Source organism: Saccopteryx leptura, chromosome 5 (genome assembly GCF_036850995.1).
Source record: "Saccopteryx leptura isolate mSacLep1 chromosome 5, mSacLep1_pri_phased_curated, whole genome shotgun sequence".
Taxonomy (NCBI): Eukaryota; Metazoa; Chordata; class Mammalia; order Chiroptera; family Emballonuridae; genus Saccopteryx; species Saccopteryx leptura.
Genome location: NC_089507.1, coordinates 40442984 through 40731341, shown reverse-complemented (window position 1 = coordinate 40731341; position 288358 = coordinate 40442984). Strand labels below are relative to the sequence as shown.

Here is a 288358-nt window from a genome sequence, read left to right as displayed (position 1 = left end):
CTTCCTTCTGAGCACCCGAGGCCCCTCTCTCCTCGGCTGAAGCTGCTAGATCACTCTAATGAGAACAGATGGCACACGTTGGGAGATGGGCATGGCATTACACGCCTCCCATGTCCTCCTTCTGAAACCAGATTTGAGCAGATTTTTTTTAAGCTGAGAGTTGGAGCTGGTTGTTTAAGTGGTAGGCTAGATGTGTGCCAGGAAAGTAGGAGGCTAGTTGCACTACTACCTTCATGGGTGACTTCTGGGGAGCTCAAAGCACTTACAACAGAGAGGGTGGAGTTTTCAGAAGGTCCTGGTTCAAGAATGGAAGAAAAAGTTGTCATGAACTGCCCACAGGGGGTCACTCACCCAGTCACTGGCAAAGAAAAAAATCACACCCTTCCGGCCTCTCACTCCGTGATTCCAGCTACCTAATCCCACCATGTGGCTGGAGTGTGGGAAAGGCCCAGCACAGGTGTTGGACAAATAAGTTTGTAAAATTTGTGTTGTTTGACTTTGTTCACTTTTATTGTTAAAAATGGCGCTGCCCACATGAATGATGCTGCCCAGGTGAAACAGCTAATTACCTTCCTGCTTGGGAAGGGGCTTTGTTGTGCTAAAGTGTGCTGGAGGAGGGTTTTTGCACCAAAAAGTTTTAAGAAGAAGAAGAAGGAAGAAGAGGAGGCCATGCTTTTGCAGAGTGAGAGAGAAGCAGCCAAAATGGCGGGGTGCTGAAGGAGAAGCCAGTTTGTGCAGAGTTTGTGCAGAGAGAAGGAAATGGGGACCCAGAGGGGACTGAGGCTGGTGGGGCCTTTGATTCTAGGAAAAACTGAGAAAGATTCTCCCGGTTGTGGAACCAGAGAATGTGTGAATGGGTTTTGGTGCCCCATGTGTTTTTTTTTACTTGCTGGCTGGTTGCAAGGCTAGAATAAAGGTATGGACCACCAGTTTTTGGCTCAACTGTTTCTTTACCATCTGTCCAAATCTAATGTGAACCTGCACCTGAATGGCCGTGACAGCTGCAGCTAGTGGCCTTACAGCAGGGCACAGGGAGTGGGAGGGCAAAGATTCCACTGGCGGTTGGGAAGGTCATTACTGGGAGAAGAGGCTAGGCTGAACCTTATCTGGTAACTTTGCCTGACCCTCCCCCACACCCCCACTTCTCCAAGGTGGTAGAAGTCACCTGCAGGCCTGTGGTAGCCGTTTCTCATCCTGTAGTCCTGGGTTGGGAGGGTTGTAAAAGAGACACCCCTAAAGGGGTATCTATAAAATAAAGGCAAAGAAAGAGTTAGGTTTCAAAAGAAAACTCCAGAATTTTAAACTCTGCTTCTCTGCAAATGTTGTTTCATTGTCGTTATAATTACCAAACTTAAATTACCTGTGTTTTCGGGTATCAGGAAGTCATAAAGAGAGAAAGAAGAAATTTTAACCAAGAGAAGTGAGAAATGATTAGGGGGAGAGGGTTGCCTGTGGAGCACACTTAAAGAGGAAAAATGTCTCTGGAGTCTGTGGCAGCCGAGGTGTCTGAAAAGGAGAAAGAAACAGCACTAGTTGAAGGGAAATTGGAGAGGCAGGGCATTTGGACGATGAGCTTTAAATTAGACCACAAAGTTCTAAGAAGGACTTTTTCAATGGTGGTCACTTAAAATTAATACTAAATTGAAGGCAGAAATTGAAACCATATTGCTTTCTGTGCCTGTGAGCACTCTTCCCAAAGGATGGAGATTAAACAGATTTTAGATTTCTTCTGTGTCATTAAAAAATAATAATAAAGCAAAAACACAGGAGATATGACAATGATAATCAAAAATGGACCCTTGCTACCTCCCCAGGGTAAATCTGTCAACAAAGGCTAAAACCTCTGGCCCCTTAATTGTTCTTATATCAGCAAAAAGTGTGTGTCTGTGTGTTTGTACATTTCTCAATAATTTTTATTTTTATTATTATTTTTTTTTCTGAAGCTGGAAACGGGGAGAGACAGTCAGACAGACTCCCGCATGCGCCCGACCGGGATCCACCCGGCACGCCCACCAGGGGCTACGCTCTGCCCACCAGGGGGCGATGCTCTGCCCCTCCGGGGCGTCGCTCTGCCGCGTCCAGAGCCACTCTAGTGCCTGGGGCAGAGGCCAAGGAGCCATCCCCAGCGCCTGGGCCAACCTTGCCCCAATGGAGCCTCTGCTGCGGGAGGGGAAGAGAGAGACAGAGAGGAAGGGGGGGAGGGGGTGGAGAAGCAAATGGGTGCGTCTCCCATGTGCCCTGGCCGGGAATCGAACCCAGGTCCCCCGCACGCCAGGCCGACGCTCTATCGCTGAGCCAACCGGCCAGGGCTCTCAATAATTTTTATAGGCTTTATTTGTGCAGGGGTAGACTCCACTTTCATTTCAAAATATATGGTCTTTCTAAATAATATCCAAAAATACAAGTAGTGATTACCTCTTGGTAATTATGGACTTCTTAGAAATTATGGAACTATTTCTATAAGTAATATCTATTTTTGATCAAGTACATATTATATACACACACATTACATAATGTAATTTTCACAACACCCCACTGAGCATGCACTATTCTCCCAGTTTACAAATGAAGAAACTAAGGCTCTGGGATATTAAATAAATCACCAAGTTACTGCTATGGGTTGAATGTCTGTTTATGTCTCCTCAAAATTTTGAAGTCCTAACCCCCAATGTGATAGTATAAAGAAATGGAACCTTTCAGAGGGTATTAGGTCATGAGGATGGAGCCCTCATGATTGGGATTAGTACTCTTATTTTTAAAAAAGGCACAGAGCTATGACTCCTCTTGCCTGTATAAGGACATAGCAAGAAGATGGCCATCTGGAAACCAAGAAGAGAGCCCTCACCAGGAACCAACTCAACCAGCACCTTGATCTTGTCCTCCCAGCCTTCGGGAACTGTGAAAAAGACATGTCTGCCATTTAAGCCATCCAATCTATGGTATTTTTTTTCTAGGAGCTCAAGCTAAGATAGTTATACATCCAGGAAGTAATGGAGCAAAGACTGGATGCAAAGTCAGTACCCTTTCTACTGCACCTGACTGCATCTCAGCAGCAATCTACTTTGACCAACCAGTCTGGGCATAACAGCCTATAACATCCTTATGTTAGTGTGGCTCATAGAGTTGACAAAGCACTTCCACATCCATTGCTTACTTTACAGTGTGTCATAAAAAGCTGGGTCCAGAATCTTTAGACCTCAAATACTAGATCCTAATATCCACTATACAGACCTATCATTGCATATTATTTCTAACAGAAACAAACTGGTGAAACAAACTTTAAACTCATAACATGCAGTGTGTCTGAGGATGCAGGGACATTGCCATACTCTACGTCCTCACTGAACATGCCACATGGCGTAAACCTTCTGGAAAAGAATTTAGTAACAAATGTTTTAAAATTCCACAACCTTTGACCCAGTAACTCAGCTTTTAATACTATTGATATATATATATAAATATATTTTAAGAAAGGGGTGAGAAATGTACAGAAAGATTAGTATAAGGGGTATTCTTTATAAGATATTAAGTAAGAGTAAAACCTTGAAAATAACCTAAAGATCCATAAAATGATTGACTAAATAGATCACATATACACATATAAATGTATATATCACAAAATCCATTACATATGTCATCACCGAATATGGAAGGATATATGGAATGTGCCTAAAATAGTTTAAGTGGAAAAGAAAATCACAAAATAGTATATAAAGTATGATTCCAAATTTTGTTTTAACAATGTACCTTACATATAAATGTGATCAAACATAAACACACTTACTATTAACAATAGTTGCCCCTGGCTGAGTTATAGATGATATTTAATTTTCTTTTTTCTTTTTTTCAGGTAAGTGAGAGGAGGGAAGACAGAGAGACAGACTCCCACGTGAGCCAGACCAGGATCCTCCTGGCAACCCCCATCTGGAGCCAATGTTCTGCCCATCTGGAGCCATGCTCACATCAAGCTATTTTTAGTACTTCAGGCAGAAGCTGGTGGAAGCCACCCTCAGCACCTAGGCTCAAGGCACTCAAATCAATTGAGCCATAGCTGTTGGAGGGGAAGGAGAGAGAGAGAGAGAGAGAGAGAGAGAGAGAGAGAAGGAGGAGGGGAGGAGAAGCAGATGGTCGCTCCTCCTTAGTGCCCTGATCAGGAGGAATCAAACCAGAAACTTCCACATGCCAGGTCGACAGTCTACCCCTGAGCCAAAAGCCAGAGCCTACATTTTTCTATAGTCTATATGACTGTCTTTTCTAATCAGAGGAAAAGAAAATAGAATGTAGTTTTTATTTATTTTTTTCTTTTTTCTGTATTTTTTCCGAAGCTGGAAACGGGGAGAGACAGCCAGACAGACTCCCGCATGCGCCCGACCGGGATCCACCCGGCACGCCCACCAGGGGCTACGCTCTGCCCACCAGGGGGCGATGCTACGCCCACCCCCCCCAACCCCCCGGGGCGTCGCTCTGCCGCAACCAGAGCCACTCTAGCGCCTGGGGCAGGGGCCAAGGAGCCATCCCCAGCGCCCGGGCCATCTTTGCTCCGATGGAGCCTTGGCTGCAGGAGGGGAAGAGAGAAACAGAGAGGGGGGGGGGGTGGAGAAGCAAATGGGCGCCTCTCCCATGTGCCCTGGCCGGGAAACGAACCCGGGTCCCCCGCACGCCAGGCCGACGCTCTACCGCTGAGCCAACCGGCCAGGGCTAGAATGTAATTTTTAATTTATAGTATTTTATATTTGTACAGGAAAGCCTCCCCACTAATCATTTATTGGCAAAGGAGCCCAAAATACCCATTCATACCCCATCCCACCCCACGCCCAGCCTCAGATCCAGATCGGAACTCATGCCCATCCACCTTATTATTATCATCATTGTTCTTGAAATTTTAAATCTTCTCAAAGGTTCATAAAACTTCTGTGGTATCTTCAAAAGTAAGAATTCTGTCTTTGTCATTTCCGTGCCCCCAGCGCCAAGTATAGCGCTTAACACAAAGTAACTGCTGAATAAGAGTTCATCAATTAAACAAGTAAATCACCAACCTTCTAGTCCCCCAGTCAGATTATCACTTTTATTCCTCAGCCCTTCTCCTGTTAATTAGATCAAGAGAAATCTTATAGCAGCGTGGGAGAGAGCATGGCTTTGTTTCACTTCCTCTTCTTCCAGGAGTGACTTGGTCCCTTGTATATCACCACATCCACACCTACTCCATCCATTCCTCCATGTCACTCATCAAGGACATAATGGCCAAGAAAAAAAAGCCCATGTCATCGAGCTCTTAGGGAACCTGGACAAACTCAGGAATGAAGCACATGACCTCATATTCTCTTGACCGCCTGGGCCATTTCACTCTCAGTGTAACAACGGGCATGTGGGATCTGATCAACGTTCTTGGCCAGGGTCATCTGTCCCCTGTGCACCAAATCCCACATAAAGTAGCAATTCAGAATCCCCCTCAGGATTGCCAGGAAGCCACCCAGTCTAACAGGAGGTCACAAAGGGCCAGGCCCTGCAGAAACAAAGGGGAATGCTGCTGTGCGTGGCTCTGCCAACCACTGGCTGTGTGGAGGACAGGGTGGTGGCAGAGCGCCATCCTGGTGAGCTGATGGGAAACAACCAAGAAAAGCATGTGAGGAAAGCCCACCCACTTATAACACTTTTTAAAATTGATTTTTTTAGAGAGAGAAGGGAAGAAAGAGAGAGAAAGAAACTTCAATTTGTTTTTCCATTTATTTATGTACTCATTGGTTGATTCTTCTACGTGCCCTGACTGAGGGTTGAACCCACAACATTGGCATTTCGGGACAATGCTCTGATCAACTGAGTAACCTGGCATGGCCCTGCCCAAACATTTTGACTCACTAATGCTACTCAAAGAAATTTATTCTACAGAACCACTTCCACATGTATGCAAAAGTACATGAAAAAAATCTATTGATCACAACAGTGTTTGTTTTAGCAAATGAATCACAAACAACTTAAATGTCAAGTAATAGGAAACTGGACATAATATGAAATGCTAACCAAGTATAAAAATACCAGCTAACCCTCGTAGCACTCATATGACATATGTACCAGGATCTGTTGAAACTACAACATGTGTTAAATCATTTAGTCTTCCAATGAGGTTACTGTCATTAACACCACTTTACATGAAGAAACTAACACACAGAGCAGTTAAGTCACAGTCACTCAGCTAATATGTGTTGGATCCAGGATCTTAAGAAACAGGGTATGAGTCTAAAGGCCACACTATTCACAATACATCATATAACACCAACATGTGAGCAGGACCCAAAGGCAGCCGTGTGGCCAGTACAACGCATGACCACCAGCAAGAATGAGGTCAGCTTTAATGTCCTGTGATAGAAAGATACATGCAATGTAAATATGTCTTCTTAAGTGAGGGGGGGAAAAGGACATTGCAGAATAAGCTATACATTCCCATTTTTACTTTTTAAAAATCTAGATGAAAATAAATGCATAAACAAAAACATCTAAACATGTCCACCACGGCATGTTTCCAAGGGCTGCGGCTGGTTGTAGCCATGGGCTCCCCAGCTGCCTGGAGAGCAACCTGGAGACACTTGGACAGCTCAGGTCGGCTTAACTCCTGCAGCTGCCGTTCGCCTTTCCTATAATAATGTATATAAAAGCATAGAGTAAAAAAGAAATAAGCATGCTCACCAGGTTGCTAACAGGGGTGACCTCTGGGAGAGGGACTGGAAGAGGTGGTGGGGAGGCTGGGAAAACTGTCACAACCTATCTTAGTCCCTTCCATATTATGCAAATTTCATGAGCATGTACTCCTTTGGTAATTCGGAAAAGAGAAGAAAAGAAAAAGAAAAGAAAAGAGAATGGCCCAGGGAAGGCCCATCAAATATCAAACTGCTAGGTGAGGAGACCAGTTTAGGGACCTACTCTTTAGGATAGGGGCTTCATTTACAAAAAGGCAGAGTCACAGACGCTAAACTTAAACACACGGGTCCCAAGCAGGAATGTGACTGGTTGTGCATGCAACCGGTCCTGTGTTCAACTTCCAATCTGCTCTCCATTAAGCCCATTGTCCTATTTGCCCAAGTCTGTGTTTGGATCAGAAGAGGCAAAGTAGACAAGGTCACCCAGACCATGTCCACATGGGGCAATGTTCAAAATGCCCTGGTACTTGTGCTCTTCGGACCTCTAACTCGTGGTTACCTTGAAGACTTTTCTTGAAAGAAATCACAGCAGGAACTGCTGATCCCAGGCTGAGGAATAAGCTTTAGAAGGCTTTGTGATGAGCAGGGTGGCACCTCCCGTGGCAGGCACTTCATGACCAAGCTTTATACGGTTGTCCTCCTGTGCCATGTGGCTTTGCTGCGTAATACTGACCACGCCCCTTACTCTTTCTGCCTCAATTTCCTCATCTACAAAAAGGGGACAAATAATCTGTCTTCTTTCTTTTTTTTTTTTTTTCTTTTTGCATTTATCCGAAGCTGGAAACTGGGAGGCAGTCAGACAGACTCCTGCATGCGCCCAACCGGGATCCACCCGGCATGCTCACCAGGGGCGATGCTCTGCCCATCTGGGGTGTCACTCTGTTGCAACCAGAGCCATCCTAGCACCTGAGGCAGAGGCCACAGAGCCATCCTCAGTGCCCGGGCCATCTTTGCTCCAATGGAGCCTCGGCTGCGGGAGGGGAAGAGAGAGACAGAGAGGAAGGAGAGGGGGAGAGGTGGAGAAGCAGATGGGCACTTCTCCTGTGTGCCCTGGCCGGGAATCGAACCCGGGACTCCTGCACGCCAGGCCGACGCTCTACCACTGAGCCAACCGGCCAGGGCCAATCTGTCTTCTTTCTAACCAGGTTTTTAAGAGGATCAAGTGACATGAGGGAGATAACATCTATGGAAGAGACTGTCAATTATTCACCACTATCCATTCTCCCCCCCACCCCTTCCCTCGGTAATAACACTCCAAACTCCAGCTAAACACACACTGCCCAGCCAGAGACTACAGTGCCCAGCCTTCACTGCAGCCACATGTGGCCGGCCAAGCATCCATTGCTTGCCAATGCAACACAAAGAGAAATTATATCTGCGAGCTCAGGCCATGCCTTTAAAAAGGAGCTTTTTGCCCTGCTTTCCCCTTTCCTTCTTCCTGCAGATTGGACTTGGACTTGTTGGTGATGAGTCAGTCATATTTGACCTTAGAGAATGACGGATGAACAAAATAAAAGATGTCTGGGTTCTGCACAACCTCATGAACCTACCACCCCTGGGCCACCTACCAGCTCATTTTTCTAAGGGAGAGAAATAATCCCTCTATGTTATTAAATCCAGTGTTATTTTGTTCTCTCGTGGAGCAGCTAAACCAATATCTTAACTATTGCAACATCCTTTGCATGTATGAACTGTCATGCTAAGACATGACATTGTTCTTATTGTTAATGACATCTGCTATCTTCATTTGACCCTTGTTGTCACATAGCAGTCACCATCTTATTCACAGGACCACAGTTTCCGCTTCTGCAGGTCCGGAAGGCTGCACAACCTCACGTCAGTTGTCTTCCATTCACATGTAAAAGTGGCTCCTGGCGCCCCCAGCACAGTTCCTTCTGTCTCTGCACAAAGACGCCCTTATAACTTTCTTTCAGTTGAGTGTTTGGAAGCTTGGCAGATACCGGGTCAGAGCCCCTGTGATAACTAGCCTCATGTGTGATGTTTTTCTCAACGTGACTTGCAGCAAGCAAAGAGACCATCATTTTACTTCTAAATACACTTCAACCAAGCAAACTAAACATTTCAATTGAAAAGCTTACTTGAGATGGGGGGGGGGGGGTGTTGTTTTGTATTTTTTATTAAATTTATTAGGGTGGCATTGGTTAATAAGATTATATAAGTCTCAAGCGTACATGTCTGTGATACATGATCTGTATGCTGAATTGTGTCTACCACCTAAAATTAAATTCTCTTCCATCACCATACTTTGACCCCCTTTCCCCATTCCTGCCCCCTCAGCCTCTTCCCTCTGGTAACCACCATGCTGTTGTCTGTGTCTATGAGTTTCAGCTTTATATCTCACATATGAGTGAAATCATATGGTTCTTAGTTTTTTCTAACTGGCTTATTTCACCTAGCATAATATTCTCCAGATCCATCATGTTGTCTCAAATGGCAGTATTTCATCTTTTCTTATGGCTGAGTAGTATTTCACTGTACATATGTACCACATCTTCTTAATACAATCCTCTATCAAGGGACACTTTGGCTATTTCCATGTCTTGGCCACCATGAATAATGCTGCAGTGAACATAACGGTGCATATATCTTTGCAAATAAATGTTTCCAATTCTTTTGTAGGTAAATACCCAGTTAGAGGGATTACTGGGTTATATGGTAACTCCAGTCTTAATTTTTTGAGGAACTGCCATACTGTTTTCCACAATGTCTGTACTCATTTGCATTCCCACAAACAGTAGATGAGGGTTCCTTTTTCTCCACAGCCTCTCCAACACTTGTTATTACCCATCTTGTTGATAATAGCTAATCAATCTAACAGGTGTGAGGTGGTTTCTCACTATACTTTTGATTTGCATTTCCCTAATAGCTAGTGAAGTTGAACATCTTTTCATGTATCTGTTAGCTCTTTGTATGTCTGCATAGGAGAAGTGTCTGTTCAGGTCCTTTTCCCATTTTTTTAATTGGATTGTGTGTTTGTTTGGTGCTGAGTTTTATGAGGTCTTCATTTACTTTGGATATTAACCCCTTTGTCAGAGCTTTTGTTTGCAAATATCTTCTCCCACTCGGTTGGTCGCCTTTTAGTTTTGTTGGCAGTTTCTTTTGCTGCGCAGAAGCTTTTATGTTTGAGGTAGTCCCATTCATTTATTTTTGACATTATTTCCCTTGCCTTTGGGGTCAAATTTATAATATCTTCTCTAAGATCAATGTTCATAAGTTTAGTACCTATGTTTTCTTCTATGTAATTTATTGTTTCAGATCTTATATTTAGGTCTTTGATCCATTCTGAATTAATTTTTCTACATGGGGACAAACTATAGTCTAATTTCATTCTTTTGCATGTGGCTTTCCAATTTTCCCAGCACGTTATTGAAGAGGGTTTCTTTTCTCCATTTGTTTTTGTTTCTTAATGCACATACACAGAGATGAACCTGCTATTTCTGCTTTGGGGGAGGAGTGGAGGGAAAAATAACTAAAAGGCAATCTCATCAAGGATGTTGACTTCTCCTCAGACCATCTTGCCCTCCAGGACCAGCCATCCTGAAATACATGCAGTTTCCAAACTGATGTGCTCTCCCATACCTGAGGACTTGTACACTTCACCATCCCTTGCATTGATCTGTTAACTCCTATACCCTCTCTGCATCTCAGTTTGTACACTCACCCTCCAACAAGCCTTTTCTGACCCTCCAACACCGGGTTAAGTAGCCTGCATCACTCTGACTGCTCTGTATTAGAATCATTTCTTTACTTGCCAGTGTCCCCACTGGGACTGTAAGCATCTATAAGGTAGGGAGTGTGTCTTATCCACCTCTTTATGTCTGGCTTCTAGTGTGGGGTCTGCTACAAAGTAGACACTCAGTAAATACTGGCTGAATGAATAAAGGCATTATCCCCACACACACACACAAAGGTCCTAGCAGTTCTTGTTCTGCACTGAGAAAGAGATGGCAAGCCCTGATAAATAAGGCAGCCCAATGATAGGATGGTTACCTCCTATAGTGCCCACACACAATGCATTTTAGAAACCTATGGAGGTCTGGTTCCAGACGTGGAAGCTTGGACAACAAAACTTGGCCCAACTGGATGTGAGACTCAGGATTATTAAACCTTGCCCACCTGGGTTTAGTGATCCAGCATCTGTCTGTCTGTTAGTATACTTCTAAAGAAAGGAATTTCTCCCTTTTTTTTTTTTTTTTTTTGTATTTTTCTGAAGCTGGAAACGGGGAGAGACAGTCAGACAGACTCCCGCATGCGCCTGACCGGGATCCACCCGGCACGCCCACCAGGGGGCGATGCTCTGCCCACCAGGGGGCGATGCTCTGCCCCTCCGGGGCGTCGCTCTGCCGCAACCAGAGCCACTCTAGCGCCTGGGGCAGAGGCCAAGGAGCCATCCCCAGAGCCCGGGCCATCTTTGCTCCAATGGAGCCTTGGCTGCGGGAGGGGAAGAGAGAGACAGAGAGGAAGGAGAGGGGGAGGGGTGGAGAAGCAGATGGGCGCTTCTCCTGTGTGCCCTGGCCGGGGATCGAACCCAGGACTCCCGCACGCCAGGCCGACGCTCTACCACTGAGCCAACCGGCCAGGGCGGAATTTCTCCCTTTAAAACAGAGTGTAGCCCCCCTCCACTCCAGCAGCAGGGAAGCAGTAGGGAAGTGGCCGTCAGAGATTTGCTCAGACCTGCTGAAGCGTCACGCGGTACCTCTTGCCGACTACATTGCAACTGGGTGCTGATGGTGAGGTTTCAACAAGAGCTGTTTCAGTGGGATTGCAAATGTGCTACTTGAATGACTATTCGTATTAGCTCCGTTTTAAAGGTCCCGGGTCATGTCTCCACCTAGTCTGGTGTTTATTTAGTGCTCACTATTAGAATGAGTAATAGGCCCCTTAGATTCATGACAGATTGTTCTTTAAACATGAGACCCATCAGCATGCTGCCCTAGAGCTCCAGGTAAGCAGAGAAAAATTCAAGGGTGTAACCCCTCGGCCCCGCAGGAGTTTGTAAAATTGGAGGTCGGTGGCAGGGTAAACGAGTCTGAAAGTAGCTCTGGTGAAAAATCTGCTCTGCGTGTAGAACCCATTTCTGCTGTAGCTGCTTGAGATCTTGCACGAGGCCCAGACCCCTCCCACTGAGACGGCGGGAGGTAGGAAGAGTGGATTTAGCACTTACAGCTGACTTGGGAACACCAAATTTGGATGAAAGTAATTCTTTTTTTTTTTGGGGGGGGGGCGTTAATCCAAAGATGCCTTCTTCTACACTGCTGAGAGCACAGAAACAGATATGCACTCTCACCTTTGTCTTATTGATGGAGAAAACAAAGCATAGAGAGACTGACAGCCTGAGCGACACAGGAGATACTACCTGGTGAGTCCGTCACAGCAGTTAGGGTTCTGGAGCCTAGACCAGTCCTGACCACTAGCTCACGTGAATGACACAGTGCCTGGGACATAAGCCATAGGGATACAGTACATGTCTACTGAACGAATAAATGAAATCAACTAATTGTGTCTCTTAACCCCAGAGATTACTTATAAAACTGCAGTTTATATAATACAATCTTAAGACAATTCCTTCTCATTCTTTGAAAATTCGTCTCAGTAGTAAATTATCATTGCAAAATGTAATTTCAAGCCTTATAACAGATAAAAATGTTATTATTGAAAGGAAAGTATAGCCTGACCAGGCAGTGGCACAGTGGATAGAGTGTCAAACTGGAATACAGAGGACCCAGGTTCGAAACCCCAATGTTGCTGGCTTAAGCATGGGGTTGCTGGTTTGAGCGTGAGATTGCAGACATGACCCCATGGTCACTACCTTGAGCCCAAGGTCACTGGCTTGAGCAAGGGGTCACTTGCTCTGCTGTAGCCCCCCATTCAAGGTACATATGAGAAAGCAATCAATGAACAACTAAGGTGCCACAATGAAGAATTGATGATCGTTTCTCATCTCCCTTCCTGTCTGTCTGTCCCTATCTGTCCCTCTCTCTGACTCTCTCTCTTTGTCTCTGTCACAAAAAAAAAAAGTATAACTTTTTAAAAGTTCTCACAGAATGCATAGACCTCAGATAATACCAGCAAACCCCAGTTGAAGAAAGACTGGGAAAGACACTGAGCCCTCAACGGCTGACCAGCCTGAATGTTGTCCCTGTGATGTCTGCAGCACCCTGACCTGGTTGCCTTTCTCCCAGGCTCTGAGGGTGGTGATGGCAATGTGATCGTGGCCAGCCTCCCACTCTAAACTGAAAGGACAACTGGCAATGCCAGGCAGTGAGCACACAGGAGGGCTGCGGAGAACGGTGGGTGAAGGCACCGCCGCTAAGCCGAGCTCCCGGCCAGCTGCACATTCTGACGAGGCCCCGCTGGGGAGGTGGAGCGTGAACTGGGCCTGGGAACACGAAGAGGACTTGGTGACACAGAGAAGGAGGAGGAGGGCTCTGACCACGAAGAAAGGGAGTCTTTTCCTTTCCTGTTGAACCACTGCCTCCCCTTAAATTGGATTTGCCAGCAAAGACGGACCCTGAGGACACGCACTAGAAGTCTGCCCCAACCTCAACAGGCTGAATGGGTTCTGAGTGATGCCCAACCAGGAAAAACACACTAGAAATATAATTTAAATCTAAAGAAACATTTATTCCTCAATAAAAACAGCATCCTAGCAAGGTGGAAGAAAATTATTCTTTTCCAACACTTCCGGTCACCTTTATCCCTGCTTCTGAGAATAAAATCTAGTTTCAGCACCAGGTCCCACTCTCCTCAAGGTGTGGGGTTTGTCTTCCGAGTCTGAAACTGCCCTGCCTGTTTTCTCATGTGTGCTAACCACCCGCTCAGTCTCCCTGCACAGTAGTGCCTTGAGGTCAACTGTAGTGTCTTTGTCATGTTTACTCCCATGTCTAACTGCCCAATCAGATCCAGGCATTCGACACGTTTGCCAAAAGATTATCGTGTAACCAATGAATGCCCAGAGTTCTCCTAGCCTCTCTCTTCTGCCACGTCAAAATTTACTCCTAAGAAAAAAGCTGATACATTCAGCCCCCTGAAGATATAACTAACATCACTTAGTATGTTGCCCTGCTCCCAGAAGCATTTTAAATCCCAGGTAAATAGGGTTTTTTGTATATTCACAGATTTTTTTTTGTAAACTCACAAACAGATTTGACAGACAATTCAAGGCTAAAGAGGAGATGTTCCTAAGCAAAGAGGTATATTTTAGTAAGGCTTGCTCTAAAGCTAGCTCTCATCAAAAAGATGAAGTGAGATTTGGGCATACTTATAGAAGAACAGGAAGGTCCTGTGATAATGGATATGAGCTGCAAAGAGCAACCTTCAAAAAAAAAAATTTGCAGTCTACAGCCTAGCAACACTTATTAAGATGAGATTTAACCAAAGACTATAAAATCTTAAATGGCAGATAATAAGGTCAAGCCAACTTACTATTTTCAGCTCAGAACAGATGACAAGACAGGAGGACGTAAATGGGAATTAAAGGGATTCGGAACAGATCAGAAGGTTACCAAAAATAATCAATGGCTGAAATGACTTTCTGGACTCGTTCACTTGTGCTGAAAATATTGGGTCATTGAAAAAGTAATGAGATGATATTCTTGGGAAATGGAATAGTTAAAATGAATGAGTCCAGACGGACCCAAAGATTTTAATCATTCTGAAGAGAAACACTTGCTGGGACACTCGCTCCTAAAGCAAGTTGAAATGTCATTCTAGGGGGATAACAAGGTATAGGAGAGGAGGACTCCACCTTTTTCGTTCCCTGGGTGTTTGCAGCTCCTACTGAGTTAGAGTGCTGTTCAATGCCAAGGGGCTTCATGAGCGGGGCCTCCTACAGGTGTCTCGACAGAAAGAATGGGCAAGACAGCCACTAAGGATATGGAGCCTTGGAGTTCATTCTCAGCCAGGCTCCCAACCAAAGGTAACATCTTCCCCATGTTCCCACAAGCGACACCCCTTCGAGTGCATGGGCACAGGACAGTTCGGGGCAGCCCAGTCTGCTGTTGCGCAGCTCCAACTGTTAGACAGCCAAATTGTTTCCTGCGGGGTAGGGCCTCCCTCGGGTTTCCCCAGTCTGGTTATGTTCTTTGCAGCTATACTGCATGTGCCTACTTCTCCATGGTAACGCAGCAAATATTTAAAGGCAGCAAAAGTAAAACTTTCTCTTTTCCAAGCTACATATCCCCATTTCCTTCCCAGACCCTTTGCTCTTCCTAACCAGCATCCTTGAAGACTCTAAATCAGGCGTCCCCAAACTACGGGCCCGCGGGCCGCAATGCGGCCCCCTGAGGCCATTTATCCGGCCCCCACTGCACTTCCGGAAGGGGCACCTCTTTCATTGGTGGTCAGTGAGAGGACCACTGTATTTGGCAGCCCTCCAATGGTCTGAGGGACAGTGAACTGGCCCCCTGTGTAAAAAGTTTGGAGACCCCTGCTCTAAATGTTCAACCATGTACACACAAATGTACATTTACATACCCCAAAGTGAGTGTCCCCAATTGAACACGTATCCTGACACAAAGCTGAACAATGTTATCAACTACCTTCCTCAATCTAGAAATACCTACTCTGTTAATGCAGCCAAACGATACTAGGAGTAGCTACTGTTTATTGTAGCACACGACATGCCAGGTACTGGGCTAGCCAATTACATACATTATTTCTAATCATGACCATGGCCAATTTTAATATCCCCACTTTACAGATGAAAAAATTTAAACTCAGAGGGCAAATAACTTGCTCAAGTCTGCACAACTAGAAAATAGATAAGCAGGGACTCATCGACAGCTCTTAGCTGTCACTCTTCACAACAGTCCATACTGCCTAATATTTTCCTAATGACTACATCCCTGTCCTTTCATTAAAACTTGTGGTTAACTCAATAAAAAAATGGGAAGAAGACATGAATAGACACTTCTCCCAGGAAGAGATACAAATGGCCAACAGATATATGAAAAGATGCTCAGCTTCGTTAGTTATTAGGGAAATGCAAATCAAAACTACAATGAGATACCACCTCACCCCTGTTAGATTAGCTATTATCAACAAGACGGGTAATAGCAAATGTTGGAGAGGCTGTGGAGAAAAAGGAACCCTCATTCACTGTTGGTGGGACTGTAAAGTAGTACAACCATTATGGAGGAAAGTATGGTGGTTCCTCAAAAAACTGCAAATAGAACTACCTTATGACCCAGCAATCCCTCTACTGGGTATATACCCCAAAACCTCAGAAACATTGATACGTGAAGACACATGTAGCCCCATGTTCATTGCAGCACTGTTCACAGTGGCCAAGACATGGAAACAACCAAAAAGCCCTTCAATAGAAGACTGGATAAAGAAGATGTGGCACATATACACTATGGAATACTACTCAGCCATAAGAAATGATGACATCAGATCATTTACAGCAAAATGGTGGGATCTTGATAACATTATAAGGAGTGAAATAAGTAAATCAGAAAAAAAACAAGAACTACATGATTCCATACATTGGTGGAACATAAAAATGAGACTAAGAGACATGGACAAGTGTGTGGTGGTTACCAGGGGTGGGGGGAGGAGGACAGGCGGAGAGTTAGGGGGAGGGGGAGGGGCACAGAGAACTAGATAGAGGGTGGCGAAGGACAATCTGACTTTGGGCGAGGGGTATGCAACATAATTTAATGACAAGGTAACCTAGACATGTTTTCTTTGAATATATGTACCCTGATTTATTAATGTCATCCCATTACCATTAATAAAAATTTATTTAAAAAAAAAAAAAAAAAAAACTTGTGGTTAACTCAATCTAAATGAACAGACAAAACAGAAACAGACTCACAGATCCAGGGAGAACTGGGGGGTGTCAGAGGGTTGGAGGACTAGGCGGAAGAGGTGGAGGGAGAAAGAGGCACAGATGGGTCGTTACAGAATAGTCACAGGAATATGAAGTTCAGCGGAGGGGATACAGTCAGTTCTATTGTAATAACTGTGAGTGGTGCCAGGTGGGTGCTAGACAGTAGGGGGATCACTTCATGAATTATATAAATGTCTAACCACGATGCTGAACACCTGAACTAATATAAAACAATATTGAAAGTCAACTGTAATTAGAAAAACAAGGTATTTGTGGTTAACCACAATCCCCAGACCTTTTGCACCCTCACATATTTAAGGATTTGCACCCAGCAGGAGCATGCAGTTTGCAAGGTAAAGCACTCATGGCAAGGCATGCTGGGAGAAAGGGGCTGGACTAGGCTGCGAGAGGCTCAGGGCTATGTGGGCAGAGCTGTGGCCCTAAGACAGGCCATCAATTGTCCAAATCCTATTTCAGGTAGACACAGAGCCAGTGCAGCTCATTTCCAGGGGCCTCAGAAAACCCTGTGGGGGGACGGGGTCAGGGACAGAGCTTCAGAAGTAGAAAATACTGACTATGCAAATATCAAGCTAACCTTGGGTCCTACACAAAATCCTGCCTCCCACGGGGCCTGAGAGAACAGTGTATAAGCCATGAGAAGAATAAGGCAGGGTTTTGCCAACCTGGCTCTGGACCCATAATCTAGAAACAGGTGAAAAATAGAAAAATTCTAAGTACCCATGAGATCCAGACAGAAGGGACTGAAGCCTGAGCTGGTTAAACCCAATCTCCTGTCCGTTCAGGTTAACTTGGTGGGCTTGGGGTGGTCAAACTCTGTGCATTTTAAAGGAAGGACCAGTTAGTAGAGGATGACCTGTAAACCCTTGGAATATCCTGCCTGAGAAGAGTATCTTGGTCTACCTGGACCCTTGGTCCATGACAGTTAGTTTATGCTAAAAGTGTGATATATGGTAAGTGCCTATTTCTGCTTGCCTGGGGCCTTGGGCCAGACTCCATCAGTCTGACGTCTGGGGATCCTCCGTGACCCTCCGTCACAGGGCCACTCCATGCCTACAGGACAGACCCTCACACACAGCCTGGACATCGGGGCTCCAGTCGGCTCCCCTGCACGTGCGCTGTCAGGCTGGGGATGAAGTACTCTCCGTGCAGCTCCACCGGGCCAGGGCAGGCTCGTGCCTGGTTCCCCTGGACTTCGCTTTATGCTCCTTTTTCTTGTGTTGATTTCAATCTGTAACCTTTCATTGTAATAAACCATGACTGTGAGTATAACATCTCTGAGTTCTGTGAGTCCTGCTAGGAAATTGTCAAACCTGAGGGTAACCCTGGGAAACCCCACCCCACCCCCGCCAAAGGCCTCCCAATGGCAGAATTTGTGAAGGGGTGGCCGCTGCAAAGCTTAGAACTCAGACACAGAACCCAAAACAAAGACTAATTTCAGACCTCCAGATGGGGGTCATATGGGACTCTTACATAACAGAGCCGATGGCCTGTCACGATGGCCTGTCACGGGTCTGAGGGGCGAGCCAGCTCTGCCTGCAGAAATCGGGGTTGTCATTCCGAATAACTGGGCTGGATCTGGGGCCGGGCAAACATTCACACAGATATCACCATCTGGTATTCATTCATATGAGTGGCTTTTTAAAAAAAATAAATTTATTGGCAGGATCTATGGTTCTCATTGTGAATGTAAATACATACTCATTGTTGAAAGTCTGGAAAATGTAACCAGATACATAAAAAAGAAGAGTCCACTGGAGTCCCACCGCCCAGGTAAGCATGGCTAATACTGTGTTAGAGTTATTTCCACTCACTTTCTTTGTCATAAATATGCAGCAGTGTCTCTGATGAGACCGAATTTTAAAATTTTTTTGTTAGCAAAAAATCTGCGAGTTAAAAGTTGACGTTGACAGCCACTCTCAGGGCCATGTCTAACAAGTCATCTTGGGACTCCCTTTGTTCTGAAAACAATCACATGGGCAGTGTCTTTGAGTTCTGCAGATGTAGGCAGAGGGACCCATCATCCCAGGGCAGGAATGTCAGTCACAGGACAATGCTCTTCTTGACAAAGGCTGTCCATCTCACCCTGGCACCAATGCCAAATGTCACTGGGAAGTAAGCGAGCCAACTTGAGAGAGAGCCTCGGAGCTTCCTAGCAGGAAAGCGATCAAGACGCCAGCACTTCTTCCGTTCCCTCCTGCTCAGCGTGTCCCACGAGTTCAGCTGGCTGTCTGCAGGGGCCTGGATTCTGGAATGGCTGGAGCTGGGGGGTGGGGGCGGTCTGGGCAGCACAGACCGACACGGGGACCTTCTGCAGCAGCGGCCATGGCACTGGGGCACCGAGGCGCAGCGCGAGCAAGGCAGGTATGAGGGCACACTGAGAGGCTGGAACACCGGAGCCCAGACCAGTGCTGGAGCAGAACAAGGAGAAGAAACCTCCTCTTTCTGGCACCGTGAAAACCACCCCTGACCAGCTGTGACGGCATGACCAGGACGGGCCCGGCGGTGGTGGCCACGGCTTTCTGTGGGCACAGGCGCTGGGAGCATCACTGACCCTTCAGTCTGTAACCGCTGGCACTGAGGACCCTGACCTCTCACGAGGAGGGACCCGCCGGGAAACAGCAGGGCATCCCATGTGCTCTCCTGAGTTCACCGGCGACATGGGACCATGTTTTCCATCCCAAGCTGACTTAACAGAAGATCGAAACTACACAAAAACACAAACCAGTGTAACGTGTAACAAAAGGGAATTATATTGCATAATGTATATTTTTTCTCAACAGTATCTACTGAGCATTTTCTAAAGACATTCAACATATTTGGAAACAGTATAAGTAGGTAAGAACATTGGCTAACACATATGTAGTGCTTGTGTAGCACTTCCTGTGCGAGGTGGTATTAATAACCTTATATTCCAGGTAAGGAAACTGAGGCGCAAAGAGTTCCTGGAACTTGTCCAATGACACGGCTTTAGTAGTATACGAAGAAGCTAGCTAGCATTTGGACCCCGTTTTGTATACACAATATATTTAATCATTTTCCTAGAGCTCGATATTCCTTTTTTCCATTTTTTCACTATTATAAATGTGCAATGATAAACATAAATCTTTGAAAGTCAATTAAAAGTTTCAGCCTAAGTATAGAACCTCACATTTGTTGAACTCCATCACTTTTAATTACACCTGTGAGATTTTCTTGGAGCTCAACTCTGCAATTCAAATTTTCCATTTTTCTTCCAGCTTCACAGCACTCAGAGTTAACTGACCTGTTCTCCTCGAGCGCTGTATATGGAGCTTGACCTGGACCAGGCAAGGCCTGAGGCTGGGCTCCCGTGTTTCTCACCAGCTCCGCCCCACTTCAGGCTTCTGGACCCTCAATTATATCACGCTCTCTTGGGCCACAGGGCCTTGACACATCCCGCTCCTCACATGAAACCCCCTCCCTTCACCTTTGCATCTCAGCTCAAGCTGCAGTCAGAGTGCAATCTTTGTCAGAAACTCACAGAACCACATTCTTCTCCTTCCAAGTGGAAAATTCATGAACGCAGCCACAAAAGTATCTGATTAATAGCTGCTCCCCCCACACACACTCAACAGTAGATTTTATGACAGGAGGTGGCCTCACCTGCTTTCTCATGATGGTATACCCAGCATCCATCTGTACTTGGCCCTAACTGACATTCAATGACTGTATTTACTAACTGAATGGAATGGATACAGCACCCCACGGCACAGCAACAGAACACTGACCCTCGGTGGCATGCATGACTTCCTCAGCCTTCCTTGAGGACAGGCTCCAATCAGTTACAATTTATGACCTGCCCACAGTTCTTATCTTAGCCTCGGGCTATTTCTGGAGTTTGTCAGCTACAGCTGAGATCAAGCCTGCTGTGACTGACCTCCTCTCCTCTCCGCTCTCTCCAGGCATCGTCTACTCAGCCTCCCATCATCCTTCCAAAGGCAGCTCTGAGTACACAGACTCCTTGATTAAAAAGCTCTGGACTCCATAGTGTCCTTGGGCTGTCAAGTCCAAGCTCCTTGACATTCGAGATCCTTCACATCCTACCCCTAGTCTGCCTCTGCCCTGCTGTCTTCTGCTGCCACTGATATCCACCACCTGTACTTCCCCACACCCCCTGCAGAACTACAAGTCTGTGTGCACCGTGGGCTTATATATCTTTCAGCCTTTGCTCTCTCCCTAGAATACAAACCTCTCTCCTCTGTCCGGCAAACTCCTATTCATCCTTCAGGGTCCAGGTCAAAAGTCACCTCCCCTTTGAAAATCTCCCTGTCTGCTTCCCAATCCCATCAAAGGCAGATCTAATGATTCCTTCTCTTATATTCCTGTAGCGTTTTGGACATAATTCTGTTTTACTACTTTGACCGTGTTGTAGAAGGCTTGTGGGCTCCCTGAATACAGGACCCATATGGATTGACCTCTGTTTTCCCAGGAACCACTCCAGTTCCTGACATGAGATAGGCAGCCAATGAATGTTTCCTGTTGCTATGTCTCTGGGTAGTATCCCAACCCACGGATCTCGTGACACTTTCAAAACACATCAGACTTTCAGAGCCAGGGCTCACCAACCCGCTAAGACCCAGCAGTAACTGGGATGTGGGACTTTTCGGGAATAGATGCGATGAATTTCACATGGGAGCCGTGTCTCTCTGCTCCCTCCACCGCCACCGGCCACCGGCCACTCCACTCTGCCCGTCGGGTGGCGAGCTCTGCCGCTCCGTCCTGCCTGTCCCCTCTGCCGCCTGTCTCCTTTCCTTGCTTCTAGTGCCCTGTAATCCTTCCCAAATTAGCGACGATTCCGAGCTGGCTCAAGGTAGAAAGGCCACGGAGAGAATACAGAAAATCTTCAGAAACCAAGTGCCCTTGGGTGTCTTGAGAAACTGGAAATGGGGCATTTCAGGGGCTCTCTAACCTTCACCTTTCTCCTTCTTCCTACTCATCTAGCTGCCTCAGTTTACTCATCCTGTACATGCCCGTCCACGATGTGACTTTTCAGTTCTGCTATCCATATTTTTTACAAATCTTTTATTTTTATTTTTATTTTATTTATTTTTTTAGAGAGGAGAGAGAGAGAGAGAGAGAGAGAGAGAGAGAGAAGAGAGAGACGGGGGGAGGAGCTGGAAGCATCAACTCCCATATGTGCCTTGACCAGGCAAGCCCAGGGTTTCGAACCAGCGACCTCAGCATTTCCAGGTCGACGCTTTATCCACTGCGCCACCACAGGCCAGGCTCTGCTATCCATATTTAATGTAGACTACTCCTTTCGGTCCCCAAATCCCAAAAGCTTCTGATCGTCCCCCCCCCCCAGTCCTCTCCCAGTCCCATCAGCCAGGGCCCGCGCCCAGGTGTGTCCCCCTCAACAGCGGGCAGGGGAGGGGAGGACAGTGAGGTTCCGTGAGGGCACCTCTAGGTAAGCCCTAGGTAAGGACACGTTTCTACGCGGAAGGAGCCTTAAAACAGAAGCACCGGCGCCGTCTGGAGGTGAAGCGCTGTTGCTCAAGGCTTTGCGGCAACAACGCAAGCACTGCCCGCAGCCCTCAGGGTGTTCGCCTGGGAACCGCTTCCTGTGCGTTATTTCCAAGCAGCCCCTATCATCCTGGCAAAATGAAGCACTGGGTCTGTAGCTCAAAAGAGAAATCTGAACTGGATTAAAAGCGTGGCAGTGGTCCAAAGCAATCCATAAACGCTGGTGGTAGTGGGGAAGACAGCGGTGGGCTTCGGCTATATGGACATAAACAGACCCTGAGGGAGGGTGAGGAGAGTGAGGGTGGACCAGGAACAGAATTCTGGGACCCCTGACATTCAAAGGGTTGGCAAAGGAAAAAAATCCCCATGGAATAGAAAGTTAACAGCCAGGGTGGTGATGGTCGCAGAGCCAGAATCCAGCAAAGGAGGGTTAGGGATTAGAGCAGGGGTCTCAAACTCAACTCAGCATGTGGGCCGCAGAGCAAGATCACAGCCGTTCGGCGGGCCGCACTAGGTCTACAAAAGGCAACTGTTACGCAACACTTTTCTCACTGCAGTTGAAAACAAAAAAAAAATCAATACAACAAGCACAATCGTACATGCAGTTTACTCAGTGTCACAAAACGACCAGAAACTGTAGTTCGCATCACAACTGCTGTTAACTAAGCTAATATCTAGCTAGGATGCTAGAGAAATGAAAAATACAAGTAGGCCCCTAGGCTTACTTAATTTTATCCAAAATATTTTGAACTTCGTGGATTAGTCTGCGGGCCGCACAAAATTGTTCGGCGGGCCGCGAGTTTGAGACCCCTGCTCTAGAGGAAGGAACAGGGTGTCGACTGCATTGAGATAAGGACGAGCTGAGAAGTAGAGGGATGGGCGTGGAAGAGTTGTGAAAAGGACTGAGGAAGCCTGCCAAGCAAATGCTTGGTGGAGGGCCAGGGAATGCCCTGAGAAATAGGGGTGACCAGCAGAGGGGAACTTACTGTCTCTGAGAATCTTTTTCCCAAGATGAGGTTTATTTGAAGGTGTTTAAAAGCTGATGGGGGAAAGCCAACCTATTCAGAGAGGTTGAGAAGCCGCTGAGCGTGTAAACTGGCTGGAACGAGATTACTGAGGAACCAAACGAAGCACCCACGAGAAAGATCACACATAGCCAGGAACAGGGAATGCCTCGGCCACAGGCAGTCGCGGGTCCCAAGGTCCTGCCGGCCTGGGCCGGGACCCGGACCCTGCGCAGCGCGTGGCGATGGTGCCCTCTTGTGGCAATAGTAAGCACTGCTGAGCACGCAAAGCCCCTGTTGACAGAAGACCCCACGTAAGAGGCAGCGACCCGGAACCGGGAGATGGGCGGACAACGGGACCTCTAAAGAATAAAGCTCGCAGCACAAAGAAGTGAGGGAGGAAACAATTTGGATGGAGGACGTTTACCAGCTTTTCCTGCACTTCTACTTCGTGAAGGGGTAAAAAAGTGAAAAAAGAAAAACTCAAGTGTGCTGGGCCAATTAGCCAAAACAACGGTTACGCCCGGAGCCACAAAAAACACCTGAATCTGAGTCAGCCCGGTACTGTGGAGTTAGACCCGTTTTGACCCGCCAGGCACAGACCGTTTGGAGATGGTGCAGCACAGCAGGCATCCGGGAGTCGGAAGGCGCTGCTACCTGCGCCTTGCAGCCAAGCCTGGGGACCAGGCGGCACCGGTTGCACAATGCTGCCATCTAGCGGACATGCCCAGGAATGCTCGGCCTGCCCGGAGCTCGCCCGGTGACCAGGGCATTTCCCTGTAGTGTGAGCGTATCCAGCTCAACAGCAGCACCAGGATTTTATTTGCGGACGGTTTTCAGACTTAGTAACACAGGAAATCATGGGTTCCCATAGCAACTGAGGAAAATATGCAGGTGTTTTTGTGTTTGGAGATTTTGGATTTTCCATCTTATAACAACAAAGAGGCTTCTGGAAACAGAAACACTCCCATGGCCAAACCAGATTAAAAATCTCCAATAAACGTATATAAAAAAAAGCATGTCTGTCTCTAGGGTCGGGAATGATGTATGTGGCGGTTTTAGGGTCCAAGGTCATTCTTAGCCTTACAGATCTGTGAAGCACGTGGAAAAAAGGGTGTAGGTCTTAAGTCTCTTCGCCTCTCTGGGCACGGCAGTAAAGTTGGCCTCACAGGAAAGCTTTGAGGTCCAGGTCTACTGATCCTTGGAAAGAGCACGGGAAGTATAAAACTAATCCTCATTACTGGATGTGATCAAGTGCACATTCTTGTGCCAAATCAGAGCAAACTGAGCAAGACGCCTTCTAACAGTGATGGGTGCTGAGGGGAGAATGCGAGTGTCCCCATTCTGTTCTCCCTGATACTGTCTGTGATAAAACTGCGCTTTCCTCAGCGGGTCTCATACCATCACTAGCGATTGTGTAAGGAAGAATTAAAGCGCTTTAATAAAAAGCACACCTCTATCCCCGGAGAGCAGGAACCAGAGGATGGGAGGCTGTATTGTTTTTAGAAATTGTATTTGTTCACTCAAAATGTATGTTGGTCTTATTTTTAAGAGCCAACAAACTAAGTGCTAGACATCGTTGCAGTGAGCATGATTGCCTCTGTATTACATAAGAGGAAACTGAGGTTCATAGAGGCTAATTGCCCAAGGTCGCAAGCTAATAGTGATGAGTAGTATAAAACTGACAATTGGGGAAGAGAGAATCAAGAAACTCTGAACAAAGCTAGCCTTGGACTTAGGCGGTAGCAGGGGCCATCTATAATACAATTTTAGATGCAATGTGAGGACTATTCTGCCTGTTTATGAAGAAATGTTACCATGAGATAATAATCCCTCAATTTTAAGACAGTTTGTTCCCCTTTTTGAAAAGCAAATTCTCCTGAGAATGGCAATAACTTTAAGCTTTTTAGTCAATTATATCGGAGTAAGAAAAAGTTTATTATGTTCTTCCCCAGAGAGCGGGTTTTGATAAAGAGATGGATAGAAAACACATGAAGGTCTGAATGCCCACAGGGAATAAAAAGAAAAGAGACAGAGCCAGGGAGGCAGGCTGCCTAAAATCGCCTAGTTCACTGTTTCACCTAGAGTTTGGCTTGGACAACGAGAGGTGTTTGGGATGCTAAAATATCATATAATGAAAAAGAACACATAGGGAGGACTCACATTTCCTGATTTCAAACTTACTGCAAAGCTGCGGAGATTATGGCATAAGTGCGGTAATGGCACAAGGATGACATACAAAATGGAATAAAATTGAGAGTCAGGAATAAACCTTCACATTCATGGCCAACTGGTTTTTGACCAAGATGCTAAGAAAATTCAATTGGGAAAAATAGCCTTCCAACAAATGGTGCTGAAAAAAACTGGATATCCACATATAAAAGAATAGAGTTGGATCCTTTACTCACACTATATCCAAAAATTAACCCAGTATGGCTTATTGACCATAAACATCAGAGAAAAAAATCTATAAAAGTCTTAGAAGAAAATATAGGAGTAAATCTTCATAAACTCAGGTTAGGCAAAGCCTTCTTGGATATGACATCAAAAGCACAAATAACAAAATTAAAAATAAATAAACTGGACTTAACATTTAAACTTTGGAGTTTGAAGGACATTCTGAAAGACACTCTTTAAAAAAGTGAAAAGAGACACCCCCCCCCAAACAGACAGAATGGGAGAAAATATTTGCAAACCAAGTATCTGATAAGAAAATCACCTAAGAGGTATTAAAATTCATATAAGTTAATAATAAAAAGACAACCCAATTTAAAAATGGACAAAGAACTTGAATAGACATTTCTTCAAAGAAGATAAAGAAATGGCCAATAAGCACATGAAAAGATCCTCTGCATTGTAAGCCAGGGAAATGCCAACTAAAACCATGGTGAAGTATCACTTCACGCCCAGCCAGGTGTGTATGAAGAACCCTCTATGATTCCAACCCCAAGTAATATACGTCTTCCCATGAGGTCCCAGACACAGTGGAGCAGAGAAGTCATTCCTGCACGTGCTGTCCAAATCCCAGACCCATAGGACCCATGCACATAACAAAATGGCAGCTGTTTTGTTTTGGGTCATGTGGAATGTTGTCATAGATAACCAGAACGTGGTTCTAACATACATGCGCATATTCTGCCCCTCTGTCAGCCTGACCAACACAGAACCAAAAAACAGGAGAAGAGCAAAGGGATCTCTGTATGAAAATCACTCCCCACCACCACCAATAGAAACCAGTAATTGGGCATATATTAAATGCTAGAATGGGGCCAGGTGCCTTCTATACATTATCACTTATTTTCCTGGCAGCCCATTTAGTGTGTGGCATGAGCCCCATCGTAAAGATAAGAAAGCTAGGGTCAAGTAACCTTGAAAGGCTTACCCATGGTCACATCGACAACAGACACCAAGACTGACCACACTCCTCCCACATCCAAATTTCATGTGTTCCCCCCTTAGTGCTGCACCCACCCCAACCCCATCCCCAGGCTCTCCACCAGGAGTGCAAGACTATTCCTAAACTATACGCATGGTACTGAGGAATACAAAGAATAATGACATTTTTCATTTCATCATCAAAACCCCCTAAAACATTCAGAACACCAAGTTGCAGAGGTATCAGGATGTTTGTTTTCATTAATTCATCTTACTGAAATTTAGATAATAAGAAGCCTTTGCACTCGAGATTAGGCTTGAGGTACAGACCCAGCTAGCTCACTTTGTGTCCTGTGGACAAAAGGAGGTGGCCAAACTGTGAGAGATGATCCAGTTGTCACAAGACTCTTTGGGGAAAAGCCAGAGCCTAGGGCCGTGATGGTGAACCTGTTTATAAAAACCGCCCACTTTTGCAGTGCTGGTCAACCTGGTCCCTCCCGCCCACTAGTTGGCATTCCAGCTTTCATGGTGGGCGGTAGCGGAGCAACCAAATGGTGCCACGATTGGCCCACCTTGAAAGCTGGAATGCCCATTATTGGGCAGGAGTGACCGGGTTTACCAGCACTGCAAAAGTGGGCAGTTTTTATAAAAAGGTTTGCCATCACGGGCCTAGGATAACTCTGAGGATGTTAGGCTAGATTTAGATCCTTCCAACCACCTCACCTCATGCCACAGCTACAAGCAATCATAGAATTATTCAGCGTGTAAATTTTGTTAATGTTCAAATTAGCTAGGGTATTCCAAAAAAAAAAAAAAAACAAATATGGATAGAGAGAGAGAGAGATTGACTTGTTATAAGGAATCAGCTCACATGACTATGGAAGCTGAGAAGTACCAAGATCTGGAGTCAGCAAGCTGGAAACTCCAGAGAGCAGATGGTGCAATTCCAGTACAAGTCTGAAAGAAAGAAAAGACTGATGTCCAACTCAAGCAGTCATGGACCAAAGTTTACTTTTACTCAACATTTTAGTTCTTCAGACCTTCAACTGATTAGATGAGGCCCACCCACATAATAGAGGGCAATCTGCTTTACTTAGTCTATGAATTCAAACAGTCATCTCATAAAAAGAAACCCTCATTCACTGCTGATGGAAATGTAAACTGGTATAGCCATTATGGAAGAAAGCATGCTGGTTCCTAAAAAAATTAAGACTAGAAGTACCATATGATCCAGCAATCCCTCTACTGGGTATCTACCCAAAAAACTCGAAAACACTGGTATGTAAAGACACATGCACCCCCATGTTCATTGCTGCATTATTCACAGAGGCCAAGAAAATGGAAACAACGAAAGTGCCCTTCGATAGAGTATTGGATAAAGAAAATGTGGTGCATATATACAACAGAATACTACTCAGCCATAAAAAAGTGTTGACATAATGCCATTTACAACAACATGGATAGACCTTGAGAACATTATACTGAGTAAAATAAGAAAATTTTAAAAAGCTAAGAATTATATGATTTTAAACATAGGTGGAATTAAAGCTGAGACTCGTGGACACAGATAAAAGTGAAGTGGTTACCAAAGGGAGGTGGATGTGGGAGAGGGGAGTAAGGAGGGACAGGTATGCTATGACGAACAGTGATTTGACTTTGGGTGATGGGTACACAACACAATCAACAGTTCAAATGCTATAGAGATGTTTACCTGAAACCTAAATACTCTTATTGATCAATGTCACTCCGTTAAATTTAATTTTCTAAAAAAAAAAAATCATCTCAGCCAAAAACAGCCTCACAGAATACCCAGAATAATGTTAGACCAAATATCTGGGTACTCCATGGCTCAGTCAAGTTGACAAATAAAATTAGCCATCACAATGTCCGCTGCTCTTCAGACTATAAGCTCCCCAAGGCTGGTGACACTATCTTGTTCCAAGATGTAATCCCAGAGGCTGGCATGGTAGTCTGTCATCAAGAGGATGCTACATAAATATCTGTTGAGTGAATGGGCCATGACCCCCAGGGGGCTTCTTCTCTGACACTAAACTGCTGAGTCTCCTCTAAGCACCTGATATGACCATGCTTACCTCAGTGTGAAATAACACACATGCGGTGAACTACCTTTTAAATTTCAAGGTCCAATGCGGATAACCTACCAGGTTCCCACCAGTAACAATGATGTCAAATGAAGAAGCAGAGGCTAAAAGTAGAGTAAAGGCATTTAGAGCTGCAGGTGACTCTAAAGTAATCCAATAGAATGGGAACGGGAACCATGTAGGTATTTTCAATTTTCTAGTTGCCACAATTTTCAAAAGTAAGAGAGAGCATTAAGGGAAGAGCAGAGATGGGAGAAAAACTGTAGTCACCTTTCAATGAGATTTCTGGTTTCTTAGAAGGTCTCCCGCACCCAGAATACTCTTCCCACCTGGCCTTTCCTTCCAAAATTGGAAAGACAAAATAACGTCTACATCCTGAGGAAACAGGGGCGCTGGCTTGAGTGTGGGATCATCACATGACCTCATTGTCGCTGCTTGAAGCCCAAGGTCGCTGACTTGAGCAAGGGGTCACTCGCTCTGCTGTAGCCCCCTGGTCAAGGCACATATGAGAAAGCAATCAATGAACAACTAAGGTGCTGCAGCAAAGAATTGATGCTTCTCATCTCTCTCCCTTCCTGTCTGTCTATCCCTATCTGCTCCTCTCTCTGTCTCTGTCTCTGTCCAAAAAAAAAAAAAAAAAAAAAAAAAAAGCAGAGTCCTGAGGAGAGCATCCTCAAGGTCAAGTGAGCAAACCCCAGCGCCCTTCCCGTGTTCCTCACCATCATCCTCTGCTCTGCCTCCCCGTTCCTGTGCCGCCCTAGGTCCCTCCTCTCATGAGAGAAGCGACCTGATAAACAACCTCCTTCAAAGTGACATACAAAAAACAAAGGGTGTACATTTTGCAAAATGACTCGGGAAGTGCCTAAGGTTTAACCCAAGCAATAGGGTTCCAGCTTGGGAAGATATTTTAAGGCAGGAGCATCATGACATTTGCTATCACTTTATAGATTTGTATTTGCAAATGCAACACTCCCAGCGCTGTTTGTTTCTTCCTAGTTACCTTGCCCATAATTGAGATAAGGTGGATAATAGTCCTTTAGTAATTGTCTAGTGGTAAAAATAGCTATTCTTTACACGGCATGGGTAACATAGATATTTTCTAACAGCCCTAATAGAATTCTTCATTAAGCAACATAATTAAATAGTAGTCTCTAAAATACAGCACATAATTAAGGGAAGGTTTTTTAATAAAAATAAAATCAATGGAAATCTAATTGTACTAGTCCTTTCAGTAAGTGCTTAATCTAAGCGTAGCTCCCCTCCACTGGACGGCTGTCTCCCGGATTCTTACCTTGTAATACAACACTGTGCCGCTGCCCCAGCACACGTCTGAGTTTGTCAGCCCTGACATTGGCAAGTCTCTGAATCCTCTATCCATTGAAGGAGTCCAGAATATGCAAACCAAAACATGCTACTTTGGCATAAAGATTATTTTGAGCTTGCCTGACCAGGCAGTGGTGCAGTGGATAGAGCATCGGCCTGGGATGCAGAGGACCCAGGTTCAAAACCCCGAGGTCACTGGCTTGAGCAAGGGCTCAGCAGCTTGAGCGCAGGGTCGCTGGCTTGAGCCCATAGGTCATTGGCATGAAGCCCAAGGCTGCTGACTTGAGCAAGGAGTGACTGTCTCCGTTGGAACCCCTGAGCAAGGCACATATGAGAAAGGAATCAATGAACAACTAAAGTGCTGCAACTATGAGCTGACGCTTCTCATCTCTTTCCCTTCCTATCTGTCCCTGTCTGACCCTCTCTTTCTCACACACACACACACACACACTAAAAAAAATTTTTTTTAAAGATTATTTTGAGTTCAAGGCAATGGAGAGTCAACAGATACGGACAGAGTTCTCTGCATTCCTCAACCCTACGTGAAAGTGTTCTCCTCCTCATCCCACACCAGGCAGAAAAGAGCGCTCTTAGCATACTGGGAAGAGTTTACATAAACATTCTTTATTAAACAGCCTTTATCTTCCCCCATGTACTAGTCACTTCACCATGATTTACTATCCCCTGAAGCCCAAACCCACTTTTCTTTGTTAAATGTTCTATTAGTCCCAGAGTCTAAACACTCCTTTGAGTTTCACTTCTGTTCTGTGAACTTTGGTGCAAATAAAATACTGATGAAATTGTATGCTTTTTTCTCTTGTCGATCTGTGTCTTGCTCGTGTAATTCATAGACCCCAGTTACTGAACATAAGAGGGTGGAGGACAGTATTTCCTCCCCGACACCAGCTATACATATCTTTTTTTTTCCCCAAGACGGAGAGCCTTTTGATTACTATTGAGTCTCCCTCTGTCATGGGGCTCAGGATTCATTCTACCCAAGAACCAGAATCTCTTTGTCCTCTACTTTGAAGGAAAGCACATTCTGAGCAATCCAGCTACTGGAAGGAGAACGCGTCATTCCCTGGTGCGTTACTTCTCTAGGAGTGGAATCCCAGAGACACACGGAGAGGGGCGAGCTGGAGGTCCGGGTTCTTGCCTAACTGTGCTCTACGACTTTGGCAATAACCAGTCTGGAGCTCCGTTTCCTGACAAAGGGTAGGATAAAGGAGGAAAGGGGGAGGGGAGGGGAGTTGATTTTAACCCCAGCTCCTCTGCTCACTCTCAGAGTCACCTTCATCAGCCCCTCACCTCTCAAGTTTTAATTCCCTAGATCAGCGCTTCCCAGAGGCGTTCCCGCCACCCCCGCCACCCCCGCAGCAGCAGCACCCTCATCACTGGGGATTCATTGGAAATGCTAATATATGGGCCTTACCCAGACTTACTAAATCAGAAACTCTGGGATACAAGCCGGAAACCTGAGTATTCACAAATTTGGGAACCACTGGCCCAAATCATCTCACAGTTCTCTTCCAGATTAAAAAATTCAAACTCTTTTTGCCCCAACCTTCTTTCTTTCTCTAAGAAACAAAAAACAAAAAGGAAAACTGCTCCAAACTACTTCTTTTCTCCCCACAGTTTACTAACTTCAAGAAACTTAAAATAAAATTTGCATTCAGTCATTTCCATAGTAACCTTAACAAAACTATTAAGATGCTTTTGTTCTTAGTACACCTCCTCCTTCTTTTAAAGGGACTGGGTGGCTTTTTTCGTTTGTTTCTTTTTCAGTTATAGAGCCAGTCTGATCTAACAATACCTCTTAAAGACATTTCAGGAGTACATAATTACAGTTCCAACCAGCAGTGCAAAGTATGTTGTTGGAATCATACCACATAAATTGATCTTCTACTTCAACTCTTCTGAAGGTCAACTCTCAAATTAAACAAAATCTAAGCTCCTAAATCCACATGAAAGAATCTGCCTCCATAGTCATACTCCATATACCTTTCTTGATTTCACACTCTATCCACTGACCCTACTTCTAGATAAAGCTGCCAACTCTAATTGGTGAGCCACCCTGCCCCACTAAGACCACAAAGTTCTTGTGCAGTTGACTCCACATCCAGCTCCAGGTTTGGCCAATAAAAGCCTTCAAGGACTGCCTGATCAGGCGGTGGCACAGTGGATAGAGCGTCAGACTAGGGTGCAGAGGACTCAGGTTCGAAACTCTCAGGTCCCAAGGTCGTTGGCTTGAGCAAGGGGTCACTCGCTCTGCTGTAGCCCCCAGGTCAAGGCACATATGAGAAAGCAATCAATGAACAACTAAGGAGCCACAACAAAGAATTGATGCTTCTCATCTCTCTCCCTTCCTGTCTGTCTGTCCCTATCTGTCCCTCTCTCTGTCTCTCTCTCTATCACACACACACACACACACACACACACACAAAAGCATTCAAAGCCCTGAGCACTCTAACTGGCTCTAAGATTGGCACATGACCCATCAAAGCCAATGAGACGCTGACAAACTTCTGGGTTAGAAACGTGTGATGTTTCTGGAACCTGAAATGATGAAGCCTAAAACTCCACAGCTGTTTCAACTCAATAAAGGGATACTTTTCTGAGATGGAGATTCCAAACAGAAAGTAGAAGAGGCCAGGAAAGAGAAAATAGACCTGATGATATCATATCTGAGCCTGTATCCAGCCATGCCTGAGACCTGTCCCCTGTGGACCTTTAAGTACAAGGTTTATTAAATTTTCTCTCTCCACTTTAGGTTGACTTTTCTATCAACTGACACCAAAAACATTTTAATGGGTTCAGAGTATAAATCAATACAGCTTTTGGTAGGCAATGTGCCAGTATGTATTAAAATTTTTTTTATGTGCATAACTCTTGTCCTAACAAGTCTAATTCTAGAAATATACTCTTCAGAAATGTTCTCACAAGTATAAAAATATATACATGTACAGTCATGAAGTTCATTGAAGCATTGTTGGTCACAGCAAAGAGTTGGAAACAACCTCGTGTCATTCAACAGAAACCTGCCTCATTTGATGCATTTATGACATTAATGAAGAATAAAACACAACCCCGATTTTAAAGTCAGCGACAGACCTACAAGGCACCCGAGTTCAGGCATTCCACATCTACCTTCTGATAGGTGCAACATTTGAAGCCCACAAAGGTAAAGTGACTTGGCGAATGTCACTCAGCTCATTCTTCAGAGCCAAGACAGGATCCTTCATCTTCTGGAAAGCTTTCCTTCCTCTATATCATGCTGCGTCTGAAATTCCGATTGTGCCGGTCATTATTAAACAATGGCTGGAGCCTGGCACTTCACTGTAAAATCAATAACCCCAATGCAAAAGTTAAATCAACATTACACTCAGTGTCAATGATAACAAATTACAGAGCTTCAAACTGTCGATGTAAGAAACATTCAAACCTGTAGAAAATTCTCACGAGTTTAGTTGAGCCAAACCGACGACGGTTGCCAGGAAGCAAAATCTCAACAGATTGAGAAGAGGCTCTGGAGAGCGGCCGTGTTGCCGCTTATTTCATACATTAGGATCGAAGGGGGAGACATGGCCTGACCTGTGGTGGCGCAGTGGATAAAGCGTCGACCTGGAAATGCTGAGGTCGCCGGTTCGAAACCCTGGGCTTGCCTGGTCAAGGCACATATGGGAGTTGATGCTTCCAGCTCCTCCCCCCTTCTCTCTCTCTGTCTCTCCTCTCTCTCTCTCTCTGTCTCTCTCTCTCTCTCTGTCTCTGTCTTTCCCTCTCCTCTCTAAAATGAATAAAAAAAAAGTGGGGGAGACGTTAGGGGAATTACATGAAATTCATTGCCCACAGATTAGGGAGGCAGGAAAAAGCAAAGTGCAGAAATCTCCGGGATTGGATAAAGATTGAAACAGAGAGATACACACTTCTTTGACGTAGGTGGGCACAGGACAGAGAACAATTAACAAGACAGCACATGGAGACAGGATGCGGGGAACAACACAACGGGGGTCCTGTGGTCTTGGGCTCTGGTGCGAAGCTGTGCCCCGAGCAGTCAGGAGAAGGAGATCACTCCGGCATTCCAAAGGAAGCCACAGGCCTAGATGTGACTCTGTGCATGACCCACTTTCAGTCAGGAATTGTTAGATACAGACCATCCTCTGTGGTTCTGTTCTGTCTTTGAGTTTGTGAGGCCTACTGTGCAGACCTCCCCTGAGCTTGTCAGGTGTAGTATGTGGCCCCTTTTCCATCCACAGGACAAAAGTAACTTTTTCCCTGCAGGCAACTTTTTGTTCCCTCTCCCCTCCAACCATTCCCCCCTAAAACTCACCCTTGCTCTCGATGCGCCAGCGCAAGTGGCAGTTTCAGAAAGCTTCAGCAGCTAAAGGCCAGTCAGAGTTAAAGCTCTGCTCTCAGCCACAGTAATGAAGCAGCTGAAAACGCTGTGCATTCAAGTCACAAGAGCAATGGTTTCTGCCTGAGATTCTCTGATAACAGAAACGAATTATGGTCCTTTGCTTGAAAATACATATTGATTGTTGGCTGGGAATTTCATCACGGATAATGCGGAAGTCATCATCCTTCAACTGTGTGTGAATTGAAGTTGCTCTTGCCTGTTTCTTGCAGGATGATTTGTAGCAAAAGACAAGGCGGGAAAGGAGACATGCCCACCTCCAGTCAGGCAGGATGCTGTCCAGCCAGTTGCCCAGCCAGAATTACTTGATCTTCTCTTCTAAATCCCAGTGGACTGCATGCAAAAGGCAGCTTGAGTGCCTACATTTGACTGAAACGAAGGCACTTTTGTATTGTGTAATCTTTTTCATAACTGAATTCCTCAAAAGTTACCCCATAGCCCCAGGCCCAGTCACCATTTAACAACTGATATCTCCGATGGCCTGACCTTCCCGAGGCTGTACACCCTTATGCTTGCCTGTGGCTGGGATCAAATGGAAACCACCACCTACACGGGTGCCATCGACTCTCCCCAAGCCTGATCAGACATCATCCTTGCTGCTCAAATGCAGCAATAGTTGTATGTTTTTATCACTTTCTTTCCTTTTCTTTCTTCTTCTTCTTTTTTTTTTTTTTTTTTTAGTGAAAGAGAGACAAACAGACAGATAGGGACAGACTGACAGGAAGGAAGAGATGAGAGTTTTTTATCACTTTTCTGATGTGTAAAAACATTCAGCATTACTGGCTAATTTGGCTACCAGGATACTTTTTAAATCCTGAAGAGGTAGTTGTCTGGTCATTGCTGGTCAACAGAGGAAAAGAACAGTCTGTCAGAGCGTCAGCTTTGTGCTACTCACAACCTCGGGCATTGTGCTGCTTGTAACCCCAGCATCAGAGTCTGGTGAACTCAGAGGTTCTAAGTGCAAATTTCATGACAGTATAAGAATCACAGAATTCAAGGGTTCCCAAAAGTTTCCCCGAACGCAAAAATCTTCCCTTGGCAACCTATCATGCCTAAAATGTCACCATTACAAATGTATTGTGTTACAGTTCAACCAAATTAGGATCTCTAAGTGGCTCTTATGAAAATGGCAATACCACTGAGGGCTAAAGATTATCTCCACCTTCATAGATGTCTTACAGGCACTGACTTGATGAGAGTATAAAACATCCTGATTGGAAAGAGACATGAGAAAGAGGAAGACAATCACAAAAAGAAAATGCAGAAAGACACCACAGACACCTACTTTTCAATTTAGCCCAGGATCAGTATGAGCAAAACACCAATCCAGTTGAATCAGTCCCAAGGATATATGTCCTATGGATAGAAGAACGAAACTGCACAGGACATTCCTGGAACCTCAGAAAATCCCGGACGAGGTTTTCCAGGCCTTCCAGCTCTATAACTGAGGGCACTGGTCGCTCTCAGATGCCTAATGAGGACCAGTGGGGAGACAGACTGACAGCAGGGACTTGAAGAGGAGACACACACCATTCAATATAATTAAGTGTCACTAAATGGGTTTTTAATGCTTTCTATAATCAGCAAGACAAATTAGTTAACTTCACCTTTTTTTAAGGATAAAATATTGCAGTTAGAGCAGCACACAGAAAAACTCTCCTTAGGTACCCCAGGGCTTTATCACTGCTGCCAGCTCCTACTTCCCAATGACGAAATCATCGTCTCCCTCTGACTTTCCCCTTCAGCAGGAAGAGCAGACTCAGTTTCTCCCCACAGTCTCACATCTGTTTTGTTTTTTGTTGTTGTTGACTTTACCTTTTTATTTTAAAACTGTACTTTTTTTAATTTTTATTGAATTTATGAGGGTGCCCACACTCGATTGATACTTGGACTGCGCACGTAACCATGGCCTCTTTTTCATCTCTTTATAGCAAGATTTCTACCGACTGAAATTCTTGCTCTAAATGAACCCTATACTTGCTCAGGGCTCCCATGTTCGCTTTGTTTTCTGGCTTGTTTTATGTGATTGTTTCAGGCACAGGTGGTGCTGACCATGTCGACGCTCCCATCCCACCTACTTCATGTAGATTAGTTTCACTCCAGTGTTTCAGGACAGACGGACCTATGATTAGCCAATGTAACCTTCACCACAGGACCTCCCGGCTTCTGGGAAAACCTGCCTGGGGACAAATTCTCCAAATTCTCTCCTCTCAATCTTTAAATGTATTCACCTCATCATCCATCATTCCTCCCTCAAACGCAACTCGAGATAAATGCCATACCACCTCCCTTCAGAGAAAAACACCTCAACTTTTTCTTAGTCTTGTCCATTTTTCCTCCTGTCAACATATCTTGAAATGATCGTTTTCTGCCCCCAGGTGATTTTCCATCACCTCATCATAAATGTTTCCTTTCCTCCACCCTCCTAATCTCAGTGTCTAATATGCACCCAACTCTTTTTATTTATTTATTTTTGTTTTGTTTTGTGTTTTTTGTTTGTTTTTTTTACATTTCTATTTTTTTTATTTATTCATTTTAGAGAGGAGAGGGAGAAACAGAGAGAGAGAGAGACAGAGAGAGAAGAGAGACAGAGAGAGAAGGGGGGAGGAGCTGGAAGCATCAACTCCCATATGTGCCTTGACCAGGCAAGCCCAGGGTTTCGAACCAGCGACCTCAGCATTTCCAGGTTGACACTTTATCCACTGCACCACCACAGGTCAGGCCTTTTTTCTTTTTTTTACAGAGACAGAGAGAGAGTCAGTGAGAGGGATAGACAGGGACAGACAGACAGGAATGGAGAGATGAGAAGCATCAATCATTAGGTTTTTTTGCGACACTTTAGTTGTTCACTGATTGCTTTCTCATATGTGCCTTGACCACGGACCTTCAGCAGACTGAGTAACCCCTTCCTCAAGCCAGCGACTTGGATCCAAGCTGGTGAGCTTTTGCTCTAACCAGATAAGCCCGCGCTCAAACTGGCAATCTCGGGGTCTCAAACCCGGGTCCTCCGCACCCCAGTCTGACACTCTATGCACTGCGCCATTGCCTGGTCAGGCCCGACTCCTTTTATTAAAAGAATATCACAATCCTCTTTCCACATAAAAAATGCAAAGACTATTTCAAGAACTAAACTTTATGTCCTGAGGCCATATATCTAAAGTGCCAGTCACACTGTGCTCCAAATACTGCAGTTCTCTTTCCCCAAATTATGAGGGGTGTGCTCCTCAGCTCTCCTGAACCTGGGTGGTACAGCGCAGTGGAAAGAACACAGACAGGTCTTTCGGGTCAGGAAGATCAGGGGGCCCTTCCCAGCACCCCCACTAACCATCAAACCTATATAATGGTGGGGGTTGTTAACAATTTGGTGGAACTGTGCATAGAGAATCAATGTGAGGATTTTCTCTCTCCCACCGTCAAGGGCGGGAACCATGATCTCAATGAACTTTGCATCTCTCTCCACTCCCAAGAGACACACCTGGCAAATGGAAGCCATTCGTTACCTGCCTGTTGAACTAATATGTAACAAAGATAATTGAGGATGATATTAAAGGTAATATCAGAGCTATGGGAAGAAAAAAACAGGTTTTAGAAATGCCAAGAAATCCCTGGAAGTCAAGAGCAACTCATCAGAAATAGACAACAGGAGAAAGGATAAGGCAGGAGGTGCCTTGATCACCACAGAAAAAATAGTCTAGAAACTAATGATTGCCAGAACGAAGGATTCTGACATTTGGTTCTCCTTTCCAAAAAAGATAATAATAAACTTCTATTAAAATGTTTTAAATGACTCTACAATATATATCTCTATGGGCATTTTCAATCTTAAAATATTTTTATGTCAATCCTCTCTTTTCACCTAACCAGGCAGTGGCACAGTAAATAGAACATTGGACTGAGATATAAAGGACCACGGTTTGAAACCCCGAGGTCACCGACTTGAGCAAGGGCTCACCAGCTTGAGCGTGGGATCATACACATGACCACATGGTTGCTGTCTTGAGTCCAAAGTTTGGTAGCTTGAAGCCCAAGGTCACTGGCTTAAGCAAGGGGTCATTGGCTCAGCTGTAGCCCCCTGGTCAGGCACATATGAGAAAGCAATCAATGAACAGCTAAGGAGCCACAACGAAGAATGATGCTTCTCGTCTCTCTCCCTTGCTATCTGTGTGTTCCTATCTGTCCCTCTCTCTGTCTCTGTCACAGAAAAAAAAATGTTCTTTCTTTTGTCAAAAAAAAAAAAAAACAGCAAGAATTTTAAACTTACTTGAGTTGGTACAGGGAGAAGGGTATGAAGAAACTGGAAGGAGGATTAGTCTGCTAAGAGAACATCAAGGAAACATTTGGACATTCCAGAAACTAGAAGGCATCTCAACCTAGGTCCAAGCAGAAGAAAGATCTAAGCTCCTCTAGGTAACACTCCTCCTTCCAATGCTTTCGAGAAGGCATCCTTGAATGAGGTTTTCCTCCTCTTTAGGCTTCGGTGTTTTGAAATCATGTAGCATTTTATACTCCAAAATTTTCACTATTTATTATAATAGTTTTGGTGAAAGTATATAGAGTGTTGCAGAAGGAATCCATATTTTATTTCAAACTAGAAGCTCCATCTAATCATTTAAGCTAAAAATGATTGACCAACAATTCTCCGTGTGGAAGAAAATTCTCCATCACAGGAAGAAAGAAAGATCATAATGTCTCACATGCTCAGAGAGATTGCACCAAAAGCATTGGTCACAACTTCCACCAGCTGGAAGGCCTTTATCAGAAAGAAACATCAGAGTAGAGATAGCTAATGATGGCACTGGGGCCCATTAGAGAATATGACATATTTTCTAACATGCTTGCTGTCCTTGGAAGAATAAAAGATAATATACCATGAAACACTATCTTTTCCATGTTTTCAAAACCTAATAGATTCTAAAGATGGGGTTATGAATTTTCAATATTTTCATTTTTGTTCTTTCTCTTGGTAACCCAAATAAAACTGGGTATTTCATGATCATTCTCAACACAGTTTTGCATGCAAAAGAACCCAAAAAAAGACATTGAAAAGCAATGGGAAAGAGGTTTTAGATCGCATGAAACTTGGGTAAACTTTTTTAGCCTGACCTGTGGTGGCCCAGTGGATAAAGCGTCGACCTAGAAATGCTGAGGTCGCTGGTTCGAAACCCTGGGCTTGCCTGGTCAAGGCACATATGGGAGTTGATGCTTCCTGCTCCTCCCCCTTCTCTCTCTCTCTGTTTCTCTCTCCCTCTCCCTCTCTCTCTCCTTTCTAAAATGAATAAATAAAATAATAAAAAAAAACAAAAAACTTTTTTAAATTTTTTTTTTATATATTTCTCCTTAGTAACTCCATACAAAACTCCATCCTTCTTCTTCTCCTTCCCTCCCCAACCACTTGTTCTGAAATCTGTTCTTCCAATAAATCTGCATTCTTTCCTCTAAACATCAGTCTAGTCTCTCTTTCTTCCAGTTCTGCAGCCTCACAGTTCCTCAGTGAGCACAGAAAACACTAGACCCCAGCCCCCTCCCTTTTGAAAGGAGATGTGAGGCTGCAGAACCACAAGAGACTAGACCGCTGTGGGAAAGCTGCGATTACTTATACATAATACTCTTTACTGTCTTATCCTATCTGTATTCTGTCCTATCTATATTTTCTAGTATTTCAATGAACATGTGTAACTTTTTGTGTGTAAATTTTTATTTTTTATTTTTAAATTTTATTTTGTGGTGGTTTCAGGTGTACAGCTTAGTAGTTAGTCAATCATATACTTTACGAAGTGTCCCCCTGATATCTCCAGTACCCACCATGCACCATACATAGTTACTGCGACATTATTGACTTGTTCCCTATGCTGTACTTTACATCATGTGACTGTTTTGTAACTTACAATTTGTAATTCTTAATCCCTTCACCTCTTTTCCCCAAGTCTCCTGAACCCCCTCCCATCTGGCAACCACTAATCCACTCTCTGTGTCTACGAGTCTGTTTTAATTTTGTTAATTTGTTCTTTAGATCCCACACATAAATGAAATCATATGGTGTTTTTCTTTGTCTGACTTATTTCCCCGAGGTTTATCCATACTATCACAAATAGAAAGATTTCCTTCTTTTGATGGCTGAGTAATACTCCACTGTGTAAATGTGCCATGGCTTCTTTTATTGGGGTGGCATTAATTAATAAAATTATATAGGTTTCAGGGCACAATTCTATTATATTTCATCTGTATATTGTATTTTGTATTCACCACCCCAGACATTGTTCATTTTGAGTTGAAGAAATTTTGCTATCTTGTCAACTCTAGCCTATTATATTATATTTCCCCATGTATAAGATGCACATATTTTCGAAAAATTTGGGGTCTAAAAACTGTGTGCATCTTATACAGTGGTTGTAGATTTTTTACTTGTATTTCCCACTTTTTCAAGCTTGTTTTTGCACTCATTGTTGAAAACAGTGATTCGTCATCAGACACAGATGAGGACAAGCTAATGGATGGGACTTTTGACAGTGATGAGGAGTTGTATGAATTTTATGATGCATAAAACTTGAGTTCAATAACTATGTAATACTTTTTTTTTTCAAATTTTGGGCCCCAAAATTAAGGTGTATCTTATACATGGGAGTGTCTTATACATGGAGAAATATGCTACTTAACTTCTCAAAATAGTCTACTGGCTTGTTATCTTGATTTCAATTCCACAGAGATCTCTGGGAGTGGGATCCCTTTAAAAATCCCTGGAATATAATTGCAATAAAAGAACAAAGCATATCTCAGTGCCTGTGACTAAAGAGGAAGAGCAAGTAGGAGTGGGTGGGAAAGGGGCTTTTATTTCAGCGTGTGGGTTTTGAATCTATTCTAAAGACAGAACACATTTTGCAAACCTGCACTAGCTCTTGTCTTACCGCAATGAGACAGAAAATAAAAACCACCACTAGCACAGTCACTGGCATCGCCATGACGCGCTCGTTGTTACAGGCCTGTCCCAGCACCTGTATGGTGTGCTCCCTTGACCCCTGTTCTTCCTGTTCACACCGGGCTGCTGCCCTCACTGATATTTTGTCATTGATTTGAATCCCCCCTCTCCCTTGGGAACCTTTACTGCTTGCTGCTCACTTGAGGAGGCTCGTGAAGGCTGACAAACTGTCGCCCTTTCTGTCGGAAGATGCCCTCTCTGGCTCCACAGTCAGCTCAGTGCTGGTGTTCTTCTTCCAGCCTTGTAATATTTTCATGAGTAATCCTTCTGTACTTCCTATAAATAGTTCTTCCTCGTTTCTCAGCCCAATGGTATAACTTCCGTCCATCTTTATCAGTGTAAGAGATAGAGCGTCCTTGGAAATGTAAGGTGGCGGAGGTGCCGTTGTGGGTGTGGGCTCCGGCACTGCACTCGGCCGGGCCCCTGCTGTGGGCGGGGACCGTACACGACAGCGTCTCGTTACTGCAGATGCAGAGCCCGCTCGTGCTGGAATTCTGTTCAGTCGTTGGAGGAACTGTCTCAGATGACTCTGGTTGCTGAGTTATGGTAATTCCTAGGTCCAAAGACTGAATTGTGACTTCAGCCAAAGTTGACTGCTGAGCCTGAACCGGTTCAGAATGTGGAGGCGTCACCTCAGGGTGCTTTGGAGGACTGTGGTCGGCAGCAGGGCTGCAGGAAGTTCAGCCTCCATTGTAGGTCCAAAGGTTGAACTGTGACATTTGGCAAGAATACATGCTGATCTGGCTCTCGTCACCTCCCTAGGAGCTGCTACTCTTCTCAGGGGCCTCTGTAGGCTGAGCTGGGGCCTCTTGTTGGGGCAGAGAAGATTCACCTTCCTCAGGAAACTTGAAGGCTGAGCTGAAGCTTCCTTCTGGGTTGAAAACGGTTCTCCCTCCTCAGGGGCTTCTGCTTGCTGAGCTGGAGCCTCCTGGGGTGTGTAGGTTTATTTAACTTCTCCGGGATGCTCTGGATGGGGATCTGGGTCTCCCGCTGGATTTCAGGCGATTCTGCCTCATTAAGGGGCTCTGGAGGCGGAGCTGAGACTTCCCCCTGGGTTGGAGAAGGTTCAGCTTCTCCAAAGGGCTAAGCTGGGGCCACCTGAGGAGGTGGGGAAGGTTCCACTTTGTCAGGGCCACTGTAGGCAGAGCTAACGCCTCCTCTCAGAGTGGCAGGTTCATCCTCTTCAGAGGTATTGAAGGCTCGGGTGGGCAGTTTGCTGATCTGAAGGCCAGGGTCCGGGGCACAGAGGTCAGCAGGACAGGGCCCAGGGACAGCTGAGGAGGCTGACATGCCTGGGCCAGCAGCCACAACAGTTGTCGTGTGAAGAGGAGTCGTGGGGCCCAGAGGTGCACCCCAGGGACATAACAGGAAGAGGTCCAGGGCACAGTGAGTGACCCAGGCCAGTGGGGTGCCAGTACCCTGTGCTGAGCGGAGGCTGAGCAACTGGCAGCCCCTTAGCAACCAGGAACCCCTCCCCCAGCTCAGGTCCCAACCTTTACACAGCCTTTATTAGTCTTGGGCTGAGAGTGACTGCAGAAGAGCAAGCCCTTTCCCCAGAATCACCAGAAACCAAACAATCCCCCCCACACACACGCACACACACAAGAGGTGACTACGAACTCCTGCTGGGCTCCCCCTCCCCCCTCACAGTGAGGCAGGATTTGGGCTACACACCTGGGTGGCTCTGGACTCCAGCAGCCCAGGGATGGTGAAATGGGGGATTGTGAAAGGAGGTTTGGGGCTTTGGGGGTCTGCTGCAGAGCTTCCCAAGGAAGCCACAGGGGCTGGCATCCCAGGGCGCTCAGAAGTGCTAGTCCAGTCTGCAGGTCTGAACTCCTCCTCGAGCTGAATCTCCCCTTGGCCGTAGAACCTCCCAGTAAAGCAGCTGACCCTGGCGGCGTAGCTCAGCTGATTAGTGCATCATCCTGATACAACAAACTAATGTTTCTCTCTCCCTCTTCCTTTCTCTAAAATCAATAAATAAAATTTTTTTAAAAGGACATACCCGAAGCCTATGTAGTCTTATTGATCAATGTCACCAATTAAATTTAATTTTCTAAATAAAATTTAAAAAAAAGAAAAGGCAAACAAATAAATAAAAGAAAAAAGAAAAGGCATAAATATTGACACAATTCATTCTCTCATTCTCCAGCCAGCCCCACCCCTACCCCCCCCAAACACACACATAAGATAGGCAGATGTTCTTACCATAAGGCAAAAGAAGTTGCCATTTTCATTAGCTGTTCATACAATCTAAATGGGGTTATACTTGGCTTAATACTCATGCTCCTCCAATAAGTATTTAAGCATTTATTTTAAAAAATATTTAAATTTGTTTAACCACTTCTACTACCCTAGTCTCTTTAAAAATACAGTGTGTCCGTAAAGTCATAGTGCACTTTTGACCGGTCACAGGAAAGCAACAAAAGACGATAGAAATGTGAAATCTGCACCAAATAAAAGGAAAATCCTCCCAGTTTCTGTAGGATGATGTGGCAGCATATGCACATGCACAGATGATGACGTAACACCATGTATACAACGGAGCAGCCCACGGCCATGCCAGTCGAGATGTGGACGGTACAGAGGAAAGTTCAGTGTGTTCTGTGGCTCAATAAATTCGAATCCTTGACCAAAGTGCAACGTGAATATCAGCACGCTTATAACGAAGCGCTACAACATTAATCACTTAAAACAGAAACTTACAGACGATATTCACTCTATTACACCAGACGTCCTTACCCGTGTGTAGCAAAAACTTCACTATCGTTGGATGTGTGTAGGGCCACAAATGGAGCCCACATCGAACTGCACTGAATAGGTATGAAACTGGGAGAGTTTTCCTTTTATTTGGTGCAGATTTTACATTTCTATCGTCTTTTGTTGCTTTCCTGTGACCAGTCAAAAGTGCAGCATGACTTTACGAACACACTGTATATATACTGCTCACAAAAATTAGGGGATATTTTATCACTTCATATTCATTTTGAAATATCCCCTAATTTTTGTGAGCAGTCTAAATAAGTGACACACCTTACTTTTTTAAGATCCTAGATCCTCATAAACTTTATAAGTGCTCCTACAACTGGATTCTAACTTAGTTAACCCAGATTAAGAAACATCCCCACCTTCTCTGCCCACTTCTGCCTAACCCGCACCCCACTTCCCCTCTGTCCACCACCACACTTGACTGCGTCTGTGTGTTACCTATATATGTTTTTAGTTAATCCCTTCACCTTCTTTCATTCAGCCCCCAACCCCCATCCCCTGTGACCGCTGTTAGTCTGTTCTCCGTATCTACAAGTCTGTTTCTATTTTGTTTGTTAGTTCACTTGTTCATTAGATTCCACATATGAGTGAAATCATATGGTACTTGTCTTTCTCTGACTGGCTTATTTCACTTAGCATAATGTTCTCCAGGTCCATTCATGCTGTTACAAAGGTAAGGTTTCCTTCTTTTTTACAGCTGAGTAGTAGTATTTCATTGTTTAAATGTACCACAGATTTCTTATCCACTCCTACTGATAGGCACTTGGGCAGCTTCCAAACATTGGCTATTGTAAATAACACTGCAGTGAACATAGGGCTGCATATATTCTTTCAAATTAGTGTTTTGAAAACAGTGCACGAGGGTTCTCTACATCCTCACCAACACTTCTCATTTGATGTCAGCCATTCTGACAGGTGTGAGGTAGTATCTCATTGTGGTTTTTATTTGCATTTCTCTGATGATTATTGGCATTGATAATCTTTTCATGTCTATTGGCCATCTGTATGTTTTCTTTGGAGAAGTGTTTATTCAAGTCCTCTGCCCATATTTTAATTGGATTGCTTGCTTTTCCTGGTGTTGAGTAGTATGAGTTCTTTATAAGTTTTGGATATTGACCCTTTATCAAAAAGTGAACACATATAACTTTGTAATCAGAGAACAAAAAGCCATGCTTCCTTTTTTCAATAAAACATAGAGCATCTCTAAAATGTACCTTAACTCCCTGGCCAGTTGGCTCAGTGGTAGAGCATTGGCCTGCCGTGTGGATGTCCCAGGTTCAATTCCTGGTCAGGGCACACAGAAGCACCCATTTACTTCTCTACCCCTCCCCCTCTTGCTACTTTCCCTGTGTGTGTGTGTGTCTTTTCCTCCTGCAGCCATGGCTTGATTGGAGCAAAGTTGGCCCCAGGCACTGAGGATGGCTTCATGGCCTCCACCTCAGGCGCTAAGAAGAGCTCCAAATGGAGCAACACCCCAGATGGGCAGAGCATTGCCCCTTCGTGGGCTTGCCGGGTGGACCCTGGCCTGGGCACATGCATGAGTCTGTCTCTGCCTACCTCCTCTCACTAAAAACAAACAAACAAATAAATAAATAAATAAATAAAGCCATTTGTAAAAAATAAATAAATTGCTTTAAAAAAATGTACCTTATACCTCACACCTGTTCGATTAGCTATTATTAGCAAGACAGGTAATAGCAAATGTTGGAGAGGCTGTGGAGAAAAAGGAACCCTCATACACTGTTGGTGGGAATGTAAAGTAGTACAACCATTATGGAAGAAACTATGGTGGTTCCTCAAAAAACTGAAAATAGAACTACCTTATGACCCAGCAATCCCTCTACTGGGTATATACCCCAAAAACTCAGAAACATTGATACGTAAAGACACATGCAGCCCCATGTTTATTGCAGCATTGTTCACAGTGGCCAGGACATGGAAACAACCAAAAAGCCCGTCAATAGATGACTGGATAAAGAAGATGTGGCACATATACACTATGGAATACTACTCAGCCATAAGAAATGATGACATCGGAACATTTACAGCAAAATGGTGGGATCTTGATAACATGATACAAAGCGAAATAAGTAAATCAGAAAAAACCAGGAACTGCATTATTCCATACGTAGGTGGGACATAAAAGTGAAACTAAGAGACATTGATAAGAGTGTGGTGGTTACGGGGGGGGGGGAGGGGGGAATGGGAGAGGGAAAGGGGAGGGGGAGGGGCACAAAGAAAACAAGATAGAAGGTGACAGAGGACAATCTGACTTTGGGTGATGGGTATGCAACATAATTGAACGTCAAGATAACCTGGACTTGTTATCTTTGAATATATGTATCCTGATTTATTGATGTCACCCCATTAAAAAAAATAAAATTTAAAAAAAAATGTACCTTAAAACAGTAGTGTCCAGATTTTAGAACTTTATAAACATATACAATTTTAATAAAAATCCTGAGGACTAACACAAGGCTAATAATAATAACTTTATATTTTTCCCAAAAACAGAATTACTTTTTAAATCTACCATCCTCATCATTTCATTTTTAAAAAGGAGAATTTTAATGACCATATATGTAGGGTAGACATTATCTCATAATGAAAGAAAATCTTTTAAATTGAGCAATTTGGCTTTGCAAAAACTCACTAGACTATGCTTACATTTTCTTTTACCGCTCAATGTGTAGAATATGAACTTTGGCAGAGGTCAAAGGTGTTCTGAGCACTGACATTTGAGAACTACCAGCATAGAGGTAATGGAAAAGACAAAAATATAGTCAGGGTAGACTAGTGAATGTGGAGAAAAAATGAAGATTAGGAGCCATCAGACAATGATCCAGTAGAGCAGCCGCAGGGAAGGAGGAGAAAATCAAAGCCTGTGGGTCTGCAGGCTCCCACAGCAAGCAGAGAGTCCTTGCTCTCGTTCAACACACTGTACTAGGTGGGAGTCCACCTACTCAGACTAACCTGGGCTGCAAGGGTTCTCTAGGTTGGCTAAAGGTTTGGACCAATTCTTTAAATATCAGATGATAGCAAATAGTGACAGAAGAAGGAAATTGACTTCTGTTGATAAAAATTATTTACCCTTTTATGGTCAGAACAAGGGACAATTACATACACTTCTCATTAACATCTATTTGCCTTAAATTTCACTGATTTGCCATTATTCCTAGCTACAACACACTATTCACTCACAACCAGACCCTCAAACTCAGGGAGATGGAAGAAGCTTATGTGGCTTTTTCAATGTGCTTTTATCCTGTTTTGTTTCGTCTTTCTTGTGCTTTTATCCTATTTTGTTTTGTCTTTCTCTTTTCTGAAATGTGTGTTTCTACATAAGCTCTAAATCTGGATGTCTCCAAACCAGATATATTTTAGGGACAATAAAGGGCTTAAAATTTATATGATAAAACAAATCATTTGTTCTCAGAAAGGAGGACTAAGTGCTGTATTGTTGGCTTTTGATTTCAGCTGATTGCGGCGGCCAACTGCTGGCTCCCTCGGCTGGCTGGCTCGGGTTGGCTGGGGCTGACAACATCCCGCATCCTGGAGTCCTAAAAACATTCCATAACAACATGCTGACAAAATTGGCCACTGCCATCAAAAAGTGTTTTGTGTTTGTTTTTTGTTTGCTTCCACATGAGGGCCTCTACTTCATTAGTATTAGGAACAACATACATTTTGATGCTTTAGAAAATAATCACAGGTGGAAACATGAGTTTAAAAGTATCAACGTTTTGTGAAAGTTCCCTTCCTAGGAAGTAGCTCAGCTGACCTGCTTCTTAACCCAGCTCTACACAATTCCCTTGAAAGGGTTTGACTTTTTAAGTAAGGTTTTGTTTTTTTATTTAGACAATTATATTTAACAGGGTGACACTGGTCAACCAGAGTACATAGAAAATAGGCATGCACATTAGGACACACCAGAGAGTTACCCTAAAATGTATTGTGTCTAAAATGTATCTGGTTTGTAGTTGAAATGAACAAAATAGAAAACAGACTCATAGAAACAGAGAACAGACAGACAGCTGTCAGAAGGGAGTGGGGAGGGGGGTTGGGTGAAAAAGGTGAAGGATTAAGCAAAAATAATATTAAAAACCTCATAGACAACAGTACGGTGATGCGGTGATCAGCAGAGGGAAAGGTGGGTGGGGGCAGATAGGAGGGGCAAAGGGGGAGGGAGGTAAGTGGTGATGGAAGGAGACATGACTTGGGATATAAAGACACAATACAATATACAGATGACATATTATAGAATTGTGCCCCTGAAACCTATATAATTTTATCTGCCTGACCGGGCAGTGGTGCAGTGAATAAAGCATCCGACTGGGATGCAGAGGACCCAGGTTCGAGACCCCGAGGTCGCCAGTTTGAGCATGGGCTCACCCGGTTTGAGCAAAGCTCACCAGCTTGGACCCAAGGTCACTGGCTCCAGCAAGGAGTTACTCAGTCTGCTAAAGACCCATGGTCAGGGCACATATGAGAAAGAAATCAATGAACAACTAAGGTGTCGCAACAAAAAACTGATGATTGATGCTTCTCATCTCTCTTTGTTCCTGCCTGTCTGTCCCTATCTGTCCCTTTCTCCGACTCTCTCTCTCTGTCTCTGTAAAAAAAAAAAGAAAATTATTAAGCACTGTAACCCCAATAAATTCAATTAAAAATAGTTAATCAAAAAATATATATATGTAGCTGAAAATCATATTTTTAAAGTTTTATGTAGTTATTGACTACCAACCTCTGTTTTCCTCATCTAGCCCAAACTGATAACTGCTTTAGCTCTGAAGGTCAGTGTTGATTGCTGCCAGATGTGGGAAGAACAGGGGAAATAAAGGGAAGAAGACACCAGTTGATGGCTGACAGTGTATCCCTAAAAGTGAAGAGAGATGACTCTGCTGCCTAACTCCACCTTTCCCCCTGTAACTGACCCAAAGCCTCCCCTATGGAAAATATGTGCAACAACAGCAGTCGCTTCCTCCCTCCGCTCCCCACCCCCACGCCCTGCCCCTGCAAATTTCAACCTATTTTTTGTGCTGATGCAGACAGTTCATTTGATATGCAGAGAGGACCCCAGACAGGGGGAGAGAAGCCCAAATTCCTCTCCGACAAACTGGGGAGCGGCCTGGCTCTACTGCCCCACTGGTACGCATCCATGTGGACGGGAGATCCGGGCAGCTAGGACTTGGCATGTGCTGAAGCTGTCCTCTGAAGTGCATCCAATAATCCACCCCACTGGATGCAGGAGGTGCGGAGATAACGGCTCTTCCCTGACTATCATGCTGTTTAAATAGCCCTGCTGCGGTGTTGGGAGGAATTCAGGATGTTTCTGCATCCCAGGTGCTGTTCTGTTGGAGCTGCCTAACTAAGCTGAACACAGCGCACAGGCGTTGAGAGCAGGTGGTGGCTGGCCAGGCTGCTGGTAGTCAAGGTGGTGGTGGTTGTTTGTCTTGTTCCAGCAGTTGGCAGGTGAATGCATGCCTCCGTGCTATCAGTAGCTTTCCATCCCCAAAAAAGAACTGTTTTTCCTGACAGCAGAACATGAAGACACACTCTATACTGCTCAGAAGCCCTTCCAGAGACAGAACAAAGTCCAAAATTGCAGCCTGCCATTCATGATAGACCTGAATTTATCCCTGTTTTTAGTTGAAGCACTTTGGCTTGCAAAACAATAGACTCACGAGAAAGAGAGAGAGAGAGAGAGAGTTACTGAAGAAATGCAAGGGAGGAAACAGCTCTGGGGCTTACTCCAGGCTCCTTTCCAAGAGAAAGGTTAAGAATCAGGTAATAAACTGCCACACAAAAATTACTCGCAGTCTTATTCACAGTAAGATAGAGCTAAAGGGTGACATCCAAGCCAGACACAAGAGGCTGCTATGAGTGTGTTCGCTTAGAAGCCATTAGTTTCTGAAGGAGGCCGTTGGAGGGTGACGTGGCAGCATAAAATGACATGGAAACAAGCAGCAAGTGTCATAAGGACAAATTTTGCCTATTTAACAACTACAATAAGCCCAGTCTTTACCCAAATACAGGCCGTCTCTAGATTTTACCCTTGAGATCAATGGTTATTGACTTGGGCAGTATGTTAATGTCACCTAGGGTGCTTTTGAAAAATATCCACATCCAGACCCCAGTCAGAGATTGTGACTTAATTGCTCTGAGGTGGAATGTGGCCATTGACAACCACTGGCCTCAAGCTATATCAAAACACATATCCTAGAAGAAAGACAAGGGCTTTGGTTCTAAAGTGGGCTGAGCACGAGTCCTAACCCCACCCTCTGCTAGCTTCACCATCTTCTACAAGTCACTTAAACTATCTCAGCCTTCCTCTCCATACAAGTAAAATGGCACCAATAACTACTACCTCTAGCATTTAAATCTGTAAGGGCAATGTTGTCTATGGGACACAACAATCGTGCTTTAAAGAAGGATTGCTTTGTTTCTGCACTGGGCTGCCTGAGCCCGGTCTTATAAGAAAGTTGTTTGGCAGGCTCCATGTACACCTCTCTGAATTAGCATCGCCTTCACTCTGACTTTTCACTGAGGCAATATAGCTTTAATAAGTTAACATTTGTGTCAGCAACTGCAGACCAGGAGGCAGCTCTTCTGCCACAAAGCAGCTGACAGAAAACTCAGCACCTCTTGCTGAATGAAATGCTGTGCCTACAGAAAACAGTGGGAGAAAAGCCCCGCGAGAACCGCGCGTGAATCCATGCCAGGCATCTAGCACCCATTTCAGGAGCGTTTGTATCTGCGGGGAAAACCATCTCCATGCACAAAAGGCAAGGAGAAACAGCTTTTCTGTTGTGTATTAGGAACATCATAGTATCTTTTCCTCAAATTACGTTAAAGAAACACTTCCTGGCTTTTCACTGTACTTGACCCTCTTCCCATACAATACTGACATGAAATCCAAAATACAATGGTACACGCTGAGAGCCGGCAAAGCCTGGCCTGACGTAAGCAGAGTTTGTATGTAAGATACACATGTAGTTATAGTCTGAGCCACAAGAGAAGAGGAAATAGCACTTTTTTTTTTTCAGGATAGTTATTTGTTGATTTCATTAATGCATGTGAAAAAATTGATGAGCCTAGGTTCTTACTTGAAAATACAAGATGTGTGAAGAAATTCCAACATGGGAATCAACTGATTAAACTTAGATAAACTCTTGCAAGACAAAAAAAATCTATAACAAAAATATCCTAATCAGGACCCTAATTCATGAATTGACCTACTGATTGTTTTCTCACCTGTCAACATTAGCCAGTGTTTTGGTGACTATCCTTGATAGCAGGGATCATCAAACCCCTGGGTCAAACCCAGCTCACTACCTGTTTTTATAAATAAAGTTTTATTGGAACACAGCCACATTCATTTGTTTACATGTCATTTATGGCTTTTTTCATGCTATCACAGCAGAATTATATAGTTTCAAGATCATATATCTCAGAAAGTTGGAAATATTTCCTATGTGGCCCTTTACAAAAAAGTCTGCCAAACTCTGCTCCATAGAAATATGGCATAATATCATTTCCCCATCCAAAATACGTAGACTACACATGACAGTTTAAGTAAAACTATATTAAAATATGTGCTTGAAGATTTATGCTTTAGATGGAGTACATGAAATAGCAATAACATGTTTATTATTTGTTACATAACACTTGGGGAAAATTACTAAGTAAAATTACTTCATACTACTAAAGATCTATTTTTACATAGATACGTTATGCTAATAGTAAAGATGTCATTTCAGTCTTTATTAGAAATTACTAGGTGGTTAGTTATTTTCACCTATCATTGTAACTTGGAAAAGAATATAGTTTGTATTATTTCTGTCTTTTACACAGATTAAATGCAAAAGGAAATAGAACTGGTGTGTTTAATTCAACTCAGCACTTTCTAACAAGGATGAAATAGTGTCCATTATATGCACTGCAGTTGTTTCAAAGCAAACTGAAACATAAAATATACTCAATTTAATTAAAGCATAAAATAAAATGAGGTATCAATAGTAAAAGAGTGGGAACAGCAGTATTGGTATGGTAATCTTATTTATGCATCTAGATGTACTGTATCCAAAATTGTGTGGGTTTTAAACTGTCATTAATGGAAATCCAGTTAAAACAGAAAAACAAGGGAGGGGAAAAACTATTTAAATAAGTGATATTTTTCTTTTTGCATGTAGCCATCTTCTAAAGAAGAAGGCTATTAAATTTTTAAATCAGATTTTAATCAGTGTTTAGTGGTATATTTCACTGAAAACAACAACAGATGTACTTTATCAAAACATCTTTTATAATAATGAAATCAAGGTCTGAGAAGTTATTTAATGAGATAATTGTTGGTCTGTAAATATAGCACCAATTTCTTATTTACTTGTAACATTAAAAACACATAGGTTTGGAGGTTGGCCAGGGTTCTATCGGCTGCTATCTTCTTCTCATTTCTTTCCTTGTGTAGCCCAAGCAAAGATGGGTGCTTGGAACACCAAACCTCAAAGTCCAAAACCAACAGATAAAACCAGGCATCAGTGCCCTGGAAGACAATACCCTCTGAACCACAGGAAAAATTCCATTGATTAAGACATAGAATCTAAGCAACAAACTGTGCCGGACCAGGCAGTGGCGCAGTGGATAGAGCGTCGGACTGGGATGCAGAGGATCCAGATTCGAGACTCCAAGGTCACCAGCTTGAGTGTGGGCTCATCTGGTTTGAGCAAAAGCTCACCAGCTTGGACCCAAGGTCACTGGCTTGAGCAAGGGGTTACTCAGTCTGCTGAAGGCCCGCGGTCAAGGCACATATGAGAAAGCAATCAATGAACAACTAAGATGTTGCAACTTGCAACGAAAAACTTATGATTGATGCTTCTCATCTCTCCGTTCCTGTCTGTCTGTCCCTGTCTATCCCTCTCTCTGACTCTCTCTCTCTGTCTCTAAAAAAAAAAAAAAAAAAAGAACCTAAGCAACAAACTGTGAGGTGCTCATGCACACAGAGGCAAGAAGGAACACACAGAACTTGGCTTCAGTGAAGAATTAATTTCAGAAGACAATATTTGACAATTGTAATGAACAAAATTCTAAACTGACCACCCAAGATTTCCTACCCTAGTTTCTCAGACTGTAAATATGACAAGATATCATGTCTGTGATTATGCTACATTAGGTGGCAAAAAAAAAAAAAGATATTATTTCAGATATAATTAAATTCTTACTGATCAACTGACCTTAATCAATTGAAAGGGAGGTTATCCAGGTGAGCCTAATCGTGTGAACCCTTTATTTATTTATTTTTTCTCTCCCCTCTTCCTATCAGCCTACATGTGGCTTCTTCTGTGAATCTTTGGTTATAAGACTCCTCTCCAACTAATCTTCAGTTGGATATTCAGAACTGATCTTTAATTTAGTTATAAAGCCAGTTTGGTCCTGAGAGGAGGTGAGGGTAGGTTTCCCCTACTCTGCCATCATCTTGATCCTGTCTTCATGAACCTTTTAAAGGCAGAAAGTATTCTCTGGTTGACAGCAGAAGAGGAAGTCACAGAGATTTGAAATGCTTAAAGGGTTCGACAATGCTCTTGCTAGCTCTGTATATGTGCTGCCGAAGCGAGCACTGCTCTTGCTAGCTTTGAAGATGGAGAGGGCAAGAAACAAATACCAGAGAACTGTCCAGCTAGCAGCCAGCAAGGAAGTGGGACTTCAGTCCTACAACCACAAGGAATAAATTCTTCCAACAACATGAGCTTGGAAGTGTATTCTTTCCCCAGACCCTCCAGATAAGAACCCAAACCAGCGCACACACTTCGATTTCAGCCTAAGCAGAGAACCCAGTCAATCCCGCATGCTGCTAAACTTGTGTTAACTTGTTAAGCAGTCCACTACTAAGACCAGATTGACAGGACATTGCTAAAGCATCCTTTGGCTTTTCTTATCAAGGCTCTGCTTGATCAAATTCTTAAGACTTTCCCCCACCATGAAATTAATAATACCTGTTCTCTTGGAGAGAAAAAAAGATGGAATTGAGAACCTATAAATATTAAGCAAGTTACATTGATATCTGTAAGCACCTTTTCAAAAAAAATAAACAACAAATACCTCAACTGGTGGAACATGTCCTGCTTGTTAAGATTCCTGGTAGACACCTCTCTCTACAAAAGTGAGCCAGTTTGCTGCTCAACGTTGCTACTATAGAGCAGAGGCAGGCTGGGCCATGAACCTGCTTCAAATGGAATGATTAAATTCAGACTGGATGTCACTTCTGCAACATGCATGATAATAAAATGGTAAAACAGTCCTATCCCCCTGGAGGTAAGGGGGAGCAAAGGGGTTAAGTGGGGGTGAAAAGAAACTTTGCAAGGGCGTGGGGAGCATGATGCAGTGTGTGGAGGGTGTTATAGTGGGATTCAAATAATTTAACAACCGGTTCTCTGTCCTAACAACTGTTTTAAGTATAAAAAAACGATATACTGAAAGGTAATTTATTATTTCATGCATTTAATACTTAAATAAGAACAATAAAAGAGGTACACAAAACTAAATTATAAGAAAGAGTTTTAAAATATTAATGAAAAATATTAAATAATACCTGACAAAAAACAATAAAACTGTTATTTAAGATATTTCCAATAGGGGCTGGTAAATCAACAGTATTTATCTAGGTATAAAACCTCAGTTGACCAGAGTTGCCTCAAGAAGCCCAGATTAAGAATTCTCTATGTTCTCGTTTGTTTGATGCAGTTCTACATGGGAATAATTTTTATTCTATGATCCCCAATGACAGCTTGTCACCCCCTGGTTGTTTGGCTCTTTTTCTCTTTACATTATATGCTTGTTTACTGAAGTAACAAACACAAGGGAATTAAAATGTAGTATTTCATCATAGGTATAATGAGTTTTATGAAATGAATACATAAATACTGCAAGCATAGTTGCATCAAATTTTTTTCACCTATAGACAGAATGAACATTACTACAGGCACTTAGAATACACTCTTGCGCAGATGAATGTTAAAAAAGAGTAAAGAATGTCAATTTGTGATTTCTGGATTGAGCAGGTGCTCAGGGTTCTTGGAGAGAACGCTGATGACAAGTGCCATTTTAACAACCGGTTTGCCGAACTTAACAAAAAATTAGGTATCGGTTCTGCTGAACTGGAGCAAACTGGCTGAATCCCACCTCTGCACACAGAGTTGTTTTGGGGGAGTGTTTGTTTGTTCATTTGTTCATTTGTTTTTGCCTTGTAAAACTACTGAATGATTTTCAAAAGCAGGGTAAACATCACGTATCTTTAATATTCTCAGTGTGGCCTGTAAAGCCATTTAACCTTAAGGGCCACAAGAAGCAGAGCTACCCACCTACTCTCCTCAGTATACTGAGTCCCTCCAAAAGACATGGGAGGAATCAAATGGGAGAGCAAAGAAAAAGGAAAATAAAGCTGTGTTTACATAATTCCCCCTAACTTAGGAAGAGGTGAAGGTCCAACGAGTGAACTATTTTACTCTATCAATCAATGTTGTCAAACATTATTGGTTTAGTAATCCTATGAAAACACCAAGGAACACACAGACAATAATTCAAAAAATAACATTTATTGAGAGTTAATCATGACCCAAGCACTGTTCCAAGTACTCTATGTGCATTAGCTCATTTACTGACCCTACAACCTTGGGAGGGTGGTACTACTCTGATCCTCATATTACAGATGAGAAATTTGAAGCACAGAGAGCTCAAATTATTACTCAAGGTCATACTGTTAGAAAGTGCTGGAAACTGGAATAAGGGAAGAAAGAAATTCCTCTCTCACAAATACACTCAAAAATCTGAAGATTATTCAGCAACTAAGATGTCTTAGTCAACAGAGAGCTAACCAGTGGGAGATGAATAGAGAAATAATTCATTCACTCACTCACCCATTCGTTCATGCATGCATACATGCACCCATTGGGCTGAGTGCTTAGAGCTATAGCAATAGTAAATCCCTTTTTAAAGCTATTCATTATCCTGAGATTGCAAAGTCTGGTACAGGGGTCCCCAAACTTTTTACACAGGGGGCCAGTTCACTGTCCCTCAGACCATTGGAGGGCCAGACTATAAAAAAAACTATGAACAAATCCCTATGCACACTGCACAGATCTTATTTTAAAGTAAAAAAAACAAAATGGGAACAAATACAATATTTAAAATAAAAAACAAGTAAATTTAAATCAACCAACTGACCAGTATTTCAATGGGAACTATGCTCTTCTCACTGACCACCAATGAAAGAGGTGCCCCTTCCGGAAGTGCGGTGGGGGCCGGATAAATGGCCTCAGGGGGCCGCATGTGGTCCGCGGGGCCGTAGTTTGGGGACCCCTGGTCTAGTAGTTAGTTAGATACAAAACAATAAATCTAGGATGGAAAATGCACTCAGGAAATTCTCCTCTGCTGGAGGGTTAGAGAAGGCTCTTCCCACAGAGAGTATTGTCTGATCTGAAGGATAAGCAAGAATGCTCAAAGGATCAGAGGTGAGCTAACAAGGAGGGGTTCTATGATCTTGTGATCTGGTGTGGTGGTTGTGTCCTGAGCAGTCTGGAAAAAATTACTCTGATCTTTCAGAATATGTTATCTTAGATGCAAAAGGACACTAGACAGACTCTTGAGGTAAGCATTGACTTTTGCAAGAAAGCTACAGGCCTAGAATGTGACTACTCGCCATGATCGCTTTGACTTAGGAATTTTTATGATCAGACCATCCCATGTGGCTCCTTTCAGTCTCTGCATTTGCAGGGCCTGTCGTGCAGGACTCCCCTGAGCTTGTCAGGTTGAGGACTTGAACCCTTTTTCACTCATACCTGGCACAACAAACTGGGAGTCCAGACTTGGCCAGGGTTCAGAAGAAAAACAACTCTCAGGAGGGAAACAAGCAAAGAAGGCAGAAGTCCACCCCAGAGAGAGTAAACAGGGTCTTAGGAAAGAGGTAAATGTCAAGTTGCCCCAGAGAATTCCAGAAAGAATAGATAACACGTAAGAAGTCTAGAGAGAGAGCCAGGGAGCTAGAAGTATTTTGGTTTGGCAGTTCAGGGAGGTGAAAGGGAAAACATCGAGGATGCAGCTGGAGTTCAGGTTTTAAAGTGCTTTATAAAGAAAATTGAACAAAGTCTGTCTGTTCTTCTTATCAAATAGGGGCTGGTAAATCAACAGTATTTAGGTATAAACCTTTAATTGACCAGAATTGCCTCAAGAAGCCCAGATTAAGAATTCTCTATGTTCTAATTTGGTTGATGCAGTTCTATGTGAAAACAACTTTTATTCAATCCCCAATAAGCCTCCTGCAAATGCAGTTGGTATGGACTTACATTAAAAATGTGGTAAGAAGTCCTGGCTGGATCACTCAGTGGAAAGACATGGTCCTGGCACACCAAGGTCACAGATTCAATCCTCAGTCAGGGCACCTACGAGAAACAACCAATGAATGCACAAGTGGAACAGTGAGTTAATGCTTCTATCTCTCTCTCAAGTCAATGGAAAATTAAAAAAAAAGACTATGAAGACTATGGTTAAGAAAAGATTTTTAGCAAGATGGTTTCTGAGAGACACATGGAGTTGGAAAGCATTAGTTTCCACCATTAAGACAATTTCCTGGGTTTATGGATGTCTCTCACCTCATTGCTGTGGCTAAGGAAGTGGAAAGTTCCCCACTGGGGTCACTGCCACCACAAAGCCCCTCCTCACACTCCCGCTGCACACCTAACAGCTCATCTCAGTTGGGTCTACTTCTCACCCTGAAAGCTGTTCAAGCTTTCCTAGACTCCCCAGCCATGTGCTAGCCTGTCCCCTGAATTCCTGAGACCTGAGACCACACACAGAACTACGAAAGAGTTGTATCCTCTCTCCCCTCTCTTGACTGTCTCACCCCCAAGTTAGTTTTCTGCAGGAACAGTTTCTCTGAGGAACTTCCCTTGCCCCTAAACATCCTGACTTTTTCAAGCTCGCCATCAATGAATTTCATGGGCTTCCAGGGTGCAAGGTTAAGTGACATGAGAGCAGAAATTTCACCTTTGAACCTTAGAGAAAAATCTAAAAATGTTACTGCTCAATAAGGTATAAGAATATACAGAGTGGTCTCTCGTCTATCGCGGGGGTTAGGTTTCAGAACCCCCATGATAGGCAAAAATCCACAAAGTGGCGACCTTATATTTATTTTATTATTTATATATATTTTAAGGCTTATAAACCCTCCCCACACCTTATAATCCTTTCCCAAACTGTTATTAACCTTTCCCACACTCTTATAAACACTTTCTATGCTCTTAAACACTTTCTACACTCTTAAACCTATGTAAACACAGTGCTCTGATTGGTCGCCTCCATTCATCCGTCAATAGTGTGCAGTGTATAATCTCACGTGGGCAAACTAGCTCAAGCAGAAGTGGTTGTAGTTGTGTTTTCCATATGTGTGAGTCTTTGTCTACTCATCTGCTGTACACTATGTATTTTATTTCGACTTAATGTTCTTTTAATATGTTTTAATTAATATTTTTTATTTTTTATATTTTTAATTTTTTAGGTTGGAAAATGCATATTTTACTGCAAAAATAATTAAAATAATAAATATATAAAAATAGCTATATACCACAAAATCCTGCAATATAACAAAAAAATCTGCAATACAAAATTAGATATATACAATTTTAAAATCCACGATACAGGCCCTGGCCTGTGGGCTCAGTGGTAGAGCATCAGTCTGGAATGTGGAAGTCCCAGGTTCGATTCCTGGCCAGGGCACACAGAAGAAGAACCCATCTGTTTCTCCACTCTTCCCCCTCTTCTTCCTCTCTGTCTCTCTCTTTCCCTCCTGCAGCCAAGGCTCCACTAGAGCAAAGTTGGCCCAGGCACTGAGGATGGCTCCATGGCCTCCACCTCAGGTGCTAGAATGGCTCCAGTTGCAACAGAGCAACGCCCCAGATAGCCAGAGCATGGCCCCCTAGTGGGCACACTGGGTGGATCCCAACCAGCTGGGGAGGAGTCTGTCTCTCTGCCTCCCTGCTTCTCACTTCAGAAAAATACAAAAAGAAAAAATCTGCGATACAGTGAGACCATGAAAAGTGAACTGCAATATTGCAAGGAGTGACTGTACTCAAGCCCTGGCCAATTGGCTCAGTGGTAGACTGTCAGCCTGGTGTGTGGATGTCCCGGGTTTGATTCCCAGTCAAGGCACACAGGAGAAGCACCCATCTGCTTCTCCACCCCCGACTTACTTCTCTCTCTCTCTCTCTCTCTCTCTCACTCACTCACTCTTCCCCTCCTGCAGCCACAGCTCGATTTTGACCCTGGGAACTGAGGATGGCTTCCATGGTCTTTATTCACTCTGGTGCTAAGAAGAGCTTGGTTGCTGAGCAATGAAGCAATACCCTAGCTGGGCAGAGCATCGCCCCCTAGTGGGCTTGCCAGGTGCATTCCTGTCAGGGTGCATGTGAGAATCTGTCTCTCTGCCTCCCCTCCTCTCACTGAATAATAAAAAAAAAAAGAATATACTCAAATGACCAGAGAGAATTGCACTCAACAAGAATCAAAACAGAAGAGGGACTTAAATTTTCCCATCACCCCTTCTGTTCTGGTACATCATCATTTCTCTTAAAAAGCAAGCATTTTTATTAAACATTAATGCTATGAGAAGGCACTAATGAGGGACGTGGGTTGGCATTAAGGAATTTAGATTTGAGGCTTAATAGCTATAGATTGTGACAATACTGGAATTAGCTTATTATTCACCTAAGAGGCTAACACACCAGCCAGGAGTAAATAAAGCCATTGCAGAAATAAATAAAGCAACAATCATATCATTTAGTTATCAGCTTTAAAAAAGTAAATCTTTAGCATCAGTGAAAGGAATAATTGTTATTCTAATCCCTTAACAAGCTTTAACAACAGCAACAACAAAACAAAGCATTCATTTGTTACTCAGCACCTTAACATCCTGGCTGATGATCTGTTCAGAAGGGAAAGAATCAATGCTCTCAGGATAAACATAAAAACTGTCAGAATCCCATGTGACTCCTTCATTAGCACAAAGTTTTACACTCAATTAAGTTTATAATAACAACTTATTCCCTGAAAATATCTTATTCATCCTAGGTTGATGTTCTCCCAGGCCTCTTATAACGATGAGGAGAAATGTTTTATTTTTTATTTTTCTCCTTTACCAAGGTGAATAATGCAATCAGGCAACTGGAAGATTAATAGGAGGGCACTGCATCATTTACCACCAAATGATCATATCATTTCTCCCATAACAAAAAAGGATGGAGCCTAATTATCTAATAGCCCAAAGAGATTTCTTTCTTCTTGTTGTCACAGAAAGCGAGGCTCTCTAGTTTATTTTATAGGGGAAATGTAAATGTAAAAGTCTAAGTTAATTCAAAGTTGAAGTACAAAATAATGATTTTAAGCCAGAAAATGAATATCCTAGAGGTTCAACAGCCTCTCATGATATATATATGGCATAGTGAGGAGTAGAGTTTAAATCTAAATTTTAACTGCAATTGTGTATATTTGAAAATTGGCTTATTATTCAGTTACCTGAAATCTTGAAAGTCTGTCAAATACTAGAGCAGAATACAAGAGAGACCATCTTCCTTGATGATCTCTAAGAGTTCTTCAGGTATCTCTTTGCTTTAATGACTAATGATCAGGGCTAACAGCATGCTCCAGCGTCATCTAGCTTTAAATGACCCCTTGACAGTCCTTCAACTTCTGTGTCTCTAAATATTGAATTTTATGGGCTATTAACGCCTTTTCAATTATATCATTAGCAATTTCCCTTCATAGCCATAACTCTTTTAAAAGATCAGATACAGGGTCCTGGCCGGTTGGCTCAGTGGTAGAGCGTTGGCCTAGCACAGGGGTCTCAAACTCAACTCAGCATGTGGGCCGCAGAGCAAGATCACAGCCGTTCGGCGGGCCGCACTAGGTCTACAAAAGGCAACTGTTATGCAACACTTTTCTCACTGCAGTTGAAAACAAAAAAAAATCAGTACAACAAGCACAATCATACATGCAGTTTACTCAGTGTCACAGAACGACCAGAAACTGTAGTTCGCATCACAACTGCTATTAACTAAGCTAATATCTAGCTAGGATGCTAGAGAAATGAAAAATACAAGTAGGCCCCTAGGCTTACTTAATTTTATCCAAAATACTTTGAACTTCGTGGATTAGTCTGCGGGCCGCATAAAATTGTTTGGCGGGCCGCATGCGGCCCGCGGGCCACGAGTTTGAGACCCCTGGCCTAGCATGTGGAAGTCCTGGGTTTGATTCCTGGCCAGGGCACACAGGAGAAACGCCCATCTGCTTCTCTTTCTTTCCCCCTCTCCTTCCTCTCTATAACTCTCTTCCCCTCCTGCAGCCAAGGATCCATTGGAGCAAAGTTGGCCCCAGACACTGAGGATGGCTCCATGGACTCTGCCTCAGGCTCTAGAATGGCTCCAGTTGCAACAGAGCAATGCCCCATATGAGCAGAGCATCACCCCCTAGTGGGCATGCCAGGTGGATCCTGGTCAGGTGCATGTGGGAGTCTGTCTCTGTCTCCCTGCGTCTCACTTCAGAAAAATTAAAAATAAAAATAAAAATAAAAATAAAAAGATCAGATACAGAATGCTGATAAGAAATCAGTTTCTGTCTTTTATTATCTTTTATTAAATTTATTGGAGTAGCATGGGTTAATAGGATCATATAAGTTTCAAGTATACATTTCTATGATACATCACCTGTATATTGCATTGTGCGCTTACCACCCAAACTCAGATCATCTTCCATCATCATATATCTGGCCCCTTTTACCCTCTCTTATGCCCCCTACTCCCCTTCTCTCAACAGTATGGCAACCACCATACTGTTTGTTGTCCATGTCTATGAGTTTCACTTTTATATCCCCACATGAGTGAAATCATACGGTTCTTAGTTTTTTTTGACTGACTTATTTCACTTAGCATAATATTCTCAAAGTCCATCCATGTTGTTGCAAATAGCAGTATTTCATCTTTTCTTATGACTGAGTAATATTACAATGTATATATGCACCACATCTTCTTCACCTAGTCCTCTGGCTGTTTCCATGTCTTGGCCACCATGAATAATGCTGCAATGAACATAGAGATGCAAATATCTTTGCAAATAAATGTTTTTAAATTTTTCAAGTAGATACTCAGAAGAGGGATGACTAGATCATATGGTAACTGTATTCTTAATTTTTTGAGGAACTGCCATATTGCTTTCCATAGTGTCTGTACCAGTTTATATTCCTACCAGTAGTGAATGAGGGTTACTTCTTCTCCACAGCCTCTCCAACACTTATTACCTGTCTTGTTGGTAACAGCCATTTCAACAAGTGTTAGGTAGCATCTTATTGTAGTTTTGATTTGAATTTCCCTAATAGCTAGTAAAATTGAATGTCTTTTCATATATCTGTTGGCTGTTTGTATGTCTTCTTGGGAGAAGTGTCTGTTCAGGTCCTCTGCTCATTTTTTAATTGGACTGTTTGTTTATTTGTGTTTTTCTTTGGTATTGAGTTACATGAGCTCTCTCTATATTTTGGACATCATCCCTTGTCAGAGCTGTTGTTTGCATATATCATCTCTAATTTAGTTGGTTGCCTTTTTGTTTTTTTATCAGTTTCTTTTGCTGTGCAGAAGTTTTTTAGTTTGATATAGTCCTATTTACTTATTTATTTTTGCCTTTACTTCATTTGCCTTTGAAGTCAAACTTATAAAAGGTTTTCTAGAGCAAAGGTCCATAAATTTAGTACCTATGTCTTCTTCTATACAATCTATTGTTTCAGATCTTATATTTAGGTCTTTGATCCATTTTGAATTCATTTTTGTACATTGGACAAACTGTAATTTGGTTTCATTCTGCATGTGGCTTTCCAGTTTTCCCATTACCATTTATTAAAGAGGCTTTCTTTTGTCCATTGTGTGTTTTTGGTTCTTTTGTCAAAAATTATTAGCCCATCTACAGGTGGTTTTATTTCTTGGGTATAGAAATAAGATGATAGAAATTATGTTGAGATACTTTCCTTCTATACCCATTTTATATACAAAAGACGATAGAAATGTGAAATCTGCGTCAAATAAAAGGAAAACTCTCCCAGTTTCTGTAGGATGATGTGGCACCACGTGCGCATGTGCAGATGATGACATAACACCGTGTATACAGCGGAGTAGCCCATGGCTATGCCAGTCGAGATGTGGACAGTACAGAGGAAAGTTCAGTTGTTCTGTGGCTTGCTAAATTTGAATCCGTGACCAAAGTGCAATGTGAATATTGGCGTGTTTATAACAAAGCGCCACAACATAGGAATAACATTACTCGGTGGGATAAGCAGTTGAAGGAAATGGGCAGTTTGGTGGAGAAACCCCGTTCTGGTAGGCCATAATCAGTGATGAGTCTGTAGAGGCTATACGGGATAGCTACCTAAGGAGCCCTAAAAAATCTGTGCATGAGCCCACATCAAACTGCACTGAATAGGTCTGAAACTGGGAGAGTTTTCCTTTTAGTTGGTGCAGATTTCACATTTCTATTGTCTTTTGTTGCTTTCCTGTGACGGGTCAAAAGTGCACCATGACTTTACAGACACACTACTTTGTAGTTTTCAGTATATAGATGCTTCACATCCTTTGTTAAGTTAATTCCTAGATATTTTATTCTTTTGTTTGCAATTGCAAAAGGAATATTTTATTTCTATTTCTGAGGTTTCATTGTTAGTATATAGGAATGTAGTGAATTTTTGTACATTGATTTTGTATCGTGCAACTTCACTGTATTTCTTTATTGTCTCTAATAGTTTTTTGGTGGAGTCTTCAGGGTTTTCCATAATATATTCAGAGTCATGTCATCTGTAAAAAATGACACTTTTACTTCTTCATTCCCAATTTAGATACACTTTATTTTCGTTCACTTGCCTGACTGCTCTGGCTAGGACATCCAGAATTACACTGAATATGAGGGTAAAAGTGGGCATCCTTGTTTTGTTTTTGATTTTAGAGGAAAAGCTTTAAGTTTTTCACCATTGAGCATAATATTGGCTGAAGGCTTCTCATATATGCTTTTTATTATGTTGAGATACTTTCCTTCTATACCCATTTTATTGTTTTAATCATAAATGAATGTTGTATCTTATCAGATGCTTTTTCTGCATCTATTGATAAGATCTTATGATTTTTGTCCTTTGGTTAATATGATGTATTACATTGATTAATTTGTATATGTTGAACCATCCTTGTGTACCTGGAATTAACTCAACTTGATCATGGTATATTATTTTTTTAAACGCATTGTTGTATTTTATTTGTTAGTATTTTGTTTAGGATATTTGCATCTGTAATCATTAAAATTATTGGTCTGTAGTCTTCTTTTTTTGTACATTGTCCTTACCAGGTTCTAGTATCAGGGTAATGCTAGTCTCATAAAATGTGTTAGGAAGTGTTACTTCTTCTTCAACATTTTGGAAGAGTTTGAGAAAGGTAGGTATCAAGTCTTCTTTAAATGTTTGAACAAATTCACTAGTGAGCCATATGGATCTAGACTTTTATTTTGAGGGAAGTTTTTGATAGTTGTTTCAATTTCCTCACTGTTTATAAGCCTATTTAGATTTTACAGTTCTTCATGATTCAGTCTAGGAAGGTTATATATGTCTAGACACTTACCCATTTTTTCTAGGTTATTAAATTTGGTGGCATATACTCTTTCATAGTATGTTAGTATAATCTATTGTATATCTGTGATGTCTATGGTAACTTCTCTTTCGTTTCTGATTTTGTTTATATGAGTCTTTTCTTTTTTTTCCTTAGTGAAATAAATTACATAGAAAAAAACATAGACAGGGGTTTGTCGATTTTTTAAATCTTTTCAGACAACCAGCTCTTTGTTGTATTAATTATTTGTATAGTTTCTTGTTCTCTGTTTCATGCCATTCTGCTCTAATTTTTTTCTCTTCTGTTGACTTTGGGTTGCTTTTTTTCTTATTTTTCTAGTTCTTTAAGATGTAATGTTAGGTTTTTACTTGGGATTTTCCTTGTTTCTTCAGAAAAGCCTGTATGATATGATCTTCCCTCTTATTACTGCTTTCACTGCATCTCAGAAGTTTTGATATGTCTATTGTCATTGTTGTTTGTCTCTATATATCTACCTTTTGATATCACCTTTTGTTTCTCACTTGACCCAGTCATTTTTTAATAGTATATTGTTTAACTTCAACACATTTGTGGGTTTCTTTACTTCCTTTTTGCAGTTAGTTTCTAATTTCAAAGTCTGGTGGTCAGAAAGTATGCTTGGTAAGATTTCAATCTTCTTGAATTTGTCGGGACTAGTTTTGTGAACTAATATATATTCTAACCTTAAGAATGTTCCATGTGCACTGGAGAAGAATATATAATTGGATGTTCTGGGGTAAAAGATTCTGTAAATGTCAATTGTGTCCATTTGGTCTCATATTTCATTAAAACCAATATTTCTTTATTGATTTTCTGTTTGGATGATCTGTCTAGAGCTGTCAGAGAGTATTTAGATTCAAAACTATATTTATAACTGTGTTTTTGTCAGTTTCTCCCTTGAGTTTTGTTAAGTAGTTGCTTTATATATTTTGGTGCTCTCTAATTGGGTGCATACAAAAATTAATTCAAAATGGGTCTAAGACCTAAATACAAAATCTGAAACAATAAATTACATAGAAAAAAACATAGGTACTAAACTCATATACCTTGGTCATAGAAAACAATTTATAAATTTGATGCCAAAAGCAAGAGAAGTAAAGGCAAAAATAAATGATGGGACTGTATCAAACAAAAAGCTTCTGCACAGCAAAAGAAACTGACAACAAAACAAAAAGGCAGCCAATCAAATGGTGATGATATTTACAAACAACAGCTCTGATAAGAGGTTAATATTCCAAAATATATAAATAATTCACAAGCCCAGCAACAAACAACCCAATTTAAAAATGAGGAGAGTAGGGGAGGGGGAGGGGCACAAAAAAAACTAGATAGAAGGTGACAGAGGACAATATGACTTTGGGTGATGGGTATGCAACATAATTGAATGACAAGATAACCTGGACATGTTATCTTTGAATATATGTATCCTGATTTATTGATGTCGCACCATTAAAAAAATAAAATTATTAAAAAAATTTAAAATAAAAAATAAAAATGAGAAGAGGACCTGAACAAACACTTCTCCCAAGAACATAGACAATTGGCCAACAGATATATGAAAAAATGCTCATTTTCACTAGCTATTAGAGAAATGCAAATCGAAACTACAATGAGATTCCACCTCACACCTGTTATGTTGGCTATTATCAACAAGACAGGTAATACCAACTATTGGAGAGGATGTGGAGAAAAAGCAACCCTCATTCACTGCTGGTGGGAATGTAAACTAATACAACCATTGTGGAAGAAAGCATCATGATTCCTCAAAAAATTAAGGATAGAGCTACCATATGACCCAGCAATCCCTCTACTGGGTATCTACCAAAAAAAACTTGAAAACATTGGTATGTAAAGACACATGCACCACCATGTTCATTGCAGCATTATTCACAGTGGCCAAGACATGGAAATAACTAAATTGTCCTTTGATAGAGGACTGGATAAAGAAGATGTGATACATATATACAATGGAATACTACTCAACCATAAGAAATGATGACATATTGCCATTTACAACAACATGGATGGACCTTGAGAACATTTTACTGAGTGAAACAAGTAAATCAGAAAAAGCTAAGAACTATATGATTTGACACATAGGAGGGATATAAAACTGAGACTCATGGACATACAAAAGTGAAGTGGTTACCAGAGGAAGGGGGATATGGGGAGGGGGTGAAGAAAAGGGTGTAAAGAGGGACAAATATACAGTGATGGGAAATGATTTGACTTTGGGTGATGGATACACAACACAATCAACAGTTCAAATGCTATGGAAATATTTACCTGAAACCTATGTATTCTTATTAATCAATGTCACCCCTTTAAATGTAATTTTCTAAATAAAATTTAAAAATAATAATAATAATAATAATTGGGTGCATATATATTAAGGAGTGTTATATGCCTTCTTGATGTAGTGTCCCCTTTATCATTAAAAAATGTCTTTCTTTGTCTCTTGTTAAATTTATTATCTTGAAATCTGTTTTGTTAGGTATGAGAATGACTACACCTGATTCTGTGTGGATTTTATTTGCTTGGAGAATCACTTTTCTACCCTTTGCTTTAAGCCTAACTTTATCTTTGCAGCTTAAATGGGTCTCCTGAAGGCAGGAAATGATTGGGTTTTGGTTTTTTATTTAATCTGCCACTCTGTGCTTCTTCCTTAGTGAGTTCAGTCCATGTACATTCAGAGTAATAGTTATTGATGTATGAGGATCTTCTATAACCATTTTGTCTGTTGTTATCTGGTAGCTCTGTGCCTCCATCAGTCTTTTCCTTTGTGTTTCTGTCTGTTGTTTCTGTTTGGTGGTATTCCATATTTCTTTCCTCTGCTTCCTCTGTTTTTAAGCTATGTCTCTCAGTTTTGGGGGGGGGGGGGGGTTGTGTGTGGTTAACATTAGGTTTATGAAAGTTTCATATATATATACGTATATATATACACATATATATATGTATATATATACATATATGTATATATATATGTATATATATATATATATATAGTCTACCAGAAAGTTCTGTCCGTTTTTGGAATAAAACAAAATACAAATTTTTCTTACCATCAATAAACTTTATTAAATAATATATTTCCACACCAATTCTATCTTTCGAATATGGTCCAAAATGGTTTGCTGAGCTGAATTAAGCCTTTCTGCGATCTCCAATGTTGTCAGAAAAGGATCTTGCTCCAACATGGTCTTAACAACATCGTCATCGATCAAAGATGGTCGCCCAGAACGTGGCTTATCAGAAAGGTCGAAATTACCTGTTTTGAATTTTTTGAACCATCTTCTGCATGTCCTATCAGAAACTGTACCTTCACCAAACACTTTCAATAAATTTCTACATGCTTCTGTAGCATTTCTTCCTTGTTGAAATTCATATACAATACAGTGGCGTAAATGAACTTTATCAGTAACCATGGGTACACTATCACTTCACACATAAGACTAACGTGAATCAACTTTGTTTTAGTTAATTTGCTACGTCAGTATGTATACATTAAGTGATAAAAATAGAGAGGCACACATGCGCCAAATAAACGTGCTTACATGTCGAAACTTGTGATAGAAACGGACAGAACTTTCCAGTAGACCATATATATATATATTAGTTCATCTTCTTTTGAATGCATCTGATCCCATTCTCTTTGCAAATTTAGACCTTTACCCCTCCCTTTTTATGTTTCTGTTGTCACAAATTATCCCTGTTTATGCTGTTAGTCTGTTGGTGATCTTATTCATAGTTTGTTTCACATAGAATAACCCCCTTGAGTATTTCCTGCAATGGAGATTTTCTGGTGATAAATACCCTCAGTTTCTGAATATCTGGAATATTATTTATTTCTCCTTTGTACTTAAAAGATAACGTTGATGAATGTATTATTTTTGGCTGTTAATTTCTCTCTTTCAGTAGTTTGACTGTTTGGTTCCACTGTACTCAGGCTTGTAGAGTTTCTGCTGAGAAATTCAATGATAATTTAATGGGCTTTCCCTTATAGGTTTATTTCTTCTTTTCCCTGGCTGCCTTGAAAATTCTTTATTTGTCATTAATTTTGGACAGTTTAACTACAATCTGCCTTGGAAAAGGCCTCTTTGGATTGAGGTAACTAGGTGCTCTGTTTGCTTCTTGTTTTCAGGGATCTAGCTCTTTCCATAGGTTTGGGAAGTTCTCATCAACTATTTGTTTGAATAAGTTCTGTTCCCTTCTCCCTCTCTTCTTCTTCTGATATACCCATTATTCTTATATTGCTTTTTCTGATGGAGTCAGATATTTCTCATAGATTTCTTTCATTTTTTTTATGTTCAAGTCTCTCTCTTCTTCCCTCTGTGTCATTTCTAGATTTCTATCTTTGATATCACTGATCCTTTCCTTTATTTGGTCCACTCTATTTCCTATGCTTGTTAGTTCATTCTTGATCTCTTTTATTGAGTTCATCTCCAAAATTTGATATGGTTCTTTTTTAAAGTTTTAATCTCTTTGGTAAAGCACCTATTTTGTTCATTAATTTCTTTTCTGAGTGCATTAAATTGCCTGTCTGTATTTTCTCACATCTTGTTGAGTATTTCCAGAACTGCAATCTTGAATTCTCTGCCATTTATATCTCATATTTCCTTGTTTTTAAGTTTGTTTTCTGGAGATTTTTCATTTTGTTTCAGAGCTACCTTGCTACTTTAGTTATTCATGTTATTTGATGGATTTGTTCTCTGTCTAGGCATCTATGTATGAGTGGCACTTCTCTAATATAAATTAGTCTTTCTCTTATATTCCAGTAGGTGGCGCTGATTCACATGTTTTTTTAGCTCTGAAATCCCATCACTGTTGCCCACAGCCAGACACTGCCATCACTGGAGACATCATGCATAGGGGTGTGTTGGGCTGGGGAAAATGGCTAGTTTCTGTGTTTTGCCCTTCCAGTAATGGTGACGTCAGGTCTCCCAGGTCACCCCTGTGCCCCAACCCTGGACCAGTCACAGATTGCACCCTTTGCTCAGGGAGAAAATCAATTCTTTAGTACCAGTTCCTGGGTTTGTGGATAATGTGCCCTGCAACCTAACATCAAGGACAAAAGGAGGCGACAGAGAGGCTACAGGGCGACAGGGCTCCCTAGCTTTGTTTCTCTGCCCAGAATGATGGCCACCAGATGACCATGCTGCACCCCTACGCTGTGGCCTTCCCAGGTCTCTGGGCTCAGCTTCAGTTTTTACTACTCACTCTTGCAGGAATACCCAACTCTCCTTACTCCTCTCAACTGAAAGAAGCACCAGAAACAACAGCTCCCCTCTCTGTGCAGAGCTCTCCTGTGAGTTCCCAGCTCAGGGCTGCCTTAGTGGCTTACCTCAGCCCTTCTCCCTTCTCGCCTCTCCTTTGCTCCCACATGCCCACCTTTAGGTGTTTCAATGCACAGATCTCTCAGGCACGTTTGTGTGTTGAGCAGGAAATCCTTTGTTGAGTTATAGCTGTTCAAATTGTTGAAATTTCAAGTGGAAAATCCAAGTGGATCTCTCATGCCACCATTCCTCTGGCATCAATCTATGTCCTTTATTAAACAAGGATATTTTATCATTGAAGGACTCCACATATACGGAGAGAACTAACATCAAGGGCTTACTCTGAGTTGAATTACCAACATATCTCTACAACAATGTGCTATGATCACTAAGGAGCCCCCTTCCCTTTCTAATAGTGTCCAAAAGGGAAATACCTGGTTTTGTAAAGAAACTGGCACTCCAAAGTCCAGCTTGTCACCTTCCCCCAACACAAACCTACTTTTGTGTGTGTGTGTGTGTGTGTGTGTGTGTGTGTGTGTGTGTGACAGAGACAGAGAAAGAGACATATAAGAGACAGACAGGAAGGGAGAGAGATGAGAAGCATCAAGTCTTCATTGCGGCACCTTAGTAGTTCATTGATTGTGTTCTCATATGCGCCTTGACCAAGAGGCTACAGTAGAGCAAGTGTCCCCTTGCTCAAACCAGTCACTGTAGGTTTCAAGTTAGGGACCATGGAATCATATCTATGATCCCACGCTCAAGCCAGCGACCTCAGGGTTTTGAACCTGGTTCCTCTGCATCCCAGTCCAACACTCTATCCACTGCGCCACCGTGTGGCCAGGCACACAAACCCGCTTTAACAACATCTTTCACCCAGTCTCCCATGCAAAAAATGTTGAGATTTTTCTTGACTTTCTCTCAGATACTTTCTAAGTCCTGTATATTTTATTTCTTACAGCTCTCTCATCCATCCTACCCCTTCAACTTAGGGTGATCATACATCCCTGTTGTCCAGAACAATCTTGATTTATACTGGTTGTCACAGCATAATTATGAACTGAAGTGTCCAGGATGCACAACAAATCATGTAGTCTATTTCCTTTATTCATGTTACAACTTACTTCAAGCCCTCATTGATTCCCACCTGCCTGGTAGCAATATTTAACAATAGAAGGTGCCAGTAGCTACCCAACTGATCTTCCCTTCTATCCATTTACTTTTTCAAAAATTTAATTGAGTGATAGTTCTATACCAGACATAATGTTGGCACCAGGCTGGGCTTCCCTGTAAGGCTATGCAGTTTTCACATTGCACCAGGGCACCCATCTCAGGTAGCCAGTGAAGCTGAAATTCAGCTCACCCTTTCCCTGCTAGGCTGTGCTAGGGCTCAGTCCTCCTCCCAGAAAAAAAAAAAAAGGGCATCTTTTTTTTGGCATAACAGCATAATCTGCTTGCTGATTCTTGCACTCTCTGCTGCTTCTACCCAGTGGGGGATGCTTTTTTCTAACTCAAGTAAAGACACTGCATAGACTAAAAGTAGCCCCTGCATTGTTGAAATTACATTCCTTCTTCAAGTCCATCCTATTAGAATCCATTCCCCTCTTCTGTATTGACCTTCCTACTTTGAAAACCTGATCTTGCCTCTCTCCTGCATCCTTCAATAGCTCACTGTCACCTATAAGCTCCAGTCCAAAGTCCTGGGCATGGTGTGCAAAGTCCTTGGTCATCTGGCGTCTTCCCTCTCTCTAGATTTATTTCTGCCCATGTACACCTCACTTCACCTGTACCAGACTCTCTGTTTGCTGGAATGTGCAAAAATTATTTCCAGTGGCTTCATTCCTTTCCATGTGCTGTTTCTCTGGTCTTGGGTGATCATCCATACCCCACCCCAATACCTGACAATATACTTACTGATAATAATGAAGGAGGAGGAAAAGGAGGAAATGAAATGATGATAAAGATGATAAATAACTACCATCAAACTTTTGAGTATAACAATTTTCCTCTTGCCTGGAAGTGGCATTAGGATACAGAACCCAAAACTACAGGTGCCATTTGTTCCCCACATTCTAAAAAAGAGCCACCAAGAGGCCTGACCTGTGGTGGCACAGTGGATAAAGCGTCGACCTATAAATGCTGAGGTTACCGTTTCGAAACCCTGGGCTTGCCTGGTCAAGGCACATATGGGAGTTGATGCTTCCAGTTCCTCCCCCCCTTCTCTCTCTCTCTCTCTCTCTCTCCTCTCTCTCCCTCTCTGTCTCTCTCCTCTCTAAAAAAAAAAAAATGAATAAATAAAATAATAAAATAAAAAAGAGAAAAAAATTTAAAAAAAAAAAAAGAGCCACCAACAACTGAAGCAGAGTGTTCCTCAGTGTTAAATGGCCCCACCACAACCAATCCCACCTGGCAAATTAAGCCTCACTCTATACAAGCAGGTTGGGGGTGAGTGGCAACCTAGTGGAGGATGCATAGGGTTTCTTCTCCCCTTCCACCGAATGTCCTCCCATCCCCACCCAAAATGCTAAGTGAGCAAGGAGAAACCAACATACTTACAACGTTTGCAATACAAACATTGATAAAGGGAGATAAACATTTCCATGCTCTAGTTAGACACCCGCTGGGGAGGTGGGGCACAGAGGGACACAGCAGGGCAGGTTCCATGAAACCATGGGTTTTCCACAGGTGCCATTGAAGTCTGCTGGCCTGAGAAGTCTTGGAGATGTCCCACCCAGAAGGTTGCTTGCCATGTGCAAGGACCATCAGCAAAGGATTTTGGAGTCTACTGCGGGTTGGAGCGGGGGGATGCTGAGCTGAAGTAGGGTAGAAGAGAAGGAGCTGGAAGGCAGAGCTCTCATGTATCATTGCCCACATCCAAAGACCACCAGGAACATAACTGTAGTCAAATAATTTGGATTTATTACTCATTATAGCAAGAGGAAATGGACTCCTCATGCATCCATGGGGAGTCTCAGTAAGAGGGTGTTAGAAAGAAACAGGGGTTTGGTCTTTGAGTAATTTGGGGAGGTCTAAGGAAGCAGGAGCTCACTACGGATAAGGACAATCCTATGACTGAGTACCTCACTAAATCCTATCTGTAGTAAAGGCAGACTTGGGCAATATAAAGCTATGATAGGTGTAGTAGCAGTCTTGTTTAGTGAGAGAGGGGGGTGCTTGGTGTTTTGTGGTGACACTTTGTTTGAATGAGGGAGAGGATCTGGCCTTTACGGCCCTCAGAGGAAACCAACCCTGCTGGCACCTTGATCCTGGACTTCTAGACTTCAGTATTGTGAGAAAATAAATATATGTTATATAAGTCCATTGTACTTTCTTATGGCATTCCTAGAAATCTAATACAGACCTATATGAGTAAAAAGACTGAAGTAGTACCAAACTAATTCCCATTAAGTAAAGCCCAGGCCCAGGTGGCTTTACTGATGAAGTCTACTAAACATTTTTTTTTTAAGTGAGAGAAAGGGAGATAGTGAGACAGACTCCCACATGCACCTCAACCGGGATCCACCTGACAACCACTATCTAGGGCCAATGCTCAAATCAACTGAGCTATCCTCAGTGCCTGAGGCTGATGCTCAGATCAACCAAGCAATGCCAGGGGCCAACACCTGAAACAATTGAGCCACCAGTTGCGAAAGGTAAAAGAGAGAGAAGAGGGAGAGGGAGGGGAAGAGAAGCAGATGATCACTTGTGTGCCTTGATCAGGGTTCAAACTGGGACGTCCATACGCCAGCTGATGTTCTATCCACTGAGCCAACCAGCCAGGTCTACTAAACATTTAAAGGAAAATTAATACCAATCATTAACAAACTCTCCCACCTCCAAAAAAAAACAGAATATGAAGGAACACTTCCTAACTCATTGAAACTGCTATTACCCTGATACCAAAATCAAAGACATCTCATGAAAACTATAGTCCAATATCCTCCTTGAATATAGGTGCAAAAGTCTTTTACAAAATATTAGCAAATCAAATTCAGAAATATATGAAAAAGGATTATATATCCAAGTGTGATTATCAGGATTACAAGTTTGGTTTAACATTCGATGTAATTAATGTAATACACCACATCAATAGAATAAAATACATCATCTCAATAGATGTAAAAAAAAAAAAGGCATTTGGAAAAATTCAACATCTCTTCATGATAACAGTACTTAACTAACTGAGGATAGCCTGACTGGGCGGTAGTGCAATGGATAGAGCATTGGCCTGGGACGCTGAGGACCCAGGTTTGGAACCCTGAGGTCACCAGCTTGAGTGTGGAATCATAGACATAACCCCAAGGTCACTGATTTAAGCTCAACGTCGCTAGCTTGAGGAAGGGTCACTCAGTCTTCTGTAGCCCCCCAATCAAGGCACATATGAGAAAGCAATCAATGAACAACTAAAATGCTGCAACCAAGAGTTGATGCTTCTCATCTTTCTCCCTTCCTGTCTGTCTCTCTTCTCTCTCTCTCTCTCCCTCTCTCTAAAACAAACAAACAAACAAACAAAATTAACTGGGGATAGAAAGGCACTTCCTCAACTTCATAAGACCATCTATAAAGAACCACAGGTAATATCATACTTAACAATGCAAGACTGAAAGCTTTCCCTCTAAGGCAGTGGTTCTCAACCTGTGGGTCCCCTGTGTTTTGGTCGTTCGACCCCCGCTGAGGTCGCAACCCACAGGTTGAGAACCGCTGCTCTAAGGTCAAGGATGCCAACTCGTGCCACTTCCATTTCACATTATACTGGAGGTTCTAACCAGTTCAATTAGGCAAGAAAAAGAAATAAAGGCCATCCAGATTACACGGGAAGAAATCAAATTATATTTGCAGATGACCTAATCCTGGCTCCATAACCAGGCTCTTCATCTCGCTAGAACTGAAGCTCAGTGGGTTACAATGTCTTCTTTCTTGGAATGAAGGAGTTCTTTTCCTATTTCAAGTCCTCCAGATTGGCACTATCACACAGCCCAGGCTCCTCCTTCAGTGATGAGAACCCTGCTTACTCTTCTGCTTGCTGAGAGGAGAGGGCCACCGAAAGGGACTCTATGGTCACACCTTCTTGTGTTCTTATTGCTGACTCCCATGCAATGTATAAAAACACTGTGGGGCCTGGCTGGGCGGTGGCACAGTGTATAGAGCATTGGACTGGGACGTGGAGGACCAGTTTGAAACCCTGAGGTTGCCGGCTTAAGCACAGGCTCATTCGGCTTGAGCACAGACTCACCAACTTGAACGTGGGCTCGCTGGCTTGAGCGTGGGATCATAGATATGACTTCATGGTTGCTGGCTTGAGCCTAAAGGTCACTGGCTTTAGCAAGGGGTCACTTGCTCTGCTGGAGTACTCCCCCCCCCCCACATCAAGGCACATATGAGAAAGCAATCAATGAACAACTAAGGTGCCGCAACAAAGAATTGATGCTTCTCATCTCTCTCCCTTCCTGTCTGTCCCTATCTGTCCCTCTCTCTGACTCTCTCTGTCAAAAAGCAAAACAAAACAACAACAAAAAATTGTAGGAAGCAGCTACATATTACTGGTGCAGCTGCTGTCAGTGCCCCTACACACACATACAAACACACATACACACAATTTGTAGAGCTGAGGTCCTGTCAGCAGAGGCCACCCTGACTTGATAAGCATCTTTACTTGCCATCTTCTCTCCAGCTCACTCTCTATTCCCCTGCCCCTCAACTGGTGTGTCCTGACCTGGCCCCTCTGGTGAACTACCTGCATTGGGATCTTTGTCTAAAAGTTGGCTTCTAGGAAACCTAAAATTATGACAGATAGTCATAGTAGGTCATGAAATACACTTAGTGGATTTTGACCAGCAAATTATCAAAGTTGAACTAGAATAGAATAGGAAATACCATTTGTTTCAACTTGGCACTGCAAACTATATCTCTTCCTGTGGAACAAAGGCAAAAATATTTAGAAAAAGTTTGCTCTATAGACTCTTCATTGTTTTTTTAAAATTGTCATGTCAACATATGGTCTTTTAAAAAATTAAAAAGTATCTCTTTTCTAGAACATGTTGAGAGGTGAAAAAGTGGTACCAGGTTTTCTGAATAGAAAAGAGCTTGGTTTATTTCCTCAATATTGAGATTATTTAACGTTCAAAAAAGTTTACAATACTAATCCTAGGAAGGCTCTGGTGGCAGTAATATCTATATATTGCTGATGACATTGTGAGTTAGCTTAAAATCCTATAAATCCTTGGATTTATGTTAAGAAAAAAGACCTAAAAATGTGACATATAGAATCACACACACACTGCTGTGTTTTATGTTCAATAAACAAGTTTGAAAGCAACTTAAATGTCTGGTTAGGAGGCATTTGAAGGACCAATATTCATGGGAAAAGACTTTTAAGTTGAGTTTGCGGAGTTCTTTACAGAAAGATAAAGGTTTGTCAGTTGTTTACATCCAAACCTCACGGGATGCTGGTGAAACTGGGGTCCTTTAGGTCCTCAAGTCAGTGGCAGCCCCAGCCCAGTTCTCCGGAGAGGCTGGTGGAAGTCTAACACAATTTTGTGCGACTTTAAAACAATGGTACAGTTTTCACAGGGATGGATTCCAGTTCTCACACTTAAAACTTGAGTTGGCATAAGAAAGCAGAGAGGGAGGAGGCAGTTATATGGTTCCAAAGAGAGTCGTGGTTGCCAACGGCTTGTCCCTTCTAGCCTGGCACCAAAGACCACATGGGGCCTGTGGACCACGGGGATTCAAAATTCCCATGTCGGGTTGTTAAACTGCTCTTAAAAGAATTTCCCAAACCGCAGGGTAATCAGTACTCAGGGCTCCCGGGCCCACTGAAAAGTTAATACAGTACATTAAACACTGGGTCGGTTTCAAGTCGTTATTAACAAGTACTAGTATCTGCATCTGGAAAGACGAGGATCAAGGGGGCGAGGGCCGGAGGCTGTGCAGAGCCGGCGGGGTGCGCTCTGGGGCGGCGGGCCGAGCCTGAGCGCCCGGGCCCCGCGCGGACGCCCCGCCCCGCCCCACCAGCTGGAGCGCGCTGGAGCCCCGCGGTCCCGGGCGGGGCGGCTGCACTCTCGCCGCCCCGGGGTGTGGTTCCCGCGGCCCGGCCGGGTGGGGCGCCGCGTTTAAGGCGCTGGCCAGCAGGTCCCGGCTCACTCGCGTTCCCGCCGCCACCGCCATCGCGCACCACCATGGAGCGGCCACCGCTCTGTGCCCTGCTGTTCGGCGCCACTGGGCTGCTGCTCCTGCTCCTGCCCCTCTCCTCTTCCTCCTCTTCGGACGCCTGCGGTCCCTGCGAGCCGGCCTCCTGCCCGCCCCTGCCCCCGCGGGGCTGTCGGCTGGGCGAGACCCGCGACGCGTGCGGGTGCTGCCCCATGTGCGCCCGCGGCGAGGGCGAGCCGTGCGGGGGCGGCGGCGCCGGCAGGGGGTACTGCGCGCCGGGCATGGAGTGCGTGAAGAGCCGCAAGAGGCGGAAGGGTAAAGCCGGGGCAGCAGCCGGGGGCCCCGGGGTGAGCGGCGTGTGCATGTGCAAGAACCGCTACCCGGTGTGCGCCAGCGACGGCAACACCTACCCCAACGGGTGCCAGCTGCGCGCTGCCAGCCTGAGGGCCGAGAATCGCGGGGAGAAGGCCATCACCCAGGTCAGCAAGGGCACCTGCGATCAAGGTGGGCACGAACGCTTTCCTCTCTGACCCCGCCCCCTGGCCTGCGCGGCTGGAGAGCCGGGCGCCCCCTGGCGGGCGAGACCCGACAGGCGACCGCGGCCGGTGAGCCCCGCGCTGGTTCCCACCACGCCTCCCGAGGGCATCCCAGGGAACAGATGGGAGGGGAAGAGCTGGCAGTCCCTATGATGCAGGCACAGATGAGCGACGCCTCCCTTCTCTTTTTTTAGTGGTTTTATTTTGAGAGTTCGCTGCGTGCTCCAAAAAAAAAGTGAAGACTTCCAAGGCAGCTGTGTATATATAGAAAAGATTTTGCGGTATCTGACTCCCGCATCGCAAAAGCTCACCCAGCTGATGCTAATAGCTGGCAAGTCAGAGTCACAAAAGCGACCCCCATTCTTTTGGGAAACCAGAGATGTTATGTTGTTATTTTTTCTTGGCTAGGGTATACAGATAGAGGTGAAGTCAAGAAATAGGGGAAAGGAGTGTGACGATGAAATTCGAAATAAGGACTTTCAGACAGAAATTGTTTGTCTCACCTTTAATTGACTAGATTGTCAAAATTATAAAACTCGGTTTCATGGTTTCTTAATACTGAGAAAAAAGAATTCACTTACTGGAAATCAGAGATTCTTAAACAGTAATCTAGCTAATTGTGGGCAAAAAAAAATACAGACTCTTTGAAGAATGTCTGTATGGTGTAGTTTATGTTGTGAACCTTATGACCATTTTGTTTTTTCTTTCTTGTTCCTTTTTTGTGTGATTTCTCTTCAGGATGCACCGTTCAACAGGAATGGCTTTGAGGTTATGTTTAAGGGTTTATTTTATTCCAAATAAGTCGAGTCTCGCAATAAATGAAAGTGGAAAATAAGTATAGAATCCAGACTTTGGAGGGAAAAGTAGATTTTAACTCTAGTGCCTGAAATAACATTTTCCTTAGGCAGTAGTTTCAAGGGAAAGTTAGAGATCCAGCCTTGGCCATCCTTCTGCTGGTCTGAGCCAAAGTAGAAAAAGGGAGTGAGGCAGTTCTCCTGAAATGACAGAGGCAATTTCTTCTTTAACAGCTCAGACGTTCACCAGACTGTCCAAATAATTCATTTTTAGAGCTTTTCCCAAAATTCCATATACTAACAGGTCTGAGTTCACTACCGAAAGCCTTAAATCATGTAACTTACTGGTAACTATATTATTATCACCTGAAACTTAAAAAGTCACAACCCAAAGCAATCCACAAACTTTTCCAACAGTCATTAAAAAAAAGAAAAGAAAAGAAACAGTCATTTGTTCCTTTGGATGTAATTTATCATTCACATCATGGAAGAGAAGTATGCATAGCTTAAGAAGTCATTCCAAATATTGAAATTTTTCTCAAACATTCCAAGGGGAATTTCCCCCCATAGTCTTTCCAAATCACGCTACTTGGCGTATCAAAACAGAAGGTTAGTCTGGTGACTGTTTAAGCAATATCCATTCTAGTCCGCAGCTGAGACTGACAGTCATCTAGAACTACAGGCAGAGCTCAGAGATAACACAGTTCAGTTCCAGACCCCTGAAACATAGTAAGGTGTAATCTTTTCTTAGGTGGGGGGCCTTGCCTTCAATTTAAAAAAAAAAAACACCTATGAAATGCAATAAGGAGAAGTGCAATAAAATAAGGCATATCTGTAATCTAATAAGCTCATTACCATGTACACACAGATCCTCGGTGTCTCTCCAGACAGCAAACTCCATGAGGGTACAGACCTGGTTTTTCTTTACGTTTGGGAAAGTGTTAAGAGAAATGGTATCTACAATTGGAAACCTAGACATATGCTAGCCTTTTCTTCCCAACCTAAATTAAGAGATGGAGTCTAGTGCCTGAGACCGTTTATAGGAGAATGCCAGAGAGTGCAGAAAAGGAGATAAATTACAGATAAAACCAGATTTTCTACTATATTGCCCTGACTGCTGAGTGTGTTTTGACAATGATAGAAGCAAACCCAATATAGTGCCATTTACTTCTGTGACATTTAGTATTGGGGCTCTGCAAAGAATAAGAAATGCATTTTCTAGGTTCCTCTGGCTATTTCTACCCTCAGAAAAAACATGAGTTATTCCTCCTTGTGTATTAAGAGAGAGGGGACATTGTAAGACTCAGTCACAATGGTGTGTGGTTCAACCTATGTTGTTTTGTATTAGCCTCATATAACGTACACTTAGCATCTCAAGTGTGTCAGCACTGTGCTGGGTGCGGTAGAATAAGGCATGCACAAAACAGAACTGGTCTTGCTGATTAAGAAAGTATTCATACAGGGTGCAAATTCACCTCCCTGAGTGCTTTCACTGGAGCCCTGGAGACACTCATAAATCTTCCCCTTGTTTTTATGATATCTCCACTAACCCATCTTCTGGAGAGGGATTTTGGTCTGCTTGTTTCCTGTACCTCTGTGATAAGAGGCAAAGCCATCTTCTTGAAAATCTGTTTGAAAGGTAATGAGCGAATAGTCTCACATCTTAGACCTGTCATCATGAATTTACTGCCATTAGATCTTACTGAGGTCCCTGAAGTTATGAGAAACTGGAAGAGGATTTGACAATTCAGTTTAATAAAAAGTTAATGTAAAGAAGCTAAGATGTATAATAAATCTCACAGTTGGAAGAGAGCATGGCGCGCTCACTTTTATTCCAGTTCTTGGTTACACTTCTTGTCCATGGCCCTTTAAACCTGAGCTCCTTGGTAATCCCATTTCAAACACGTGGTCCCTTTGGGTCCCATCTTCTGTTTTAACCCCTCATTATTTTTTACCTGTGGAATCAGAATTCATTCCTAAGGGTTTTCATTGTTAATACCTGAAGAACCAAGTTCAAACTACCTACCAGGGCATATGAGGCTCTTCACAATAACTATTCTGTTAATTTGGCCTCCTCTCCACCTTCTTTGTAGTCCACCCACAATTATTTGCTAATGTCTGCTATTTGCATTCACACCTGCACTCTCACCCTCACTTAACTATTTCCACACTTTGAACTCTTAGCTTTCAAGGATCAACAGGTATCACTTTCTCTGTGAAGCTCCTTGACTTTCCTACCCCCACATTTCCTAATGATGTCTTTGGCCTTCGGCTGTTCCAGCCATTTTTTCAACAATGTTTATTTCACACATACTGTGTATTTGTAAGCAAGAGGTATCCTAGTACAATAGTTAAAACACTGAGCTGTAGAACCAAACTCCCTAGGTGAGAATCTTAACTCTGCCACTTACTTAGCCTTGAGCAAGTTACTTGACCTCTCTGGGCCTGGGTTTTCTCATTTATAATGTAAGGACTATGGTCATACCTATCTTGTAGAGTTGTTGTGAAGAGTCAATGTTGTGAAGATTATTCTTAGAAAGCACTCAATATTCATTGCTGTCGTCATTCAACCTTCAAGCAAACTTCATGAGGGAAGGGAATTTTTGCTCCCTGGTCCATGCCCAAGGGCCTAGATCAGTGCCTAGTACTAGTAGATGCTTTAAATATATGATAAATTAATGAATGGATATATGAATTTTCCAGGTACTGTTCTAGTCTCAATCTTGAATAAGACAGACAGAATCCCGTGTTTCCCTATGTATAAGACTCACCCCTTTTTAAAAAAATTTGGGGTCTAAAAACTGGGTGCATCTTATACATGGGTTGTAGTTTTTTTACTTGCATTTCCTGCTTTTTAGTACTTGTTTTTATGCTCATTGTTAAAAACAGTGATTTGTCATCAGACACAGATGAGGACAAACTAATGGATGGGAGTTTTGACAGTGATGAGGAATTGTATGAATTTTATGATGAGTAAAACTTGAGTTCAATAACTTTTTTTTTTTTATATAAATTTTTATTAATGTTGATGGGATGACATTAATAAATTCAGGGTACATATATTCAAAGAAAACATGTCTAGGTTATCTTGTCATTAAATTATGTTGCATACCCCTCACCCAGAGTCAGATTGCCCTCCGTCACCCTCTGTCTAGTTTTCTCTGTGCCCCTCCCCCTCCCCCTAACTCTCTCCCTCCCTCCCTCCTGCATCCTCCCTCCCCCCATCCCTGGTAACCACCACTCTCTTGTCCATGTCTCTTAGTCTCGTTTTTATGTTCCACCAATGTATGGAATTATGTAGTTCTTGTTTTTTTCTGATTTACTTATTTCACTCCGTAAAATGTTATCAAGATCCCACCATTTTGCTGTAAATGATCTGATGTCATCATTTCTTATGGCTGAGTAGTATTCCATAGTGTATATGTGCCACATTTTCTTTATCCAGTCTTCTATTGAAGGGTTTTTTGGTTGTTTCCATGTCTTGGCCACTGTGAACAGTGCTGCAATGAACATGGGGCTACATGTGTCTTTACGTATCAATGATTCTGAGGTTTTGGGGTATATACCCAGTAGAGGGATTGCTGGGTCATAAGGTAGTTCTATTTTCAGTTTTTTGAGGAACCACCATACTTTCCTCCATAATGGTTGTACTACTTTACATTCCCACCAACAGTGTATGAGGGTTCCTTTTTCTCCACAGCCTCTCCAACATTTGCTATTACCCATCTTGTTGATAATAGCTAATCTAACACGGGTGAGGTGGTATCTCATTGTAGTTTTGATTTGCATTTCTCTAATAACTAATGAAGCTGAGCATCTTTTCATATATCTGTTGGCCATTTGTATTTCTTCCTGGGAGAAGTGTCTGTTCATGTCCTCTTCCCATTTTTTTATTGGATTGTTTGTTTGTTTGTTGTTGAGTTTTATGAGTTCTTTGTAAATTTTGGATATTAGGCCCTTATCTGAGCTGTTGTTTGAAAATATCATTTCCCATTTAGTTGGCTGTCTGTTTATTTTGATATCAGTTTCTCTTGCTGAGCAAAAACTTTTTATTCTGATGTAGTCCCATTCATTTATCTTTGCCTTCACTTCTCTTGCCATTGGGGTCAAGTTCATAAAATGTTCTTTAAAACCCAGGTCCATGAGTTTAGTGCCTATGTCTTCTTCTATGTACTTTATTGTTTCAGATCTTATATTTAGGTCTTTGATCCATTTTGAATTAATTTTAGTACACGGGGACAGGCTGTAGTCGAGTTTCATTCTTTTGCATGTGGCTTTCCAGTTTTCCCAACACCATTTGTTGAAGAGGCTTTCTTTTCTCCATTTTGTGTTGTTGGCCCCTTTATCAAAGATTATTTGACCATATATATGTGGTTTTATTTCTGGGCTTTCTATTCTGTTCCATTGGTCTGAGTGTCTATTTTTCTGCCAATACCATACAGTTTTGATTATTGTGGCCCTATAATATAGTTTAAAGTCAGGTATTGTAATGCCCCCAGCTTCATTCTTTTTCCTTAGGATTGCTTTGGCTATTCGGGGTTTTTTATAGTTCCATATAAATCTTACGATTTTTTGTTCCATTTCTTTAAAAAATGTCATAGGAATTTTGATGGGAATTGCATTAAATTTATATATTACTTTGGGTAATATGGCCATTTTAATTATATTTATTCTTCCTATCCAAGAACACGGAATATTTTTCCATCTCATTGTGTCTTTTTCTATTTCTCTTAGCAATGCCTTGTAGTTTTCGTTATATAGGTCCTTTACATTCTTTGTTATGTTTATTCCTAGGTATTTTATTTTTTTTGTTGCAATCGTGAAGGGGATTATTTTTTTGAGTTCGTTTTCTAATATTTCATTGTTGGCATATAGAAAGGCTATGGACTTTTGTATATTAATTTTGTATCCTGCGACCTTACTGTATTGGTTTATTGTTTCTAGTAATCTTTTTGTGGAGTCCTTTGGGTTTTCGATGTATAGGATCATATCATCAGCAAAAAGTGATACCTTTACTTCTTCTTTTCCAATATGGATGCCTCTTATTTCTTTGTCTTGTCTGATTGCTCTGGCCAGAACTTCTAGCACCACGTTAAATAAGAGTGGAGAGAGTGGACAACCCTGTCGTATTCCTGATTTAAGGTGGAAAGTCCTCAGTTTTACGCCATTTAATATGATGTTGGCTGATGGTTTATCATATATGGCCTTTATCATGTTGAGATATTTTCCTTCTATACCCATTTTGTTGAGAGTCTTAAACATAAAATTGTGTTGTATTTTATCGAAAGCCTTTTCTGCGTCTATTGATAAGATCATATCGTTTTTGTTCTTTGTTTTGTTGATATGGTGTATTACGTTAACCGTTTTACGTATGTTGAACCATCCTTGAGATTCTGGGATGAATCCCACTTGATCATGATGTATTATTTTTTTAATATGTTGTTGTATTCGATTTGCCAGTATTTTGTTTAGTATTTTAGCATCTGTATTCATTAGAGATATTGGTCTGTAGTTTTCTTTCTTTGTGCCATCCTTGCCTGGTTTTGGTATGAGGGTTATGTTGGCCTCATAAAATGTGTTTGGAAGTATTGCTTCTTCTTCAATTTTTTGGAAGACTTTGAGTAGAATAGGAACCAAGTCTTCTTTGAATGTTTGATAGAATTCACTAGTATAACCGTCTGGGCCTGGACTTTTATTTTTGGGGAGGTTTTTAATAGTTTTTTCTATTTCTTCCCTGCTGATTGGTCTGTTTAGTCTTTCTGCTTCTTCATGACTCAGTTTAGGAAGGTTGTATTGTTCTAGGAATTTATCCATTTCTTCTAGATTGTTGTATTTGGTGGCATATAGTTTTTCATAGTATTCTATAATAATTCTTTGTATATCTATGATGTCTGTGGTGATTTCTCCTCTTTCATTTTGGATTTTATTTATTTGAGTCCTGTGTCTTTTTTCCTTGGTGAGTCTTGCCAAGGGTTTGTCGATTTTGTTGATCTTTTCAAAGAACCAGCTCCTTGTTTTATTGATTTTTTCTATAGTTTTTCTGTTCTCTATTTCGTTTATTTCTGCTCTGATTTTTATTATCTCCTTTCTTCGGCTGGTTTTGGGTTGTCTTTGTTCTTCTTTTTCTAGCTCCTCAAGGTGTGAAGTTAAGTGGTTTACTTCGGCTCTCTCTTGTTTGTTCATATAGGCCTGAAGTGATATGAACTTTCCTCTTATTACTGCTTTTGCTGCATCCCAGAGATTCTGATATGTCGTATTTTCATTTTCATTAGTCTGTATATATCTTTTGATCTCTGCGCTTATTTCTTCTTTGACCCATTCATTTTTTAGAAGTATGTTGTTTAGTTTCCACAATTTTGTGGGTTTTTCCCCCTCTTTTTTACAGTGGAATTCTAGTTTCAAGGCTTTATGCTCAGAGAATATACTTGGTATAATTTCAATTTTTCTAAATTTGCTGATATTGTCTTTGTGGCCCAACATATGGTCAATTCTTGAGAATGTTCCATGTACACTAGAGAAAAATGTATACTCTGTCGCTTTGGGATGAAGTGTCCTGTAGATGTCTATCATATCCTGGTGTTCCAGTATTTCGTTTAAGGCCACTATATCTTTATTGATTCTCTGTTTGGATGACCGATCTAGAGCCGTCAGCAGTGTATTGAGGTCTCCAAGTATGATTGTATTTTTGTCAGTTTTAGTTTTAAGGTCAATAAGTAGCTGTCTTATATATTTTGGTGCTCCTTGGTTTGGTGCATATATATTAAGGATTGTTATGTCTTCTTGATTCAGTGTCCCCTTAGCCATTATGAAATGGCCATTTTTGTCTCTGAGTACTTTTTCTGTCTTGTAGTCAGCATTATCAGATATGAGTATTGCTACACCTGCTTTTTTGGGGGTGTTGTTTGCTTGGAGTATTGTTTTCCAGCCTTTCACTTTGAATTTGTTTTTATCCCTGTTGCTTAGATGTGTTTCTTGTAGGCAGCATACAGTTGGATTTTCTTTTTTAATCCATTCGGCTACTCTGTGTCTTTTTATTGGTAAGTTTAATCCATTTACATTTAGTGTAATTATTGACACTTGTGGGTTCCCTATTGCCATTTTATAAATTGCTTTCTGTTAGTTTTGTATCTTGTTTGATTCTTCTCTTTTGTTTTTCTATTGTTTGTTTTTGTTTGTTTGTATTCCATACTTCTTTCTTCTGTTGCTACCTTTTTTAAGTCAAGTGTTTTTGTGGTGGTTTTTTCAAGGGTGGTTACCATTAAGTAATGAAAAGGGTATCTACCATATTCATTGTAGTACCCTTTCTTATGAGTATTTCTACGCTTCATCGTCCTTTGCTACTGTTAATCTTCATCTTTTCTCCCCTTTTTTTTTTTTCTTTTGTTGTCACAGTTTAAGTTTGGTTTTATTGTTTTCTTGGTGGAGCTGTTACTTGTGGTTTTGGTTTTTTTTGTTCTTTGAATCTGGTTGGAAAACCCCCTTTAGTATTTCCTGGAGTGGGGGCTTTCTGATGATAAATTCTCTCATCTTTTCTGTATTTGTGAATATTTTTATATCTCCTTCGTACTTGAAGGATAGCTTTGATGGGTATAGTATTCTTGGCTGAAAGTTTCTCTCTTTCAGGGCTTTGAATATTGGGGTCCACTCTCTTCTAGCTTGTAGAGTTTCTGCTGAGAAATCTGATGATAATCTAATAGGTCTTCCTTTATATGTTGTATTCTTCTTTTCCCTGGCTGCCTTGAGAATTTTTTCTTTGTCATTGGTTTGTGTCATCTTCATTATGATGTGCCTTGGAGTGGGTTTGTTGGGGTTAAGAAAACTCGGTGTTCTGTTTGCTTCTTGAATTTGAGGCTTTAGTTCTTTCCACAGGCTTGGGAAATTCTCATCTATTATTTGTTTGAGTATATTCTCCATTCCATTTTCTTTCTCTTCTCCCTCTGATATACCTATTATTCTTATGTTATTCTTTCTGATGGAGTCAGACAATTCCTGTAGGACTTTCTCATTCTTTATTATTTTTGAGTCTCTTTCTTCTTCTCTCTGTTGTGCCTCAAGTTGCTTGTCTTCTATTTCACTAATCCTATCTTCTATCTGGGCTGTTCTATTAGCTAAGCTTGTTATTTCGTTTTTCAGTTCGTGAATTGAGTTTTTCATCTCTGTTTGATTTGTTTTTATAGTTTCAATTTCCTTGGTAATATATTCTTTGTGATCATTGAGTTGTTTTCTGATCTCCTTAAATTGCCTTTCTGTGTTTTCTTGTATATCTCTGTGTATTTTTAAGATTTCTATTTTAAATTCTCTGTCATTTGGCTCCAAGGCTTCCAATATGTTAAATCTTTTCTCCATAGATTTTTCCACATCTATTTGTGTTACCTCTCTATCTTTTGTATCCATAATATTCGATTTCCTTTTTCTTATTGGCATCTGAAGGTGGTCTCGTTGATAGTGTTAATTAGAATTAAAAAAGAATAAAAAGGGAAAAAAAAGAATAAAAAAAAGGGAAAACACTCCACACACAAAAAAAGTAATAATTTATTATTTCCCCCTTCTTTCTTTCTTCTCCTCCCCTCCTCTCACCTCTTTAGGGAAATATCGTGATGACCTGTGAATTATATTATGCTAAATGGAACAAAAACTGCCTATAACGGAGGGCCTGATTTGGGGTGAAGAGTTCAAGGAGCAAAAAAGGGAGTAGGGACCTATTAAATGCAAAAAAAAAAACAAAAACAAAAACAAACAAAAAAAGGGAGAATATCTTAGACAAGCATAAAATGATTTGCTTGTAAGTGATGGTTGACTAAGAGATATAATGAGAGGGATAAGAGGGAAACAGAAAAAAGGAGAGAAAAAATAATAATATTTAAAGAAGAAAAAATAAAAATAATAAGTAAAAATCTGTTGTATTAAGTGGAGCGAAGACTAAATACAATGGAGACTTTGGGTTGGGAGGAATGCTAGTGAGTTAAAAAGCAATGTAAAAAGTACCCAAAATGCCACAAAAACAAACAAATAAAGGAAAACCAAGAACAAAAGCAGAAAAGAAAAAAAAAAAAAAAACAAACAACAACAACAACAACAAAAAAAAAACTTGAGTCCCAAATTAAATAATTTGTTCGTGATTGAGGATTAACTGGGAGGAAAAGTAAAAGGAGAAAAGAAGAAACGAATAGAAAGGAAAAAATAAGAAAAAGAGAGAAACAAAGGAAGAAAAAAAGGAAAGGGAAAAAAAACAAAAAAAACAAACAAAAAGAAAACAAAAGGGGAGAGAGTGCGAGTTAAGGGTTTTGGAGTGTAACCCTAAAGGATAGTAATGATGAAGAAAAGAAATAAAATGCAACACTCATGGGTAGTGTAGTTCAAGAAAAGGGTAGCATAAGATGGGCAGAGAATAAAAGGACCAAGGTGGAGGAAATACAAATATTAAAGGCAATATTTAAGAAGAAAGAAACAACAACAACAAAGAATTAGTGGAACAAGTTATAAAGTCTGTGGATTTTTCTTGATTTTGAAAGGTTAACTTCTTCCTTTTTCTTTTCTCTCCCTCTTCCTGGTCGGTGACTCTGTACCCCAGGTTCTGCCCCTGTGTCACACTTAGGTAGGGATTTGCAGTTGATGGGATTCTATGGCAATATCATATTTAGTCTCGCTGGTAGTCAAGGCTTGTTGGCGTTTGCAGAGTCCAACAATGAGAGAGTTTGCTTTCCTGGAGTCTCTCCCCTAGTCTCCCCTTCCTGAATTAGCAGCCTGGTGATCTAGCTATGAGGCTGCCACTGCTTCTGTCTGGGGAGTAAGAGGCTCAAAGAGCTGGGAAATCCCCACTCTATCCTCACTCAGCACAAGGCTCTGGGTAAGGCTCTGGCAGTCAGAGCCTCCAGCGTAATCAGGTGGGGCTGGGAGTCAATTGTTGTCAAGGTGACTGTTCAGCGCCTTCCATTCAGTTGGACCACTCAACCCAGGCTTTCTACACTTTGTAGCCTGTTTTGGCTGGGAAGAAGATGCACTATTCGCTGCTTGCTGTATAGATCTTAATATCTGCCAAGTCCCTCTTGTTAGGTATATCCCTGAATATGGAGGCTCTGTCAATCAGAAGTTGCCCCCGCCCCTTTAGCGAACGGCACTGAAAAATATTATGCCTCTTGTCTTGGATCGCTGAACTGGGAGAGATCTTATCAATTAGAACCCCGTGAGTGTGCAGATTTCGTGGGTTAAGCTAATTTCAGTGATTGGATCCGCAGCTGTGCTCCAGAGAGTATTTCAGGCTGCCTGCGCCGCCCCTACCCCAACGCTTGATTGTTAGCTTGAATAGCTGGGTGAGGTGCCCCGCCCACGGAGAGAATCTCCTGACTAGGAAAGACAGGTTTGGCGCCCCTCCCGGACTGCTACACAGGGGCACGCGCGCGGCTTCTCAGCGCACGCCGGTAGCCGGGACTCCCAGACCGTGGCACGGGCAGCTGCACGTGTGGGTTGACTCACCACAGGCGTATTCCCTTCTCGGCAACAGTCCTTTCACTTTCTGTGTGTGTGTGTAGAACTCCGGGATGCTCCGAGGATATATTTTTCTGTTTCTAGTTGATAAATTTGTTGAGATTTTGGGGAGATCTGTCGGACGCGCTGCTCACGGCGCCATTTCCGTGACGTCTCAATAACTTTATATAATACTTTTTTTTCAGATTTTGGGTCCCAAAATTGGGGTGCATCTTATACATGGGGAAATATAGTCGCTCTCTCTTTGATGGCATTTACTGTAAGCTTTCCACAGAAATTAGTAAACAGATATTTTCACATGGTCATATGTACTATGAAGAATGTGCAACAAGGAAATAGGATAGAGACTAGAGATGGATGAGCAGTGTTAAGTGGGGTGGGCTGAGCCTTGTAGAGGACCCATGTGAGAATTTCAGCAAAGGGAGCAGAGCTCCTGAGGGGAAAACAAGCTCTGCCAGTTAGTATGGCACCTCCCACAACCTCCAAAGCACTCTTTCCGGGTCTGTCTTCGCCACTGGACTGGGAGCATCCTAAAAGAGGGACTCCATCTTATACTTTTTTTAAGTACAGTGGTTGGCTCATAGTTGGACACTTTGTTGAATTTCTTAAGAAAGTGCCTTCCCATTTGGAAATGCAGGCCATGAACTCTTCTGCCGATCTGTTCTCTCTCCTCTTTGTTCATTCTGCCTTCTTGAAGTCCAGGCTGTGGAATACATTTGATGTTAACTCATCTCCCCATCCTCTGCTGTCCTGAACTCTAGCATTAGGTGGTCAATCCCGTTCCACCACCACTCCCCAATCTCAACATTTCCATGCCCCCTTGCTGGTTAAAATTAGGTTCATAGCTTCTTTCATCCAGTCCCTCAATTCCTTCATTTTTATTTTGATAATATATTATTTAACTGCCCGCGTTCTATTATTATTTTCCAATGAATTATGAACTTTTGATATTGTGACTTACAGTAATAAATATATACATTTGATCTTCATCCCATATAGCACGTCAAACCTTTGGAATTTTCCAAGTGTCAAGAGCAACAAGGTATCTTTTGTTAAATTAAAAAGGTGACTTTTGGAAAGCCCCTAAGTCACCTAAGGGTAGGGACTGATTACCAGCAAAGCCAATCATGGGATTAGTGGGTTAGAACTTTCAGTCCCACCCCTCCAACCTCCTGGAGGAAGAGGGGCTGGAGACCGAATTCAGTCACCAATAATGGAATGATTCAGTGGTTTTATTAATCATGCCTATGTATTGAAGCCTCGTAAAAACCCAAAAGGAGATGGTTTGGAGAGTTTCTGGATGGGTGAACAGTGGAGGTGCTAGAAGAGTGGCTCACACTGTGAACATGGAACTCCATGTCCTTTCTTCATACCTTGCCTTACTCATGTCTTCCCTCTGGCTGTTCCTGAGTTTCTTTTATAATAAACTGGTAATCTCGTAAGTATGCAGAACGTTTCTAAGTCCTGTGAGCCACTCTAGCAAATCAATCTGAACCCAGGGAGGGGATTGTTGGAACTTGCAATCTACAGCCAATTAGTCAGAAGTACAGGTGACAACCTGGACTTGTTAAAATTGGGGGGTGAGGCAGTCTTGTTGGACTGAGTCTTTATCTTGTGTGATCTGATGTTATCCCGAGATATGTAGTGTCAGAATTGAGCTGAATTACAGGACACCCAGTGGTGTTGAAGAATTGCTTGGTGGTGTGAAAGAAAACACATGCAACTGGTGTCAGAATGGTAGAACATTATTGAAAGTTGAAACAGCGTTCGAAAAATTAAATGAAATTGTTAACGGTCTGGCCTTATCTTGTGGCACACACAGGGTTGGGGTGGAGCAATGCAAGTCAGTGCAATACTTTGTTCAGCAACCACTGTTATACCAAAGATGGACAAGGAGCCTGCTGGAGGGGGATCCTTAACCCAGAGTTATCAAGAGCCAGGAATGACTTGCCAGAAGAGTGATGTTCTGACTGAGACAGGGATCGAGAAGGAATTGGCTGGAGAAGAGCTAGCATGAAGTTTGAGTGAGTTAGAAGGAAGTGAGAGGAGCATTACAAGCAGAAGGAATAGCACGTGGTTATGGTGTTGCCGCACAGGGAGGGAGAGCCAACATGGCAGCTGGACACTTAACAGAGCTTAGCAGTCGAGAGCCTCGTGGCCTTTTAAGGAGTTTAGAACATCACAAGAGCAGTGGGCCATTGAGTTATGTAATTGGATTTGTGCTTTTTTAAAAATCTCTCTTGGCCGCCTTTAGGAGGATGGATTGGAAGGGGCAAGATTGTGGTCAGGGACTCCCATTAGGAAGCTATTACAGTAATCCCGGCAAGAGATGCCTAACTCCTCTTCGCAGGACCTTTAGTTACTCTCTCAGATCTTAGAAGCATTGTTGAATCTGGGGTCCTAGCCTGCCGTGGCAAGCTTTTTGTTACTTGAAAGTGATAAATCTGTACTGTGCTTTTTTTCTTATTAAGTGACTCCTCACAAAGTGCCGCGACATCGCTTTCTAATTAGCCAAGCCTGCTCCCAAATTACAGCCATTTGCTTATTTCATTTCAGGAGGATTCCCTCCCATAATACCCGTTACTCTCTCCGATTTCAGATCAGAAACAGAAAACACCACGTCCCAAAACAGAAAGTGCCTCAGTTGCATTTCTTGAGCACAGAAACTTCTAGAGAGCCGAGTGAGTCACTGATCCTTTCTTATCATTTTACTCGGTTTTAATCGCTGCATCTTAGGAAAGATTTAAAAACCTGAAGAAGCTTTAGGAAAAAAAAAATAGGCAGCCTTAAAGAAGGGTCTTAAAGGACTTAAGATTTTTTTCAAGAAAAGTAATCCAAAGAACAAGTTAATGTTTCTTCATGGTTTGGGAATTAGTTATTAAATGGAAGGTGTCTGACCTACTTTTCTACTATTCTTCAGGGGACAAATTAAAAGTCCTGGAATTAAATAGCCCTCTCAACCAATGGTCATTGGCACCAATTCAAGACCAATAGGAATCCCCATTGGGGTGTGGTGAAAAAGAAAACTTTATTCAGTGCGAAACAGCTCAGTTATGTTACAGCTAAGCTGTGGAATGGCTCAATAGTGTTACAGCTTAATTATGAAGCAGCACGGCTGTGAAATAGCACAGCAGTATAGAGGCCCTGGAGCGAGGAGGCCGGGAGTGAGGAGGCCTCTTCAGCTAGGCAGCTCTGGTCTGCTCCACCTGCTCCAGTCCGCTCCACTTTGTGCCAGTCTGCCTCACTCCGCTCTTTTGATCCAGGGAGCCATCAGGTCCAGGAGGAGAAATGCAGTATTCAATCTTGGGTAGAAAGAGAAAGTGTGTGTCCCTGCAGCTGGCCTATATAGACAGAAGTTTCCACCCCTAGTCCCTGATTGGTCCATCCTCATGCAAATAAGAACTGCAAATCCTACAGTTTGGTTAGTCCAAAAGGCACTATCCTGATTGGTCAGAATGGAGCTTCTCTGAATGGTTGGTGAAGATGCTGATGGGGATATAGCTGCACAACTCCAGTTGGATGGAGAAAGTCTCAGTCCTATTGGTTAAATTAGGATTCCAAGAACTCCTTCATAAGGGCTGGCTGAGGTGGCAGGCATACAGTGCAAGCAGGCAGTTCAGTGCAGAGGCAGGCAGCCTAGTGCAGGCATCTCCCTGAAGTGCAGTTTGCATGAGAGATCTCTGTGTAGAAATGGCTGCTAGGTGGTTTTTAAAACTTGAGCCCAGTTAAGTCACTGAGAGCCCTACTTAGTAAGTTTCTTCTTTCTCAGGGTCCACACCACAAAGCACAGTTAGATTATACACGAAGAAGACCTTGCAGGTAAAGACTGTTGAATACTGTTACATGCTCATATGAGAGTCTGGAGAATTCTGTTCCAAAGATTCTCTGTTGGAGAGCAGAGAGGTAACGTAGTGAGAGGGGAAGCTGGGAGAGGATGTGATCACTTTTGAGATCTTTTACACACTAGATATGAGATGGAATGATGAAGCTGAGCAGGTGTTTATTATCATCCTTAAATATAATTTTTATCCTGTCCCTAGAGCCTGCCCTCAGGGTTTACCATAGACTTGCTTTCTAGAAGAAACTGCCTTATAAGTCTATTTTGGATAGTTCAGTGACAGATTCCTTTGGGTAGAGTCCAAGGCCAGTCGGCCTTCCCTTGTTCTAAATTCCTTCATCAGTGGATAAGATTATGGTGCTTCCTTTAACCTCAAATTACTCGGCAAATTATCTGACCTCATCTGTATTTTTAATTGTAAAACAAATAACATCTTATTCTTAGCAGCTGTTAAAAAGGAAACCATGAATGAGTGTCAGAAGTACTTTTAGGCCAGAGAATGTATGAATGTAACCTTTTTTGTAATTTAGATCCAGGAGTGTCACCTTTAGACAGCTTTGAGATGGAAGAAGACTTAGAAGTCTATAAATTAATGAGTCTGCTTATTTTAGGCAACTTTAAAGATTGCCTAGTGAATCATTTTTGTGAGGGGGTAGGAAAGTGGGAAGAACTAAAAATGTCAAAGAAGAGCTTTCCCAAGCCTATTCTAAGTGGACCGAGACCAGCACCTTACCACCCCTAAAACATAGCCTCAGAAAGTGAGGTGGTCAGGAGGAGAAGCCTTGGTTGTTAATTGGGGGGTGTTTATTTTTAACTTAAAATTGATGTGTTAAATAGTTGAATTAATGGAAAACAAGTTGGTGGGGTTAATTAGAAAAAGCTGGTGCTAGCAATGATCCCACCCCTTCAATGCCCCTACTAAGTGTGGGTTACCGGGAAGGGCACCATCCATGAAGTCAGCTGGGCCCAAAAGGAGGCCAGGGTTTTCAGAGAAGTTTGTATCTGAAAAGTAAGAAAGGTTCAGACCAGGTAAAACAGACCTAGTAATACCATGTTGACAAAGCCCCATTCATTTGGTATGAAGCTTCTTATTTACAGTAAGAGTGTTGACAAGACTAAGGACAAGCCAACACATTCAAAGAAGTTTATCACTACGTAAAAGCAATACCCTCAAAACTTAAGGATAATATATATTATAAATGAAGGTGGTCTAGATGATTTTGGCAAAAGTCGTGTTACAGAACGGATATGCAATCATGGTGTAAGCGGTACAGCACCAAATAAATATAAAGACTCATTATTGACAGGACTGTAAATTCCTTTGGGGCAAGCATTCCCTATAGTGCCTTGTAGGTAGTGGTAATGATAACTGAGGTTTGTAGTACTTTGCAGTTTAGTGGGGGCTTCTGTGGATGTTTCCTCATTTGTTACAGTAATTTTGGAATGTAAGGGGAATTACTGTCCCAGTTTCCAAATAAGGAAACTGAAGGTCAGCCATCACACAGCCCAGTAAATAGTATTTCTGGTGCATAAATCTAGGTATTCTACTACAGCCATGCTGTTCAAAGAATGGCACATAGACCGGCAGCATTGTCTTTCTCTTCTGTAAACCTAAAACTTTCAAAATAAACAGTTTAAAACAAAAGTGATTTATCAGAGTCAAACTCTTGCATGTGGAAAATTTTAGGAAGTCCTTAATGAATTTACCTTGTATTTTCTTTCTGATGAATTAACAAGGAGGGTATATGATACATTCCTGTCTAAATAGCTTTAAAAGAGCTCTTTTGATTTGCATAAAATAAAAATTCTGTATGGTAAAAAAAAAAAAGTTTACATCATAGTTTTTTGGGGTTTTTTTTTTTTTACTTTTATTAATTTTTTTTTAGAGAGGAGAGAGAATGAGAGAGAGAGAGAGAGAGAAGGGGGAGGGAGAAGCAGGAAGCATCAACTCCCATATGTGCCTTGACCAGGCAAGCCCAGGGTTTTTTGAACCGGCAACCTCAGCATTCCAGGTCGACGCTTTATCCACTGTGCCACTACAGGTCAGGCCTACATCATAGTTTAATTGGCTTTTTTTTTTTTTTAATTTTTATTTATTTATTTTTTCTTTACAGAGACAGAGAGTGAGTCAGAGAGAGGGATAGACAGGGACAGAGAGTGAGTCAGAGAGAGGGATAGACAGGGACAGACAGACAGGAACGGAGAGAGATGAGAAGCATCAATCGTTAGTTTTTCATTGCACGTTGCAACACCTTAGTTGTTCATTGATTGCTTTCTCATATGTGCCTTGACCGCGGGCCTTCAGCAGACCAAGTAACCCCTTGTTGGAGCCAGCGACCTTGGGTTCAAGCTGGTAGGCTTTTCCTCAAACCAGATGAGCCCGCACTCAAGCTGGTGACCTCGGGGTCTTGAACCCGGGTCCTCTGCATTCCAGTCCGACGCTCTATCCACTGCGCCACCTCCTGGTCAGGCAGTTTAATTGGCTTTTGTGGTAATGTGGTACACCTTACAATAAATGGCATATTACATTCTGGGAAAGCTGGTATTTCTTAAATGAATGAATGTCTCTGAGAGGGCCTCTGTACAGATCCCTGAGCCCTGTCTAGCTAGCATCAGCCTTTCCAGGGCCAGGTTGGAAATCCTCATTGGCCATCAAGAGGCTCTTGAAGTGCCAAATGAGTTGGGGACAAAAGGCATGAATATTTTCCCAAGCAGGATTTCTTGGGGCGTAACATTTGTGTGCAGTGTTTGATCATTTGCCAGGCCTTTCTGGCAACTCCAGGTAGGGTTAAAAGAGGAAAAGTCACTAAGATAACCACCAGCATGCTCAAGTGTTCGTTTTCGCCTGAGGTTTTAGCCCTGCGTGCTAAGCCTTGTCCTAAGCATCACTCTACCGTCAATTTTCCCAGCAGGGATAATATTTACTCCACATCTAAACTGTGGCTCACTGTAGGGCTACTCTCTTGAGGGAATTTACATTTTTTAGGGACTGAAGCAAGAAGGGTAAAATACTTGTAGGGGTTTGAGAACTCAAGCATAATCCATCTTGATTTTCTGAGAGAGGGAAAAAGAAGAATACTTCAGTATTCTCCCAGACAGAAATGCAGCTGACTCCAATCACCCTGTTCTTTCATGTTGTTTTTCTTGAAGAACGGACGTCTCCAGCTTCTTTTGGAGGCCTGTCTTTTTCCCCCGAGTGAGAGAGGCTCAAAGGCTTTCCGTGTAGATCACGGCAGATTGGTGGGCCAACGGTCAAGCGGTTAAATTGGAAAAGCTTTAGATCTAACATCTGCTCTGCTCTCTTCTGGCCCGACCCCAGCGAAGGAGAAAATTTTATCAAGAAGTACATCTCCCAGAACATTCAGAAGGTTTGAAAGAGACCACACAGAAATGAGGGTTTAGGAATTTTTCAGGGGTAGCCCAAGCCTACAGGATGCAAAGCCTGCTCCTTCTCCGTGGGAGCTTTCAGAACTTCCTGCTGGAGGAACAGATATCCAAAAGTGAATTTCAATAGCAGCTGCAGCAATTACACTGCAACTCCCCACCCCCGCCCCCGTCACCACCTACCACCCCCGCAACCTCAGAAAGCCATAGAGCTTGTGATAGAAAATGAAATGCTTAGGCAGCAGTGCTGCTCTGAGTTAGAGAAGGCTGGTTCAGGGGATCCATGCGGTGAGGCTGCTTATTAGAGATGCTCAGCCCAGCTGGGGAGGGCAGGCTGGAGCAGAGATCAAGATGCTGCCTGAGTTTTGACAGCCCAAAGCTATGGAGCCAGAGGCAGCTCTCTGCTCAGGTGTGTCCCAGACCTGCAGGGCAGGAGGGAGAAGCTGAGCCAGCAAGGCCCTTTCTGCACCACAGAGCGCAGCCTTCGGTTCACTGGAAGATAACTGTCAGGGCAGGAGCCGGCTGTTCAGGACCCAGCCGCGATGTGGAAAGTTAGTGGCCATGCCCTCTCTCATTTCTGCCTCATCTGAGGCCTCTTGCTTTTCTCCCGCTCTGCCTGGCTAATCATTATCATTGCATGCTGCCCCTTTTTCCTGTCGAACTGAGCACAAATGTGGTTTTCTTTTTCCAGCCCCCAGCGCTTTCTCAGTTACAGGGCTTGGCCAGCAGCTTTATAAATGGGTGATCTCTGCACAGTCCGCTCACCCAACTCCATTCCTCGACTCATGGGCCACCTCTTGCATCCCCCCTAAACTTGGCAAGCCACCCCTGAAAGGTAACCAACAGAATCCACATCATCCAGGTGATGGTGTTTCCTTCTTTTCTTGATGCTACTTTGGGATGAAGTTTTTGCAAATGTCTTAGGATCCTAATCCACTCTGTGCATCAGCCCAAAACCCTGTGGCCCCTCACAGGTCCAGTTCAAGGGATAAGGAGACAAACCACAACCCCATGTCATGAAATGGACAACAGTGTGGTGATTACCCGGGGATAAAGGGTGGGGAAGTGGGTGAGGGAATGGGGGGAACAGTGGTGGTGGACAAAGAATTGACCTTGGATAAATTATGGTAAACAGATGTGTTATAGAATTGGGCACGTGAAACCTGTATAATTATGTTAACCAATGTCACCCCAATAAAAGCAATTTAAGAAAAGCAGTGTTATCTAGCATGTAATAAAGTCTCAATGAATGTATTTTATTTCAACTTTTACTATTATTGCATTATAAATCCTGGTATGAGTTTATTTATAAGAGCCTTGAATGTGATATGTTGATGTCTTCTTACTCTGACCAATCCAATCATAATACTGCCTCAGTGGTGAGCATGTAAACAGATTTTATTCTTGTATTATTATTTATTTATTATTATTTTCCATGCAAACAACTGTAAACCTGCTTTTGCCCCACCCTGCGTATCTCCAGGTTAGAGCTGAAACCTGTATTTAAATCTATGCAGATAAAATGTCAGGATAATGTTCTTATAACAAATCCCTGGAATTTTCCATCTAGCTCTTGTTCATGTTCTTCAAGGACTCCAGGATTGTCCATCTCTGAGAGATCCCAGGGTCCAAATGCCGACAGTCACGTGGGAATCACCCTGGATGCTGACCAGAAGGTTCTCTTTTTTTAACACCATGAAATATTTCCATCTTTAAATTCAGAGTCCTACACACCATTTTCTGATGGCGCCTTTTAGATATATAGGTCATTTTGGACTCAAGGGACATTCAAATTCAGTAATTATTTGTTTCTTCTCTGCATACAGAAGAAATATTTGGGGGTTTTGTTGGTTCAATATTTTTTAAGTTAAAGATACTGGCTTCAAAGAGGAACATGAACCAAAATCGCTGAGTTTGGCAGAGAAAGAGTATGATTAATGTCCACTAGGTACATATTAGATATTATCCTTGACTTTTAGAGACTTATTGGTACATAAATCAAAGCCCTTTGCTTGTAATTTATGTCTCTTCTTTGGCTTTCACATGTACCCTTAGCTTAGCAGGAATGCATTTAAAAAAATCAAAATGTCTAACTATGAATGGGTGTATTCAGACTTAGGAAGGTACCCACTGAGGTGGGTTCTCAGCATCTCTCAGAAAAGTGAAACATCCACTCCCCACATAGGTTGAAGAGCAGAAGGAATGAGAGTGTGCAGAGGGGACTTAAGAATCTGGATAACTTTTCAGGTCCACCAGCATCAAAAATTTTGAGTGAAATTGACAGAATATTGGGACTGCCAACTCTCCATGTGCTGTGTGCTCTAGTACCTTCTAAAACAGAGGTTGTTGACCGTGGCTGGATATCAGTATCACCTGGGGAGTTTTCAGAGTTTCCATGCCTGAGCTCCACTCCAAGGTTCTGATTCTGTTGGTTTGCTTGTGACCTGGGCAACAAGACTTTTAAAAAGCTTTCCAGATGATTTGATGTCCTGGCTAGGTTCAGATCAGTTGTTCTAAAAAGACTTTTAGTGACTCGGAGTAGATGATTTCCTTGGGATAATTATTATAATGATAGGCCAATTTTTGCTCAGTTTATCCAGCATCTAGTGTTTTACAGCAAGATGACTTTTCAGAATATGTACCTGGTATATATATACACCACGGGGTGGGGGGGAACCCTAGAAAACATGATCACTTGGTACAGTGCAAGCAGCATAGTGGTCTGGTTGCCTCTATCCTCTTGGCTATCTCAATGCTATTATCTGAACCAGACATCATATTTCTACATCTATTAGTCTGTTGGTGTTAATAAAAGTTTGAGTACCACAGTACTTTAAGAAAAGCATTGACCTAAAGCCACAACAGTCTAATCTTTCAGTTATGTTACTGGAATATAAATTCAGTGAGCCCAGTGCTTTTTAATCTGTTTTGTTTACTGTTGAATTCCCAGTGTCTAAACAGTCCTTGGGTTGTAGTAGGTACTCAGTACATACTAGTTAAGTAAGTGAATGAATTATTAAGAGCAGGTTACAGTGCGTTCTGTGCAAAAGGGGAACCAGGTGGAAGCCCTCCTCTCCCTGGCACCCACTCTGGGATCTCTAATAAGGAAAGGTGGCTCTGTCCAGCTTATTGGTCACCCACCCTAGAAGAGAATCTCTTGTCACTTGGCATTTTCTCAAATTGCCCCCTATATTTACTTTCTACTATCGCAAAAACTCTGAGACTGAGAACAAATGCTCAATTCAAATTTATTACCCCCCCCCAATCATTTCCCAGGCGATGAGAATGGTAGTCTCCCACTGGCTATGTGACCTTGAGAAATTTACTTAACTTATCTGAGCATCAGTTTTCTCATCTGTAAAATGAAATACTACCTAACTCACAAATTGGTTGTGAGAATCACATGAGTTCATTTCTTTTAAATGCTAGGCACAGTGTTGGGCCCACAATTGGCTTTTAATAGATGTTACTGTTAGCCTACTTTCCACTTAACTTAAACAGCAGTAGAGGAAGGCACAAATACAGTCCATTTTCATTATTTACCGTAATTATGTTCTGTACTTGCAAACCCAGAATTAGAGACTACAGAGAAATTAGTGCATACAGAGGAGAATCAAAGCCCATAGCCTCTAACTCATGCCTGAGCAAAGATTATCTAACCACATATATTTTCTCTAAAGACACATCATAGCTTTTTTCCCCCCTTAGAAACACTAGACAGCATGTTCACACTACACTTGGGGATCATTTTTAACAGCAAGATCACCAACAGAAAGCATATAAATGCAAAAAAAAAGTGTCAAGTAGACTGTGAGAGGGACACTTGTTTACAGTAGCAAAGCTGAAACAAGAAGGCATAACACTGTCTTGTCCCTCAGCTGGGACCTCAAATCTTTTGCTGTTCTGTGCATGTCCAAGAATGGTTTTATTTGGAGTTACAAGTTACTTTTAGCAAGTAGGTAGACTCAAGAGTATGGAATTCATGAATAATGATGAGCAGTTGTGTTGGAAATGATCAGCTCAGTGACAAGCTTTGGGGAACTACCAGGATTTCTGAGGACGGAGAGCATGTATGAGTTATACTTCCTTTGAATGCCTCAAAGTATTTAGCAAAGTTCTGGGCACAGAGTGGGTGCTTAGTAGATGATTTTTGGACTCTTGATCCAATTTAATAAACGTATATCCTATCCTTGTGTTGACTGTATGAGGGGCCTCTGTTTTTGCCCTCTCCCCACCTGCTAGCCCATTTCACAGGCATTAACGAGAAATGTCGATTTTTTTCTAAGTTTTCATAAGGGAAGCAGGAAGGGCCCCACGTACGGTCATTCCTCACACAGAACCTGTCTTTCACTTTTCCTGCAAACAAACCTCTCATCGCTTTCCAGGTTTACACTCAGCAATGAGGCTCTGTCCAGGATCCTCCAATTTCACCCACCACTTAGCTCAGGAAACAAAGGTTACCTGGATTCTATCGTTAGTGGAAAATTATGATTCCCTGTCATGTCAAGTGTCACTTTTTGTAAATGCTGTGGCAAGTGCCATAAGGACATTTGCACTGAAGAGAGAGATAGTGCCCCTTCTTTAAGGAGCCTACATACCTGTCGTACATTTGGTGGTCTAAAGTATGGGAAGGCAGAAGATGCAATTAGACTAAAATAGAAGAGCGCCATGTAAGTCAAGTCAACAAAAATATATACAAGCAAAGAAAGCATACAATAAGTATGCTCCTCATTTTATGTACATTATTGAAAGTACATATTTTCTGTGCAGTTTCTACTGGAAGAGAAGAATGAACAAAGGTGCATTCATGTTTGTGGCCTATGAATACATTATAATTTAATTATAGACTGTATGAGCTTATAAATAATGTAACTATGGCTAGATGTGTAGTATATAGATTAGTTATTACGTTGTCCAAAGTGGAGACGAGTGAATTTTATTTTCTTTGTTCAGAATTGAGCTAAGGATAGCCCTGGCCAGATAGCTCGGTTGGTTGGGAGCATTTTCCCCGATACACACAGGTTGCTGATTTGATCTCTTGTCAGGGCACGTACAGAGACAGATTGATGTTTCTGTCCCTTTCTCTCCTTGCTTTCTCTCTCTCTAAAGTTAAAAAATAAAATATTTTAAGTGAGCACCGGGGAGATAATGAGACAGACTCACACATGCACCCCGACTGGAATCCTCCTGGCCACCTTCATCTGGGGTCCAACAATTGGACCACTCGAGCTATCCTCAGCACAAGTGTTGATGCTCAGAACAATGAAACCACTGGCTACAAGAGGGGAAAAGAGGGAGAAGGGGAAAAGGGAGGGGAAGAGAAGCAGACGGTTGCTTCTTATGGGTTCCCTGACCGGGGATTGAACCCAGGACGTCTGCACACCAGGCCAATGCTCTATCCACTGAACCAACCAGCGAGGACCAATAAATTTTTTTTAAAAAAGAACTGATGCTTGACCAGTGGTGGCACAGTGAATAGAGTGTTGACCTGGAATACTGAGGTCCCAAGTTGGAAACCCCGCAATCCCAGGCTTGAGCGAAGGCTCATCTTGCTTGAGCACAGGCTTACCAGCTAGAGCATGAGGTCGCCAGCTTCAGCATAGAATCATCAAAATGATCCCATGGTCACTGGCTTGAGCCCAAAGGTCACTGGCTTGAGCAAAGGATCAGCTGGAGCCCTCCAGTCAAGGTATGTATGAGAAGCAATCATGAACAACTAAAATGGCACAACTTTAAGTTGATTCTTCTTGTCTACCTTCCTTTCTCTCTCTCCTTCTCTCTCTCTCTCTCTCTCTCTCTCTCTTTCTCTTAAAAAAAAGGATAGAATATTGATCCAAAAGAATCTTAAAGATTGTATTTTAGATAACTTGGTAAACATTAAGGAAAATATACGCAGTAAATTTACTTTGCTCTTCCTTGTTCCTTGGAATATACGTAAAAGCAACATTTTAAACAGGTGCAATGACCTACTGAGACCATGAAGTATTTTACAGTTAGTGATCATTGTCAGATGTTTAGCTGGTTGGACAAACCACAATGGGTTTTAAATTCTAGACTTGCATATCCTTGTTAATTAATTTCAGCTGCCTGTGCAGTTTCTGTGCTGTGGAAATGTGAGCTGATTAACCTTCTCAATAAAAATCTTTTTCATTATTGGAGAAAAAACATAAACATTGTAATTTGTACAACTCATTGAAATCGAAGACAACCGTTACTATTTTCATTGTATCCCCTCCATATTTCATTGTGTTTTATTCCAGTGTTTTTCTAGGCATATATTATTGATAGTGCTATTTACACCTTTTAGACATCTTGTTTTTAATTTATAAATATTTTCTATGTATTTAAAAATTTTATAAATATTATTCATAATGCTGCATAATCATTTGAATAAGCCATGATTTACTTCACTTTTTCTGTCACAAATAACCCTTAATTTCATATCTTTAGACATAAAGACCTTATTTCTTCTGCATTATTTCCTTAGAATAGGTCCCAAATTGGAATTACTGATTCAAAAGTATGAACATTTTTTAAAATTTTTATATATGTAGACATTGGTAATTCCAGTTTAAAAATTAGCCTCTTCTAAATAATTTAAGCATGTTTTCTTCAGAAAACAAAAAAGCCAATGCAAAACGGTGGCGCAGTGGATAGAGCCTCGGACTGGGATGCGGTGGACCCAGGTTTGAGACCCTGAGGTTGCCAGCTTGAGCACAGGCTCATCTGGCTTGAGCAAAGCTCACCAGCTTGGACCCAAGGTCACTGGCTTAAGCAAGGAGTTACTTGGTCTGCTGACGGCCTATGGTCAAGGCACATATGAGAAAGCAATCAATGAACAACTAAGGTGTCACAACAAAAAACTGATGATTGATGCTTCTCATCTTTCTCTGTTCCTGTCTGTCTGTCTGTCCCCATCTGTCCCTCTCTCTGACTCTATCTCTGTCTCTGTAAAAAAAAAAAAAAAAACACACAAAATAAAATGGATAAAATCTGTTAAAAAAAAAAAAAAAGCCAGTGCAAAGCATTCCAATATGCAGTCGGAATTACTTTTTAATTATCTTCAGACTTGGATTATTCTTATGACTGTCCTCCGCAAAGGCATAGAGACATTGAGAGTAGTACTTTCACCCATGTTCCTATTTATGAAATTGGTAATGACTGGCCAAAAAACAAGAGCCTTGCCAATGGTCTTGTTTTTACCCAAGACTGCCAGGCTTCGGGGGTAGTCCAGATCAGTGACAACTCTCCCAGCAAGAATTAAAAGGCTGCGTGTTTGCTATCATGCTTTTCTTTTGTTAAAATCCATTTGGCGGCCCTGGCTGGTTGGCTCAGTGGTAGAGTGTCAGCCTGGCGTGCAGGAGTCCTGGGTTCGATTCCCAGCCAGGGCACACAGGAGAAGCGTCAATCTGCTTCTCCACCCCTCCCCCTCTCCTTCCTCTCTGTCTCTCTCTTCCCCTCCCACAGCCAAAGCTCCATTGGAGCAAAGTTGGCCCGGACACTGAGGATGGCTCCATGGCCTCTGCCTCAGGCACTAGAATGGCTCTGGTTGCAACAGAGCAACACCCCAGATGGGCAGAGCATCGCCCCCTGGTGGGAATGCCAGGTGGATCCCAGTCGGGCACATGCGGGAGTCTGTCTGACTGCCTCCCCGTTTCCAACTTCAGAAAAATACAAAAAAAGAAATCCATTAGCCAATAAAATACTTCAAAATAATAGGAAATGGAAAGACTTTACCTTTGATTGTCATTGCACTGGGGTTCATAAAAAGTACATGCATCCCTGCTACAGCAGCTTGAAGACCTCTGTTGCGATGGCAGCCATGACGTGAGATGTGAGCAGTAAAAATGGCATGAAATTTGAAGGCTTTGTCTTTAGTATTTTTTCAGAGAAGAAAAAAAAATGGCCTTTCAACCTCTGTCTGACTACAGCCACATACCCATGTCATTGATTCTCAGCATCTCCCTGTATAACACTGAGCCATGGCTTGACCATGTGTCTCATCTCAGTGTGTGAAATGTGCTGTCACTCCCCAGCTCTCAGGGAGCGCTCTGCCTGCTCCACTTACTAGAACTGGGGAAGAAGCTGCTTATAGCCTTTCACTGCACTTGCCCTTGGGTCTTTAAAGAGATTGGCAAAGCCTTGTTTCTTTTTTCCTGAGACCCTTTCATCTCCAGCACATTCAGCGACAGTGGTTCTTTGTTAGGTGATCATTCCTACTAGTACAGTGACTAGACAGTGCTGAGGATGTACTTACAGAGTGAAGACATTGCATGAAATTTCTCTGGCAGAATTCTCCTATATTTGACCAGGACATAAGAAGACAGCAATGCCTTAAATTAACATAGCATATTAAGTAGAATTTAATAAAAGTTTACACATACTTTTCATATGTAGATCAACTTTTTTAATCCTCACAAGAATGCTGAGTTGTGTTATCCCCACATTATGTAATCAGCAACCAAGCTTCAGTGCATTTGGGTGCCCAAGCAGAGCCCTAATTAATGGGATTTGAGTGACACTGGAGCAAGGATTTGGGGTGAGCTGCCATGTACACAGGCACACACACGCGCACTCGTGTGCTCATATTTAAAACCCCAGGAAGCTAAAATTGAGTTTCGGAGCCAGTTAAACATGAGATGCCTCATTCTGGTTCTTAATCAGTGGATTGCAGTCTTCATTCCTAAATTTGTATCTCCATTAAATTTCCTATATTGTTAATATCTACATTTTCACAACCTCCAGTTACTCTGATTATAACAAATGTATGGAAATGCATATGCTGTGCTTGTCTTGTTAAACCATGTAGTTGGTTTTGAAGAAAAATATCCAGAGAATCTAAAAATGTTGTTTTAGCAAATTAACATAACTTAAACTCAAGGTTTGGATAATGGCAGTTGTCTAATATAACATAAGAAAATTATTCTCCAAATGCCCATGATGAACTTGGCTAATTAATTATAGATGATCCAGCTCCCAAAGCGCGCACACAGCCCGGATCAGTTAACTTTGCTCAATAAAATAGCCAATGTGACATAAATTTTCTGAGTAAAATGCAAATATAAAATGTAATTTAGAAAAGGTAAATTAGATAGATTGCTGCTTTCATATATATTTTCTAAAAGTAAAACATAACTAAAGAGTATAAAAAACTTTTTTATGAAAAACAAATTTTAAAAAATTGTTTTAAGTGAGAGGAAGGGAGATAGACAGACTCCCACATGTGCCCCGACCAAAATCCACCTGGCAACTCCCCTATCGGGGGATGATGCTCCAATCAACCCAGCTATTTTTAGCACCTGAAACTGACACACTTGGACCAACCAAGCTATCCTCAGTGTCCAGGGCCAAGGCTCAAAGCAATAGAGCCACTGGCTGTGGAAGGGGAAGAGGGGGAGAGAAGCAGATGGTCGCTTCCCTTGTGTGCCTTGACTGGGAGTCGAACCTGGGACATCCATACGCCATGCCAATGCTCTATGCACTGAGCCAACTGGCCAGGGCCACATATTACATTTTTACTAAATTTTTACAAAATTGAGTTTAGGGGACATTTCACTTCTTTTCAGGTATGGTGCATTTGTGTACGTTTCATCTCCATGGAATGAGCATGTGACCCACTGAGAAGTCCTTAAAACCAGGAGTGTGTATCATGACATCTAGAAAACCTAACTTCAGACACTGCAAAAAAAAAAGCAGGAAATAGTAAGTTTCTCATAAAAGCATGACATTTATCTCAGACTCAGAAAATTCTTAGGCAAAGAGGTGAAGAAATATTTCTGAGCAATTTTCTGAATCAATCATATAATTTTGTTTGTAGGTAGTTTGTGTTATATTTTAGTTTGTAAATACTTTTAGGTACATCTGTACCTGATGTGAAACTGTTAGTCCATGCTAGTTCCTTCAGCATATGAAGGGATGGCTGAATTTGGGGGAAAAGAAAAAGAATGATTACCCAAAAGACAACAGCTATTCTATCGGTAAGGATCGTGTTTAGCTGCAAGTGATAGGAGCCCTGGCTACGGTGGGTCACCCAAAAAGAGGTAAAAGGGGTTTACAGTTGTTCCTTGGTATCTGAGGGGGGATTGATTCCAAAACCCCCATATATGAAATGATGTGGTATTTGGCATATAACTTATGCACATTCCTCTGCACACTTGAAATCAACTCTAGATTACTTATAATACCTAATACAATGTACAGTTAAATGCTATGTAAGTCGTTGTTATACTGTATTGTTTTGGGAATAATGACAAGAAAAAAGTCTGTACATGTTCTGTATGGATAGATGCAACCATCATAAGCCTAATTACATGATACACCTCAGCAACAACATTAACATTTTTTTTTAATTCGTGGTTGGTTGAATCTGCAGGTGCAGAATTGGCAGATAGGGAGAGCCAACTGTGTTTGCTTGCAGAACGAGGAGTCCAGGTGTAGACTGTTGCTGGTGTGAGTTTCACCACTCAACAATGCTGTCGAGAACCCAGTCTTATCAGTCAAAAGAAGGGTGCTGTACCTCCCATTATTGAGTCCTGATTCAAAGTGGTTAGAAGGAACAGGGATAAGGATTATGCCTGTCATATGTCCCATTTTATCAGGTGAGAAAAAGTTTTTCAGAAGCTTTCCTCTCAGCAAATACTGGATCTGCCTAATCTCACTGGCCAGAGAGTCATTTATCTACTCCCTAGCAGCAGGAAAGACTGAGAGGAAGGTGAGTGGAGACTAGGGCAGAGAGCCTCCCTGCAGTGTCTGTGGTAGCTGGGCAACTATTTCTGATTTTAGTTCACATTGCAGAAACAGTTGCTGAAGGCAATTTTAAAGGATGACTGGACATTTAGTATCATAGAATCCACACATCCCATCAGACTAGTAAATCAATCACTTTTGAAAATGAGATGATAAGGTTATGGCTGAAAAAAATAAATGAAACAAGCTTTGTAGTAAAGTGTGCCATTCCCAAAACTCAGTGGGAAGAGGGAAGACGTACTTTCTAAGAGATGTCAAAGATCTTCACAGAGACCATTTTGAAAGACATGGTATTTCACTTGTTAACAGTTTCCTTAACAGAAATGATGGTCAATGGATCTGAGGGTTCCTGCCTGATTTGCTTTTTACTATGTGAAAAGGGGTCATTTGAAATTAATTCAAGCAATAAGAAAAGAATGTTTAATTGTTTATATGTAGATAAGTGCTATAAAAATGCTTAGAGAACAAACATGTTTTGATTTTCATTAATTGTATAAAATTAAGCTTCCATTCTTCCTCAGGGCTAAGTACAGTGAATTTCTTCTAATTGACTGTTCTTGTGCTTATTGAAATCGTACATATTACAGAGATGAATATTTAAGACAGCATGGAGTTCAAATCCCCACTCTCCTACTTACTAAATGCATGATCTTAGGCAAGTTACTTAACTTCTCTGACCCTCAGTTTTGTCAACTGGAAAGTGAGGACCATAATGCCTAATCTGCAGGGTGAATAGTACTTACTCTATGTGAGGCTTCAAGCATGGTGCCTGTCAATCATGCAGTAGGGGTTCCTGGTCCTTATCATAAGTAGTAGTTCTGAAGCTTCTAGCACTGTCAAACGCCACATGGCACTTTTAACTTTATTATTCCCTCTTGATTTTTTTTTTTCAGCTAGGATACCTAGAGGGGTCGAGAATGGAGGCAGAAACTTAGTAGCAGTCGTTTGAAGATTGTATCAAGAAAATGAAGGCTATTCTTGCCCAAACTAGCCCATAACTTCTTTGTTTTTATATATTTATAATTGGTACCCTGCCTTCTTCCAACATAGGATGTGAGGTAGTTTATATCACCATACTCTTCAGGTGTAATGATCACATAATAAACACTAAACTTAGAAGAAGAGAGTTGGAATGGTTGTGAGCACATTTCTTAGTCTCTTGGGCACCTCCATTTCCTTACCTGCCAGATGGAGCTGGTGGGACCTGTATGAAAGGGTAAGGGCAGGATTATGAAAAATAAATGAGGGAATGGGTTTGAAAGCCCTTTGTAACTATAAGCACTGTATGAATGCAAGATTTTTTTCCCATTGAGTTCACCAGTTATTATAACAACAGCTCTGAAATATGCCCAATTAGTTAACTACATTGTGTACATCTGTGTCAAATGTTTACTTTTTAATAGGCCACCCGGCGTACACCCGGGCCACACACTTCCTCCCTTCAAATCACTCCCAGCAAGGAGTACCCAGAGACTACTTATGTTATAATGTGAGCCTGACCAAGCATAATTAGTAAGGAAGTCTGCCACAACAAATTCCTGCATGGTGAAATATAAAATACTTCAAGATAAGCATCCATTTGAGATAAAGTATTCCTCTCCTGCCCTTTTATCAAGAGTTGGCAGTGTTCTCCCAACTAGAAGCTCGTGTTGCATATTGACCTAGAAAAGTATTAGCCCAGGTAACGATGGCAACTTTTATGTTAACCATTAGTCACTTTAACGAGTACAAGAAAACATCCTATCACCCTGCCAGAAGGTACAGGAATTAAGAATGACTCATTCATCTGTCACATATGTTCATGTTTTCCATGTGACAGGTCCTATACGGGTGTCATGGGCATAGAACACAGACTCATCTCCGGAAGTTGCAGTTTAATCCTGAGTCCTTGGCAGCAGCAGAGATTGATAATCTCCCTGAACTCAGTCCCATCATAAAAATGGAGCCACTAGCAGCGTGGTTGCCAGGGGCTGAGGAAGGGAGAAATAGAGAATTGGTTGTAAGTAGAGAGATTCATTTTTACAAGATGAAAGGCGTTCTGGAGATTGGTGTGTACAACAACTGAAATGTACTTAGCACTACTAAACTGTACACTTAAAAATAGTTGAAGATGGGCCTGACCTGTGGTGGCGCAGTGGATAAAGCATCGACCTGGAAATGCTGAGGTTGCCGGTTCGAAACCCTGGGCTTGCTTGGTCAAGGCACATATGGGAGTTGATGCTTCCAGCTCCTCCCCCCTTCTCTCTCTCTGTCTCTCTCTCTCTCCTCTCTCTTCCTCTCTGTCTCTCTCCTCTCTAAAAATGAATAAATAAAAAAAAATTAAAAAAATAGTTGAAGATGGTAAATTTTATATCATGTGTATTTTAACATGATTTTTAAGTATTAAAAAATAAAAATACTGAAACATACGTAATTCTATGAACCCTTGTCACCCCAATAAATTCAATTAAAACAACTAAATAATAAAATTTTTAAAATAAAAATAAAGCCACTGGATACCAAAACCCCGTGGACAACCTTTACTATGGAAAAGGTGATAAGCTATTCTCTCAAATCCCAAAATAAAAGGGGGCTGAAACAAACCACCGACACCACAGACCTTCATGACGTCAGCTTTGTGGAAGGAAGCAGAGGGGAGTAATGCGGTGATGGCATCTTGATCATAGTAAAATCCCAACACAGCCAACAGGGGCTTGCTGGAAAGTATGGTGCCCCATTCCATTAGTGAGTGTGCAGAGGACCCACAGAAGCGTCTGGGGAGCTGGAGCTGTCTTGGCCCCATGATCTCTCAAAGCTGACCCACCAGGGCTTCCTTCCAGGAGAGAGTACCTTACCAAGAAGAAGCTTCCACGACACGTATAGGAACATTGAGCAGGAAAGAGACAATAGAGATGAAGGAAAGAGAAGGCCAGATAAAAGTGAGGGAGTCATTTAGCTCCCTGTGATCACAAAACAGCTCATCAACCAACCAGAGTGGGGAAAAAACAGGGCCTGTCTTCTCATGCTTTCCACCTTATTATCAGAGAAAGCTTTTCTAAGAAATCCTTCAGTACATTTATCCATAGGTCTCATTAGCCAGAATTCAGTCTTACCCGCATGCCTGAACCAGTCATTGTCAAGGGAAATTAGACACCATGATTGTCTGATACCAGTCTTAATTCACCCCTTGATAATTCACTTTATTTTAGCATATGAGAGACTGAAGACTTGAACGTCTGGTTTGCCATCAAGGCAGAAGGGGCATGCCTGTTGGGTATATAATCACCAGTATTTGCAATAATTGGTTGTCTCCCAATTTGCTTATCCTGTCCAATTATGCTATGGCTTTTACTCTTCCAATATTATAATCACACTAAATCTCTGGGAATTCTCCTTTTTAAAAACAAATTGTTTATTGTGTTGATTTTAGAGGAAGACAGAGAGGAACATCAATCTCCTCCTATATGTGCCCTGATGGGGAATCGAACCGGCAACCTCTGAGCTTTGAGACAGTGCTTTAACCAACTGAGCTATCCAGCCAGGGAAAATTGTTTTAATTGCAGTTTGTAGATATGTGATCACACATCCAAAAATGAGTTTTCAAGGGTAAAATATGTAGTGTGTTTGAGCCGCTTTTTTTTTTTTTTTAAATATCTTTAGTGCTCTTGGATAAATTAGATATATGGTCTATTCCTATAGTATTGATTTCTTTTTTACATATAATGTTATATTAGCTTCAGGAATATAACATAGTGATCCAATATGTATATATACTGCAAAATGATCTCCAAAATAAGTCTAGTTAACCAAACACGTCATAAACATTTTTTTCCTTCTAATAAGAAACTTTAAGATTTTTCTCTCGTAGAAATTTTCAAATGTGCAGTATAGTATTATTTATTATATTCACTATGCTATAGATTACATCCCATGAGTTATTTATTTTATAACTGAAAGTTCACACCTTTTGACCTCATCACCCATTTTATCCACCTTTCAATGCTGGCAACCCCCAGTCTATATTCTCTGTATCTGAACTTGGTTTGTTTTGGGAGTTTTGTTAGTTTTTTTGTTTTTTTATTTTATTTATTTATTTTTTTTCATTTTTTCTGAAGCTGGAAACAGGGAGAGACAGTCAGACAGACTCCCGCATGCGCCCGACCGGGATCCACCCGGCACGCCCACCATGGGGCGACGCTCTGCCCACCAGGGGGCGATGCTCTGCCCATCCTGGGCATCGCCATGTTGTGACCAGAGCCACTCTAGCACCTGGGGCAGAGGCCACAGAGCCATCCCCAGCGCCCGGGCCATCTTTGCTCCAATGGAGCCTTGGCTGCGGGAGGGGAAGAGAGAGACAGAGAGGAAAGCGCGGCGGAGGGGTGGAGAAGCAAATGGGCGCTTCTCCTGTGTGCCCTGGCCGGAATCGAACCCGGGTCCTCCGCACGCTAGGCCGACGCTCTACCGCTGAGCCAACCGGCCAGGGCAGTTTTTTTGTTTTTTAGATTCCACATACAAAATCATACAGTGTTTGTCTTTCTCTGTCTGACTTAGTTCACTTAGCACAATACCCTCTAGGTCCATCCATGTTGTCACAAACGGCAAGATTTCATTCTTTTTTATTGCTGAATTATATTGTTATATATTTGTTTTTCTTACCTATTCATTTATTATTATTTATGGACACTTGGGTTATGTTTATACCTTGGCTATTATAAATAATGCTGCAATGAACATGGGTTGCATATATCTTTTTAAGTAGTGCTTTTATTTCTTTAGGTACATACCTAGAAGTAGAATTGCCAGATCATATGGTAGTTCTATTTTTAATATTTTGAAGAACCTTGATATGACTTTCTATGGTGGATGCACCAATTTGCATCCCCACCAAGAGTGCACAAAGGTTTTTTTCCTCCACATCCTCACCATCACTTTCTGTTTCTTGTCTTTTTTTTTTTTCTGAAGTTGGAAACGGGGAGTCAGTCAGACAGACTCCCACATGTGCCCGACCGGGATCCACCTGGCATGCCCACCAGGGGGCGATGCTCTGCCCATCTGGGGTGTTGCTCTGCCGCTACCAGAGTCATTCTAGCGCCTGAGGCAGAGGCCATGGAGCCATCCTCAGCACTCGGGCAAACTTTGCTCCAATGGAGCCTCAGCTGCTGGAGGGGAAGAGAGAGACAACGAGGAAGGAGAAGGGGAGGAGTGGAGAAGCAGATGGGTGCTTCTCCTGTGTGCCCTGGCCAGGAATCGAACCTGGGACTCCTGCACGCCAGGCTGATGCTCTACCACTGAGCCAACTGGCCAGGGCCTATTTCTTGTCTTTTTTATGATAGCCATTCTGACAGGTTTGAAGTGTTATCTCCTTGTGGTTTTAATTTGCATTTCCCTGATGATTAGTGATGTTGACCACCTTTTCTTCTACCTGTTCACTATCTGTATGTCTTCTTTGGAAAAATGTTTATTCAGATCTTCTATGAAATTTTTATTTGGAGTTTTTTTGCTATTGAGTTATATGAATTTTATATATATTTTTTTTGGACACCAACCTCTCATCAAATATATAATTTACAAATATTTTTTCCCATTTAATAGGTTACTTTTTCATTTTGTTGATGGTTTCCTTTGTTGTGTAGAATTTTTTTTAGTTTGATATAGTCATATTAGTTTATTTTGGGGTTTTTTGCCTTTGCTTTTGGTGTCAAATCCAAAATTTATCACCAAGACCATTGTTAAAAAGCTTACCACTTATGTTTTCTTCTAAAAGTTTTATGATTCCATATCTTACATTCAAGTCTTTAATCCATTGTGAGTTGAATTTTGTTTATGCTGTGAGATAGTTTTCTTCTTTTGCATGTGACTGTCTAATTTTCTCTACATCATTTATTGAAGAAACTGTCCTTTTCACATTATGTATTCTTGCTCCTTTGTGGTATGTAAACTAATTGACCATATATGTGTGGGTTTATTTCTGACCTCTCTAGTTCATTGATCTATGTGTCTGTTTTATTGCCAATACCATACTGTTTTGATTACAAGAGCTTTGTGATATAGTTTGTACTTGGGGAGTGTGATGCTCCAGCTTTGTTCTTCTTTCTCATGAATTCTTTGGCTATTTGGGGTCTTTTGTGGTTCCCTACAAATTTTAGGATTATTGTTCCATTTCTGGGAAAACTGTCATTGGAATTTTGATAGGGATAACATTGATTCAATAGATATCTTTGGGTAGTACAGACATTTTAACAATATTCTTCAAATCTATGAGCATGGATTATCTTTTCGCTTATTTGTGCCTTCAATTTCTTGTATTAATATCGTAGTTTTCAGTGTACTGGTCTTTCAACTCCTTGGTTAAATTTATTCCTAGGTATTTTTATAATAGGGTTATTTTCTTAATTTCTCTTTCTGGTAGTTTATTGTTTGTGTATAGAAATGCAACAGACTGACCAGGCAGTGGCGCAGTGGATAGAGCATCTAACTGGGATGCAGAAGACCCAGGTTCAAAACCCCGAGGTTGCTGGCTTGAGCACGGGCTTATCTGGTTTGAGCTAGGCTCCCCAGCTTGAGTCCATGATCATGGGCTTGAGCGAGGGTTCACTTGGTCTGCTGTAGGCCCAAAGTCAGGGCACATATGAGAAAGCAATCAATGAACAACTAAGATGCCGCAATGAAGCATTGATGCTTCTCATCTCTCTCCCTTCCTGTCTGCCCCCCCCCCCCAAAAAAAAGAAAGTTTGAGATCCAGACATTCTGTCCTGGCCAGATAGCTCAGTTGGTTAGAACATGATCCCGAAGCTCAGAGGTTGCCGGTTCGATCCCTGGTCCAGGCACATACAGGAACAGATTGATGTTCCTGTCTGTCTGTCTCTCTCTCTCTCTCTTCCTTCCTCTCTCTCTAAAATCAATAAAATAAACAATTTTTTTAAATGCAACATATTTTTATGAATTGATTTTTGTATCCTGAGATTTTCTGAATTCATTGATTAGTTCTAACAGTTCTGTGATGGAGTCCTTAGGGTTTTTTATATCTAATATTATGACATCTGTGAATAGTGACAGTTTTACTTTTTCCTTTCCAACTTGGATGCCTTTTTTTTTTTTCTTATTGCTCTGATTAGGACTTCCAGTACTATACTGAATAAAAATGGTGAGGACAGACAGCAGTGTCTTGTTTTTGCATCTTAAATCCCATTTGATCATGGTGTGTAATTCTTTTCATGTATTGCTGAATTCAGTTTGCTAATGCTTTGTTGAAGATTTTTGGGTCAGTGTTCATCAGGTATATTGGCATGTGATTATTTTTCCTGTGATTGTCTTTGGTTTTGATACAAGGCTAATGCTGGCTTCAGAAAACGAATTTGGAAGTGTTCCCTTTTTTTAGAAAGGTTTAAGAAGAAGTGGTATTTAATTCTCTTTTGAATATTTGGTAGAATTCACCAGTAAAGATTTCTGGTTTTGAACTTTTGTTTGTTGAGAAGTTTTCAATTACCACTCAGTTTCCTTACTTTTTATGGTCTGCCACCATAGTAATAAATTAAATGAGTATTTGTGACTACCTAATGTATTCAAAGTTTTCTTTGAATTACAGTAAGCTATATGGAACAGATAAAGTATGATTTCTGTCTTTAAGGTTCTTAGACTATAATAAGTAGAAAGATAATCATAATTATTTAAGCCTGTGACAAAATTTCATTGTTTGGGGAGAATAAGTTTCAGGAAGCACCTGAATATCCTGTCTATTAATTTTCCTAGGGAGCAACTCAGCATCAATTACATAAAACTTAAAACTTGTTTCCAGTTTAAATTTTAAAAGTAGGAGAGGGAAACAGAACAAGAAAATCTCAGAAATCTAGTCACCATATTTCCTTAATTTTATTTGTTGATTTTAGAGGAAGGAGTATAGGGGGGTGTAGAAGATACCTAAGAAGAATGATCTAGAATGACAGACACCATGTCATACTCTAGTAAATTCACGGACTTTAAAGGGAAAAAAAATTCTGTAAACATCTGAGTAAAAAGAGAAAGTGACTTATAAGGGGGAAATGAATGTCAGACCTTTTGACAGTAGCTCTTTATGCCAGAAGAAAATAGAGTAAGCATGGAATAATGGAAGCAACTTAGAGTTGCTTGCAAGCTATTTTGTGAGTGCCCTATGAGTGTAAAAAAGAATCACTAGATGAGTCCAGAAAAGAAACCATCACTCTCAATTTGGAAGTCTCCATTGAGGGTGGAAGTGTTTTCACCTTAAAGAAATTTGAAAAATGTTTAGCTGCTAACATATTTCAGAATTATAATGCATAAACGTAATTTATTCTGAAAATGTTTAACTAAATATAAATTTGGTTTTATTTGCATAGCACCCCATGTCCATACTTTTTCTTTATTTTTATAAAAAGTACATAATTTTCGGCCCTGGCCGGTTGGCTCAGTGGTAGAGCGTCGGCCTGGTGTGCAGGAGTCCTGGGTTCGATTCCCGGCCAGGGCACACAGGAGAAGCGCCCATCTGCTTCTCCACCCCTCCCCCTCTCCTTCCTCTCTGTCTCTCTCTTTCCCTCCCACAGCCAAGGCTCCATTGGAGCAAAGTTTGCCCGGGCGCTGAGGATGGCTCCATGGCCTCTGCCCCAGGCGCTAGAATGGTTCTGGTTGCAACAGAGCAATGCCCCAGATGGGTAGAGCATCGCCCCCTGGTGGGCATGGCCAGGTGGATCCTGGTTGGGCGCATGTGGGAGTCTGTCTGCCTCCCCGTTTCCAACTTCAGAAAAATACAAAAAAAAAAAAAAAAAAGTACATAATTTTTAGCTAAAAGGATTTTTTTAAATATTGGATTTGAGTAATTTATTCTGTAAATCCAAGATATACTACTATTAAATAAATTATATACAAATCAATGAATTAATTAGAGTAGATGTGATTTAAGCAACACACTAAAATTTTTTGTGTGTAAATATAACCCTTGGTAATCTAGTCTCTGAGCTGGTTGATAAATGACACAAAAGTGGTTTATATATAATTAAACAGAAATCTGAGTTGGTTGATAATTGACACAAAAGTGATTATGTATAATTAAAGAGAAATCGGAACAAAATTAGTTATAAAGCACTCTCTATATTTATTTTAGAGTTAATTAATTTTAGATATTTTAGTAGCATGTAAAATAGGAGGTAGGCTGCATTTATATTTTAATGTATAGAACACCTTAAAAATTTCTAAAAAGAATTTGCATTTTATGCAAAGCTTTTTGTACAAAGTAGTGGCCAAAGTTTGGGTCAAACTGTTTATCCTGATTCACACTATATGCAAAACAAACCCAAGGTGAATTAGGGGTCCAAAAAGGAAAAAAATTTAATGAGAAATCCAAGGGGGTTAGGGGATAAATGGTGATGGATGGACATTGACTTGGGATGGTGAACACACAATGCAGTGTACAAATAATGTGTTGTGGAGTTGTGTACCTGAAACCTGTTTCATTTTGTTGACCACTGTCACCCCAATAAATTCAATTAAAAAGTTCAAGATGGATCAAAGGACTAATTGCAAAAAAGTAAAACTAATAAAATAGAACTATTCTTATAACTTAGAAGCTATAAAGAAAAACTGACAGACTTAGCTACACAAAAATTTTAAGCTTATATAGTCATTCATTCCTTCCTTCCTTCATTCATTATTTTTATTTGCCAGGCACTGGTCTCAATGCTGAGGCTAGGATACAGCACGGTACTGAACAGCTATCATCACTGCTCTCGTAGAGCTTACATGCCATCTGGAAACCAACACCATAAACAAATGGCCATAGACACAACTGAAAGACAGTGCTGCCTGGAGAATTATTTGCAAAATATATGATAAAGAGTAAATATCTTTAAAAATAAAAAGAGCACATATAAATCGATAAATAAACCAGGAGGAAAATGAGCAAAAGTTACAAATAGTAAATTAAAAAAAGAGCAACTACAAATAGCCAATCAACATGTGAAGAGTTGCTCAACCTCAGAGTAGTTCCAAGTGCAATTAGAACAACAATGACATACATTGTTTCCCTCTTCAGCTTGACCTAATTTTTAAAAACCTCTAACTCCTGCTGTTGGGAAATGTGTGAGGAAATAAGTACCCTCATACACTATTGACAAGTCTGAGAATTCCTAACAACCTTTTTGAAAGCAGGAGTATCTATTAAAATTAGACTTCTCATACCCTTTGACCCAGAAATCACATTTCTGGGAACCTATCATGCCAAAACAAAAGTACTAATACATAAAGACATATGTATAAGAATATTTATTATATCATAGTTTGTATATAGAAAAAAATGAAACATCTTTAATGTAATGGAACATTTTACAGCTTTTGAAAGAATGAATTTGATTTATGTGTAGTGATCTAATAAAATCAATATATGGTATAGTGACTGTTCACTGACAAGGCAATTTGTCAGCTAACTAGTATAAAATATTCAACTTTTAAAAATGGAAAAAAATATGTTATGTATAAACTGTTAATGTAGATTATTTGGAGGTTTAGGATTATTGTGAGATTAAAGAGAACAGTTTATTGCCTCTTTATATACTTGTATATTGTTTGAATTGTTAGAATGAGCATATATTTTTTAATATAATATGGAAAAACTTATGATGTTTTGGTGGATGGAACTGTAATCAATGGTAGAAGTTTCAGGAAGGCTGATTTTTAGTTCATCTGAGGAAAAACTTGATGACAATAACAGTGATTCAACAATGGATTTGGGATCCTTGGGTGAGGGTTTCTAGAAGTATTCAGGCAGAGACCCATAGCTGTTGACAAGAAGACTTTTGTATCTAGTTAGAAGGCTGGACTGCGTGATTCTAAGATTCCTACCAACCCCAGCAGTTTTTATAATAGTTTAATCATATTATATAACAAGACATGTAATCACTTTTTTATTGAGATATAATTGCCATGTAACATTATATTAGATGTACAATATGATTTGATACTTGTATATATTGCAAAATGATCACCACAATAAGGTTAGTTAACATCCTTCACCCCCCAGTTACAAATTATTTTTCTTGTGATGAAAACTTTTAACATCTACTCTTAGCAACTTTCAAATAGACAACACAATATCATTAACCGTAGTCACCCTGCTATACATTACATCCCTATAACCTATTTATTTATAACTGGAATCTTGTCCCTTTTGACAGCCTTCACTCATTTTGCCCTCTCCCACCTTCTGCCCCTGGCAACCACCAGTCTGTTCTCTATTTCTGTGAGTTTAATTTTTTTGTTTGTTTGTTTGTTTGTTTTAGATTCACATATGTGTGATATAAAATATTTGCCTTTCTCTTTCTGACTTATTTCACTTAACATAATCTTTTTTTTTAATAATTTTATTTTTTTAATGGGGTGACATCAATAAATCAGGATACATATATTCAAAGATAACATGTCCAGGTTATCTTGTTGTTCAATTATGTTGCATACCCATCACCCAAAGTCAGATTGTCCTCTGTCACCTTCTATCTAGTTTTCTTTGTGCCCCTCCCTCTTCCCCTTTCCCTCTTCCACTCTCCCCTCCCCCTTGTAACCACCACACTCTTATCAATGTCTCTTAGTCTCACTTTTATGTCCCACTTACGTATGGAATAATGCAGTTCCTGGTTTTTTCTGATTTACTTATTGCACTTCGTATAATGTTATCAAGATCCCACCATTTTGCTGTAAATGATCCGATGTCATCATTTCTTATGGCTGAGTAGTATTCCATAGTGTATATGTGCCACATCTTCTTTATCCAGTCAATAGCCTTTCTATATGCCAACAATGAAACATATGAGAACGAACTCAAAAGAATAATCCCCTTCACGATTGCAACAAAAAAAAATAAAATACCTAGGAATAAACATAACAAAGAATGTAAAGGACTTATATATAATGAAACTATAAACCATTCTTAAGGGAAATCGAAAAAGATATAATGAGATGGAAGAATATTCCTTGTTCTTGGTTAGGAAGAATAAATATAATCAAGATGGCCATATTACCCAAAGCAATATACAAATTTAATGCAATTCCCATCAAAATTCCAATGACATTTTTTAAAGAAATGGAACATAACATCTTTAAAGTCTATACATGTTGTTGGAAAAGGCTAGATTTCCTTCTTTTTTATGGCTGAATGTTTCATTGTGTGTGTGTATGTGTGTGTTTGTATATCACATTTTCTTTATTCATTCATCCCATTGAACACTTAGATTGTTTTCATGTTTTGGCTATTGCTGATTATGTTACAGTGACCGTGTGAGTTCAGATAGTTTCCTAGTTAGTGTTTTTATTTCCTTCAGATAAATACCCAGACATGGAATTGCTAGATCATTTGGTAATTTAATTTTTAATTTTTTTTAGAACCTCCATACTCTTTTCTATTAAGCAGCCCCTGCCCACATTCCTATTTCTTTCCAGTCTAAGAGACCTCAAACATGACAACTCCCAAGACACAAGCACCAGAAGAGCTCTCTCAGACCATAAGTGGGGACCCACGCTGGTCTAGAAAGAAAGATTCCAGAGTGTCCTTTGCAAACTTAGATTTACTCAGGAAAGTCTTTCATACTGGGACTGGTATCCTCAGAGCCAGGAGAAAACTGAGTGGCTCCTCATTTTGTACCAAAGACCTAGAACAGCAGTTCTCAACCTGTGGGTTGCGACCCCGGCTGGGGTCGAACGACCAAAACACAGGGGTCGCCTAAAGGCTTTTGGTAGTTCGACCCCCGTCGGGTCGCAACCCACAGGTTGAGAACCGCTGACCTAGAACCTCCACTTTCCCCTCTCCGGTTCCAGGCTCCATGCTGGGGCTTCATTTTAAAATCGACCCACAGGATTAGTAACCAAGAGGACTTTTTAAATCCTGAATCAAAACTGAAGCCCTGATGTCATCAAGGACATCATTTGCTCAGATTCTGCTGTGTTTGGGCTGAAGGCACATCCCTTGGGTAGCAGTGGATGCTTCCACCACCAAATGATTTCTGCACAAGAGCCAAGCATTCCTCCTTGTCTGATAGGAAGGTCACACCACACACTGAGAAGGATATGACTAATAAAAATGTGACTTCAGAGGCTCTGCAAGTCCAGACAACTTCTGATAAACATTTAAACAGAACTCAAGAATGTTTTCCTTTCTGAGGGGAAACTATGTGGTCTACGGTGTGAGTGGGAGGAGGTGGAAGAGAGTAAATCTAAACATCAGCTTCCTCCTTTCATAATTCTTAAGCATTTCAGCAACAGTCATTTTTAATTCCCTGACAGACTTTCATACTTACACCCAGTTGGGTCTGGGCCACAGAAAAGAAGGATGGGATCTATAAAAACAGGCAGTCCCAAAGTCATTACCAAGCAAGCCTAACACTACGCTGGACTTTGGGTCAGTTTCCCTAATTCACACCCTGAGACCAGGAATGCTTCGAAAGGTGTCCACTCAAGGCACATTTGAAGCACCCAAGTTGGGATTCTCACTTCCTGTGCTGACAAAAAGGGGAAGCTCTACAGAGGAAATAGGTGTTGACTTCCGGAGGAAGAAAGGTGATGGGGAGCAGATGGCACCTCTCAGCACTCTCAACCACCCAAGGAATTCTGGGAACTTTGGGCCAGGACAAGAAGGAGAGATCCAAGAACAGAGAACCAACATAGATATCCCCTTGGCAGAGGAAAGGAAAGCAGTGCAGTTTTGAAGACCCAAAGCGCTTTCATTGGTAGTACTGCTGGTTCAGCTAACGTCTTTGACACTCTCCTTCCCATTGGCTGTTTGGTTTGTCTCCTCACATTTCCTGGACTGGTCTGTGATGCAGGGTCAGGGTGGTGAGACTGGCATTCTCCCTGCCCAGTTCTAATAAAAAAGTAAAAAAAATATGGCCCTGGCTGGTTGGCTCAGTGGTAGAGCGTCAACCTGGCATGCAGAAGTCCCGGGTTCGATTCCCGGCCAGGGCACACAGGAGAAGTGCCCATCTGCTTCTCCACCCCTCCCCCTCTCCTTCCTCTCTGTCTCTCTCTTCCCCTCCTGCAGCGAGGCTCCATTGGAGCAAAGATGGCCTGGGCGCTGGGGATGGCTCCTTGGCCTCTGCCCCAGGTGCTAGAGTGGCTCTGGTCACAACAGAGCGACGCCCGGGAGGGGCAGAGCATTGCCCCCTGATGGGCAGAGCATTGCCCCCTGGTGGGTGTGCCGGGTGGATCCCGGTGGGGCGCATGCGGGAGTCTGTCTGACTGTCTCTCCCCGTTTCCAGCTTCAGAAAAATACAAAAAAAAAAAGTAAGAAAAATAAATGTCTTGGAAGAAAAGACATTGATGATAACCTTAGTAAAACCTTTCATGTATCTGAAATCAAGATAATTTTGAATGTCTGTCATTCCAGCCCTAACCCCTGTGGCCAGGAGCCCTCTGAACAGAATGCAGTTCTGCCACGTCTCCTTTGAGTTTCAAACAGATGGAGAAATGACCACATTTTGACATCATAAGTGTTCCCATACTCAGTTTTAGATATTTCTTGCTTTTCTGAGTGAGAATACTTTATTTTTAAAAAGCTAACGTTCAGAAACATGTTCACTTGCATGTTGGTTCATTTGTTCATGTAGTCATTCATTTACTCACTCATTCACTCATTCACTCACTCATTCATTCATTCATTCACTCATTCATTCATTCACTCACTCACTCATTCATTCATTCACTCATTCACTCATTCATTCACTCACTCACTCATTCACTCATTCATTCATTTGTAGAGTTGGAAAGAGCCATATTGATAGACCATTACTCAGAAAACTGGGAATCATAGTCAGGATGAAATCTCTGGAGTTAAACCTACCATAGAATCCTGGCCCTGCTACTGATAAGCTCTGTGACACTTGTAATTATTAAACCTTTGAAAACCTCTGACTTCTCATCTGTAAAATAGGGGTAATAGAAGCATAACCACCTCATTGGATTCTTGTGAGAATTATCTGAAATAACTTAAGGAGGAGCCTGCAGTGTGCCTATCATGTAATAAACTCAGTAAATGGTAGTAGCAGCAGTATTCGTGCTGGTAAGGGCAAGAGGAGTGTTTATTATTAATGAGACCAATAGCATAAGGGGGATAGAGCAAAGCACTGTCAGATGTCAGTGGGGGAGAGATAGCGGGACAGGAGGTACTTGGGAAAACTTCAGATAGACCTTGACTTGCTGGCTTTCTTTCCTTTGAACTCAATTTTTTTCATTCACATCTTAGTGGAGAAATTGGGAAATTATTTTCTCTTTGCATTGCGTTTTCTATTACATTCCTGAGGACCGCAGGTTTGGTACTGAATTCAACTGAAGGCTACACTCCAGTATTTGCATTGACCTTGGTGTGCCAGAGTAATTATTCTGCCAATTCTTTGACTTTTTAAAGTGTGCTTACCTTGAAGAACCTCTGCAGAGGAGGTCTGTGTTAACCTGTAACCCAGAGATAAGCAAGGTGCTACTCTCTTTTTCTTTTTTGTCATGACTGTTCAACTGGAAACCTGAAATAGTTTCTATTTGTATCTCATTGAGCAGTATCGAAAGGTGGGGGAGAAAGAGCTTTTACTAATGAGGTATAGTAGGGTGTACATTTTAGCAACACAAAGTGCAATAAATCATCTGCAATCTGTTTTTGTTTTAAGAAGAAAAGTAGCCTGACCAGGCAGTGGCGCAGTGGATACAGCATCAGCCCGGGACACTGAGGACCCAGGTTCAAAACCCCAAGGTCACCAACTTGAGCACGGGCTCATCCAGCTTGAGCGCAGGCTCACCAGCTTAAGTGCGGGGTCGCTGGCTTGAAACTGGGATCATAGACATGACCTCATGGCCACTAGCTTGAGCCCCAAGTTCACTGGTTTGAAGCCCAAGGTCACTGGCTTGAGCAAGGGTTCACTAGCTCAGTTGGAATCCTCCAGTCAAGGCATATATGAGAAAGCAATCAATGAACAACCAAAGTGCTGCAACTACCAGTTGATGCTTCTCATATCTCTCCCTTCCTGTCCCTCTCTCCCTCTCTCTCACACACACAAAGGAGAAGAAGAATAAAAGTAAATTAGGCCTGACCTGTGGTGGCACAGTGGATAAAGCGTTGACCTGGAAATGCTGAGGTCACCGGTTCGAAACCCTGGGTTTGTCTGGTCAAGGCACATATGGGAGTTGATGCTTCCAGCTCCTCCCCCCCTTCTGTCTCTCCTCTGTCTCTCCCTCTCCTCTCTAAAATGAAAAAAAAAAAAAAGTAAATTAGAAGACAGTGTAATACCTTGCTTGAAGAAGTGGTGGTATTCAGCAGAAAGACAGCAAAGAGGGATACCCTGAGTTGGTTGAGCCAAGTAGCTTTGTGCTTCTCTCGTAGATGGAATGGATGATTCCCACTTACATGGATGGCAAGGTCATTTTTCTCACCTTGACTAGAAGGCATTAATCATTGGGGCTGAAGAACAACATTTGGGACAAGAGAAATGAACAACTGCAGCAGGAGGCATTGAGTTGAGTTAGGAGGATTGGGGACCCTATGGACAGGAGCCAGCTCTACCCAGGTGGCAGCTCCCAGGCCTGAAGGGGTGAGGGAGTGAAGCTGGTCCTCTAGAGCCCTACCAGCTCTGTTGGTAACTTTCCATTGTTAGAGAAACCTCCTAGTCATCATACCAGTACATTTCTGAAATGCCTGACTGCTCGGGGCTCAGGAAGCTCAGGATTAGCCATTACTCCGTGCACCCAGTCTGCATTACAAGCAAAGATCAGAGGACCATGGTAGAGCCATTTTTTTTAACTCTAAACCCACAGGTGAATGGGAAATGCATATCTAAATCACTGGCCCATCAAGGGTAAGGGTGTTTGGAGAGAAGAGAGAGAGAAATTGATAACTGGGAAGAATGCTCTGGGATTTTAAGCTAGCACTATGTTGATGACTGAAATTGAAAGCAAACACTGGATCTGTTATAACTTTTCTATTAACTGCAACAAGTACTTTATTTGTATGTTGGTTAATTGATTTGTCAAGACAGAATTTTTGGTTACCAATAAGGTAACAAATAAGGACAGTAGTTAAGAACCTGGGTTCTAGAACCAGATTGCTTAATTTTGAATTCCAGCTCTCCCAGTTTTGAGCTTTGTGACTTTATACAAATTACACAACCTTTCTGTGGATCAGTTTTCACCTCTGTAAAATGGCAGATACCCCAACCTCACAAGATTCTTTATAGGGTGGTGTGCAGATAAGATATATTTTGCTCATTTTGTTAAGGATGGTGCTGCCCACGTGGATGGCCATCGCCTAGGTGATAGTATATATTAATGCCCTTCTTGCTTGGGAAGGGGCGTGATTGTGCTAAAGTGTGTTGAAGAAGGGCTTTCGCGCCAAAAGGTTTTAAAAGAAGGAGCTAGGAGGCCACTTGGGGAGAGATCACCTTCTTGTAAAAGGAAGAGCCCATGGTGTAGCAGGGCAGGGAAGCCAGGTGGAGGAGGCAGCCAACATGACAGAATGAGGAAGGAGAAGCCAGTTCATGGAGGAGAAGGAGATGGAGAACAGAAGTGAATAAGACTGGTGAGTTGGAAGCCTTTGATTCTGGAAAAACTTGGATGAGTCAGTAGCTTAGTGAGCACTGAATGAGTGGATTTTGAAGCCCAGTGTGTGTTTTTACTCTCTTGCTGTGTGTGAGCTAGAATAAAGGAAAATGGACCACCAGTTTTCAGCTCAACTGTTTCTCTACGATCTGTCCAAATCAAACCTGAACCTGCACTGGCCAGGCGGCTTTGATGGCAGCTGAGAGTACTGGCCACACATAGAGTTAAATTAGTTATGCATCTGAATGCCCTTAGTGAGCAATCAGTGAATAGCTGTTGTTTTTATTCATGGGCACTGGTGGAGAGGTCGTGGGCAGGACTGAGTGGAGGGGAACAAAGTAATGTGGAATGGGATCTTAGACTATGGTGGTTGGAAGCAACTGCAAAAGTCATTTAGTTCCACCTCCTCCTTAACCAGGAAAACAAATTATATCACATTTTTTAAAAATTATCTTGATATCATAAACAACAGTGGGTCTGACCTGTGGTGGCACACCGGATAAAGTGCTGAACACTGAGGTCACCAGTTCAAAACCCTGGGCTTGCCTGGTCAAGGCACATACAGGAAGCAACTACTACAGGTGATGCTTCCCCCTTTTTCACCCTTTCTCTCTCTCTCTCAAATCAATAAATAAAATCTTTTAAAAATTGTTTTAAAAAACCCAAAACTGGCCTGACCAGGCGGTGGCGCAGTGGCTAGAGCGTTGGACTGGGATGCAGAGCACCCAGGTTGGAGACCCCGAGGTCACCAGCTTGAGCGCGGGCTCATCTGGTTTGAGCAAAGCTCACCAGCTTGGTCCCAAGGTCGCTGGCTTGAGCAAGGGGTTGCTCAGTCTGTTGAGGGCCCACAGTCAAGGCACATGTGGGAGAGCAATCAATGAACAACTAAGGTGTCACAACGAAAAAAAACTGATGATTGATGCTTCTCATCTCTCTGTTTCTGTCTGTCCCTGTCTATCCCTCTCTCTGACTCTGTCTCTGTAAAAAAAAAAAAAACAAAAAAAAAAACAAGACTGTGTGTGTGTGCATTTAAAAATATAAATAAATAAATAAATAAATAAATAAACAACAGTGACCATTTATTGAGTGCTCACTGTGCGCCAGACAGCATGAGAAGTCTTGTGTTTATAACAGTCTTAAAAGGCCTTGGTACTGTTATCACCCCATTTTATAGATGAGAAAACTGAGGCTCAAAATGTTCATTAACTTACCCAAAGTTGGCCTTGGCCGGCTGGCTCAGTGGATGGAGCATTGGCCTGGCATGCAGACTTCCTAGGTATGATCCCTGGCCAAGTAACCATCTGCTTCCCTTCCCCCCCTTCTTTCTCCCTCTTCCCCTTTCACAGTCAATGGCTTGATTGGTTGGAGCATCAGCCACCAGAGCTGAGGATAGCTTGGCTGATTCGAGCATCGGCCCCAGATAGGGGTTGCCAGGTGGATCCTGGTCAGGGTGCATGCGGGAGTCTGTCTATCTCCCCTCCTTTCACTTAAAAAAATATACAAAATAAAATAATAAAATAAATAAGTTTTAAAAAACTTACCCAAATCACCTAGATTAGAACCTAGATCTGTCTAAATCTAGAGATTATGTTAACACAGCAATTCCTTTCCCTTGGCATTCCATTTTCTATTACATTCCTAAAGACTAAAGCTTTGTTGAAGAATTCACCTGAAGGCTACTACATCTCAGCATTTGCATTGGACTTGGAGTGCCAGGTAATTGTTCTGTCAATTATTTGGCTTTTTAAAATGTGCTTACCTTGAAGAACCTCTGCAAAGGGAGGATTAATCTGCTGTATTCTGTGGTCTCATAGAAGCAGTGATTTATTCAATAGTATCCATGTTTTGTTTCCTGCATATAAATCCAAGGCATCATATTTTGAAAAATAATTATTTTACTCTTGAATAAAGCATTTCCCAGTGCTATTGAGGTTAGCTATTTAAAGGTTATGATAATATTAAGTAACAAAAAATATTCTTTGAAATCAATTGAGTGCATTTGATTAAATAAAATGAAGACTTCATCCCTCGCAACTCTAAGCCATTGCTCATATACATACGACTGCATTTAAGGAAGTCTTGTCTATTGTTAGACGGCTTTATCTGCCGACACACACTTTGTTACCTTGTCCTAAAATATGTACTGCATCTTTGATCTTAGTGCTTTCTTCTGGAGTAACTAAAATCCAGACTTCTCATTCCTTGACGTGGCTTCCCTTCATGTTAGAAGATATTTAACAGGTACTTCCTTCCCCACCTCAGGCTTTTCTTCTCTGGTTACACACCCACATACCATCTATGTTTGTTTTCAGACCCACACCATCCTTTAATGGGTCCTGAACAGGACCCAGGCCTGCAGGGCTGCTCAGATCAATAGAGAACACAGTGGAGTCATAGGTGCACATGAGCGCAGGCCAGGGGGGCTGTAGCTCTTAGCCTCATTGATGTCACGGTGCGCTCCACAGTTAAATCATGAAGGCAGAGTGACGAGCAGAACCACAGTAAGAGCTTCCAAAACTGGTTTCAGAGTGGTCCATGGCAGAGGCTTTATGTCATTGCTGTTGTTTGTATTTCAAATTAGAATTTCTCATTTTGATTCTAACAAAGAAAGCTTTGATATTCAAAAATTTTTTTTTTTTTTGTATTTTTCTGAAGCTGGAAGCGGGGAGAGACAGTCAGACAGACTCACGCATGCGCCCCACCGGGATCCACCCGGCACGTCCACCAGGGGCGAAGCTCTGCCCACCAGGGGGCAATGCTCTGCCCCTCCGGGGCGTCACTCTGTTGCGACCAGAGCCACTCTAGCGCCTGGGGCAGAGGCCAAGGAGCCATCCCCAGCGCCCGGGCCATCTTTGCTCCAATGGAGCCTTGGCTGCGGGAGAGGAAGAGAGAGGCAGAGAGGAAGGAGAGGGGGAAGGGTGGAGAAGCAGATGGGCGCTTCTCCTGTGTGCCCTGGCCGGGAATCAAACCCGGGACTTCTGCACGCCAGGCCGACGCTCTACCACTGACCCAACCGGCCAGGGCCGATATTCAAAATTTTTATAAACCTTTCCTAAATTATCAGATACTAGTTCCAAAAATGAAGAAATGTTTTTTTCTTTTCATAATAGGGGATTGTTAGCTATGTTTATCACAGATCTGTGTTACAAATAAACAAGGATGTGTGGAAGGGCGATATTTAAAATCAGATATTGAGATATTTGGGTTACGCTTTTATAATGTAACTCCTATACTGCTCTGCTTTGTGTTCACCCTTTTTTTCAGATGTGAAATTATTGGACATTATTTTTCCACTTGTCAAATTCTCTTTAGCTTTTTAAGTGCTGGGTTAAACTTTTCTTTCCCTGAAAGACACTTAGGTTTTGGGGGGGGGGGGGTTAATGTTTTTGCTTCACTGAAGCTTAATGTGCTTTTTCTGGTTATACAGTTACCTTGCAGAAATCTCATTAGAAAAGCACTTTAATATATTACTTGGCAACCAGACATCTGACAGTGTTCTAGTTCATTAGTTAGGAATCCTCCCCTAGCTTGGAGGAATGGACATTCTTTTGTGAATTGGGAAGCTTTGATCACTCCTGCAAGGGCTGGGATTTATTTTAATGCATTTTGGGGGAAGGGGAAGAGATATTCTAAATCTGGCAAAATAATAACACTGATTAAGAAAACAATGAAATGCTCTTGAAAAGGAACTATATAAAAATTACTATTAATCTCTGCTATCGCCTGAGCCCTTTGAAGACATAGCTTGTGTTAGAAAATGGGTCTCCTTTCATGGGCAAGAGGCTAGAGCAGTGGTTCTCAAAGTGTGCGCTGTAGCATCCACCGGGTATGAGAACAAACGTCGGAGACTTTCAGGAGTTAAGATGTTACTTTATTGGCCAGTTTAACCTGCACAGGGGCGAACTCCCGAGATGTCCGGAGACACCGTGCCCACAAGGAGCTGCAAACGGAAGCCGCACCTGGAGCTTACAGCCAGGCCCTTATATATCCTAAGTGAGCAAGTATAGTACAGAAGCAGATGTGGCAGCTTAGCTATTGGCTAGGGAGGTCACACGCAGCATAGCAACAGGGGCCGGTTTTAGCTTAGTGGCGAATTTCAAACCTAAACTTCTGATAAGGGTCTCTGACCTTCTGTGTTCTCAGCCTCACAGGAGCCATATCAGCACTTACTGTTCCTTCAATAGTTACACTCTTTGCAACACTCCCTGTTCCTTCAATAGTTACACTCTTTGGCAGCCCCAGTACTCCCTGAATCTAACATGCGCCAGGGTGCACTGGTGTGCCCTAGATTTCCAGGTGCACCCTATGGTATTCCAGAGAAATATGTGCCTGTTGGGGACCAAAAAACCAACAGGGTTTCTGGAGTTTAGATTTTTGGGGGATAGAGGTTTGAGGAATTGGCTGTAAGCTGACATTCTGCCCAACCCCCCACCTCACTTGCCTGATTAGGTTGCAAAAGGCTGTTAAGCTGTGGTGCTGGATTGTTTACACTACCCCCCCATGTTCCCCAGAAAGACTGGAGGCAAGTTTCTTCTATCCTTTGTTTGGTGTAAAGTTAAGATGATATGTATGGTGGGTGTTTTCTGCACTTGGTAAAGTTCTTGGGTTGCCTTGGAAACATGATCAAAGATCTCATTGTTTTCCTAATGATGACCCATTTTGCCCTATAAATAAAGCAAGATGCAGTTTTGGGGCAGCTTTGTTCTTTTTTTTTCTTTTTTTTTTTTTCTTTTTCTTTTTTACAGAGACAGAGAGAGTCAGAGAGAGTCAGAGAGAGGGATAGAAGGGACAGACAGACAGGAATGGAGAAATGAGAAGCATCAATCATTAGTTTTTCATTGCGACACCTTAGTTGTTCATTGATTGCTTTCTCATATGTGCCATGACCACGGGCCTTCAGCAGACCGAGTAACCCCTTGCTCGAGCCAGCGACCTTGGGTCCAAGCTGGTGAGCTTTTGCTCAAACCAGATGAGCCTGTGCTCAAGCTGGCAACCTCGGGATTTCAAACCTGGGTCCTCCACATCCCAGTTCGACACTCTATTCACTGCATCACCGCCTGGTCAGGACGTGCTTTGTTCTTGCCAGCAGCAATTACAGGGGCCTCCCAACCCCATATTTTCTTAATTCCACGTATTTACTCAATTCCACACCGTTCCCACTCGGGACCTGGAATTACTAGCTGCACTGGTTCGCGGCATGTGCCCATGCCGCGATATAAAAATAAATATTTATATAGTTACTCTATTATACATTTCATTACAGAAATACCGCTCTTTTTGTTAACACATCATTATTTATTTTTTTTTGTATTTTTCTGAAGTTGGAAACAAGGAGGCAGTCAGACTCCCGCATGCGCCCAACCGGGATCCACCCGGCATGCCCACCAGGGGGCGATGCTCTGCCCATCTGGGGCATTGCTCTGTTGCAACCAGAGCTATTCTAGCACCTGAGGCAGAGGCCATGGAGCCATCCTCAGTGCCCAGGCCAACTTTGCTCCAGTGGAGCGTTGGCTGCGGGAAGGGAAGAGAGAGACAGAGAGGAAGGAGAGGGGGAGGGGTGGAGAAGCAGATGAGTGCTTCTCCTGTGTGCCCTGGCCGGGAATCGAACCCGGGACTCCTGCACACCAGGCCGATGCTCTACCACTGAGCCAACCGGCCAGGGCCTCATTATTATATTTATTATTAACACATTGTTATATATTATTTTTAGATAAATACACCCAAATAAAATGGATAGATTTCTTAAAAAGAAGCATGATATTAAAGAATTCGATTCTGGAAGTAAGGAAAAGTTAAGTGTAAATAAAATAGGACTTGAAGGCTGATGGGCAGAATTTAACTTATAACATTTTCCATCACTTAACACTGAACAATATAATTGGATTAGAAACCCATTCATGGAAGCTTCAAGTGATTTTGGCTTAATATTAACAGAAAAAGAACTGGCAGCTATATCCACTGATCGTGGATTAATGATTAAACATAAGGAATTGTCTCTTGAAGCCTTTTGGATTTCTATAAAAGAAAAATATGTGGCAATATCTAAAAAGCTTTGAACATTTTACTACAATTTTCAACATCCTATTTATGTGAATTAGGATTTTCTACCCTCAACACAATTAAGAGTAAAAAGAAAGGAATTCTTCAATGTATTGATGAGGAAATGAGAGTTTGCCTTTCAAATATATGCCCAAACATTGAATAAATCGCTAGGACACATCAGGCTCATGTTTCTCATAAACACGAGTATGAAAAAACAACACATTAGTGCCAGGAACTGTCAGTTTTACTAAATCTTACTAAGCATATATTAATATAATGTATATAAAAAGATAACGTTTTTGTCATTTTCTTATTTTTTAACCCCCTTTTTTTTTTACAAATTCTAAAAAGCATAACTCAAAAATGTAACATAAAAATATTTTTTAATGTCAGAATAAATGTAATTTTGTTGTATTTATTTCATTTAATTACCATAAAAGCACACTTGGACTTTATATTTTTTTCTTTAATATTTGACTTATTATAACACATTTCTCAAAAATTTGTATATAGTGCACCTGCAATTATATTTGTAGGATTTTAAATGCACCCCGACTTGAAAAAGTTTGAGAACCACTGAGCTAGAGTTCACAGCCTCACACCAGGTTGCAGATTATATTGGAATGATCCTAATGAGGATAGACTTTTCAAAGCAATATTCATTTTCCCATGAGTGAATGGATTCAGGTCTTGGTTGTAGGTTTTTAATTTTCAACTTTGAATTGCAAACTATCAAATTCCTTCAAAACTACTTGCCCTGGCCAGTTAGCTCAGAGGTAGAGCGTTGGCCTGGTGTGTAGGAGTCCCGGGTTCGATTCCCAGCCAAGGCACACAGGAGAAGAGCCCATCTGCTTCTCCACCCCTCCCCCTCTCCTTCCTCTCTGTCTCTCTCTTCCCCTCCATTGGAGCAAAGTTGGCCCAGGCGCTGAGGATGGCTCTGTGGCCTCTGCCTCAGGCGCTAGAGTGGCTCTGGTTGCAACAGAGCAATGCCCCAGATGGGCAGAGCACCCCCTGGTGGGCATGCCGGGTGGAACCCAGTCGGGCGCATGTGAGAGTCTGTCTGACTGCCTCCCTGTTTCCAGCTTCGGAAAAATACAAAACAAACAAACAAAAAAAAAAAAACTACTGTATGGTGTGCAGAGAAGGCTCTGAGTAACAGGATTGCTTATTTTTTAAGGAAGATACCCTTTAGCAAACCACTGGGCTTTGAAATGTGATCAGTCAAGGGTCCTATAGGCATGGATTTCCCCACATACATGACTGTTTCTTGTTGAGTTCCAACCAGGTTTAGTATCTTACACGCACACAAAAAAAGGCTACCCTGAGGGCTTACCGTGCATTCCAAGTAGTTAATGCTGCATTGTTTGAATACAGTTTATAGCAAATGAAGGAACGTTCAAGTCCCTAAAGCATGACAGTGTTTGGGTGCTGGTGGCTTTTTTTTAGGACCTATGTCATTTTTAATTGAAGGACTTTTAAAAAGCAAGCCATTTTTAAAAGGTGTTTTTTTTAAAGGGAGGCTCGGTATTAGAATGGTGTGAATAGAATAGCATGCAAGTGGTACTGTGCAAGAGGGGCCTTCCTCCAACTTCAAGAGATAAAGGGAGAGGAATGGGGAGCTTTGCAAGAGTGGCCGAAGCCCCTGGGGTAAGCAGGGCTAGAGAGTCTCATGTAATGAGATACACAGTGAAGTCTGTGGTACTTTCAGACTTGCCTGAATGAAAAGCAGGGCCCAGATGCCAGTTACAGCTCCCTTTTACCTCTTCGCACCTTCAGAGGAAGGAAGGGAGGGGCAGAAACAATAAAATGATTTTGTCATGGGTTAGACAGGCATTTTCCAAAGAGGAAATAAGGCAGGCAGTGCTGGGAACCTGCATGCTCACACCAGGACAGCAGCTGTGTGAGCTCCTGACCCGGGCAGGTTACTGCCTCCTCCCTCACCTCCGTTCCACACCTCTGTGCTGTAGGGGTCACGACAGCTGTGCTGGTGTTCAAGTGAGACACACACTTTAGAGAGTTCACCACAAATGGTCAGTGATGGTGGGGGGAAGTTGGAGGTGGTAGTGGTGACTGTGGCGTTGTGTCTGGACTGATGTATAGCCCAGCCAGTTACTAATTGTGGAAGTTTATGGGGCTACTCTGAAGGCCAATCCAAGTCTGACCCTCATGATCCAGAGACCGTCATCTTGGGCAGTTCTGGGACCTTGCTCTAACCACCTCCGTTCCTCCAGCCAGGGTTCCCTATACTCAGAGAAAAGCTGTCAGACCCTCCTAAACAGACACAAAACTTTGAAAGCCAGTGTGGACCTGCCTTCCTGAGTACCCTGATATCCTCCACGCCAAGCACAGCACAACATCAGTGTGTTATTAGACGTGTTAGATACTGACCGAGGCCTGACCCCTCTGCTGGGCAGAGTGCTGGGACTGAGGGTCGGGTCCTGACAGTCCAGCATGTGCTACTAAAGGACCCTTCTTTCCTCAGTGATGATCCAGGGAAAAACAAAGAGAGGCTCTCTTACCTTGTGTGTGTTGGAATCCGCCAGCGTTGGAGATCTGGGGTGGCTTAGTCTAAGCCTGAGCGATCAAGGACCAGGTACAACGCCAGACTGAAAGCGTTTGTTTGGGGGTTTTTTGTCAGCACAAATAGGCCTCCTACAGACTGACCCACTCTCCTTATGCACACAGGACTCCCTTGATTTGTCTAGACATGTACTTGATAAGGACCTGGAATGTAGTGCTTGACTAGAAGAGGCTTTTCTGAAGGCTAGAGCAGGAGGAGCATTCTTTGTCAATTCCAAACTGGTGTTTCATACCCCAGATACATTGAAACAGTGCCTGCAGGCCTGATCAGGCAATGGTGCAGTGGATAGAGCGTCGAACTGGGACACAGAGGACCTAGGTTCGAATCCTCGAGGTTGCCGGCTTGAGCATGGGCTCACCAACTTCAGCGCAGCGTCACTGGCTTGAAGCCCAAGGTCACTAACTTGAGCAAGGGGTCACTTGCTCTGCTGTAGCCCCCTCCCCGGTCAAGGCACATATGAGTAAGCAATCAATGAACAACTAAGATGCCGCAATGAAGAATTGGTGCTTCTCATCTCTCTTCCTGCCTATCTGTCCCTCTGTCTCTATTGCTAAAAATAAAACAAACAAACAAAAAAAAGTGCCTTCAGTGGAACCTAGAGTTGTGCTTTGATTGCATATCACTTTTGGCCAAAATATACTCATGCTGCACCTTGTACCAATTTGCAGAATTCTTCCAGCCAGGTTTCACCACCACCACATGCACATGGACCAGAGGAAACCTGGTGGACTGGGTGTGCTCAGAGCAGCAGAAATAATAGGACACAGTGTAAAATGAGCACATGAGGGAGAGCCTGAATACAGATAAATTGGCCTTTTTTGTTGTTGTTGTTGACAGAGATAGAGAGTCAGAGAAAGGGAAAGATAGGGACAGACAAGAAGGGAAAGAGATGAGAAGCATCAATTCTTCATTGTGGCATCTTAGTTGTGCTTGATTGCTTTCTCATATGTGCCTTGACCGGAGGGCTATAGCAAAGTGATTGACCTCTTGCTCAAACCAGCGACCTTGGGCTCAAGCCAGCGATAATGGGGTCATGTCTATGATCCCATGCTCAAGCCAGCGACCCCACACTTAAGCTGGTGAGCCCACGCTCAAGCCAGGACCTTGGGGTTTGAACCTGGGTCCTCCACTTCCCAGTTCGATACTCTACCCACTGCGCCACCACCTGGTCAGGCTAAATTGGCATTTTTAATTAGTTCATTTCAATAAATTATTTAGTACATTGAAATGTATGCACTGTACTATTCAACATTGATCTACAAGATCGATTGCATTTGTTTTTCAGGATGAATCAATCTTAATCAAATAGAAAAATGCACTGAAGCCATGCTGTGTTCATTGCTCATTACCACTCTCCCCGACTGTGAGCTAGCTTGACGTCCAGATGAGAAAACAAAGGTGTTCTTATTTAAGCCATTGGTTTTATATGTATAGTTGGCGTGATTTGACTTGAGAACGATTATGGCCTTGGAGAGGTTCAGGCCTGCAGTAAGAGACTGAGAACCTTCCATCATTGTAGATGTAGCCTGGGGCATCCACCTCATTGAACGAGAGCATAATGCAAGCTAGGGATGAGGGATGTGGGACTGACTTCCTCCTCCCACAAATTAATCTTTTTAAATGGTTTGCACTTTTTCCTGTACCTAAAGGGATTTGTTAAATGTGATTTTTCAGTAGGAAGTATGCTTTTTTTGGTTTGTTATCCGTAATGGAAATGCGTAGATAAACAGAACCTGCGTTACATAATAAGCCCGTCGGACTTGGGGGGAGCAGGAGGGCATGATACTGGAAACAAAGATAGGAAAGGCTCAGTCAGCCATGACATGGGCATTTCTTTGGTTTTCATTTTTACTTAAACCAGCCTCCTCTTTATAAAATTAATTTCTTAATAAGACAACATTATACAGTCAGTCTGATCAACATTCTGAGAGAAGAATGTCTCGCCCTGGGAGGACTTCTAGAAGAAAGTGAGAAAGACTCACGTCAAGATTCCCGTGGGAATCTAAAGAGAATTCCTGGTGCTGAGGGGCTCCTGCGGGAGGAACTACCATTTGTGGTTCGTTGTGAGCGACCATAAACCACAGGGAGAGCTAAAGATCGCAGTGATCGGAAGATGCGAGCTTCCTGCCCAACTTCTCTCTGCTTATTTGCTGTCTTTATTCTTCTCTTCCACTCCCTCCAGCCTCGAGATGGCCAGGAGACCCTGGCGGGCACCCCAGCTTCCACATCAGTTTGTTTCCTTACTGGGATAGTAATATTCTGTCTTGACACAATGCAAGAGGAGATTCTTGTTCTTCATCCTGACTCCTGGAAGAACACTTAGAGCAGGGATCCCCAAACTTTTTACACAGGGGGCCAGTTCACTGTCCCTCAGACCACTGGAGGGCCGGACTATAAAAAAAACTATAAACAAATCCCTATGCACACTGCACATATATTATTTTAAAGTAAAAAAACAAAATGGGAACAAATACAATATTTGAAATAAAGAACAAGTAAATTTAAATCAACAAACCTACCAGTATTTCAATGAGAACTATGGGCCTGCTTTTGGCTAATGAGATGGTCAATGTCCGGTTCCATATTTGTCACTGCTAGCCATAACAAGTGATATGACGTGCTTCCGGAGCTGTGACACATGTGTCCCATGTCACCGGAAGTAGTGCTGTGCGTGAGCGACGCCGCCACATACAGTGCCCCTCTCACTGACCACCAATGAAAGAGGTGCCCCTTCCGGAAATGCGGCGGGGGCCAGATAAACGGCCTCAGGGGGCCGCAGTTTGGGGACCCCTGACTTAGAGGAAGGTCTGAAGGCCTGAGAACCTGGGCTGGGTAGGAGCCAGCCCCAAATTCAGTCACCCACTTTAGCTCCCTACCCCGTTATGTCTGAGCAAGGAAGGGGCTCAGAACATTGCTCTAGTCTTGGCCAGAACGGCATCCTAGAGCTTTGGCTTTTCTCTCACGTCCTTCAGGAGAGTCTGTTGCCAAGAGTAGTAATTGAAAAGCTTCACAAAATTAGCTTTTAACATAAAAGGAAAAAGTAGCAGGCTGAGGAAATAACTAGAGAGAATGCGTACTTCAACCGTCAGTCAACTTTGAGAGCATTAGTGTATGTTTTAAATTTAATCAGAACTTGCCCCTTTCTCCTTATATATAATATCCAAAGTTTTCTTTCACCTCCCTCCATGCCTCCCACCAATTCCATTCCTGGTTTTTATATGGCGATGACAATTAGGTATCTACACCATGAAAATTCAACCCTTCATGTGCCGTTTTCCCTCTGTGGATAGTTTCTTTTCTCCTTTTCTGTGGAAAATGACAGAACTTGCCATCTCTATGTTCTTCATATTTGAGCCAGTCAAGTGTTAACGAATAGAAAGTATCTCAGTCTTCTATATTTGTCTCTGTCATTACTAATATAATTAATGTACATCTTATCTGTGCATTCGCTCATTGTTTATCTGAGTCTTCAGTGGTTTCTGTTTTGCCCTCTGCTCTTTTCCTTGGGTATTGTGTCTACATGGTCTTTGTTGTAGGGACAATTATTAAGTAAACTGGTGATGTCAGTCCTTTGATTGGAATTTATCTTTTCAAACGCCTGGGTACTTTTCCTTACATCTACTTCTTTGGAAACCTCAACTCTAGAAGGGTGATTCCCAGACTTCTTGGAATTACAACGTCCTGTCCTTATATTTGGCTGTATAATATCGTACCTCCCACCCCACCCTGCTAAACCTCTAGGAAGAATGGAGCAACATTTTTACTTTAATGTAAAAACAAGTAGTATTTTTTTTTGAGGTGTTTTTGAGACAGTATGACACTCAGTTCTAGAGTATTGCAAAACAAGGAATCCTCACAGTGAATCTTGAATTCTTAGAAGATCATTTTAATCTCACTATTTCTTTTTGTGATTGAAAACCATAATATGAAATATCTCCCCTTAAATTTTTAAGTGTACAGTACAATATTGGTATCTATATGCATGTTGTTACTATATAGCAATTCTCTAGAACTTTTTAATTGCATGAATGAAATGCTATACTTATTGAACAGCAATGCCCCATTTCTCTCTTCTCCAGTCGCTTATAAATATCACTCTACTTTCTGATTTATGAGTTTGACTTCTTTAGATACCTTGTGGAATCATGCAGTATTTGTCCTTCTGTGACTGGCTTATTTTACTCAGCATAATGTCCTCAAGGTTTATCCATGTAGTATATAACAGGTTAATCTCACTCACTATTTCTTAAATACAAGACTCTTTAAAGAAAAAAGTCCCACGTGCCTTCTATGGATGTTTAAGGTTTAAAATAGCTCATAGTTAAGGGTTATGTTTGGGGGATTCTGGGAAATGTAAGTTCCAATTTTTTTGTATGTGATGATGAAGTAACATAAAAGATTCTATGTTAGCAGGAACAAAGAACATGTTAAGATCAGTCGTTGGAAATGCATATTATCATCGTGGCCGTCATCTCCTTGGGATTGAGCCACAATGGCCCCAAATCAATAAATGTCCACCCATAAATACTCTGTATGAACGTAGGTTTTTATTTTTTATTTATTTATTTATTTTTTGTATTTTTCCGAAGCTGGAAACGGGGAGGCAGTCAGACAGACTCCCGCATGCTCCCAACCGAGTTCCACCCGGCATGCCCACCAGGGGGCGATGCTCTGCCCATCCAGGGCCTCACTCTGTTGCGACCAGAGCCAGTCTAGCGCCTGAAGCAGAGGCCCCAGCGCCCGGGCCATCTTTGCTCCAATGGAGCCTTGGCTGCAGGAGGGGAATAAAGAGACAGAGAGGAAGGAGAGGGGGAGGGGTGGAGAAGCAGATGGGCGCTTCTCCTGTGTGCCCTGGCCGGGAATCGAACCCGGGACTTCTGCACACCAGGCTGACACTCTACCACTGAGCCAACTGGCCAGGGCGGTTTTTATTTTTTAACCCTAACTCTTGGGAAGAGAACATTATGACAAAAAACAAAAAACAACAACAAAAAATGAAAAGAAAAAAAAAAGAATCTTCCTTCTCCAGAAAAGAGTTTAATTAAGGGAAAACTCAGTTGATGGTGGAGAAAGTTCAAAGATGTTGCTTTAGTTATTTATTGTTACATAATAAATTAGTCTAAAACTTAGAAGCCTAAAACAACAGTGAACATTTATTATCTCACAACAGTTTTTGTGGGTCAGACCTTTGGGACTGGCCTAAGAAGTTCTGGCTTGAAGTCCCTCATAAGGCTGCAGCCCGATGTCAAAGGGACTGCAGTCATCCACAGACTTGACTGGGACTGTAGGCTGTTTCCACATTGGCTCACTCACATGTCTGTAGTCATGAGGATTTAGCTCCTCATCCACAGACCTCCCTGTCACACTGCAGGAGCATCCTAACAGCATGGTAGCTGGCTTCTCCCAGAGCAAGCGATTCAGTAAAACGCAAGAAGAAAGCTGTAGCAGGGGTCCCCAAACTTTTTACACAAGGGGCCAGTTCACTGTCCCTCAGACGGTTGGAGGGCCGCCACATACAGTGCTCCTCTCACTGACCACCAATGAAAGAGGTGCCCCTTCTGGAAGTGCGGCGGGGGGCCGGATAAATGGCCTCAGGGGGCCACATGCGGCCTGTGGGCCATAGTTTGGGGATGCCTGCAGTGTAGTGCCTGTAATGATCTAGTCTCAGAAGTCACACATTGTCACTTGTACCATATTCTATTTATTAGAAGTGAGTTACTAAATCCAGCCCACACTCTAGGGGAGCAAAATTAGGCTCTACCTAAAAAGGGAGAGAGGAGACCCCATGCAGCAGAAGGGATGAACAGGACCTGGACCAGATACTCTAGTGCTGCTGGGAGGCAAACAGAGACAAAGAGAATGGGGACTCACACCGACATCTGTGGATGGTGGAGGGCGGGAGTACTATTCACTCATCACTTTCCTTTGCTGTTGTTGTGTTGTTGCAGTGCCACCAGCAATGCTCCTTCAGCTCGGCAGGGAGCTGGCTCAGAACCCAGATTCCACATTTCTGTGCAGTGGGAGAAAAGCTAACATCTTGATGCTCTTTGCCTCTGCAGTTGCTTCTTTGAACCGGTTCATCTGTTGGCATTTTCAGAACTCCACGCCTGAAGAGTAAGCCCTTTTCTCACTGTGGAGTTAGATTCCAGGAACGGTTTCTGTGTTTTTTCCAAAGCTGAACTTGTGTTTACTTCCTAAATTGGCCTCCTAACCTCCATAGACTGGGTTTATTTGTCATGATGGATGAGTCAGAGTCTCAAACTCATCTCTTGGGCTCCAGCTCTCTTGGCAGAGAACACAGGAAGATAGTTTTTGCTTATGTGTGTTCTTTGGGAGGATTTTTTTTTCTTTGTTTCTATGTTTGAGCCGCAGCCCGTGGGCGAGCCTGCACCTGGGACCTTGACAAGCCTCCATGCGTGGGCTGAGGTCACATGGGAGTCCTACCCAGTCCCGTTGTGAAGGTCCCGCATTCCAGAGCAGGCTACGGTTTTCCAAATCCAAGACTCTGGGGAGCTAGGGAAATTACTTTCCTGGAGCCAGGCTTATCTTACTTGTGCATGTTCCATTCATGCAGATTGGAAGTTCTCCCACACTAAGCTTCATGCTGCCCCTCTGCCGAGGAAATGTAGCTGCGGACGCTTAATGGCTTTGCTCAGCGCCTTTCTAATCTCCCGGTGTCACACTGTTTAAATGGTGGCCAGCTGATTGAGAACAGGTCGTGGTTTTCTTTCTGTGTTATTTATAAAGCACAAGGAGATGAATTCATCTAGTTCTAGTTATGTTTTCTGGCCGCATCCAGCAATGAGCTTAGGCAAATGTTTAACCCCCAGAAGCCTCATCTATAAAATGAGAATTTGAACAAGATAGATCTCGGGTTCTTCTATGAAAGGTCACTGGTTATGTGATAATTTAGGAATATGAAAGGATTTATAGGAAGGGATTTACATACTGCGAAAGATGAATCTTAATACTGTCTCCTGTCACCCATCCCACAAGAAAGGGCCTGTCCCTTAACGGGAGCTTCTCCTCTATGTATAGAATCAGCAATTGTATTTTCTTGTCTGGAAACAGATTCTAAGTTGACCCTTTTACACTTAAAACCTCAGTTAAATGTTTTGCACATCTTTGGATAACTGGGGCTTGTGCTTATCTGGTTTTCCTTTACGTCCATCTTTCCCGATAGAATATCACTGCTTGGCAACACCAACTTGCACTCTTGCATTTTTAAGTAGTTGCCCCAAACTTCACTGTAATTTCTCCCACCAGAAATCTGGCCAATGACCTCCCCCCCATTTTTCAGTCTTATAAATTGACTAATAAGGGACATTTTGCTAGAGAGTCCATCTTTATCTTTTGTCTCATGGGTCTTATCTATATTGTTTAGTGAGATAGCTAGCTATAGATTTTTAACATATAATCTATGTTCGTATGAGTATAAAAAACGCAGAATCAGCACCTTTGCTATTTTGCTGCTCTTGTTGAGTAGTTGAGTCAGGAACATAGGAAAGGCATACCTAAACATTGGTGTGTTTGTACCTAGGAACAGCTGAGAACCAATTATTAAATAAGCCACAGTTAATCAAAATCTCTACACTTTAACCTTTCCTAAATGCTAAAACATGCCCTTGTACAAACAGCAGGTTCACTGTACATGAATTTTTTTTTCAGTTGACCTGCGCAGTTCAATTAACCTGCACCGTTCAAACCCATGTTGTTCAAGGGTCAACATCGCATATATAGAGGGCTAACTGTATGTGGATTTTTGACTGCACGGTCAGCACCTGTAAGCCCTAGCTTGTTCAAGTATTAACAGTACTTACAGCTAGCTAGACCCCAAAGTCTTTTTAATAATCAACAGCAAAGAAAGACAGCTTCTTGGCATGGTTTCTAAGCTCTTACTGTTTAAACCTTCATAAGAAAATACTGCACCTGGTGTATATTTTGGTAGTGGCATTGGTGTGCTCAGCTGCTCAGCAATCTGTTGACCATCCACTCAGTGCTAGCTGTTGGCACACAGAGAAGTAGAGAGAATAAATGGGTGAGTCCTCACCAGCACTGAGACCATAGTCTAGTGGGATATGCAGGTATAATTATTGTGCATTGTGAAAATGCTGTGATAAGGATAAAATAGGAGCCGGAAGGAGGCCCCCATTCTAAAGCTAGTTTATTGTTGTTGTTTTAATTGCTTTTAGAGAGAGGCAAAAACGTGTTTCAGTATATGCCCTGACCGGGATCGAGCCAGCAACCTTTGTGTGTAGGGATGACGCTCCAAAAACCGAGCCATTCAGACAGGGCTAGGAGGCCCTTGTTCTAAATGGGGGGAGAGAGGGACAAGACAAAAGGATGAGGAATGGAGAGCAATAAAGAAGGAGTTTGTTGACCCTGGCCGGTTGGCTCAGCGGTAGAGCGTCGGCCTGGCGTGCGGGGGACCCGGGTTCAATTCCCGGCCAGGGCACACAGGAGAAGCGCCCATTTGCTTCTCCACACCCCCCCTCCTTCCTCTCTGTCTCTCTCTTCCCCTCCCACAGCCAAGGCTCCATTGGAGCAAAGATGGCCCGGGCGCTGGGGATGGCTGCTGGGGATGGCTCCTTGGCCTCTGCCCCAGGCGCTGGAGTGGCTCTGGTCGCAGCAGAGCGACACCCCGGAGGGGCAGAGCATCGCCCCCTGGTGGACAGAGCTTCGCCCCTGGTGGGCGTGCTGAGTGGATCCCGGTCGGGCGCATGCGGGAGTCTGTCTGACTGTCTCGCCCTGTTTCCAGCTTCAGAAAGAAAGAAAAAAAAAAAAAAAAGAGTTTGTCAAAGGAGCTTTGCCAAACAAAAAGATAACTAAACTGCCTGACCAGGCAGTAGTACAGTGGATAGAGCATCAAACTAGGATGCAGAGGATGTAAGTTCAAAGCCCAAGGTTGCCAGCTTGACTGTGGGCTCATGCAGCTTGAGCACGGGGTTGCTGGCTTGAACATGGAATCATAGAAATGACCCCATGGTCGCTGGCTTGAGCCCAAAAGTCACTGGCTTGAGCCTAAGGTCGCTGGCTTGAGCAAGGGTTCACTCACTTTGCTGAAGCCCCCCAGTCAAGGCACATATGAGAAAGCAATCAATGAACAACTAAGGTGCCACAACAAAGAAATAATTCTTCTCATCTCTCTCCCTTCCTGTCTGTCTGTCCCTATCTGTCCCTCTCTCACTGTCTCTGTCAAAAAAAGAAACAAACAAACAAAAAAACGATAACTAACCCAAGACCTAAAGGACATCTAGGAGTTAACCAGGCAAATGTGGGCAGGAATGGGAAATGGGAATGTTCCAGAAAAAGGAATGGCATGTGCACAGGCTAGCAGGGGTCCCCAAACTTTTTACACAGGGGGCCAGTTCACTGTCCTTCAGACCGTTGGAGGGCCGCCACATACAGTGCTCCTCTCACTGACCACCAATGAAAGAGGTGCCCCTTCCGGAAGTGCGGCGGGGCCGGACAAATGGCCTCAGGGGGCCGCATGCGGCCCGCGGGCCATAGTCCTGGGGATGCCTGGTAGAGTCTAGAAAGAGCAGGACACATTTGAGGAACACAGAAATTTCACTATGACCAGTGCCCAGAGTTCAAGAGGGACATGACAAGAAATAAGGCTGGGAAGACACTCAGGGCCAGATCTTATTTATTCTGGATTTTATAGTTTAGTAAATATATTCATTTAGGACCCTTATTTCCTTTCCAGCAGTTATATTTTTTTTTTCCTTAAGATGAAGATGTAAATCTTAAACATATCTAATCTTAGAGAGGGAACATTTTTACTAATATAAAGATTGCTCAACTCTGCCCAGGAATGTTTATTCAGTTTTAACATTGACTTTTAAAGTTCTCATAGGATTCCTGCCTATATAAGGTACGTTCTAAGAATATAGCATCATCTTAGTCATTTGCAAGAAAAAACATGAAGAACATTTTCAAATACTGATTTTCACATTAAACATTCATTGAAACCATTAAAATCTAATAAAAAGGGCTGGCATTCCCAGATTGTTTTATTCTAAGGCATGGGTAGGACTCTAGCTATATAGTCATAGTAGGGTTAACATCCACCCAACATTATATATAAGGAGGATAATTCTCACCTATTTGGAGTTGCAAATCTAGATTACCCAGAACTAGTAAAATAGCACTTCTGAAACTTTATAGGCCAGAGTGTGAATGATGAACCATGACTTCTATTTTATGTTTCTAGCAATTGTGTGACTCATTCTCCAAAATATGTTAATGTTTTCATTGTCTCGTTTTTCTTTTCATCATGATAACTTGTAGACATAACTAATCTCCTTGGCTTGACATTGAAAACCTCTGCAATCTAGTCTGGCCTCCAGTTCTCAAGATTTGTTTTCCTTCTCTTGAAATACCTCACCCTACCCCCGACAAAACAAAATGATACAGACTGCCTCAGCCAGCTATGAAGAGAGGCACCATGGTAGTCTAGAGAAAGTTCAGAGTTTGGACTCAGAAAACCTAGACTCATGTCCTGGCCACACTACTCCTAATCTCTGTGACTTTGCGCAGGACACTTAACCTTACTGAACCTCAGTTTTTCAATATGTAAAATGACTAGCTTAGCTCACAGATTGTTAGAAAAATCAAAATGAAGTAATGAATATAAAAACTCTTTGTGGGCTGTGAAGATGCCAAATAACAATATTAAGTATTCTTGTTTTTCTTGCAAGGGACATCCCAGGTGACAATTCACCTCTTTGAGCATGCTGATCCCCTTGCCTAGAATTTCCTTACCTACCTTACCCACTATCTTTAATTTTTGAAAGCCTTTTTTCTCTTTCATGAATTCATTCTGACCAACTCTGTCAAAATATTTTTCATATTTATATCATAGGATCAGTCATACTTCACCCGTAGTATAATTGCTTCTGTACTTGCGTATGTCTACACTTCCAGGACTGTAAACTCGTATCAGGTAAGAAGGGTCCAACCATGTCATCTTTCCATTCGTCACATTAACCAGCACAGCACTCAGCTCATGGACGACCTGAATGAATTAATCTGCTCCATGTTTTTATATGTTTAATGCTGTGCAGTGCTGAAACTTGATTTATTTGGTATCACTGTGGCTCTTTCTCAACTTTTATACCATTGCCAATAGCAGTTTTCCCTTAAAGAATAAATTCAGTAAATTGCTGAGCAAGAGTGGAAGTTAGTGCTCTAATTAAGGGATGGATATTAAAGTTAATGATGACCAGATGACAGTTTTCTTTTGATATCCCCTAATTATTGGGATTTAAACATCTGGCCAGCTCAGTTTTAAACCTGGTGATCAATATGGTCCAGACCTTTTTTTCATCATCTTCTGAGCATGTTACATGACATTGGGAAAGCTATTTAGTACTGACTCTGCAGAATATTTGTGAAATTGTTTTTCTTCATTATTATTGTTTAGGTGAAAATGCTGCTTTCTCATTTTTAAAAAATTGCTCAGCCTGACCAGGCAGGTGGTGGTGCAGTGAATAGTGTTAGTCTGGGATGCAAAGGATCCAGGTCTGAGGCCCCAAGTTCACTGGCTTGAGCATGGGCTCACCACCTTGAGCACAGGGTCTCCAGCTTGAGTATGGGATCATAGACATGACCCCATGGTCACGGCTTGAGCAAGGGGTCACTGGCTCGGCTGGAGCCTCCCAGTCTCAAGACACATATGAGAAAGTCATCAATGAGCAACAAAGAATTGATGCTTCTCATCTCTCTCCCTTCCTGTCTGTCTGTCCCTATTTGTCCCTCTCTCTGTCTCTGCCTCTCTCACTAAAAAATGATAATAATAATAAATTGCTCAGAACTGTCTGTTAATGAGATTTGTCTCTCTCAGCTCCAAAGATCATGACCCTCAGTTTTCATGCAGGCCAACCTCCCATGGCTGTGTGGGTTGAAATTGGAGACAGGTTGCATGTTTAGTTAACGTCCTACTTGCCTCAACGGTCTTGTTCTTATTTTTCCTATTTGAGTCTACTTTGAGTTTTCTTCTCTTCAAGTGTCAGTTTGACTGATTATGGTCCCGGGGACCATAATCCTTTCCCATGGACAGATAGGCCTGGATATTTTCCACCTCTCCTCCCTCATTCACAAGCTGAACAGCGTCTTCCCCTTGGTGAAAAGCGTTGTCTTTGAAACCCCCTGCTCCCCTAAAAGTCACACATTTGCTAAAGAGATTCCCTGGAAATGTACCCAAAAGCAGTGGTCCCCAACCTTTTTTGGGCCACGGACCGGTTTAATGTCAGAAAATATTTTCACGGACCAGCTTTTAGGGTGGAATGGATAAATTACATGACTGAGACAAGCGTCAAGAGTGAGTCTTACACGGATGTAACGGAAGGAATCTGGTCACTTTTTAAAAATAAAACATCATTCAAACTTAAATATAAATAAAATGGAAATAATGTAAGTTATTTATTCTTTCTCCGTGGACCTGTACCAAATATCCCACGGACCGGTACCGGTCCACGGCCAGGGGGTTGGGGACCACTCCCAAAAGGACTAAGGAGACACAAACTGCAGCTTCCATGTCAATTTCAGGAAGATCAAGGACATTTTCTTCCCGAGTCTCTAAAGAACAAGTTTCCTACTTTTATGTATGGCTGCTCTGAAGAGATGCCAAAGCTGGGATTCCAGCTGCTCTGTGAGGAAACTGTTTCCTTTGCTTAAACAAAGAAATGAACTCTCCAGGGCTGGAGCCGAGGCCGCTCTAGAAGGAAGACCTGGGAAGGGAAAGCATGTTCTGCAAGGGGCCCAGGCTTCTCCCTGGGGCTACCTCACCTGTAGGATCCTTTGCACATAGTTGCTCCCAGTTCTTGTAAAGATGTAACACCTTTACCTTCCAAAGCTAACCTACTATTGAAGCCATGGAAACCCCTTTCCTTGTTTCTTCTTGAGTTGTAAAAGGAATGAGAAATTCAAGAAAAACAAAACAATAAAAGCACCACTAGTTACAGAGGGAAAAAAAATCACTGCCTAAAAATAATCAGACTGCCAAAGTAAAGATGTCTGGTCCTGTAAATCCCAGTAAGAGCAGCAAAGAACAACCCCATGCCCCCAGCGTCCCTTCTTCTAAAGTAGAGGCTTCCCTGTTGTTGGCATAGCTTTCCTTTATCTCATTTCTCAACACTCACACCCAACAAGTCGATAACAGCAAGTGTGACAGCCCTCAACTGATGAAAAATACAATATCCTTAGTCAAAGCCCCCCGTTCCCACTAGATAGGTCCTCTATCCTGTGATCAGAGAGACATAACTACCCATTCCCCTGCTTTTCAGGGCCATATTGTTTGGCACTTCTGAGCTCGTAGAAGAGTCTAGCTCTCCCAAGCCTAGATGGTGCACTACACCCACACTTAGCATCTTTTCTGAAGTGGATTTCCTCTCGGCACTCAGAAAGGATGTCTCCGGGTTGGGCTAGATAGAACATGTGGTGGGTTCACAGCGGCTCACAAAGCAAGTACACAGCCGCAGGTGCAATAAGTACCCAGGACACATGGGCCCACAGGGTAAGAGGGGTGTGCTGCCTAGTCTGAGTCGGAGGGCCAGCACTGGAAAATACAAAAGAGGGGGAAACAAATGCTAAATCCTCCTAGGAAGCTGAGAGGAAATCTGAGAACACTCAGCAAAGCAGGGATAAACAAAGGCTGAGACTTGGGGTAAACAGCTGAGTGCTTTCCAGTCTGTGGCCGTCACAAAGGAGTACAGAAAATAACCAGAGGGCACAAGTTTGGAAAGAGGGGAGAACACACTGAGAAAGAACAGGGGGTACTGTTATGCTGGCTGATTAACGTCTGGGGTTGTCGGCCAAGGAGGCGACTGTAACCAAGAGAGCAGTGAAAAGGAGGCTGGGGCCCCGAGGCAAACACATCACGAAGCAGCTATGCCAGGCGCAGGCCCAGCGGGCCCCAGGCTCTGCTCCTGCCTCCGGGGGGCCTTGCCTTACACACAGGCCCCTTGTGTTTCATCCTGCTCCTGGCCTTTAGAGCCAAGTCCAGTGTGTCTTCACCGAGAGGTGGCCTGACACGAAACGAGCCAAGGGAAAGGGTCCCGATTTAGTGGGATTTTCACTAAGACCCACGGAGCTTGAGCTCTCGATGCCGGGCCCCACCTCTGCGTGCTTCCGTGAGGGGTTTGAATTAGAAGGCTGGAGGGGGCAGGGGCGGGTTTGGTGGTGTGAACCAAATGCTTTTCTTAGGAAAAGGAGAAAAAACCACAGGAGAGCTGGTAAGACTCTGAGAGCAGGCAGCTCAAAGCTCTGACGAAGGAGGGGAAGTCAGACACTGCCCATTGTTCCCCCATGTGGCTTAAAACAATCATAACAACAACGACAAAGTGTTACCCTTGTCATCACATTTCTATACCTTCCACCGTTCAGTTCCCAGGCCTTCGCTCTCTTCTCCTTGAATCCTTGTATCTCCCGAGTGTCTTATCCTCTCTCTGAAAAGACTTGAGAGCATTTTGCTTTCAAATCCATCCTGTCCTCTCTTCCATTCCACCTTTCTGTCTTTCTCATCATCTGACTGTCTCCTGCTCTGAAGCTGTGTTTTAATGGAACGGTTCCTCCTACAGAGTTTTTAAAACATGCCGGTGCCAGATCCCACGCCCAGACCACTGTGGAACTGTGGGAGTGCAGCCCAGGCCTGGGCACTAGTTAAACACTCCCAGAGGATCTCAGTGTGCAGCCAGGGTTGGCACCCGCTGCGAGACAACCCTTCTGAGAGCCAGTTGCCAGGTGGCGGCGCTTGCCTTCCTTGTTGGCTCAGAGTGACTGGCTGGTGCCTGGGATTCCTGCTGACGCCCCTCTGCGAGATCTTTTCCAAGACGCATGACCCTCCTGAGCCTGCACAACAAAACTCCTCTTTCTGATGACTCCCAGTCTGAAAGGGTGGCCCTGTGCTGCACCATCAGTGTCCGCAAGGCTGTTTCCAGAGCCAGTGGTCTGGCCCGAGGATCTGCTGGGACTCCTACAATGTAACGCTTTCTTTCTAGGTCAGAGAGTGGAACTGAGGGCGTATCTAGTTCTCAGGGAGCTGAAGAACTTCCATCTTCTCCTAAGTACCCAGGGTGGGAAGCTCCCTGGTACCTGGCTGTCCACTAGACAAGGAAGGGCAGGAGTAACCCATGGTAGTGTTTCCCCGTGCCTCCTGGGAGTTCAGGACTCAGCCTTCGTCAGCTTTCCAAGATGTTCCAGACACCAGGTTTAGCAAAACCAACCCTCCTGAAGTTGAAGGCCATGTGGGAGGCGCTCACCTCCTTGCCCTTGGGGGCAGAGTTCAAGAGCATCTTATATCTTTGGGAGCCCACAGAGTGCACCCCTTATTATTCAGGACAAGGCCTGAGGACGGAGACCGAGCTCTGAGGGTAGGTCAGCCTGCAGGCTCCGGAAGCCTTCCCCTTACAGCTCGGGTCCGGAAACACTTCCTGATGCCTGACATGCCAGCCCTGGGTGTGTATGTAGGGGAGAGGCTGGGCAGGATCTCAGCGATGAAGTGTTCTGGGGGAGCTCACTCTAGGTTTCTCGGAATGCTAGAATTAGGTGGCGATAAGTGACCTCCTGTGCAGACTTCCCTGCTCTATTCAGTACTTGTGGAACAGGAAAAAGCGACCCTAAGTTTTAATCCATTGAATTTAAGGTGCGTCATAGTCCAGACAGGACAGGCCCATGCAATGTGGAAAATGGTATTTCTAAGACTACAGTAACGTCAACAAGCTACACCCACATACCTAGGGTGCTTCTCTTCGTAAAGGTACTTCATATAAAGTCAGTTCTTCCGTTATGCTCAAACCAAATAAAACTCTAGCCTGCTGATTTATCTTGTGTGGACACCAGTCAGTCTGGCATTCTGATGGTGGTTTAGGAATTCCAGCTTCCCTGGGAGCTGCTGAAGAAATGAGCTCACCCCTTGGCACTGTTGCTGGCACAACCCTACTTACCTCATCCACCACGTGGCCACCAGAGAGATCTCTCCCCCTTGCACGTTGAACTTAACTTAAAATCCTTCATCGATTTACCTCACCTAATGCAGGCTGACTCCAAGAGTGACCCTAGACAACCAGGATCACCTTTGGGCAGAGACCACGCCCCGGAGTCAGACCCTTGGTCAGTACCCTACTCCTTGTGCTAGACCCATCCAAGTTAGGGGAAAAGAGTAAGAAAACATGGTCAAGTAAGAGATTTGTTTGTAAGCAACAAATGGTTAAGAACCAACTTTCTATGTTCCATGATAACTTCAAATTCAGGGTGATAATTTTGAGATACTGCAGGATTCACCTGTGCCATCTGCTACAAAGAAAAAAAAATAGTCTAAGACACTCCAGGATGATTTTTAGCATCAAAGATTGGAGCCAACATGAGTTATCTCATTAATCCAGAGGCACCCAGGAGTCAGGAGATGGAATTGACAGGTTCTGTGTGTGCCATCCGCAGGCTGGTGTCACCCTGGAAAGTCTGCTCTCAGAGGGGCTACCCGGTACATAGGGGCTGTGGGTAGGCAATGCCTTCGCTGTCTGCTCCTCCGCCTTACCTGGCGTGGGGGGAGGATAGGCCCAGGGTCACCAGCGATGGGTGGAATTCCCTCCAGGGAAGATGTCGAGGGAAGGAGAGTCAAAGCTGTCTTCCTTCCCTAGGAAGGAACCCACTAACCTACCCAGGACTAAACTGTACACTACACAGTGTTTTTCTTAGCACCACCATCCCCCCCCCCCCGTCTCTATGCCTTCCACTGTCTCTCCAAGGGGCCTGGGGGTTCAGCACCTCCACGCTGCCCAGGTGACACCTCCAATGCAGCAACTCTAAGCCCAGCTCCATCCTTTCCCCCTTCTCCAATCAGTGCCTTCCTCAGACTCATCCCTGCTTCTCTTCATGGCGGGAGGGGGGGCAGCCTCCTCTTACCCAGGCCACATCCAGTTACTGGATCACGTTAGTTTTTCCTGAATCATCTCTCGTCTGCCTCTTCCCTCTCTGTTCTATTGCTACAAACTTGATTTAGGCTCCTGATCCCCACCCTGTCTCAATCCTGCTACAAAGTCGTCTCCTGAAATGCCGCTGGAATTTTGTCACTCCCACATTCAGAGCTGAGCGCTCAGCTCCTGTCTCTCCCTCACACAGTGCCCTCCCCAAGCCAAACAGGTCCTGGCCCCCTGCTCCTCTGGCGGGAGGTGTTTTCCTGCCTCCACACCTCTCCCTGAAGGTGAAACCCTTCCTGGACAAAAGACCTACTTCTGAACTTCAGGACCTGCTCAGATGCCACTGCCTTGTCCTGGCCACCCCAGGTTCAAGTGCTGCTTTTTCTCCACTCCCTGAATAAGCACTTTATATCAGCCCCAATCATAAGGAATTTGCTTTGAAAGAAAAACTGCTAATACTTGTTGAGTATTTGCTATTGTTATCCCAGGCTGGGTACTGTGCTAATTGCTGTATTTTATTTAATCTTTCTGATAATCTAATGACTTAGGTGTTATTATCCTGTTTCACGGATGAATACACTGAGAAGTTAAAGGTCATGTGCAGTGTCACATTACTCAGATGTGACAGAACAGAATTCCTGCTTCCAAAATCTGTGCTCCAAACTCACTGTGGACCATTACCTCCCAGCATTTAGTTCTCAATCTAAATGTGTTGACTTGTCTCACCCCCCCTAGGCTATATTAGAAAAAGAGGAAGCAGTTTTTCACTTTTCCCTGCCATCATTATAAATTATTGGTTTTTCACCCCCACTATAGTGTAAATAACTAACAATAGCTACCATGATTAGATAACCTTCTTAAATTAATACCCCCACATTAAACGTAAAGTATGCTGACTAAGGTTTCGTACTTTTTTCCCCTGCTCTTGCCGTCCTCAGCTGATACCCTTGAGACTGCAAGCTAGCTTCCCATACGGAGGTCCCGCTGCAACCACACCCCCACCTCTGGAAGTTCCCAAAATGGCTTGCCTTGGCAAGTGGCTTCACTCTTTAATTAGCCATACCGTAACTGCCAATTAAACTGCTTCCCCTTACTTAATCTGAGGAAGTTTACACATGTTTCATCCCCTTCCTTGTCTTGGCCAGTGTTTCATCCCCTTCCCCGTCTTGGCCATAGCGCTTTCCTACTATTCTTTTCCCATTTTGTACTTTTGTTTGGAAGTGTTATCAGAATTCAATCTGCAGATTCTTGCCAAGTTGTCTGGACTCTTTTATCTCCATATGTGGTATCTCGATTCTTCCCTAAACTTTCCTTTTTTGGTGTGAATGCATTTATTGTGCCTGAACTATTCCAGGACCCAGAATCATTAAGAATTAAGATTTGTGTGGTTTGCAACTTACCATAACTTACAGGAGTCTTTATACTCAGCTGTCTTAGCCATATTAGCATATACTCGATGAGAGCTATAATGCAAATAATATTAGCCAGCATGATGCAGTAATTCTTTGTTTTTGATGTAAGGGTAATAGATGATCCTTTCTCTCCAGCAGACCTACCCTTCTCCTTGGGATTTGCTTGATTAATATATATTCAAATTAATTTGCATCCCCTGATCATATACTAATTGGTTGGTGAGTGGCCAAGAATCATTGCTTATAGCAAGAGAAAGCAAGTGGAAGATTAAAGAAAATCACAGTGAATGATTTTCCAGCTGATTAAAAAAAAGGAGCAGATATAACACCATTTTGGTTAGGTACCTTGGCAATGTGAACCCTTAGTGCATTTTCAAGGCAGTGGCTATATTCTTAGTTTCTGTTTGGCTAATCATGTTATGTTATTTTTTTTTTAATATATGTTTTAAGATTTTTTTTAATTTATTGATTTTAGAGAGAGACAGAATGTGAAGAAGGAGCGGGAAGCATCAACTCAGAGCAGTTGCTTCCCTTATATGCCTTGACTGGGCAAGCCCGGGGTTTCCAACTCACGACCTCAGCATTCCAGGTTGATGCTTTATCTTCCCTCCCACCGCAGGCCAGGCATGCTGCTCTTCTTAACTCACTTCTGCCCTTTCCCACTGCATGCAATCTAGACTGTCCCTCTTTCCAGTGAACAGGAAGGACATCTGACCCCAGAGTTCATGACTCAGTTCTGACTCTGTTCTGACTCCATCAGGACTCTGGCATCTTCAGTTGGCCCCGCTGGGGAAAGCATTAGAGAACAATGATGCACTAAGTTGTGGGACACTAACTCTGAATCCAGTAAGACTGCAGAGGAGAAATAAGTGGGAACTAAAGCTGTAAAAAAGTGTCGAAAGGAAATGAGACTTAGAGCTTCGAATAAAGAGTAAGGCATACAAATCAGATGAGGGGAGGGAGGACATTCCAAGTACATGGGTACATCAGTATAAGCAAAGGTTCTGGATGTGGTAATGAGCATGTAACGGTGGGTGAGCATTATTGCTGGGAGCAGAACATGAGTTTGGGTACGAGTAAGAAAGAAAGTGGATTTGTAGGTTAAAAATGGAAGAGATGATGTGGGAAATGAAGAAGGCAATGAAGCAAAAAAACATTATGTGGTTGAACACAATAACAAAATTGGACAAAAACTGAGTATTGAAGAGAATTTGACTTTTGACTATTTCTCAGGCTCAATGGAGTATATTGAACTTCAAAACATGACCTCTCCTAACATCTTCTGTGCAGCTCTTTCAGATAGAAAATAATTGGCTAACTAGGTAATGGCTGATACCTTTATAAGCTCTTTAATTTTTTTTCATCACCGGTTAGAGTGAACTTTGTTATGAACCACATATATTACATTTAGGTAGATGAAAAAGTGCATTGGACCAATGCGCAGGGGGTGAGAGCCCAAAGCCACACAATACAACCTTAGAACCTTGGAGCCTTGTGGATGTTGAAGATGCCATAAGGCTGTGCTCTGGGACACATTCGTGATAGGGACATTCACTTTCATGCCCAAAAAGAAAAGTATCAGACCTGCTCTGGTTTCCTCTTCTGTAAAAATAGGTAAGTGGCTCGTTCTTGGCTACAAGAAGCAGACAAGATTCCAGAGCCAAGTTTTCTGTCCCCAAGAGTGCTTTGTTTTTTTCTTGGGTTTTTTTTTTAACGGCAACATGGTAAGGACATCTTAGGTCATGGCTGGGGAGTGTTTTGTGCTCTGTAGGAAATTAGGAAATTGTTTGTGGACTTCTATTACATTGTCCCCTGCTTTTTATAGGATAGTAACAAGTTTTAACTCTGTTTTCTTGACTGCAACTTTATATGAAACCAGCTTGAATGAATTACTTATCAGATTCAAAATTAATTCCATTTCAGGGTCTTACCCTTGTGACATTTATGTATTTTGTGAAAACTTCTCTTCTTAGCTTCATTAGAACCAAGTTAAAGTAGTCCAGATTTAAATCTATCCATCCATATTCACCAATGTCACCCCAATAAATTTAATTAAAAATAAATAAATAAACCCATCCATCCATAATTCTTTTCTTTGTGATTTCTCAGAATATTACTATTTCTAGGTTAGAATTGAATATTTCTAAAACAGTCTGCTGGTCTGTGGGTCATTTATCTAGAACTTAATTACAAGTAGTAGAGGAAGAGGATGCAGACAGGTGAAGATTCCACAGGAGACATCTAACTCCTAGCGACTTTTACAGTGACACTGAGTCACTGAATGGAATTTTAGTTTTCTTCCAAATTCAAAACTTCCTTCTTCCTTGCTACAGTTTCATTTAGGATATGGCTGTCTTTCTCCATTTTATTTTTTATTTGTTTCTTTGTTTTTTCCTCCTCTTCCACCTCCTCCCTCCCTTCTTTCCTCTTCCTTCTTTCTTTTCAAAGAATGGTTTTTAAAACGACACCATCTAAGGCAGCGGTCTCAAACTCGCGGCCCGCCAAACAATTTTGTGCGGCCCGCAGACTAATCCACGAAGTTCAAAATATTTTGGATAAAATTAAGTAAGCCTAGGGGCCTACTTGTATTTTTCATTTCTCTAGCATCCTAGCTAGATATTAGCTTAGTTAATAGCAGTTGTGATGCGAACTACAGTTTCTGGTCGTTTTGTGACACTGAGTAAACTGCATGTACGATTGTGCTTGTTGTACTGATTTTTTTTTGTTTTCAACTGCAGTGAGAAAAGTGTTGCGTAACAGTTGCCTTTTGTAGACCTAGTGCGGCCCGCCTAACGGCTGTGATCTTGCTCTGCGGCCCACATGCTGAGTTGAGTTTGAGACCCCTGATCTAAGGTTACAAAGCAAGACTTATAAAATATAAGGGATCAAGAAATGAACTTGAAAAGTTGAGAAAATCAAGGGATTAAATGAGAACGGGGTCATGAAAGGTCAGAGGGAATGGAGTAGCACGGCTGGGTACAGTCATCTGAGACAGAAAGATACGGGTGGGTTTGAGGTGGGGGAGGTGGGGGTAGACATTCCACACCAGCCACCAGGTAGCACTGTGGACGGCTTGGTGCTGCCTGGAGTTGCCCAGGGGAAGGGGAGGAGAAAGGTAGTGGGCAGTCATTTAATCCTATGTACAGGATGTTTCCTAGACAGATGTGTGTGAACAGCCTAAAGTCCTTACCGGAACAAAGGCAAGAATAAATAAATAATTGAACTGCTGCTTGTTCCTGTACATTTACATATTCTGGGACTTGCTTTAAATGGACTCCAAACACCGAGCCTGAGCTAGATGGCAGTGTTATTGTTATCCTTGGCCTGACCTCCAGAACTGATTTTGAGATTTCTGCCTAAAATATGAGCTCAGAGTGAACTAAAAGTTCCTTTATTCTTAATTACAGAAGTAAGTTCTGGATCTGCTTTGGTGTTCTTGGAAGGAAGGCAGAGTGGGAAGCTTTAGGAGTTGTTTGGTAAAGAGTCATTTTGCTGAGCCCTCTCCTGAAGTAGAGCAGAACCTTCAGGAATTGAGATGCATGATAGACATGCAGTTCGCTGTGATTGTGTGCAGAGAAATTGCTTATCAATGGGACATGTGGGGCGATGGTTCTTTAGAGTGGGCAAGGGGAGTGAGGCGTTGTTGGATCTGCCATCCTGGTAGGCCAAAAGATTGTCGCCGTCCCTTCATTTCCATGCAAGCCTTGTCCACTTGCTGTCTCTGTGGGTCGTCAAGTCCCTTCCTTACTCTTTGTCACCATGAATCATCGCTCATCTTTCTGTAACACTACTGTTTCCTGCCGTTATCAAGAATTTCTTCATCTCCTCTTCATATTCTGAGGGAATGTCCGATTTCCAGACCAGTGAGTGGCAGAGACCCAGGCAGAGTTTAGTAAGTAGATGACCTTTGTAGGTATCAGTCCTGAGATAAGTCAGCAGGAAAAACCTGAAACCTACATATTCTTCCACCTCCATCTACATTAAGAGGTCAGTTGATCACTTAAATACTAGTTTAATTATTCACTGACCTGACTTTCTTTTGCAAGAGACTGCATATCAAAAGTTAGCACTTTCCGGTTTAGATATTGTTTATGAAACCTTTCATTATGCTATTGAATCTAGCATTTGTTCAAGGACATTTGAAATAGCCAAGGGTTTTTGTAAACGTTGTGCAGAAAACTGGTCCTAATAGCCCCTCCTCGTCCTCTCCACCCCATCAACTCAACAAGAGTCAGTGAGTAATTCAGATTCTTGTTGTTTGGAAATCTGGTAGAGTTCTAGGGATACCCTGGTAGCAGAATTGACAAAAATCATTTATGTTTTAGAGTGATCCAAATACTGAGGCAGCTCATTAACCTAAATCAGGGGTCTCAAACTCGCAGCCCACGGGCCGCATGCGGCCCGCCGAACAATTTTGTGCGGCCCGCTGACTAATCCACGAAGTTCAAAATATTTTGGATAAAATTAAGTAAGCCTAGGGGCCTACTTGTATTTTTCATTTCTCTAGCATCCTAGCTAGATATTAGCTTAGTTAACAGCAGTTGTGATGCGAACTACAGTTTCTGGTCGTTTTGTGACACTGAGTAAACTGCATGTACGATTGTGCTTGTTGTACTGATTTTTTTTTGTTTTCAACTGCAGTGAGAAAAGTGTTGCGTAACAGTTGCCTTTTGTAGACCTAGTGCAGCCCACCGAATGGCTGTGATCTTGCTCTGCGGCCCACATGCTGAGTTGAGTTTGAGACCCCTGACCTAAATGTAACTCTGTTTTCTTGACTGCAACTTTATGTGAAACCAGCTTGAATGAATTGCTCATCAGATTCAAAATTAATGCCTTTTAGGGTCTTCTCCTTGTGACATTTGTGTATTTTGTGAAAACTGCTTTTCTTAGCTTTATCAGAACCAAGTCAAAATAGTCCAGATTTAAATCGATCCATCTGTATTAACCAATGCCACCCACATGTAATGTAACCCACGTATCATATAATTTGTCCTAATCTTGAACCCTCCAGTGATGGCTCTCATTGAAAGTATTCCTGGGTTCAAATGTTTTAAAAGAGTTTCTTGTGCCTCTTTGAATGTTCTGCTTCCTGAAATAAGGAAAGGATTGAAGGGAGATGGATATAATGGATCTGTCCTCTATTCAGTGATTCAGTTTTTTGTTTTGTTTTTTTTTTCATTTTTTCGAAGCTGGAAACGGGGAGGCAGTCAGACAGACTCCCACATGCGCCCGACCGGGATCCACCCGGCATGCCCACCAGGCGGCTATGTTCTGCCCCTCTGGGGCGTCGCTCTGTTGCATCCAGAGCCATTCTAGCGCCTGAGGCAGAGGCCACAGAGCCATCCCCAGCGCCCGGGCCATCTTTGCTCCAATGGAGCCTCGGCTGCGGGAGGGGAAGAGAGAGACAGAGAGGAAGGAGAGGGGGAGGGGTGGAGAAGCAGATGGGCGCCTCTCCTGTGTGCCCTGTCCGGGAATCGAACCCAGGACTCCTGCACGCCAGGCCGACGCTCTACCGTTGAGCCAACTGGCCAGGGCCAGTGATTCAGTTTTAATACAATTAATTCTAAATCATACTAGATTATTGCTACAAGGATCAACACAGACCAGTGGAACAAAATAAAGAAGCCAGAGGTAGACTCACATATGTACAGTTAATGGATTTACCAAAAAAGGCATGTTACAATTCAAAAGAAAAAAAAAGATGGTCTTTCAATAAATGATACCAAGACGATGGGATGTCCTTTGGGGAAAGTGGGTAAGCTTTGACCTCTACTTCATGGTATATACAAAAATTAATTCCAGGTGCACCACAAACCTAAATGTACAAGGTGAAACCAAAAAGCTTATAGAACAAAACTGGAGTTCTTTACGGACTTGAACTAGGCAAAAATTTCTTTAACAGGACACAGAAAGCACTAATCATAAAAGAAACACTCAATAAACTGGACTCAGTTAAAACTAAGACTATCTTAGTTTTTAAATTGTGCCATGGGGAGAATCCATAGCATGTCTTGACAGAAAATCAGGCTGGATTCTTCCGATTCTGCCCTTGACAAAGATGACTGACCCTGCTCCCTGTTCTGCCAATAGGGAGATGGATGCAAGTTAAACTCAGTGGTCCGTTGCAAGGCAAAGGCACTCGGAACTCACAGTGAAACGCCTTAACATTCCTTGTGTGGTTTTGATAACGTGAAAGGCAGCTTTGTTCCTGAGCCCCTCCAGATATCTGAACACTGGGGTATTCTTCTCAGAACAATCCCTTGAGGTCCCTGAGCTTTGATGTCATCCTGCTAAGTCCGAGTGTGGGAAGGAGGACAAAACCGCAAGGGGGCCCTCAGAGAGGTGAGTGAAAGTAGTTCAAAGTCCAGCCAGATCCGTTTCTGCGGTGTCCAAGCCCTTTCTGTCCCGGGGCCCTAGAGGAGGCCTGAGATGGGGTGAGCCCAGCCCAGCCCAGCGCAGCCCTATGCAGGTCCTGTGTTGGTGCAGTCTGACTAGGAAGCACTGGAGTCAGAGCCAGAAACACACACAGACACAGCACCACCGTGCTCACCACAACCGCGTTGGCAACAGAAAAGCCAAGACCCCTGGCCAAGATAGAGGCTTCCTTTTTTTTTTTTTTAATTTTTATTAATCTTTAATTTATTGTGTTTACATGGATTCAAGTGTCCCACTGAATATTACTCCCTCACCCCCACCCCTGTGTCCCTTTTGTTTTTAATCTGAGTTATGCTTTTTTATATATATAAATAAATTTTTATTTTAATGGGGTGACATCAATAAATCAGGGTACATATATTCAAAGAAAACATTTCCAGGTTATCATGTCATTTAGTTCTGTTGCATACCTATCACCCAAAGAGAGATAGTCCTCCGTCACCCTCTATCCAGTTTTCTTTGTACCCCTCCCCCTCCCCCTCTCCCTCCTTCCCTCCCCCTCCACCCCGTAACCACCACACTCCTGTCCATGTCTCTTAGTCTCGCTTTTATGTCCCACCAATGTATGGAATCCTGCAGTTCTTGTTTTTTTTCTGATTCACTTATTTCACTCCACATAATGTTATCAAGATTCCACCATTCTGCTGTAAGTGATCCAATGTCATCATTTCTTCTAGCTGACTAGTATACCATGGTGTATATGTGCCCCATCTTCTTTATCCAGTCTTCTATTTTTTTTTACAGTGATTAAAAGCCTTTAAGCAAACTCTTAGCCAATACAGAAAGAATCCATAAAAGAGTAGTGTCCTTAATATGTTCACCAAGTCCAAGTTGGCCCCATCACCATGCCAAATCCCTGAAAAATGCAACCCAACCACAGTTCAGTCTGTTAGGAGCTGTCACAGGGAGCAGGAGTCCAGGAAAAGTCCACATCCAAGAAAAGTCCGCATGGCACTGGAATTGTTGTCACCATTCTATACTTTGCAGCTCATGTCCAAGTCCCAATGACCGCTGCTTCTAGCTGGTAATGATTCAGGTAGACTGGAAAAGCCATCTGCAGCATGCGTGGATATGGAGCTTCTGTTCTCCTCTGCCTGGAGAGATGAGACCAGGGTGCTTTTCCCTGGAGCTCTGCGACTGTGGCATGGTAAAGAGAACCTTGGGATACCCTAAGCTGAGTGGCAAAGGTAGATTCATAATAGAAGTTGGCAATAGGGGGAAAGAGAACTCTAAATTAGGAGTAGGTCTAGAGGCTTCTTTTTTTTTTTTTTTTTTTTTTTTTTTTTTGTATTTTTCTGAAGCTGGAAACGGGGAGAGACAGACAGACTCCCGCATGCGCCCGACCGGGATCCACCCGGCACGCCCACCAGGGGCTATGCTCTGCCCACCAGGGGGCGATGCTCTGCCCCTCCGGGGCGTCGCTCTGCCGCGACCAGAGCCACTCTAGCGCCTGGGGCAGAGGCCAAGGAGCCATCTCCAGCGCCTGGGCCATCTTTGCTCCAATGGAGCCTTGGCTGCGGGAGGGGAAGAGAGAGACAGAGAGGAAGGAGAGGGGGAGGGGTGGAGAAGCAAATGGGCGCTTCTCCTATGTGCCCTGGCCGGGAATCAAACCCAGGTCCCCCGCACGCCAGGCCGATGCTCTACCACTGAGCCAATTGGCCAGGGCCGAGGCTTCCTCTTTAGGTCTGTGGAGTAGAGGGAAGGAAGCATGAAATAGATTTAGAGCTTTCAAAATTTTGATTGTTTTGCACATTCTTGCAAAGGGGGAAAAAAATAAAAATGCCCCAGGGATTTAAAAAAAATCAGCTTCTAATACTTTAAGATGAGTGGGAAAAATCTTACATGCTGGGATCATTTCCTTTCTGTTTCAAGAAATTAATGGTGTGCTGGAAATAGCCTGTTGCAAAAGGGGAGACTTTGTGTCCCTTGAATGCTGACTGTGCCAGAAAACTTTCCAGGCCTAGAGGGGAGGTTGTCCCTTTCCCAGGACTCTGATGCAAGATGGCCCTACAGTGAGACATTTAGCGGGAAGGGCCAAGGCGGCAGAGAGCTGAGATCAGAGGGCACTCCTAGCTCACTCATTCAAGCTTAGCACCGGGCCTGAGGACAGGCAGGTTTGGTTCTAGCCTAATGTACCGTCACAGCGGGGGGCCCGGGCTCCCGGCTCCACTCCGCTCTTCTGTGGACTGCCCCTGGTCTCTGCGAAGGCCCCGGATGCCTGAAACCTAGCACTCAGAATTAGCAGAAGTGAAATTCTAATTTCCACCTGTTAGAAAGTAGGTGCGCCTGTTTGCTGAGGATCTCGGGGAGCTGGCACTGCAGCAGGAAAGAGCAGTGAGCAGCACAGATCTTGCAGTATCTGTCGGTTTCAAAGCTGTTGCGTCTCAGAGCTGGACTGGAAATCATCCGTGGGTTTGCTTGCACCTGCTCCGGGTAAAGTGTAAAGCATTCGAGTCCTGAGACTCCCCCACAATGTCTTAACTAAGTATTGGTTGTCCCTCATTTGATTAGGGCAGGGATCAGCATTTCTGCGTAGAGCCGAATAGTAAATATTTTAGGCCTGCTGTCTTGGCCACAACTGCTCCACTCTGGGCAGGCTGTGTTCCAATAAAATTTTATTTTATAGACACTGAAATATGAATTTCTTAAAATTTTCACATTATGAGATACTCATTTTAATTTTTTTCCAACCACTTAAAAAGACAAGGACCGCTTACAAGCCATGCAGAAACAAGTGGCAGGCCAGATGGGGCCCACAGGCCATAGTTCGCCAAGCCCAGGACCTCTGGTAACAAAAAGGGCGCTTACCACTGATGCTGGTGCTGAGGGCCCTCTTCCTGGAGGGGATATGATAGAGAAGGCCTGGGCTTGTGTTCCAGGATAGCAGGAATAGGGAGGTGTCCCCCTGGGCTCTCCATGGGGGGCCCCATACCGGTGACTCTGGTTCAGACAGTGCTTTGACAGGGGCTCCCACTTGCCAGCGCCCGCTGCCTGGGAGCTGGACACTGAGAGTCCTGGGGAGGGGCCCTTTCCCTGGGGGCCCTGGTCACACACAGTTGACCTGTCCCTGCTTCTTTTACCCTCTGCCTCCCGGACATGTGCTGGAAAGGAAGACCCTTCCACCGTCTTCCTGGACACCCAGACCACTTCTGTTCAGAGTGTCTCCGTCCAGTCTCCCAGGGACACAGCACTTCGTGCCACTCTCTGATGAGAGCTCCCACCCCTGCCGTATCACCACGGACGCGTCACCTCGGATCCTGAGCTTCTTCACACAGGGACTACCATCATTTATGGGCGCTTGGCACATTTTCAGATATTTCTTTGATTTTCTTTTCCTCGTTACCCAAGGCATGGTTGTATGTTGCTGCCCCCAAACAATAAAAATACTGGTAAACAAAAAAGAAACACATGAAACATTTTGGAACTAAATTTTCACTATATTAATTGGAAAGACACAGATAATGGAAAACAGCTGGTCGATTCAGACTCATTTAAGCATGATTTGAGAGAGAAGAAAATCTTATAAACAATGAATTTTTTTCCTGATCATTTTTGTTTTTGTCAAGATGTATGCATTCTCAAAGCATAGCTTAAAATCACGCTGGCGGCAGGAGGAAGCCAGTCCAGTCTTTGAAATTTGCTTCAGATAATTCACAAAGGGGACAGCCTCATTAATGTAATCAAGTATTTGCTTCTTCGCATGCTGACTGATGTTAGACTGTTTTAAAAATAGGCTTGGCTTTGTGCCCTCTCTTGTAGGTCCTTCCATTGTGACCCCCCCTAAGGACATCTGGAATGTCACTGGTGCCAAGGTGTACTTGAGCTGTGAGGTCATCGGGATCCCAACCCCCGTCCTCATCTGGAACAAGGTCAGTGGCACAGGTTCCAGGAAGACATCCTAGACGAGCAGGCTGCTCTGTCATGGCACAAGGGTGAACATAACCTAGGAGCCCCAGCCTGTCCCCCCGCCCGCTGCTCCTCAAAGGGGAAGCCGTCTGGCCATCTTCCAGATACCTCCCGGATCTAGCCAAGGATTTTACTGACCTCCAAAATAGTCCCTGCTCTGCTTTTATTAGTAGTGCTGGGGCAGGGAGCCTTAAGAACTGGAAAACTATAATGCTGAGCACCCGGACCCACCCTCTTGAGTGTGTGCACGTGTGTGCATATGAGAGCATGCATGTGCTTTAGTGTGTGAGCATGTGGGTGCATGGGCGTGTGTGTCCCCATGGAGAGTTAAGAATGTGAGTTAAGAACAGTGGTTAAGACTGTGAGTTCCTCCGCCCGGTTGGCTGGGTCCTCTCTGAGCCAGGGTTTCTTAGCCTCAGCATTGTTGACATTTTGAGGCAGATAATTCTTCATTGTGGGAGCCGCCCTGTGCCTTGTAAGATATTTAGCAGCATTCATTGCCTCTACCCGCAAGATGTCAGAAGCACCCATCCCCCAGTGTGACAGTCAAACATGTCTCCAAACAATGCCCAATGTCCCGGGAAGGGGGGCTAGATTAAGAACCACTGCTCTAAGCCCGACTTTCCTCCTCTGTATGATGAGAGTAGCGTCTAATTCTTGTAAAGATGACATCACTTGGCTTGTTGTCAGATACATAGCACTGTTTGTTAGCTACTGTTCCTGGAAATGTGTCCCTTCAAGTCGCATTGTCTTGTATAACTATCTTCAGATTTAAAGGACAGCATAGTCTCAGAAGGTCTGTAGGAGGGAAGACATTTTCCAGGTCAAATAATACTTAACGATTGTATTGTACCTTATTTTATATTTCCCTTTTAATACATTTTGACTCGTTTAAGTGTCACAACAGTCCTTTTGAGTAAATACCACCAGACTCATGAGAACAAAAAGGAAACCTATTTAAGTAAAAAGGCATAACCAGACACTTCTATGGCAGGTGTACTTCTCCCTCAAGCTCTGAGATGGGTGGCAGTCTCTTGATAATTTTGTTTGCTTGGTGTCTGACCAAAGGGGCTACTTCTAGAACTCTGGGAGGGGTTTTGGCACAAGAAGTCTCTTTGTTGCAAGCTGTAGAAATTCACTTCAAGCTGGCTTAGGCAAACAAAATAAAAATGAAAGTGAAAAGGAGGGTAGGGGTGGAGTTGGTGGTGATTCCAGCCTCAGGAGCAGCTGGATCCCGATTACGTGCCCAGGCTCTTAGCCCTCGACTCTGCTCTCAGTGTATGGGTCTTTTTTTTTTTTTTCCTTTTATCTCAGAAAGCTTCCTCCACAGTATAGGCGATATTGTCACTGACAGCTACAAGTTCACAGTATTACCACAGCTTAATGACCTCAGAAGAAATTTCCACTCTTCCTACCGCATTGTAAAATTCCCACGGACCGGCTTGGTTTCAGATTGGGTTACCTGCCAACCTCTGGCGCCCCCATGTGGCCAGAGTGCTGCATTACCCCCAAAGGGCCCTCGGATAGGAGTGAAGTCGGGAGTTTTCCAGAAAATGCCTGGGCGTGGAGGTGGACAGAGGCCGCACCAGCTGTACTAGAACTGTCCTTTCCAGCTGAAACTTCTGTTAAAGGAAGCAGTGAAATTTCACCTCAATAAGTTATATTTTAAAGGAGAGCAATGAAGAGCCAAAATGCAGCCAGTGGGCTGGTACCTCCTAGCCTTTACGGTGAAACTTGCTAAGGCTCCTCTCTGCTTATTTGGAGGCTCCTGGCTTGTCCAGGGGGGTGAGAGGCCGAAGAACAGCATTCCCAGAGAATATCCAGACAAGCTGTGTTGCAGTGCTCTAGCGGTTACACAGTGAGAAGCCAGGGTGACCCGAGTGTCCAGGGCATGTGACCTTACTGACAAATCTGGCAGAGGATCATTTCTTCAGCCCTTTCTCTGCCCCACCCCACCTAACGTAGGGACATACCAGGGGAGTATAAATCTCCCTTTAAGCTTCTGGGATTGTATGGGGCAGATCCCACTGGCTTCCCTAGGGCTTGTCAGCTGGGGCTCGGGGAGAGTTGGTGGGGATAGGAGAAAGAGCTTTTATACATACTTGCCAGACACAAGCAAGAGCCCAGCTGCTAGGCTCTGCTGATCTCCCTCTACCTTCATAATGGGATTCGCCATACACATGACATAAAGTAGTTTTTTCCGCTTGCAGATCGTGACCCATCAGTGAGTTCTGAATATAATGTAGGGGTCACAACCAGCATTTTCTTTAAAAAATAAAAAATAGGACAGAAAATATCTTAAGGCATTGCATTTAGTAAGGGTATCATTTCTTAAAACTTTTCTTCTGTCTGACCAGGCAGTGGCGCTGTGGATAGAGTGTCAGACTGGGATGCAGAGGACCCAGGTTTGAGACCCTGAGGTCGCCAGCTTGAGCGCAAGCTCACGTGGTTTGAACAAAGCTCACCAGCTTGGACCCAAGGTCGCTGGCTCAAACAAGGGGTCACTTGGTTTGCTGAAGGCCCATGGTCAAGGCACATATGAGAAAGCAATCAATGAACAACTAAGGTGTTGCAACGCGCAACGAAAAACTAATAATTGATGCTTCTCATCTCTCAGTTCCTGGTCTGTCTCTGAAAAAACAACAACTTTTCTTCTGTGTATTCCACATCACAATGCAAAATGCATTTCTTACTATGGGCCACGTTAAAACACTTTAAAAGTCATGACTTAAATAAACAGGACATTTGTTTTCTCTGCACCGTCCTTGTAACTAAACTGTTAAGAATACAGACTTATAAGTTCACACGTCCAGTTCCAGTTTAAGCATAGACTGCTTTGCAGATAGAATGAGTAGTAGCATCCTCACTGGTTAAACTGAAGTTCACTGGAGGTGGCATGGCTTTCATGCTCACGGGTTCTTAGCCACACAGGAACTAATGGGACAGCCTTCTCTCCAAGACACCTCAAGCTGCAACACTCCTTAAGGTTGCCACAGTCTGGCGAGTGGTCTGCTTTCCTGACCAGGAGTTATTACATGACTGTTATTTTCCTCTTGAGTTAGATGAGGTCTTTACATTTCTGCATACTAACTCTTGATCAGATATATGATTTGCAAATTCTCCCATTCAGTAGGTTGTCTTTTCATTTTGCTGATGGTTTCCTGTGCTGTGCAGAAGCTTTTGTTTGATGTAGTCCCACTTGTTTATTTTTGCTTTTTGTCATCTTTGCTTTCTATGTCAAGTCCTGAAAATCATCCCCAAGACCTATGTCAAGGAGCTTACCACCCATGTTTTCGTCTAGGCGTCTTTCACTTTTAGGTCTTACAGTCAAGTCTCTACCCCATTTTGAGTTAATTTTTGTGTACGGTGTAAGGTATTTTTGTGCAGGGTGTGAATAATGGTCAAGTTTCATTGTTTTGCAGGTGGCTGCCCTGTTCTCCCGGCAGTTTATGGCACTTTTCTTTATCTTATTAATTACTTATCTGCAATAGCAAGATTTAAGAGGATCTTGTTGCAGCTACAATACAGAGAGAGCTGAAATCCCTTCCCGGTCTCTGACTCTCCTTAACTGGTCCTTCACCGTGAGCAGTGACTACTACCCAGTTGTGTCTATACTACAGATTTCTAAAGTTCCCACTTTGAGGCACTTCCAGCCCATTGAATTTATCTACAATTGTCATAGAAGCCACTTTTTTCAGTCTTCATCTTGTTAAAAAAAAAACACCTGGAAAACACATTTATAAAAAAAAAATACAAAACTCCCTTGACACTTGTAAGGGGGTGTTTGCCATGTAAAAACTTGCCACGTAAAAATTCTTGGCACTTCTTTCTATATTTTTTACATGGTGTATTAACTTTTTACCATATAGAAAAATATGAGCTCCGTTAAATGTAAGTATTTATTTTCCAACCAGAATACTTGACAAGAACAGAATCTGTTCTTGTCACTAGTGGGTTAGGGTAATTGGTACTGAACACTCTGTACTGAGAGCTACGTGATCTGAAGAGCAACAGCTCAGTTGCTAAGATTCAGTATTTCTGTGCTGTAGTGTGTTTCTGCTTTGGTTACACACAAAACCCTTAAAGAATCCAGAACTTAAAAACACAGGCCAAAGACCTATTACTTTTATGAAAAAAACCCCCACAAAACCCTATTACAGCCACTGAATCAAATTAATATTTGCACCATTATTAAAAACCACTTTAAAATAACTTTAAAAGTCAGCACCAGCATAAACCATTTCTGCCAGTAACTTGGGAAGCTGAAGGGAAAAGATGCTTATTGAGTGTATTTGTTTTGTTTTATAACATTTATATGAGAAAAACACGAAGATACCTGGTTTTCTCTCACTAATCGTGACAATGTGGGGAAATCCTAGAAAGAAAAAAAACAGGCATTCCAAATTAGTAATGTTAGACCTTTTTATAGAGGAGGAATTGGCCTAGATCTTACGCGGTTTTCAGAGTCCCAGCGCTGGCAACAGGAAGCGGAGAAAATAAAGGGTGTGTCTGAAGCGGAGACAGAGGCTCAGTAACACTGGGTGCTGGGAGCAGGGTTCCCTGTTGGCTAGGCAGCAGTGCTCTAGGAGGGTCACAGAAATGTACATACTACGATCTGGGCTCTTCTAATTCAAGATCTGCTTTATTATAAAAGAAAATGAAAAGGAAACTACCTGTTTGAGATTGTAAATTTTTTCTAGTTACAAAGGTGATATCAATAATCATCAGTTTTGCTTTTACAGGAATAAACAAACATGGCTTCATGTACTCTTTTTATTTTTTTTAAAAAAGTCATTATCATAAGCCTTAAAATATTCATATTCTGTGACTCAGTCCCACTTCTAGAAATTTATGCTAAAGGTTTATGTATGGAGGGGTTACAGGTAAATTTTATTCTTCTGTGAATTTTTGTATATTTTCTGAAGTTTCTATGAGCATAGTTTGCCTTTTTAAATGAGAGGGAAAGTTAGGACAGTGTTCACTACTGGCCTCAAACCAAGGAAACTGAAGCTCTTCTTAACCCATCCTGAATCTCATCATGAGATGCACAGGTATGGGCAGCAGGTTTTGTCAAGAGAACAGAGGCACTTGACAGACACTTATGTCCTCATGACTTCAGTGATGAACCCTTAGCCCCCAGAACAAAGGATGGGTATTGGCTTTAGACTCAACATTTTTCACGATGAGGCTGTTGCAGAAAGAACCGCTGGACTGGGCTCCTACACAGGATCCCAAGCATCAAGCCTACTTGCACTGGGTGGCACAGTGTGGCAGTCAAGTATGTCTTGGCAAGCAAGAAAATGCCCAGCATTGCCTGACCAGTGGTAATTCAAGTAGGTAGAGCATCAACCTAGGACACTTAGGGCCCCTGTTCAAAGCCCCAAGATCGCCGGCTTGAGCACAGATGCACTGGATGGAGCACAAGGTCGCTGGCTTGAGCCCAGGGTCACTGGCCTGAGCAAGGGGTCACCGGCATAGCCTGAGCCCCCAAGTCAGTGCTTATGAGAAGCAATCAATGAACAACTAGTTAAGCAACTGTAAGTTGATGCTTCTCACTCTCTCCCTCCCACTTTCTCTCTCTAAATTAAAAAAATAGAAAGCTTGACCTGTGGTGGCGCAGTAGATGGGCCATCGACCTGGAACGCTATGATCACCAGTTCAAAACACCAGGCTTGCCTGGTCAAGGCACATATGGGAATTGATGCTTCTTGCTCCTCCCTCTTTTCTCTTTCTCTCTCTCCCCCCTCTCTGAAATGAATAAAAATCTTAAGAAAAAAAAGAAAATGCCCAGCACTGAAGCACAATTTACAAGGGTATGAGTGAATGAGGGTAGCCAGTGGCAGGAGAGAATGAGGTATATTCCCAAGCATGCAGAAATATACACTAATTTAAAATACATAAGCTTAGAGGGAAACTGACAGGCAGAAATAAGAGGATGTATATTTATGTAAATATTCAGTTAAGAGTGATATAAAAATTGCTAGTTTTAATCCAATTAAAAAGTCTGATGTACCCCTTGTACAATTATAAAAATGTGGCCAGTTCTGAGTTGCTGACTCAGTGCCGAGAACGCAGAGACTACTTCCTCTTTTCTTGCAGGTAAAAAGGGACAGTAATGGATTTCATAAGATAGAACTCTTGCCTGGAGACCGGGACAACCTGGCCATTCAGACCCGAGGTGGCCCAGAGAAGCATGAAGTAACGGGCTGGGTGCTGGTGAGTCCCAGGGGCGGGCCAGGGTCTCATTGTGCGGATGTGGCGCAGAAGGCCGGGCAGAGAAGCCGGACGTGCTGCCAGGCTGGACGGCCCCCGGAGCTGCCGCTCCACTTTCGGAGGGAACTGGGAAAAAGAGCTGCGGTGTATTGGGTGTTTTGGAAATGACCGACAAATACACAAGAACTAATTTTTTTTCTAAGAGCTCAAAGCAAAATTCTCACAAGCAACTAAATAACCCAAGCATTAATTACTTTGATCAATTATTGTTTTTCTTTTACTTGACCTTTGGCAGTGTGGATACTCATGGATCATAAACCCTTAGCAAGGTCCTCCTCAAACCGGTGTATGTACCTCTCCAGTTTTTAAGCTCAGCAATGTGACCCAAAGTTGTAACATTTCCTCAGGGTATGAATCTTCTAGCAGACCAAATATGGTAGCTGTATAATTCTCCCAGCATAGAACTGGCACTGTCTCTAGCAGTATCTTTGCTGTGAGTTCCCTGGTCATCTTAGGAAACTTAGGAAATAACTTAATTGAAACCATTAGAAAAGGACCGCCATATCACAGGGACACTAAAGATCCTGTTTGCTTCGCAGTTGTCGCCTCTCAGTCGGGAGGACGCGGGAGAATACGAGTGCCATGCGTCCAACTCCCAAGGACAGGCTTCAGCATCAGCCAAGATCACAGTAGTTGATAGCTTACGTGAAATACCAGTGAATAAAGGTAGGTAATAAATCTCACAACCGCTTAAAAATGACTAGTGCTTTTTCTTCATAAAGAACAGAACCAAGTAGGTATCAAACATAGCTCTTAATGAAATTCTGTAATGTTCGGAATCCACAAGGGCATTAGTATGTCATCAAAATGTAGAGCACAGGCTCCCGAAGTGCATTCGGAGGCTTGATGGAATGCTATTATTCTGACCTACATGTTTATACATCAGAGACAAAAGCTCAAGCATGACTGGAATGGCTTATATTTCCCCTAACTTTGTATCTAGCTACATGACATTTTTCCTTAGTGTTGTGACTATTACGTTTCTTTTTAAAAGGAACAATTGCAGGTCCTTCACTTTGAGCTTTTATAAGAAAAAGCCAGAAAGGAGAGTATTCTGGCAAGTACTCAACTCTATTCTGCCTCTATCCACTCTGTTGTCAAAAGCTGCCTCTTAAGAACCCATCCTGGTAGTGTCAGAATAATGCTACTTTACATTTATCTAGTTGTTAGAATGATGTCTGGATCGGCGTTCCCTTAAGCCAAAAATAAGAACAAAATTTACTGTCAGCATTTGTCAAACCACTCCTCTGGGTGGGTCACTAAGCTACGGTATGAAAGGAAAAAATGTCAAGGAAAGCGTTTGATCAGATTCTCTTCAGCCAAGATGTGCAAAGCTGGGGAGGAAGCAAACAAAGCTGCAGCTAAGAGTCGCGTGCTGGAGCCGCAGCGCTGCCATGGTTAATTCCACTTTAGATTCTGAATGAGAGCGGGGTGGCAGCGCACAGTTCCTTAGCCTCTCTGGCTTTCAGCTTGCTTGTCTGTGAGATGTGCTCTGCAGTTCTGTAAAAAGGCCCATCTCTTACACATAGACCAGCACGCCGAAATCGCCTTCCACATCTAAATTCATGTAGCTCCGATTCCAAAGAGCACTCCACCATTACATTTCCCTTATCTCCACATTTTAACAGCATTTATTTGGAAACACTAAACAACCTAGACATTAGAAAGTTAACCACATACTTGTACGTAACTAATTTTTATCCTTTTTTTGAACAGGTGAAGGTGCCAAACTATAAACCTGAAGAACGTATTAGTCTGCATAGTTAAAAGTAGTCACGGATAACTACTACCCCTGTTCTTGCCTAATAACCAGTCTCTCTTCATCCAGTCCACTAACACCTTAGTTATAGTCACTGGTTTCACACAGTGAAATACAAAATAAAGATAACACATCAAGACTATCTACAAAAATTTATTTTCTATTTACAGAAGAAAAGCATGCATATCATCAACCAAATAAAATGCTTTTTCTCATGTTATTTGTTGTTTTTTAAAGCCATATCATAAAAACAAAAGACATTTACAAGTATCTTGTGAAGAATCTTTCAAAAGAGCTAAACACTCATCATTCGAGGCGCAATACTCATAGACATAAGCTCCTGAAACAACAGTTTGCACGCATAAGGCATTCGCACCAAAGATATCTGAAAGGGAAAAAAAAAGTCATTAGTAAAGTTGTATTGAAACGAGCCTACTTCCCTATCCCAGAAAAAGGTAAAGACTTGGTACTGGAGATGATGAATAAATGAGTAGGCCAATAGCACTCATCCTACTAACTTGGCCTTCAGTGATTCTTATGCTATTTTAATAGGCTTTGGTGTTTCACCCTTTCTGCCAGACATCATTTATATTCACCCTTCTTAAGTAACAGGTTTTTTAAAAACTTACTTTATAAATTCCTGTACAAGGCTTTTTCCAAAAGATCAACAGCTTAGAGATATGACCACAGAAAAATTTAAACTGATTTTTAGAAAAATCAGATTTTTTTTCTCATTTAAAACTAAGAATCTTATAGAGGCATGGTATTCAAAATTGTGAAAATGTCCATTTGTTCATCACACTAAACCTGCCTGGGTGGTCAGACTAACATGGCTGTATCCTAACAAGTATCAACTGCCAAAGTGCACTATACACACCTGGGTTTTATTCCGACAGCCCCTGCATTCATACGTATGGGTCCTGGTGTTAGCGATCGCCATTATTCCACAGAGATTGCAAACGTGAACCTGATATGGATCTGATGCCTCAAACAATCTTTCCCTTAAAAACTGGGCTGCCCCATGGGCAATCTGACAGTCTCGTTCCATTTCTCCAAAACGCAGGCCACCATCACTGGAAAAGGAAAAACACAGATTATTTTGTGTTCTTTCTATATCAACACCACCTTGACTAATGGCAAAGGTAAAGAATAATGACTCTGACTTGTATAACCTAGCATTCTCTCCACATGGTGTGAAGGAGAGAAGTCTACCAACTATTTGATTTGCATTAGAAGATCCCCAAATAGCGTCAACACATTAGATTCTCATACATAGCAAAAAATTTTCCTCATAAAATACAGTGAAATACAGAGAAGAGTCTCATGCTATTGTTTAACTTACTAGAATTCAACTCTATACTCAAAGCAGATTAATAACAAACTTTGATCTAAATAAAGCAGATTCTCTAAGAATGAGTATCCCCGGCACTCACACCTGAAATGACCAATGCATGCTGGCGAAAGCAGTGAAAAGAACAAGTGAATGATGACAGGTTCCCCCACACAGAAGTGAAATAAAATACACTGTTCAGGTGGCCAAACAGGTGTACGGTGATGGCTTCGTGAACATTTTTAACACAGTAACATGAAATCATTTAAGTGTCTAATGTCATTACCAGAAAACAAATCATTGGTCAACTGTGAAGGGTGCTAGACAACCAATTCACAAACTGGTAAATAAAAGGAAAGAATTAAGCATTTATGCTGCCTTTACTATATGAACTATGTAACCAGGTAACCAGTTGAGGAAACAAAGTTTCTCTTCTATAAAGGTATTCCAGCTAATAAATGAAAAAGGTATAATAAAATTAGAATCTCATCATTTGCAATCCCTATTTAATAAAGGGCTTCGGGTATGGATCATTAATAGCTGCTAAAATCAAAAGACAACCAGATATTGGAAGTATATAATATCACCTATGAAGAAGCATCACTGTGAAAATAACAATCCCCACCCTCTCATCAAGGCTCAGATCTAACTAGCTAATTACAGGAAAAACAGGCGCACACAGCCCGAGAATGCAGCGATCCAGACGGCAAAGGGATGCCCTCCAGACGGCAAAATCCAGACTCTGAGAAACCCTCCAGGATAAACAAGCCAGCTTCTTCAACAAATAAATCGCAAGAAAAAATGTTAGCACCCTACAGAGTTAAAAAACTTAAGAGACATATCAATCAACTGCAAAGCATGTACCTTATTGTATCTTGATTTAAAATTATGCAATAGATAGGGGAACTTGAACACTGCATAATAATGATATTAAGAAGGTGTATGGTGGTTTCTTAATGTTTTAATCTTTTAAAGCAAAGGTCTCAACGTGTGGTCTGTGGACCCTGTAAGGATGAAAACGATAGTATTTTTCGCTCCATAAGACACACCTGGCCATAAGACACACCTACGGTTTTAAGGAGGAAAAAAAAATATTCTGAACCAAATGGTGTTAAAATATTTAACAAAATACCGTATTTTTATAGTAATACTAAGAACACATCTTCTCCTTTCACTCTGTTGACATCTGCACTGATGGTCACAAAAGTAACAGAATAAAACTCCTGAAACCTGAACACAAAGCAGCGTAACCAAACTTTACTAGTCGTCATATTTTCTGAGTGAAGGAAGGAAAAAAGCCAGTTTTACTTAAGAATGTCAATGATAAAGCAGTAAAAATGATTAGTTTTATTATACCCTGATCCTTACTGACCAGGTGGTGGTGCAGTGGCTAGAGTGTCAGCCTGGGGTGCTGAGGACCCAGGTTTAAAACCCCTTGGTTGCTGGCTTGAGCAAGGAGTCACTGGCTCAGTGGGAGCCCCCGGTCAAGGCACATATGAGAAAGCAATCAATGAACAACTAAGGAGACTGAGGAGCCGCAACAAAGAATTGATGCTTCTCATCTCTCTCTCTCTCTTCCCATCTGTCACTGTCTATCCCTGTCTCTCTCTCTCTCCATATATATAAAAGAAATATTTACAGAAGTTATATGTTTGGGCTATGCTTAAAAATAATCATTGGTCGGTAGTGGAGCCATGAGTTGATAATTAATAATTACTGAAATGTGGTGAGAAGGATGGGGGTTTTATTGTACCATTATCTACACTTCTGTATGTGTTTGAAATTTTTCAGTTAAAAAGGCTAATAACACCAATGATAATTACGCAGCTCACTTACCGGGATCTACCCTCCATCGGTTGTCTGTTAAGGATCTGAATAGGTCCCCTAGCACGAGAATGAATTTTATCATCCACCATATGCTTCAAACGCTGGTAATAAGTGGGGCCAATGAAAATTTGTGATGTGATTTTTCTACCAGTGAACCCATTGTATAGGACCTGAAACATTTTAAAGCACAGACTTAAAAATATTAAACAAGTTCAAAGAATTTATGTACATATAATATACAATTCCATTTATATAAAAATCAAAAGACAAAACTAACCAATACTGTTAGAGTTATTAGAATTACTGTTAGAGAGTAGTTATCTTGGAGGGGGGGAGGTAGTTACTGGAGGGGGACACATCACAGGATACCTAGGAAAATAAATAGTACTAGTAACTTAATTATTTTAGGATCTGGAGGCCAGTCACTCAGGTATATTTACTTTGGGAAAATTCACCAAGTTATACATTTATCACTTGTGCACATATTTGCAATATATGTTATACCAGTAGCTTTCAATCTTTTTACACTTGGGGACCAGTGAAAATAGAAGAATTATTTTGGCAACTGCTAAGGCAGAAATCACCCTAAGTAAGCATAAGTAAATTCAACAAGATCACTGGGTCTATAATCTTCATATAACATCAGAGTGACTAAATCTTTTATAGACTGGCACAAAATATCTAGCAGACTGGTCCCCAGACCAGCAGTTGAAAAACACTTGTGCGTTACACTTTAATAAAAGGTTTAATTATTTAAGAATGAAACTACACATGTATAAAAAAAATACATGTAACAAATGTAAGCAACATTAGTAAATGTAAGAGCAAACATACCTCATTTCCTCTGAGATGGTAGCCATAATCATATAAAAGGTTAGAAATCTTCTGCACATTAACAGCATCATTAAACGGAGTGGCATCACCAATTTCACCCTTGTTAGCTGAAACCTTTAAAAAACAGTAGTCTTTAAAAGGCTGCCTCCTTCTATCTCCCCTTAGAAATCTGTATCAAAAACATATTCACTTAAAAAAAATGCTTTCTAGAAAAGGAAAAATTCTGAACTTAAAAAATCTGTTATGGAAAGCTATGATATCATAAGGTTCATTTTATTAACACAGTATTTATAACTAATTTAACTGAAATATAAAAAATCAACGATAACCCTTCCAATACAAAGCTACCATGGGAAGTTCCAAAAAAAAAAAAAGAGAGACTCCCAAATACTACCTATGGCTCAAAGGAAAAAAACACTTTAATGACCTAAAACCAAGTCATCCATTTGTTAGGCTGCAGCCATTCTACCTTAACAAGATACTTAAAAACAGAAAACCTCCATTTAAAGATGCACACACAGCTAATAATATGCCTATAAAATTAACTTCACAATGAACTAACCACCAAAGAATTAACTCCTCATAGAAAAGAACTAGTCAAAAGGATAATCAAGATATATATGTATAAGTTGGATGTAGTAAATGTTATAAAAATTCTGACTTAGCCTGAGACCAGGCAGTGGCTCAGTGCATAGAGCGTCAGAGTGGGACGAGGAGGACCCAGGTTCAAAACCTCAAGGTTGCTGGTTTGAGTGCAGGCTCACCAGCTGGAGCACGGGGTCACTGGCTTGAGTGTGGGATCACAGACATGACCCCATGATTGCTGGCTTGAAACCCAAGGTCACTGGATTGAGCCCAAGGTCGCTAGCTTGAACAAGGAATCACTCGCTCTGCTGGACCCCCCCCTTAAAGGCACTTATGAAAAAGCAATCAATGAACAACTTCTTAAAAAGCTGCAACAAAGAATTGATGCTTCTTATCTCTCCCTTCCTGTCTGTCTCTATCTGTCCCTCTCTTTAAAAATAAATATATATATAAATATATGCATAATCATAACCAATTTAAAAGGAGGAAAATAAGTATCATACTAGCCTTTTCCAAAGTACCCTAGCTCAAATATGAGAGAAATAACCTATCATCATTTTGGAAGGAACATCACTTTGGAACCCATGGTGTTAAAGAAAATCTTTTACCTTTCCTTGAAGACATTCGATCAAGTGACCAATAGTCATACGAGAGGGGATGGCATGGGGATTTATGATGATATCAGGGGTGATGCCCTCACAGGTGAAAGGCATATCCTATAAAGCAATTTTTAGAAATAAACTTAAATCTCTTATGCTATGGAAGTAGAACTGACCCCCCCCCCCTCATGAATTTTTCTACGTCCTAAATTCTGTTCAATACAGTATGTTCATATACTTATTCAACACTAAAAGTAAAAGTCAAGCCTTTACCACCTTTGGGCTCTAAGTTAAAGTAAATTTTAGCCAGACCAGCGGTGGCACAGTAAATAGAGCGTCAACCTGGGTGGGACACTGAGGTCTCAGGTTTGAAATTCGCCAACTTGAGCGCAGGGTTGCTGGCTTGAGCAAGGGGTCACTGCCTTGGCTTGAGCCACGCCCTGCACACCCTCTCCATTACCAAGGCACACATGAGAAGCAATCAATGAACAACTAATCTCTCTCTCTTCCTGTGTCTCTCCCTCTGTCCCCCACCAAAAAAAAAAAAAAAAAAAAAAAGGCAAACTTTCATTTAATAAAATGTTCAACAAAACTCTGGGTTAGGAGTGAGGAGGATAAAAAAAATACCTACCTCTTGTCTGTACTGGATACCACAAGTACCCTTCTGACCATGTCGGCTGGCGAATTTGTCTCCAATCTGTGGGATTCTAACAGAGCGGACCTGAATTCACATAAAAATAGGTTGGTGAAGTTAATCTGGTGTACTTTCTATAAATAGAGATATGACGTGCTATACTCACCCTTATTTTACAAAATTTATACCCTTCCTGGTTGAGAGTTAGCATGACCTGGTCCACAATGCCCGTCTCACTAGTTCTGAGAAAAGTGCTACAATCTCTCTTGGTGTAGCGTCTGTTGGTGCTCTCTAATTCATCTTCATTTTCAGGCAAGGTGACTGTTTTGCCTATAATGACATCATCTCCAGATACACGAACCCCAGGAGCTATCAAACCATCGTCATCCAGCTTGTCATAAATGGCATGCCTCATACCTGTGAGGAAACACACGTGGAATTTTCTAAAATGGTTCTACCACACAGACAAGTATTTAAAATGTCACCTAGAACCCCTCACAAAGATTAAAAACCAAATATATAAATCAATTCCAAGTCAGAGAAGTCCACAGGAATCTCTAAAACACCAGGACCATATGTGTAGTAATAACATAATACTCTTATTCCAAATATTACAAACTATTCTGAATGCTGTATAAAGCACTGGACTGAGCACTGGCAAATCAGATTCTCCACCTGCTGGGTGACTCTGGCTAAGTGTGTTGCCATCTTCTGATCTCTATATTACATGAGAAAATATCTAGGCTCTCTATACACATCCTGCCATGAAAATTATGAATTTTATCTTTGTAATCTTAACTCCACTGGACATCAATTTACTACTACATAGAACCACCCAGAAAATGGAGTAATATGAAGATGTCTAGGGAAACAAAACACATCCTACTTCACGCTATGCTATCAGAAGTCAAAACTGAAGCCGAGACACCCCATTTCCCTGGACTTTCCATCCATACTACCGTATGCATATTTTTTAAGTGTCTGTGAAAATAACCAGAAATAAGTTTGAGTTTTTTAGAAGAGACAAAAAATGCTAGATATTCTCTCATTTATTTGTTAAATGTACACAAATACTATAACTAGGCAAATATTATGGTCATACCACAGTGTGAAAAGTGGAGGGAGTTCCCAAACAAATAATAAACTGAAGAACAAGACACACACAGTACAAGTGAAAATGAATCTGAGGTGTCCCATGAAATTATCTGACCGCTCTGACTCCAAATACCCTCCTCAAAGCAGGATCTACCAGGATAGAACTCATACCAAGCCTACTCCTAGGTACAAAAACTTTTAGCAAACACATATTCTCTTAAATATGAGCTACAAAATGACATAAAAACATACTCTCACATGGCAAAAAAATCAAAGGGGGGGAGGACAAAACCTAAAAAAATTAATTAGCAAAACCATGGTAAGTTACCTTTGAGTTCCATTATTTTAATGTCAGTATCACTTACCCTGGCATGTTTCACGTGTAGGCTTCTCAAAAACTTCTTCTTGATCAAATCCTTTTTTAGACTCCTGTTCCTTGTATGATCGATAGAAAACAGACCTAAAAACACATGGTTCTGAAGGTAACTTCTCTTTTTCTCTAATAATAGTGTTTAGGACACATCAATAATTTTTACTTAATTGATATTTGGGAAATAATTTAAACCATGAATCTAGGGTAAGAGTTAACTGTATTAAGGGTCAAACTTAAGTCCTAAATGCTATTACATGGGCCACACATGTACCATTTGACCCATAACATCAACAAAGCTGAACTTATATATAAGAACAGAAAGGACCCAATGTCACTGACCCAACCTCCTGCCTAAAATAAGAATCCTTCCAAATTACCTTCATAAACAGTCACCCAGGATCTGTTCCAATAGTTCAAGTGAGAAGTTTGTGATATATTAAGCTACAACATCCACCCTCTGGTCCTAGTGCTATCCTCTGAAACTCCACAAAAAAAATATCCATCCTCTTCTAAATTCCCAGTGTTTTAACTAGTCTTCATATGCCGTGGATTTGAAATTGTTAATAAAAGAATAGTAACAGAAGATCGAAAAGAAAACACATTATAACTTAACAATTATTCTTGGGTCCTATTATGACTTATTTATTTAAGATTATATGTTTCTATGTTATCTAAATGCAAACATGCATTTGCTTACAAACAAATGGGGGGCTAAAAAGATTAGCATCTGGAAACCCTGAGATATAGGAAGCAGTGCCTGCAGCTGAGCATGGCCACCAGCCAGGCGCTCTGCTTCCTGCAGCCAGGCACTGATTTCCCCACACTCCACACGGCACCCACACAACTGCACGTGCAGGACGGCCACAAAGCTTCAGGAATGAGGGCAAACAAATGTCTCCACAGAAAAACTTCTCTGCGGTCAGATCCAAATTTCTCCCAGCCTGACCTTCCAAACTATCAAAATGTTTGGACACATATAAGTCAAACCTATTTTTTGAGAACTTTTTGATTAAAATATCAGTATTTCCGATGTATCTGTGTTTGACAACTTTTATAAATAGCTGACCTGAAAAAGCCCCGGTCCACAGCTGAACGATTCATGATGACAGAGTCTTCCTGATTGTATCCAGTGTACGATGCAATGGCCACGATTGAGTTGATACCTGTGGTGCATTGAAGAGCACACATTAAAGCATCATCCGGAAAATAAAGAAAAACCGCCCCTTTCTTTTACATAAGTTTTATTTCATCATATTTGCCACAGATGTTTTCACTATCGTAACTGTCAAAGTCTATTCCTGTTGGAATAGCAATCTCTGAGGCAACTACTCTGAGGCTTAGTATTTAATACAAGCAACCCCTCAGAACAGTCATTCCCAATGTGTCCTTTCCTAGTGATTCTATGTTACCTCAGATTTATACAGTACCTCCCCAAACCAAGTCTCATGATTCTCACAGTAACCCTGTGCCATAAACAAAGTACTGTTATTCTCAGGATCAGAATGAGGTAATTAAGTAAGTTATCCATGATCCCAAAGCTGAAAGGCTATTTGCTGATTTCTGGTGTTAGGTCTGAACCTGGTACTACCTTTTCCCAGCCCTACTCTGCTCCTAGATCCTCTCCCTCCGCCACCAAAAGAGTGATATTGTATCTTTGCCATCTCAACCCTATTCTCAGTTGCTACTGCCAACACTACTTTTAATGAGACTGTAAAAAACAAAACAAGTATTTAAAAAGGAAAACACTAGTTTACAATATAAAAAATGATTGTTGCATATGAATGCAGTTTCTTTTTCTTTTTTTTTTTTTTTTTTTGTATTTTTCTGAAGCTGGAAACAGGGAGAGACAGTCAGACAGACTCCCGCATGCGCCCAACCGGGATCCACCCGGCACGCCCACCAGGGGGCGTCGCTCTGTCGCGACCAGAGCCACTCTAGCGTCTGGAGCAGAGGCCAAGGAGCCATCCCCAGCGCCCGGGCTATCTTTGCTCCAATGGAGCCTTGGCTGCGGGAGGGGAAGAGAGAGACAGAGAGGAAAGAGAGGGGGAGGGGTGGAGAAGCAGATGGGCGCTTCTCCTGTTTGCCCTGGCCGGGAATCGAAAACGGGACTTCTGTACGCCAGGCCGACACTCGACCACTGAGCCAATCGGCCAGGGCCGATGAATGCAGTTTCAATGAACATAATCCATATATATGTAAATCATAAGATTTTCCAAAAATTAAAATACACTCTACTCTAAAGTTGTATTTAACATAGTATCTTGATATAAATATTTCAAATGTGGACTAAAAACTATGACTACGGACTATAAGGGAACCAAACTTTGAATGATTGAACATTTTGGTTATCTGAATCTGAAAAAATCTTTCATTTGCTTCCGTAAGCTAATTCAATTTTCAAAGAACCCATCCTTTGTGAAAAGACGCACCCGCCATTGACTTCCTCCTTTCTGTGTACAGAAGGATGTGCCAGGTCTAACACGTGGAGTGAGGTAAGGGTGGCAGTGCTGCCGGTCTGGGCTGGGACACTGCAGACACACCCCTTCAAGTCTCTGATCCCCAACCCGCACTGGAAATAGCTTTGGAGGAAGCCATGTGTGCAAAGGGCAGGCCCTCCTCCCTGACAACCACACCTGCTCCCTAAATGCCCTGGCAGCTTTCTACAGGCTGTTTTAAACACACTGGCCCAGGGTAGTTGATTCCAGAGTTTGTCTTTAAGCTGAATTCATTCCTAACATTTTAAAGGGTAAATTCACACAAAAACTTAGATTTCAAACTTTTCTTGAAAAATCATATCTGGCATCACTGAGTCTGCATATACACATCACAACCATAGCTGAAGCCCAATAGAGCTAAACTCAAGAGAAAGGCAAACTCTCTCCACTCACCAAATATTCACCAATCCGTCCTAACTCTGTAGGAATCTGAGATCACAAGCCTACTTAACAGATAACACTAAATGCTTGTGCTAACTATAAACCTAGAACAATATAAATACAAACTACAGACTGCACTCTAAAGAAGCATAGCCACGAGGGCATTTTTCTTCTGAGCACCTTGAAAGGTTTGCATATTTACGTTGTGCACAGAAAAAGCTAGATTGCTTCGCAAAGGGAGGAAGGCGAGTATGAAACTCTTCAAGGGAAGGGCAGTGTCAGGCGAGATGAGCCTCCAGCTTCCCCCACTTCAAGCCTCAGCTCAGCACTGAGGAGGTTCAAAGTCCCAACTCACTTTAAGTCAAGGTGAACTTTTGTCACACGAGTCTTTGCACACAGAATATGTCAATCAAGGTTAACAGTATTCTACAGAAGCAGGAATGATTCTAATCAAAAAACCTTCCTTAAGATAAATTGATTGGCCTGTTCCCCTTGGTCAGGGTTCAAAATTTAGCCAATGCACCTGGAATGTCAGGCAAGGTCCAGGGCCAATAATTCGGTCAGGATGGTCAGAAGATTGGTTCCAACAACAGATTGAGTAAAGAAGTAAATATATTGAGGACAATGGGAGTCAGGTTCCTCACTGTCAGAGAATGCAGTTCTAAAATAAACACTGGGGTTGGACAGGGATGGGAAATAGTGATATACTCATGATTTGTTTAATATACAGATAGATGAAAGTAGACAAAAAGGTGTGTAAGGGTATATGAATATTTTTTCCCTAGTTTTATCAGCTGAGAGTACCTAGATGACATTCTAATAGCAAGGAGCATGTCTAGCACCCGGATTTTGGTTTATACACACTATCCTTCACTAAAAGAAGAAATGGCTGAGTCATGTTAGTTTGATATGATTGGAGTGTAAATGCATGCGAGTCAAGGTTGGTCTAATAGTGTGGAGGACAGCAGGTTGAATTTCATTTTGAGGATGAAGACCCACTCAGGAGTCCTTGGTTCCAGACCTGCTGAAAACCTGTCTCAAACTCAAATACCCTTTCATCAACTCTAGTCTAAAATGCTACCTCCCCTGTGAATTTGGATCTAGACTCTCAATAGGAATCAATCATCTCCTTCACTCTGCTACCAAAGGACCCTGTACCTCCATCCTAACAATTTCACCATCTCTTACTTTTTCATTTAATTTTGTTCGTTTCCTACCACATTATAAATTCCATGGAATAGTGACTAGGTCATATGCATTTTAATAACCTTCCCAAGCATGACAGCATCTTAAAAATGTAGAACGAAACTGAACATACCCGCTGGCAGCTCTCTAAATCGTAGATACTCCATAGACCGTGTGGTCACAAGTGGTTTTTGAGGATAATAAAGAACATGGGCCAATGTATCCATACGAACATGAAAGTTGGTGATATAAACTCCCATAGCCTGCTTACCCATAGCGGACTGGTATGTGTTTCTAGGGGACTGAAGGTAGAAATAAACAGAAAAATCAATAAAAATTTAATTATTACCAAAGAAATAGACTCTACAGGTTAAATGAGAATAAGATTGGTAAAGTTTATTTTTTTCTGAAAGGCAAATAAACCCTTTGGAATAATTAATTATAGCTCTTAACAGTGAAACACAAGAATAAGCATGTTAAACGCTAATTCTATAGGAGTTCAAAGCCTTTTCATTAAAAGGCTTTTCTCTCAGCTTGACCAATGGTAGTACAGTGATTGAGTGTCAGCCTGGGACGCTGAAGTCCAAGGTTCAAATCCCTGAGATCCACTAGAGCACAGGCTCATAGGCTTGAGCGTGGGCTTACCAGCTTTAGCAAGGGACTGCTGGCATGGGATCAATGACATGATCCCAAGGTCGCTGGCTAGAGCCCAAAGGTCGCTAGCTTGAAACCCAAAGGTCACTGGCTTGAGCCCAAGGTCACTAGCTTGAGCCCCTTAATCAAGGCACATATGAGAAACAATCAATAAACTACTAAACTGAAGTAACTAGGGACTGATGTTTCTCATCTCTCTCCTCCCCCCCTCAAAAAAAACAAGACTTTTCTTTAAAAACTACAGAGTAATCTCTTTTAGTCTACTTCCCCCAATTCCTCACAAATAAGAATTTAAAAACAGCTACTAACCTGGTTATGATCAGGAAATGGAATAATAGATGCACAGACACCAAGAATCATTGATGGGTGAATCTCACAGTGTGTATAAGTGGAACAGTAAGCTACTTCTTTCTCCTGTAAATCATCTGGAGTCATTGCAAGCATCACTGTTTCTTCTTCTAGAGTATCGATATATTCTACTACCCCACTGGCCACAAGATCCTGCCAACTGAAAAAGAAGCATTCTCTTCATTTCCTTATTCCCTGAACTCTTTTAACTAACTAGGCATTCTACAATAAAGTATTATAGAATACATAGGTATTCCTATGCCTATATTTCCTGATATAGAAAGAGTTCTAAATAGGTATATTATTATTAACATTGAAAAAAGGCAAGTTATTGAACATTATTATTATTAGTTTGTTTTGCTTTGTTCTAAAGAAACTGTGGGGGTAGAGGGTAAGTATATAAATACACATATTAAGGTCTGAAGAAACATATACCCAATTTGTTAACAGTATTTACTTTTGAAGTGGAGAATATGAATTGGAGTCTTTTATTATACATAGTTTGAATTTTTTACAATACAAATATGTACAGTCTTAGAAAAGTAAATTTTAAAGAAAAATCTTTTTATCAAATTATCAAATATTGTTTATGTTATGTTATTTATATTTGTTACTATTACTAGGCTTTAATGTGTCACAAAGACTTTTAAGTTAAACAAAACCTGGTAAGTCCCTTATTTGATAACAAAAATTAAGAAAAACAAATAAGACTGCTAATGAGTACAGAGTTTTTTGGGGGGTTATGAAAAAATGTTCTGAAATTAGTGGTGCAGGTTGCACAATCTTGTGAACATACTAAAAACCACTGCACTGCACTGCTTACTTTAAAATCATTAGTTTTTTGGTATGCAAATTATATCTCAATTTTTTTCTCACTGCATGTACTTACCTGTAGTTGTTATATTCTCTCTCTTTCAATTGATCAATATGTCTCTTCTTCAGCAGTAGCTTTTGTTTTTCCACAATCAGAAGTGGTCTACAAATACGACCTGCATCTGTATAGATCCGAATCTCCCTCTCTCGAATATCTCTGATCATAGAAACCTAGATATAAAAAAAAGTCTCATGGACTTTTATTTTTCTGTATCATTAAGGCTTAGCTAAAAATACAATAAAACTTCTAATGAATTTATCAAACAAAATGAACAAATCTTAGTTTACCATTATTTAATATACTAAAAACCTGGGTATAATTTAAAATCTTATAAAGGATAAATATCTAACCTTGGCAATTATAAAGCTGGACAGCAACATTTGGTAATAATGTCATATAAGATAAAGTAAAAGAAAAAATGTTTTTGGTATCACAACTACTAATAATTGACAATTTCTTATTTTGCCTCACATATATTTCACTCTGCAACTTTTCAATAAACAGCCCTATATCACTTTGCCTTAACACTTTCCCAGTAATAAGCCTGACTTCTCCCACTCACCTATCGCTCACAAAAATTAGGGGATCAGGGAACGTGCAGATACTCCAGTACTTTCAGTCTTTTGTACAGTGCATTTTCATCAATAAAATAAAAGCTGGTTTTGCATTCACTTGCATAACTGAACAACTTTCTTTGACTTGTTTGCTTTTCTAATGTTTTGTTTAAAAAAAAAATCAAATGTTTTTAATCATTTCATATTTATTTTGAAATATCCCCTAATTTTTGTGAGCAGTATATTAGACAAATGGTATCAGTCTAGTTGTCCAATATAGTAGTCGCTAGATACATGTCACTACTAAGCACCTAAAATGTAGCCAAAGCAAACTGAGATATGCTGTATGTAAAAACTATATACTGGATTTCTAAAATAATACCAGAAAAAAAAAGAATGTAATATTTTTTAATATTTATTTTGATTTTATATTGAAATTGCAATATTTTAGATGTATCAGGTCAAATATATTACTAAAATTATTTTCCTTTGTTTTCTACATTTTTAATATAGCAACTAGAAGGATTTAAATTGAATATGTAGCTCACATTATATTTCTACTGGAGAGTGCTAAAAATAAATTCTTAGAAAATACCAAAAATTTGCAATAAAGAACATAGTAATTACTAAAGGCCCTGCAAAATTTTATGAGCCTAAATATAAAAAAAATAAGTCAAAAAGGAAACAAATAAGAATTTCAAATGAGTCATCTAGGTCTAATATATAATCTTGAAAGCTACAAAATGAATAGCCAAGGAGTTGGCAAATGAAAAAGTAGATTGCTATTTCTCCACAAAAGTACTTTAAAAAAGTGAAATAACATCTGGATACTTTTATTGGGTCTATTTAAGAAAGGAAAAGATCTGGATTACTCAGTTTAAAAACAATAGTATATCATAAAAAGCTTTATCAAAAACATCAAGTTCTTCAAAACTAAAGCATCAAAGACAATAAAAAGAAAATGTTCCCAAGTTCTTAGTCCACTTCCTGTCCTTAGAAAACAATGAGGTGAAACACTGTGTCTGTCAGCAAAAATATCATTAATGTCATTCTCAAGTCCCAGGAAAGACATTGCTTTCAAACGCATTGTCTTGTCTTGAATCCTTAGAATTCCTAATGCAATATAGGTCTAGTTCAAATGCTATAGAGATGTTTACCTGAAACCTATGTATTCTTATTGACCAATGTCATCCCCTTAAATTTCTAAACACACACACACACACACACACACACACGTCTATTAACTGTTTAACAGGAGGACATAAATTGAGCTATGTCCTCTCAAAGGCCAAACACAATTTTCTTGCATTCCAAAGGAAACAGATGTCCTTTAGTAGGTTTACAGAAGACAACTGACAGGAAAGCCTAACCAGTCCTATAGTGAATCAAGTTAGAAAGGGGTAAAATGAGAACTTCTGGTTATCAGAAAATATGAAGGATAAGAAAAATAGACTTCTGAAAAAAATACACAATTCTCCCACTTAACAGCTCCCAACATCACTCTCCAAAAAGAGATCAAGTGCCTAGTCCTCAAGTGCCTAGTCCAAGCACACAGGTCGATTTATTTATGTTCAGAAACATTCAAGGTCTACTATATGTCAGCACCAGGCATGAAGCGAAAAATCCAAAAGCATGGTGAGACATGTTTCCTGTCTCTGAGGAGTTAACAGTGTAGTGAGTGAGTCAAGCAAATGAATCAATAGTTACTATATCATATAAATATTCTGTCAGATGTATTTAGGTAAACATGCTATCTATAGTAACAGAAATTGAAATACAGAGGTCAGTGAACAGCCTACAGGCCAGATCTGTCCTCACTTGCCATCTGTGTTTTGTAAATAAACTTTTATTGGTTCACATATTGTCTGTGGCTGCTTTTCACTACAACAGCAGGGTTGAATATGCAACAGACACTGTATGGTAAACAAAGCCTGAAATATTTAATATCTGACCCTTCATTGAAATATCTACCAACCTCTGATCTAAATCTAACCTGGAGGCTAGGTAAGGTATCCTGAAGGAGATGGGTGTCAATACATACTTTGCAGTGTGAGTTTACCTGAAAAAAAGTAATAAGAACACCTTCTCCCCACTACCTGGTTTTGAGAAGACTTGGGAGACAGGGAGCAGAAACATTCCAAGTTGAGAGAATGGGCACATGGAAAGGTAAAAATGCCTAAAACAGCATGAAAATTTTAATTTTATATGAGAATACAGAAAAGCTGAAGGAAGCTCTCAACAGAAAAACGTGGCATTAACAAGTTAACCATGAAAATACCACAGTTCTTAGGTTATCTTAGCCCTACCTGCCCACATATGGAACACCCTTTTCCTGCCCACAAGCTGTTAAAATGCCTGGATCAAACAAAACCTAGGGTGTGTGCCTGCTAGAGGAAGGCCTCGAGCAGGGGTCGGAACCTATGGCTTGCGAGCCAGATGTGGTGCTTTTAATGGCTGCATCTGGCTCGCAGACAAACCTTTAATAAAAAAAATGTTAAAAATATAAAACATTCTCATGTATTACAATCCATTCATTTCCTACTACTCATGTTCATGGTTGTGGGTGGCTGGAGCCAATCACAGCTGTCCTCCAGACAACACCAAATTTTTATTGGATAATGGGTCGTTGTATGGCTCTCACGGAATTACATTTTAAAATATGTGGCGTTCATGGCTCTCTCAGCCAAAAAGGTTCCCGACCCCTGGAGAGCAATCAAACTCACTTCTCTGCTTTGCTAAGTAGAAAGGAAACCAGCTACTGGCTTAAGTGCCTTCCAGTTTCCCTCTGAATCCACTCTGACCTAGACTAGGGGTGGTCAACCTTTTTATACCTACCGCCCACTTTTGTATCTCTGTTAGCAGTAAAATTTTCTAACCACCCACCAGTTCCACAGTAATTTATAAAGTAGGGAAGTAACTTTACTTTATATAATTTATAAAGCAGAGTTAAAGCATATTATTATATATAATAATTACTTACCAAGTACTTTATGTCAGATTTTCGCTAAGTTTGGCAGAATAAATCTTTATAAAACAACTTACTATAGTTAAATCTATCTTTTTATTTATACTTTGGTTGCTCCACTACCGCCCACCATGAAAGCTGGAACGCCCACTAATGGGCGGTAGGGACCAGGTTGACTACCACTGACCTAGACAGATCCCAAGAATAAATTTGGGAGAATAAAAAACCTGAGCCATATCCCTTAATACAGTACACCGAAGATAAAAGCCCTATTTTGGGAAGTAATAAAGCTCATGCACACACACACATTTTTTTTTACATACACACACACATATATATATACATACATACATAAATATTTTTGTTTTTTGGTGATACAGAGTGTCAGAGAGAGGGGCAGATAGGGACAGATAGGATGGTAGAGAGATGAAAAGCATCAATTCTTCATTGGGGCTTAATTGTTCATTGATTGCTTTCTCATACACGCCTTGACTGGGGGGCTACAGGAGAGCAAGAGACCCCTTGCTCAACCCAGAGACCTTGGGCTCAACCCACCGACCTTGAGTTTCCAGCCAGTAACCTTTGAGCTCAAGCCAGTGACCATGGGACATGTCTATGATTCCACGCTCAAGCCAGCAACCCTGAACTCAAGCCAGATGAGCCCACACTCAAGCTGGCAACTTCAGGGTTTTGAACCTGGGTCTTCCACATTCCAGTCTAATACTCTATCCACTGCGCCACCGACTGGTCAGGCAGTAAATTTTCTTTTTCTTAGGTGAGGAGGAGAAGTAATGAGGCATATTCCCACATGTACCCTGACCAGGCCAATACTCAAGTACCAAGCTATTTTTAGCAACTGAGGCTAATGCAATGGGACCAACCAAGTTATCCTCAGCACCTGGGGCCACACTTGAACCAATCGAGCTACTGTATGAAGGAAGGGAAGAGAGGGAGAAGGGGGGGAGAGCAGATGGTCACTTCTCCTGTTCATACTGTATCCTAATTTTTTTTTTAATCTACTCTTATTCCAAAGCATTTCAATATCCGCCTAAATATGAGAGACTCAATTAAAGGTGCATCATACTTTATGAATAAATCTCTGTATTCAGACAAAGATCAGAGATAATTATTCCCTTTTAAAAGCACTGTTGTCAGCCTTACAAAAAGATCCTCAAAAAAATTCCTTTTACTTTAAAATACAATTTGAGTTCTAATTCCTAAAATACATTTAGCCGGCAGTTGAAAAACATTGCCGCCAGACCAGCAGTGACGCAGTGGATAGAGCGTCAGACTGGGATGCAGAGGACCCAGGTTCGAGACCCCGAGGTCGCCAGCTTGAACGCAGCCTCATCTGGTTTGAGCAAAAGCTCACCAGCTTGGACCCAAGGTGGCTGGCTTGAGCAAGGGGTTACTCGGTCAGTAAAGGCACACAGAGAAAGCAATCAATGAACAACTAAGGTGTCACAATGAAAAAATGATGATTGATGCTTCTCAACTCTCTCTGTTCCTGCCTACCCCTATCTATCCCTCTCTCTGACTCTCTCTTTAAAAAACAAAACAAAAAACATTGCCTTCCACTAACTGATGTTAGCTCAAACACCTACACTTTTGACAATGTACTCTACAGTTCAAGGGAAACCAGTTAAAGATGCCAACACCACACCAATAAATTCAATAGAAAAAATTTTAAGATGCCAATACAACAATAATTTTCCCTAGCCTATGGCTTGTTTAGAAATCTCACAGATCATGCCCTCTTAATTATAGACCCTTACTTCAGACACAATGATGTCCATCTGACGCCGCAATTTTCTTAGAGTGTTCATAAGTTGTTCAGGATCTTTATGTATTCCAACCCAACAGCCATTAACAAAAATCTTGGTTGCACTAGAATACAAAACAAAAGCATTTTGCACTTATTAACTCTATCTTGGGCTATAACCAAAGATTAATGATAGCTTTTTAAAAATTGCATCTGTACACACTCAGCAATAGCCGCAGGAGAAATTTCTTCTAAATTTTCCATACTCCATTCTTCTAAAAATTCCAGAATTGGAGAAGGTTGAGATCCAACTGAAATATAAGCCATCAGAGCTAAATTCTTCACAAGTCCTACAGCATGGCCCTTGAAATAATAAATATAACAAATAATTAGTCACACTGATTTAACATGCCTATCAAAGTTCTTTTCCTTAAACACTTTTCTTTCCGTTTGATTTCAGAATTTACTCTTACTTTCAAAAAATATATATATTTTATTCTGGAGGCCCTGGCCGTTTGGCTCAGTGGTAGAGCGTCGGCCTGGCGTGCAGAAGTCCCAGGTTCGATTCCCGGCCAGGGCACACAGGAGAAGCGCCCATCTGCTTCTCCACCCCTCCCCCTCTCCTTCCTCTCTGTCTCTCTCTTCCCCTCCTGCAGCCAAGGCTCCATGGAGCAAAGATGGCCCGGGCGCTGGGGATGGCTCCTTGGCCTCTGCCCCAGGCGCTAGAGTGGCTCTGGTCGCGACAGAGCGACGCCCCGGAGGAGCAGAGCATCGCCCCCTGGTGGGCAAAGTGTCACCCCTTGGTGAGCGTGCCAGGTGGATCCTGGTTGGGCGCATGCGGGAGTCTGTCTCTCCCCGTTTCCAGCTTCAGAAAAATACAAAAAAAAAAAATAATAATATATATATATATATATATTATTATTTTTTTTTATTCTAAACTACATGAAATACCAGTAATTAAATAAAAATTTACTCTGAAAGCAATTATATCCTACATAATAATCGGCAGACTTTTTGTTCTGAATGTAAATTCTAACACATACCTCTGGGGTCTCAGCAGGACACACCATTCCCCACAATGTATTATGCAACTGTCTTGGTTTTGCCAACTTGCCATCTCTACCGATAGGAGAATTTAAACGACGCAGGTGAGACAGAGTAGATGCAAAAGTCAGGCGGTTTAATACCTAGAACACAATGGCAAATCTTTCAAGTTTGAGTATTTCTCTTACACTATCACATTTTTGGCAAATACTGGGTGAGTAAAGTCATTGTTTTACATATAATCCATTGAGTGTCAAATGGACCCAATCCCTCCTTTCTCCACTCTTTCCCTGGATAACCTTTCTCCCATAACTTCCATAACTTCCCTGACACTTTAAACAGGGTACAGGATGGTAAATACGGAATGTACAGTTCTAACATACCGGCATACCACATAAAGCTTTCTTTATGGTCTGTCTCCCACCACTAGGTTGTTAGTTCCACAAGGATGGGGATTTCTTTGGTTTGTTCTCTGTTGCATCCCAGTACCTAGAACAGTACTGGGCACACATCAGGCATTCTGTAAACATTAAATGCTACCAACTCACATTCCTTTGACCATAGCAGCCATCACTAAACCATTCCAGTGCTTTTTTCAGGCTGAGGCCCCTGAATCCAACAAGGAGATTCAATACTTATAAAGGATTTAAGCAAGGTGATACTGTCCTTATAAGTAAGGTTACAGTTAGAGGGTTATAAAGCAAGCAATATAAGCTTAACACACTTAACAACAAATCACCATCTTCCTCAGCCCTACAATCCACACCTCCTTCCTCTTCCTAAGTCTCCCCTCATGATTAATGGCATCACCCTTCCCTTAATCTTCCAATCCAGAAATCTCAAAATCATTTTGCCTCGGACTTCCTCTTATCACACATCAATGAATATATCCTGTCCATTCTATTTCAAATTTTCTCAAAAACCCAACCCCTCCATTCCCAATGTCACTCCAATACACCAACCCCTTACCTCTTCCCTATTCTGCTGCCATCACCTCTTAAGTCCCTGCAATGTCCCCTCTATCTATCTTCCTCAGTTACAGTAAAACACGCATGTTCACATCTCCCGGACATTAAAAAATTTTAAAACAGTTCCCTAACAACTATAGAGGATGACATTAAAGCTCTTCTCAGTGAAGTCCCAAATGACCTGCCCCTACCTGTTCCCAAACTTCTGAACTCTAGCAACATTGCCAAACACCCTTTCCTTGTCAGCTCTGACCACAGAAGAAAGGCACTGCACTTGCCCATTCTGCTGTGCCTGGTGACACATTACCACCTCTATAAAAGCCATCTGACCCACCTCCAGGGAGAACTGTTCTCTTCTCTGTACTCTATGGTGTTTCTCATCACTTAATTACTCTATCACAAAGTCTTATAAAATAGTGGTTTTCAACCTTTTTACACCTAGGAACCAGTAAAAATAGAATTATTTCGGGGACCTCTAAGGCAGAAATCACTCTGAGCGTGAGCAAATTTGACTAAGATCACTGGGACTACATCTTCAAACATCAAGAGTGATTAACTCTTTCATGGACTGGCATGAAATTTCCATCAGACCAACAGTTGAAAAGCACTGTTATAAAACATACTTCCTAAATATTTTTCAAATTTGACTACACCCTCCGCCTCTACATGACCGCTCTAGTCCAGGCCCTAATTATTTCTCACTCAGCCTGTTGCAACAATATTCCTCCCACCAACTTCATCCTTCTCAGTTCTCCTCTCCACACTGCCAATTCCTGTGAATCTACCTAAAAAAACAAAATGAATACGGCATTCCCCTCAAGGAGCTAGCTGTTCCCAGCTCCCCTCTCCAACCCCATCATACTAACTCTCCTACTTTGATTTGAAAGTCATAAACTGCTCTAGCTCCACCCACAAACTCACGCTTTCCTCTCTCCATCCCTTTGTTCAAGATTCTGATAAGTTTTCTCCAATTTTCCAATGAGCCACTGGTTTTCCACTCCCCCCAAGCTTGAAAATTTCCCAATTACCCTTCAAAATTCAGCTCAGCTGTTCCCTCCTAAAGACTTTTCACCATCTCAGGCGGTGTTAAACCCTTTTCTCCAGAATTCCCACAGAGCAGTTGGGCATACCGCTCATTATAATACTTAACTGTACCATGTTGTAACTGTTTAAATCTATCTAAGAGTTTAGTTGCCTGACTTGTGGTGGCGCAGTGGATAAAGCGTCAACCTGGAAATGCTGAGGTCGCCAGTTCGAAACCCTGGGCTTGCCTGGTCAAGGCACATATGGGAGTTGATGCTTCCAGCTCCTCCCCCCCTTCTCTCTTTGTCTCTCTCCTTTCTCTCTCTCTCCCTCTTTCTCTCCTTTCTAAAATGAATAAATAAAAATAAAATTAAATCTATCTAAGAGTACAGATGGTAAATTACTGAAGATCAGGGATCATGTTTTATTCATCTCTGCAATCTCCAATGGTGGCAGAGTGCCTGGCTCATCAAAAGTCCCAATAACCATTTACCAAACTGAGAAGGCAACGTGGCATTTATCATAATGCAGCTCACAGCCTAGTGAGTCGTGTATGGATGAATCTGTTTTCTCTGATACAGGGTGATCTCCTTGAGGGCTGGAACAGTATCTCATTCATGTTTGTGAATTGAACATCACAAACACCGAGTATACTCAATAAATCCTTACTAAAGTAAAAGGAACTAGAAATTTAACTTTGCTATCAGAAAGCCTTCCAGCCTAACCAGTGGTGGCACAGTGGATAAAGCGTTAACCTGGGATGCTCAGGTCACCAGTTTGAAACCCTGGGCTAGCCCAGTCAAGGCACATATGAGAAGCAGTCACTGAACAACTAAAGTGAAGCAACTACAATCTTGCTCCCTCTATCTCTAAAATCAATAAATAAAATCTTTAAAAAATAAAGAAGTAAAAAAAATAAAAGCCCCCAGAATTTCTCAGAGCCTTTGGGTTTCCAGGAATCAAGTACTTAAATTTGGTCTCTGAATGCCAAACTAACCAGGTAAGACTGGTACAGGCTAGTTAAAAAATAAAAAAGTAGCCTAGCCAGAGAGTGGCGCAGTGGATAGAGCATCAGCCTGAAACTCTATGGACCCAAGTTCAGAACCCCAACGTCACTGGTATGTGTGCAGGCTCATCGCCTTGAGCACAGGATCACAGACATGACCCCACGGTCGCTGGCTAGAGCCCAAGGTCACTGGCTTGAACAAGGAGTCACTGGGTCAGCTGCAGCCCCCCAGTCAAGGCACATACGAGAAAGCAATCAATGAACAACTAAGGTGCTGCAACTGAGTTATGCTTCTCTCCCTTCCTGTCTCTCTCTCTCTCAAAAAAAAGGCAAAGAGACCAAGATCCAAAAAAAATATTCCATTAAGTTAGATGTGTGCATTACAAATTTTTAATCTTCTTTGAAAATAGAAAAAATAAAAAAAGGCCTAGTGAGACATTCCATCTGAGAGTAGCTACTGCATTCACTGTATATATAACCAGCCAACAGAGAAATCAGTGTTAGAAGTACTATATTTTGCAACAAAGGAATGGATGCCGATTTATATCGTCAGCTTCTAATATAAAGTTTTTAAGACCCCAAAATTTCAATATAGACTGTCTGACCTCCCAAGTAGCTTCTCTAATTTATTAACTATCTTGATACAAGTCAAATCCTAAGTCTCTCTTAGTACTAGTAGTAGCTAATTTAAGAAAATTTTCTTTACCACAATTCAAAAGCCTTCAGTACTTTTATATTTGAACAAGGAAAAAAGAAAAGCAAAATAATTCACATTCAATGAATGAAAGAATCTATTAGTTCCATAACATTTTCCTATTAAGCCCATGGTCATCGTTGACATTCTTACCTGAGACACCCCAGCTCTGGCTTGATGAGCTTTCTTTTGGTCACCCCAGTTGCCAGTAGCTAAAGAGTATTTTAGGCCATCAGATATAATCCTTGTTTTAATTGCCAACTCCAAGTTAAAATCCTTTCCTCGATCAATAAACTTCTGTGCATAGATCCGTACTTCTTTAAGCAAATTCTTAAACATGCTGCGGAACAAAATGGTAGGTAGTTTTAAACATGTAAAGGTCTACAGCATACATTCTCAGCACAAACAATACTGTCCACAAGAGGGCAAAAACTGGTTGGAGTACAGAGAGAAACGGGTTATTACTCTTTTTATATAAAGTACAGATGTACATACTGTATAAAAACATATGGGGGAGCAATTAGGGGAAAAACGTCAAAAGAGGCTGTTTAGTCGGATAATTTTAAAAAATTGAAGAACACTAATCTACAACACACTAAGAATATATACAAAATTGCTAATATTATTTTTAAATTGTCGATATATTTTATTTTTAAAAATATTTTTTCTAATTACGAAAATGTATGTTCATTATAAAAAGCATGGAAAATATAAAAACATAGTTAAAATAAAATAAAATCACTTGCAGCCCCAATACTGAGACAACCACTGCTAATATTTTGATGAGTTCCCTTAGTTTAAAAAAAAAGTTCCCTTAGGTTTTGTGTTTTTATAAAATGCAAAAGCAGGACTAATAAAAGTTCTAATATTGGCTCTTAGAAAATCAAGGCAATAACTCTCAGCTTTCAAATGCCTTGCAAACCTACCAGAGGAATGAGGAAAACATAAACAAGAACTATAATATATTGTCCTCACATACCCGAAATTCTCAACAATGAAGCATAATTATTTCTGGGCAAGGGGCAAAGAGAATGTAGTTAACTTCATATGCACCCAATATGGCTGCCAAGATAGTTTCGCACCTCCACCTACAACGACCGATCTAAAGTGAAATCTCTCTACATTTAGTAACATCATTCTAGAACTCCTTACCCTCTAAATAAGAATGCAAGCAGTGGTCCAGCAAGATCCAATCTTTTGTTTCCATAGTGATCTCTGTCATCTAATTCTCTTCTACCCAAAGCTGCTAGAAGCAACCTATGAACCATGTACCTTAAAAAAAAGAAAAAGATGGAAAAAAGAACATGATTTTTGGCATTAGAAAAAATACATATATTAAAACATCATTTTTTACATTTTGAGCTTTAAGAAAAAGCTTTATTTCAGCTATATATTTTGCAAAGAACTTAAAACAATGAAATAAAACATACCCCAAGAAATAAGCTTTTTTGGTCTCACAAAAATCACTGACACCAACATGAGGGAGCATTTCTTTTTGTAAGACTTCTTTTGCATATTTAATTCTCTTCTCTTTAGTGACACCAGGTTTTGCCCCTCTTGAGCCAATGAAATTTAGTGCAACATTCTGCTCTTGGATGACAAAAGCTTCATCGAGAGAAGGTTTAACCTATCAGATAATTAAAATGAAAGTTGTTCTGAAATTCATATTTTCACCTTAAAAATGAGTCAACTGTTAATTTATAACATGTTAACTATTCCAATGACCCTAATCAATTATGAAAAGTTTTAGAAATATCCAGAAATCAAAATATCTTAGAACTTAAAGACATTTAAGAGATCTAGAGATCTCTAATAAAATCCACTAATCAATACTTTCCAGAAAAATACAAATAATTCCATTATAAAAATGTTTTGTTTTGTGTGTGTATGTGTGTGTGACAGAGAGAAGGACAGGGACAGATAGGGACAGACAGACAGGAAGGGAGAAAGATGAGAAGCATCAACTCTTCGTTGCAGCACCTTGGTTGTTCACTGATTGCTTCTTATATCTGCCTTGATGGGGAGGGCGCTACAGCAGAGCAAGTGACTCCTTGCTCAAGTCAGCCACCTTGGGCTTCAAGCTGGTGACCTTTGGGCTCAAGCCAGTGACTATGGGGTCATGTCTATGATCCCATGCTCAAGCCAGCAACCCCACGTTCAAACTGGTGAGCCCCACTCAAGCCGGATGAGCTCACGCTCAAGCTGGCGACCTGGGGTTTTCAAACCTGGGTCCTTTGTATCCCAGTCCGGCGCTCTATCCACTATGCCACTGCCTGGTCAGGCAAAATGTTTTTATTTTTTACATTTTAATAAATAATAACAAAACAAAGTTCCTTCCAAACTTCTAAAATCAACTTAGAGAAGTTTAATAGTCAAATTAAAATTTACTAACCTACAAATAAATGTGCCAGACTGCTTTAAACCTTGGTTTAAGAAGTTTCTATCCTGTAAATAAAACCACTGTTTTTTTGTAAAGGAGAATATTTTAACAGTATACTGCTATGGAGACCTGCATTCCACACCTGCCACTAACTAGCTATGCTATCTGAGCAGCCACATAATCAGTTTCCTCATTTATAAAGGAACAGGATAAAATAATCTCTATAGTCCACTCCAGTTGAAGAAGAAATTAAATCACTTTTGCACAGTGAATGCTTGATCACTTGAGCCTCCTAAGAACTCTAGGAACAAACAGTAATTTTCAAAAAGACAATATACATAAAGCAAACCAGGTCTTTCACTTTACTAAGAAAATCCCAGTTTGAATACTGTCTGAATCCAATCCAAATAATTTGGGATGCCTTTTAGATAAAAAAAAAAGTAACATGTATTAGCTTTTCTTTTAAATACTTAAAGAGTTAGGCTGTAATGTCTTTAAATATTAAAAAAAAAAAGCATACAACTGCTGGGAAAGCTTCAAGTAAAATCTAACCAGAACCCATTCTCCTCATGTAACGGTATCAATAAATTAATAAGTAAAACATATTCCACTTTCTAAGTTTGTAACTAATGCTTAGCCTGAATTTTACTTTGTTTCTTTGAAGTCTTAAAGTCTCTGGACAATACAGGACAACTCTAAGGCTATCAATTACTATTTATTAAGAAAAGGATCATTAATGGAAAAGACTAATAAGGAAACAAATATTCATCTAGACTCAAAACCCTTCTCACAAGAATCTCATCTTTACAGGAGAGGAACTTAACAGACACCACACTCTAGAGTTAACATTACAAATAACAAGACAAAACAATACCATGTGACTCCTGGTATACTGCCCTGGGAAGCACACAATATTATTTCTGCATTTTTCCTGCCCAAAAATGAATAAACTGAATCAAATCATGAGGAAGTAAGAGAAAACCCAAACTGAGGGAAATTCTACAAAATAAATTCTACAAAATAAATTCTCCAAAAATTTCAAGGTCATGAAACACTAAGGAGAAAGACAAGGGAAAGAGTCATAAAAACAACATGCAGTAGATGATCCAGGATTGGATTCTGAATCCGGAAGAAAAACAAATGCTATTAAGAACGTTATCAGGACAACTGGCAAAAACCTGAATGAGATCTATGGGTTATTAGAATAGAACCTAAGTTAAATGTCCTGATTGTGATAACTGTACTATGATTATGGAAGTAAATGTCCTGTTTCTTAGGAAACATGGAAGTATTAAGGAGTAAAGAGCATGACCCCTGAGACATTCTCAAATGTTCCAGAATAAAACGTGTATTTAAAGAGAATGCTAAGCAAATGCACCAAAGGTAACCACTGGTGAATCTAGGTGAAGAGTATACAGGAGTTCTTGCAACTTTCTCTAAGTTTGAAATTACTTCAAAATAAAAAGTTTAAAAGAAAAAAGAAAGATACAAACTACTAATTTTCCCTTTTTACTAAATTACACCAGACGGGTATGCTTTTATGATTTTCCTTACTACTGTTTCTTCTTACTGCTGTCAGAGACCTCTGATGCCTCCAGCTTTCACATCTATTTTAAAGAATTGCCAGGAAAGAAACTGAGGCAGGGCTAAAAGCTTTCGATACCCAGTAAATGACATGAGATTTGTGACAAGTAAATTACTTTTTTTTTTTTTAGATTTTATTTATTCATTTTTATTGGAGAGAGAGAGAGAAGGAGAGAGAGAGAAAGAGAGAGAAGAGGGGAGGAGCAGGAAGCATCAACTCCCATATGTGCCTTGACCAGGCAAGCCCCGGTTTCGAACCGGCGACCTCAGCATTCCAGGTCGACACTTTTTCCACTGCGCCACCACAGGTCAGGCTAAATTACTCTTTAGAATGGCTTTAAGATTAACAACAGTCAGTAACTTTAAACCTCCTGTAAAACATTATGAATAGCCTGACCAGTTGGTGGCGCAGTGGATAGAGCGTCAGACTGGGATGCGGAAGGACCCAGGTTCGAGACCCCGTGGTCACCAGCTTGAACGTGGGCTCATCTGGTTTGAGCAAAGCTCACCAGCTTGGACTCAAGCAAGAGGTTACTTGCTCTGCTGAAGGCCCGCGGTCAAGGCACATATGAGAAAGCAATCAATGAACAACTAAGGTGCCACAACCAAAAACTGATGATTGATGCTTCTCATCTCTCTCCGTTCCTGTCTGTCTGTCCCTATCTATCCCTCTGTCTGACTCTCTCTCTGTCCCTGTAAAAAAAAAAAAAAAAAAATTATGAATATATTTTGCTTATACATTACCATTTCCATCATCTCTGGATCTTCAAAATCATAAATAATATGCTCCAAAATATCTCTGTCAGACACAAAACCTAATGCTCTGAACACAATAATGATGGGAACCTCTTGCTTTATGTATGGTAGAGTTGCCACAATGCGCTGACCAATAGCACTCTTTTTTGCACCCTAGAAAAATAAAATATCATTAGAATTAGAGTACAAAGATCACAGCCATACAAAAACATCATGAGACCCATTTTATATACATGTTCACCATTGCATGTATTTCAAAAGAAGCATGTCTCTCACAATAGGAATGCCCCCATGGCTGCTTTCCAAAACCACTGCAACCAATTTACTCATTTTATGGACAGGCTGGTCATTTAGACCTGAGAAAACTTCCGTTCTCTACTATCTGCCTGCCAAGATTTGTTCAGAATTACCCAGTACTGTATTTGGAAATGACTCCTGGCTGCAAAAGAATATGAACACTGACCCCCCACTCTCTCTGACCACCAAAAAGAACTCTGGAAAAAAGAACTAGATAAGGGATCAAAAAAGAAAGAGCCTGACCAGGCAGTGGCGCAGTGGATAGAGCATCGGACTGGGATGCCAAAGACCCAGGTTTGAGACCCCGAGGTCGCCAGCTTGAGTGCGGGCTCATCTGGTTTGAGCAAAAGCTCACTAGCTTGGACCCAAGGTCATTGGCTCGAGCAAGAGATTACTTGGTCTGCTGTAGCCCCACAGTCAAGGCATATATGAGAAAGCAATTAATGAATACCTAAGGTGTCGCAACGAAAAACTAATGATTGATGCTTCTCATCTCTCCTTTCCTGTCTGTCTGTCCCTGTCTATCCCTCTCTCTGACTCTGTCTCTGAAAAAGAAAATTAAAAAAAAAAAAAAAGAGAATATGAGCCTAACCAGTGGTGGCACAATGGATAGAGTCTACTCTGGGATGCTCAGGTCTCTCGTTCGAAACCCCAGGTTGCCGGTTTGAGCACAGGCTCATTTGGCTTGTACGCAGGCTTGCCAGCTTAAACATGGTATCATAGACATGATCTCAAGGTCAATGGCTTGAAGCGCAAGGTCGCTGGCTTGAGCAAGGTGTCACTGGTTCAGCTTCAGCCTCCTAGCCATGGCACATATAATAAGCAATCAATGAACAACTAAAGTGACACAACTACAAGTTGATGCTTCTCATCTCTCCCCTTTTCTGTCTCTCTCTAGCTTAAAATAAAAAACAAAACAGTATGGCAAAAATGACAGAATGTTGCTTTCAAGATTAAGTTATAAAAGACTGTCACTTCCATCTTGCTTGTACACTCTATGGCTCTTCTCAATTACTTTTTTTTTACGGAGACAGAGAGAGTCAGAGAGAGGAACACATAGGGACAGACAAGACAGGAAGGGAGAGAGATGAGAAGCATCGATTTTTCACTGTGGCACCTTAGTTGTTCATTGATTGCTTTCTCATATGTGCCTTGAAGGGGGGGGGGGGGGACTCCAACAGAGCAAGTGACCCCTTGCTCAAGTCAGCGACCTTTGGGCTCAAGCTAGAGACTATGGGGTTATGTCTATGATCCCATGCTCAAGCCAGCGACCCCCCACTCAAGCTGAATGAGCCAGCACTCAAGCCGGCGACCATGGGGTTTTGAACCTGGGTCCTCCATGTCCCAGTCCGATGCTCTATCTACTGTGACACTGCCTGGTCAGGCTCAATTACTTTCTTTAATGAAACAAAATACCATCTTCTTAGCAGCTATATGGAGGGAACCCACGTGGCAAGGAATTGAGAGAGGCAAAAACCAGCAAGGAACTGAGACTCTCAGTTCAAGATCCCACGGTGAACTGAATCCTGCCTTAAGATGACTGCAGTCCAGACACACATGTTGACTGCAGCCTTGTGAGAGATGTTCAACTTGAGGACCCAGCTAAACCACACCCAGAGCCTGGACTTACAGAAGCTGTAAAATGATGTATGTTGCTATTGGAGTAATTTGTTATGCAGCAATAAGTAAATAATACAATGCCTATCTTGTAACACTAATAACATGTTGAATAAAACCTTTCTAAGAATGCAGTCTGGTTGGCCCTGGCCGGTTGGCTCAGCGGTAGAGCGTCGGCCTGGCGTGCGGGGGACCCGGGTTTGATTCCCGGACAGGGCACATAGGAGAAGCGCCCATTTGCTTCTCCACCCCCCCCCCCTCCTTCCTCTCTGTCTCTCTCTTCCCCTCCTGCAGCCAAGGCTCCATTGGAGCAAAGATGGCCTGGGCGCTGGGGATGGCTCCTTGGCCTCTGCCCCAGGCGCTAGAGTGGCTCTGGTCGTGGCAGAGTGACGCCCCGGAGGGGCAGAGCATCGCCCCCTGGTGGGCAGAGCCTCGCCCCTGGTGGGTGTGACAGGTGGATCCCGGTCGGGCGCATGCGGGAGTCTGTCTGACTGTCTCTCCCAGTTTCCAGCTTCAGAAAAATACAAAAAAAAAAAAGAATGCAGTCTGGTAAATTACAAAAAGGAATAAACCCAAACAACATCATATCCCAGTCCATACCTGTCCTCCTCTTGCCAGCATGCTAACCCAAATAGTACTAGTGGGTCGGGAAGAATTCTCCAGACATGATCTACACTCTCCTGTGTAGGCATATTTAGAATCCTTTTTGGCAAATACATAGACTGTGTTTGTTGCCATTTTCTCTTGAGCAATCAAAACCTATGTGGACAATAAAAAAAGTTACAGCCATAAAACCCACAAAGTCCTTGAAATAAAAAGAGCGAAATCTGCATCTTAATTTAATCCAATCATATAGGCCCACTGAAACATCACTTCTTAAACTTCACAAATTCTATTTTGCATAAAATGCTTCACAGAAGTTTGTAAGCTCAAACAGAACATATTTCTAGTGTATATTATATAATACAACTAAATAAAACTTTGATTTATATAAGTTCACCCCCCACCAAATATTTCAACTGCCACTTCCAGGTCATTCTGTATAAAAGTTTACTTTTTAATTTCAACTTTCATAGTTTAAATCTTAATTGTCATTTTGTAAATTTTTAAAAAATAATGCTACTACACCTTTTCTGATCCATTAATAATGAAATAGCCACCAGGATCCAAGGGGCATTCATTTAACTCAAAAAGATCACGATCTGTTAAGCCATTCAACAGGCAATAAGTTGAACGCAACATAATCGGGATTTTTCCTATAAAAGTTTTCTGATGCTGAGTCTGAAGTTGCTCTTCACCTTCTTTAATGACTGTTTTTGTTATATCAACATAAAGTGGAGCAGAATACCTTTGAAAATAAAAAGAGAACACAAATAATAGCAAGATGTGGCCTGGCCAGATAGCCCGGTTAGTTAGAGCAGGAGTAATCAACCTTTTTATACCTACCGCCCACTTTTGTATCTCTGTTAGTAGTAAAATTTTCTAACCACCCACCGGTTCCACAGATGGTGATTTATAAAGTAGGGAAGTAACTTTACTTTATAAAATTTATAAAGCAGAGTTTCAGCAAGTTAAAGCATATAATAATAATAATTACTTACCAAGTAGTCGGATTTTCGCTAAGTTTGGCAGAATAAATCTTTATAAAACAACTTACTATAGTTAAATCTATCTTTTAATTTATACTTTGGTTGCTCCGCTACCCGCCCACCATGAAAGCTGGAACGCCCCCTAGTTGGCAGTAGGTACCAGGTTGACTACCACAGAGTTAGAGCGTCCAGAAGCACAGAGGTTGCTGGTTAGATCCCTGGTTACAGCACATATAGAAAAAAGATTGATGTTCCTGTCTCTCTCTCCCCCTTCCTCTCTCTAAAATCAATAAAATAAACAGTTTTTTAAAAAAGTAAATAGTAAGATATTTGCTAAAACTCTCAACTACTTAAAATTACATTTTCTGAATTCTTATCTGTATTTCACTCTCAGCTGTTGGAAAAAATCTTTCTTACGTGAGATTTCTTAGTCTGGCCTCATTTGGCCTCATCGGCTCTGGAGCACCATCTCTTTCCCAGTGGGTAGGCTTGGAGAGGTAAATTTGTTCAAACTTCAGCAAATATCTTGGCTAAAATAAAACCAAAAACACACGTAGAGGGTAAACAACTCTTTTCTATAAAAGTTTTAATGACTGTATTTCAATCAACATTAATATTTACCGTAGAAGTTCTAGATACTGGTGAAATTAATCTACTTTATTAATGCGGGGACTCTCCAAAGTCAAAATCCATATTCCATAGATGTCAAGTTTTATATTTAATTCCTTTTTTAACACAGAAGATAAAAAGAAACAATTATCGCATGGCCTGTGGTAGCGCAGTGGATCAAGTGTCGACCTGCAACGCTGATGTCGCTGGTTCGAAACCCTCGGCTTGCCTGGTCAAGGCACATATGGGAGTTGATGCTTCCTGCTCCTCCCCAGCTTCTCTCTCCCCCTCTCCCTCTCTGTCTCTCCTCTCTAAAATGAGTAAATAAAATCTTTAAAAAAATTAAAAAGAAAAAGAAATAATATCTCACAAGTAAATAAAGGCTATGCACCTACCATGTGCTGTAAGTTTAAACAATTCAAATGTATTTGTATTAAAGATCTATATAGTTTCATGTGCCCTCTCCTTAGTTAGGGTCAGAGATACAAAGTTACCAGACAACAAAGAAGGTAAATTAGATTAGAGCTGTACTCTAATCTAATCAACATAACACCAGAAAAAAAAATGCACACCTAATTCTTGAACATACAAAAAAAAGAAATCCTAATTATTCTATATAAAGGACCAGAACTTCCAACCCTAGTTGACTATAGCTCAGTCCACAGCAGAAAAAAAAAATGTTTTCAATTAAATATCTATTTGCTGCTCAATAAAACAAGACCCATGAGAACTTTCCAGAGATAAACAGACAATGAATTTCTCTCTAAATCAAATCTCAGAGAAGATGAGACCAAACAGACCACGGACACTCGAGTTTCCCTAAACGAGTAGGTAAAGGGCAAAGAGAACTGGGGATGACCATGAAGCAAAGGGAAGCCGTCCACCTACTCCTTATTTCCACCATCATCCTAGTCTACACATTAGTACTTTCAACCTGGGCTATTTTATCTGCTGCCAATCGCTTACCACTCCAAGTTTACACCGTTTCCAAAGTAACCTTTCTAAAATAATGCTTTAGCATATGTTCTGACACTCTTTTAACAATTCCCAAAGACATCCAAAAACTAGGACCATCTTGTTCCATCTTATTTTCTACTAATACCCATCAAAATCAGATCACATTATAAATCATATACTGCCTGTATGGTCCCCATTCTATCCCCAAGCCAAATACAAGCATTTTCTTGCTGAAATGCCTAAGTATTTTTTCTCTAAGATAAGTTCTACCCTGCCCTTCAGTCATGTAAATCCTTTCCATCTTTTCCACTAGGCTCTGATACACCAGCTTCCAGATTTCTTCCTCCAATAGTACTAGCACTTGGAATGTGCTATTATTTTGTTACTTTCTTGTTCTGCAAAGACAATGAAGCAAAAATGCCTTAAGTATAAAAAAGGCATTTTATGCCTATTTTGCCAGTACACTGCCAGAAGAGCCAATTATTTTTGTTCTTAACAGCAAATCTGTGCAGCATCTCCAAATAGAGTAAGAAAAATGTATCAAATGTATCAAGCCCTAGGAGCTAACTACAGAAAAGAGGGACTGGCCAGAAACATAAACCATTCCCTCTGTCTAACTCTATGTCTGGGGTTCTCCCTGCCTCACTGTTTCCCAGTTCCCGTCTCTCAGGGCCTATCACACTGCCTCTTTACTGAAAGACTACAGACTACATACTGATAATCATCCGTGTAAAACCAGACTATAAAATCATAACCTTGCTATTATTTTAACAATGCCAAAAATATGCATATTTGTCAACAAAGACTTTAAGAAACTTAGAAAAATTAAAATAGCTTATATGTTCAGGTGATTTTCCTGTATTATTTCTTATATTGCAATAATAATGTATAATGTATTTCATGCAACAAATAATCAAGAGAAAAAAGTCCTTCAAATACTTTTTCTTTAAGATTCCTTAAACTGTGAAAGAAAAAAAGTGGGCTTTTCTGAAGGAATATGACTATTTCTAGCTTGCTTCATCTTATTTCTGAGTTCCTTCTCTCTGACTATTAAATACCTACTACCTGTGTAGGGATTAGGGCTTAAGATTCAGTTGATCCCTGAACAACCTGGGGGTCAGGGTGCCAATCCACATCCCCACCCTATGCAGTCAAAAATCTGCATATAACTTTTGACTCCCCAAAAACTTAACTACTTATAGCCTACTATTGACCAGAAACCTTATAAATAACATAAGCAGTCGATAAACATGTTTTACATATTAAATATTATATATAATATTCTAACCATAAAGTTAGAGAAAAGAAAATGTTATTAAGAAACTCATCAAACACATTTATAGTACTGTATTTATTAATACTGTAAGTTTACCTCATCTGTGTACAAGATGAAAAATACCCATGTATATGCAGACTCATGCAGTTGAAATCGTGTTGTTCAAGGATCAACTGTACTTGCAAAAATGCATCTCTCCCATTTGTTTTTTGTTTTTGTTTAAGTGAGAGAGACAGAGAGAGGGACAGATAGAGACATACAGACAGGAAGGGGAAGAGATGAAAAGTATCAATTCTTCGTTGCAGCACCTTAATTGTTCACTGACTGCTTTCTGCTATGTGCCTTAACCAGGGAGCTCCAGCCAAGCCAGTGACCCCTCACTCAAACAGCAACCTTGGGCTCAAGCCCGCAACCATGGGGTCATGTCTACCACATGCTCAAGCAGGCGACCCTACGCTCAAGTCAGTGAGCCTATGCTCAGGTAGGATGAGCCGGCACTCAAGCTGGCAAATTTGGGGTTTCAAACTTGGGTCCTCTGCATCCCAGGCCAATGCTCTATCCACTGCGCCACCGCCTGGTCAGGCTCCACTTGTAAGAAAAAATCAGAAGCTGATTGAAGATGCTTTAAATACTCTGCTAAATAAATTAAGTGACTTTTTTTTTTAATTTTTAAGCCAGGTGAGAGAATTGAAATTTCAAATCAATACTCTTATTTAACTTACGCATTACTTTATTAGAATAGCCATCTTACCGGTTCTTCCACTTCTCCACTAGCATGCTGAGCTTCAGCTTGTAGGTCTATAGGTGGAGCATCTTCTACAATTCTTTGAACAGACATCTGAATAAACTCATCAAAAGAATCCAGCTGTTGTCTGACCAAGCCTTTCTCATCAAAATAGGAACTGGGAAAATATTTGAGTTCATAATTAGTTACAACTCATTCATGTTTTCAAGTACATTTCCCCATTTTCATTATAATTAAATTCAATAAACAATCACTAAATACCAACCACTATATGCCAATTACTACACAAGATACTATGAGGCATTCAAAAAAGGGATGACACTAGGAAAACTTTCTTTGTAGAACCTAAGTCTGTGGAAACGAGACTTATACTTAAGGGTAAAATAATTAAAGCACAACCTAAGAACTGTAAGGGAGCACTAATTTACCAATATCCTTTATAAATTACATCCAACCTCCTGGAAACATTTTTAACAAAACAATGTCCAAGAAGGGTTCAGTTATATTCCAAATACAACTAGCAGAATGTCAGAAGCACCTGTTCTTAGAAAAGGGAGAAAGAAGGGGTATAATGGGGGACAAGGGGTGGGCTGAGGGAGCTATATTGAGTGGGACACTTGAATCCATGTTAACAGAATAAATTAAGATTAATAAAAATTAAAATAAAATAAAATATCACACAACCATATGCTAAATACAAAAAAAGGGGGGGGGAATCAACCAAGAGGAAATACACCATAATGTTTGTTGAGGGCAAAGTTATAGCATTTTATAGCCTAACACAGCAGGATGTTACTTTATTACTTAAAAGTTACCTTTCTTACCTGTATATAAGGGTTCTTCCCGAGTTTCATTACTTTTTTTTACAGAGACAGGAAGGAAGAGGGCGGAAGGAGAGATGAGAAGCATCGACTTCTGCCCTGGCCGGTTGGCTCAGTGGTAGAGCGTCGGCCTGGCGTGCAGAAGTCCCGGGTTCGATTCCTGGCCAGGGCACACAGGAGAAGCGCCCATCTGCTTCTCCACCCCTCCCCCTCTCCTTCCTCTCTGTCTCTCTCTTCCCCTCCCACAGCCAAGGCTCCACTGGAGCAAAGATGGCTCAGGCTCTGGGGATGGCTCCTCGGCCTCTGCCCCAGGCGCTAGAGTGGCTCTGGTCAGGACAGAGCAATGTCCCAGAGGGGCAGAGCATTGCCCCCTGGTGGGCAGAGCATCGCCCCCTGGTGGGCGTGCCGGGTGGATCCCGGTCGGGCGCACGCGGGAGTCTGTCTGACTGTCTCTCCCTGTTTCTGGCTTCAGAAAAATACAGAAAAAAGAAGCATCGACTTCTAGTTACTTCATTTTTAGTTTTTATTTTATTTATTTACTTATTTAGGTTTTGTGACAGAGACAGATAGGGACAGAAAGACAGGAAGAGAGAGAGATAAGAAGCATCAATTCTTCGTTGCAGCACCTTAGTTGTTCATTGATTGCTTTCTCATATGTGCCTTTGATGGGGGGGGGGAGCCCACAGCTGACCAAGTGACCCCTTGCTCAAGCCAGCGACCTTAGGCTCAAGCTGGTGAGCCTTGCTCAAACCAGATGAACCCATGCTCAAGCTGGCAACCTAGTGGTTTCGAACCTGGGTCTTCCAGGTCCTAGTCCGATGCTCTATTCACTGAGCCACCGCCTGGTTAGGCTAGTTGTTTTTTATTGATTGCTTCTCTTATGTGCTTTGACAGGGGGACTCAAGACAAGCTAGCAACCCCTTGCTCAAGCTAGCTACCCTGTGCTTCAAGTAAGCGACCGTGGGCAAGCTAGCGACCTTTGGGCTCAAGCCAGCAACCTTGGGATCATATTGATGATCCCACACTCAAGCCAGCAACCTAAAGGTTTCAAACCAGGGTCATCAGTGTACCAGGTCAATGCTCTATCCCCTGGGCCACTACTGGTCAGGTGAGTTTTATTACCTTTTAATTACACTTAGAATTAAGGGAATTTGAGTTGAAATACAACCTACTGTAACTCCATTCATTTAAAATAAGGAGAAAATAAAGAAATCAAATTAATATCCACAATAGTAAAACAAATAGGCATCATGTGCCTCCTAATACAATGCACCAAGAGCAGAACATCACTGCTGCCTCTCTCAAAAAAAAAAAAAAAAAAGAAATGTAATTGACCTGTATTCTTCAAAATGTCAAGGTTAAAAGGAGAGCCTGACCAGGTGGTGGTGCGGTGGATAGAGCGTTGGATAGAGATGCAGAGGACCCAGGCTAAACACCCCGAGGTTGCCAGCTTGAGCACAGGGTCACTGGCTTGAGCGTGGGATCATAGATATGATCCCATGGTCTCTGAATTGAGCCCAAAGGTCGCTGGCTTGAGTCCAAGATCTCTAGTTTGAGCAAGGGGTCACTTGCTCTGCTGTAGCCCCCTGGTCAAAGCACATATGAGAAAGCAATCAAAGAACTAAGGAGCCACAATGAAAAATCGATGCTTCTCATCTCCCTCCCTTCCTGTCTGTCCCTATCTGTCCCCCCTCTTTCTCTGTTGCAAAAAAAGAGGGAGGGGGGAGAGAGAGAGAGAGAGTAAGACTGAAGAACTGTTCTAGATTATAAGAAATGAATAAATCATGAAAAGCAAATGCAATGTGGTCCTGGGCTGGATTCAGAATCAGAAAAAAATTATTTTTCTATAAACAACATTGGTGGGACAAGTGGCAAAATTTGAGTAAAGTCTGCAGATTAAATATGATTATTATATTGATAATAATTTCCTTATTTTGATATGTTATATAAAAGAATATTCTTAAGTCTGCAACTTTCTCTCAAACATTTCAGAAAAAATATGAAGAAAAAGATAAAGAAAATACAGTATAAAGTTAACTTAACATTTAGGTGAAGTATATACATGAATTCTTTGTGTAAAGTTTTTGTAAGTCCAAAATACTTAAATATATATAAATAAAATAAGAAAATCGCTCTCAAGTAGCACATACGTATGAAACATCTAGTTTTCAAGAACAGAATAAGCAAGAAATCCCTTTATAGGTTATAGCGCCTTTTAAAGCTTATTCAGTTCAGTCTAAAAAGTTACCTGATTACAATCCAGCATGCTTCTTGCCACAAATCTGGGGTGATTTCATCATCATCCTCATCATATTGCATATCTGCAAAAAACAAAAATATTGTACTAACTTGTAATAAAATACTACTAATTAACATCTTGCTCCAGATGTGAAATAGCAGAAATATACTTAGTCTCTGCTAAATAAAAAGCAACCCTTTACCTCACTTTTCTAAAATTTCAATTAAATTGTAATGAAATTAAATAGGTATACATCTATGTATGCATAGGTGTGCATCTCAGAGGTATTCTCTCAGTGTACAAAGAGGCCTCATTACAAAGGTTCAGCATAAGTTTGAATCTGTAAGTTTTCCATCTTCTCCAGAAAGTCCATATAATTCTTATTAACAGCTAACTATGGAGATAACTAGGACCAAGCTCACAGTCCTCTCTGATCATTAAGCTCCTCAGGGACTAGTCAGAGATTAGGGTAAGAGTGAGGAGACAGAAAAGAGTTCCAATAAGTGGGCAGCACCTGAAGCTGCAATGGTCCACGACAGCAACATTTCACACACGTATAAGTATGACAGACAATATTTTTCAAAGTGGGCCACAATCATATCTTTTATTTTATAAGCTTTTCTACAATGTCATCTTGATATTTCTACCATTAAGATACGGCTGTTTCCTTCCTTTGAGTCTGGGTGGGTTTTGACTCTCCCATAATTAAGACAACACAGCTAAAATGACACATGTGACTACAGAAGCGAGGTGAGGAAAGGCAATATTGTTCCGACTTGTTTGCTGAAACACTTGCTTCTGGAGCCCTGAATTGCCATTAAGGAGGCCTACTACTCTAAAATTGTCTACTGTAAGGAAGCCAAATCATATGGAGAGGCTATTACAGATGTCCCAGTCAGCAATCCTAGTCCTTGAGTCCTCGTAAGCTAGGTGTCAGACATGTGACCAAGCCTTTGAGTCCTCCCAGGTGAACGACTAACACTAAGCAGAGAAGTTATTTCTACTATGTGTTGTCCAAACTCCAGATCACTTAAATCCATGAACATATTAAACTAATTTTTATGTAACCAAACTATGGGATAGCTATGCAGCAATAATAACTTGAATAAGTGGGCATTTGAAAAATCAGTGTACACTGATCCTCTAATATTAGTCTCATCTTCTTATGTTAAAGAATAAGTGTGCTGTAGTTTTGTTTTTATATTCTGACCTACATTTTGTGAAAATTAAGAGCTATGGGTTCAAAAATCTGACACATATCCAAAATAAATTACTTAATAAATTCTTCTTGAATAATCTGGAATTACTGATTCCTATACATAGGGGAAGGGATAAAAAAAAAAGGTATATAAAATAGCCCAGAAATTTCTATCTTTGGTGACAGATTAGAGATTAATTTCACAGCCACACAGGAAAAGCAAGGATGAAGGTGGGAAAAGGAAAGAAAATGATGAGGCGAAGTCAGCTTCAGGTGTACTTACAAAATATTTATCCCTTCAAATACCCGTAGTACGCAACCAGATATAAATGTAAAACTCAAAAAAGGGGTCTAAATTACAAAAAGTTGAGAATCATTAACATGGGGTTGGTAGAATACAAACAGTTTACATAGAAAAGAGCAGATGCACACAAAGCAGTAAGGAGTCCAAGGAAATAATCTAGACAAGAAATGGTGATAGCCTGAACTAGAACTGTGGCAGAGGGGACAAAGAAGTAAATAGATTTGACATATTTAGGAGAGGGAACCCCCATGGCTTGATGACAGATTAGATATAATCAGAACGATGCTACTCTGGTTTTAACAACATCAGAGGGTGACACCATTCACTGAGATAAAGAACACAGGAGGAGGAAGCTTTGGAAAAGGGGCTGGTAAACGAAAAATGCTCAGTTTGGGCAGTGACAAGTTTGAGGAGCCTGAGAGAGAACCATGTGAAACTGTCTAGATATATATCTGACCTAGATACACAATTTTATAAGTCATCCACATATTAGGGGTAACTAAAGCCATGGAGAATCAATTAAATCATCCAGGAAGAATGTGAACAGAAGATAGTAAGAAAGAAAGCAACGTCGGTAAGAATTAAGTGACAGTGACGGGGCAAAAGGAAGGAGTGAGTTCCCAGGAGGAAGTCATCAACAATGTTGCATACCACAGGGTTTGGATAAAATTTATAGATGTCTACATGATTTATCAACTGAGAAGTTACTGATATTAAGAGCTGTTTTAATGTAGCTGCATGAGCAGAATCAGATTGCAGTGAATTGATAAACCTGAAAATGGGAATTAGAAAAAAGGACAGCCTATTATTTTTTAGATGCTTACTGTGATGATAGGAGACTGGCAAAATACTGGAAGAAAAAGGAAACAATAAAGAGTTTAGCTTATTTTCTTGCAGACAAGATCTAATTTTTCACATAGAAGCCAGCTGAAAAGGAGTATCTGAAAACTGATGGGGCGTACCTAACAAAGACATCAAAGGACACAGGCAGGAATAGAATGTCAACTGAATGCAGAGCATACTTGATAAACGGGATGACTTATAACTCTTCTCCACAGAATTATTACACATTGTTAACGCAAAGATAAATTAAAACAATCATTACGGTCACTTAAACATCACCTAGCAAAATGTTAAACGTGTCTATCATTTGACCTGACAATTCTACATCTACAAATTATCCTACAAACATTTTGTACACAACAAAATGACGTGTTTAAGATCATTTATTCCAGCACCATTTGAACCAGAAAACAAGTGGAAATAACCCAAATATCCATCCATAAGGCACTACTTAAACTATGATATATACTATTCACTAGTCAAAATATGTAGCTGGTAAGAAAAAAAAAAAGAGAATGCTCTCTATGTATTGACATGAAAATCTACATATATATGAAGTAAAAAAACAAAATACAGAGGTGTTAATGTTCCTTGTTTTCTGGAAGGGGGTGGCAAACAGAATCCCATTTGTGTGTCTGAATATAGTACAGAACTATGGAGTGATAAGAATTGAGGAACAATGGTTATCTGCTATGGAGGGGGGTCTACACTGGACACGTGGTGGACAAGAAATCCTGAACTGTGAGACACGAGAATACATTATATGAAAAATAAAGCTTAAAAACCCTCAAATTTGTTTTCCAGTGAAATATGGGTCAAGAAAGGAGAATCTTTTTCTCTTTTAAATGTTTATTTTATTGATTTTAAATAAGAGAGAGGAAGGAAAAGAGGGAAAGAGAGACAGGAACTTTGATTTGTTCATGTACGTGCCCTGACAGGAATCGAACCCTCAACCTCTGAGCTTCGAGATGATGCTCTAACCAAACAAGCTATCTGGCCAGGGCAAAAAAGGAGACTCTAATGATGCTAAATTTCTCCGATGTAAATGAGACAGAAGTTTAAACAGCAGAGTTTAAGTTTTTGCTTTTCTATTTTTCTCCATGTAGTAGCTGAGAGAATAAGAAGGAACGTGAGGGTGGCCACGCGATTGGGGGGTAGAAAAAAATGAAGTTTGAAATAGTAGCTGTGGAGAATAGAGAAAGGAGCTTTAAAAATACACAATCAAAACACACTACACATGACTGCTTATATATGTGGAAAGAAAAAAACAAAAGACATATTGGCTCAATTGTGTTATTTCGTGGGAAGAGGAAATTTAAAGGTCATCTTTTAAGACGATTTACTTAGACTTATGAACATGAAGGAAGGCATGCCAAACTAGACCACTGCCCCACCCCCATCCCCACCCCCACACAATCGTCTCTGTGCGGTGTATTTCCAGAGCCTAGAACAAGGCCTAGCACAGGCTGACGCTCAAAAACTCAACTCTGCAATAAACCCACTAACTCTGATCTTAAAGGAAATGAAAAAATGAACCCTCTACTTCAAAAACAAACAACGAAATTTGTCTTATGGCAGCAAGCAGTGGAGAGAACAAGTGTCACCCTAACGGGGAATACTAACGCTACATTCCCTGTATCCCCCACCTCTCCCAATCCTGGCTTCATTCCCGGTCTGAGATAAGAAGAAAACACGACCGGGGACGCTAGCGTGGCGGGCTTGGAGGAGGGCCCCAAACCCTCCATTCGTCCAGCTCCCCATGTTCTCCCCTTAGATAGGTCTCCGCGAAGCGTTCTGAGGGGGTCACCTACCCTCGTCTGCGTCATACATATTGGCAAACGGTTCTCGAACTCCGAACTTTTGAAATCACAGACAGAAAGGTGCGCAGCAACCACCGGCACCGGGAGCGTGTGACAAAGTGATTTCCGCCGCCGGTGCTCCGACAATACTCTGCGTCTTCCGCCAAAGGCCACTCACACAAAAGCCAGGATAAAATCTGCGCCTGCGCAAACGGTAAACTACGGTTCGTTAAGTTAGAATTGCGCAGGCGCAAACTGTAGGCCGACACTTCCTGTCGATTGTGGGGACCGCTGCTACTGTCCGAGGATCGGCTTCAGCCAGGGAAGGTTTTTATTTTCCGATGCTGTTACGCAAAAAATGACATCTGGGAAAAAAAGCCAATACTTATTAATGGAAACTTTTAATTGCAGCCGTGAGTCCGCAGTATCTAATGCTCTATTTATTGCATTTATAGAGCCAATATCCAGTGCTTTTTAAAACATGACTAAGGGCGGGTTGTGCCAGTGGTGACGCGTTGAAGAAGCCTGAAAGTGACAAAACGGTCACTAGCCACTTCGGCCTTCCCAGCATACTTTAGGTCGCGGGAAACTGTCGCAGCTTTAAGAGAGCTTTCAAGCCTCGAGAACTTTCACCGCGAGAATTTACGGGATTAGACATGGGAGGAGGAGCCCAAGTGTGGCGGCTGACAAATGACAGCTTTCGGATAGTCCCAGGCTTGAGCCTCGAGCCTGACGCGCACCTCCACCCCCCTGCGTGTGGCCGCTCGTGGCTCCGCCCCTTTGCCTGGGGCCACGTTCCCCATGCTGCCTGCACGCCTGACGCGTCAACTGCTCTGGCCCTTACTTCGGGCATCAACTCCCTCTCTGCCGCTCCGTGGCCTCCGGGAGCCACTCCTGGAGAGGAGATGCGCGGCCCCCACCTCCTCCCAACACCCATCGGGTGTGGGACGTGGGCTTCCTCGTGGCCCGACGGCGACTGGGGATTACGAAGGAAGAGATGACATGGAGGAGCGTTTTCTGTTCCCCGAGTACATCCCGGAGCCGGAGCCCGCACCGACTCTGGAAGAGCAGCTGCGGGAGCTACAGCAGCGTCAGGAGGAGGAGGAACGACAGAAGCAACAGCAGCAGGAGGAGCGGCTGCAGGAGAAGCTACGGGCCAGCCACCGGGTGCACCGGGTCGTGGAGCACCCAGTCGTGGGCCACCCGGACCCGATGGTGCAGCCCAGCGGCCTGAACTGCTCGGGTTGCGGGGCAGAGCTGCACTGCCAGGACCCCGGCGTGCCTGGCTACCTGCCTAGCGAGAAGTTTCTTAGCGCGGCGGCGCAGGCCGGCGGGCTGGCGCGGACGGTGTGCCAGCGCTGCTGGCTACTGGTGCACCACCGGCGCGCCCTGCGCCTGCAGGTGAGCCGCGAGCAGTACCTGGAGTTGGTGAGCGCTGCGCTGCGGAAACCTGGGCCCGCCCTGGTGCTCTACATGGTAGACCTGCTTGATCTGCCCGACGCCCTGCTGCCCGACCTACCCGCGCTAGTAGGCCCCAAGCAGCTGATCGTGCTGGGGAACAAGGTAGACCTGCTGCCCCAGGACGCTCCCGGCTACCTGCAGCGGCTCCGAGAGCGGCTCTGGGACGACTGTGCCCGCGCCGGGCTCCTGCACCCCCCTGACCACCGAGGGACACTGCATTCCGGCGGGGACCGGCCACCCGATGGGGAAGAGAATTCGAATCATTCGGCCAGGTCCGCTACTGTACTCAGGGACGTGCGGCTTATCAGCGCCAAGACTGGCTATGGAGTGGAAGAGTTGATCTCCGCGCTTCAGCGCTCCTGGCGCTACCGCGGCGACGTCTACCTGGTTGGCGCCACCAACGCTGGCAAGTCCACTCTCTTCAACACGCTCTTGGAGTCGGATTACTGCATTGCCAAAGGCGCTGAGGCTATCGACCGAGCCACCATCTCCCCTTGGCCTGGTGAGTCTTAGAGGGGCCGCCCCTTTCGTTTTCTGAGCTACTTACCGTATGTCCCCATGTACAATAGAAGACTCACCTTTTTTCGAAAATGTTGGGGTCTAAAAACTGGGTGCATCTTATACAGTGGTTGTAGTTTTTCTTACTTGCATTTCTCGCTTTTTTGCGCTTGTTTATGTGCTCATTGTTGAAGACAGGGATTCTCATCAGACACACATGAGGACAAGCTAATGGATGGATTTTTGACAGTGATGAGTCGTTGTATGAATTTTATGATGAATTAAACCTTAGGGCAGTAGCTTTATGTAATACATTTTTTTTCAAAATTCAGGCCCCAAAATTAAGGCCTGTCTTATACATGGGGAAATGCGGTAATATCCACCAGGAACTGTCTGGAACCTTTAACACTTCTCCCTACTTGGGTCACACCTCTCTTCTTTGTCAGCTTACTGCTTAGAAATTTAGTTGATGCTGGTAGTACTCCAGCCCGCTGGGAACTACCAGTGTTGTGTAGGAGAAAACCTACTCAAGACACAAATTTATGGCAAGAGGAAGAGGAGGAGGCCTACCAAGGGAGGCAAAGAAGACCTGAATTTCCTTCTCCCTTAGCTTTTAATGATCAGAAGCAGAACAGAGGTACAGTAACCAGATTACCTGGGAGGCCAGGTAATAAGGGGAAGAAATGACTAATGGCCATTTTGCTGACATGGAGAAAGGGCTAATTTGGGTCTGTACATTCTTTTTCTTTTGCTAATTAACAAAGGAAAGGGCAATCTAGAACCTCTAGGCTAATTTTGTAAAGAACGTTCACATGCATTTCTTTGTGTCTGCACAAAGGTCACTCACTAACAGTTTCTTAGTGTTTGCATCGAGAGACATTCACTCAAGGCTTTTAACTAAATTCCCTAATCCAAGTCAGATGGTTCAAGGTTTAATGGGTGATTCCCTCCAGATGTTGTAGTAATTTTCTAATAGAAATATTTATGGAGCACTTCTATGTTCAGTCACTGTTCTAGCCACTAGAGATAAACCAGGCAACAAAACAAAGTTCCTGCTCTTTTGGAAGTTTCCCTTGTAGCCTTGGATGTTTCCCGGGAAAGCCCTTTGACTTTCTAAACCTACCTCCACTGTCTCGAGTTTATTCATGCGATCAGTATACTACACACATTTAACGTTTGGATAATTCACTAACACAGTATGATGTGTGGCTTTGTTGAGAAGAAATGTTGAGATTTTGTTACTTTAAGAAACTTCTGTAATTGCACAACGGGGCCTTCTATGACCCTGTTTGTATTTAACATTTGGCAAAACTGCCTCATTTGTTCCTTTGAAACCAGTGTTTAACTTTGCTTGGTAAGCTGTTCTTCTTTACCCTAGACTTTGGCTGAATTATACACAGAAGTGCTTTTATATAGGATGGTAGTATGATGAAATGAAAATAAATCAGGCCTGCAGATTTGGGATTCACATCCTGGTTGAGCCTGTGAGCCGATTTCTGAACATACTTCCTTATCTGTAAAGTCAGAATAATTTTGTACAGGGTTTTCATGAAGGTTAAGTGACATAAATCACAGTACCCAAGCCAGTGTGCAGCTCCTCAAAAATGTTACTTTTCCTTTTCTTGTGCACTTTTATTAAAATATATTCTTTGGTATTTCAGGTACTACATTAAACCTTCTGAAATTTCCTATTTGCAACCCAACTCCTTACAGAATGTTTCAAAGGCATAAAAGGCTTAAAAAAGATGCAACTGAAGCTGAAGAAGATCTTAGTCAGCAAGAAAAAATTCAACTTAATCTCTTAAAAAAGCATGGTTATGTAGTAGGTAAGCATCTTCTACAGGAGAACTCTTGGGTGTGTGCTAAAATTCTTTGCTGAGCAACCTGAAGTAGAGCTGTTTGGGGATAGTCAGTTTTTGTGGGGAGAGACTACTCCACTCATTCTAGGCCCATTTTAAAGGTAAGGCCACTGTTTCAAAACTCAGGGTTCATTGTGCTGAGAAAATTGAGACAGTAGATACTTGGGAGAAATCCAGAAAAGGAATCATATAGTAGCTGCCCACCTAGACATTGTCAGCAGTATAAGCATTTCCACTAAAATACAGCCCCCTCCTTGCAGACCGATACAGGTTGTTGACTCCATGCAGTAGCTTTAAATTAGATTGCCCCCTTTCCCTGGTATCTCTTTTTCAACCTTTATTTATTAAAAAACAAGTTGAGCCTGACCATGCAATGATGCAGTGGATAGAGCATCAGCCTGGGATGCTGAGGACCCAGGTTTGAAACCCCGAGGTTGCCAGCTTGAGCGTGGAATCATAGACATGACCCCAAGGTCGCTGGCTTGAGCAAGGGGTCACTGGCCCAGCTGGAGCCCTCTAGTCAGTGCACAAATGATGAAGCAATCAATGAATAACTAAGGTGCCACAATGAAGAACTGATGCTTCTCATCTCTCTCCTTCCTGTCTGTCTCTCCTTCTCTCTCTCACTAAAAAACAGTTTGATTTCCAATAGTTCCCCCCCCCCACCTGATGTACACAGCCAGCCATACACTTGATTGTTTGTCCCTATCTATCCTTTCTGTGTGTCTCACAAAAAAAAAAAAAAAGGCAAAACAGAGCTGTATCATTGTAGCCTCACTTTCTTTTTTCTTTTAAAAAAAAATTTTTTTTAGATCTTATTTATTCATTTTTATAGAGAAAGGGGAGAGAGAGAAAGTGAGGAGGAGCTGGAAGCATCAACTCCCATATGTGCCTTGACCAGGCAAGCCCAGAATTTCAAACTGGCACCTCAGTGCTCCAGGTCAATACTTGATCCACTGCGCCACCACAGGTCAGGCTTTAATTTTAATTTATTGATTTTAGTAAGAGACAGAGACAGGAACATTGAGCCGCTACTGTATGTGCCCTGACCAGGAATTGAACCAGCAACATCTGCACATGGGACCATGCTCTACAGAGCTATTCAGCCAGGGCTGTAGCCTCACTTTCATAGCTCATAGTTAGTAACTTGTTTGACACAAATGTTAGAATTATCTGTCTGGAGTCTAAGGCTTTAAAGGAGCAACTAATGACTTCAGTGTAACTTGTTCTAGGAAGAGTTGGAAGAACATTCTTGTATTCAGAAGAACAGAAGGATGACGCTCCCTTTGAGTTTGATGCTGATGCGCTTGCCTTTGACATGGAAAATGAGCCTGTTATGGTTGCAGATACATCTACCAAACAAGTAGAACTGACCCCAGAAGATGTGAAGGATGCCCACTGGTTCTATGACACCCCTGGGATTACAAAGGAAAATTGTGTATGTGTTTGATATGTTTTTTATAAACATTAACTTTTGATTGCATAAATACCATCTTAATTGGTAGAACACAGGAAAGGAGGTTATACTTCCATTATAAACTGAGTTCTGATTCGTTCACAGAAGTGGTTTAGGGATGAATCTGTATGCCGTCAAGTTCTATATTTCATTTGTTGGGCCTCACTGCTGATATCCTACTTGTATTATTGTGCCTGTTACCTTAGTTATGAAAACATTTTACAGAATCATAGATTTTGAGGTTGGAAGAAATCATTAACATATCACTGCAGTCAGCCACCTGTTCCATGCTTGAAGGCCCTCTATAACACAACAGTCAGAGGGCACCCAGCTTGAACTGCTGCAAGCAGTGACTCATCATCAGCTGAAGCAGTGTCACCTTACCTCCGAAGGTAACCTATTTGGCTTTGACCTGCTCTTTGTATTGAACTGAACAGTCTTCCTGTAACTTGTACCCATTGTTCCTCAAAGCTATGGAGAATGAATATAATACCTATTTTCCTTGCCAGACTTTGAAATATTTTAAAGTATAATGTCCTATCTCTTCCTCACTACCTTTTCTTTCATTAGTTCATCCAACCAATATTGAGTACTTACTCTCTGACATACTCCAGATTATTTGTCCTTAATTCCTAAATATGTTCTCTCTGAGAGGTTATTCATCAACCCAGGCCCCTTTCAAAATGTTTTCTAATTTGTATTTGTTCTTAAAGTATGACACTAAGAATTTAATTTCTTGCATAAGTGCCCTCATTTGAGCATAATTTAAAATAGGGTTAACCAGGTGTCTTGCCCTTGTATATCTTTTTAATCCAATTGCATATCTCCTAGGAAGCTTTGATTCTATCTTGTTAAATTCAGCCTATATCCTACATCTTCATTAAATCTCACAACTTTTTATTTATTTGCAGTTTTGATTATTGTTCACGTCATTCATTGATTGACACAAGTGTGCATCCAGGATACAGCCTTACCACAGATCTATTAATCAGCTTCCTTTGAATCTGGTTACTGACCAGTTTCTAATTCGTCTAATTATCTCTGTATTTTCCTATGAAACATTGGTTTCTTAGGTACTTTTTCTTCCTTTGCGTCATTAGTATTACTTAGAGTTTCATTCTCAGAATTGCATTACATGTAGTTACCCATATCATTGAATCATATGGGTCTTTTAACTTTGTTTCACTTCTGGATTAATTATTGTGTCCAAAAAATAGTAATTATTGTGTCCAGTCTTTTCTTCCATAGCAATCAAAAACTTAAGAGTAACTGGACTGCTTTCTATTAATCTTTTATCACTAACTTCAACTCATTTTTCCCATTTAGATTCATGTCAGGGATAGCAACTTTTGTAATCATATATACCCTCTTGTCAAATAGAAAGGCAAGAATTTGCTAAATATTCTCTCAGCAGAATGAGACCCTCAAATTGCTTAGATATAAAGGGTCTTTAAAGTAATTTGCATCTGTGCTAGTTTATTGATATATTTATTTGATGCCTTAAATCGGTGTTTCCAAACCAAACCAAGTAATTCTGTTGTGAAGTCATTAGGGTCTAAAACGAGTTAAAAGGTTTCTTTGTTGCAGGTAGCTTTTAATTTGTTTCTTCAAATGCAAATGCTGGGGAAACTAGTCCCCTTATGTATTTTCATGTGAGTCTCTAGATATCATTTATTTTTTATTTCCTTATTTTTCTTGATAACTAAACTAAGTTTATAAAAGTTGTTTCCCTTCTCTGTTCTTTTTCTTTTTAAATCAAACTTCAATTCCTTAGGTCTTACCAAAATCTTGGACTCCCTGGCATTTCCTTTTCTGTTTTCTCTAGTCTGTTAAGGAAATGTTCATCCTTAAAGCAGATGATTCATAACCTTCTGAGTATTTGGGAGAAGTAAGTAAGCTAAAGACCAGAATTTAGAAAGGGGTGCTTCAAGTTCTTTTTCTGCTCCTAGAATGCTGTGACCATTTTGCATTTAATATATGCATACTTGCTACTAGGACATAAGATAGCTTATTGTCTTACCTTTAGCTGAAAACTACTTCCTAGAAGCCTTGATGGTAAGTACATGTTTTCTGTCTTGGGATTGAATCATCAGTGTTTTTAGTTCATGCCAGTTTTGACATTCGGGGATGCTGCTGACATAAGGAAGTCTCATGCTCCTATAAATTTATTAACTCCAGATTAAGTTGTGAAACAAGAGAGGAGCCATTCGTAAACTGATCAATTTATACAGAAAGAATGAATACATTTTATATGCAGCAAATTCTGACATCATTTGGTTTATTAGGAAGTCTAGAATATTTTTTCATTGCTTTTTATCTTATAGGTAAACCACAATATATCTTCAGTAAAAGTAATTCTCTAAAAAACCTGCCTGTTGCTTCACAGATTTTAAATCTTCTAAAAGAAAAAGAAGTAAATATTGTTTTGCCAACGCATTCCATTGTTCCAAGAACTTTTGTGCTTAAACCAGGAATGGTTCTATTTTTGGGTGCCATAGGCCGCATAGATTTCCTGCAGGTAAGGGATGTCTGTACCATTAAAAAATGACTTAGTATTTGGATTTATTTTAAGGAAGCAGATTTATGAACAATACTGGAAAAATGTTGATAACTGTGTCATGACTGTATGGGGCATTGATATACTATTCTTTGTTTTTTAATGCCCATTATAAAAATTTTGGAAAAATTAATGAAGGGTTAAAATACAGTAGTAGAGTACTTTTCCTCCCAAGAGCACACCCGTACCATTCTCCTCTTCCTTCCTCCTCTTTTTCCCCAAGAGGCATGTTTTCCTTACCTACCTCTTTCTCCTAAACTCTAAGGCAGTGGTCCCCAACCTTTATTGGGCCACGGACCAGTTTAATGTCAGAAAATATTTTCACGGACCTGCCTTTAGGGTGGGACAGATAAATGTATCATGTGACCAAGACAAGCGTCAAGAGTGAGTCTTAGACGAATGTAACAGGGAATCTGGTCATTTTTTAAAAATAAAACATTGTTCAGACTTAAATATAAATAAAACGGAAATAATGTAAGTTATTTATTCTTTCTCTGCGGACTGGTACCAAATGGCCCACGGACCAGTACCAGTCCACGGCCCGGGTGTTGGGGACCACTGCTCTAAGGGATCCCATGAGGCTTGCAACCAGAGGTGCAATGGGCGGCAGCTCCTCCCGGGCTAATTCCCTGAACCTGTCCCAGGGCCCCTGTTCTCTGGCTCCAGTGAGCTGACAGCAGCCACGACGAGGCTCTCCTGTTGCTTCTACCCTAAGCCTTTCATTGTTTCACTGCCCCCAGCTTTAGTAAATGTCTTTTCAAAATAAAAAATAAGCCTGACCTGTGGTGGCGCAGTGGGATGAAGCGTCGACCTGGAACGCTGAGGTCGCCGGTTCGAAACCTTGGGCTTGCCTGGTCAAGGCACATATGGGAGTTGATGCTTCCTGCTCCTCCCCCTTTTCTCTCTCTCTCTGTCTTTCTCTCTCACTCCTCTCTCTCTAAAAAAATCAATAAATAAAATATTTAAAAAATAAAAAACAAAAAAAAGGTATGGTAATAGGGCTTAAAACTATATCTTCAATAGGATTTAGGAAGATATAGTTCTTAATGCCCCATACAGCCTGGCATTAAGAAAAGATACTGCCAGCCTGGCCTGTGGTGGCACAGTGGATAAGCGTCGACCTGGAGCACTGAGGTCGCTGGTTCGAATCCCTGGGCTTGCCTGATAAAGGCACATATGGGAGTTGATGCTTCCTGCTCCTCCCCCTGCCCTTCTCTCTCTCTCTCTCTCTCTCTCTCTCTCTCTCTCTGTTTTTCTCTCTCTCTTTCTCTCTCTTTCTCCCTCTCCTTCCTCTCTCCCTCTTCCCCTCTGTCCTCTCTAAAATGAATTAAGTCTTAAAAAAAAAAAAGATGCTGCCCCACCCAGTGTTGCTAGTTCACATGGAAATTATAGGTCAAACCTTTAAGTATAGTGTGAATATGCACTAAATAAAGTCTATACATAGGCCTGACCTGTGGTGGTGCAGTGGGATAAAGCTTCGACCTGGAACACTGAGGTTGCCGGTTCGAAACCTTGGGCTTGCCTGGTCAAGGCACATATGGGAGTTGATGCTTCCTGCTCCTCCCCCTTCTCTCTCTCTCTCTCTCTCTAAAAATCAATAAATAAAAAATATTTTTAAAAAATCGATACATAAATTCCATTTATGTATATTTTTATGTATGTGGTTTTTGTTTGGCATTCATTTGCAACAGCATCATTCTGGGGATTTTAGAGTATCTATAGAATTGTGCCCAGTCTTGACGAAGTGAGGAGAGAGGAAAATAAAACATGGAAATGCCCCAACAATATTGTTTGCAACTTGGCCCTGGCCGGTTGGCTCAGCGGTAGAGCGTCGGCCTGGCGTGTGGGGAACCCGGGTTCGATTCCCGGCCAGGGCACATATAGGAGAGGCGCCCATTTGCTTCTCCACCCCCCCTTCCTCTCTGTCTCTCTCTTCCCCTCCCGCAGCCAAGGCTCCATTTGAGCAAAGATGGCCCCGGCGCTGGGGATGGCTCCTTGGCCTCTGCCCCAGGCGCTAGAGTGGCTCTGGTTGCGGCAGAGCGACGCCCCAGAGGGGCAGAGCATCGCCCCCTGGTGGGCATGCCGGGTGGATCCTGGTCGGGCGCATGCGGGAGTCTGTCTGGCTGTTTCTCCCCGTTTCCAGCTTCAGAAAAATACAAAAAAAAAAAAAAAAAAAAAAAAATATATATATATATATATATATATATATATATATATATATATATATATATATATATATATTGTTTGCAACTTGAAGGCTATTGCTTTAGCACATTTCTTGGGTTTTGTGTTTGTTCATGATTAGTCGCAAATTTATATAAAGTATCATTTCTGCCTGACCTGTGGTGGCGCAGTGGATAGATTGTCGACCTGGAATGCTGAGGTCACCGGTTTGAAACCCTGGGCTTGCCCAGTCAAGGCACATATGACATATAATCGATGAACAACTAGGGTGAAGCTACTATCAGTTGCTTCTCGCTTCTCCCCATCTCTGTAAAATCAATAAATAAAATCTTAAAAATGTATATATCATTTCACCTGACCAGGCGGTTGTGCAGTGAATAGGGCAGGCGTCCTCAAACTATGGCCTGCATGCAGCCCCCTGAGGCTATTTATCCCTCCCCACCACCACCCCGCCGCACTTCCGGAAGGGGCACCTTTTTCATTGGTGGTCAGTGAGAGGAGCACTGTATGTGGCAGCCCTCCAATGGTCTGAGGGACAGTGAACTGGCCCCCTGTGTAAAAAGTTTGGGGACCCCTGGGATAGAGCATCAGATTGGGACATGGAGGACCCAGGTTCGAGACCCCAAGGTCACCAGCTTGAGCGCGGGCTCATCTGGTTTGAGCAAAGCTCACCAGCTTGGACCCAAGGTTGCTGGCTTGAGCAAGGGGTTACTTGGTCTGCTGTAGCCCCCTGGTCAAGGCACAGGGCAATTGATGAACAACTAGTGCCACAATGAAAAATTGATGCTTCTCATCTCTCTCTCTTCCTGTCTGTCCCTATCTGTCCCTCTCTCTTACTCTCACTCTCTGTCAAAAAAAAAAAAAAAATATATATATATATATATATATATAATTTCTTTAAATGATATCAAGCCTATGAAAGGAATCATAGTTTTATATAAATTGTTGAAATGCTTAGCTTCTGCCATGTTGTGCAACCTTATTTTTAGGCATTAATATAGTTTGATTACAGCTACTGTACCAGTACTTATAAAATGAGTTTGATTTGTGTGTTTTTTTTAATTGTGCATTGTGATGTGCTGGTTTGGGGAGTTTTTCATTGTGTAAAATAACTTCTTTCTTTCTTAAGGGAAGTCAGTCAGCTTGGTTTACAGTTGTGGCTTCCAACATCCTTCCTGTGCACATTACTTCCTTAGACAAGGCGGATACTATCTATCAGAAGCACGCAGGCCATACGTTACTCAAGGTGAGGCGGCACGCTTTGATGATTGCATCGTTAGGTTAACATGCACCGTCATAGTTCCGCGCCCTGCTAAGGAGGCTTTGTCAGCGAGAACCGTCTGTGTCATACCATCAGCTAGTTCTCCCAGCACCTCGTCCTTAAGGGTTTGGCTGTAAAGAGAAGTGGGCCCTATAAAAAAAGGGATGTTGGACTCCTAGAATAGTTACCGAGCTGTGTTTTCTCTAGACTATACTGCCCAGTATGGTAGCCACATGTGGCTATTTAAATTAACTAATTACAATTAAATTTTAAACTTAGTTCTTCAGTTACACTAGCCACTTTTCAGCTGCTGAGCAGTCACATGGTTATAGAAAGTTGTCCTGGATAATGCTGAGGGGAGAGAAAGAAGTTACCGATTTTCTCACAACTGGGTGTGCTACTGGCATCTAGTGGGTGGAGGCCAAAGAAGATGCTAACATTCTGCAGTGCACAGGCCAGCCCCTCAACAAAGAAGTATCTAGACCGAAATGTCGGTACTGCCAAGGTTGAGAAGCCCTGGTCTGGGTGGAAAAACTCCCAGCTTCTTAATCTCATACACTTAAAAATAATCTCGCCTCTCCTCTCCGCTACTGGCTCCTTTCTTCTACCTGTAAATGTTAAGATTTCTCTCATCTTTAAAAAAAATTCAGTGTGCTGTTTATTCTTCCTCTTTACAGTCAAGGTTGCTTCTACTCCTTATGTCCCATCCTCTAAAGTCCCTGTTGGGCACTTACTGTGCCAGTAAAATTGCTTTTACCAGATTCCCCAAAGGTTGAGTGGGGACTGTTTTCAGCTTCTTAACAAGATGGTCTAGACACTGTTGGCTAGGAAGTATGTTAAGGTCATTGGCTCCAGTCAAGTCTCACTTCACTCCACTGCTTAACAAAGCTGTGTGGCCTGACCTGTGGTGGCGCAGTGGATAAAGCGTCAACCTGGAAACACTGAGGTTGCCGGTTCGAAACCCTGGGCTTGCCTGGTCAAGGCGCATATGGGAGTTGATGCTTCCTGCTCCTCCCCCCTTCTCTCTCTCTCTCTCCTCTCTATAATGAATAAATAAAATCTAAAAAACAAAACAAACAAACAAAAAAAAACAACAACAAAAGAAACAAAGCTGTGTGACTTTAGGCAAGTTTCCTTTGCCTACATCATGGGGTCACGGTCTAGAGAAAGTTAAGTTCCAGGACACTGTTCTAAGTGCCGTGTAAGTGCTGGTGGTGGCAGTGGTGGAGGAGGAGAAGGAACGTAACTGTTGCGAAATTATCAGATGGAGCCAATGCAGAGGTAATTTAACATTAATTAATACTCGTGCAACCAAAAGTAAGTCAAAATATAAAATATACATCTGCCCTTCAATGATGATAAAAACAAAACTGACTTGAGTTACAAATACTTATCTGGATTTCCTAAGAAAGCCATGCTAAAATTAAATTCCTTTGAAATAACTGCCCTGAAGTCTAATATTCCAGAGATTCAGGTCTATTACATTTGTTCAATTTTTATGTCAAATACTAACACAAAAGTTGAAGTACAGCTTGCCTGACCAGTGGTGGCACAGTGGATAGGGCATCAACCTGGGACGCTGAGGTCCCACATTTGAAACTCCAAGGTCACCAGCTTGAGCATGGGTACCACTGGCTTGAGTGCGGGGTCATCAGCATGACCCCATGTTTGCTGGCTTGAGCCCAAAGGTTACTGGCTCAGCTTGAGCCCCCTCCCACCTCAAGGTACAAGAAGCAATCTGAGCAACTAAAGTGACACAACTAAAAGTTGATGCCTCTCAACTCTCTCCCTCCCTTCCTTCCCTTCTTTCTTCCTCCCTTCCTTCCTCTCTCTCTGTCTCTCAAGGGAAAAAAAAGTTGAAGTACAGCTTGAGATTTGCAGGAGAGAAAACTTGCTTAGTTTGTAAGACATGGCTCTCATAAACGTGAACTCTGTTGTCCTACCCCCATGCGTCTGCATAGCTTTCAGAATGGACATCACTGATAATTTCCAAAGCAGTAACCCGTCTTCTCCCAGTGTGACACACACAGTTCATCTCTGAATCCAGCCTTGGAGTTCAAGCTGTAATATGCTTTCATTAGGCTATTTTTGAGACCTTTAAGTATTTTCTCAGCTTCCAATTTTTACTGCCCTTCTCCTACTCCCACTCCCACTCCAAATAGATCTCCACAGCCAGGAGAGCAATGGTTCTCAACCAGCATTGACCTTTGCCCCCAGAGAACATTTGTCAATGCCTGGTGACATTTTTGGTTTTCACACTTGATGGTGTCAAGTAGAGGCCAAGGATGCTAAAAATTCTACACTGCACAGGACAGCCTCCCCACTCCCCAACTAAGTATTTTTCAGTCCAGGGCATCAATAGTGCCGAGGTGGAGAATTCCTATGCTACACAATATACTCTAGACCAGGGGTCTCAAACTCAGCATGTGGGCCGCAGAGCAAGATCACAGCTGTTCGGCGGGCCGCACTAGGTCTACAAAAGGCAACTGTTACGCAACACTTTTCTCACTGCAGTTGAAAACAAAAAAAAATCAGTACAACAAGCACAATTGTACATGCAGTTTACTCAGTGTCACAAAACGACCAGAAACTGTAGTTCGCATCACAACTGCTGTTAACTAAGCTAATATCTAGCTAGGATGCTAGAGAAATGAAAAATACAAGTAGGCCCCTAGGCTTACTTAATTTTATCCAAAATATTTTGAACTTCGTGGATTAGTCTGCGGGCCGCACAAAATTGTTCGGCGGGCCGCGAGTTTGAGACCCCTGCTCTAGACAGTTAAAACTACATTTCCTAAACTCATCCCTTTTCCAGTTTTTTTGTCTATACATGCTAACCCAGAATAACTTTCAAGTGAGTAACTTTGACCTATTTCTCAAAAGACTGCTCAGATATTCATTAATGTTTTCCTTGACCAAAACCTATTCATTACTTCCTCCACAACTGTAATACTTAATATATGCTTCTCATCACATCTCTTACCTTATAATTGGTTTACATGTTATTTCCACCTTCTGATCTCCTTGGGGGAAGGGACCATACATCTATCTTTCTGTCCCGAGTGCTAAACACAGAGACATCTATGTACCCTTGACTTGTCATGAGGCAGAGATTAATCGTTTGTGGGCAGCCAAGCCTATAAGAGCTAAGGTATTTGGAAAGATATTGTCTCAGTTGCCCAACATTACTCTTGTAAGTCTTTATGGAGGACTATATAAACAGTGTAAATTAATAAAGCAAGATTTTGCTATCAGGAGGTTACCACCCACAGGTGGCCCTTGGCAGTAGGAATGTAGGCTTCCTGTTCTTTTCATGTGACCTAGAAGTGATTTGGGTTTTTTTCAACAGTTAATGTTTAAAAGGATGTTTTTTAAATGAGAAGGTGTGAGATAGACTCCTGCATGCACCCTGACTGGGATTTACCGAACGACCCCAGGGCCAGTGCTCGAATCAACTGAGCTATCCTCAGTGCCTGCGGCCAACGCTTGGACCAACCAAGCTATACTCAGTGCCTTAGGCCAACGCTCGACCTGTTGAGCCACTAGCTGTGAGAGAGAGAGAGGGAGAAAGCAGGAGAGGGTGTGGGGAGAGAAGCAGAAGCAAATGGTCCACTTTTCACTTGTGCCCTGACAGGATCGAACCCAGAATGTCCACACACTGGGCCGATGCTATATCCACTAAGCCAACCAGCCAGGGCCAGGATTTTATTCTTGATTCCTGTAAGGAATTATCTTTCTAGAGCTTTACTTAATATTAGAGTTATGGGGAATTTAATTTCACTGTCCACACATCTTTGTTTTATCTCAATGGAAGGTCCCAATGGGTGGAAAAGAAAGAATGGCAGAATTTCCTCCTTTTGTTGCTGAAGACATTACCTTAGAAGAAGGACTTGGGGAATTTGAAGCAGTGGCTGACATCAAGTTTTCCTCTGCAGGTAATTTCACACCAGGCACTTTTTCATTTTATTTATTTATTTATTTATTTATTTATTTATTTATTTTTACCGAGTCAGAGAGAGGGACAGACAGGAAGGGAGAGAGATGAGAAGCATCAGTTCTTCATTGCAGCTCCTTAGTTGTTCATTGATTGCTTTCTCATATGTGACTTGATGGGGGAGGGGGACTCCAGCAGAGCAAGTGACCCCTTGCTCAATCCAGCAACCTTGGGCTTCATTCAAGTCAGTGACTTTTGGGCTCAAGTCAACGACCATGGGGTCATGTATATGATCCCATGCTCAAGCTAGCAACTCCGTGCTCAAGCTGGTGAGCCCACACTCAAGCCGGTGACCTCAGGGTTTCGAACCTGGGTCCTCTGCATACCAGTCTGATGCTCTGTGTACTGAGCCACCGCCTGGTCAGGCTATTTTATTTTTTAAATGTATTGATTGATTTTAGAGAGAGAAGAAGGGAGAGAGAGAGTCAGACACACTGATTTACTTCTGTTTGTGCCCTGACTGGGGATCAAACTGGCAACCTTTGTGCGTCCCAACAATGCTGTAACCAACTGAGCTATCCAGACAGGGCAGACACTTTTTTAAAGAAGAATAAAGTTGCCTTCATGTATATATAAAATGGCATACCTCTTTTTTTGATTGAGACAAAAAGGGAGGATGAGAAGCATCAACTCATAGTTGCTTTCACTTCAGTTGTACATTGATTGCTTCTCATGTGTCTTGACCGGGGTCAACCAGTGTCCCCTTGCTCAAGCCAGCAACCTTTGGGCTCAAGCTGGCAAACTTTGGGATTACATGGACAATTTTCCCACTGAAGCCAGTGACCTTGGGATTTAAAAGTGATGACGATGTCCTCAGCTTTCTGGAGTCAACGTTGTATCCACTGCACCACTACCAGTCAGGTGCCTTTTTATGTTTTTTTAAAATGTGCCTTAACAAGCCTGACCAAGCAGTGGCACAGTGGATAGAGCATTGGACTGGGACACGGAGGATCCAGGTTCAGAACCCCCAGGTCGCTGGATTGAACGCAGGCTCATCAGCTTGAGCGTGGGCTCACCAGCTTGAGTGCAGGGTCGCTGGCTTGAGCATGGGATCATAAACAGTGCAGGGTCACTGGTTTGAAGTCCAAGGTCACTGGCTTGAGCAAGGGGTCACTCACTCTGCTGTAGCCCCTCGGTTGAGGAACAAATAAAGTGCCTCAACGAAGAATTAATGTTTCTCATCTCTCTCCCTTTCTGTCTGTCTGTCCCTAGCTGTCCCTCTCTCTGTCTCTGTCAAATAAATAAATAAATAAAAATTTTAAAATGTGCCTTAACATAAGGTGAGTACTTTAAGGTATACATACTAGTTTAGTTACAGAATGCAATCTACTTTGTACCTTTTCACATGTGTTGTATGCTTTTCTAAGAAATAGAATGAAGGAGAACAGTAGCCTCCCTTGGTCCTCCATTTTAAGGTTTGGTTCAGTGTTTTCAGAGACACAGTTGCTAACACCATTTTGTGTTCCCCCACACACCTGGATAGGCTGGGTTGCAGTAACGCCTCAGCTGAAGGACCGACTACGTCTCCGAGGCTATACTCCACAAGGAACAGTGCTGACAGTCCGGCCCCCTCTCTTGCCACATATTGTGAACATCAAAGGAGAGCGCATCAAGAGAAGTGTGGCCTATAAAACCAAGAAGCTTCCTTCCCTTGTGTACAATCTGCAGAAGAAAAAACAGAAAAAAATATAAAGCTGACCTTGCTCGTGCTGGATAGTAACTATATAGCTCTAGTAAAGCTCCCCTACTCCAATCCTTTTTAAACTACTCAGAATTGGGCCTATTTGTAATGTTTGTGTTTGTAAATACAAGTTGTTTTTTTCTTGTAGAGTGTATATGTATATATGTTTGGAGTCTAACTGAGAGAACTTAGCAATTGGCATATTGAAAAAGTGAAGAAAATAAATGTCTCCAAAATAAGATAGGAGTGGTGGCTCTGTACCATGTAGTCATCCAAGGATCCGGCTGGGGGCGCACTCCTTGTCTTCCATCTCTCGGTCCATGGTGTTCACGCAAGTGGCCGTCCTTTCCCAGAGAAGGCAGGGAGAGGTTGAGATGAAGAGCAAGCAGCTTCCCTGTTTAAAAGAAGGGGACAGGCCCTGGCCGGTTGGCTCAGCGGTAGAGCGTCGGCCTGGCGTGAGGAGGACCCGGGTTCGATTCCCGGCCAGGGCACATAGGAGAAGTGCCCATTTGCTTCTCCACCCTTCCTCTCTGTCTCTCTCTTTCCCTCCCGTAGCCAAGGCTCCATTGGAGCAAAGATGGCCCGGGCGCTGGGGATGGCTCCTTGGCCTCTGCCCCAGGCACTAGAGTGGCTCTGGTCCCGGCAGAGCGACGCCCCCCGGAGGGGCAGAGCATTGCCCCCTGGTGGGCAGAGTGTCGCCCCTGGTGGGCATGCCGGGTGGATCCCGGTGGGGTGCATGCGGGAGTCTGTCTCTCCCCGTTTCCAGCTTCAGAAAAATACAAAAAAAAAAAAAAAAAGAAGGGGACAAATCTGGAAGTTACATGCATCATTTCACATAGTCCAATGGTCAGCAGTCACATGGCCACCGCACCCACCCCCAAGAAAGCTGGGAGATGTAAGGGGAAATGGGGACCGTTTCAGATTTTTATTAAAGGAGGAAGGGGAGGACACTGGAGAACAAGTAGAACTTTACCTTACATGAGTTAAGTGTCTGAAAACCCTGGGTTAAAAAAGGATTGAAGTTACATCTTTCTGGCATCCATAGTCTATTCTGCAACTATCAGAGCACTTAACCATTTTTACATTTCGTTATTCCTAGAGGAATACAATGAACAATTGCCAAGTCAAGTCCGGGGTCCTGAGGTGGAGATACTGTTAGTGGGATAAGCCAGCCTGAACGCAGTCAGGTCCATGAATTTCGTGGAGACTCGGTTTAGCATACACTTCATAGTCTCACATTCTCCGTCAGTGTGTATCTTCTAGCCCCCTTCTCACTATAAGTCCTCTTAGAATTAATGGTTGTTTTAAGATGCAACTTATAAAAACTTTGTAGATCTCACTTTCATTGCATTTCAAAGTGAGTACAGTTGGCATCTTGGGGAAGGTAGGTATTTATGTATAAAACATTTGAGTATATCAGGCCATCCTTCATTCCCAGATATTAAATGCCAGCAGCGCTTCCCCCTTATTCCATTGATCACTGTGACAACCTAAAAGTACCGCCGTCGTTTCCAAACACACACTCTAGAGGGCAGCAGCTTACCAAGTTGAAATTGGTAGCTGCTGATTTCTTTTTTACGTCATGGAATGAAATACCATTAATTTTACAAGTTAAATTGTGGCCATTATATTTCTATCTACTGTTCATAGTTTGGAGCTTAGGCATGACTCTAGCTAGAATGTAGGAAATCCAGTAAACTTGGCATTTGTAGAGAAACGCAGAACCTCAAAATGGATGTTGTCATTACCCTCCTAACTTCGAATATATTTTTATTTGGGGGAAAGGGAGGTTGTTTCTGTTTTTGTTTTGAGAGGAAGAGAGAAGCATAAACTCATCGTTCCACTTAGCTGTGCCTCCATTGGTGGCTTCTCAGATGCCCTGACGAGGGGTTGAGCCAGCCCCCTTGGCTCTAGGGGAGGATGCTCTACCCACTGTGACACCAGCCAGGGCTGAATATATATTTAGAAAGTAGACCATTTCTCCCTCCTTATCTTCTCTAGGCTTTTTTAGGCCTTTGACTAACAGATTTCATTTGTTAAATTTCATAACTGATACTCTAAAGTCTCTTTTACCTCCAAAATTCAATGTTTTTGTTTTATAAAGCTTGACTGAGGCTTTATCTAAAAATGTTCCAAGGAGTCTTGCTAGGAGTTTCAAACAATGCAATCTACTAAGTAAATTTCCATTTCCGTAGTTATTTTAGTTCGTCTCTTCAGGTCTTCATTTTCTCACCTATAAAGTAAAGAAATGGCAGATTTTTCTCAGTCTTAATCTTTTATGATTCTCAGTTTTAAAAAGCAGGAAATTCTAGGTGGATAAAGTATCGACCTAGAATGCTGGGGTCACCAGTTCGAAACCCTGGGCATGCCCAATCAAGACACACAGAGAAGCAACTACTATGAGTTGGTGCTTCCCATTCCCCCTATTTCTCCCTCTCCCTTTCCCTCTCCCACTCTCTCCTTTCTCTAAAATCAATAAATAAAATCTTTATAAAAAAAGGCAGGAAAGGGTGGTTCAAATACCTCACACAAGACACTATAGACACTCTCCACCTAGACAGTCGAAGACTCCCGCTCAGGTCTAGTATTAACTTACTTCATATTCTGCCAACTCGATGCAGCCCAGGATTGCTGCTGGCCTATTCAACTGTTCTAAAGGGATTTTGCTTTAAGAAAGTTTGGTTACCATGTTGGTTTCTGAGCTTTAGTCAGTTTATGGATACTTCTGAATCCATTATTCTGAGTATGAAGACTTCCCTTGAATCAGTAATCATTTACGCTGTGGCAGCTTGCAGGAATTAGTAAAAAGGAAAAATTAATGGCAAAGTGTCAGGACAGCCCCCTCACTTCCACAGAACAGGTTCTAAGTGGCTAGAACACAAGCTAGTTTATATTAGTTTACTTGACTACAGCCTTGTGTTCAGTAGGTCACCTCTTGTATTCATTTCACCTAAAAAGACAAAATCTGTGCCATTAAAGGGCTTTTTAACTTCTATGTGATATTAAGCTCAAAGTTTTATTTTTAAAACTTACACCTTTTTTACCCTCTATAACAGCACCATTTTTCCCCAAAATTACTGAGACAAAGTTAAGTTTATCACATTTTGTATTTTTAAGCACCATAAATGGCAAGTTGGACCCATCATTAGGGCTTTACTGTGCAGTTCCCCAGAGTCTAAATTTGTTTATGTTACGTGCGACATTCACTTCCCATGACAACCAAGGAGAAGAGCAGTACAGATGCAATCTTGTGTGCTTGTGTTTTTTTATCGTTCGGACACTTCTTGAGAAATGGAGAGCACGGCTCCTTTCCTGCAGATGACTAACCTGCAGCTTCGGCTGTGCCAGCTGCAGCAGAGTCGTTACTGCTTCACCGATCAGGCACCCAGCGCTGAGGGAGCTGTTTCATAGACAGCCTCTGATCATTTACCCTGGCTGTCTTCCCACTTGGCTCTGCCTCTGGAGCAATAGAATCATTTCCATTCTTTCTCAGACTGTTCCATTTTCTCTTGGCCGCTTTCCTCCTCCTGGGGGGATTGTTTTCTCTCAACTGTCAAAGAGTATGCTTAAACATTAAAAACAAGACTTCAGACTCCTGTGAATCGAATAGGTAGCACCTCTGCCTGCTCATTGTCATGTTGTCTGCCCCACTAATGCCCTGTAGTGGGAAGGGAAGGGTTCCGATTGATGCTTTTAATATTTCTTTAAGTATTTCTAGATCACCCTTAAAACACCCAGGGCTTGAACCCCCACATTCCTGTTTTACAAAAACTTCCTTTTGCTTCCCAAATAATTTTCAGAACTTACATTCTGAGTAGTCAACCTAGTGGAAGAATGTGTTGGGTCTTAATATTCTCGTTGGTAGATGCAGTAAGTATGATGCTTAATCAGAGACACTGTCAATACTTTTGGCCAGTAACTGCAGTAAATTAGAAAAGAGAGAGGCCATGGAGAAAAGACACACATGTGCTATAGAACACATCACTGGGTGACTTGGATAGCGAAAGACTGCTAAGGTGATTTGTTACTTTTTAGTATGCCCCTGGAAAACAGGCATTCAAAGCATGACGGGTAGTCAACCTTTTTATACCTACCACCCACTTTTGTATCTCTGTTAGTAATAAAATTTTCTAACTGCCCACTGGTTCCACAGTAATGGTGATTTATAAAGTAGGGAAGTAACTTTACTTTATAAAATTTATAAAGCAGAGTTACAGCAAGTTAAAGCATATAATAATAATTACTTACCAAGTACTTTCTGTCGGATTTTCGCTAAGTTTGGCAGAATAAATCTTTATAAAACAACTTACTATAGTTAAATCTATCTTTTTATTTATACTTTGGTTGCTCCACTACCACCCACCATGAAAGCTGGAATGCCCACTAGTGGGCGGTAGGGACCAGGTTGACTAGCACTGAATTAGGAGAATGAGGAAATTTTTTGTGTGTCTGTTTGATTTAATGGTTTATATCTTCCCCGGACAATATCAACAAAGCAGACTTAAATTTGCTTAGTAGCATTTACACTTTTCTAGGATTCCTTCCTCTCTTGCATGAAAGCTGTGGTACCTCATATTAGCTGTATTTCAGACTACTTGCTCATGGTTGCTATAATCATGTGTTAGCCCATATATTTTATTATTATTACTTTACAGTCTTATAATCCTAGTAGCTAGCTCTTACACTGAGCCAGGCACTGTTTGAAGTGTTTCACATTTATTAACTAAATCCTTTTAACAACCCCATGCAGGAAATATTATTATGTGCATTTACAGATGAAGAAACAGACGCAAGTAACTTGCCCAGGGTTACACAACCAATAAGTGATGGAGCTGTGATTCCAACAAACCCAAGCGGTCTGGCTCCAGCACCCACGTGGCTTTTTTAATTATATAGTAAAACTGACTTGTTTTCTTTCTAATGTACACCTCTCTGGATTTTTAAATTTGTATGGTTTCATTTAACAACCACCATAATCAATACAGAAAAAGCCCATTGCACCCATGTTTTTAATCACTATACAGTAGTGATTCTTTTATGTGCCAGAACCCATCACAAATCTAAAGGCCGGAACTTTTCACCCTCAGGAGGGAAACATGTTATCTCAGAAAAGGTCAGTCACTTTGAAGACCTCCAAAAGTAGCGACACAATTTCCTTGTTAACTCTGTGTAACTGCCACTTAGTTGTCTTTTTTAGCTTCCTTTGAATCCTGCCATATACAATTCTACCCTAAAAATATTTCCCAGAGCTGGGAAGGGTGTATGCATGCGTGGGTGTGTTGCTGTATCCTTAGGGTCTTATTACTTTATCAATGCTACCCAAACCTAAATACATGTCCCAGTTTGAATTCCACAGTCTTACCATCTCGGGGAGCTTGAAATCCACTGTGCTTTCATGGCTGGCTGGAAATCTTTTCACATTGCTAGTGAGCTTTGCCAAGTACCACGGACAGATCACAGCATGAGTGGAGATCCTGACCCACAATTCTGATTAAGAGAATAGTAAATAAGCCCTGACTGGATAGCTTGTTTGATTAGAGCATCGTCCTGATGTGCAAAGGTTGCCAGTCCAATCCCCGGTCAGGGCACCTACATACACAGATCGATGTTTCTGTCTGTCTCTCCCATCTTCTCTAAAATCAACAAATAAATTTAAAAAAAGAAGAAGAAAAGAAGTAAATTTGATAAACAGGAAATTTGGAATGTAAACATCTAAAGAATTAACGCCACTAACCTATCATAGAAAAGAAACTGATGTTTAATCTTGGCCCTACTAGTAACATAGAATTAGAACTGGGGGTCCCCATTTATTCACAAATCAAATAGCTTCAAAAACAAAATTGCTTTGGCCCTGAACTTGTTTAAATAGCCTTGTCTTTACTACTTGTATAGCACTCATCCTGCTTCCTGTTCCTTCTAACATCTGATTCTCACTAAAAGAGAGGATCCTGTCTCCTAATTAAAAGCTTTCTACATATTTCCTCCAGTTTTTCTCAGCATTTAACATCTGGTCTAAACAGATTTATCATTTTTTTCCAGTCTTTGTCTTAAAAATCTATGGTTAAATACTCAACAGAATGGAAAATTAGAGAAATGGGGACTACTTTCCTTTAAAATGCCAGATAAAAAATGTGTTTTACTGAAACACTAAATAAAATGTCTTTTTCACGGAATAAAACTATTATGTAAAGCTAATTCTGAGAAATGTGTTGAAAATTCTCAGCATGGGAACTGGGATGAGACTCTTCAACAAAGGAAAATAATGCTTAACAGTCCCATTTACCCATTAACTCCCATGGGGTAAGTCACTTCTGGGTACAGTTACTCGTTTAATTGGAAATGCTTATTTATTAACTAGATTGAGGGCATGATTAGGTTTGTATCCATATCTATTGCTGAGTAACAAACCACTCCAAAACTTGTTGACCTTTAAGCAAGCATTTATTTGCTCCCATTCTTCAGTTTAGCAGTGTAATCTGGGCTTATCTCAGTAGTTCTGCCCTATGAGGACATCCATTTGCAGACCTCACTCCATGTCAGGAGCTTCAGCTGGGATGGTTGTGACAGCTAGGCTTTTTTCCATTAGTCACTCTACGGCCTCGGCCTCAAGCAGGCAGGTTCAGGCTTGTTCACAAGGTGGCTGTGTTCAGAAAGAGTGTGAGAGTGGAAGCTGCAGAGCTTCTGGAAGCCAAAGCTCAGAAGCCATACAATGTCACTTTGCTACATTCCGTCGGTCAAAGCAAGGTCTAATATACCTGACCAGGCAGTGGCGCAGTGGATAGAGCATCGGACTGGGATGTGGAAGAACCCTGGTTCGAGACCCCCGAGGTCGCCAGCTTGAGCGTGGGCTCATCTGGTTTGAGCAAAAAGCTCACCAGCTTGGACCCAAGGTCGCTGGCTCAAGCAAGGGGTTACTCAGTCTGCTGTAGCCTCACAGTCAAGGCACATATGAGAAAGCAATCAATGAACAACTAAGGTGTCGAAACGAAAAACTGATGATTGATGCTTCTCATCTCTCTCCATTCCTGTCTATCCTCTCTGACACCCTCTATCACTGTAAAAACAAAAACAAAAAAACAAACCAAGTCCTAATAGCACAGATTCAAGCTGACTATGAGCTGCAAAGAATCTGTGGGCTTTTTTTTTCTTTTTCTGTAACATGGCATTACCATTCTACTGTGAACCTTTTTGTAATTTTTTAAATTGAATCTATTAGGGTAACACTGGTTAGTTATATAGGTTTCAGGTGTATAATTCCATATCATCTGTCTGCTGTATTGTGTGTCACCACCCCTAGTCAAGTCTCCTTCTATCACCACTTGTCCTCCCTTTATCCTCTTCTACCTCCCCCTAACCCCTCCCTCTGCCGATCACCATACTTATCTAAGTTCTTTTCTCCCCTGAACCCCTTCATCTTTCTCACCCTGCCCCACAACCCTCCTCCCCTCTGACAGCTGTCAGTCTGTTTTCTATGAGTCTGCTGCTTTTTTTTTTTTAAGTGAGAAGTGGGGAGACAGACAGACTCTTGCATGCATCCCGACCTGGATCCACCCGACAACCCTGCCTGGGGCCAATGCTCAAAGCAACAGAGCTATCCTCAGTGCCCAGGGTTATCCGCGAACCAACTGAGCCACTGACTGTGGGAGGGGAAGAGGAAGAGAAGGGGGAGAAGGAAGGGAAGAGAAGCAGATGGTTGCTTCTCATGTGTGCCCTGACCAGGAATCAAACCTAGGATGTCCATAAGCCAAGCCGACATGCTATCCACTGAGCCAGCACGCCAGGGCCAAGTCTGCTATTCTGTTTGTTAGTTTTTTGTTGTTGTTTGTTTTTAGAGACAGGCAGACAGGAAGAGAGATGAGAAGCATAAATTCATAGTTGTGGCACCTTAGTTGTTCATTGATTGCTTTCTCATATATGCCTTGACCAAGGGGCTGCAGCCAAGACAGTGACCCCTTGCTCAAGCCAGTGACCTTTGGGCTATGACTCCATGCTCAAGCTGGTGACCTCGGGGTTTTGAACTTGGGTCCTCAGCATCCCAGGCCAATGTTCTATCCACCGCACCACTGCCTCGTCAGGCTATTGGTTGTTTCTTGTATGTGCCTTGACTGGGGATAGAACCCACAATCTTGGTGAATTCCAAGATGCTCTAACAGACCTTGCTATGTGGCAGGGCATTATTAGTTTATTTTGTTCATTATATTCCACATATGAGTTGAAGTATATGGTACTTGTCTTTCACTGACTGGCTTATTTCACACAGCTTTCCAGGTTCATTCACGTTATTGCAAAGGGTAAGATCTCTTTCTTTTTTATGAATAAGTAGTATTCCGTTATGTAAATGTACCACAGCTTTTTTTAATTCACACATCTAATGATAGAAATTTGGGCTGCTTCTAAATCTTGGCAATTGCAAATAACGCTGATATGAACATAGGGGTCGTATATTCTTTCGAATCAGTATCTTGGGTCCTTTCAATATATTTCTAGAAATGGAATCACTGGATCATAAGGCAGTCCCACTTTTAATTTTTTGAGGTAACTCCATACTGCTTTCCATGTAGTTACACAAATCTGCATTCCCACCAACAGTACACAGGGTTCCCTTTCCTCCACAACCTTGCCAACATTTGTTTATTGATTTATTGATGATAGCCATTCTGACAGGTGTGAGGTGATATCTCATTGTGATTTTAATTTGCATTTCTCTGATGATTAGTGATATTGCGCATCTTTTCATATGTCTATTGACCACCTGTATGTCCTCTTTGGAGAACTGTATATTCAGGTCCTTTGCGCATTTTTAAATTGGATTGTTTGGGGGATTTTTAGTGTTGAGATTCATAAGTTCTTTATAAACTTTGGATATTAATCCTTTCTCAAATGTATCATATGGAAATATGTTCTCCCATTCAGTGGGTTGTCTTTTCATTTTGTTGATGGTTTCCTTTGCTGTGCAAAACCTTTGTACTCCCATTGGTTAATTATTTTTGTTGTTTCCCTTGTTTGAGGCAATATATCAAAAAATATTGCTACAAGAAATATCTGAGATTTTGGCCTTGGCCGGTTTGCTCAGTGGTAGAGCATCGGCCTGGCGTGCGGGAGTCCTGGGTTCGATCCCCGGCCAGGGCACACAAGAGAAGCACCCATCTGCTTCTCCACCCCTCCCCCTCTCCTTCCTCTCTGTCTCTCTCTTCCCCTCCCGCAGCCAAGGCTCCACTGGAGCAAAGTTGGCCCGGGCGCTGAGGATGGCTCTGTGGCCTCTGCCTCAGGCGCTAGAATGGCTCTGGTTGCAACAGAGTGATGCCCCAGATGGGCAGAGCATCGCCTCCTGGTGGGCGTGCCAGGTGGATCCCGGTCGGGCGCATGCGGGAGTCTGTCTGACTGCCTCCCCGTTTCCAACTTCAGAAAAATACAAAAAAAAAAAAATATCTGAGATTTTACTGCCTATGTTTTCTTCTAGGATTTTTCTGATTTCAAGTCTAACATTTAAGTCTTTAATCCATTTTGAGTTTATTCTGTGTGGTGTAAGGTGGTCCACTTTAATTTTCTTTGCACATTATCTAATTTTCCCAACACCACCTATTGAATAGACTATCTTTACCCCATAGTGTGTTTTAGCCTTTGTCAAATATTAATTTACCATAAAGGCATGGGTTTATTTCTAGGATGTCTATTCTGTTTCATTGATCTATGTCTGTTTTTATGTAAGTACCATCCTGTTGATTACTATGGCCTTGTAATACAGTTTGATGTCAGATAGCATTCTTCCCACTTTGTTCTCCTTTCTCAAGATTGCTGTGACTATGTGGGGTTTTTTGTGGTTCCATATAAACTTTTGGAATATTTGTTCTAGTTCCGTGAAATTCGCCATTGGAGCCCTGGCCAGGTAGCTCAGTTGGTTAGAGTGTTGTCCTGATATGTCCAGGTTGTGGGTTCAATCACTGGTCAGGGTACATACAGGATAAACCAATGAATGCATAAGTAAGTGGCACAACAAATAAAAATTTTTCTCTGTAAAATCAATAGAAGATATATATTAAGTTTTTACAAATAAATACACATGGAATCTTGTTTGTGGCTGTTTTTATCCAACAAAAAGTTTCAGCATGTTCATCACCTTGAGGAAATGCAGTATTGTTATCTGCTCTAACAACTTTTTATATGAAAAGACTCCACCGTAAATCTACCAAATAAGAAACATGATGCTAATTTAAATTTACCTCAGGAGGCAGATGCATATAACAGCTATGTTGACAGAGGGAATAAGAGAGAAAGGCAGGGAAATTTTGATTCCATCATAAATCTTTTTTTTAAATAATTTATTTTTTTATTATTTATTTATTCATTTTAGAGATTGGAGAGAGAGAAGGTGGGGAGGAGTAGAAAGCATCAACTCCCATATCTGCCTTAACCAGTGTGGGGCAGCTGTGTTAAGCTTGCTCGCTGGTTTACTGGCTGCAAGCACTTTGCCTGATTAGTGCGTGAGCAGGTGACAGCACCACGTGTGTATGGTCTACGTAAGGCTATGGGTGCTTCCACTCAGGGGATTGAGGATTGCCTGCCCGCCACTGTGGGGGGTCATTTTGCGTTTTGTTTGCCTGAGAGGCGGTTTCCCCTGCCTGTGTGCTTGACCACCATTGTGAGACTTTATTAAACCAAATAGCTCAACCCTTTCTGGCTCCACAGTTTCTCTACTGTCTGCCTGAATCCAGTGTGAACCTGCCTGGTCCTGGCCAATGGCATTAACAGCCAGCCAAATCCATGGTTTCCAAAAGGGTGACCTCAGCATTCCAGGTTGATGCTTTATCCACTGCGCCACCACGGGGCAGGCCAAAATATTTTATTTATTCATTTTAGATAAGAGGGGAGGAGGGAGGGGGAGGAAGAGCAGGAAGTAGCAACTTGTAGTTGCTTCTTGTAGGTGCTTGCCCGGACAAGCCCACAAATCTGGGTTTCAAAAAATGGCGACGTCGGCATTCCTGGTTAATATTCTACCCCCTGGGCCATCACAGGTCAGGCCCCATCGTAAATCTTTATAGGAATATTTTGTTTTTAACTGTGCAAGTATTACTTTGTTAAATTTAAAATGAAAAACAAAACAAAACAGTTTATTCTCCAATAAGGAAAAAGAGGATTTGTGAGCTGAGGAGGAATCCAAGCTGAGGATCCTGAGGCCCTGGAACTCATCTTTCTCTGGCCCCACAACCGGGGAGAGGGGTGGTGATATGGGTTTGGAAGTGATTTCAGACCCCCTCTTTTAACACTGGCCACTGTAAAGCCAGTAGCCATGGCCACCATCACAGCAGCCTGGCCCATGCAGGTTGGCATTGGATTCGGACAGACAGTAATGAAACAACAAAGCCAAAAACTGGTGAGCCATTAGCTTTAATCCTAGCTTGCACCTGGCAGGCAAATAAAACACACACTGGGCTCCAAAACCCACTCACATTCAGTGCTCACAAAGCTACTGACTTATCCGAGTTTCCTAGAATCAAAGGTTTCTAGCTCACCAGATTATTTACCTCTGTTCCCCATCTCCTTCTCTCTGCACAAACTGGCTTTTCCTTCAGCACTCTGCCATCTTGGCTGCTTCTCCTGGCCTCCTCCACGTGGCCTTACTCTGCTCTCCCCTCTCATGCTAATCTCAGAAACCAAGAGAGAGCAAGCTCCTGGTCTGCCCCACTTTATAGTGCAGAAATCAAAACCTTTAATCCAATATACAAAACAGGGAAGTCTCTAATACAAAGTCACTTATCTGAGGCATGATGGGATTGTGCCACCCCACATCAAAAAGGGTGGGAAAGGCTTAGTCCTAAAACCAAGCCACCAGCTACAAGGATCCTGCCTGCCCACAGCCCGCCCTCAACACACATTAATATCACCTGGGCGACGGGCTTCCACATGGGCAGCACCATCTTTAATAAAGTGAGCATAATATATTTTATCTGCCCAACAGCCACCTACCAGCATTTTTCACCTCTGCCCCTCCCCACCACCCCCATGCCTATCCCAGTCCTGTCAGAGCACACAGGGCCAGGCTTGGTCGGGACGGAGGGGCCCTGTGGAGCATGGGGAATATTTGCAATCCCACTTGCTCCTACAGCAGTCTTCAAATGAGTGTTTTACTAGAACTTCACACTGGGGTATCTAGAGATAAAGTATTAGCTTTATTTCCATCTGTTACAACTCCCCTCAGGAACCCTTGAGGTAGATTTATTGGCAAGGCATACTTTGGGCATTCCTATGTCCCTGGCTTCAAATTCAATCACATCAAAGAATAAAACTGTTCAACCCTATAACTTTACCAAGACATGCAAAACATACCCACCAAAAAGAATCCATTTCATCTTCTAAATACTTGATATTTGTTAAGGGGAAAGAGAGACTTACCCTGCTGTGTAAATACCTTGGAGGGTACTAGAAGGAGACATATTTAAAATTTTAGGTGCCAGACACCCCATTATTCAATTTAAAAAAATAAAAAAAATTTAAATGATGCCAGATGGGAGGGGAGTTGGAGGGCTGGGTTAAAAAAGTGAAGGGATTAAGTACAAATTGGCCTGACCAGGCAGTGGCGCTGTGGATAGAGCGTGGAGCTGGGATGCAGAGGACCCAGTTCAAAACTTAGAGGTCACCAGCTTGAGCATGGGGTTGCTGGTTTGAGCATGGGATCATTGACATGACCCCATAGTCACTGGCTTGAGCCCAAAGGTTGCTGGCTTGAAGCCCAAGGTCGCTGGCTTGAGCAAGAGGTCCAGTCAAGGCACATATGAGAAAGCAACCAATGAACAACAGACGCTTCTCATCTTTCTCCCTTTCTGTCTGTATGCCCCTATTTGTCCCTTTTTTTGTCTGTGTCACACACATACACAAAAAAAGCAATCCCCCCAAATTTTTTAAACTATCCCCACCAGTTAATCTGAAAAATCAAACTGAGAAAAAAATTAGGTAGTACAGTGTAACATTTTAAAATCTTTATGAATTCATATTTTTACAGAATTGTTACCTTTGTAAAGTCCACTTAGTTGACAAATTTAAAGAAAGTGGTCAAATGTTCTTGCAGGATTTAGGACCTGGGGACCTGCAAAGGTCTCAGGGCATAAACTCTGTAATTCTCCAGACTCTATTGTAAAGCACATCCCCATTTATATCAGCAAAGTCTGGGGGATCTATCTCCATTAAGGGGCCCTTCTTTTGGAGTGCACTGACCAGACACAAAGGCCCCGAAATAGGTCTGTAACCTCCGTCTTCGTCTGCATGGGGTAAGTTGATCTGGTCCTGCTTGCCAGTAAGCCATCTGCTTATAAACCAGACTGCAGCCAGTGTTAGTGCAGTTTACAGGAGTGTGTGCATGTGTGTGCATGTCTGGTGGAAACCAAGCAAGTACATAGACACCCATGTTGAGGCTGTTGCTCTCACTTTTCCTGCTGTCAAGAATAGTTATTCTGTATAGGTATGTCTCAACCACTACCTATCAGTACTGGGAGACAGAGACATCAGCCTCCTGTAAGTGTCTAAAACTCAAGTGATATTCTAATAAATAGATCAGTTGGGACAAGTAACAAGGCCTTCAATACAGTAGGCTCACAAGGCCCAAAAACCAAAGACATATTTAAATAAATCTTGTTCTTAACATTTTCAAATAGCTGCCTGCATAATGAAAACAGCAACTTCTACTCAGTTGCAAGCTAGATGGATTGTTATAAGAATGTAATTGTGTATGCATTATGTGATTTTAAAAAAGTAATTACAGTACACTAAAGAATAAAAGGTGTAATATTTCCAAAGTCAATAAAAGAATTTATTATTTTTATTTATTCATTTTAGAGGAGAGAGAGAGAGAGAGAGAGAGAGAGAAGGGGGGAGAAGCAGGAAGCTTCAACTCCCATATGTGCCTTGACCAGGCAAGCCCAGGGTTTTGAACCGGCAACCTCAGCATTCCAGGTCAAGGCTTTATCCACTGTGCCACCACAGGTCAGGCATGAGAATTTAAAAAAATAAATAAAGAATTAGGTTATTGTTCTCTAAAATTACCCCTCCTGGTGATAGAATCTTAACCACTAGTAAAATTCCAACTGCAGTTTATCCCTTTAAGCAGGGGTCCCCAAACTTTTTACACAGAGGGCCAGTTCACTGTCCCTCAGACCATTGGAGGGCCGGACTATAAAAAAAACTATGAACAAATTCCTATGCACACTGCACATATCTTATTTTAAAGTAAAAAAACAAAACGGGAACAAATACAATATTTAAAATAAAGAACAGGTAAATTTAAATCAACAAACTGACCAATATTTCAATGGGAACTATGCTCCTCTCACTGACCACCAATGAAACAGGTGCCCCTTCCAGAAGTGCGGTGGGGGCTGGATAAATGGCCTCAGGGGGCCGCATGTGGCCCGCGGGCCGTAGTTTGGGGACCCCCCTAGCCTTTAAGCTTGAGATATTATCAAGCTTTCATAAATTGTATAGTACTGTTATGACTTAAGCAAAGAGAAATTTCACATATGAGTTCCAAAGTATTTGGTCATAAGAATCAGGATATTAACCGACTATAAGAAGTCTCATTTCGGCCCTGGCCGGTTGGCTCAGCGGTAGAGCGTCAGCCTAGCGTGCGGAGGACCCGGGTTCGATTCCCGGCCAGGGCACACAGGAGAAGCGCCCATTTGCTTCTCCACCCCTCCGCCGCGCCTTCCTCTCTGTCTCTCTCTTCCCCTCCTGCAGCCAAGGCTCCATTGGGGCAACGATGGCCCGGGCGCTGGGGATGGCTCTGTGGCCTCTGCCTCAGGCGCTAGAGTGGCTCTGGTCGCAACATGGCGACACCCAGGATGGGCAGAGCATCACCCCCCTGGTGGGCAGAGCGTTGCCCCCTGGTGGGCGTGCTGGGTGGATCCCGGTAGGGCGCATGCGGGAGTCTGTCTGACTGTCTCTCCCTGTTTCCAGCTTCAGAAAAATGCAACCCCCCCCCCCAAAAAAAAAGAAGTCTCATTTCAGGAGCTGGAAAGGGCACCCCCTACTGGCTGAGGTGAGGTAAAGTGAATGTCATATTACACATGAACCTGAGTCTCCAAGAAGAATGGGGGAGAATACGAGTTTATATAAAAGGTAAAGTAGAGTCAAGCATAAATCAACAGATGCAAAAATCATTGGGTTTGTTAAGGAATAAGATAGCTTCAGTATATTCTTCCACAGAATATCAATTATAAAGAGGGAAAAGCTTTACAGTGGAGAAATCTGGTAGATAACACCTTAAATAAAGTTAACAACCAATAATGGGATAAACTGACATGTGCCTTCTTATGTAATTAATGTGCAAGTTTAATATTTGACAAAACTCATAAACAAAAGCATGAGGAAACAATCAGAATAATCCAAATTAAGGAACACTCTTTAAACATCTGGCATGTACTCTTCAAACTTTTAAGGACAAAGAAGAATTGTTCCAAATTAAAGAAAACTGAAAAGATGTAACAACTGAAAGCAATGGGTGATTATAAACAGGGAGATTGTTAAAGTAGTATAAAGACATTTGGCATAATTTGAACAGGCTGTATATTAAATGCTACATCAATTTTTTAATTTTTTTCATTGATTTGAGAGAAAAGGGCAGGAGGGAGAAGGAGAGAAGCATCAACTCATAGATGCCTTGACTAGGGACTGAGCCTGCAACCTTTGTGAGCTGGGATGCTTTATCCACTGAGAACCTGGCTAAGGCCTATGCCAATTTTAAAAAGTCCTGAATATGATTAATTATAGTGTGGTTGTGCAAGAGAGTGCCCTTATCCTTAGTAGACAGAAACTAAAATCAATATTCAAAGATGAATGGGTATGAATGCAACTTAATTTCTGGTGGTTCAGCAAGTAATACATATAGACAGGAAATCAAGAGTGGTGAATCCAAGTGAGGGGTGCACAAGATTTCCAAAGTAGCATCCCTGCAACTTCTCTATAAGTCTGAACCCTCCTCAAAATAAAGCTCTTGCCCCTAGCCAGCTAGCCCTGTTGGTTGGAGGGTCATTCCGATACACCAAGGCTGTATGTTAGATCCCTGGAGAATGTGCTAAAATCAACCAATGAATGCATGAATATATCAACAATAAATCAATGGCTCTCATCAATAAATAAAAGTTTCTTAAAGTCTTTTTAAGACTTGCTATTTCCTGCTACTTGGGTTGACTACCAAAAAAATACACTAATCTATGATCCAAGAGATTTCTGCAGTATCAGAATTTTTTAAATACAGTGAAACTACCATTCTATATTAATTAATTAAAAACAAAGAGAAACACACACCTCACCCACAATTCTTGGTCTAGGCAATTAACTATTCAACCTACTAAGGACCAGATACTGTTTCAGGTGCTTGAACAAAATAGTATCCTGAGTCCTAAAAGATTACAATATAGTAATCTTTTAGACACAAAAGCCCACATACTACTTTAACATTAAAAGTTCTTTTGAGGCCCTGGCCAGTTGGCTCAGCAGTAGAGCGTCGGCCTGGCGTGCGGGAGACCCGGGTTCGTTTCCCGGCCAGGGCACATAGGAGAGGCACCCATTTGCTTCTCCACCCCCCCCCCCTTCCTCTCTGTCTCTCTCTTCCCCTCCCGCAGCCAAGGCTCCATTGGAGCAAAGATGGCCCGGGCGCTGGGGATGGCTCCTTGGCCTCTGCCTCAGGCGCTAGAGTAGCTCTGGTCGTGGCACAGCGACACCCCGGAGGGGCAGAGCGTCACCCCTGGTGGGCGTGCCAGGTGGATCCGGGTTGGGCGCATGCGGGAGTCTGACTGTCTCTCCCCGTTTCCAGCTTCAGAAAAAAAAAAAAAAAAAAAAAAAAAAGTTCTTTTGAACCTGACCTGTGGTGGCACAGTGGATAAAGCATCGACCTGGAAATGCTGAGGTCACCGGTTCGAAACCCTGGGCTTGCCTGGTCAAGGCACATATGGGAGTTGATGCTTCCTGCTCCTCCCCACCTTCTCTCTCTCTCTCTCCTCTCTCCCTCTCTGTCTCTCTCTCTCCCTTCTCTCTCCTCTCTAAAATGAATGAATAAATAAATAAATAAATAAAATAAACAACAGAAATTAAAAAAAAAAGTTCTTTTGAAAGATGCAGGACCACCTGATGAACTATATTTCATTATGCCCAAATAAAGCATTTTATATATTTAAGGATACTTCCTTCGTTTATCTAGTAGAAATCTTAAAATTGTATGCCAAGCACTAGTCTGTTTAATTAGCTTTTAAAACTCAAAGCCAACCTGACCAGGAGGTGGCGCAGTAGATAAAGTGTCGGACTGGGATGCAGAGAACGCAGGTTCGAGACCCCGAGGTCGCCAGCTTGAGCGCGGGTTCATCTGGTTTGAGCAAAAGCTCACCAGCTTGGACCCAAGGTCGCTGGCTGAAGCAAGGGGTTTCTGGGTCTGCTGTAGCCCACAGTCAAGGCACATATGAGAAATCAATCAATGAACAACTAAGGTGTCACAACGAAAAACTAATAATTGATGCTTCTCATCTCTCTCCGTTCCTGTCTGTCCCTATCTATCCCTCTGTCTCTGAAAAAAAAAAAAAAAACCCTCAAAGCCACTCAATAGATAGTTGTCCCCATTTTATAAATGTAGAAAAAAGCTTATTAAAGTTAAAATGATTTGTTCAATTGTAATAGCAAGGAAGGGAACCCTACTGTGAACCCAGCTCTAAACTGTAGGCCCTGCAGAACGTCTCATACAGTGAGCATCAAAGTCCTTTGAAAAGGCAATGTGTGGCCTGACCAGGCGGTGGCGCAGTAAAGGACCCAGGTTCAAGACCCCAAGGTCGCCATCTTGAGCCCAGGCTCATCTAGTTTGAGCAAGGTTCACCAGCTTGAGCCCAAGGTCGCTCGCTTGAGCAAGGGGTCACTTGGTCTGCTGTAGCCCCTCGTCAAGGCACATGGGAAATCAATGAATGAACAACTGAGCCACAACGAAGAATTGATGTTTCTCACCTCTCTCCCTCCCATCTGTCCCTGTCTCTGCCCCCCCCAAAAGGCAATTTGTGTGTGTGTGTGTGACAGAGACAGAGGGACAGACAGGAAGGGAGATGTGAAGCATCAATTCTTTTTGTTGCACCACCTTAGTTGTTCATTGATTGCTTATGTTCCTTGACCGGGGGACTATAGCAAAGCAAGTGACCCCTTGCTCAAGCCAGCGACCTTGGAGTTTCAAACCTGGGTACTCCGAGTCCCAGTCTGATGCTCTATCCATCGCACCACCACCTGGTCAGGCTTTTTTTTTTTTTTTTTTTTTTTAAATAAACAATAGGAAGGGCGAGTGGCAGCGGCAGGTATTATGGTGACCTGAGCTGTCCAAGTCTCTCCAGGTTGCTCTAGCATGCAGTTAAAGAGATCCTATGGCTACAACCAGCCACAGCCCTTGGAAAACATTCAGGCTTTTATTTACTCATTTTAGAGGCCAGGAAAGAGTGAAGGAGAGAAAGGGGGGAGAAGCTGGAACAACTCCCATATGTGCCTTGACCAGGTAAGCCCAGTGTTTCAAACTGGCAAACACAGTGTTCCTGAAAAGGCAATTTAACACTGCAACTTTCCCTGATTAGCAAATGCTAGCACATCCTTCCTAGTACCTTCACCAATCTGCCATAATTAGAGGAGCCAAAGACCAGAGCTATATGGTATCTTAGAGAGGAGCTTACACTATTGTAAATTTAAGCTAGGGTCAAGCCCTGACTGAGACCTCAGGGGTTAAAGGTTAAGGGTAAAAGTATGACACATATAAAAATCATTAACAGGCCCTGGCCGGTTGGCTCAGTGGTAGAGCATCGGCCTGGCGTGCAAGGGGTCCCAAGTTCGATTCCCAGCCAGGGCACACAGGAGAGGCACCGATCTGCTTCTCCACCCCTCCCCCTCCCCTTCCTCTCTGTCTCTCTCTTCCCCTCCCGCAGCGAGGCTCCATTGGAGCAAAGATGGCCCGGGCGCTGGGGATGGCTCCTCGGCCTCTGCCCCAGGCGCTGGAGTGGCTCTGGTCGCAACAGAGCCACGCCCCAGAGGGGCAGAGCATCGCCCCCTGGTGGGCGTGCCGGGTGGATCCCGGTCGGGCGCATTCGGGAGTCTGTCTTTCTCTCCGTTTCCAGCTTCAGGGGAAAAAAAAAAAAAAAATCATTAACAGGGGTAAGCCTGTGGGAAAGTAGCTGCAAAGGACTAGAGCAGGGGTCAGGAACCTATGGCTTGTGAGCCAGATGTGGCTCTTTTGATGGCTGCATCTGGCTCGCACACAAATCTTTAATAAAAAAAAATTACGTTAAAAATATAAAATTATCATGTATTACAATCCATTCATTTCCTGCTGCTCATGATCATGGTTGTGGGTGGCTGGAGCGAATCACAGCTGTCCTCCAGGACACCACCAAATTTTTATTGGATAATGCATAATGTACACGGGTCATTGTATGGTTCTCATGGAATTACATTTTAAGATATGTGGCGTTCGTGGCTCTCAGCCAAAAAGGTTCCCGACCCCTGGATTAGACAGACAAACCCATTTTGACTGACTGAAGATATCAAACCAAGTAAGACATCAACAGTATGTTTTAGGAGACAGATGGACAAGAACAGAGAGAGAGAGAAGCATCAATTCATAGTTGTGGCACCTTAATCATTGCTTTCTAGTATGTGCCTTGACTGGGGGGCTGCAGCTGAGCCAGCGACCTTAGGCTTCAAGCCAGACTTCAGACTCAAGCCGGTGACCCCACGGCTCAAGCTGGCAACCTTGGGGTTTCAAGCCTGACCTAGGCCGATGCTCTATCCGCTGCGCCACTGCCTGGTCAGGTTAAAAAATTTGAAAATAAAGGCTTAGTAATTAATTTTGCTTTGTTGTTTATAAAAAAATTGACAGGAGAGGGAAGAGGGTGAATAACTCATCAATTCAAATATGAAATGTCCACTCTTTTAAGTCTAAGGATATATTAGGTCTCTCACTGCTTTAGGACAGAATGCAAATCTAGTTGCTTTTGAAGCTTTGCATAGCCCAAAAGGTTTCTCCTTTTTCACTCAACAAAAACAAGCTCAATTGTGTATTTCAATGAACAGAAGTAAAACCTTACTAACAAATGGTTTATCACTTTCTCAAGTTATTTTCTTCCCACAGTTCCATAATGCAGTAAAATTCCTGAGAATGCCATGGTACTCAGCGAACACTCTATGTAACTCAACTTATCTTCCCTTCAATGCCTCTTTTTCTATTTATGAATCAAAATTTACTAACACCAGGACTGCCAGTGAGAAGGGACATATGTATTAGAACTGCTCAGGGGACCTGCGGTTAGGAAGAATTCCTACGTAAAACCTTCTGAGAGTTATTCTCTCCTTGTTTCTCCTCTGCCCACCATCACCTCCCAGAAAGCAGAAAACAGAGATACACTTTGGACTAATACTCACTGGACTGTGACCCTGAGCAACAAAAATTACCATTACCTTTTTATCTACTATGGGTTACCTGGAGAAAATAATTTAGAAAATTATTAATATATTTGCAATTCTAGGAAAATAAATTTGGCTTCCTTGATGCCTGATGTACCAATAATAAACAAAGGCATAATACGCTTTTTAAAACTTTATTTCAACATAACTATGCTTACAGAAATACACTCATATTGGTTAATAAAATGCAATTTAAGCTTAACTTATTTTACATGATTTGGACCAAAAACTTGGTACATTGTTTAAGCATTAAAAAAAATTGCAATCTGGTTTATTTTTCATCTATTACAAATGTATATAAAAGATCCTCCATCAAATGCTGCTAAAGCAGGCAGCAAGAACCTTGAGAAATTAAGCTTTGGTTTGTCTCTGAAAAATAACACGTATTGCACTGTAAAAGTTTATATAATTGGTGCAACAAAACAGTGTTGCAATGTTTCAATGCCAGTTTACAAAGTTCAATAACTAATGGATGCTGAAAAGTGTGGGGAGAGCCTATATACACCTGTGGAAAGGTAAAAGCTGTTTGATTTAGTTAATATTGCATGTAGATTGCAAATCTACACAAACCAAGATTCAGGTAATTTCCTGAATCCGAATAAACACTTATCAGCTAAGTTTATCTGCTGAGGTCAACAAGGAAGCTCCATACACTATTTTTCTGAATTTGGAAAAAAGGAAATTACATTTTTCCCCCAGCTTTTCAGTCCAGAACTCATATTTATAATACAGGCAAGGTAGTCCTTCCATTGTCAACATTCAAAGGGTGACATGTGATGAGGTCTACTTGGGTTTAAATATGTATTAGCACTCAAATGCAAAATAGTCCCCAAAGTTAAAGACCACAGAACTTGAGAACTGACTAAAAAATAAAATGGCCCTTCTTGGAAGACTAGAGAAAACATCCAGTCATAGTCATAAGAAGCCTTTCAAAAAATGTTGCCCTTTGTGAATTACAGTTCAATTAAAAAAAAAAATAAGGCCCAAAGAAGCAGCTCTGAAAAGAGGAAAAAATATAACTTAAAATATCTTGAAAACAATAGATTCGAAAGACAGTTAAGAGATATATTTTCATAAGACTACCTACGATTAAGCTTATAATGTATTCTAGTATTTCAAGTTTATCTCTAGTTACTAAACATCAATTTACAAATAACATGTTCACTTTTCTTTTATCAAAAGGGAAAATTCTAGCTTCAATTCTATCCAGTGGAGGGGAAACTGAGAAAACAAAAAGATTCAAACAGTTCCATGCAAATATCACATTTTCCAAATGGAAGAACTCCCAGCTAGACCAGAAGTTCATATTACTAATTTGCTTTTCACTGAAACAATTTTTAGTAAGTACAAACACATGGCATTAAGGTTCAGAACCTAATATAGGCCTGACAATCAAGTCCTTGTTTTCTGGTAGAAAGGCCTCAAGTACTATTTAATTTCCAGTAACAATGTTTTCACAGATCAATTTAACAATAAAGGGTTTAAATTCCCTTCATATATTTGTTTTAAGCGTTTTAGTCTTTAAAATTAGATAAGAAAATTAGCCCAATTCCCCAGAAGTCAATGTTTTCTTTTACAATATGAAAGAATCCACAAAACCTCTCCCCCAAACTGATTCCTAATCTTGAATCTGTATTTAATATGAATCTTTTCATTCATAATGTAAAAGGTAACTTACATAAAATGTACCCATGAACATCAAAAATGGTTGTTAGAAAAAATTAACTAGCTTTATAATTTAAGTTTTAAAACATAAATATTTGCAGCTTGATCTTCTGTTGACAATGATTGTCGGAGCTGAGAATTCACCTAGAATTCAACATCATTTACAAATTTCCATTCATACACACAAAACACACACCACTAACACACAACTTGCTCCTCGGTCTCGAGAGAATCATCTTCTTTGAATCTTTGGCCTCCCAGTCAATTCAAAGTTCAAATGTCTTTTAACTCAAATTTCACTCTCAGATTTTTTAAAATAAGTTTCCACCCACACTTCATCAACACGTTTCTTAATCATTTTCATGTTGCGCTGTCAGACTCTGAAACCTGCATCCCAAAGAGATCACCAGATAAAATAAGTGAAATATAAAGTGGTTATTTGAGAATAGAAAATGGAAGATCAGAATTGTTCAAAGATTCCCTTTTGGGATCATACTTTATTTTACTGCAATGAATAACTACTATCAGCAAGGAAAATCCTATGTTGGATTCTTTCATATTCTTTGGCTACTGGCCAAAGAAACCTACCAAAAAAGTTTGGGAGCACACACTCTTTTTCATACAAATTATCCCCATAGGAATACCAGGATAGTTGCAATTCATTGAGGCCTCACCTATAGAAAGAGGCTGTCACAGGGACAGCCAGGAAACCCACTAGTTTGTGGAGATCCCTGAGAAGGAGTGATTTTTAAAATCTGGACTGGAATTAAGGTTCACCAGCCTTTTTACATAGTATTCATAGGAAGTAGAAGTTGGTCTACCAGCAACTCATACTACCTTTGTCATCCTAGGTTTTCTGTATAATTGCTATAGCTTTGGAATTTCACAACTAATAGTATGCATAATTTGAAGGTGTTATGCCTCCTAATTCCAGGTTTGCAATTTCCAAATGTCACTGACAGTTCTTAACTCAGCTGAATAGCCATATGGACACCAACCATCTACAAAAAAATGTTTTCCTCAGAGATATGACTTAACACTGTACATTTAAGAAGTAGTTGTACTAAAACAGGCCAATGAATCTTACTGAAGGTTGGTATTTGAGAAAAACCCATTCAATACAGAGCCTATTGGTTCATTTATTGTAAAGTTCAAACTGTAAATTCACTACATCCATTTAAAATAAATAACTTATATGAAAAACAGACCTGGCATAGATAAAAGATGTGAAAATCAAAATCAGAGAATTGAACCTGCATGTTTCATTTGCTCACAAACTTGCACACACTAATATTCTGCAAAAAAGACAACTGCAGCAAAAGAAAAACTGCCTCTTTGCAAACAAGACTAAAAAAAGCATCCCTCCAAAGAGGACAAAATAAACATGCATATATATGTATAAAGTGTTACTGTTCAACACAAATGCTATTTCTAGGAAAAATTTAACTGCATAGGTTAAAAAAAAACACAATGTGCAACATCTTAAGCCATTAAAGCACCAAAAAAAAAAAAATCAAATACGCCAAAATTATTGTTTTTATGACAATTATACACAAATAAGAAATATTGATCAAAACTCAGGAGTAAATACCTGGACTGATACAGCATTCACTGTTTGAAAGAATGTTTCTTCAATTTAAATGTCTCTTCTCGTCTCTAAAAAAAATTTTTAAAGTGCTAACTTTATATAAAGCAGGCAAATTCTTCAAGTAATTTGCTATTTAAGTATGCCAATTTTTGTGGAGCTAAACGAGAAACTAAAATAAACTAAAATGAAACACGAAGACAGACATGGGGCGGGGAACGGACAAGTTATAGCTAGACAAAGCAACAGAATACTGTAATACCACTGTGGTCTTCTAGTTTCAATTAAATGCATAAGCTAACAGATTTAGATGTCTGCTGGTTTAGTACACTAACTCCCTTGGATTTGCTAAAATTTATACAACAGGTATACAGAGTTCTAAAGAAAAAAAGAGTGCCACTTAAAATCAACACTGGACACTAATTAAAGCAATTTTAAAAATAAAAGGTCATCTACTAGTATAAATGAATATAAAATGTAATAGATCATACAAACTAAGAATTGAAACCTCTTCCAAAGTTTAATTACTCCTGCCCTTTAGCTGCTTTTTCAAGGAAGTATACATTAACTAAATGGCGATTGAGGTGTTTGCTGTAATCCTTTTCCTTTCTAAAAGAACGATCACAGAAGATACAAACAAAATCTCCCTCAGCCACCTTGCCTGCCACGGCTTCCTTTCCATTTTTCCTACTAGTTTCTTGTGGAGCTGGCCGGGCCCCGTTTAATCCAGAATCATCACTACCCTCTGACATGTTGTCACTTAGGTCACTTCCATCATGACTATGGATGCCTTCATCTTCATCCATTTCCTGAGACTCATTTACTGCCATGGTGACAGGAGGGGATGCCACAGCAGTTTTGGACACTGCTTCTCCTTTTTCTGTTGGTAAGGGAAGCAGTGGTGAAACTGGTTCTTCAACTGCTGACTCTTTTCCAGGGGAATTCTCTGTTTTGTTCTCACTAGTATCCACATCCATTTCACAAAGCCTGGTGTCAGCCTGGTGTTTACCATCTAAAGTTTCACCCTCTGGCACAGTCAAGTTTTGTTCAGAGGATGAAATATTGGCAGATTCCTTAGTAACAGCAGGAAAACCAGATAAACTCTTATCTGCCTCTTCTGCTTCTACTTTTTGAAGAGGGGCTTCTTCGTTGCCTTCGCATTCGGTGAGTAATTTTTGGTCTTTCGGCTCCTCTTCTTTCAAGTTTTCCTTTGGCAACGGTGGTGATGATGCTGGTAAGAAATCCTGTGCACCTGTGGTTTCCCTTAGAAGCTGACTGTCTTTAACAGGCACTAAGCCAACTTCAATCAGGACTTGCTCCTTTCGTGCCATTTCACTCTGCGTGTTCGACTTTTCCTTTTTATTATCTTTCCGAGGAGACCTTTTGGGAACTGGAGGCTCCTCCGTAAGAGGAGGAGGGTCGATGGGAGGAGGCTCCGTAAGAGGCGGCGGTTCCTCCACCTGAACAGGCTGTTTCTGAACAACCTCCATCACAGCGGGCTCTGCGGGCGGCGGAGGTGGCGGAGGCGGAGGCTCTGTCTGAGCAGGCCCCCTCTGAGGCGGCCCCACAGGCGGCGGAGGCTCTGTCTGAGCAGGCCCCCTCTGAGGCGGCCCCACGGGCGGCGGTGGCTCTGTCTGAGCAGGCCCCCTCTCAACAGCCTCCTTCTGAGCAGCCTTACCACCATTTCTACTTGATTTATTTTTCAGAGTTTTCTTCTTGGTACTTTTTTTCACGCAAGTATTTTGCTTTTTATTCTCTACTTTGTTCTCACCCTTTGGCACTTCCTGACTATTTTTGGATTTGCTTTCTGTCTTCTTTTTCTTTTTTGTCACAGGTTCCTCATTATTAACAGGATCTTGTAAAGAATGGGCTTCAGCTTCCATCTTCCTTTTGCCTTTCTTAGTTTTACAGTTTTTCTCTGATCTGTTTCCGGTATGCACATCCATCTTTTTCGTTTCCATGGCTGATTTGCGAGTTCTGGTAGTCACATGCATTGAAGCATTACTACAAGGCCTTTTCTCCTTTGAAGCATTATCTTTTTTCTCCACTTTTACAGACTTCTCATGTTTCTTCCCAGCCACATCACCCTTTACTTTTGTCTGCTCTGTTTCTGTTTTTTCATTGGTATTACTATTATCAGGCAAGTCAGCTTCTCGCTTTTTGGTTTTCTTTAGTTTCACTTTTGAAACATCCATCGTTTTATTAGGACAAGTTGGATGCTTAGACTTGAAATGATACTGCAGATTACACTTCTTGGAAGCTGCATAGTCACATACAGGACAATTGAACTGCCGTGGATTAACATGTAGCTCTACATGCTTTTTGAAGTTACTTCTATCTGCTGTTTTGTAGTCACAGTGCGGGCAGTTAAGCGGTTTAGGCCCGTTGTGAACCTGTCTTGCATGGCGAGTTACTTCATGTTGATTAGAGGCCACATAACTGCATTGATCACATTTAAATGGCTTCTCACCTGAAAGTAAGCAAGGGACATTAAAGGCATATATTAAAAAATACAAGACTTTATTGAAAATATAAGAAATTGGATTATGTAAACAAAAACACCAAAACTATTGAAAATACTGTTTCATGCACTTTACATTGACCATATTTATTTGTATCTTTTCTCTAGTCCTTGATATTGATTCTCAACCAAATGAAAAAATATTTGTCTCACAATTTTAGCCATCATTATCTAAAATGTTCATCAAGCTAAGGCTTTCAAAGACTGTTAAAAAGTAGATTTGTTAGTATACAACAAATACCAGCAAAGTTGACCTCTGGATTTAAATTCTGGGGCAAGGTCTCTCAAAGAAAATAATTTAAAATTTTGTATGTTTAGTTAAAACAAATGTATAATGGAGTGGAATATAAAATTCATACATTTTAAAGATAAATCTTGAGACTTAAAAAAGTATGTCTTATAAATATATAGCCTAGTCAGAAATCTTTCCATAATTTCCCCCAATACTCTCCTTTTTAAAATGGGCAAAAAAACCACCCTAGGTAAATGAGAAGGGGCATACAAATAGATATGGTATGTAAAATAAGCAAAGTCATCATCACAGATACATACAGAACCAGAACCCCCACCCCCAAATTAAAAGCATAGAGTAACACATTCTACCTGAATACATACCTATCTAGATCACACTCTAGAGTAAATATTACCAAATGGTATCCATACCCCACTGGTCCAATGGAATGCATAGTAGAAAAATGGAAATTGACATTTATGAAAATTCATCTCTAAAACATTCTCAAATTTATATCAAACCCTAATTTTTTCCTAAAACAAAGCTGCTTAGATATTAAGTAAAACCATGTACATGGTAAACTTTATATGATTAGAAAATGTCTAATAATGAAAGAATCACAAAAACAAATACTTATCCAAGTATGTCAGACTGGATATGTAGCTAAGTGGACAACTCCTTTCTATGTTAGTTCACTAATTTATAAACAGTGGTTTCTACAACATGCTACATTACTTCATAGTTCTTGGCCCTGTATCTTGTCCTCTCTCCAGTGAATCATCTCAATGGAGATAAGCACTTGTTTAATATACATAGACACAGAATAGGCAAAGACAGGCTGACATAATGCATAGCTAAGAACCATTCTGGAGTAATAGCTGAGTGACCAAATATGGAACTCTCCAACTTACTGTGAGATTTTGAGTAAGGTACTGAAAACTCTCTAATGCTCAATTTCCTTATCTGTAAAATATTCTTTTTAAAAAATTGTACTGAATTTATTGGGGTGACATTGGTTAATAAATAATATAGGATTCAGGTATACAATTATTTTTGAGAGAGATAAAGAGAGAGAGAAGAGAGTGTTGCAGAAGAAGGGGGAGAGAAAGAAAGAGAAAGCATCAACTCATTCCACTTAGTTGTGCACCCACTGATTCCTTCTGAGTGCCCTGACCAGGGCTTGAGTCGGCCCCCTCAGTGCTCCAGGATAACACTCCATCCTCTGCGCCACTGGCGCCAGGACTGTGCAAGTCTGTAAGTAAAATATTCTTTTTTTGTTTTTTTCATTGTTTCCTTTGTAGAGAGTGAAAGAGAGACAAACAGGAAGGGAAACTGAGAGAGGAGGAAAGAGATGAGAAGCATCAACTCATAGTTGTGCCACTTTTTAGTTGATCATTGCTCCTCATCCGTGCCTTGACTGGGGGGTGGGGGGAGGGCCTCCAGCCAAGCCAGTGACCCCTTGCTCAAACCAGTGACCTAGAGATCATGTTGCTCATCCTATGCTCAAGCTGGCAACCTCCAGGGTTTGAACCAGGACCTCAGCATCCAGGTTGACGCTCTAGCCACTGCACCACCAATAGTCAGGCTATATGTAAAACATGTGAGCTATAAATAATCTAATCCATATTAAACACTTATCATGGGCAGAAAGCCAAGCAGTCAATATGTATTACCTGTAATCCAGCACTTTGGAACAAATTGGTGAATTTTTAGTATAGGTTATATGAAAGGTAAGTCATGTATTTAGTTTATCCTGCCTTTCCACAAAAACTCTGAGTAAACAAACATTTGATGAATGGAGCTTATCTCCTTATAAAAATATTTGTGCTAATAAAAGAATTAAAATGAAAACAGTGCCACTTAAAAAACCCTAGTGAATGAGGGTATTTACATAGCAAGCATCAATCAATGGGAAGATGCAGGAATCTTTAAAATTTGATGGCAGAATAATTTACTTGTACCACTCATCCCCCACCCACACACCAATTTTCCTCCTATTGCCATAAAATCCTGCTTTGATTAGAATATGTATTCATCTCATTCTATAGCTTTTTAGTCCCTAGCTTAATGTACATCCTTTTGCCCTGTACCAATGGTTTTAACTCCCTTTTCCAATTTTAGTAATATAGAGTGGGGCAAAGGCAGGGTTACAGTTATGAGTATACAAAACAGTTTATTCTTATTATTTTATTTTAGTGAGCGAGAGAGAGACAGGAAGGGAGAGAGATGAGAAGCATCAAGTCATAGTTGTGGCACCTTAGTTGTTCACTGATTTCTTGTACGTGCCTTAATCTGGTGGCTCCAGCCTAGCCAGTGACCTTGGGCTCAAGCCAGCAACCCCGTAGTTTTGAACCTGGGACCTCAGTGTCCCAAGTTGACGCTCTATCCACTATGCCACCACTGATCAGGCTAGCTATGTTTTTTATCCTAATGTGGGATATATCTATTTCATTCTTCCCAAATTAATTTATAGGTATACACCAAATTCAAAAGGGGCATTTTTTTTTACAAGCTTTACATGTTCTTATCAAGAATACAGAAGGAATAGCCAAAAAAAATTCTAATTAAAGAGTGATAGGGGCATACAACTGATTATTACTCAGCAATAAAAACAAAGTCCTAACCACACAACATGGGATGAATCTCAAAAGCATTTTATAGAAGAATGTTCTTTCTGAAAGAAGTCACGAGGAGTGGTTGGAGGAGACTCTGGGAATACTGACTGGAAAGGGTAATGAGGCAAGTTTTCTGTGGGTGGTAGAATGTTCCACATCGTCATCAGGGTGGTAATCAAATAGGTGATACCATACATAAGATCACTAAGATATATATTTAAGATGTGTGCATTTTCATGCATGTGTAAACTAAACCTCAATAAAATACTCTTTAAAAAATTATTCTAGACTTCTGGTCAAAATGGTAGCGTAGGTAAATGTGGTTCTCACATCCTCCCACAACCACATCTAAATTACAACTACCTATCAGAAATTCCCTGAAGTTTGACTAAATGAAAGTCCTACAACTAGAGATTTAAAAAGGCAGCTACATTGAGACTGTTAGGAGAGATGGAAATGTGGAACAGCTTGCCCCACACCATGTGTAGCAGATAAAATTCAGAAGAGATATCTTGGCTGTGGAGATCCTCCCTTAGGAGCAAAGGGTCCCATCCCAACCCCACACCAGACCTCCCAGCCCAGGGTTCCCGTGTCAATAAGAGAAGTCCCTATACTTCTGGCATTAAAAATTAGCAGAGATTGCCCTGGCTGGTTGGCTCAGTGGTAGAGTGTCGGCCTGGCGTGCAGGAGTCCTGGGTTTGATTCCCGGTCAGGGCACACAGGAGAAGTGCCCATCTGCTTCTCCACCCCTCCCCCTCTCCTTCCTCTCTGTCCCTCTCTTCCCCTCCCGCAGCCAAGGCTCCATTGGAGCAAAGTTGGCCCAAGCGCTGAGGATGGCTCTATGGCCTCTGCCTCAGGCGCTAGAATGGATCTGGTTACAACAGAGCGACGCCCCAGATGGGCAGAGCATCGCCCCCTGGTGGGCATGCCGGGTGGATCCCGGTCGGGCGCATGCGGGAGTCTGTCTGTCTCTCCCCGTTTCCAATTTCAGAAAAATAAAAAAATAAAATAAAATAAAAAATTAGCAGGGATTGTGACTGAGTGAGACAGAGGGCTGCTGGAGGTCCAGGCAGCTCCTCTTAAAGCAGTGGTCCCCAACCCCCGAACCGCGGACTGGTACAGGTCTGCAGAGAAAGAATAAATAACTTACATTATTTCCGTTTTATTTATATTTAAGTCTGAACAATGTTTTATTTTTAAAAAATGACCAGATTCCCTCTGTTACATCCATCTAAGACTCCCTCTTGACGCTTGTCTAGGCCACATGATACATTTATCCGTCCCACCCTAAAGGCTGGTCCGTGAAAATATTTTCTGACATTAAACCGGTCTGTGGCGCAAAAAAGTTTGGGGACCACCGTCTTAAAGGACTTACTCAGATCCCCTCCTTCCAAGCTCCAGTACTGGGGCAGCATCTTCAAAGAAACCAGGGACATATGGGGAGGAAATGAATCGTCTGACATCAAGGCAAAAGCTGGGGGGAGGGGGAGTTATCTCCCAAACAAAAGTGCTGACAGATGCCACGTCAGCCCTTTTTAAAATTTATTGATTTTCGGAGAGACAGAGGAAGGGAGAGAGAAACATCAATTTGTTCCATTTATTTATACATTCATTGGTTGATCCTTATATGTGCCCTGAGCAAGGACTGAACTCACAACCCTGGTGTACTGGGATGACACTCTAACCAAGTGAGATACCATGTCAGGGCAAGACCACTGTCCCTTTCATGAGCCCTCCCCTCACAAGAGAGGCAGACAGCATATCTGAGTCTCCATCAAACTGGCTCACACTGTTTGCCCAGCCCTGGTGATTTCCTAAGACCCTACCCAACTTACGCACCATCCAAGCCAGTTTCCAATGACTTTCCCATACAGCTGGCCTCTCTTTCCTCATGCTTCTGGACTTTTCTAAAATCTCTCAAACAAGCAGCACCCAGTCTCTGTACTGCATATGTCGGCCTCTGTGTACTGTATATCTCTTGCTAAGTGACCCCAGCACTAGTGGCACCTGCCGTGGTTTGCAGCTTTACCTCTTCTGGGCACCTCAAAGCCCAGCACAAGTAGCAGCCATCTGCAGATTGCTTTGTAGCTCATGCCAGATGGCTCCCCCAGGCAGGGCACAGTCAATGGCTGACCCACACATCCTGGAAGGCCCCAGAGCCAGTGTACTTGGTGGATAGCTTCAGACTACGTCAAATTACAACCCTACCACCTCCACAAGTGGACTTGGTGAGCACCAGTCCTCACTGAAGTGAGTCCTGCTCTGTAGGGTTAACTCCTGCATAGCAGCTCCACTGTAGTCATCACAGCTGGTCCTCACAGCCGATCAGCCTGGGAGTCAATACCTCTCAGTGATGCCAACAACAATCAAGGCTTAACTTAACAGTTCAGTACACATACTACCCAAGGCCACTCTACCAAGTTCAGGAGATGTAGCAGCTCTACCTTATACATAGAAACAAACATAGGGAAGCAGCTAAAATGCAGAGACAAAGGAACATGTCCCAAATGAAAGAATAAAAGAATTTTCCAGAAAAATAACTAAATGAAATGGAAACAAGCAAAGATACAGAGTTCAAAATAATGGTTATAAGGATGGTCAAGGAACTTAGAACTTCAACAGCATAAAAAATACAAAAACCATAAAAAAAGAACCATTCAGAGCCTGACCAAGCAGTGGCATGGTGAACAGAGCATCAACCTGGGATGCTGAGGACCCAGATTCAAAACCCTGAGGTTGCTGGCTTGAGCACGGAGTTGCCGGCTAGAGCATGGTATCATAGATATGATCCCATAGTCACTGGCTCAACTGGAACCATCTGGTCAAGGCACATGAGAAAGCAATCAATGGACAACTAAAAGTACCCCAACAAGTTGATGATTCTCATCTTTCTCCCTTCCTGTCTGTCCTTCTATCAAAAAGAAAAAAAAAGGACCTACTACCAAAACTACTCTACTCAGCAACACTATCATTTAGAATTGAAACATATATCAAAGGACATATAAAGAGTTTCCCAGACTAGTAAAAGCTGAAGGAGTTCATCACCACCAAACCAATATTACACAAAATATTAAAAGTGTCTTAAGAAGAAAAGAGGCCCTGGCCGGTTGGCTCAGTGGTAGAGCGTCGGCCTGGCGTGCAGAGGTCCCGGGTTCGATTCCCGGCCAGGGCACACAGGAGAGGCGCCCATCTGCCTCTCTACCCCTCCCCCTCCCCCTCCCCTTCCTCTCTGTCTCTCTCTTCCCCTCCCGCAGCAAGGCTCCATTGGAGCAAAGATGGCCCGGGCGCTGGGGATGGCTCCTTGGCCTCTGCCCCAGGCGCTAGAGTGGCTCTGGTCGCAACAGAGCAATGCCCCGGAGGGGCAGAGCGTCGCCCCCTGGTGGGCGTGCCGGGTGGATCCCGGTCGGGTGCATGTGGGAGTCTGTCTGACTGTCTCTCCCCATTTCCAGCTTCAGAAAAATACAAAAAAAAAAAAAAAAAAAAAAAAAGAAGAAGAAAAGAAAAAGATAAAAAATTGAACAACAGCCTGACCACGCGGTGGTGGCACGGTGGAGAGAGGGTCGACCTGGGACGCTGAGGACTTGGGTTTAAAATCCTGACCATCACCAGCTTGAGCGTGGGTTCACAGACATGACCCCTTGGTCACTGGCTTGAGCAAGGGGTCACTGGCTCTGCTGTAGCCCCCTGGTCAAGTCAAGGCACGGATGAGAAAGTAATCAATGAACAACTAAGGTGCTACAACTACAAGTTGATGCTTCTCATTTCTCTCCCTTCCTGTCTAGCAAAAATATGTTTTTAAGTAATTGAACAATAAAATGGCAAGAAATATATTAATTAATAATATATTAAATTGATAAACTGAATCTAATAATCAAAATAGCCCTGGCCAGATAGTTTGGTTGGTTAAAGTGTCATTCTGGTACTCAAAGGTTGCCAGTTCGTTCCCTGGTCAGGACACATACAGAAACAAATGAATGTTTCTGTTTCTCTATCTCCCTTCCTCTCTCTCAAATCAATAAATAAAATTTAAAAAACAAAATAAACAAGCAGAACAGAAATAGACTCATAAATACAGAGAACATTTGGCGGTTCCTAGATAGAAGGGTTGGAGGGATAGGCAAAAAAAAGTAAAGGCATTAAGAAGTACAGATTGGCCTACCTATGGTGGTGCAGTGGGTAAAGCTTCAATCTGGAATGCTAAGGTCGCCAGTTTGAAAGCCCGGGCTTGCTTGGTCATGGCGCATACAAGTAGCAACTACTGCAAGTTGATGCTTCTCACTACCCCTGCCCCCAATTTCTCTTTCTCTTAAAAATAAAAGAAAAAGGGCCTGACCAGGCGGTGGCACAGTGGATAGAGGGTCGGACTGGGATGCAGAGGACCCAGGTTCGAGACCCTGAGGTTGCCAGCTTGAGCGCGGGCTCATCTGGTTTGAGCAAAAAAGCTCACCAGCTTAAGCCCAAGGTCACTGGCTCGAACAAGGGGTTACTCGGTTAGCTGTGGCCCCACGGTCAAGGCACATATGAAGAAGCAATCAATGAACAACTAAGGTGTCACAGAAAAAAACTGATGATTGATGCTTCTCATCTCTCTCTCCGTTCCTGTCTGTCTGTCCCTATCTATCCCTCTCTCTGACACTCTCTGTCTCTGTAAAAAACAAAAAACAAAAAAAACCCAACTAACCAATGAATGCATAAATAAGCTGGCATTTCTCTCTTTCTCTCCCCCTCTCTCTTCCCCCCCCTTTAAAAAAAATCAAAAAGAAAAGAAAAAGGAAGTACAAATTGTATGTTACTGAATATCATGGGGATATAAAATACAGCATAGGGGATACAGTCAATAATATTCTAAATAACTATGTATGGTGTCAGATAGCTATGAGATGATCACTTAGTAAGTTATACAATGTCTAATCACGGGTGCGCACCTAAAACTAATATAATATTGTATGTCAGCTATAATTGAAAAATTAAAAAAAAAACGAAATAAGTAATTCTAGAATTCACTTAAAGTCTCAAACCATCACATCTTTCAAATAAGCCCAGCTATTAAAATAATGCTTCTGTAATAATAATCAAATACCCAGTAAAAAAAAAAAAACTTGGCCCTGGCCGGTTGGCTCAGCGGTAGAGCGTCGGCCTGGCGTGTGGGGAACCCGGGTTCGATTCCCGGCCAGGGCACATAGGAGAAGCGCCCATTTGCTTCTCCACCCCCCCCCTTCCTTCCTCTCTGTCTCTCTCTTCCCCTCCCGCAGCCAAGGCTCCATTGGAGCAAAGATGGCCCGGGCGCTGGGGATGGCTCCTTGGCCTCTGCCCCAGGCGCTAGAGTGGCTCTGGTCGCAGCAGAGCGACCCCCGGAGGGGCAGAGCATCGCCCCCTGGTGGGCAGAGCGTCGCCCCTGGTGGGCGTGCCGGGTGGATCCCGGTCGGGCGCATGCGGGAGTCTGTCAGACTGTCTCTCCCCATTTCCAGCTTCAGAAAAATACAAAAAAAAACAAAAAAACAAAACTTATTTCTGAATAAAATTATTTTCTATCTTAAAAAGAGTAATAAAAAGAGGTGATAAGCCTGACCAGGCGGTGGTGCAGTGGATAGAGCGTCGGACTAGGATGCCGAGGACCCAGGTTCAAGACCCCAAGGTCGCCAGATTGAGCACGGGCTCATTTGGTTTGAGCAAGAGCTTGCCAGCTTGGACCCAAGGCCCCTGGCTCTAGCAAGGGGTTACTCGGTCTGCTGAAGGCCCATGGTCAAGGCACATATGAGAAAGCAATCAATGAACAACTAAGGTGTCGCAACGATAAACTAATGATTGATGCTTCTCATTTCTCCGTTTCTGTCTGTCTGTCCCTGTCTATCCCTCTCTCTCTGTCTCTGTAAAAAAAAAAGAGGTGATAATTGGTAAGTTTTCCTTTTTAAGGATTTTTATTTATCAACTCATAGTTGTTAAATAAACTCATAGTTGTTTCTTGCGGAACTTGTGCCTTGATGGAGCAAGCCTGGGGTCTAAAACCAGCGACCTCAGCATTCCCTCCTGGTCAACACTTGATCCATTTTACCACTACAGGTCAGGCAGTAAATTTCTATTGATAATTCCCTTTGACAAAAATCCATTACATTTGCCAGACCAGGCAGTAGCGCAGTGAATAGAGTGTCAGACTGGGATGCTGAGGACCCAGGTTCAAGCCCCAAGGCTGCTGACTTAAGTACGGGCTCATCCACTTGAGCATGGGGGTCATAGACATGCTAAGGTGCTGCAACTATGAGTTGATGCTTCTCATCTCTCCTTTCCTGTCTGTCCCTATCTTTCCCTCTCTCTGTCTCTATCTCTCTCGCTGAAAAGAAAAAGAAAACAATATCCATTACACTCAGAAACTATTAAAAATTAACTCTTATGTTAACAGGATGGGAACTGTTCAACTGGGATGAAATGGAAGCATCTCCACTGAAGTAGGAAAGGGAGAGCTGAGATAAATCTGTGTTTCTAGGGCCAATCTGGTGAGAATTCTCTAGAACATTAGGTAGAAACACTAATAAAATAGAGAACACCACCATATTAGGTTAGTGTGTATTTTCACCAATATTCAATTTTCTTTTTCACCAAACTAACATTCTGGGTCCCTTCCCTATCTGGCCTGAAGTTCTACCCTATGGACAGCGGTGCTCCAAGTAAATACCGAAGGTGGTTTTTTCTTACCAATCAATCTCTGTCAGTTTAACTAAAATGTACCAACTCAACAAAGCCTATCTCTTCTCAAAACAATACTGAGCATACATGTCTCTTCTGTATAATACATTCACTTGAACAAGGAAACAAAATGCCCAAGATGACCTGTAAAGATCAGACTCCATTCCATAGAGAAGGCACTCAATATGTACTACATACAACTCAATCAGAAACACTACCCACTCACTTTGACAGAATTTAGCTTTACTTTATTCCAAATGTTATCAACATCTATTACAAGTATTAAAATATAGTATCTGGCCTGACCTGCAGTGGCACAGTGCGTAAAAGCATAGACCTAGAACACTGAGGTCGCCGGTTCGAAACCCTGGGCTTGCTTGGTCAAGGCACATATCGGAGTTGATGCTTCCTGCTCCCCCCTTCTCTTTCTCTCTCTCTCTCTCTCTCTCTCTGTCTCCTCTCTCTAATAAATAAATAAATAAAATCTAAAAAAATAAAAATATAGTATCTGTTGAAAATAATTCAGCACACTCATACACAAAGTAGACTAAAAATGTTTGTTTCCTGTTTGCGACTCAAACTGTTGGCATCCAATAAAAAACAATGGCTCTGCTCTCTCAAACATTCTGGTTCCAATTTGATTATACAGTAGCTTCTTCAGTCATTCTCTCCTCAGAGAATTAACACTGTTGATAACTAAAAATAGGAGGGTAGGGGAGTCTGAAGCCAAACCCTAGCTCTTCTAATCTGGGAGGACGACAATTAACCTTACACAAAGCATTTATCTTCTTTAAGCCTGTGTCTTTAATCTACAAACCGGAATTAAGTATTTTAGGAGTACTAAATTTGGAGATAACAGATCCTAATTTTTTAGCACCCAACATGCATATAATAAATAGTAGCTACTGCCTGATCAGGTGGTGGCGCAGTGGATAGAGCATCAGACTGCAACGTGGAGAACCCAAGTTCGAAACCCTGAGGTCACCAGCTTGAACACAGGTTCATCTGGTTTGAGCAAGTCTCACCAGCTTGAGCCCAAGGTTGCTGGCTTGAACAAGGGCTCTGTCTGCTGTGGCCCCCGGGTCAAGGCACAGATGAGAAAACAATCAATGAACAACTAAGGTGCCACAACAAAGAATTGATGCTTCTCATCTCTCTCCCTTCCTGTCTGTCTGTCCCTATCTGTCCCTCTCCCTATCTGTCACAAAAATAAATAAGTAGTAACTATTACTTATTAACAGACTCTTAAAGGACCTGCTGTACCATTAAACAGCAACTACTAAAAATCATCTTTAACACATACCAAATAAAATTGGCCCCAGCTGGTTAGCTCGGTTGGCTAGCTGTCTTGAAATATGATACTAAGGTTGCAGGTTAGACCCATGGTCAGGGAACATATGGGAAGCAACCAATGAATGCACAACTAAGTGGAACACCAACAGAATGCTTCTCTCTCTCTCTCTCTCTCTCTCTCAAATCAAACAAAGCCTGGGGTGGCAGAGCATCAACCTAGAATGCTCAGGTCACCAGTTCAAAACTCCGGTCTTGCCATACAACAAGCAACAAGCAAGCAACAAACAACTAAAGTGAAGCAACTATGAGTTGATACTTCTTACTCCACCCCTACTCTCTCTGCAAAAAAAAATAATAATAATTAATTAATTAAATATAAATAATAAAACATAGCAAAGAAAACCCAAAGGACAAGTTAATACAATCTAAATTGTTCAGACAAGAGTACTGACTAGTGTGAAACATAATAAAAACTTATACAGTAACAAAAGTACTATAAATTCAATGAAGAAAATACATGTACTTTGTCATTCTAATCCAGTGACCAAACAATACTAATAAGGGTCAACCCTGTAAATGAAACATCAAAAAATTAAGTATCAACCACTTAGATTTAATTTCCGGTGTACCTGTAACACAGGTGCAGGGACAGGAAAACTAAATGACACCATGAGCAAGCAAATAAGACAAATGCAAAAAGAGGGCATTCTACAAGAAAAATGGCCATATTTCTTCAATGCCTTAGTTTTCCCATTTGTAAAACAGGGATAGAACTTATACATCATGGATAGTTATGAAGACAAAACTGAGTTAACTCATGTTAACTCTTAAGTGTTTTTTCTAAGTGCTAGAGCATAGCTATGAACAGAATATATGCCTATCCTCAACAAAGCCTGGGATAGCATCCAAGTTATCCCCAGAAAATAAAACCAGGAAAACCCAAAAAGTATCACAAGCAGGTTCTGGTTAAGCCTTAGAGATTTAGAGGTACACTCAAAGTCACACTAACACAAGCACATAGGGTCACAAAAGGCTAGCAAGCATACTATGTAATCCCTTCACAACTACTCAAGTCAGAATCTGTACTATAATCATGTTTCACTCATCACTGACTTAAGACAGCTATATTCAATAGCAATGAAATGCAAGCAACACATTAAAATTTTTCTAGTAGTCCCATTACAAAGGTAGAAAACAGGTAAAAATGAACTATTTTTTAACCAATAGATCCAATATTATATCAACATATAATCAATATTTAAAAAATAGATCACATTTTCTTCATAGTGTTTCTTCAGCATTCTATGTATCTCAATTCCAAGCAATCAAATTTCACAAGCTCAATAACCACATGTGGCTAGTAGCTACTCAATCGAACACACAGATTTAAAGTAACTTTTAACTTAAGATGGGTCTACATAAACTTTTGTGAATAGCAAGATGTTATTTAGCATACCCACAGGGATACATATATATTCTAAATCCAGAAGAGAGTGTTCTAATCAGACATGGCAGTTCACCAAAGGTTAATCATGGACAAAATTAAATAATTCTCCATTCAAGACAACCTCTAGCCTGACCAGGTGGTGGTGCAGTGGATAGAGCGTTGACCTGGGACACTGAAGACCCAGATTTGAAACCCTAAGGTCACCGGTTTGGGCGTGGGATCATCTATAGATATAAACCCATGGTCGCTGGTCTGAGCAAGGGGTCACTGGCTCAGTTAGATAGTCCCAGCCCACCCCACCCCACCCCATAAAGGCATGTATGAAAAGCAATCAATGAATAACTCAAGTGCTACAACTACAAATTGATGTTTCTCATCTCTCTCCCCTTCTCTCTCTCTCACAAAAAACACCACCTCTAATATTTACTTTTTAACTTGGCCACCCTTGATAATGGGGACCAATTCTGCCTGGTGATCCTGATTCTTTCACTGAAGTAGATAAATCTCCCACTTGTTATAGTCCTACATTTCACCTATTATAGGCTATTAAATTAGTATCTCAGATTACATATAATTCTTTAAAGTCTGGTTTTTGTAAATCAGTCCTCAGAGAAGCCCTATCAACCTTCAAAAGAGAACAAGTCCAAATTTCAAAACCTGAGGAGCTAAAAAGGAATCCCTGGAGCCTAGCAACCACACTATGCAACCTGGTATCACGCTGTGTTGAGAAAGGAATGTGAGAAAGCAGGAGTTGTTCAAAAAGAATTAACCAGCCTTGGTCTATGATATCAGTTCAACTTTTATTAGTATCATAGAACTTGTTGAAGAGCTAATGAAAATTAGGGGCCCTCCTCCCAGAAAAGTACACATACATTTTTAAATTCACAGGAGTGGCCCTAGCCGGTTGGCTCAGTGGTAGAGCGTCAGCCTGGCGTGCAGGAGTCCAGGGTTCGATTCCCGGCCAGGGCACACAGGAGAGGTGCCCATTTGCTTCTCCACCCCTCCCCCTCTCCTTCCTCTCTGTCTCTCTCTTCCCCTCCCGCAGCCAGCGAGGCTCCATTGGAGCAAAGATGTCCCGGGCGCTGGGGATGGCTCTGTGGCCTCTGCCTCAGGTGCTGGAGTGGCTCTGGACACAACAGAGCGACGCCCCAGAGGGGCAAAGCATCGCCCCCTGGTGGGCATGCCGGGTGGATCCTGGTTGGGTGCATGCGGGAGTCTGTCTGACTGCCTCCCCATTTCCAGCTTCGGAAAAATGAAGGAAAAAAAAAAATTCACAGGAGTTCCACCTATACTCATTAAGAATCACCATGTAAATATAGCTCCATGCTAACAAAACACTGGTTTTTAATTCTAATTTCTAAATTATATTAAAATATAATAATAAATAATGACCAGTTCCAGGTCTAGAACTTCCTTATAATAATAGTTATAATGGTAGTTTACTAAAATTGATAGAAAAGATAGAAAAGTTCCCATTTCTTACCAACCTGAATGAGTACGCATATGTCTAGTTAGATGGGTCTTCTGAGAACTTGAGTAAGAGCAAAGTTCACATTTATATGGGCGCTCTCCTGTAAAAATATGATTAGCGTTTGAATATGATAAGCACATAAAAATCTCACTAACATTATATACAATAATCAGTACTTGGTATTTTTTAACAAAAACATTTTTCCCATTCCTGGCATATATTTAATTTATGTAAAAGTATTAGAAATATAAATTATTTCATTCATAATTTACATAATTATATCATTTCAACTTTGCTGACAATATCATTGGTTTTCTGAATTCTACAGCCCTTTTAATTATCACAAAAATGCTGCATGTTATTACATTAAATATTAAGAATTAAAAATTATTTTGGTAAGGCATCAAGGAGCATACTTTTTCTTTTTAATTAGAATTATCTTTTAAAAAAAATCTACCCAAATTGTCTGATGCTATGGCTTGGGTAACTTTTTTAATCCTTGTACATGATAAATCTATTATTTGAAACTGTTAGCTTAAAGCAAGAATGGTTTTGAGTGGGGATTTTGTTGCCTCAAGCTAAAATTTTCAAGTGGTAGCTATAGCTGTTATGAAATAAGTCAGTTAAAACAAATTTTATTCATAAAGCCATAAGGGCAGAGCAATTGCAATGAGAGGCAAGTAATTTAGTGAGTGCTAAAGAATTTAAGACTCAAAAGGCAGGAAATGTGTCTTCTGTTTTTGAGCATGTGTAGTCAACCACAAAACAGGTTTTTTTAAAAAGCTTGAAAATTTGTTTCATTTAGTCTTTGGCCACAAGATAATTATGACCTTGAGCAAGTTGCTACATCTAGAAAAGTAACAGTACCTTCAATTCTTAGAATTGTGAGAATTTAAGATAATACATGCAAAATACCACCGTGCCTGGCACATATAAAGCCCTCAATAAATGTTATTGTATATCTACATAGTAAGATACAGCAACACATTGTCTAATAAAATGAGATAAGGAAAAAGAATTTTAAAAAAAGAATGTGCGGAAGACATGTGTCCCTAGTAACTGCTCAGCTGTAATTAACTGTTAGCTATGGATTAGCTGTAAATTCCTCATAGCATTAAATGACTCCTTTTACCTAAAAGAATTTTTAAGAGTTTTAACAGTGTTAAAAATAGTTCTTTACAGAAGATCCACAAATGGCCAATAAGCACGAGAAGATATGCACAATATCATCAGCCATGAGGGAAATGCAAATCAAAATAAGATGAAGATGCCTGACCAGGCGGTGGCACAGTGGATAGAGAGTTGGACTGGGATGCAGAGGACACAGGTTTGAGACCCCGGGGTCACCAGCTTGAGCGTGGGCTCATCTGGTTTGAGCAAAAGCTCACCAGCTTGGACCCAAGGTCACTGGCTCGAGCAAGGGCTTACTCGGTCTGCTGAAGGCCCATGGTCAAGGCACATATGAGAAAGCAATCAATGAACAGCTAAGGTGTTGCAACGAAAAACTAATGATTGATGCTTCTCATCTCTCTCCGTTCCTGTTTGTCCCTATCTATCCCTCTCTCTGACTCTCTGTCTCTGTAAAAAAAAAAAATAGTAAGATGAAAACTTCATACCCACTAGATTGGTGATAATCAAAATGGCAGATATTAACAAGTATTGGTATGGAAAATTGGAACCCTTATACACTGCTGGGATTGTAAAATAATGCAGCCACTTTATGAAACAAGTTAGTTGTTCCTCAAATGATTAAACATAGTTACCCATTCAGCCCAGCAATTCCACTCCTAAGATTTATACTCAAATGAAGTTTTAAAAACTTCTGTCCACACAGAAACTTGTAAAAGAAATCTTCATAGCAGCATTATTTATAATAGCCAAAAAAGTGGAAACAATCCCAACACCCAGTAACTGAAGAATGGATAAACAAAATGTGTATCCACACAAGACATTAAATGGCAATTAAAAGAAAATAACTACTGCACATACAATATGAACGAACCTTGCAAACACTATGCTAAGTCACACAGGACCACATACTGTATGATTCCCTATCTGTACATGCAATGTCCCTAACAGGCCAACCCATAGTGAATTGTATGCCATGTAAATTGTAGCTCAATTAAGCTGTTATTTTAAAAAGTTAATAAAATAAAAATTAATTATTATTATAGATTAACATTAGGAATCAATAAGGGATAATTAAATTTAAATTTTTTTTTTTTACTTTAAAATTCTTTTTTTTTTCCTTTTTCCCCAGGGACAGAGAAAGAGAGAGAGTCAGAGAGAGGGATAGACAGGGACAGACAGACAGGAACGGAGAGATGAGAAGCATCAATCATTAGTTTTTCGTTGCATTGCAACACCTTAGTTGTTCATTGACTGCCCTCTCATATGTGCCTTGACCGGGGGCCTTCAGCAGACCGAGTAACTCCTTGCTGGAGCCAACGACCTTGGGTCCAAGCTGGTGAGCTTTTTGCTCAAGCCAGATGAGCCCACGCTCAAGCTGGCGACCTCAGGGTCTTGAACCTGGGTCAGTTTGCATCGCAGTCCCGACGCTCTATCCACTGCGCCACTGCCTGGTCAGGCTACTTTAAAATTCTTTATAACAAAACAGATTGGTCCTATTTGTGTAATTCTATTCTATAGGCACAGTCTACAAAACTGATTTTTTCAGTCACACATACAGGCAATAGTATGATCTTTTAAAGTAGAATTTGGGAACAGGTTAAATACCTGAACCACAAAATTAAAAATCTTTTGATTAAAGACTCAAATGAAAACAATCCTCAGCACCCACTATAATTACCTATAAAAAGATTAGGGCTCTAGCCAGGTATCTCAAGTGGGTTAGAACCAATCAATGAATGCATAAATAAGGGAACAACAAATTGATATTTCTCCCTCTTCCTGTCTCTAAAAAAAAGAAATGAAAATATTCTTTAAATCAATAAATAACAAGAGATTAGGAAGTTTGAGTCTGTGTTGTATGTGACCTTGGGCACAGCACTTCAGGCTTTCAAACCTGTAGTTTTCCTCTCAGTATGTAAACAAAGCCTAATGTCTAGCATACCCCCTATTTTTTATCAGTGGATTGTTCTGAAGATTAGCATGTAAGGAAGGACCTAACATTAATCACTCAGTAAAAAAAGAAACCCATTAAGTGACTGAAAATTAGACTACCTAATGAGAAATGAGAAATAAGTGATTCTGCCATCATTTATCTCTACTCTTCAGCACTAAATTTATTTTTTCCATAAATACACATTTTAGAAGCATGCATTTAATACCACAGATACTCAGAATTTACATAATCAAATTATCCTTCGATTTATAGACTACCAAATTGGTTTTTAAAAAATCACAAATTTGGCCCTGCCCAGTTGGCTTAGTGGCAGAGCGTCAGCCTGGCGTGCAGGAGTCCCGGGTTCGATTCCCAGCCAGGGCACACAGGAGAAGCGCCCATCTGCTTCTCCACCCCTCCCCCTCTCCTTCTTCTCTGTCTCTCTCTTCCCCTCCCACAGCCAAGGCTCCATTGGAGCAAAGTTGGCCCGGGCCCTGAGGATGGTTCTGTGGCCTCTGCCTCAGGTGCTGGAATGGCTCTGATTTCGGCAGAATGACGCCCCAGAGGGGCAGAGCATCGCCCCCTGGTGGGCGTGCCGGGTGGATCCCGGTCAGGCACATGCAGGAGTCTGTCTGACTGCTTCCCCATTTCCAACTTCAGAGAAATACAAAAAAAAAAAAAAATCACAAATTTCAGCCCTGGTCATTTGTCTCAGTGGTAGAGCCTTGGCCTGGAGTGTGAATGTCCCAGGTTTGATTCCTAGTCAGGGAACACAAGTACCCATCTGCTTCTCCACTGCCCCCTCTTGCTTCTCTCCCCCCATTCCTCTCTGTAATAATCAATAGATAAAATCTTTAAAATAAAAATCATGCCTGACCAGGCAGTGGCTCAGTGCATAGAGCATTGACCTGGGACACTGAGGACCCAGGTTTGAAACCTGAGGTCATTGGCTTGGGTGTGGGATCATAGACATGATCCCATGGTTGTTGACTTGAAGCTCAAGGTCGCTAGCCCCTGCCTCCCTCATGTCAAGGCACACATGAGAAAGCAATAAGTGAACAACTGAGAACAACTGAAGTACAGCAACCACAAGTTGATGCTTCTCATCTCTCTCCCTTCCTGTCTGTCTCTCTCTCTAAAAAATAAAAAGATTTTATTCCTTGATTTTACCAAGAGAGGAAAGAGGGGGATGGGCAGTGTGAAGTATCAAGCCACAGCTGCTTCACTTTAGTTGTTCATTGCTTGCTGTATGGGCCTTGACAAGGCAATCTCAGGGCCTCTAACTGGTGACCTCAGTGTTCCAGGTCAACACTCTATCCACTGGACCACTAACAGGCCAGGCATAATATTCTATATGTTGACTTGCATGCATGAAGACAGTCATTCACAGGTCACAACATATTCCAAAGGGACTAGAAATTCTTTTACTGACTAGATTTTAAAACCTGAAATACAGAAGCCATCTGCTGGGGCTTAGAAATCTTGCTGCAGATGTCTTTCATTTAATGGAATTTCACCTGTGAGTTTAGTATATCACTTAAAGCAAAGCAACGCAATCCATTTACCTCCCCACCGTGTTTCACTTTACCTGTGGGGTTCAGTCTTACAGAATGAAAACTCCTGCAAAAGGAACCTGAAACAAATAGCATCCGATACCCCTTTTCAGTTGTGACCCTATACTACAGTTCTAGATTACTATCTCCATTTTATTTCAAAACTAAGGTTGTTCAAACATTACAAAAATACATAGCATAGGAAACAAGTTTCTTAGGAATCCTACTTCATTAATCACTTAACAGTTTAAGTTAAACAACAATTTGTAGACAAACCTCACCTACAATATCTTAAAACTAATCCCAAATACCATTATGTATTATAGATTAACAAAAAGAATCAATAAAGGATAATTAACTTTTAAATTCTTTTTTTTTTTACTTTTAAATTCTTTATAATAGAATAGATTGCTATTTATGGCCTAACTTGATATTATTGGCCATAATAATAAAATAAAATAATATATAATAAAATAGAACTTTCAGATAGTAACTTACAAAATATGATAAAGAGCATGACTTCTATGTGTACACATTAGAGTCCACATATAGTGAAATCATATAGTAATTTCTTTTCTCTGACTGGCTTATTTCACTTAGCATAATGCTCTCCAGCACTGTGAATATATTAAAACTACTGAATTGTAACTTTAAATGAATGAATTGTGTGGCAGAAGAGTGTTATATCAATAAAGCTGTTATTTTAAAAAATGATTTGCAAAATATTCATAACTGTTGGATATAAGTGATAGGTGCATGTTGGTATAATGTAGCATTTTATTACTGTTGAGATATTTGAAATTGTTCATATTTTATGATTGTTCCCCCCTTTTTTTTAAGTGAGAGGAGGGGAAATAGACTGCATGTACCCTGATCAGCATGGTATGGGGCTGATGCTAAAAAGGAACTATTTTTAGCACCTGAGGGGGAGGCTCTACCTAGCCATCCTCAGTGCTGGGGCCAGTGTGGTTGAACCATGGCTGCAGGAGAGAGATAGAGAGATAGAGATAGATAGATAGAGAGAGAGAGAGAGTGAGAGAGAGAGAAGGGGGGGTGAGGGGAGAAGAAGACAGTCACTTCTCTTGTGTGTTCCAACCTGGGATATCCACCCGCTGGGTCCAGGCTCTACCACTGAGCTAACTTGGCAAGAGCCCCATTTTCTTTTTTTGATAGTGCACACATATAAATCAGGAAGATTCTCTTACCTGTATGAGTTCAAATATGCTGAACATGACTTTTTGTCTGAAAAATAATTGCATTTCCCCCCCATGTGCTTGCTTTCTTAGGAAAATTATTTTCAAGTGTGGTAATCCCACCAATCCCTTAAGAACTAACTTCTCACATTTCTGTTTTGGGGACAAAATAAGTTAAGTTATCCCATTTAGGATATCAAAAGTCCAAGTCAAATATGTTAAATAGTTTGAGGCTGTCTATCTTTTTTTTTTTTTTTTTAAAGATTTTATTTATTCATTATAGAGAGGGGAGAGAGAGAGAGAGAGAGAGAGAGAGAGAGAGAAGGGGGGAGGAGCAGAAAGCATCCACTCCCATATGTGCCTTGACCAGGCAAGCCCAGGGTTTTGAACCAGCAACCTCAGTGTTTCCAGGTTGACACTTTATCCACTGTGCCACCACAGGTCAGGCGAGGCTGTCTATCTTAAATGAGGTTATGCAAGGGTTAATCACTGCATTTTTTTTTTCCTCCCTTTTTTGTGTAAGCCTTCCAATTCCCTTTGAAAACTACTGTATGCACCTTAGATGTATTAACTGCCAACTAAATACATCTTCTAAAAAGAACAGAAAATGTATTTTTAAAAGAACATTGTTAAGATTTCTCTTGGCAATTCTTCCATATAACTCTCAGAGCTTTGTTTTCCTTCACTGAATCCTTTAATCCTCTAGTTATCTCCATGGAGAAACTGAGGCACACAGAGACTAAATAACATGTTTAAGGTCACAAATACAGCAAATAACAGAACCAGGGTTTGAACCCAGGACACCCTCCCCTTTTAAAGCATTATTGTTAACTACCCACTCAATTAACTGTCAGTAGTTGAGCTGAACTTACAGACTGCAGAGTTCTCTTACCTGTATGAGTTCGAACATGCTGAACATAATTGTTTTTCCTGTCTGAAAAATAATTGCATTTTCCACATGTGTATACTTTCCTTGGGAAATGGTTTCTCAAGTGTTTTCTCCAGTGATACTCGCTTACTGTGGTGTACGTACAAATGATGCACTTGTAGACTCGCTCATTATCCCCAGCTCTGGTGTGGTGTTTCAAGTGAGCAGTATAGTGATCATATCGATTGGTATTGTAGCCACAACGGTCACAGCGAATGGGGCCCTTGGAGAAATCTCCCTCTTCTGTAGTGGAAGAGCCAGATTCCCTGGCTTTTGCTTGCTTCTCTGCACTTTCTTCCACAAAAAATTTCTTGGCACTATGAACTCTGATGTGATGCACAAACTGTTCTTCAGATTCTGCTTCATACTGGCATGGCTTACAGCGAAAGGGTTTGGTCTTCAAGTTCTTGCATTTGTCCTCTGTTCCAGGTGTTTCAGGTGGAAGATCTTTATTTGTGCTGTAAATTTCTGGGGCAGCTGATACCTCAAACACAGGCTGTGGTTCTGCAACGCTTAGTTCCAAACTTTCCAGTTCCATGTTTTCCAGTCCACTGGGTTCACCCTTTATTTCCGGGGACTCCTCAAGTCCTTCTCCATCACTATCTGAAAAGTTGTTATCCCCAACAGGCATCAATTCTGCCATCTGTCTTTCTTCTCCAACTAGGTAATCACAGCAGCTGCCATTTACTTCCCCAGTTAAGGCCACATTTGCCAACATGATAAGCTGAGGAGCGGCTAATTCAGCTTTGGAGAGGTCATGTAAGTCATACATATCGTTAGGTAAAGCCATGCCAATGTTGCCACTGCCGTTGAACAGCCCTCCTCCTCCAGAAGACTGCCCCATTACTTGAGTAGCCATAGTTGTATTCTGAATTCAAAACAAAACAATAAACACAAAAGCATCATTTTAAACACAATTTTACTGGTCTAAAACCAAAACATCACTGTAATTCTTCCTAACTTTTAAAAAATACATTTTTCAATATAATTTTTAAGTTCAATGAATTTCATTAACTATTAAAAATAAGCCTTTATTATCTTCTTGTAATTTCAGATTCTCTTTATTTTATCACCAAAGTTTTCTATTATAGCTACAAAAACTTCTCTATCAATTGTTTGATATAACATATCCATCAACTAGGTCTACCATTGGGGTAAGCAGTTTTAAATTTTCTGGTGAAAAAAAAAATCATCAGCCTTCATTTTTAATGTTAATTAAAATTACTTTTAATAGTCAATACATTAATAGTAAACTGCAAGCCTCACAATTCCTTCAACGTTTGGCCTGAATCAGAAAGGTGAGGAATCCAAAAGCCAAGCATTGTCTAGAAAAGCTGAAGCCTGTAATAATTGGCCCACTGAACTGAAATTCACATTACCTCAACTAACTCCATAGGAGTAAGCTACTACACAGAAGTACCACTTCGTTTATTTTTTGCTGAGTTGACCTGTTTTTAAAAGGATAAAAATTACAGGCCTCTTCTTCTGTGAAAAAGTTTTGGTGCACTCAAAACTTGCCAAAAGAAAATAAAGAATCTTTCAAACCACCTAATAAAATAATCATACAACTCAACTAGACAATCAGCAACTTTCTTGCATTGTCCTTGACTTGGCCTACTTGCCTAGAGGAAGCCATTACAAGATTACCTTCTTGAAAACATGTTGGGCTTCTTAATTGTCTTAACCCAGTTCCTTTCCAACCTTTAGGTAATATTCTCAAAGTATGTGTTCTCTTCCAAATTAGAAAAAGCAAAATAAGTGGCAAGTACTAAAAAGTTAAACCAAAATACAAAATATAATCCGTTTCACCAAAGTGTATAAACACAAACCGGTTAAGTTACACATACCAACAAAAGTTGGAATCAGATGCCATCACAGAAACAAACCAAGGGCAAAAGCTGTCCCAACGTTTAATAGCCCCCGTTACTCGGTAATTTACCCAAACATCGACTTTTCTAACGCTCCCCAACACCCTAACTGCCATCCCTACAGGAATTTTATCGTTTGTCAGGAAAAGCGTACAAGCAAAGCTCCAAAGCCCAACGTGCTGCACGGATTCCTATGTGCTGCTGCCACCAGCGCCTGCCTCGGCGGCGGCATTCCTGGCTGAAATAGGCATTCGGCCATTTTCTCAAAATACCAAACACAAAGCAGCTCTTTGCAAACTCGGGCGCTCTCGCTTCCTCTAGGCTCGCCCCGTGCACTGCACACATTAACACGCCAAATCGCGGGAGCTGCCCCAACAGTGGTCCCGAAGCTTTCCCTGTGTTCCCCAACACTAAAAATGGCAAGGGGAGCGGACTCGGGGAGCCGTTGGGCCAGAACAAGTCTGCCCCCGTCCAGCCCCCGCTCCGGCCCTCGGGTGGGAAGAGAGGAAAGTTACCGCGTCGCCGGCGTCCCGGCTGCTCTCGCCACCTCTGGGCTCGCCCTCCGCCGAGGGCCGGGAGGCTCCGCGGGCGCCCTCCGGAGGCGTCGGGCCTCGAGCGCCGAGGGGCCCCCACGCGGGCCGACCGCCCCCCGGAAGTTTGCGAACTCACTCCCCCACGACGCCCCGCGGGACGCGCGCCCCAGCTCCGCCAGGGCCGGCGGCAAGGTGGCGGGGAGCGGAGGGCCGCGGCGGCGGCGAAACGGCCCGAGCGCAGAAATCGCTGTCCAGCCCCATTGGCGGAACCGCCCGGGCCCCAGGGCTGACTCAACCCGCCCGGCCGCGCTCCACGGCGCCTTCCGGCGAAGGGAGAGGCCGGAGAGGGAGGGGAGAGGGAGAACCGCGGGCCGGCAAGGGGCTGCGGGGGACCTGGGAGCAGCAGGAGGGCGAGGAGGAAGTTTCAGGACCAGGGCCCCAAGCAGCTCCGCTTCTCGGCTTCAAGCCCCGACCCCGAGGAGCGCCGGGGCCCGCGCGGAGGCGGAGGCCCGGCCTCGACTGGGGAGGGGGTCCTGGCGCCGCGCCGCTCCCCACGGACGCCCCCGACCCAGCCCCCGGGCCGTGCGGGTGTAACCCGATCCTGCTCGGCCGCCCGCCCCCGCCCGGCGCGGCAGCCGCCGCCGGAGCCACAGTATCTGCAAATCAGCCCTGGACAGCGCCTCGCTCCGCGTCCTTCCGCGCCCTCCCCCGCCCGCGGACGCCGCCGCCGCCGCCGCCCCGCCGGCCCTCCCCCACCAAGTCCGAGCCCCCACCCCCGCGCCGCACTCACCGGCCTCCCTCGGCCAGGAGGGGCTGGGGACCCGACGGCGCCGCTCCTTCTCCGACTACTTTTCTTTGTTGCTGGAGTTTCGGGGGAGGGGAGGAGGAGGGTGGAAAAGTTGGGCGCTGGGGTCGTCGAGGCCCGCGAAGGCCCAGGAGTGGGGCTGCAGAGAGTGTTCAGGCCGCTGGCTTGAGCCCTGCCGTCTCGGGCGCTGCCGCCGCCGCCGCCACCGGGATCTGGGGCCCGGGGCCTCGGCGGCGCTTCCTCTGCTGCTGCGCCGCGAGCTCGCGGGAGCCGCACATTCCAGCACAGGAGGCTGCGCTGCGCTGCGCACCCGGCCCGCGCCGCTGCCGCCGCCCGCGGGACACGCCCCCTCCGCCGCCGCGCGCGCCCGCGGGACACGCCTCCTCCGCCGCCCGCGCGCGCGGCCGGCTGGTGCGCCCCGCCCCTTGACGAAGCGGGTAGCGCAGGGCCTAGGCTGGGCTGGGGGCGCGCCTAGGGGCAGCCTCACCTTATCCCGCCGGCCCCACGCCCTTGCCCTTGGGTCAAAAAACAAAACAAAACAAAAAACGCGAGCCCTGCTCCGGCTCTAGATTTCTTATATAAATAAACAACAGAAAAGTTAGCCCCTAGACTGGGTGTGCACGCATGAGCATAGAGCTGTTCAAAGAAAAATATGCAGGCTTTAAACGTACTTTTTAGAACTATTGTCATCCGCTTTTCAAGTGTAAAGCGCTCGAAAATACCCTTCAGAGTTCTTCAAGGCTCCACCCTTGGCCACCCTTGACTAATTAAGCTTCGTTTTAAGCTTTAATGGTAAAATGCATTCTAAATTTTAAACAGTAAACGAGGAAAATGCTATTACACATAGTTCGTGAGTTGTGAGAAGAAAATATTTCGGGAAGATCCCGGTCTCAAGGAAGGACAGGACCAGTTCCTAGAGGTAGCAAGTCATTGCTGTGAGCCTTCAAAGCATGACTTCAGTGGAGCAGCTACCCTCAGATTACAGGGGGTAAGGAGGGTGACGAGGACCTGGAGGCTGCCCGAAGACTATGTGTAGGAGAGTAACCTGGCTTCCCACGTTTCATGGGGTAACCATGCCTAATGCTGGGTTAGTTGTTACACTCGCCGGGTAAAACAGACACTGGAGACGTTTGGAGAGTTTCAGACAAAGTTTTATGGCCAAGAGAAAAAGAGAACAAAACAAAGCAAAATTAACCTGCGCAGGGGTGGACCCTCAAGTGGTAGTCACAAGAGCCACACCGAGCGCCTACAATCTAGGGGTTTTTTATAGCGTAGCAAGCAAGCAGTTCATACAGAAGCGAATTTGGCATTTAGCAATTGGCTCCTCCAAATCAAATTTTAGTCATGTGCCTTAGTAACCAGTCATACAGTTGAAAGCCCCCAGCTGGAAATGTCCCTATCTATCCCTTAGGATGTGGTCACATTAACTATCTTAGGAGTTTTTACGACTTCCTTATCTCAAGGACTTATCAGCTCCTAGTCATCCTGGGAGTCTAGCGACTTCCCTATCTCTAGGACTCATCTGTCTTATTCATCCTGGGAGTCTGGTCTCATCTATTCCGGGAATGTGCTGTACTTACTGGACCAGTTCTTTTTAAGTTATTTTACCAAGCCTATTAATGTATTTTATAGTTTTTATTCGAATGTCACATTTCCTCCTCTTCTTTGTCCTAGTTAAATCCTTAACTATAACGAAGATTCTTCGGCGTTGGTATGGCTGAGATAAAACTATTATTTTAACTGTTTCTATTCTTTCTGCCTTGCATTTTTCTTCTCTGTACTAACTTCTTACAACTTGCACAAACCTTCTGCAACTTACACAAATCTTCTGCAACTTACATAAACCTTCAACTTTTATGCACTTTCTTATCCAGAAATAACTGGCCTTCATAACAACTTGCTTTTCCTTTTCTTTTCAAAAGTACCTCTATACCTTATACCTTCTATTATCAAAACCATACAATTCCTTTCTAGTCAAAATTCTTGATTTTTTTAAAAACCTTAACCTTCAGCAAAGACTAAGTTAGTACTAAGTAATTCTCTTTTAAAGATTGCTTTTTGGAGGTGTCCTTTTCATAAGTAGCCTATTGGACACATGACTAATATTCATAGGTTATTCTATAGTGGTAGCTATGAGCATATATATAATTTTCATTTACCTTATAGCTTCTCTCTCAGCCAAGGGACTTACACCCCCTTTCTGTATACTCATAGCAGTACATGCATCAAACCTTAAGATGACTTACTTGGCTTTCCTTTACCTTAGTTTCCCTCCCTCCCTAAAGTCTCCATGCGTGGACCTGTTAACTTCTGGTTTGTGGCTGAAGCAGGGCATGCTGTCCTTCTCAGGGTCAGCTTACAAGGGTTGGCAGGGTCAGTCTTCGCTGTCCACAAAGGTGTCTCTGCTGGGACTGCAAGCTTCAGCCGGCTGCGGTGGACCCAGGCGGGTATGCCTTCTACCTTGGCAGTAGTGGGGGTGCTCAGGATCATGGTGTGTGGACCCGTCTACGTGGGAGTCAGTCCTTGGGTGATGTACTGCTAGAAGTGCCTCTTGAACAGTCTTATTTGGGATACCATTGTCCTGGCTCCAGTGGAGTTGGCAGTGGAAGTCCTTTGAGTTGGCCCTTCTGCTGGTGTCTAAGCGCCCGTACTTCTGCACGTATTAGTTGTAATGCCTGTAAGGACTTTAGAAAACTTTGATTAGAACCCTTAATTTCTTCCCTTGTTATTTGTGGAACCAAAGGAGTTGGTTGCCCATACATTAACTCATAAGGAGTCTATTTTCCTGTATAAGGTGTATTTCGAACCCTATATAATGCAAAAGGGAGTAGCTCTACCCAATTTTCGCCAGTCTCCTCTCTTAACTTAATTATAGTCTCTTTAAGGGTCCTATTCATCCTCTCGACTTGCCCTGAACTTTGAGGCCAATAAATGCAGTGTAATTTCCAATTGATCCCTAATCTTTTTGCCAATTCCTGTGATATTTTGGACACAAAAGCAGGTCCATTATCTGACCCTACAGCAATGGGAATGCCATATCGTGGAATGATTTCTCTTAAAAGTATTTTACAAACTGTTGAAGCAGTTTCTCCTTTTGTAGGAAAAGCCTCAGTCCATCCAGTAAAGGTGTCTATTAGAACAAGCAAATATTTGTAGCCTAATTTCCCTGGAGTCATTTCGGTAAAGTCTACTTCCCACAGTTCTCCAGGAGCTTTTCCTCGGTGCCTGATGAGAGGAGGTAATTTCTTATTGACAGCATTTACTTTGGCGCAGGCCTGACACCTAGACACAACAGAGTGTATGATATCTCTGATTTCCGCTCCCTCATAATATTTTCTTACTAGATGTTCTAGTTTTTGTTGTCCTAAGTGGGAGCTGCTATGTATTTCTTGAATTATTTGTCTTAACACTCCTTGTGGTAGGTATATTCTGCTGTCTGGTAATTCTATCTATCCCTGTTTACTTTTCTTACCCCCTAGTTGCTTACCTTTCTCTTCTTCTTTTGGCTCATACCTCGGTTCTATTTGTAAAGTAGGGGGTGGGATGAGTAGCAGTTGGTTAGTGTGTTCCTCCTCTTCTGCTGCATTCCGTGCCGCTCGATCAGCAAAGTGGTTTCCTTTTACTATAGGGGAATCCCCCTTTTGATGTCCTTTGCAATGTATTATTGCCACCTTTTTAGGCAACCAAATGGCTTCTAATAGAGCTAAAATTTCATCCTTATTTTTAATTTCTTTTCCTGCAGTTGTCAACAACCCACGGTCCCGGTAGATGGCGCCATGTACATGGGCAGTGGCAAAGGCATATCTACTGTCTGTATAGATGTTGGCACTTTTCCCTTCAGCAATTCTAAGGGCCTGTGTGAGTCCGATAAGCTCAGCCCGTTGTGCAGATGTGCCTTTAGGCAGTGCCTTTTTCCATAACACAGTATCTTATGTGGTCACCGCAGTTCCAGCATACCTTTGCCCATCCCGAACATAGCTACTTCCATCTGTAAACAGAGTTAAATCTGCCTTCTCATAGGCCTGATCCCGTAGATCTGGTCTGGCTCCTGTAATGGTATCTAATATTTGTCTACAGTCATGGATCACCGATGAGTCTGGCAACGGGAGCAATGTAGCAGGATTCAAGGCCGTTGTTTTCAAAAATTGTATTGCAGGGGGGTTCAACAACTGTGCCTGATACTGTGTTAGTCGGGCATTCGAGATCCACCTATCCGGTGGAGCCCGCAGCACTTGTTCTAAATAGTGCTCTCCAATGACCTGAATGTCTTGACCCAGAGTCAGTTTACTGGCCTCCTTAAGAAGGATGGAGGTAGCAGCAAGTGCTCTCAAACAATTGGGCCATCCTGATGACACAGGATCTAGTCTTCTGGACAGATAGGCTATTGGTCTTTTCCAAGGTCCTAGTTCTTGACAGAGGACCCCTAGAGCAATGCCCTTAATGCCGGGGCTGCAACTAGGGCATCCTTAAGTTTTTGAAAAGACTCTCGTGCCTCCTCTGTCCATACAAATTGTTCCTCTTTTCCCCGTGTTAACTCATGCAAAGGTTTGGCCAGCTCTGCAAATCCCAGTATCCAAAGTCTGCAATATCCCACGGCACCTAAAAATTCTCGTACTTGTCTTTTACTTACAGGCTCAGGAATCTGTAATATAGTCTGAATTCTTTGGCTAGACAAACTACGTTGTCCTCCCCTCAAGTCATACCCCAAGTAACTCACGGTTTGGGTGACAATTTGGGCCTTCTTAGCAGATACTCGATAGCCCATCCGTTGCAATTCTTGGAGTAGTTCTAACGTAGCTTCTTGGCAACTCTCTTGGTTTGGGGCTGCGATAAGGAGATCGTCCACATACTGCAGCAGCACAATTGAAGAGTGGCCGGCTCGAAACTCCTGTAAGTCTTTGCACAAAGCCTCATTAAATATGGTTGGGGAATTCTTAAAACCCTGAGGGAGCCTGGTCCAAGTGTATTGGCCTGAAAGTCCATTCTCAGGATCATTCCACTCAAAGGCAAACATTTCCTGACTTTGCTTTGCTAATGGAATGCAAAAGAAGGCATCTTTCAAATCCAATACTGAATAGAAAACATGAGTCGGTGGCAATGAACTTAATAGGGTATAGGGGTTTGGCACAGTAGGATGTATGGTCTCTACCCGAGCATTCACTTCACGCAGGTCCTGCACTGGGCGATAGTCCTGAGTTCCAGGTTTTTGTACTGGCAGTAGAGGAGTGTTCCAGGCAGATTGGCATTCCCGGAGAATCCCAGCTTCTAATAAGCGCCTCAAGTGCTGTGCTATACCCTGTTTAGCCCGAGCAGGCACAGGATACTGTCTGATGCGTACTGGGCTGGCATCGCTCCGCAACAGCACTACTACAGGCGGCTGATGTATTGCCAATCCCGGAGGATTGTTTTCTGCCCAAACTCCAGGAACCTGCTGCTTTACTTCCTCGGGGATGCCCGTAAACCCGCTCTTACCTTCCGGGAGGGAGGCAATCAGGTATTCTTCTGATATTGGCACAGTCACTAATACCTTGCCTTCTGCATTCTTCTCCTGGTTGAAGGTTATTGTTGCTTGAAATTTTTGCAACAAATCTCGTCCCAACAGCGGGTAAGGGCAGTCTGGAATAATCAGGAATGAATGAGTAATAGTCCCTCGGGCCAGGTCTGTAATCCATGCAGTGGCTCGAGGATATGAGACAGCTTTGCCAGTGACCCCTATTACCTTTGTGGATTCCTTTTGTAATGTCCCAAGTGGTCTCTTTAGGACAGAATAAGTGGCCCCCGTGTCAACTAGGAAGGTAGTTGGTTTCCCTTCAATTGACAGTGTGACCATAGGCTCCTGGGGGCCAACAGAAATGGAGCCTTGGCCCCGTCAATCTAATTGGAGCAAAACTTGTGAGCCTTGTTCCTGATTTACGGCCTGTAGTTTAGGGCAATCCTTCTTCTAATGACCTTTCTCTTTGCAATAAGCACACTGGTCTTTATCTAGTTGCTTCTGCGGGAAAGTTCCCTTCTTTCCCTTAAAGGGCTGCTGTTTCCCTTTTGGTCCTTTTGATTGCTGTGCCAAGAGTAGTTTTACAGCTGTTCTCCCTAACTCAGGGTCATCACGATTGACAAAGACTCTCTGTGCTATTTCTAATAATTCACTCCTATTCTTTCCCTCAAATCCTTCTATTTTCTGGAGCTTCTTTCTAATGTCTGGGGCTGCCTGAGTGACGAAGGTTATGTTTATTAGCTTGCGATTTTCCTCTGCCTCAGGGTCAATAGGGGTATAAACCCGGTAGGCCTCCATTAGCCGCTCTAAATATGCAGCAGGGGACTCATCCTTCCCCTGAGTTACCTCACCTACCTTACTAAAGTTGGTTGGTTTCTTAGCAGCTGCCCTTATTCCCCTTAATAGAGCCTGGTGATATTGGGTAAGCGATTCCCTATCCCTGACATTGTTTGGATCCCAACTGGGGGGGGCTCCTGGGGAGCGTCCTCTCTAGTTCCCTTTCAGTGCCCCCCCCTCTTCCCTAAATACTTTTTCAGCTTCTTGGCTGATGCGGGTTCTTTCTTCCGTTGTGAACAAAGTGTGCAAAAGCTGCTGGCAATCATCCCAAGTTGGTTGATGGGTCCTGAAAACAGTCTCAAGCAAAGAAATTAACCCCTGAGGTTTCTCTGAAAATGACGGGGTCTGATGTTTCCAATTATAAATGTCACTAGTAGAAAAAGGAATATAAATCATTTGGGACGGTGCATGTGGTCCTTCATCTAGTGGGGGCAACACCTCCCTAAGAGGTAACATTGGGGCACCTTCAGCAAAGGAAGGTTGAGCATAAGGGGTCCCCCCCCCGGTGTGGGGAGGACTCGACATTCTCGGGCACAGTTGAATCTGGCTCCCTGGGCTTCTGATAAGGAGGAGGATAATTTACAGGGTCTACTATATCCTCAGTAACATCAGAAAGGACCGGATACGATTTGGGAGGCTTCTTTCAGGTGCAGGTGGAGCGGAGGGAGGGCGAGGCTTAATGTCCGCAGCGCTCACACAAATAGCTCTCTTAACCTTTTGATTTGCTTTTATGCACCTCTTAATGTACCCAGGTTTGTCTGTAGCTACATCTATCCAAACATCTATATACACATATTGATCTGAGTGAGGCACCTGATATATAATGGCCCTTACTGCAAAAACTATGGGCAGATCAAAGGTTCCCTCAGATGGCCATCCAACCTTAAGAGATGGCCACTCCATTTGGCTTAAGGTCCGGAGAGTTTCTCGATCGGGTGGAGGTCCCCCATAACCCTGAGCTCTCTTCTGAAAATCAGAGAAGTTACTTAAAATGCAATCAAGGGGGGATTTAAGAGTAGATTCTTGCTGTCCCATCTCGCGGTACTTGTTCTTCTCAGCCAGGTATGCTTCTAGTCCTACAAAGACAACACACAGGATTCCCCACCCTATAAGCAGGGTGATCTAGATGGATGAGCGTTGATCACACTGTACTGGCAAACAAATTAACACCAAACACAACAATGCAATACACAAAATTTCCCACACAGTCATTCAGGCTAAACAAACAACCAGACAGCAGCGCGGCGCGGCGCGAGTGAGCTCACTACTTTGAAACGATCGATCGATTTCAGACAGAAACAGAAACCTCGGCCGGCAGCGTCCTGCCCTTTGGCCCGAGTGTCTGGGTGGGTCACTGACAGCGTCCTGTCTGCCACCACAGACTGTAAGTGCTCCGGAGCCAGATTACAAAAACAAGAAATTCTACAACAAAATACTCACCAGCTCAAACAGCTGTTCCGCCTGTCCCCAGTCAAGATTCCCGTAATGGGCAATCCCGGGCGAGCCCCCATAAAATGTTACACTCGCCGGGTAAAACAGACACTGGAGACGTTTGGAGAGTTTCAGACAAAGTTTTATGGCCAAGAGAAAAAGAGAACAAAACAAAGCAAAATTAACCTGCGCAGGGGTGGACCCTCAAGTGGTAGTCACAAGAGCCACACCGAGCGCCTACAATCTAGGGGTTTTTTATAGCGTAGCAAGCAAGCAGTTCATACAGAAGCGAATTTGGCATTTAGCAATCGGCTCCTCCAAATCAAATTTTAGTCATGTGCCTTAGTAACCAGTCATACAGTTGAAAGCCCCCAGCTGGAAATGTCCCTATCTATCCCTTAGGATGTGGTCACATTAACTATCTTAGGAGTTTTTACGACTTCCTTATCTCAAGGACTTATCAGCTCCTAGTCATCCTGGGAGTCTAGCGACTTCCCTATCTCTAGGACTCATCTGTCTTATTCATCCTGGGAGTCTGGTCTCATCTATTCCGGGAATGTGCTGTACTTACTGGACCAGTTCTTTTTAAGTTATTTTACCAAGCCTATTAATGTATTTTATAGTTTTTATTCGAATGTCACATTAGTAATATGCTGAGGGAGACATTCATGCACCCCTTCAGTTTGCACTAGAACTGTCTTCTTCGTCTGTCTTTGATACTTTAAGTTATATCAGTCTTCAGAAACTTAATGGCTCCCATAAAACTCCTACTATGCATTCAAGGCCCTAATTATTACCTAGATAAATTGGACTATCACCAGTTTTATAACAAAGGTAGTAGCAAGTGCTAAGGGAGTTCAGAGTAGGAATATGGTTCCTAACTAAGAGGATCTAGATCTTACAGTAGATGATTTTTTAAAAATTATTTAGTGATTTTAGAGAGAAAGAAAGGGGAGACTGCTCTAGTACACGGTAAGAGAGAGAAAGACAGGAACATCAGTCTTTTCCTGTATGAACTCTGACCCAGGATCCAACCCACAACCTTTGCATATGGGGTTGACGCTCTAACCAACGGGAGCTATCCTGCCAGGGCTAGATGCTTATCCAGGCTGGCCTTGGAGGATTTCAACAAGTGGAAAGTGGTCAAAGGAACATTCTACACAGTGAAAACAGCAAGCTCAAAAACCCATCTATTGAGACTTCCCTAACTCCTCTTCCAGTTCCCCAAGTTACTTTTCAATTCCTTGACTTGTTTCTTTGAGGAAAGAGCTTCCAGACTAAGTTCTCTGGCCTACTCTTCAGTAGGACCTTGTTTGCCTGTATCTGAACAATATATTATAAATTAATGCAGCATCAGATGCAAGCTGGAATGAAGGCCCTAAGGTACTTAACACCCAAAGGTTTTGATTACTACTTACTATCAAATGCAAGCTCTCCCCATGAATAGAACTTGAGAAGTATTAATTTTCATTGAACCAAAGAGAGAAGGAAGGAAAAACAGAAAGGAAAGAAGGGGAAAAAACATTTTTAGGTCTGACACAAACTTTACATTCATTCTCTTTTTAAATTTGTTTTCTTATTTAATTTTTAATACTAAAATCTAATTTGAGGTTGCCTGGCTTTTTTAAATGCTGTAGTCCAGGGAACAATTCTGGCCTCTATCAAAGTCCTCAAAGAAAAATTTTTTTCCCCTTATTATGTCCAAAAAGGCAAAAATGAA

At 42.1% G+C, this 288358-nt stretch overlaps 4 protein-coding genes and 2 non-coding genes across 7 annotated transcripts; 3 read left to right on the top strand and 3 right to left on the bottom strand.

The window, feature by feature from the left end:
• The first annotated feature begins 6507 nt into the window (after window positions 1-6507).
• On the top strand, window positions 6508-6637 carry LOC136407376 (small nucleolar RNA SNORA44). Its single transcript, XR_010751918.1, has one exon. It is a non-coding gene; the product is annotated as a small nucleolar RNA SNORA44 (small nucleolar RNA).
• Window positions 6638-77046: 70409 nt separating this feature from the next.
• IGFBP7 (insulin like growth factor binding protein 7) lies at window positions 77047-169985 on the top strand. Its single transcript, XM_066386507.1, has 5 exons — window positions 77047-77617; window positions 161592-161701; window positions 167838-167954; window positions 168551-168677; window positions 169728-169985. Exons 1-5 carry the CDS (start codon window positions 77143-77145, stop codon window positions 169745-169747), a joined length of 849 nt encoding a protein of 282 aa, XP_066242604.1. The 5' UTR covers window positions 77047-77142; the 3' UTR covers window positions 169748-169985.
• Window positions 169908-212197, bottom strand: POLR2B (RNA polymerase II subunit B). Its single transcript, XM_066386505.1, has 25 exons — window positions 212027-212197; window positions 207880-207952; window positions 204817-204967; window positions 201641-201753; window positions 200763-200982; window positions 200235-200393; window positions 197709-197873; window positions 194431-194627; window positions 194153-194272; window positions 193154-193340; window positions 189309-189452; window positions 188489-188628; window positions 188279-188390; window positions 183000-183154; window positions 182072-182270; window positions 181242-181410; window positions 178114-178210; window positions 177040-177134; window positions 175746-175996; window positions 175577-175666; window positions 174955-175062; window positions 173762-173875; window positions 172937-173097; window positions 170648-170843; window positions 169908-170155 (listed from the first exon to the last, which is right to left on the bottom strand). The coding sequence occupies exons 1-25, from the start codon at window positions 212043-212045 to the stop codon at window positions 170066-170068; spliced, it is 3525 nt and encodes a 1174-aa protein (XP_066242602.1). The 5' UTR covers window positions 212046-212197; the 3' UTR covers window positions 169908-170065.
• Window positions 212198-212321: 124 nt separating this feature from the next.
• NOA1 (nitric oxide associated 1) lies at window positions 212322-229204 on the top strand. Its single transcript, XM_066386506.1, has 7 exons — window positions 212322-213977; window positions 215635-215799; window positions 217065-217270; window positions 219675-219806; window positions 223159-223275; window positions 227105-227225; window positions 228768-229204. Exons 1-7 carry the CDS (start codon window positions 212816-212818, stop codon window positions 228974-228976), a joined length of 2112 nt encoding a protein of 703 aa, XP_066242603.1. The 5' UTR covers window positions 212322-212815; the 3' UTR covers window positions 228977-229204.
• Window positions 229205-247246: 18042 nt separating this feature from the next.
• Window positions 247247-247380, bottom strand: LOC136407375 (small nucleolar RNA SNORA44). The gene has a single exon (XR_010751917.1). It is a non-coding gene; the product is annotated as a small nucleolar RNA SNORA44 (small nucleolar RNA).
• Window positions 247381-249543: 2163 nt separating this feature from the next.
• REST (RE1 silencing transcription factor) lies at window positions 249544-279223 on the bottom strand. Of its 2 annotated transcripts, none has more exons than XM_066387628.1 (4): window positions 278865-279223; window positions 275638-276541; window positions 268952-269035; window positions 249544-255145 (listed from the first exon to the last, which is right to left on the bottom strand). In XM_066387628.1, exons 2-4 carry the CDS (start codon window positions 276530-276532, stop codon window positions 253200-253202), a joined length of 2925 nt encoding a protein of 974 aa, XP_066243725.1. In that variant the 5' UTR covers window positions 276533-276541; window positions 278865-279223; the 3' UTR covers window positions 249544-253199. The 2 variants fall into 2 exon arrangements, with proteins under 2 accessions (XP_066243725.1, XP_066243723.1); XM_066387626.1 differs by lacking the exon at window positions 278865-279223 and adding an exon at window positions 278057-278363.
• Window positions 279224-288358: the final 9135 nt, after the last annotated feature.

Excerpts from the sequence above, each read along its gene's own strand:
- IGFBP7 (XM_066386507.1), top strand. The coding sequence starts at position 77,143 with ATGGAGCGGCCACCGCTCTGTGCCCTGCTGTTCGGCGCCACTGGGCTG. Across the intron at positions 161,702-167,837 it reads CCGTCCTCATCTGGAACAAG|GTAAAAAGGGACAGTAATGG; the intron begins GTCAGTGGCACA and ends CTTTTCTTGCAG. Across the intron at positions 167,955-168,550 it reads AAGTAACGGGCTGGGTGCTG|TTGTCGCCTCTCAGTCGGGA; the intron begins GTGAGTCCCAGG and ends TTTGCTTCGCAG.
- POLR2B (XM_066386505.1), bottom strand. Across the intron at positions 204,968-207,879 it reads GCATGCTGGATTGTAATCAG|TTCCTATTTTGATGAGAAAG; the intron begins GTAACTTTTTAG and ends ATATTTTCCCAG. Across the intron at positions 173,098-173,761 it reads ACCATCTCAGAGGAAATGAG|GTCCTATACAATGGGTTCAC; the intron begins GTATGTTTGCTC and ends AAAATGTTTCAG.
- NOA1 (XM_066386506.1), top strand. The coding sequence starts at position 212,816 with ATGCTGCCTGCACGCCTGACGCGTCAACTGCTCTGGCCCTTACTTCGG. Across the intron at positions 217,271-219,674 it reads GGATTACAAAGGAAAATTGT|ATTTTAAATCTTCTAAAAGA; the intron begins GTATGTGTTTGA and ends GTTGCTTCACAG. Across the intron at positions 219,807-223,158 it reads GCCGCATAGATTTCCTGCAG|GGAAGTCAGTCAGCTTGGTT; the intron begins GTAAGGGATGTC and ends TTCTTTCTTAAG.
- REST (XM_066387628.1), bottom strand. The coding sequence starts at position 276,532 with ATGGCTACTCAAGTAATGGGGCAGTCTTCTGGAGGAGGAGGGCTGTTC. Across the intron at positions 269,036-275,637 it reads GCATGTTCGAACTCATACAG|GAGAGCGCCCATATAAATGT; the intron begins GTAAGAGAACTC and ends ATATTTTTACAG. Across the intron at positions 255,146-268,951 it reads ACATATGCGTACTCATTCAG|GTGAGAAGCCATTTAAATGT; the intron begins GTTGGTAAGAAA and ends GCTTACTTTCAG.